This window comes from Canis aureus, chromosome 16 (genome assembly GCF_053574225.1).
Source record: "Canis aureus isolate CA01 chromosome 16, VMU_Caureus_v.1.0, whole genome shotgun sequence".
NCBI classification, from domain to species: Eukaryota; Metazoa; Chordata; class Mammalia; order Carnivora; family Canidae; genus Canis; species Canis aureus.
The window spans coordinates 30,247,072-30,535,429 of NC_135626.1; the positions used below are offsets into that span (position 1 = coordinate 30,247,072).

Here is a 288,358-nt window from a genome sequence, read left to right on the forward strand (position 1 = left end):
AATGTGAATAAAGTCTTGGTGCACCAGCTTTATTATATGAACAAAGACCATACCCTCAAGTAAAAGATCTCAACTAGGGGTGATTCCCACCATCCACTGCCCAGAGACACGGACCGTGTCTAGAGACACTTTTGTTTGTCACATCTGGGGAGAGGATGCTCCTGGCATCTAGTAATAGAGACCAGGGATGCTGCTGAACATCTTACAATACATGAGAACATCTTCCCATGCCACCCTGCCTTTTCTGCATAGTAGATCTGTTCTGTGTACAAATAGCACCTTCCCATCTGGAAACATTCTCTGCAGCCAGCTATCATAGGCTTGTCTTTCCCCTCATATTGAGGAGTTCTTAATAGGCAGCACTAATATACAATTTTCAGCCTGACAGTGACATGTATCATTGCCTTTAGAGAGACAGCATCAGCCCACGGCTTCCTTTTCACCTCCTGTAACTTATACGTGATCACAGGAAATAGGATGATTAATGTTGGCCAGGGTAGGGTCCTCCCACTCAGTGGCTATAACCACTGGAGTCCCAGAGCAACATGAAACCTGCAGAATCACAAAACTCTTCACTGTTCTCATGATGCCAACCTGTATCACACAGCACAGTGTGGGTCTATAAATGATTTTACATGAGTCAGTTCTCACAAGGGTTTAGGTAAGTTCAGATCCACATAAAGCCACATCTTTCATGATCCTTTTCCCACAAGGCCCCATTCCCATTTTTGACAACTCATCTCCCAAAATAGGTAGGGGAATATTATCCATAGGACACACACACACAAAAGCCAGTCTATAAATGTATGTCCATTCAATCAGGAGTTTCATCCAGTGATCTGATCTTTATTAGGGCTCTTAGTATTTTGTGATATATGACACCTTCCATTAGCAGTGGAAAAGTGCCCAGATGGATAACTCTACCCACTATCTGAGCTCGAAAATATTTCTCAGATTTTTATCAGCCCTTCCCAAGCCCCAAACTAACATTACATATATCCTAAGAATCCAAATCATAATGTTTAACTCAACCACAATAGGAATCAGCTAAATGCTCTAAAATAAAACATGAGAGCAAGATGCCACAGGGTGGCCAGTTAAGCAAGCTGAAGCCATAGTGTAAGGGAACCAAAGGAGGAATGAAAGCAAGCAAATTGTAGAGATGTCTCTAGCATGTGCTGGAGGCTTCACAGGCAGGTGCTTTGATAGTGGCATTAGGAACAAAGGAAAAGAGACTATCATCTGTGATTTAGGGGAACCTATACCATACATGGAAAAAATAGAGCCACAAGAATGTGTAATGCTAAGACTACTAATAGTTTATAATTTTATGGCTTATAACACACTTTCATATTCTTTATCTCAATTCATCTTGACAACAACCCTATGAGGAAGGTATTCTTGTGATCCCCATTTTTAATGGAGTAAGTGAGAAGCTAAATATTATCTGTTGGTCAGTTACTGGGTATCATTGGCATAGCCCACATTCAGCCACTCACACTGTCCAGGTCACCTGGACAAGGACAGTGTCCTGTGTCCCATGCAGTGTCTGCTCCTCTGTGCCACTCTTAACTCCAGTCTCAGCTACCCTGTTCTTGGGTCACCACCTGGAACTTCAGGAACTGCACCCTCTTTCTGTGATGCTCATAACTGTGTATCTAGTGGGAAAGAGGCAGAGATGACCGTAATCCATGGAGAGCAGGTTACCACTTCATGTCCTTTATTCTATACTCCACACAAGGATAGATGGAACTTACCTGGCTTTGCTGAAGGTTTGGGGAAATAGTAGTGCGTCCTGCACCATTGTTAATGATTATATGTGATATGAGGCATAGTTTTTCCTGAAAGTTCTTAAGCTCCCAGTTACTAAGTATTTCTCATTGGTAACCTTTCTCCACTACTTCAATGCTCCTGATGTATTGGCTGGTCTCTTTTTTATGTTCTTATCTCTGTACCACACTGGGGACAATACACATGGATACCTGAAAAACCTACTCACCAGCTATGGCAAGTTACCATAGCACAAAGAGTTCTCATGAGCATCACAGAGATGCAGAGATTAGAAGTCCCAGGAAATAAAGTTAATGGAAAAAGTGAATTGGAAAACCCACTGCTTGAAAACTATCCAGGAGAAATTAATGAATCCCATTGCTATATATAGTGTCACTCTTTTATCCCAACTCAGGTAAAAATATTAAAGTGATTGAGTCACTGAGAAATGAGAAAGCTTCTTGGGGAGAGAAGCCCATATAGACAGCCAGAATCCACACGCAATGAAAGGTCCCTCTGTCCATCTCTCCTCTTTTCAAGATGCATTTTTTTTTCATGAGCATGTTTATACTGCTTTCTCAAGACCTTTTAAGACCCTTGGTAAATAAAACTGTTAGATCTTATTCCTCAGATACCATTTTGGCAAAAGAGAAAATTTTAACCAAAACCGTGAAAAACACCTACTCTTCCTGCTTTTGTTAAAGGAGGAAAAACATTATCAGTAAGTAAGAGGGAGTCAATTTAATGAGTCAGCAATAATGAGCCAGAATTTGAACTCAACTCTGTTTTATTCAAAATCCCATGCTCCTTTTCATGAATTTTTGTTTCTCTATTATACCATAAAACACTTTGTACCTCCTCTGGCACCTGAGACATCTCTGTTATTGATTCAACTTGGCAAAAGATAAAGTAATTGCTATTAGGAATTAGAAGAAAAATATTGGGCCAAGCTAGGGCATATTCAAACCATTAGAAATTCAGTTTAAAAATTCTTATGATTTTGTGTTGGTTGATTTCTGGCAAAATGAAACTTGTGTTCTAAGACTAAAGATGTGTACATGCACCTTAAAGAAGATCTCAGCCATCAAAATATTATTATCTGTTACACATAGATAAATTAGAAATACATAAAATCCATTTCTCTCTAAGTAGCAGGTGTAGGAAGCAGAATCAGAGCCTAGGCATCCCAAAGAGCAGCTCTGTCCCCAGCCTTCTAGTTTTCTGGGAAGCTTGTTTGCCTAAATGCTTTCAAATCATTTTTCAGTGTTGAATTATTAGGATAAGTTCTCAAGTATTTGTTGATAGACCCATGGTGGGTAATTAATAAACACTGTTGGCGTTGTGGTTTGTTGATTCAATCACATCCACAAATGAAGTTGTTACTACCTCGCTGCCGAGGCTGACAACATATTAAACTGTGCCTTTCCAAAGCAAATTGTTTATATTTAACAACTCCTTTAAAATGTTAATGGCTATCATTTATTGAATATATATTATGTGCCAAATACTGTGTCAAACACATTATATAAATTCACACATTTCCATAACAACCACAAGAGTTAGCTATTATTTGTCTCATTTTAATGATGAGAAGGTGAAAGGGTAGCAACGTTGGATAATACCCTGCTAAACCATTACCTTCATGAGTTGAGAATTTTTAAGAAGGGCTGCTGTATTTCAAGTAATTTAGGGTAAGAACAGAGAATCAATACAAATCCAAAGGTACACTCTCATAATTTTCTGAGTGGCAGAAGAAGTTAACTTTTTTTATGGACTTCAGCAATTACATATTCTTTTTGTCACAGAGTCTTCATTTCAAATGACTGAATTAATATTCATGGAAATTGTGTTATCCTTGTGTTTGAATGTTTTCATTTGGTGGAAATGGTTTAGAAGACTATCCCTAGAGATAACCCAAATGAGTTACTGGTGAGAAATGTAAATACCACTTATTTCCTGAGGAACAAATCTCTTTCAAACAGAAGCATCTAACTTTCTACTTGATATCTCCCCTTAGGTGCCTAATTGGCATATCACCCTTAGTTTGTCCAAAATGAAATGTTTATTTCCCTCCAATGCTGGTCCTTTCCCTTTCTTTATCAAACATGAGATGCCACCACTCAGGTGCTCAATCTAGAAACTTGCAGTTACCCTTAATCCCACTCCTGCCCTCATGTTCCCATGTCCAATCAGCATGTCATGTAGGTTTGAACCTCAAAATTATTTCAAAACTGTCCATTTTCTCCATCTTATCTCTTTTCAAGACAGTGCCATTATTCTTATGAACTATGAAGAGTCACCTACCTGGTCTCCTTCTGGCCATCCAGTCCATTTATCCCACACTGGCCAAGGGGATCCTCTAAAAATGCAAATCAGGGCAGCCCCGGTGGCTCAGCGGTTTAGCGCTGCCTTTGGCCCAGGGCGTGATCCTGGGGACCCGGGATCGAGTCCTATGTCAGGCTCCCTGCATGGAGCCTGCTACTCCCTCTGCCTGTGCCTCTGGCTCTCTCTCTCTCTCTCTCTCTCTCTCTCTCTGTGTGTGTGTGTGTGTGTGTATCTCTCATGATTAAATAAATAAAATCTTAAAAAAAAAACTTAAAAAAAATAAAAATGCAAATCAAAGCTTCTGATTCAAAATAGAGGATTGAACATATACTGTTACCCCTTTACCTTTCTAAGGCCATTTTGCAGTAGAAAATTAGAGAAAACATTGATTTGCCTTCATAGAAACAGACAATTGGGGTAAAGTCATCAGTAATAGGATGTTTCAACATATATCTGTAGACTTAAAGTTGATAGAAGAATATTGTCCGGTGTAGCAGATTAAAAGAGAAAGCTGAGCAACAGCAGAATATCACATGGACTCTAGACTCAGAAACATCTGCTATAATGGCAATGGGGGCATGGCCATAAAGACAGTTGTGAATATTCGAACACAGAAGTTAACTCCCCCACTCTCTTCTCTATCTCTATGTCTACCAAGAAAATAGGTTTTATCTGCCATGGCAGGGGATGGGGGAGGGAGAATAAAGTTTATTTCTACATAAAACATTTTTTTTTACATAAAACATTTTGAATAAAATATTGGTTGACAAGGGAGAGTCTCTCCATGTGACAACAGGACCCCTGCCTGTGAAGCTTAAAATGAAGCCTGTTAAGGAACAAGCTCCACTCTCAAATACTAAGCCAATTTTTCTATCACTTAATTCTTAAACATAAATAAAAAGTCCAGCATCACTTGACAATTGAGAAAAGTTTCCAATATGAAAAACAAATACCAAGAAAGAAATCAATACCAGAGATGATCCTGAAGGAAGCAGATAATTCAGAAACTGAAGAGAAAAAGAAAATTAGATCTAACTACAATTCTTAATCAGATGCAAAAACAATTTTAACTATTAAAGCAATATGCAGACAGAAAGGCACAACAAAATAATGAGTTTTTGAAACTTAAAAGTATGATTAGAAGAAATAATAGAAGAAAGAACAGAGGATAAAAAAATTAAGGCCATCTCAGAACATAGCACAAAAGTCAGTTGCAGAAAATTTGAGACTAGAGAGGTCTGCCACTTGACTCATAAGATTTCTAGAAAGAATAGAAGCAAGGAAGGAACTCTCAAGTAGATGAGAGATGTAAGGTTCAAAAGTTAAAGAATATAAATCTTCAAAGTAAATGGATCCTCTGGTTCTCTAGCTTAGTAAATTATTAAAGGAAATACCTTGTCATCATTATGAAATAACAAAATACTTTGGATAAAAAAAGATAGTTCCAAGTACCTAGACAGAGAAAAAGAGCAAAAGGCAAAAGCCCTCAAACAAACAAACAAAAACAATAGGTCATCTATAATGTCAGAAAAGCCAAGGTGGACTCAGACTTCTCTGCAATGCTGCACACCAGAAGAAGACGAGACATGGTTCAATATGCTGAGGGAATTCCAAGTCCAATCAATCTACCAATCAAGTGTAAAGATGAAGTAAAAGCAAGTCTCAGAACATTAGTTCCAATGCATTTTTTTTCTTTCCATAGAAAGTTCCTTGAAGGTGTAAATGAAGAAAGAAGAAGGAATGAGATCCGTAGAATAGGGAGTCCAACCCAGGAGAGTAATGAAGAAAAGTCCCAACAGGACAGCTGCTCACAAACCTTAGAAAACAAACATTTGTGGGCTGAACAATAGAAGTCCAGAAGGGATGGAATGAGGACAAAGGGAGACTTTGAAGATTTGACGGAATCCTTGAGATAGAGGTCAAAGTACTTTAGGAACACAATAAAGGCACATAGCGCAAGGGGTGGGGAGAATTAGAAACAAGATGAATGCAAAAGGTTAGGGAAGGAAATGTGGTCATAGCACATTACTTGGCCCTTCAGCAAATATTTAGATGGCCACAACAATGAGAACACTGATGATTCAATTTTATAATCAATCTATGGACAAGACATAGAGGGCTCATTATACTTAGAGAACAGAACATGAATATGATTACTTTGACATTTTAAATGTAAATTTAGAGAAGACAGAACATGGGATGTGGAAGTAAGTTATAATAGAATGTAGAGGGGAATGGAAAGAAAGGGTGTTAATGTTCCAATCTTATAAAATGAAGAATCTAAAGAAATTTCTATATTTGATAGAACAAAGAAGTAAATATATTATTGAAACTTAAAAGTTACCTACTAGAAGAACTTAAAAAAGTAGTTAACTATTTTAGAAATTGAGATGGCATTGGGGATAGTATGAGTATCATTTATCATTTATCATAGCAAGAGTTTAAAAGATGAAGTCTAAATTTAATAACTCAACACAATGCTATAGGCATATTATTTAAAGATAGAGGAGTAACTATCATGAGAGCTAAAAACAAAAAACAGAAGAAATAAAAAGTGTTGCCTTTGAAAAATTGTATTAGGGCTAAGAAGAATAAGTCAGAGGATTCTAGCTTTTCAATGGAAGCACTTCCATATTTGGGGAAGAGATAAATCCAGTAATTTGAGTCAGAAAAGGTAGATTAACACACCAGAAATGTGTGCCACAAATGAAATGAAACATGGATATGCTCCATAAGTAGTAAACAAACACTAGATGGAGTGCCCACTGGGAGTAGAAACTGAAACAGGAAGAAGCAAGAGTCTCTAGTTAGCTATAATTTAGAATCAGCAAGAAGAAGTTAGGTATAGAAACAAAGGTATGCTCCATCAGGGTCATATGGGACATAGCCCTGGTGAAGAACTTAGAAGAGTTGGTGAAAAAAAACAAGGACAGTAAAGACGGTATGATGGAGTAAAGGGAAAGGTATGCCCTTATCAGATTATAGTTTTAATCTTCTCTCCATCTCTTACAGGTTCTGTGACCTTGGACAAACTACTTAACCTAATCTCCTTGGGCCTCAGTTTCTTCATCTCTAAAACAGTGATGACAGTGCACATTTCACAGGGGGTTACGAAGATTAATGAGGTAAACAACATAGAGAACCCAGTATAATTCCAACAGATGGAGAGTTATGAATGTGCCTATTCCTTTCTTTATGCCCCCTTCTCATAAAAGATTGCTAGGCTTTTGTTAAACAATAAACTAGTTAAAATGTGTCTTGCAAACCAAATAGATCCAAAATATGAACCAAGGTGAATACAAAAGCCCTATACCCAGATAATGCCAACAGGTTCAAAGGGTGATGGGGGGGGGGGGGATTGTAAATCAGTTCAAGATGGTCTGAAGTCAAAGGAAGGAGCTTAAAACCAGATAGAGATCAGAGAGCAGGGCCTACAGGGGTAGGACAAGTGCTGGAAAGAAATAAATAAAATCCTGAGTCCCTACACCTGGGAATAATACCAGGAACACCAGATTTTAGGAGGAAACTGGCACTCCTTCCAAACCACATAGCAAAGTTAACCCAAACCTACCTAAGACAGTTCTGCTACACAGCATGGAAATGATTGAGAAGAGGAAGAGGGGGAGAGCTGAGAGCCTCGGGATCTTTAAAATGTAAGGTTTTCACATGGATAAGCATCTAGATGCAGGACTTGGCAAAGAATCAGAGGCATCTGCTGCATTGACTGCAAGAGCCAAGGGGAGTATGCATCAACAGGGATATGCCATTGGACCCAAAATGAATGGATCATAGGGTCACAACAAAAGATGCTCACAAAATGCACTGTGATGCGTCTAGACCAGTGCACTCCAAAGGAGAGAAGGTGGGTAAGTACGTTCATCAAAATGACCAGACAAGGGACGCCTGGGTGGCTCAATGGTTGAGTGTCTGCCTTTGGCTCAGGGCATGATCCCGGAGTCCTGGGATGGAGTCCCACATCAGGCTCCCTGCATAGAGCCTGCTTCTCCCTCTGCCTGTGTCTCTGCTCTCTGTCTCTCTGTGTCTCTCATGAATAAATAAATAAAATATTTTAAAAAAATTATCAGACAAGTTATAGGGGAAAAGGAACTATGTATCAAATTTACATCCAACCGTGGTGTGAGAACACATATCATCTTGCTCCAATGTCATTATCATCACTACCCTGGATGAACTACAAAGGGAAATTGTGTCCTAGAGAGAGAATCAGGCTTCTGTTAAGGACGATAACCATTGTAGAGGCTGAGGATATAGAATAAATCTGAACCATGGAATGAAGATGACAAAGAGCACCATGGGAAAATTCAGGCTTATATTTCAATAAAAAAACAGGAATAATGGAAGGTTTACTCCATTTTCAAATGTTCCCTAGAAGATGGTAGGAGAATGAAGTTCAGAGGTAATAGAAGGAAGGGATGTATCTCATGGTAGGTTGCTGGCACACTGGGTATACTGTTATTTCTGAGGGCAGGATTGGAATTCTGATCTCACTGGAGTCAGGTGAGGTCTGGGCTATTTGGTACTTGCCAGGCTACAATAATCTTTTTAAAATTTTGTTCTCAGCTTCACATTCATAGGGAAACCAATCCCAATCTCACAATCTGGATAAGGTTTCCATCCCAGGAGAACATAAGAGACTCAAGGGAAGTCTCTGTATCAATAAAGCCAAGTGTTGAATTCTTTCTCCTCACGGGGCATTCGAAAATCAACCACAGAAGGCTCCAGACTCCCAACTGTCTCTGCAGACACAAAACTGTTCTCCTTTACTGAGAGAAAAAGAGATAGCCATGCAGATTTTCCACAAAAGATAGAAGAGATGGGAAACCTATAATTACTCTTCCCTGAAGGTGGAATATTTTGATCGTTAAATTATGCTGTCTGGGATATTTTTAAATTTTTCAGTTAAAATGCTTTCTTAGTTAACTGTGCCATTCTGGAAGGACATAGAGGTGAGGTCACAAATAAAAAAGACAGACAAGTCTTCTTCTCTGGGATTCATCAGGCGTCATGAAGGAGTTGACTCTAGTACTAGGCGAATATCCTGTTGCTAAGTAGGCCTTGGCCCCTTCATAATTAAGAAAGGGATATTATGCAGAGTTGATGATCCAGGAACGTGGCTGGGGCTAGAGCTGTATTTGTTTGTATGACTCAGTACACCAAACATGTCTTAGCTGGACCCATCCAAAAGAAGAAAAGAAACACAGAGACAGAGACACAGACAGACAGACAGACACACACACAGACACACACACACCACATATCCCTCTCAAGAGGCCACCCACAGGCAAAGCTGAATTTCCAAGACCCAAAGTAACTGTGTTGGAATTCAATTAAAATGTCTTTTCTTGCTAAAAAACTCGGGATGTGTGACTTGGGCGTCGCTCTGCTTCCCAGAGTTATTGAGAGAGGAGGATATCCCCAAGGGCTAAGGGTACTCAGCCAAGTCCGGAAAAGGTCCAGGGTGGATACTGAAATAAAAGCTGTGTTATTCAAAAGTGGCTGCTTCTTAATCAAACTGGGATGCTCCCTAGAACACTGGGGAATCAAGATGTATAAAGGATGTCAAAACGATAGAAAGAAGATATAGAAAAAAAATAAGGATATTGAAATTATTCACAAAATAATAATAGACAGTAATTACTGACTTCAAATATTTAGAAGTCTTATGGCAGTTGGATACTGAATTATATGGCAGAGGTTCAAGTCATGGTGGGATGCCCTAGACTAGAAGACTGAGATTAAGAGGTATCTTCAGAAAAAAAAAAAAAAGTTTCTTCAGTATTGGGCAAAGGTCAAGAGTCAAAATATAGAACTGCCAAGAATCTGTTACTTGAAGTTTATAGTAATGTAAAATCAAAAATGAAATCCAAATGATGAAGTCAGTACAAACTGCAGAAGATAGTCAGGAACTAAGGTATATTTGTATGGTGGCCATAAGTCCCAATTCCCCAGAGATAATCCCACTGTATACCTATTTTCCCAACTCAGTTTAGCATTCTTCTAGAGTTTTCACTTTTATTATTAATATTTGCATAAAAATAAGTTGGCATGGATTTGAAGAGCCACACTTTATACTTCCAGCTTCTGTAAGGTTCTCATTTATTAATGTAAGAGAAGCATGAGCACCAAACATAGCTCTCAATTTAACCCAGGATTATGTATGAAAAGCAATAATAGCCCATTTCTCCTTCCCCAATATCTTTGGTTCCCGAAAAGGAGATCCTGAGAAAATGACTTGCATGCAAGTAGCTTAGTTTAGAGGTGAAGGAAAATGCAAGCAGAGGAGTAGGTATGTGAACCAAGATTGGGAAAGCCAAATAAAGGGTGCACAATCAAGCCAGCTTACCCCTAAAGGCAACTAAAGCATAATCAAGCTGCACAAACCCTGGGATTCAGTATAAAATACCTGTCTCTTGGGTTTCCCATGTACAGTATGAGATAGTTGAGATGTTTTTACCCTGACTTTGATCAGGAATTGGTTGAGGGCTTCTTCCAAGGAATATTAATTCCCTAGCATTTATGCACTACACTGCAGACAGCAAACCAAGCTGTGGTGATTAAAAATAAAAATATACACACACATGCACACCTTCAAAAAAAGAAATGCAGGTAAGTGCTGCTATACACCAAAGTGATCAACACAAAATGTTATGGATTGGGCACAATAGCACCTGGTGTAGTCCTCTTTTTGTACTATTCATATGCAATTGACATCATCCTCTTTTTCTTATACCATCTGTTCTAGATCCCCCTTATCCTAAACCAGAACTTCTACTAGTCTAGATTATTTGCCTGGTAGGGTAACTGGACCTTCATCCCTGAGACTACCTTTATATACCTTCAGATCATGATTGTTACAATACATAAGCATAGTTTCCACTGGACACAAAAGCAGTGACAGGTATCCCAGTGAATCCCTTGATTTCCAGATATTAGTCTTCCTGACTCCCTCATGTATGTAGCAACAATCCAATATCCTCATTGTAATTAGGTTCAGTTATCTCTGGCAGTATAGCAGCTCATCATTTATTGGTCCACTGGCATCAAAACAGTCAAGTAGGAGCTGTGAGTTTAATATTAGTGAAATGTTTATTTATTGTGTCCCCTTGCAGAAGCATCCACCCCTGGAAACCAGAAGTATAGGCCAATAGAGTCTAAAATTGTGGGGTCAGGGAGCACAAATTACCCAAGTGAATCACTAGGAGTAATGGTGAGAGGGGTCACTCCTACTTTTACCCTTTGTTTTCCAGACCCAAATCTATAAATTGCTCAGCACCACAAAATGACAATGGGTTCTATGTATATACCACATCTTAAAGGAAAATATCCCAAATCTGATGCCTAGAGGAGAAAATTTCAATACTTTCTCAGAATACTCTGAATCATACAATTTACAATAGGTTCAGTGGATGCTATGATCATAGGCCTTTGGGGGTCTCCTAACAAGGTCTTGATCAAAGTAAAAATTTGACTTGAGATAGACTAGAGTGGCCCTTGGTCCTGTTTGCTCGTGGCCTATAAGCTGAGGATGTTGTTTTGTTTTGTTATAGCTTCTGGCTCTTCCCAAAAATCTTTGTCAACCCTTGAAATGAATCACTAATTGACAATCTTGTTTTTTTATAAAACAAAAAAGCAGAAAAATACTAATTTCTACTAAAAGAAATCTTCTAGGGAACCCAATCCAAATACAAACAAATAAGCAGAACTGCTCTGGTTAAAGGGGTGAGAGATTTTAGTGAGTAACTCAGAACCCGCTTCCCTCAGCTTCCCTTATTCTCCTAATGCCTAAGTACTTTTTCAGAATCATTGGGTTCCACAGAATGTGGCTGAAAACATTGAGTTTAGAAAGTCTCTAAACTCTTCCAGTGTTAATATTCTGATATTGTTTTTCATATTGGCCAATGCTGCTAAAGAACACTCTGGCCTCCCAAGAGCTGAATTTTGTTCAATAATATAGTCCAGTAATTATTAACATGTCCCAAGGGCATGAACAACCACAGAGCTCCAACAGTCACAGAACTGTGAGCAAAGCAATTAGATCTTTGCCCTCTTCCCTCAAGAGTTTCTACTAACTTCCTGAAAGTGTCAATTTCACCCCTAAAATCAGCCTTCCTGAAGCTGGAACTATCCCCAGATGGGATCACTAACCCCTTGTTAGAGGCAGAGCTGTCCCACCTGAGGCCTAGCTTTGGGCTGGTCTTTTCAGTTTGGAACACTTGCCATTTTAATATGAGAAATACAGTTGTGCTCATACTTTTTCTGGAGAACCTCAAAACACAGAAATTAAGTCAAATGGGCAATTCTTCCTGGCTGTGTGACATTTTGTTCCTTGCCAAAACCAGAGACAAACATAAATTCCCCAGTTCACTGGGGCCCTCTTCTTTCATTCTAAGGGGATGCATTGTGCAACCTCTGAGAGTCATACAAAGGTTTAGTTCAACTGTCTTTCTGGCACATTGTTCATGTAGAATGTGCCTCCGAGGTAATGGCCTATATCTCAAAGCCATAATCTGCCCAATGAGCCAAAGCCTCTTTCCTGGAATCCAGAGGGAATGGGGTGGAACTGATCCTTCTTTCCCATGCCTATTCCATATCCTGGAGATTCTACTGCTCTCTCAAGATTTTCACAAATTCCCAAGGGACTTAGATTTTCCTGCCTACCTTCTTTGACCGCTGCCTCTAGTCAACTCTCATTCTTTATTCTGCCATGGAGCGTTGTCAAAGACAATAGAGCAGTAATCCTGCAGTAAGTGCAGCAATCCTGCAATGAGTGCAGCTAAACACGGATTTCTCTATCTCTCCTTTCAGGTCTATCAGTGCCTGCTTTTTAAATGTATGTTGAAGCTCTTCTGTGGGGTACATGCTTATTTAGGGTTTTTGTATTTTCTTGGAGAATAGAACCCTTTATCATACTTAATGTTTTTCTTCCTTGCTCTGGATTCTATTTGCATGTTTTTTATATTACTAGAGTTATAGTTACTAGAGTTACTATCTACACTATATACTATAGTTCCTATAGTTATTTCCATTCTCTTTTGTTAGCGTCAGTATGGTGTGTCTTTTCTAGCTCTATTTTCAAACTACTTATGTCTTTATACTTGAATTGGGTCACTTGTAGACAGCCTAGAGTTGAGTATTGTTTCTTATCCATTCTGACAATCTATTTTAATTTGTGTGCTTAGACCATTCACATTTAGTATAATATAAATATGATTAAGATTAAATCTACCATCTTGTCAGCACTTCTCACTTGATCTGTTTTGTTGCTGCTATTTCTCTATTTTTATAGCTTCTCTTGGGTTAGTTGAAAAAATTTTTTATTCAATTGTACCTCCTCTCTTGACTTACTGTTTATATGCTTTCACTCAAAGTTTTTATGGTGACTCTAGCGTTTTCAATATGTAACTTTAACTAGTCCACCTTCAAATCATATGCCACTACCAGATATAGCTTAAGGAACACAGAATATTCTGTATTCTTTTCTTTCATTCTTGCTCTACGGATGTCGTAATTTAATGTTTACGTGTGCTGTAAATAAATAAATCATTGCTTCTATTTTTAACTTTAAATAGTTAATTTTGATATACAAAGAGAAATCAATTTCATTTTATCTTCATTTATTCTATTTTCAAGGCTCTTCACTTCTTTGTGTTGATCCAAGTTTCTGTCTCATATCATATTTCTTTTGCCTGCCGAAGAACTTCCTCAGCATTTTTTGTACAGTCTGCTGGCAGTGAATTCTCCCAGTTTGTCTGGTTAAGTCTTTACTATTTGAAGTCATGGTTCTGACAAGTAGTCTATCGTAATTCTTATCTTTTTAAATCTGTATATAATGTGTGATTTTCCTTTGGCTGTTTTCAAGATTTTCTCTTTGACTTTGTGTTCAGTGGATTGAATATATGAATGAATAGGTGTGTGTGTGTGTGTGTGTGTGTGTGTGTGTGTGTGTGTGGTATTTACCCTTCTTTAGTTTCTGAGCTTCTTGGATTTAGAGTTTGATATTTGTCATTAAGTCTGGAGTGTTACAATTAGAAATGCTGAGTCTGATGTTGCTATGTTCACTCTCAGCAGACTACAGGCTTCAAGGCTTCAAATTCCTCTAGTGATATCTTCTGTTTAGGGTATGGGCTAGTTTGTGAAAGGGTTTGTCTCAGTGTCTGCTCTGCCATCAGTTTGCAGTCTTCTTTTTGCACCATGTCTCAGAGAACTCCACTCTTGGATTCTTCTTCTATTCTTCTCCAGCAGTATTCCATTATTACTTGTTACTGGACACTTGTTAGCCTGGTAGTGGTGGGAGAGGGGTATTCTCTGTTTTTCTGATTGAGCCCCTGTCTTTTAATAGGAACTATATCCCAGGGTGTCAGAGATGTGATCATGTCCTCCTCCTCTAGTTATAGACTGGACCTCATACTATTCCTGCTTTTCCTTTTGGTGTAGAAGTTTTTCTTTTTGTTCTCTTCCCTCAGCTGCAATGGATCTTCACCAATGCCTTAAGGGCAATGACATTTGTTGTACTTTCTCTCACATAGTTAGGCTTTTGGTCTGTAGTGAGAGAAAAGAGGAGGGTCTCAGTAGAGTCTTATGATCCTCCTTCACTGGCTGTTCTTCCCTTCCCCCATATCAGTACCATAAGGAACATTTCCATGGGACTCCCTCCAATCTTTCTGTGAACACCCATTTCTGAAAGAAATGCAGAATTTCATAGTTTCTGTAGCCCTACAGGAATTTCACAATCTCTCTTTGGTGTCCAGTTGCATCTTCCCTAGGTCGAGCAGTGCTAGCATACTTCTATCACTGCTGACATATGTGTTTCCTTACATTTTTTTGGGTCAATTAGTTGACCTGCAGCCTCAATGCCCCTAAGATGTCAAGAAGTGTCATGAATTTGTCTGGCTTTTTTCATGGTAAGTTTGAGAGTGATTCTCTTTTCAGCTCTCTAGATCCTCCAGTAAAAACATGAAGTCAAGTATATTTAATGCTTATCTATAAATTAATTCTTTGAGGTACAGAATAAATAGTACCCATATTTTATAATTAAGGAAATGGGTGCAGAATAGTCTCATGTCTCCAAGAGTGGCAAAGAGGCAGATGACACATAGTAGAACTTAAAGTGATCTTATGGTTTGGGATGACACAACAGTGACCTGCTTGGATTCAGGACTGAAGGGCAATCACAATTATATCCTTCCTAGTAGAAACCAGTGTAGATAGTTGATGACCTAATTAATGAGATATTCCAAAACATCTTCCTAAGGCACCACACAAGTCACTAAAAAGCAGATGCACCCTGAAGAAAGGGAGGTTGGATGGGAATTGAATTGACTTGTTTTCTGTCTAGTGGTAGAATATGTAGGCTAACAAGAAACTGAATGATACAAAAGTAGATAAATTAGGGGATCCCGGGTGGCTCAGCAGTTTAGCGCCACCTCAGCCCAGGGCCTGATCCTGGAGACCCAGGATCGAGTCCCACGTCGGGCTCTCTGCATGGAGCCTGCTTCTCCCTCTGCCTGTGTCTCTGCCTCTCTCTCTCTCTCTGTGTCTCTCATGAATAAATAAATACAATCTTTAAAAAAAAAAAAAGTAGATAAATTACAGTGCTTCCCAGCTGATTCTCTCAACCAAGATTCTTGCCTGGTCAATCTTTGCTTATTGTAGTTCAACTATGTTTCAGGCATCCAGCTAGGTATATTACATATGTTATCCTACTTAATACTCCCAACCCTATAAGAAACCTATTACCATCTTTAATTCAAGGATAAAGAAATCATGGCTTAGTAAGGTTAAAAGAGTTACAAAATTTACAGCTAGTAAGTGGCAGGGCTGTAACCCAACCTAGGCACAAAGCTCATACTCTTAATCAGTAGAACTCAGTAACTATATGGGGCTGAAGATAGGTATTCTTTTCTTTCTGAGATCTAAAGTACAAAAATGTGTTCCCTAAGATACTGTATTTCTTTGTGTAATGTTCCAACTCCTCTGGTCTTCTTGGAAACAAAATCATTACTCCAAATAGTATCCCTTTAGATTAAATTATTGAATTACGGGATCCCTGGGTGGTGCAGCGGTTTAGCGCCTGCCTTTGGCCCAGGGCGCGATCCTGGAGACCCAGGATCGAATCCCACATCGGGCTCCCGGTGCATGGAGCCTGCTTCTCCTTCTGCCTATGTCTCTGCTTCTCTCTCTCTGTGTGTGACTATCATAAATAAATAAAAATTTAAAAAAAAAAAAAAAAAAAAAAAAAAATAAATTATTGAATTACAAGTAAATGCTGTAAGGATATCTATAATACTCATCACTGAATATCATAGCTAAAAGGATTTTTCAGATCATCTCACTCAGAAGTCCTCTAGACCAGTGGACTCAGCATCATCTGGGAAATGGACAGAAATACAAAGTCTCTGGCCTAACTCCAGGTCTACTGAGTTACCAACTCTAGAAGTGAAATCCATGATTCTGGTTTTAATAAGTCCTGTAACTGATTCTGATGTACAATAAAGTTTGAGAACTACTGTTTTAGCTCAACGTTCTGCTTACAACATTTGAGATCTTATTGTGCACCAGAATCTGTGTGTAGCAAGGGATGAATTTGAAAGATACATAAGAGCCAGAACAATTAAAGGATTTGAGCTGTAACCTATACATCAAGAGGGGAGGGCATAATTTAATCAGGGACAGGCATAATTTGGCATGTTATTATTCATTCAATATATTTATCCATTTATTCACCCACCAAATATTTTTTGAGTTCCTATAAGGTATGAGGGTCTGAGCTACAAACTTGGGATATCATTCTATCAATAGGGTTAAGTGAGCAAGTATAACAGCCTAGGAGGGTAATAAGAAGGTTATTGTAATAAGAATGCCATCTACAGTGAAAGATAACAGAAGCCTGAAGGACATGGCAGTGGGGTAGTAAACTGACTAGTAAGTGATACTTGGAACATTTACATGAGTTTCTCTAAAGCTTCTATTTGTATCCATTTTGGTACAAGAAGGTGGATTAAGACCAAAATGACCCCTAGATTACCAATTTAAGCCAATGGGTAGAGTATGATGATAGCATTAGCTAGACTGGAAATATAGAAAGAGGAACACATGGTGAGGTTACTAAATGCTATATAATATTAGAGTTTCATCAACCCAACTGCAATGGTATGATCTCTGATCTGGGGCCATATAGTGATTTAAGCCATTAGTGCAAAATGTAACTAAATCCATTGAAAATATTTTTAATGGCCAGAAAAAGTTACCCTTACAATGAATTGAAATACTGACTTTTTTTTTTTAATATTAACTCTTTGTTGCTTCTGCTCACTGGTCTTATTTTGATCAGCAACTCAGAAGAAATCTAATTTGGAGAGTCCCTGTAGCTGAATTCCCAAAGAAATGTCTATAAACAAGTGTTTACATATTGAATCCTATTGACTGCAACTGTCATTTGTCTTCATTTCTGAGGGTTTGCAGTTTGCCAATGATTCTTCACACCCTAACTGTTCCTGTTTCCATTAAATTCTTCTTGACAATCTTAATGATTAACAAGTGAACATTTATATATATCAATAAAGCTTGCTGTTAAGGAATTCTAGAAACATTCTCTTTTTCAGTCATAATTCCCCTTTATACCATTTTATAAACTTTTTTTTTAAATCATGCTTAAAAGGAACACACAGAAACAAAACCCTTATGCTTACCCTCATTGAATTGTAAGCTGTTTCTTCATCCTTTGACGTCCTCACATACATTTCTCTTAGGTTTTTATTCGCACCCAGAGGTCTATGTCTTATTGACTCAAAAATAGCATTACCACAATTTTTTCTCACAAAACAGCACAGTGCAGACCTCAAGGCACCAATTATCCTTCTACCCCTAACATCATTTTTACTGTACTAGTCCTCCCTCGCCTAGAGTAAAATCAACAGTTAAAGGTCTGGCCTTCACTTTTGCAGAGATCTATGGGTTGTTCTAAGTTTAAAGGCCAATTTTTGCTGTCTCATTGTTTTGGAAGCTACGGATAACATTCAATAAAATACACATCTGAAAACACTTTACCTCTATTGTTTTTCTTTTTAAAACAAGTATTATTTTCTGATATTAATATTGACATATATTAATAGGAGAAAATTTGTAAAATGAAGAAAAGCATAAAGAAAAATGTCAAGATTTCCCATAACCCCACGACAAAGAGAAACAACGATTACATTTTCTTACATTTCTTTCCTGAATTTCTTCAATGCATATATTTTTACATTTAAGACCAGACACCTTTTTATTGCCTGCTTTTAAACTTTATATGACACCATATTTTTGCATGTCACTTAAAATTCGTTTCCAATAGGGACATTTGGGTGGCTTAGTCGGTTAAGTGGCCCACTTGATTTCTGCTCAGGTTATGATCTCAGAGTCTTGAGATGGAGCTCTGCATCAGGCTCTGCTCAGCACAGAGTCTGCTTCAGATTATCTCTCCGTCTATCTCTCAAATAAGTAAATAAATCATTTAAAAAATACTTTCAAGAGATTATTTTTAATAGCCAAAAGTAATCCATCATATAAATACATCACATTATAGCTTTAACAATTCCTAAATTTTTGATCACTTGGTTAGCTTCCAGTGTTTTGGCTATCACGAATAACTCTGTAGCAAAAATCTGGGTACATGAAACTTGTCTACTTTCTAATGGGAAAGTACAGATTCTTAGGTATGGAATTTCTCATCTAAAGGAAATACACTTTTTAAAGCATATAATAATTTCTGTCTCTTTATTTTCTACACATTTTTACAAAGTTGGGATCATGCTACACATATATGTACCTGTTTTGCATTTTTCATTTCATAATATACTGATATTTTTCTATTTTACTTACAAGTTCCCCAAATGTTGGACATTTCCTTTTAATGACATTTTTACGAAAATCCCTGTGCATAAATTTAGTTACATAAAGATGTAGATTATTTCTGTAAGATAAAAATAACAAGGGTAGAATCATTTAGAAAAGGGGCCTGAACTTATTACACATATTGCTGTACTGTATTCTCATCATTTTTAGTCTCATGATCACTGAAAAACTAGACATTTTTTCATGAGTTTTTGATGTATCTTCTCTCTTTCTGATTTGACTCACTTCAATTAAAACATGGTTCCTTGTCAGAGCACTTAGAACATACATATTCTTTTTAATAGCTATGTAGCTATATAACTCTTTGTATGGATACACTTGATTCAACCATGTTGCTCTAGGTTACCTTTTGTTACTCTTGAGTACTGCAGCAATGAAATTGATGTATCTGTGTGTGTGTGTGTGTTTGTGTGTGTGTGTGTATGTGTATTTTAACATTCCTGCTAATTAATGTTCCTGGAAGTGGAATTGTTTATCAGAAGCAATCAGAAAGCTTATGTATTTGTAATTTTGATACATAACTGGGAAGTTATCCTCTAAAAGTGCAATAAAATGCACTCTGACCAAGAGTCCTTGAGAGTACCTATTTCCCCCCACACTCACTAAAACAGAACATTATAATTTTTTTAAAAGCTTCCCATCTAGGGGCACCTGGGTGGCTCAGTGGTTGAGCACCTCCTTTGGCTCAGGTTGTGATCCTGGGGTCCTGGGATCAAGTCCTCATCAGGCTTCTGGCAAGGAGTCTGCTTCTCCCTCTGCCTATGTCTTTGCCTCTCTTTGTCTCTCATGAAAAAAATAAATAAAATATTTAAAAATAATAATAAAAATAAAAATTCCCATCTAATAATAAATCTAATAAAAATAACAAGGTAAAATCTCTACTTCTGTAATCACTGATTTTTTTTTCTTTTCCCATGTCCACTGTATTTTTACATTTCTTTATCTGTAAATGGCCTGATTATGATTTTTGTCTATTTCTTGTGGCTTGTTACTTTACATTGATTTTTAAGAGCTCTAAAATACACACACACACACAGTCCCCAGTTTGATTGATTGATTGATTGATTCATTCATTTATTTATTATTTTGGAGAGAGAGAGTGGGGGAGTGGGGCAGAGGGAGAGAGAGAGTCTCAAGCAGACTCTGCACTGACTATGGAGCCCAGCACGAGGCTTGATCTCATAACTCTGAGATCATGATCTGAGCCAAAATCAAGAGTTGGAAGCTCAACTGACTCTGGCACCCAGGTGTCCCAGTCTGTTGCTTTAAAAAAAAAATGTTTATAATATTAGTTCTAAACTTTGATGCAGTCATATCTGTCCATTTTTACATTGAAAGTTTCTAGTTGTAAATCACACTTAGTAGAGATCTCCCCTTCTAAGGTTATACAACTATTCTTCTTTATTCTAGCACATGTATAGATGTAATTTTATGTTCATATATTTGGCATATATATTTGTGCATACATAGAGATCTAATTTTATTTTCTTCCAAATGGTTAGCCAACTATCTCCACATAATTTACTGAATAACCTATTTCCCCTCACTGTTTATTATGTCTATGTTTGCATATGTATTTGAATCTTGTAATGGGTTCTCACTTCATATCCACTAATCTGTCAACTGATCTTCAACAAAGCAGGAAAGAATATCCAATGGAAAGGACAGTCTTTTCAACAAATGGTGTGGGAAAACTGAACAGCTACATACAACAGAATAAAATTGGACCACTTTGTTATACCAAACACAAAAATAAATTCAAAATGGATGAAAAACCTAAAATGTGAGATAAGAAACCATCAAAATCCTGGAGGAGGGGCAGCCTGGGTGGCTCAGTGGTTTAGCGCCGCCTTCTGCCCAGGGCCTGATCCTGGAGTCCCGGGATTGAGTCCCACGTCGGGCTCCCTGCATGGGGCCTGCCTCTCCCTCTGCCTGTGTCTCTGCTACTCTCGCTCTCTCTCTGTGTGTCTCTCATGAATAAATAAATAAAATCTTAAAAAAAAATTCCTGGAGGAGAACACAGGCAGTAACCTCTTTGACATCAGCTGTAGCAACCTTTTACTAGATATGTCTCCTGAGGCAAACGAAACAAAAGCAAAAAGAAACTATTGAGAGAAACTATCATCTATTGGGTAAGTTTTGATATATAAATATTACATTTCAACATGTTTTGCCTAGATGCTTACACTAGTAGGCACAAATTTAAGTGAAAATAGTATATCTACATAGTCTCTAAGTATCCCTTTCCGAAATATTTAGTAATCACAAGGGGACAATAGTAAATTGACAGAGGAGAATCTTGGCAGATAGCACTTACTCAAGTGATCAAAATTAGTATCACCAGCAATACATATCAATATCACATATATCCAATAAGATGTACAGAATATGGCAAATCACCTCTGAGGTACCCTTTCCAGGAATGTACCACCTCAGTCAAATCATGAAAAAAATGATAGACCAGTGCAAATTGAGGAACATTCTAGAAAATAACCGACCTGCACTCTACAAAAGTGTCAAGATCACAAAGGATAAAGAAAGACTGAGGACCTATCACATGTTGAAGGAGACTGGTGGGAGATGACAACTAAATGCAGTATGGAATCCTGTAAAAGCTAAAGGACATTAGTGGAAAAAACTGTTGAAATCTGAATATATTCTGAAAGTTTAGTTAATAGTATTAAAGCAAGGCTAATTTCTTAGTTTTGGTAATGGTTGTATGGCTATAAGTTTTAACATAAGAGGAAACTAGGTGAAGGCTATATGGGGACTCTACTATTTTCGCAACTTGTCTGTAAGTTTAAAATTATTTCAATATGAAAAAAATTTAAGTTCTTGCCCATTTAAATGCATGCATTCTTTCCAGTGAAATTTTACCATCTTTTGTCAAGCTTTTCCTCCCACCAATGCAAAATAAAAATGTAAATCTTGGCATTCTGATTATAATTGTTGAATGTGTATGTTAATTTAGGAATAATTGGCATCTTTGTAATGTTTAGGCTTCCTATTCAAAATAAGCATTTATGCCCTCCTTTATTCAGATATTTTGTTCTTTAGTTAAATTGTCTTCTTCATGCTTCTTTCACTCTTTTTAAAAATTTATGTTTATGGGTGTTATAATTTTGATTAAGTTGAATAATAGTGGGGAATGTAGGTATTTCTGTGTTATTCCTGACTTTAATGAGAATTCTTACAGCATTAAGCCATTAAATAAAAAGTTTATTTCTTATAGTGAGACATTATCCTGTATAGGAAGTTTCTATTTTTATTTTACTAAGAGTTTTGACAAGAATTAATACCATATTTTAATAATCAGCTTTTGTAATGAAGTATGGGAATAGATTTTCTGACACTGAGTCAACTTTGCAACTCTGGGATAAAGCGCAGTTAATCAACTTAATCATAATGTACTGTTCTTTTCACATTTTATTTAGGATTTTGGGAACATCATTTATATGTGATATATATGTGTGATACCATACTCTTGAATAAGATTATCAGCTTTCGAGAGCAGGAATAATATTTGGCAAATAGACTCTAAATGAAAGTTTTGTTAACTATTAAAGAGTGGTCCAGTTCATAATCTTTTAGTTCCAGACATGTATGTTTGCTAATGGACATTGGTTCCAGAAACTTATTTTCTCACTTCTCAAAACATAATCTCCATATTTTCCTTGATTCTCTTTTTCTGAAGATTCAAACTCTCTTAGCCCATGAGCTAATTCTGTCTTACTGATATGTTATATGGTCACGTGGTGTTTTGAAAATGTTTGATTTCACTGACAACATTTTAAAATAAGATTTTACATATAAATATAGATCTCTGGCTTCTCTTGAAAAAACGTAGATGTGGAATGGGAGATCACTAGATTCCCACTACTCAGGAAATCATAATCCAGCTGAAATATCTAAGTATCATACACAGGGACCCTTAGTGGTACCCAATCAATCGTAAAGGTTTTCAAAAAAGAGAGATTGTCCTGGATATGAGAGGTGAGACAAGATTTCACAAAAGAGGTTAAATTATGTAATGAAAGTGGGCATGAATATAACCTTGTGAATAAATAACTTCTTTGTCACATGGCTGAAGAAGGTAACACATCCTTGCCAAGCTACAAATAAGACTTCTGATAATTTATAAAATTTGTGATAGAATGACCTTTAATATATTGGATAATAGTAGAATGCCAGATTAATCTTTACTTTAGTTTTAAATATTTTTAAACCACAGGACAACCAATTGGTTGGCTCTTGTTCTTATGCCACTGTATCCATAAAGGCATAAAACTTTAAAACTAGAAAAGGTTTATCTTATTTCACTGATACCCATTCTTCCCCATTTCATAGATGAGGAAACTAAGGGTCAGACTGGTGGAGTGACTCACTTAAGTTCATGCAGTTTTTATGTGATAGAACAAGACTAGTGATTTTATTGTCACATGGTCATTATCCCCTCCATTCACACCATCACTGCTCTACAATGAGGGGGTAAAGTAAGTAGATTTCTAAGGTCTCTTTCATTTTAAGATATGGAAGGAGAAAATCAACTGAAACTGTGAGCTCAAGGCTTTATTAAAATCTTCAACATGAGAAGAATTTAAGAAGACTGTTCTCCAGAAAACACTGGGCTTAAGGAGGTTATAGGGAGATCAGGCAAAGTTAATGAATATTCATTTTTGTTTCAATGTTATTTTCAATGTTGAAACTGAGATTGTTTTAATCCTGTGACAAGATGCATGGAAGGCAAGGCTAGGGATGTAGTTTAGCAGTCTTTGTGAGTCAGTTTGGGTTTAGCAATGATAAGCATTCAGGATTGTATTATATTATATAGTCATTTATTTTATCTCTCCCCTACTAAAATGCAAGTAGTATGAGAAAAGGGTGTATTAGTTTCCTAGGACTGCTATAACAAATCACCACAAACTTGGTGTTTAAAACAAAATCTTTTCCTCTCATAAGTCTGGAAGCCAGAATTCTGTAATCAAAGTGTCAGCAGGCTGCTTCCCTCTGAAGGCTCTGAGGGAAAACCTGGTCCATAGTGGTTGCCAGTAATCTTTGGTGTTCCTTGGCTTATAGACACATCAACTCAAACTCAGCCTCCACTTCGCCTATGCCCTCTTTTCTTTGTGTCTGTGTGTCTCTTTCTTCTCTTATAAGGACACTCATTGGATTTAGGGCTTACCCTTGCCTCTTATGATCACATCTCAATCCTTACCTTAATTACATCTGCAAAGACCCTATATCCAAAAAAGTTCACCTTCTGAGATTCTGGGTGGACATGAAATTTTGGGGGGACACTATTCAATTCAAGACACAGCTTTTGGGGGGGGGTGGTTAAACATGTTGGTACCAGTATCTATGAAATGGTCTAGCAAGTACTTGCTAAATATTGAACAAAACTTAATTGGGGTTGAATACTGGCTGCTCCCTATACACAGCATCCTGTCTATGGACCTCCTTTGATGGCCCACATTACTTGTTCATGTCATCTGCTGAGCTCTACAGGCTTAGGGGTTCAGGACCCCTGTTCATCATGTTTAAAGTACTGCTCACTTTTCCCCCCAGCGAAATAGGGATAGAGGATGAGAAACAGTAGAGAGGGGAAAAGTACATTCAAGTTCCTAAAAGTGGCAATGTAAACCACAGCCAGCCAGCCAACCTAGATTTGGATCCTGGCTCTGCCAATAACTCACTGTGGGTCCCACGTACTTCAGTGTTTCCATCTGTAAATGAAGATAATAATAGTGCCTGGTGCTTTGTTGTGAGGATTAAATAAGTTGATACACATAAAGTGCGCACAGTCTAAAGACACAGAGTAAAGTGCTACAAAAATGTCAGCTCTTGGGGCACCTGGGTGGCTCAGTGGTTGAGCATTTGCCTTTGGCTCAGGGCGTGATCTCAGAGTCCCGGGATGGAGTCCCACATCGAGCTCCTCACAGGGAGTTTGCTTCTTTCTCTGCCTGTGTCTCTGCCTCTCTGTGTCTCTCATGAATAAATAAAATCTTTAAAAAAAGTCACCTCTTATCCAAATATCTTGTTGCCTAAAGTCAAAGTTCTTAACACTCCCAACCTCCACAAATACAATAGATTTCGTTTTCTTATTAGAGTTTGGGATAATCTCACATGCTTCAGGCAACATTTATATTTTAAATGGGGACCATACCAGCCTGCTTCCTTGTAATCACCTCCAAATGAGAAACAAATTTTCCTTTTACACTAAATATTTAATCATATTATGATCATATTTAATTACTCTAGGGAAAAGTTTTTATATAAAGAAACCAAAAAGCAAATTGCTTGGATAATGTATTTGTATCTCTAGTTTGAAATTTTCTCCAATTAGATACTCTAGCATCTAACTTTTTTTTTGCCACTCAATCCCAATTTGCCCATTATTAGCCTCAGAAGCAATTTGGTGGGAGCTGAAAGGAAGGAGAAGAGAATAATATTTGAGTACCAGGCATTCTGTTAAACAGCTTGTTAACATTTTTCATTTGATGCTATAAAATATGTATTATTAATCTCAATTTATAAATGAATAAATTAGGATTTAAAGACGCTCTGAGAATTTGCCCAAAGTCCAAATATTATGTGATGAAGCTGTTCTTTGTTATAATCTGCATGACTCCAAAATCTCCTATATTTATTATACAATTCAATGTCCAGCAATTATGATATCATTTATAGGTGCAATTAAACACACACACACACATCCCAGCATGAACTTTTCCCTAGGACTTTGACACATTTGAATGCAACTCGTTATTTGTTTTTTGTTTTTTTTAAGGTTTTATTTATTTGAGAGAGAGAGAGAAAGTGAGCAGGGTAGGAGCAGAGGAAGAGGGACAAGCAAGCTCTGTGCTGAGCATGGAGCTCAACATGGGGCTTGATCCCAGGACCCTAGGATCATGACATGACCTGAGCCAAAATCAAGAGTCAGACACCCAACAGACTGAGCCACCCAGGCACCCTGCAACTTGTTTTTAAGCTGATTTCAACCAGCTGCCTTATATTTAAATAAAGATAAGAAAACACAGGAAAGGTTAGAATGCTAGCTTTGACAATATTTATTTTGCAAAGAAGATCATGTTCCTTTGGGATTAGCACTGTTTCTCAAGGTAAAAATAAGCTATGCTCCACATTCCAAAAGCCTTATCACGTAAGCTGATTAATTATAATAGGACATATGGCACATATTGTTTATTATTTCACAAATGTTTTGAATCACCACTTTAAAAGGAAACAATCTAATTGTCTTCTCTCTAGCCTTCTTTTTAACTTTCTCCATGCTGGAAATAAATGAACTAATACTGAATATATGAATGAATCAGACAGAATCGAAAACCTAGAACCATGTCTTTTCCACCTTCCAATTAGAAGAACCAAACTCTGGGACCAAACATAGACAAATAATAAAACCAATGTAAAATAGCTGAAGACTCACAAGTGATGGTATGGCTTGTCTGTAAATTATGCCCTATGGAAAAGTTACTTATATTTATTCCCTGAAGCCTGCCAATGGGGGCAAACTAGGGATACTAGTTGAGCTTTACTGAGATGCAGAATTCTATGATTTATAAATGTATATTTATATTTGATGAAAATGCCTCTGGAATAAAACAGGCTGACTTAGGAAGTTGTCAATGTCCTGCCACAGAAAGTGTTCAAATAGGGGCTATACCACCTGGTTGTGAATGTCTTGATGAGGAAGCAAATACTCTATGAAGGTTATCCAAGACTGCAAAGATCTCTGAGATTTCTTCCTAAAGATTCTATAATTCACAAATCCTTTGGCAGACAGCTGTCTATGCCAGTTTTATTTTGTCACTTCATTTTCAACACCAGCCAATTGATCCCAATTGATTTGATTTCCACTACTAAACCTTTAGATCAGAGACCTACAAACTATAGCCCACATGCCAAATCTGGCCAGCCACCTGTTTTGGTATCATCTACTAGCTAACAGTGTTTTTTCCATTTTCAAATGGAAAGAAATTTTTAAAAAATGACTATTTTGAAAAAAAAAAGAAAATGACTATTTTGTAACATGCCAAAAGTATATCACATTCAGCATCCAGTGTCCATAAACAAAGTTGTACTGGAATATAGCCATACTCATTTGCTTATGTACTGTCTATGGCCGCCTTCATGCTGTAACAACTGGATAGTTGTAAAGCCTACAAAGTTGAAAATATTAATTATCAGGCCCTTTATTAAAACATGTTTGCTGACTCCTACTTAAGAAAGTAAAATTCTGAGAGCAGGGTCTATGGTCTTTATTGTTATTGCTGTAGCCCCAATATGTGGCACAGAGTAGTTTCGGTGTTATGGCTCTTGCATGAATAAATGAATGCAGGATGATCATGGTTACAATTGATGAAAAAAATCATTAAACCTACCTATACTTAATTTCTTTTGCTGGAGACCAAAAGAGATTTCTTTTCCCTCCTCCCCAAAAAGCAGAACTATATCATATATGAATAAAAGACTCAACTAGGTTTAATATTGATGCATCATGTACCTGAATGGCATAATGCCTACCATCCACTCTGATTGGTTTGGGCCATACCTCTCCAGTCATTAACAGTTTTGGAAAGCACACTGCAGGTTATTACCTTAAACACTTGGGCCTTATTCAGACTTTGCTGAATTCCCAAAATACCTTTGTCTTTTCTTGTCTTAATCATTTGGCAAATTCAATGCTCTCTGGAGGAATAATTGTAGGGAATCATTCTCTCCTTTCAACACAGAAAGAAAGCCAGCTCAGCAGTTCAATGACCTTTATTGTAGATTAGATGAATGTCATCACCTTGCTCCTCCCTCCACACAAAGCTAACATTAATACACATTTTTGCTTTTGTTTTTAAATCTCCCAAACATTTCATCAAGCAACAGTTTTGGAAACCCGGCTGAGAGTGCTGAAGTTTGTTAAAGATGCTTACATTGGTTCTCATCCCCTCCCACATTTAAAAAAAAACTATTACCACACAGTACTAATTATCCAGCTGGCACTTCTTGCAGCAGAGGGTTTCCAAGTTGCCCCCCCCCCCCCCCCCCCCGCAATTTGAATGTGTCAGGAGAAAGCCTAAAGATTTGCATTTCCTCCTACAGCTCCATGCTCTAATTAAAGCAATAAATACAGTTCTCTCCAAGGGAGAAGGAAGCAGGGAGGAAAGATCTCTTCCAATCCATTAGTCCTACAATGTGGTTGTGGGATTTAAATTCCAATTCACATAGGACAGTGGAAGAATCTGAACAGACAGAAGGAAGAAAAAGAGGTGCTGAGGGGAGAGGAGAGGAGAACAGCCCCAGTCACAGGAACAGAATAGAAAGTAAATGGGATGCCCCCTGAGGGACAGGACAGACATCTCCTGTGTTTCCTCACTTCTCAATTGTTGGAACTGGCCTCATCAATTTTAGAATTACAGAAATCTGAGCAATCTTTTGGGTCACAGTTGTGGAATGAGCCACACAATTTTATTTATGTATTTGTTTCATCATTGGTTTATTTTAGTTTTAAAGAACAAGGAAAATGGTTTAACTTCTTGGAAAGTTATCATATGACCATTGTAAATCATTTTAGCCTTAGAGAACAGTACAAAGAAGGAAGTTCCTATGTCACTTTAAATCTTCCACCAAGAAATAGCCATAATTATTAGGGGAATACCATTTCAGATATCATTTTTTATATGTACACAGAATAAACAATAGTTCTGAACCTTACAAAAACAGGATCATACTGTGATATTTTTGCATAAAAGAATTCACTTTAATTTTTATTTAAGAGAAGAGGGAAAAGTAAAAAATGACTTTCTTATTTTCTCAAAATATCTCTGTAAGGCTGATGAAAGGTACCATGAAAACTATTTAGTGGTTGGAGTCATTATATCTTTGAGTTTTTAAGACATTTCAGTTTTGACCCTATTAATTGACTGTATCAAAGAACAATCTCATGCCTTCTACCTCTTCTGTTTCTTTGCTTTTTAAAGTAATCATATTATCTTTATCATTATTTTTATTATATTGTCATGTAAGCAATTCACAAGCATAATTGTTCGTGAGTCTTAGACTGGAAAAGACTCCGTATATAACACTAATATTTTTATTATGAATCCTTCTTTTCAGATTTAACTTTTTTTGCTTCATGCTTTTATTAACTGATTTTGTTACCAGTTGTATGTGTGTGTTTGTGATAAGAAGGGCTGTTGGATGCTAAAATGCTTCATGTTTGAGTATATCTAATTGTCTTCATATGTGAAATACATCCTGGCTTTATTCATTATTCTTAGTCACAACCTCAGAACTCTGAGGAAGACTTTTACAATTGAATGCTTCCACGAAAAAGAATACTGTCAATCTTATTTCCCCTTCTTGGTTTCTGTAGGCATCTGAGTTTATGACAGTTGATTTAAGACTAGTTCCTTCCTTACACAAAAAATAACTGAAGACAAATAATTTGTGATACAGATTCCCTCCAGCAGCATATGAAAATACTTAATCTTTGCCATTCTGATAAATAAAGTCATATAACACTATGGGTTTAACTTGCTTGTCTTTGATTCCTAGGACGCACTGAACATCTTTTACTAGGTTAATTGATAACTGACTGCATTGGCTTTTAACAAAATCTTGGCCATTCACACATAGATCATATATGTAAATTAATATGGTAATAATGTAACAGGATTGATTTAATGAAGCAACTGCATGAAGGTTAGGGTGCTGGGTTAACATGATAAGATCATTCTGGCCCTTGCAGGGAGATTTTGGGTTTTGCTAATAATAGATATAGAGAATAATGGTATTTTAAAGTTAGAAGGACAACAGAATTCTGTAATTCAGTAGTTTTAAAACAGCAAGAATTCTTTTTTAAGTAAAACATTTTTATATTAAAACCTAAGAGGGACACCTGGGTGGTTCAGTGGTTGAGTGTCTGCCCTAGGCTCAGGGTGTGATCTAAAAGTCCCGGGATTGAGTCCCGCAGCGGGCTCCCCACAGGGAGCCTGCTTCTCCCTCTGCCTGTGTCTCTGCCTCTCTCTGTGTCTTTCATGAATAAATAAATAAAATCTTTCCAAAAAAACCTAATAAATAAAACAGACAAAATGGGTCTGCTCCAGGGAGCAAAGGGAACGTAGAATTCAGCTTGGTTTTTTCTCCTTCTGACTCCCAGGTAACTCCGAAAATCACAAGACTCTAGAGCTCACAGTTTGAAAACTAACAAAGATGGTATGGTAGTTTTATACTCTGAACTGGTCCTCTGCTTTCTTGGAACACAGAACAAGGATAGATAAATCATTCACAACATATTTTCTGACCACAGTGGAATGAAGCAAAAAATTAAAAACAAACAGATCACTAGAAAATTCCCCCTCTTTGAAAAATAAGCAATACATGTCTAAATAAACTGAATGTCAAAGAAGAAACAACAAAGAATATTAGAAAGCATTTTGAACTGAATAATGATGAAAGTACAGCCATCAAGCTGTGTGAAATGCAGCTAAAACCCTACTAAGGTGGAAATTTACTGCCTGAAAGTGCATATATTAGAAAATATAATAGGCTGAAAATCAGTTACCTAGTATCCAAATCCCAGAAGCGGAAGAAAAAATATGAACAACAAAATGAAGGAAAGAAAAATGGAAAAACATAATATAAAGAAATTAATGGAAAATAAATTTGTGGGGGATCCCTGGGAGGCTCAGCGATTTAGCGCCTGTCTTTGGCCTAAAGCATGATCCTGGAGTCCTGGGATTGAGTCCCGCATCAGGCTCCCTGAGTGGAGCCTGCTTCTTCCTCTGCCTGTGCCTCTGCCTCTCTCTCTGTGTGTCTCTCATGAATAAATACATAAAATCTCTCTTTTTTAAAAGAAATTTGTTAATACAAAAAATAAAAAAATAAAAAAGCAGTTCTTAGAGAAGACTGATCAAATTAATAGACTTCTAGGAAAAGTGACTCAAAAAAAGAGGAGATGAGAAAAAAATCTAACATCAAACATTAAAAATGAAGACATCAAAAAATAAATAAATAAATAAAAATGAAGACATCACTGTAGATGTTGCAAATATTAATAGATAATAAAAGGATACTTCCTGTGAATAAAGTTGAGAACTTCAAATTGACACATTTCTAGAAATCCCTATCAAAAATGAAATAAGAAGAAATAAAAAAATAAATAATCCCATATATATTAAATAAATTGAGCCTAAAATTTAAATCCAGGAGCGCCAGGGTGGCTCAGCTAGTTGGGCATCTGCCTTCAGCTCAGGTCATGATCCCAGGGTCCTGGGATTGGGCCCTACATTGGCCTCCATGCTCAGTGGGGAGCCTGCTTCTCCCTCTCCCTTTGCCACTCTCATGCTCTCTCTCTCTTTCTCAAATAAATAAATAAAATCTTAAAAAATAAAATAAAATAAAATTTAAATCCATTCCATTGTATGATCTCAAGACCTAAAAGTCTTTACCAGTGAATTCTTCCTAACGTTTAAGGAAGAAGTAACATTGGTTTCTCACACTCTTTTCCAAAGATTCAGGGGGAAATGTTTGGGAGTGGAAGTGGGTGGGAAAATTTTCATCTCAATTTAGGAATCCAGCCTAACTTGACAAGGGTATTATTCCAAAAAATAGACTTCAAAGGCCAACATTTTAAATGAATATAGGGTGCAAATTTTTTATCTAAATATTAGCAATTTGAATTCAGTGATACATAAAAGGATAATGTATTATTACAAGCTGGATGTTTACTCTAAGAATACGAGTATACCAGTTAATATTTTGCAATGACAATGTTGTTTGACAAAATACCCTAAAACTCAATGGCTCAAACAATAATCTTTTGTTTAACCTACAAGTCTGCAAGTGGGTCTTTGTAGTCCTAGTCATGGCTAGCTTCCTCAAATGTCTCTAAAAACTTCTGGTGGAAATGTAGGTTGGTAAGAACATTGAAAAAAAACTCTTTGGAATTATCTACCAATGCTGAACATATGCATATTCTATGAACTAACAATTCCACACTTAAGCATATACTGGAAGGAAATGCATATATATGTTCTCAAAAAACATAGAAGATTACTCATAGCCATACCATCTGTAATAGCAACAACATGGTAATTATCAAAATACCATCAAAAGTAGGATTAATACATAAATTATGTCACATTCATATAAGAGAATTCTATTTAACAATAAAATAATTGCTGTAAGCAACTATACCTATGATTGAACAAAGAGGGCCAGATTTCCTTCCTCCTCCCACAAAAAGGGAGAAAAGGAAAAAGTATAATTTCATTTATATTAAGTTCCAAGACATAAAAACTACTCCCTGGATTTAGAAGTCAGGTCAGTGGTTATGCTTTAGAATGCTATGATTGGAAAGAGGATTGTGACTTAACAAAATATTCTGTTTCCTCATCTGGGGGGACTCATTAATGGATGTGTTCAGTGTGTGCAAATTTGAGTTGTATACTTACATGTGATTTTCTGCATATATGTTATGCTTAATTTTTGAAAAGTAATTTTATAAAGTTCGAAATATATAGAAAAAGTAGAATATAGAAATATATTTTGCAGAAAACATAGAAAGGTCATATAGAGAAAAAAAGATGCTACTACAGATTAAAAATGGCAAAAAGCACCAAGTGAGGGAAGACATTTTACATATATTAGATATATATTGGTGTTAAAGGATTTATACTTAAAATAATTTCCACAAATCAAAAGGAAAATACAGACAAGCTCTTTCTCAACTGGGCAAAGACTTGAACAGGCCCTTTACAAAGAGGAAATTCAAATCCCAATAAACATAAAACTAACATAAACATAAACATAAATATGTTTAATAAACATAAAACAGTCATCAGGAAAATACATATCAAAACCACCATGAGAGTCTACTACACACATACACTGGAATGGCTAAAATGAAAACAATTGTCAATACCAATACCAAATACCAAAAGGTGGTAGAGCAATAGGAACTTTTATGCATTGCTAGTAGGAGTGTAAATTGGTACAGAAAATTTGAAAAACTGTGTAGCACTATCTAGTAAAGTATGATATGTATGATATGTATGATATATACATATGCTATGACCAATAATTCTACTTGTAGACATATGTCAAATAAAATGTTCTCCAAAAACATGCACAAAACTATTCATAGGAAAACTATCTGGATTAACCAAAAACTAAAAAAAAAAAAAAAAGTGTTCATTAATAATAGTAAAGATAAATAACCTGTAGAATAGTCAAATAGTAAAACGTGGCTGTGAGAAGGAACTAAATATTGCCTCAAGCAAAATTACAGCTACATTTTGCTAGCATGATATTGAGCAAAAGAAGCCAAAGGAAAAGAACACATTCTGCATTATTCCATTTATATGAATATCAGAAAATAGAAACAACTAATTAAAAGTGTTAGAAGTGTGAATAGTAGTTACCTTTCAGGGAAGGGCATTACTGAGAAAGAGAAAAATATAGACTATGTCTCAACAAGTTTTTTTGAAAGGTAAATACTTATAAAGGACAAAAAAATCCAAACCAACCACAAACAAAGTTAAAAGATAGACTCTGAACTGAGAGATAATATTAATACATATAATTGACCACAGTTTAATATCCACAACATATGAAGAATTCATAAAAACCAATGAAAACAATAACTCTTCTAAAAACATGTCAAATATGTAAACAGCTAATTCACAGAAGGTAAAAGAAAGGGCCAAAAACGTGTTAAAAAATATTCAATCTCCTGGTTATCAAGGAAATGTAAATTAATACAATATTAGATATCCTTTTATAGTCATCAGATTGGCAACAATCTGATAATGCCAAGTGAATGCTGAATGAAGACATGGAACAATGAAGAGTTTCATAAGCTGCCATAAATGCTCAGCCCATAACAGCTGGTTGAAGAATAAACTGATACAACTGCTTAGAAAAGCAATTTAGCAACATCTAGCAAATTTGGAAATGTACAGACCTGTTTATTCATCCAGCAGTTCTATTCTTAGATGAATACTCTAGAGAAATACTCACACATGAATAAAAGAAAACATAAAATTATGTTAAATACACCAGGAATGAGTTATTGGAAACAACCAAAAATTCATCAGTATGAGAAACCTGGTAAGCTGACTGTGGTATAGTAAGATTCCTCTATAACACAATAAATAGAGTCCAAACATACAGCCAGGTAAAATGAGAAGCTAAGTTATGAGGTCTTGCAGTTTCTTAGATCCACTGTCCAGTTTGGTAATGCATGGTGGAGTTGTCTAATCCAGTTTAAATATCAATGAGAGTGATTCCAATACTGAAATTTTCCCAGTTAGTAGTCACCTTTTATAAGGGCCATATTCAAGGAAATAAGGCTGGAAGGGTACTGGGGATAAGAACACACATTCTGGGATTTATCCAAAGATAAATCCCAATATATCTAAATTTCACACTTACTCCAGGGTTTCAGCATATATTAATTTGACAGCTTCCTACACAATAATTAAAATGCATGAACTAGAGCTATAAATGTCAACATGGAAATATTGCAAAAATAAGAAATTGAGTGAAAAATATAAATTACAAAATAAGGGGATCCCTGGGTGGCTCAGCGGTTTGGCGCCTGCCTTTGGCCCAGGGTGCGCGATCCTGGAGTCCCGGGATCGAGTTCCGCATCAGGCTCCCGGCATGGATCCTGCTTCTCCCTCTGCCTGTGTCTCTGCCTCTCTCTCTCTCTCTATGTCTATCATGAATAAATAAATAAATAAACATCTTTAAAAAAATTACAAAATAATATGTAGGGTTTGATACAGTTCAACTCAAATTCCTAAATGGATAGATAATATATTTTGTTCACTGATCGTAAGTAACAAAGCATAAAACAATAACAGAGAGACAGACATCAGCTTCTGATTGTGGTTACTTTTGGAAGGGAGGGAAATGAAATCAGGGTAATGACTAAAGGAATTTTCAATTATAGTTTACTATAATGTTATTTATTTTTAAAAATGTGACTTGTTTTATAACATTGTTATAAATGTTACTTATTTTAAAAAATCGTAAGTTGATATGACAAAATGTTCAAGTTTGTTGATGCAGACGGCAAATATTGTGGGTTCATTATACCCTTTTGTATGCTTAAGATATTTTGCAATTAAAAACTTAAGTAAAGAAATCTATTTCTTTGATCCAACATTCCCCTTCATTTCATCATGAAGGAAACTGAGAACCATAGAAATATATAGTTTTCTCACAACTTGTATTTTATTTTCTGTCATTCTTTGAGGAGAGAGGTATCCAATATCATTGGTAAGATAAGTAACAGAAATTTGGACATATATGTTATGTCCCTATGTTAAAAAATAATATTAAGGCAGCAGAATGCAGTGGGATAAACATTTCAGTGTGAATGAACTTCCCATATCAGGATCCAATGTAACCAGCTAAGAGCTTGAGTGGGTCATTTCACAGATGACCTCTGTGATCCATTTAAACCAGCCTGAAAATTGTTTTAGAAAAATTCTAAAAGATCTTTACTTAACTTTGAAGTCATATGAGAAATGTTCTGAATATCCGGGAGAAAGGATTCATCCATAGCACTGATAAGATTCTCAAAGATGTCTACAGCTTAGTTAACAAGATCTTATGCCAAACAAACATTTATTACTCCATAATCAGATTTTTAAGAAAAAGTAAAAAATAGTGTCAAGAGCTCATTTAATATAGGATGTTTGGAGCTCCTTTCCCAAACCCCAGGTCATTTTCATTTCACTTTGCTTTTCATAGCAAAGTTTTTTCACATCAACAGTGGTTTGGATAGTTGAGGAGATACTGGTTTCCCAATCTGGTCAATCACTAGAATCACCTGGAAAGCTTTTCAAAATAACTTTTTTATGTAATTCTGAATCAGCAGGGTCAGAGACCCTGCATTAAAAACAGCACACATTAAAAAAACAACAACACTTCACTTTTCTAACCAGGTTTTAGAATGACTAAATTAGAATATGATGCTAATCAGACTAGCTTATGTTTTTGATTCACTATGGTCAATGAATTTCATACAGAGAAAAACCTCTGATCAATAGTAACAAATTGTATCCTAAAGCTTTTCTGCCAATAAATGCTTTTTATATGCAGGAGAAAAATGGACTAAGTATGAAGGGAAAGCATGTGAGTATAATTCATTACTCCCACTGGAAAAGTGCTTTGGGCTTATGTCCCACGAATGATACATGACAGGATCACCATCCCTAAGAAGCCCACAGGACTTACATATCTGTTAGGTCTTTGCATACATGCTAGAATGGGAATTTGTATGCAAAATATAACTGCAGTTTTTAAATCTTTCTTTCAGGGATTCTCATGCAAACTTTGTATATTTATATGAAAGCACAAATGGGGGCACCTGAGTGGCTCAGTGGTTGAGTGTCTGCCTTTGGTTCAGGGTGTGATCCTGGAGTCCTGGGATCGAGTCCTGCATTTGGGCTCCCCGCCAGGAGCCTGCTTCTCTCTCTGCCTATGTCTCTGCCTCTCTCTCTAAGTCTCTCATGAGTACATAAATAAAGTCTAAAAAAATTATAGAAATTAAAATAATAAAAGACTACAACATATAAATCTATGCCCATAAATCCAACAACGTGCATTATGAAGTAGACCAGTTCCATGAAATACCCAAACTATTAAAAATCATTCAAGAAGGGATGCCTGGGTGGCTCAGTGGTTGAACATCTTGCCTTTGGCTTGAGTCATGATCCTAGGGTCCAGGGATCGAGTCCTGCATTGGGCCCCTGCAGGGAGCCTGCTTCTCCCTCTGCCTATGTCTCTGCCTCTCATGAATAAATAAATAAAACCTTAAAAAAAAAAAACACTCAAGAAGACAGAGATAACTTGTATAGCCATCTATCAGGAAAATTTAATTTATAGTTAAAAACCCTCCAATGAAGAAAGCTCTACCCCCATACAATATCACAGACTCATTCTATCAAATATGTAAGGAAGAAATCATACAACTTCTATAAAATATCTTCCAAAAACAGAAGAGAATACTCCAAAATTTATTTAATGAGGTCAGAATTACCCTGATACCCAAATCAGACAAAGACACAAGAAAAGAACTTGTGTTAGAGATCATTAGTCCTTATCAACATGGACATGATTCTCAGGAAAATAGTAGTAAAGAATATCAAATCAAAATATTAGCCTAATTATGGTATAAGCCTCATATAGTTACTGTGTTTTTTTAAAGATTTATTAAAAAAAAAAAGATTTATTTCAGAGGGGCGTAGAATGTAAGCATAAGCAGGGGGAGGGGCAAGGGAGTGAGAAAATCCTCAAGCAGACTCTTCACTGAGCCTGGAGCCGTACATGGTGATCAGTCCCAGGCCCCTGAGATCATGACTTGAACTGAAATAAAGAGCCAACTGCTTAACCTACTGAGCCACCCAGGTGCCCCAAGCCTTATTATAGTTATCATTTTAGACAGTCAAATCTATTTTAAAGAAACAACAAAAATAAATAGTAGTATTCTATACTTATTCACTTATTTACCATTTTTTATACTTTTTAATCCCTCCTTTAGATCCAGGTTTCCAATTTGTTTCTTTTTACCTCTTCCTAAAAAACTTTCTTTGGCATGTCTGATAGTACATACCTGTTGACACTAAATTCTCTCAGCTTTTGAGAGTACATATCTGTTGACGCTAAACTTCTCTCATAAAATGTCTTTATTTTACTTTCATCTTTGAAATATACTTCCATTTATTATTGAATTCTAAACTGACAGTTGTTTTTCTTTTTCTTGTAGCATTTTGAAGATGTCACTCCATTATATTTTGGCTTGCATTGTTTCTGAGAAGAATTGGCTATTAATCTTATGTTCACCCATACATAATAATTCTCCAGCATCCCCCACCCTCCCACCTCCAAATCATTTATAATTTTCTCTTTATTTTTCTTTAAGGGTTTTCCTGTTTATTTTTCAGTAGTTTAAATATTTGTGCATAAGTGTGGTTTGCAATATATTTATCCTGGTTGGAATTTTCTAACTTTTAATATTTATGGTTTGCTATTCTTCATTATCATTTTACTATGGTTAGGAAATGTTATTCTATAATAAATCTCATATGCTAGTTTGTTTAGATATTATTCTGCCTCATTTTTTCTGGGACTGTGATTATATGCATATTATTGAGTTTGGTATTTTCTCATGGAGTAAAGATGTCCTATTCCACTTGAAGTATTTACCTCTGTACTCCATTTTGGACATCGTTTTTTAACTGAGTTGTCATCAAGTTCACTGATCCTTTCTTCTGTAGTATTCACTCTGATGTTTAGCCCATCCAATATATTTTATAGTTTAACATTTTATGTTTTGACTTATGATCTTTTTGAGGTAATTTCTGTAGAGGATGGAAGTTATTGTCACAGTTCTTGTTTTTTCACTATGTACGATTGTTTCAACACATCTGAATACCCCTCTGAATTACTCTTGCAACTTTATAAAAGAATCAGCAGGCCATATTTGTGAGTCTGTTTCTGAACTCTATTCTGTTCTATTGATCTATGTGTCTCTCCCTCCACCAAAACTGTATTGTCTTGATTACTATAACTATACAGTAATTCTTAAAATCAAATAGTGTGATTTCTCCAACTTTATTCTTCTTTGTCAATATTGTTTTAGCAATTTAGTTCCTTTGCTATATCATATTCATTTTAAGGATTTATTTATTTATTAATTTGAGAGAGAGAGAGATAACAAATTAGGGGAGGGCCAGAGGGAGAGAATCCTAGAGTGGACTCCCTACTGAGTATAGAACCCAATGCAGAGCTCAATTTCATGACCCATGAGATCACAACCTGAGCTGAAACCAAGAGTTTAATCTTAACCAACTGAGCCACCCAGGTGCCCCATATACTATATACATTTTAGAATCAGCTTCTCTAAGTCTCCAAATATCTTGCTGGAATTTTTACAGGAATTGAAGATACACTTAGAGAGAAGTGATACCCATGCTGTTTTTTCTATCCATAAACACAACATGTCTCTCCATTTATTTAGATTTTATTTTAGTTCTTCATTTAGCATTTTATCGTTTTTAGCATAACATGTAAATATTTTATTTGTTCATAGCTATTATAAATGCTATTGTTTTAAATTTTGTCTCATATTATTAATATTGAAATTTGTTTATCCTATACACTAACAACAAATTATCTGGAAAAAAAATCCAGAAAACAGTCCCATTTATAATAGCACAAAAAAATAAAATAAAAAAATAAAATAAAAAAAAAACTTGATGGGAGGCAGGGCAAGCTGGCGGAGGTGTAGGGTCCTCACCTCACCTGGCCCTACCAAGTTATGTAGATAACTTTCATTTTTTTAAAGATTATAATTATTTATTTATGAGAGACAGAGAAAGAGAGAGAGGCAGAGACCTAGGCAGGGGGAGAAGCAGGCTCCTTGCAGGGAGCCCGATGTGGGACTCCATCCTGGGACTCCAGGATCACACCCTGAGCTGAGCCGAAGGCAGACACTTAACCTCTGAGCCACCCAGGCATCCCTGTAGATAACTTTCAAAACATCCTGAAAACCTATGAACTCGACCTGAGATTTAAAGAGAGAACAGGGATCCCTGGGTGGCGCAGCGGTTTGGCGCCTGCCTTTGGCCCAGGGCGTGATCCTGGAGACCGGGGATCGAATCCCACATCGGGCTCCCGGTGCATGGAGCCTGCTTCTCCCTCTGCCTGTGTCTCTGCCTCCCTCTCTCTCTCTCTGTAACTATCATAAATAAATAAAAATTAAAAAAAATAAAAAAATAAAGAGAGAACAGCTGGAACGCTACAGAGAGAAGGGTTTTTGCTTCTAACAAGGTAGGAAGGCGGAAAAAAAAAATAAAATAAAAAAGAATCAAGTGGAGGAGGGGCCCCCAAGGAGCCGGGTTAAGGCCTATTGAGAGCCTCCTGGACAGGAAAACCCAGCCCCAGAAAAGTGGGAACTTTAATATTCTTTTTTTTTTTTTTAATTTTTATTTATTTATGATAGTCACAGAGAGAGAGAGAGAGAGAGAGGCAGAGACACAGGCAGAGGGAGAAGCAGGCTCCATGCACCGGGAGCCTGATGTGGAATTCGATCCCGGGTGTCCAGGATCGCGCCCTGGGCCAAAGGCAGGCACTAAACCGCTGCGCCACCCAGGGATCCCAAAAGTGGGAACTTTAAAAATCCGCACCAGGTTCTTCCCGGACAGAAAGGTGCTTAACAGGGAACTCGGGCAGGATTGCAGGAGGGGCAGTGGAGCCTCCAGTCTCCCAGAGACACTAATAGAGGAAGTGCAACCTGGGGGAGAGTGCACCACACACCAGGGGCCGATCTCAAAGGGTTGGGGCATGTGCTCGGCAGGGCATTGGGTATAAGCCAGTTGGTCAGGCAGGGGCTCTGGATGGAGGGGTCTGTGCCCTGCTGCCTTTGGGAGCCATGGCCCGGGGAGCGGGATACCAGCAGCACAGGACCCGGATCCCAGGGCAACAGGCAGACACAGCCCAGGATCCTGCACTCCCCCCAGAAAGGGCGGAGGCGGGGAGTGCACAGGACAGCGAGGACTCTCCTGCCACGGGGCGCCCCCAAGCTGTGCAGATCAGCCCGCCCCGCTGCCCTGGAGCACCTAGGCAAGTGCAGACTGGGAGACTGTGGTAGTTATTTTGGGGAGCTGACTCCAGAGCTGGAGTCCTGGCCACCGCCAGTGTTGTTCCTCATTTCATTCACCCTATGTCTGGGAGGGGTGGAGCCGCCAGGGAACAGGGGCCTCATGGGGTAAAGCTCCCACTGAGCCCGGCACACAGCAAGGGCAGGCAATCTCCCCCAGGTGCACACACCTGAGAATCAGTGCCCCTTCCCCAGAAGACCAGCTGGAAGAACAGGGGAAAAGCAAGTTCTTGACCAAGCAGCGCTGGAAAGCTCCAGGGGAAGTCAAGGGATTTACAGTATATAGAACTAGAGGGTAACCCTCCTATTTTTTTTCTTCCTTTATCCATGACAACTCATTTTTATATCAAGCTATAAATTTCCAATTTTTTTCTCTTTTCCCACCTTAACTACAATGTTTTACCACCTCTTCATTTTTAAGTTTCTTCCTTTTTGACTTTCATATTTCTATAATTATAAGTCTTAGATATATTTTCCACTTCTAGATTCCCTTCAACATACTCAATTTAATTTGGGGAGATACACAAAACGTTTTTTTGTTTTGTTTTGTTTTGTTTTGTTTTGTGTTTTTTGTTTTCTCTGCCTCATTTTGTTTTACAATGGCAGGAGTTAATACCTTCTAAAACATGACTAGCATGCACCCAGAACCAAGTGTTATACCATGCTGGTTCATTCTGTGAGATTCTTCTTTCCCATTGTGCCCCCCACTTTTATCCCATTTATGTTTTGGTGGTCAATGTTGCGGCCCTCTACAAGTATTTCTGGTTTATATAAATTTGGGACTGAGCATCTTCTAACATACAAAACTTAATATACTCCAAACCAAGAGGCTCACCCTCTAGAACCCCTCAGGTAGACTACATTCTCCCTCCACTACAACTTCATCACCACCACCATCTTCCAGTACCCCCTTTTTTCTTCTGTTTTTTTCTTTTTTCTTTTTTCCTCTTTTGCATTTTTCTTTTCTTTTTTTCCCTTCCCCTCCCTCCTTTTTTTCTTCTTCTTTGGGATTCTTGGCCTTTTATTTATTACTATTTTGTTTTAAAATTTGTTTTTCACTTTAGTGGTCCTTTTGCTTTATTTTGTTCTGATCTTTGTTTTCAATTTCTGGTCTCTGACCTCGTCAGAATCATCGAGGGTGAAATTTACTTAGGTCGTGGTTGATATTCTTGATTCAGCCCACTCATACAGCCACTCTGCACTGAGCAAAATGACTAGGAGGAAGAACTCACCACAAAAGAAAGAATCAGCAACAGTATGCTCTGCCACAGAGTTACAGAATTTGGATTACAATTTGATGTCAAAAAGCCAATTCAGAAGGACAATTAATAAATAAAGCTACTGGTGGCTCTGGAAAAAAGCATAAAAGATTCAAGAGATTTCATGACTGCAGAATTTAGATTTAATCAGGCCAAAATTAAAAATCAATTAAATGAGATGCAATCCAAACTGGAGGTCCTAACGATGAGGGTTAATGAGGTAGAAGAAACAGTGAATGACATAGAAGACAAGTTGATGGTAAGAAAGGAAGCTGAGGAAAAAAGAGAAAAACAATGAAAAGACCATGAGGAAAGGCTAAGGGAAATAAATGATAGCCTCAGAAGGAAAAAAATCTACATATAATTGGGGTTCCATAGAGCGCTGAGAGAGACAGAGGGCCAGAAAGTATATTTGAACAAATCATAGCTGAAAATTTCCCTAATTTGGGGAGAGAAACAGGCATTCAGATCCAGGAGATAGAGAGATCTTCCTCCCAAAATCAATAAAAACCATTCAACACCTCTACATTTAATAGTGAACCTTGCAAATTCCAAAGATAAAGAGAAAATCCTTAAAGCAGTAAGAGACAAGGGATCTCTAACTTATATGGGGAGAACTATTAGATTAACAGCAGACCTCTCCACAGAGACCTGGCAGGCCAGAAAGGGCTGGCAGGATATATTCAGGGTCCTAAATGAGAAGAACATGCAGCCAAGAATACTTTTTCCAGCAAGGCTCTCATTCAGAATAGAAAGAGAGATAAAGAGCTTCCAAGATAGGCAGGAACTGAAAGAATATGTGACCACCAAACCAGCTCTGCAAGAAATATTAAGGGGGACCCTGTAAAAAAAGGAGGAAACCCAAAGAAATAATCCACAAAAAGAGAGACTGAATAGGTATTATGACACTAAATTCATATCTTTCAATAGTAACTCTGAACGTGAATGGCCTTAATGATACCATCAAAAGATGTAGGGTTTCAGACTGGATAAAAAAGCAAGACCCATCTATTTGTTGTCTACAAGAGACTCACTTAAGACCTAAGGACACCTCCAGCTCGAAAATGAAAGGTTGGAGAACCATTTACCATTCAAATGGTCCTCAAAAGAAAGCTCAGGTAGCAATCCTCATAGCAGATAAGTTTATCCCAAAGACTGTAGTAAGAGATGAAGAAGGACACTATATCATACTTAAAGGGTCTATCCAACAAGAAGACCTAACAATCATGAATATGTATGCCCCTAGTGTGGGAGTTGCCAAGCATGTCAATCAATTAATAACCAAAGTAAAGACATACTTAGATAATAATACATTAATACTGGGAGACTTCAACACAGCACTTTCTGCAAATGACAGATCTTCTAATCACAAAATCACCAAAGAAACAAGAGCTTTAAGTGATACACTGGACCAGATGGATTTCACAGATATACCCAGAATTTTGCATCCAAACACAACTGAATATACATTCTCCTAAAGTGCACATGGAACTTTCTCCAGAACAGACAACATACTGGGTCACAAATCAGGTCTCAACTGATACCAAAAGACTGGGATTGTCCCCTGCATATTTTCAGACCTTAATGTTTTGAAACTAGAACTCAATCACAAGAAGAAATTTGGAAGAAACTCAAACACGTGGAAGTTAAAGAGCATACTGCTTAAAGATAAATGGGTCAACAAGTAAATTAGAGAAGAATTAAAAAGTTTCATGGAAACTAATGAAAATGAAGATACAACCATTCAAAATCTTTGGGATACAGCAAAAGCAGTCCAAATAGGAAAATACATCACAATACAAGCATCCCTCAAAAAATTGGAAAGAATTCAAATACACAAGCTAACCTCGCACCTAAAGGAACTGGAGAAAGAACAGCAAATAAAACCTACACCCAGCAGAAGAAGAGAGTTAATAAAAATTCAAGCAGAACTCAATGAAATAGAGACCAGAAGAACTGTAGAACAGATCAACAAAACCAGAAGTTGGTTCTTGGAAAGAATTAATAAGACAGATAAACCATTAGCCGCCTTATTAAAAACAAAAGAGAAAAGACTCAAATTAATAAAATCACGAATGAAAAAGGAGTGATCACAACAAATACCAAGGAAATACAAATGATTTTAAAAACATATTATGAGCAGCTATATGCCAATAAATTAGACAATCTAGGAGAAATGGATGCATTTCTGGAAAACCACAAATTACCAAAACTGGAACAGGAAGAAATAGAAAGCTTGAACAGGCTGATAACCAGGGAGGAAATTGAAGTAGTCATCAAAAACCTCCCAAGACACAAAAGTCCAGGGCCAGATGGCTTCCCAGGGGAATTCTATCAAACGTTTAAAGAAGAAACAATGCCTCTACTAAAGCTGTTCCAAAAGATGGAAGGGACATAATACTTCCAAACTCATTTTATGAGGCCACCATCACCTTAATTCAAAGACCCCACCAAAAAGGAAAATTATAGACCAATATCCCTGATGAACACAGATGCAAAAATTCTCAACAAGATACTAGCCAATAGGATCCATTAGTACATTAAGAAGACTATTCACCATGACCAAGTGGGATTTATCCCCGGGATGCAAGGTTGTTTCAACACTCATGAAACAATCAATGTGATAGATCATATCAACAAGAGAAAAAACAAGAACCATATAATCCTCTCAATAGACACAGAGAAAGCATTTGACAAAATACAGCATCCATTCCTGATCAACACTCTTCAGAGTGTAGGGATAGAGGGAACATTCCTCAGCATCTTAAAAACCATCTATGAAAAGCCCACAGCAAATATCATTCTCAATGGGGAAGCACTGGGAGCCTTTACCCTAAGATCAGGAACACGACAGGGATGTCCACTCTCACCACTGCTATCCAACATAGTACTAGAAGTCCTAGCCGCAGCAATCAGGCAACAAAAAGAAATAAAAGGCATTCAAAGTGGCAGAGAAGAAGTCAAACTCTCCCTCTTTGCAGATGACATGATACTGTACATAAAAAACCCAAAGACTCCACCCCAAGATTGCTAGAACTCATACAGCAATTTGGCAGTGTGGCAGGATACAAAATCAATGCCCAGAAGTCAGTGGTATTTCTATACACTAACAATGAGACTGAAGAAAGAGAAATTAAGGAGTCAATCCCATTTACAATTGCACCCAAAAGCATAAGATACCTAGGAATAAACCTAACCAAAGAGGTAAAGGATCTATACCCTAAAAACTACAGAACACTTCTGAAAGAAATTGAGGAAGACACAAAGAGATGGAAAAATATTCCATGCTCATGGATTGGCAGAATTAATATTGTGAAAATGTCAATGCTACCCAGGGCAATTTACACATTTAATGCAATCCCTATCAAAATACCATGGACTGGGCAGCCCAGGTTGGCTCAGCAGTTTAGTGCTGCCTTCAGCCCAGGGTGTGATCCTGGGGACCTGGGGTAGAGTCCCATGTTGGGCTCCCTGCATGGAGCCTGCTTCTTCCTCTGCCTGTGTCTCTGCCTCTCTGTCTCTCTGTCTCCTTCTCTCTCTGTCTCTCTCTCTCTCATGAATAAATAAATAAAATCTTAAAAAAAAAAAAACACCCTGGACTTTCTTCAGAGAGTTGGAACAAATCATCTTAAGATTTGTGTGGAATCATAAAAGACCCCAAATAGCCAGGGAAATATTGAAAAAGAAAACCAGAGCCAGGGGCATCACAATGCCGGATTTCAGGTTGTACTACAAAGCTATGATCATCAAGACAGTGTGGTACTGGCACAAATAAAGACACATAGATCAATGGAACAGAATAGAGAACCCAGAAATGAGCCCTCAACTCTCTGGTCAACTAATATTCAACAAAGCAAGAAAGACTATCCACTGGAAAAAGGACAGTCTCTTCAATAAATGGTGCTGGGAAGATTGGACATACACATGCAGAAGAATGAAACTAGACCATTTCTTACACCTTACACAAAGATAAACTCAAAAAGCATAAAAGATCTAAATGTGAGACAAGAATCCATCTAAATCCTGGAGGAGAACACAGGCAACACCCTTTTTGAACTTGGCCACAGCAACTTCTTGCAAGATACATCTATGAAGGCAAGGGAAACAAAAGTAAAAATGAACTATTGGGACTTAATCAAGATAAAAGGCTTTTGCACAGCAAAGAAACAGTCAACAAAACTAAAAGACAACCTAGAGAATGGGAGAAGATATTGGCAAATGACATATCAGATAAAGGGCTAGAATCCAAGATCTATAAAGAACTTATTAAACTCAACAGCAAAGAAACAAACAATCCAATCATGAAATGGGCAAAAGACATGAACAGAAATTTCACCAAAGAAGACATACACATGGCCAACAACCACATGAGAAAATGTTCCACATCACTGGCCATCAGGGAAATACAAATCAAAACCACAATGAGATACCACCTCACACCAGTGAGAATGGTGAAAATTAACAAGACAGGAAACAACAAATGTTTGAGAGGATGTGGAGAAAGGGGAACCCTCCTGCACTGTTGGTGAGAATGTGAACTGGTGCAGCCACTCTGGAAAAATGTAGGTTCCTCAAAGAGTTAAAAATAGAGCCGCCCTATGACCCAGCAATTGCACTGCTGGGGATTTACCAAAGATACAGATGCAGTGAAACGGCTGGACACCTGGACCCCAATGTTTATAGCAGCGATGTCCACAATAGCCAAACTGTGGAAGGAGACTTGGTTTCCGTTGAAATATGAATGGATAAAGAAGCTGTGGTCTATGTATACAATTGAATATTACTCAGCCATTAGAAACGACAAATACCCACCATTTGCTTTGACATGGATGGAACTGGAGGGTATTATGCTGAGTGAAGTAAGTCAGTCGGAGAAGGACAAACATTATATGGTCTCATTCATTTGCGGAATATAAAAAATAGTGAAAGGGATTAAAGGGGAAAGGAGAGAAAATGAGTGAAAATATCAGTGAGGGTGACAGAACATTGGAGACTCCTAACTCTGGGAAACGAACAAGGGGTAGTGGAAGGGGAGGTAGGCAGGGAATGGGGTGACTGGGTGACGGGCACTGAGGGGAGCACTTGATGGGATGAGCACTGGGTGTTATGCTATATGTTGGTAAATTGAACTCCAATAAAAAAAATACAAAAAAAAATAAACTACTTAAGAATAAAGTAAGTTAAAAGGTGAAAGATTTGTATACTAAACAATACAAAATATTTTGATGCAAAAAAAGAAGGCACAAACAAATGAAAAGATCCCATGTTTACGGACTAGAAAACTTAATATTGTTAAAATGTCCATACTGCTCAAAGTGATCTACAGAGTCAATGCCAATGGCAATTTACAGAATGTAGCATATTCACAGTAATCAAGATATGAAAAAAATCTTAATGTCCATCAAGAGATAAATTGATAAAGTACATGTGATATATATATTTATTTATATGGTAAAATAAAATAAAAATATGTATATATTTATATATATATAATGGAATATACTATTCAGTTTTTAAAGAAAATTCTGTAATATACAACAACATGCATGAACCTTAAGGACATTATACTGAAATAAGATGGTCACAGAAAGACAAATACTACATGAGTCCACCTATGAAAACTAAAATAGTCAAATTCACAGAATCAAAGAGGGGACGAGTGGTTGCCAGGGAATGAGGGAGGGGCAAATGGGTAGTTAATAATCAATGGGCATGAAGTTTCAGCTAAGCAAGATGAACAAATTCTACAGATTTGTTGTAAAACATCTTATCCCTTAACAATACAATACTGTATGGTACACTTAAAAACTGTTTAGGGGGTAGATCTCAGATGAAGTGTTCTTACCACAATACAATAAAATTTTTAAAAAGCTAAATTGAGGGGTACCTCAATTAGTTGGTTAAGCATCTGCCTTCAGATCAGATCAAGATCTCCAGGACCTAGGATCAAGCTCCACGTCAGGCTTCTTGCTCAAAAGGGAGTCTGCTTCTGCCTCTCCCTCTGCCACTCCCTCCCACTGTGTACTCACTCTCTTTCTTCCTCTCAAATAAATAAATAAATAAAATCTTTAATACAAACTAACAAAAGCTGGTTCATCTGTACATCAGTTTCCTTCCAAATTTTTAATGATGGATGTCATTATCTAGCTTCTTTACATGCCTCATACTATTCTATTGTATAAAATTGCATAGCACAGAGAATCACAGTGCAGATTGAATTATAGTCCTATTTTGTTTGGTTTATCCTGGAGAATGTGAACTCTTTCCTATGTGTGACAGTTAAAAGTTGAGAAAGTGATTGTTTACCTTTTACCACGGGATAAGCTGATCTGGAATTGATCCCCGGCAGTTAGAAACTGAACACATTTCTTGTTAGCTCAATTCCCAACTTCCAGCTCTGCTGCTATACGACCTGCTGATTAAGGGTTAGTCTCTTATCAATGTTTGATCCTAAAGCCAGACGGGGGTTTGACTACAGTATCACCTTGGGATTGAACTGTTTTAAAGTTCAGAAAAATGTGTGAGACTACACAAATTCTTTCTATTTTTTTGCCCTGCCTTCACCTTCACTGTCACTTTTACAGTAGTTAAAACTGGGGGGGAGGGGGATGACTTTTGGAGAGAATCATTTCGAGTAAATTATTAGTGCATGAAAGATGAAGGGTTAAAAGAAGAAACACACCTAGTTAAAAACACAGATAAGTGATAGATGACAATAGAAGAAAGAAGATTCATATTTGGTCTAATTACCATGCCAAGTTGGATCCTAATTGTTGATCAAAACTGACAGTTTCAAAGCCACATCTATGAGGGTGTTTAACAGAGAGAAGAACTAGAAAATGAGAACTATTTCCAAATGATTATAAGATTGTCCTTGTATGAGATGTTAGATTTATTCTTTGTTGTTCTGGAGAATCCACTTGGGCCAGTAAGCAAAAATTTACAGAGGTCTAAATTAATCTCAATTAATTCATTCAACAAATGTGCTTTGAGAAGCTACTGTGGCAGGCACTGTTCTTGACACTTAAGATCTATGAATGAACAAAGAAGACAAAATTTCTGCCCTCACAGAATGTACCGTCTAGCAAGAGAAATCTAAGTAAGGGGAAATCAAAGAAGTCAGTGAGAGGAGAAAGTTGAATTGTCAAAAGTGGGAAGAGTGACTGAATTAAGTGACTGAATCCCCTGGCAGGATCTTGAAGATTATTCAGCATATTTCTGAGGCAATTCCTAAAGAAGAGAGCTGAATCAGATGACCTGTCAAGTTTCTTCTCACTATTGGATGTTATGAATTTTTAAAAATTTAAGTTATGTCCAATCATTATCGTGGAATTTGCTACTAGCATTCACTGACAATGAGAATGAGTTCATTTCTTCCTTGGATATCAAAAGATAGGATCATGGTTCCCATTTATGATCAGCCATTTTATGTCAATAATTTGGTTTGAACCTTAAGTTCTTATACATAGTGTGCCACTTCTACCTATATCCTATGTCTCAGCTAACAAATCACCTCCTCATTCCCTGGGCCCTAAATCTAAATTAGTATAAATTCTAAATGTATACTTTATCTTCCTTACCATTTGCTTTTCCTGCATGGTACTCATCTCAATTTGTAATTACCCTCTCTCTATATATGTGATTATTTGTTTAGCGTCCATATCTCCAATAGTCTGCAATCTTCATGAGAGTAGGGACTGTGTCTGTGTTCTTCACCATTTTATACAAAGGACCTAACTCAATCCCTGACACACGATAAGGTGTGTAATAAATGTTTATTTGGTGGTGAAAATGAGTTAGCAGAGTAGGATATCTGGAGAACAGAAATTGTTCACCTTCAAGTTATCAGGAGTGTTGACTGATTTTGTTGGGAGAAGCCACAAAGAAAGGAGGAATGTCCCAAGGGTTGGATCTGTTCATAGATTTCTCTATATTCTTAAATACCTAGAACTCTGGAATGCCAGAGCTGGGAACTTATCTAATGCCTCATTTCACAGAGAAAAAAACCTTGAACCAAACCTAGAGGAACAAGCTATGAATATGCATGAATCCATGGATACACAGGGGGCATTTTTAAGAGCTACTTTCAGAAATATTTTGGAAAACACACACACAAACAAACAAAAATAACCCTCTCAAACTATCCAACTCAAGTTTGAAATTCATGCTCAGCTGTTGATCCAAAAGTGGCTGGAGATGGGAGAAGGTATGTGTGGGGAGGGGAGTGCAGAACCAGTGGTGTGGGGGGCCCAGCCCCCCACATGCCCAGGATCCACCCCGCCCTGGGCACAGGGCCCCCCACACGTGCATAGGGTCCCTGGGGGCCCGGGTGCTGAAGGAGCCTGCCGAGCCTGCCTGCACAGAGCTGAAATGCTGACAGCCCTCTGATTGCAATGGTCACCACAGTAACTTTCCGAAACCTCCCACGGCGGGGGTGGGGGAGGGGAAACCAAAAATCCCAAATATAATTTAATTTCCAGAGTAAACACTTTCATGTAAAACTGGCCAAGGCTTTCCTCGAGGCGAGGCTGCTTTCTTTGGCATTACCACACTGCCCCCTTGAGCATTCTGCAGAAACCCTCCACAGAGCTGGCTCCAACTATAGCAAACGTCAGAAGAAATTGTCCACAGAGCCAGGGACACAGATAGAGAAAGTTATGATTTAGAAGCGCAAATGAGAGGGAAGAGGCTAAAGGGGCTCCTCTTTCACAAGTGGGCCAAGTGCAAAAAACCCAAAGCATTAATTGTTAGGAATGTTCGATTACTCTTGAAAGACCTACGTGCAAAGGGCACTGTAAATGGTCAAAATCAGGGATACCCACTGGCAGATCTAAGAAAAGGGAACCTACTCCAAATACCTGCTGGGATCCTGCCCTGAGATTCTCAGCCTGGCACCGTGGGGGTAAAACTGTCCAGCATGTGTTAAGTGTTTGCGACAAGTCAGGGGCTATGCTCAGTTCATTATGTGTATTTTCTTATTTAGTCCTCATAACCGCGCTGTCAGTCAGGTGGAAGCTCCCATTTTCTGGATTTTACATAGAACATGACGGAGGAACTTTTCCATAACTCTGTGATCAGTAAATGGCTCGGCAGGCATGTGAGGCGAGGTCTGTGGAACTATGCTGTCACGTCAGGGAGAATCCAGATGGTGTTTCTGCCTCTGTCAGCTCTGTGATTTGGAACTGGTTACCTCCTGCCTCTATACTTTCGATTTCTCCTCTGCACAATGAAGGGACTGTGTTAGATCACTTCCAAGGGTTAAAACTCAAAGCCCTATGAAGCTATGGATTTGACAGCTTAACAAGAATTCATTGAAAAAAGATTAGCAAGGCAGTTAAAAGCCCTGAGAGGAGACACAAGGCAGGGAGCTTCTGGTCAACAGTGGTGTAGAGATAGAGATCCATTTGGCCCACGGTGTAGTTAGGGGGAATCCCAGAGCCTGGGAAATCAGCTGTGGGATGGAAGCCTAGAGGGAAGAGTCAGGTCCAGCTGTGTGTCCTATAATCACAGACTCCACTTGCTTCTTTAAAAAAAAAAAAAAGATTTTATTTATTTATTCATAAGAGACAGAGAGAGAGAGAGAGAGAGAGGCAGAGACACAGGCAGAGGGAGAAGCAGGCTCCATGCAGGGAGCCCGATGTGGGACTCCATCCCGGGACTCCAGGATCAGGCCCTGGGCTACAGGTGGCGCTAGACTGCTGAGCCACCTGGGCTGCCCTCCACTTGCTTCTTGATCTGGCCACAGCGTGACCTTGCATGGAGTCATTAGCTGGTCCATCTTAGATCAAGAGTAAAATATTCTACCGTGTTCCAATGAGATCAATTCTATTTATGGAACAATATTCATTCTGGTTAGAATTAATCTGAAGACAGTAGGGATGGAGTGTTTAAAAACTAGTTAAGTGAATGAAATTGGAAAGCCATTTAACCCTCCCCACTCAAATTTAACTGTCCCCTGCAGGGTTATGGAGAAGTCAGTAGTACCTATTAACTTCTCATAGTGAACTGCTGAACTTGGAAATTTCTTCTTCTAATAGTAATAATAATGACTTATTGAGCCCCACCTCTGTCACTAACACTAGTTTAATGACTGCAGGAAGTTGCCAGGTTTCCATTCCTTGCCTTATGGATATTGCAATATTTAAGACCTTCAATACTTCAATTTCACACACATATGCACATATATTGACCCACTGTGAACACTGGGTATAGTCCTATTCTAGAAGCTGAGGTAAGAGTTCATTTCAACTTGCTCTCCAATTCTTAGTCTGCTGTAAAAGAAAACAAAATGGGCAACTCTTACATTCCAAACTGGTAAGGGCCATGGCAGAGGTATGCCTGGGGTGCTGAGTCTAGAAACCCAATTTAGTTGAAGGATAAAGAAAGGCTGAGGAAACTATCAAGGGGAAGTGACCAATCAAGCCAAGTTGGTGAGAGTGGGAAGGATGTTCTAGGCAGAAAAAATTGTAGTGAGCCAAGATATTGCTACACAGAACGTGTGATTTATTCAGGAAATTGCATAAAATTGTTCTGACAGCTGGCCAGGAGGATGCCTGTGGGAGAGCAACAGAAGATAAGTTGGAGAGGTAGGCAGGGAACAGATCAAAAGGACTTCATTGTATCTTATATGCCATTTATTTAAAATTTGATCCTAAAGGAATTTGGATGCCTTTGAAGGATTTCATACAATGCAATCATCCTTAAATAAAATCAGAAAACATTTAAAAGACCTCAGTGTCCAAGACCTGAAAGAAACGTGACTGAGACTAAAATAGCAATGATAATAAGGACAATGAGAATTAATATAATGAGTAATCAGAATTTTTTTAGGCTGTTGACAACTCGAGGTTTTATCATTGTTGAGTGGTACATGTAATAGAATCCGTACTTGATTTTTAATGTGTTTACAGGGTGATGATAGCATCTATGAATCAGCTTGTTGGATTTACAACACTGTCCTACAAAAAGCAAATAATTTTACCTCTCTTGTATCTCCCCCACTCTGGAAGGATGTGGTCACCCTACATGTGCTTTCCAGGGCCCTTCTTATTTACACTGTGTCCCCCTCTTTGCAGTGAGCTGGTCTATAATTGGAACGATTCTTCTCAGAATTGTAGACCAGGTGAGCCCTCTTCCACCCGTTCTATCTACAAAATTCCAGTATCATTCTCTGGATTTTGTTTGGAAAGAAAAACCACTAAAGCGTATCTTTGAGGAGTCTGAAATTCATAAAAAGGAAAGCAACATAAACTGAAAATAGAAGTGGAAAACTTATTTGTTCTTTCCCTGCGGCTCTTGTGCAGACCAGAAATTGTGATGCAACCTCACTAGTTGACCATAAATTGTCCAATTTCTTCATGCCTCCAAGCTGACGCCAACCTGCCATCAGAATCTGGTCTTGATCTTTCCAGTCTGGATCTTCACTTTTTAAACTGAAGCCTGGTTCTTTACAGTCTCTTTCTGATTAACTTAGGATCTGGCTTTCCTCAGTCAAACTTCCACCCATTCAAGAAATGATCTAACAATGCAGGGTTTCCTTAGACTTCCAACATCTCAGTGAAAAGCAGGCAATGGAAAAAACATGTAACTTAAACCAGACAGTTCACATTTGCTCAGAGATTTAGGAGCCACTCCTGGATAATACACACTTATACTATGTAAGTGTCACTTCACTGAGGATTTTCCTGATTATCTTATTTAAAAATTACAACCTATCCCACCTACCCATTTCACTTGCTCCCCCTAATTCTTATGTACCTTTTTGTTGTAAGTTTTCTATTTTAGTTATTGCTTATTGTATGTCCTCCCATATATGTTTATGTGTGTATAGGAGATGTTTAAAAGATGTATAAATGTATACTCACATCTATATTTCAATAAAGAGAATTAGCTAGATGGATAAACAGAAATGAAGACACAGGTAGATAGGAAGGTGGACAGGTGGTAGGCAGAGATACATTTGTGTTTATATGGGTATATTGAGAAATAGAAAACATTAAAAACAGCAGAGTGAGAATCACCATGTGTATGCTTCTAGAAACAATGATTTCTGTACAAATAATAAGCATATCCAATCTAACAATTATTTTCAGAATCACAAAAAGGTTTGGAATTGGGACTCTTCCACGAAAGCCAAGTTGGTCTCTTGTGCTCATTATTTAGACTTCATCCAAAGTGATATGTCCCCCTCCTCACTTGAGATATCAGGCTGACTTTGCAAACCATCTATCCTTAGAGCAACATCCAAAACCACAGATCTCATCACCAGTCTTACTTGGAGGGGTAAAATAGAAAACCGGAGGGCTCTTCTCAGTGGCAGTACAAAGAGGTCTTTTAGAGGAGTTTAATCACACCCCCAACTCTAAGACTAATCTAGTAGAAATATAATCTAAGTGAAACCCACGATGAGACTTCAAATATTCTGGGATGTCTCCATGGTTATTCAGCCTCATCCCAATCTTCTTATCAGATGGCTACCCTATGCCTCTCCTCTATGTAAATTCTAGAACCACAATGCTCTTCTTCATTCCCTGAGTAATAATCCACAACATACAACATAGAGTTTTAATAATCAGTGTACTTTGGAAGCTTTAATACTGAAAGGAGACCACTATTTAAGTGGATTTCTCTCTAGAAATCTCCATATACTGTGATTTCTCTCTCTGTCTCTGTCTTACACACACACACACACACATACACACACACACACCATTCATGGATTATCTTTTTATGGTGCCTCAGTGAGTACATCATTCACTTCTGGTGGTTATGGATTCATTTGGAATAATTATCTACATGGATGCAGAGCCCTACTTATGCAACTGTAGGCTAGAGTTACACAAGCTTTCTTTTCTTTTTCAAGTAAAGGTGCACAAAGGTGCAGTTTATTCCATTTTCCCCCTAGGGAATCTACATATTCATGTTGTGTAGATATATAGCAACACACATTGTGTTGCTATGGTAATGATTATGGCTTTATAGTAAGTGGCAAGAAAATCAGCATCAAGAAAACTGGTTTTATTTACCATTCAGTCATGCTCCCCATCCTTCCCTTTGCAGTCCCTATACACAGAAGTTTGCCAGAATTCCTTGTTACAAGTATAATTTAGCTATGACCCTGATCTGGATGGCCACATGTGCAACTGGTGATGGTGCAAAATAAAATGTTCATTAAGTCACTGCTTCCATTCTTTATTTAAAGGGTTAAAATGACATATGACGAGAGAACAAACACAATCAATAGAGATCTAGTTTCTATTTGTGCTGTTATAGATGCTATATGTGAATTTACATGTTTTAATTTTTCTTACCTTAAGCCCTAGCTTCTTTCCCAGCAGGATGATAGTGTTAGATAAAATGTTTTCCAGATTCCCTCCAGCCTTAACATTCCACATTCTATAATTGAAAGAACACAACCTGCAGAAACATATAGACCTGGATTTTAATCTTGGATACATGCCATTTATAAGCTTTCTAATCTCTAGTAAACTTACTTCTCTAGGCTGATGTTTTCCCTATCTTTAAAATAAAAGAAAAATCACTACTTGTTTTCCAGATTGTGATAAAGTCTGGAATAATGTGTATAAAGTGCCCAGTCCACACTAGATACTCCACAAAAACAACTCATTTAATATGTGTTTAGTTAGTCACTTTTCATTCAAATATCACTGAGGGTCTGTGAGACTTTGGGCTACAATGATGAGCAAAACACCAGTGCTAAGCCTCCCCTCATGGAGCTTGCAATCTAATGAGATAAAGACAAAATAATGAACTGAGACAAATGCAAAACTGCAACTGTGACAAACACTAATAAGGAGCTATAAGATATGACAGGAGGATTGACCTGGCCAGAGAAGTCAGAAGAGGCTCCCTGAGGAAGTGACCCTTGAAGAAGGAGATAAAGCAGAAATATAAATTAACTAAGTAGGGTAATAGGACAGAGTATTGCAAGCAGAGGAGAAAGCAGGAACAAATCCCCAGGGCAGGAGGGAATTTGATGCAGTCAGTAGACTCAGATAATTCCCTGTGACGAGTGGAGAGGAATGAAGCTGAGGAAAGACCAGACATTGAAGGGGCTGGAGACCATGTTAACAATTCTGTCTGGATCTTTAAAGCAAAGAAAGCTATTAAGATATGCTAAGCATGAAGGTGATATGACCAAATCTGCATTTTGAAAAGATCACTAGGGTGTGAAGATCAGATTGGAGGGGAATGGCAGAGTAAAGGCAAGCAGATGGGAGGAGAGGCAGTAGTACTCCTGGCAAGAGGTGATGGCGGCTTGGGCAGATGATGGTGACAGAGACGGAGAGATATGACAAATTGGAGGGAAAGTTCAGCGGTAAAATAAGCATCTTTAGTGAAGAATTTGAAATAGTATGGAAGGGAAAGAAAGAGAGAGAAAAAAATTCATACATTCTGGATTGCAAAATCAAATGGATTTTGGTGCTATTTGCCAAGACATGCAACTCAGGTTTGTGGTTGTGTTGAAGGAGGTTAAGAGCATCGTGAGACAGTTTTTAGACATATTGAATTATAAGCCTCTAAGATATCCAAGGAGTGAATTTTACCAAAGACAAATACCATTATAGATGCCCGACAAGGGTAGGTGCTCTCTTATGAAACAGAGCCACATGAATACACTCTTGAGTATTCTGCATCATTTTTGCCTCTCCACAATCCATTACGTACATTGAAACCAGAATAGCCTTTACTAATAAAAATCTATTTGGCTTGTTATTTGTTTAAAGTCTTGCTATTACCACCCACTGCTTGTAGTATCATGTCTAAAGTCATAAAAGATTAGCCTTTAGTGGCACTTGGAGCGTGGGGCAGGTGGCAGTTCAATAGGCATGAAAGGGCTACAGAATGCTGTGTTAATTTCTTAGAGCTGCCATAACAAAGTACTGCACACTAGGTGGCTTAAAACAATAGAAATATAATGTCTCAGGTTTCTGGAGGCCAGAAGTCTGAGATTAAGGTGTCAGCAGGGCCATGCTTCCTCTGAAGTCTCTAGGGAAGACTTGTCTCTTCCAGTTTCTGAGAGCTCCCAATGTTCCTTGGCTTATGGCAGCATAACTAGGATCTCTGCTTCCAACTTCATGTGGTTGTCTTCCCTCAGTGTCTCTATGTCCAAAATCCCCTCTTATAAGGATGCCAGTCATATTGGCTTAAGGACTGATGCTACCCCTGTATAATCTCATCTTACCTCAACCTAAGACATCTGAAATTATCTCATTCCCAAGTCACAGAAATTGGGACTTCCACATACCTTTTGGAAGGGTAATTCAACCCATAGCAAATATTGACCCTTAGAATTATAATTTGGGAAACTGACACTGTATCCTCCTATTTCATTTCTGTTTTCCATGCCCCCTCTACCCTTCAAAAGAACTCCTTCTGATGTCCTTCCAAGACAGGGTCCTCAAACTCTATTAGGGTAACTTCCTAGTCCATCCCTCTTCTCAGAAAACTATCCATCTACTATCCATACCATGAGAGGGGCTTCCAAATGCCATGTTCCCACACCCCTAACACATAGGTGATTGACTTCAGGTCAAGAGCTGATCCTATCTGGGCTGAAATCCCCATTATGAAACTTGGAATTGAGCCCAGGAGAGAGATTGAGACCAGGCACTTTCCTGGTGACTGGACTCATTCCATTTGAGAGCTGCAAACTGTAGCCGTTTTTGCCTATACAGACCAAGAAGTGAAGAAAGCCTGTTGAGCGAGAAGAGAGAATAAAACAGGCTCCTGAAGCAGAGCAGAGACAAGGGGTAAACAGGCTGCTGTGGACATTCCAGTGCCTGCTTCAAGTCAGCTCCTGAGATCTGCTTCCTCTCTGTCTTTGTATTCCATGAGACATTCCTCTTCCATTATGCTAAATTCTCCTCTTTTTTTAAAACCACTTATTTCAGTGGGTTTCCATCATAAATATGCTATAAGTACATTGTAGATACACTTTATCAAAATGTAATCTTAAGGAACTTTTTGATAGGGTTGCTCATACTGATATGTGAAGGATCTGAAGATTCAAAATGTTTTATACTCCAGGATAAGCTATACCTAGAAGTCTTAATCCACAGATATAAATCTAAAGAGTAGACGCTCCAGGCAACAGCAGGCAAAACGCAGGGCCTTTTGAAGGATGGAGGATATTCTCATTGCTCTTAAAATAAAATTGTATCAGGAGAGGCCAAAATTGCTCAGTGGTTCTCAAACTTGAATGTACATTAGAGTGACCTGGAAGGCTTGTAAAACTACAGAGAGCTGGGACCACCTCTAAGTTATGATTTGGTAGGTCTGGGGTGGGATGCAAGAATTTGCTTTTCTAACACTATCCCAGGTGATGTTGATGCTGCTGGTCAAGGGACCACACTTTGAGAACTACTAATTTTGAAGTCTGGCATTACTTAAGGAAACAGTGCCAGGTGGTGTATCAGAGTGGGGGGTCTTTAGGCAACTCAAAGAAAGATACTTCCCCTATGTGTATCAGCACGAGAGATCAATTGTTTATTTTTTAAAGACCATTTGGAAAAATTTAGAGGAGGTACGTAGAGGGCACAATTTAAGTTTCTTCTCTTATTGTTCCTATAGAAAGAAAAATCCCAGAGGCTCCTTATAGTATTCAAAAAAAGAGTACTGGCTTCCAAGTTTAAATGTGTATCTTTGGGTTTCAAGTTTCTTACCAATCAAGTAAAGGTGCTGTATTATTTTTTTTTAATTTTTATTTATTTATGATAGTCACAGAGAGAGAGAGAGAGGCAGAGACACAGGCAGAGGGAGAAGCAGGCTCCATGCACCGGGAGCCCGACGTGGGATTCGATCCCAGGTCTCCAGGATCGCGCCCTGGGCCAAAGGCAGGCGCCAAACCGCTGCGCCACCCAGGGATCCCTGCTGTATTATTTTTATCTCCTGGGTCTCTCTGGGCTCTAACATCCTCAGACCCATTATTTTGCTTAGCTTTTGTTCCTGAAACTCTCATGAGTGATTTTTCCTAAGAGAATATATTCAAAACCATCTCTAACTGCCTCAGCTTCCACCCTGCTAAGGGAAAGAATGGCAATCAGCATGAAGCATGCAGTACTGTGCAGTGATCCCTGGGGAGCACATGACAGAAAAGTAGAACAAGAGGAAATATTCCCAGAGGGGAACAACTGGTCTCTTCCAACTCCTGAACCACTTATACTGCATGTGATAACGCTGTTACAGCCATTTAAAGCCCCCAGAGTATTCAACTTATCAGTCGGTCCTGGTCAAAACATGTGAGCTCTTATAAATCATATTCCAGTGGCCCAGGCCAATCAGAACACAGCAATAATTGATATCTAGCAAAATTTTGTCCACCAAACATATCAATCAACAGAATATTTCCCTGTGCCCAGACAGCTCAGACAAGACACATTTTGATACAAGCATGAATAACCCATAGTCTCAGCAATTATACACAGCAGTCCTCTAAGTCCTAGAGCATAATGCATTTATAAATTTAGAAACACACTCAGATTGAGTCCACAGTCATTCAGCCAGGTGGTCTCGCCTTTGGAAGAACTGTAGGCAAAGAGACAAAGCATATGTACTTGCAGGCAAGAGACTTAAGAACCGGGTTTGGGGTTGAGAGAACAATTTGCTATTTGTGTTCTTCATTCCAAGTCTTCCTGGATTAGAAGTTTCTGTTCCTCTTTTCCTCTTCAAATGTACTGAGGTGGTAATCATTTTAGAAGAGGAATGAATCTGGATGTTAAAAAAAAAACTTTTTAAAATTAATAGCAATAGTGTTCTTGTGCTGGGTAGTATCCTAAACACAAAGGAATCACAGATGATTAAGACACAATCCTTGCCCTCAAGGATCTCATACTGTCATTTGAGAGACACATTTAAAACTATAACTCCAATAGTATAAGAACAGAACCACTTCAGGGTGTGAGGCAGGAGAGAGAGCAACCCAATCCCACTGGGGTATTCCTGATTCGATAGCAAAATGTCTGATTAAAAAGGGTTAAAATACTCCTTTTGTAACTACAGTCATCCTGGAGACAGAGGGACTGCTGAGGTAGCTGGTCTCAGCATGAAGTTCCAGGTCACTGGAGAAGGGTTTCTAGGAAGACTGCCCTGTGCATGCACTGGACGTTTCATTCCAAGGCTCTGCAGTCACTCTGAGAGATGATGGCATATCAGCTGTACTAGAATCACCTAGAGTATCTGCCAATAATTTACAGTCTTGAGCCTCTCCTTCCATCCAAAGAATCAAAACGTCTAGGAGAATGAATCCTTATAAAGATGTGAAAGGCAGAAGGCGGAGCAGAAGGAACATGAAAATCTATCTCTATCAACCCCTTAACTGCACAATCTGTATCAAGAAGGTTGGATGCAAAGGTTGGAATCAGAATTTGTGATTTTTTTAAAGGATAAAGATTTTCCTCTTTTTTACCCTCTCAAAGATAATAAAGAAAAAAATACTGCTAGACTACAAAGAAAAACGTACTACTTTCCATTCTGAATTTTAATAGCATGAGTGTTTGAAATATGAACTGTATAGAAATAGCCAACATATGATATAAACCCCGGTATAGGTGGTTCAGTGGTGGAGTGTCTTCCTTCAGCTCAGGGCATGATCCTGGGGTCCTGGGATCAAATCCCTCACAGGGCTCCCCCTAGGGAGCCTACTTCTCCCTCTGCCTATGTCTCTGCCTCTATGTGTCTCTCATGAATAAATAAGTAAAATCTTAAAAACAAAACAAAACAAAAAAACCGATATGCAGTTAAAATTACTAAATTTGAAGCATACTAGGTAAAACAAGGTTTTTTATTATTATTATTACCAGAAATCTTAGAACATTTAACAGGTTTGTATGTATCGTGAATACCCAAGAGGCTGTGTATCAGTCAAATTTGGCTGCAGATAACAAAATCATTCTTTTGTCATTTTAATTAGCAAGGGATTTGAAACAAGTAGTTGGGAGCTTACAGAACTGCTGGAAGGCTAGCAAGGCAAGCTCCATGCTGGGCTTGCAGGAATCACTTTCAGAACCACAGCAGAGAACTGGCTTGCTAAGGGAGCCTAACCACAAAGAGGAAGCCAGGCATTCAGGAAGTTGTCATAGGAACCATACCATGCCAATTAAATGGATGCCTCCCTGCCCACTTCCCTCAGTTCCAGATTCACATCTTGTACAAAGGCACTTTTACTTGGAGCCTAAGTCACATCTGGAACTCTAGTGCAAAGGGGGTTGGAAAATATAGTGTAAACTAGATTCTGTGGGAACAGGTGCTGAGTGAGGCAGGCCTGGTGCACAGCATCTCCTGAAGTTACATAAGGCCACAAAGCCGTTTTCGTAAGAAGCATCTTGAGAGACAGTGTTCCAGGGAACATGCTTTTGGAAAGGCTGACCCAGTTCTGCCTTCTCATTGATGAGGAAGGAAACTGATGCCCAGAGAAGCTGGCTGCTTGGCTGACATTGCAAATGAATTAGCAGCAGAGCAGGGATGGGGCCAGGTCTCCCTGTTCCCAGTTGCCTAGCTTTGCTACTTGCACCACTCTGCAGCCCTTCTCTCCATCCCAGAAAGTTCCTGCCAAAAACGGGCCTTTTGGAAAATGGTCCTTTGGGATGAAAAGCAAAGAAAAGGCTCTGAAGGAAGCTTGAACTGAATGCCTGAATTATGCAACAATAGAGCAAACTAATTAGCTCTCCTGAACCTCCAATTAAGTACAAGGATAATTACACCCTGGAGTTAAGAAAGCATCTAAGATGAGAGTATTACAAGAACTGTCAGTAACTGAGTTGCTTTTTAAATCTGGTGTTTCATCCTTGCTTCTCCTGGATAGAAGGCAGAGAAGAAAGTCGTTCAGTCTCAACACTCTTCGGACAGCCTTTTGTACATTTAAATGCACTCCTCTCCTGTTTTGGCTGAAGAGCAGAAGACTGCTGCCCCTACAAACTGGGCTGGAAGAGAAGGCACACATCCCACAAGAAGGTTTTTCTGTTAAGAACACATCTGCCTTTGTACCTTCAGTTTTGACCTCAAACTTTTAGGCGCTCCTTCCCAAAGTCTGACTTTTCTCCTGCACGGCATTTCCACTGCCCCCTCAACAGCTGCCAGCCCTGAGCAGGCTCATCCATTCCTATGCATGTTTAAATCCTCTTCCAGAAACATTTCATCACTGGCAACCTCTGTCTACATGCTACCCTTCCCCTGCCCCGAATACTGATGTTCTTGGTCTTTCTCTGCTCAGTACTTGCAAATATTTTGCCGGGCTTTATTTATTCTGATTTAATAATATCATGTGCTATCCTATAGTGCAATTGTGGCCTTCCTGAGATACCTTAGTATATTAAAATATGAAAGCTATTCTTTCACTGGAGGAGTGGAAACCCTTGTTCAGATTCAAATCATGATGTTATTTTTCTCATCAGAGTTCGGAATCTCATCAGCCAACTTTCTTTTTTTTTCAAGATGACAGGTGCAATTTTATGTGTAAGCTGAAAATGATAAATTACTGATCAAACAGACAAAAAGAAAAGTAAAAACACACACACACATAACACTGACTAGCCAGAAAATCAAACCCAAATCTACATGTTTCTAGTCCACCAACAAAAATTGCACTGCAGGTAACAACTGTCAGAGGCAAACAGAAAAGGAAAGATGTAACATGGAAGTGGTCAGTCATTCAGGCTCCACAGCTGGGCTTTCCACCCAATGGCTCTCAACCCAACATCCACTGCACCACATCAAAGAATCCCTGGGAGCTTTGAAAACCCCTGATGCCCAGGCTGAGGACCATGTCAGTTAAATCAGGACCTCTGGGGATGGGACCTAGACATCAGTATTATTAAAGCTTTCCAGAAGTATCCAATGTCCAGGGCAAGTTGCTGATCACAAATTATCACATAACAGTTCAAGTGATGTCAATACTTGCACCTAATCCAACACGTTACATCTATTTGGTATTATAAACACACAGACAGTAGGAGACATGCCTGAAGTATTTTACAAGTATAAGACACTTTACAAAATAAAAAGTAATTTCACATCTCATTTCATCTGCTCATTTACCCCATGACTCACGACCCTGTTTTGTAGAAAAAGCTGAAGCTCAGAAAAGCTGAGTGCTCTGTCTGATACGATACAATCAAGACATGGAAAACTAAATGCCAAATACGCATTCGGGCCTCTGTAACAACCGTACCCCAAAACGTAGAGAGTTCTTCTGTAGTCTTGCAGAGGCTGTGTGTGTGTGTTAAATTATCAGCCAAAATATATAGATGGGGCATCTGAAACTCAGAGGTGGTGTAAGATTTGCTCCAGGTCACACAGTTTAGACTTGAATTCTGACATCTCCTATGCTGAACTGACTTAGCAGGAAAAATATAAGCATATAATACTTTCCCTCACTTACTGGCCATTAAAGCCCCTTTCCCCACCCCTTGATCATATCGTGGGCAAATCTCAGACCCGTATGTCCACTTAGGTTCACAAAGCCTGGTTCAGTCTGATGCAGTGAAACTTCGAGTAAATTTGGCCCTGCCTTTCTCCTCCCTTCCCTCCAGTGTAGCTCTTTCCAATGGCTCTAGGTTCCTTAGTGGGGAGTTGGGCTGTGGTCTGCTCCTTCATTCTGGGGATACATCCTCCTCTTCCTGTGTCTCTTCTACTCCAATATACAGGGACTGGGGAGAAAGATTCAGGGAAGGTGGTAAGGAGTCTTTTACTTGACTGGGGCCATGTGCTGCCCACTGTGGGCAGTTATGCCCATTGTGAAGTAAGAGTCCACACGCTGGTTTCATTACAGTGCATTTGTGCATGCTTTAAGAGGCTCTGACCTGAGGTGTGACCCTTTCCCACTGCCTACTTCAGCCCCTACACTTGGCATAAATCACCACAGTTCTTACACTGGGTTCCCCCGCCCAGCTGCCAACCCTTTTAAATATCGTTTGGGGTTGAATTGTGTGCCCCCCCACCCCAAAGTCCTAAGCCCTGATCCAGAATGTAACCTTATTTGGAAATAAAGTATTTGCAAATGTAATCAAGTCACAAGGAAGTCATTAGAGTGGGTCCTAATCCAATGACTGGTGACCTTAGAAGGGGAATTTGGAAACAGACACTAAGAGAGACCACCATATGAAGATACAGAAGGAAGATGGCCATGTGAAGATGAGAATCCAAGCTGGGAGACATGCTGCTACAAGCTAAAGAACATGTTGGGCTACCAAAAGCTGGGACGGGCAAGGAAGGATCCTTCCCTAGAAATTTCACGGGGAGCATAGCTGCCTTTCTGACATCTCGATTTTGGATGGTTAGCCTCCAGAAGTATGACACAATAAATTTCTATTGTTTTAGGCCATCTAGTTTGTGGTAAATTGTTACAGCAGCTCTAGGACTCTAACACAGACTCTGTACTAGCAAAATGGTCCAAGTCCAGCTACCAGTTCCTTTCTTCCATAGGAAACTCCTACCTGTCTGTCTCCCTAATGAGTTGTATAAAAAATCTAATACACCAATTGTATAATACACTAATTTTCTGTGACTGCCTACTATCACAGCCTGCTCCAAAAGGTCTCCTGCCTTCAAAATTTCCAAGTGAGAAATAAAAAAAGAGTGCATACTCACTTCTATCCTCAAATTTCCTGGCATAAAAATCAGTCTCCATGAAGAACGACCCCATTGTGCTTAGATAGCATCAGAGGGGTCCTATAAGATCTGCTTTTTAACAAACATCTACCTAGTGTCACTTAAGTCCTATGCTATATCCTGTCCAGCAAAATCAGTGTTTGCCCTCTATATGCCAAACAGATGGCTAATGCTATGCTTGGATCATCTTTGTTTTTCTTGCCATTTTAATCTCTGCAGAGGGTTGGTTACCTTCATCTTCATGAGACATTCAACTTTTTAAGATGGGGGAGTGGAAGGAAATGAAATAAGTCTCCCAGAGTCACTGTTTCTGGAAGATCTGCTCTAGGTATGGGCTTGTTTATGCATCTACAACTGCCAACCCTTTACACTCACATACATCTGTCTTTCTTGGTATCTGTCCATGTGCCACAGGAGGCCTTGTGAAGCTATCCTTGGACTCATTCCCCTCTTGAGCAGAGAGAGCACCTTCCACCTACTCCACATCCAGTGACCCCATTGACACTGTTATCTCTGTGCTTACCAAGCCACAAAAAGCTCCTCAGACTATGAGACCAGACACACTGGGTTCAAATTCCACCTCTGCTGTGTGTGGCCAACTGTGTGACCTCTGGCCAGTTGCCTCACCTTTCTGAAGCTCAGTTTCCTCCTCTTTCACATTGCGATGATCCCACCTTATGGGGTTATAGTAGGGCCACCATGACTGTAAAGCACCTCGTACAAGGTAGGGAATCAATTATGGTATTTCTCTTCTTCCTTCCTCACCACCATCCTGGTACCCTATGAGTGCAGCAGAGAGATAAGAACTAGGCCGGCAATTTTAAGTGATGCTCTGTGAAGAGACAAGGCTTATGGACAAACACAGGGAGAGGTGGAATAAAACGTGGTCTCTGAGATTGTGTGAACATGTGTTAGAAAAGGTGGTGTCATATATTTTTTAAAGCCCATTTTCATGTTTTCAAAGAAGTTTCATAAACAAAAGCAGAAATATTGTAGGCACAAAATTTTAGGATTTAATAAGAAGAAATGCATTGTTTTCACAGTTTGTAAAGAGTAGATTTAAATTTTATTTATTTATTTATTTATTTATTTATTTATTTATTTATTTATTTATTTTACTACCACCTTACTATACCAGCTTGCCATGTTACCTCAGTCCCAGAACCTGTGAGGTTGTATTAGGCTACAAGGTAATGCCACTGTCTTTATAGCACAAAGAGAAATCTTCACCTTCCCCTGGCAGCCAGGTGTTAAATCATCACTAGATGGCAGTAACATCTAACACTTAATTCTCTATGACCTCATCAAACCATTTCACCTTTGTTTTTTCCTCTTCCTTTTCTATAACTAGCGCTCATAATCTCAGCAGGAAATAAAAGCAGCCTTAAGCTTGGCTCATCCTTATTTTGCAATGATTTAAGAAAACCAGAGAATTTGTCAAAGAAGGGAATGGTCATTCCGCAAGTTACAGGCAACAGGATTCTCACTGGACTCTGAGAGCTCACATTTAACCCTGCCCTCCACATGGATGAAAAGGTAAGTATCTAATACTCTGTGTACTTGACTAGAGTCATCAACTTGGACAAATTTTTCTTTTTCTTAAACAAGAAAAAAAAAAGGACACTAAAAAATGTATGTACTTGTGAGAAGGTAGCCCGCTTTCCTGAGGTAAACACCATCTTGTTCTCTAAGCAAGCATCTTGTTCAATTGTTTTGCACTTTCTCTCCCAGATGCCTCTCTCTCTCACTTCCAAATTCAATTGTACACCCAAAGTGAGATTTTTTTCCCAAGGAAGCATTAGAGAGGAATGAAAGACAATGTAGAAATACTGATCATGGGCTGGCAGTAATAGGAAATCAAGTATTACTTTCAGTACAACAGGAATCTGGAGCAGCAGATGTCAGGATGAACCCCAGAGGGAATTTAATGGGGCCTTGAGTTAGTCTGAGAATTTTCACAGCATTGCTAGCTCCAACACTTTGACTTCCTTCAGGGAATTGGCATAAAGACAAAATCCAGATCTGCCTATCTCTACAATCAGGGACCAAATGACATTGAGAATGTCTAACAGCTCGTAAATGTTGACACCAAAAGCTTCCCTCTCTACCATGAAGTAATTCCCAGTATAGATTATTGCAGCTTGAAACTTGGACCTTAGGAACTTGTACTGATGCTTTATAGGACTGTCAGGTGAGCTGGGAATGGAGCAGGAGCTAGCCTGACAAATGACACTGAGATGAGACAAGGGATAGCTCCAGAGCTACTGGAGGTCCCATCATGCCCAGTGTCCATGGGGCTATACTTGCCTCCATCGTCATTTTCAAAATGGCTGTACCAGCAAGTTGCATCTAGTCAGCAAAGGCCAGAAGTAGACTGGTGGATACTGACAGGTCTAAATGTCAGTGGGCACACTCTCTAGGGTCTTATTCAAAGCAAGAGAACCAGATCTAAATAATGGGGTCACTAGAGCTAGGGTCTCCAGAATCTGGACTAGTGAACTACACAACTAAACTGACTGGACTAAGGAAAGGGCATCAAAACTGTAGTTCTAGTATGTGGACTGAGTGAATGAATATAGAGAAATAAGTTAGTGAAGGGGGCTATACTCTAGACTTACCTGATTCCTTGTGGCCATTAATATTGCCAGTAGATCTCAGATGTAATTAGTAAAGAGCAGTGTGGGAGGCCCTCAGTCACCTGGAGTCATTGAATCTTCAGTCTGAGCATAACATAATACCAGCCTGGGAGGGGAGTCATGCTGTATTATCCATTTCCATCAGGAATAGCTCACGGAGCTGAGCTTGAGGTTGGGGAGCATCAGCAGAACCAGCTGTGACCAGCTGGATCAACATGTCCACAACGGCTACCATACAGGAGCTCCCTTGATAACTGCCAGAATTGGAATCCACTAAAAAATAGCAATTCTGACCACAACGAATTAAAATATGACAGTGAAGTGCAGAAATGGAAGGAAGGGGAGACTGGAAACCATCCTTTTGTCTTGAAGCAAAAATCCAAGGCTACCGGTGACTTCTCTCATGAGCTCATTTATATTTTTACTTTCAAATTTTGCTTCCTCAGTGAATAAAAAATATCTGGTGATTAGAAGGCAACCAGAAAAAAAGCAGTATTTATGCAGAAAGCCTTAGCTCCATATTGTAAAAATTTCCCAGTCTCTATGTTTTAGTCACATAGTGGGGAGGGGCATTTTAAAGGACAGTTTTGTTGCTTGTTCCTTTTACAAAATTTAACATTGGGCATAATTCGTCACATTAATGTAAAGACAACATTTTCTATCTGAGATAATACTGAAAATCAATGTTAAAATTTATGATGAAAACGGAATAAATATTTGTAGTACTAGGGTAAAATATCCAGTGGGGTATCATAGCTATTTATGGGAAGGAAAATTAAATTATCCCTCTCTGTCCAACTCTGCAACTGACTTTTAAACTTTGGTAATTTAACATTATATTTCACAAACACTATGGTATCTTATCCATTAGGACGTGAAATCCAGGAGAGCAGGGAATTTCAACTGTTTTATTTACTACTGTCTTTCTAGTGCATAGAGTAAGTAGTAAATATTGTGAATCAACAAATTATTTCAGGGACTATGAGAAAAACTACTATGGAAACATTACATTCGCTTATCCACAGCCCTATCCCCATTTCGGTGTTTCAACAAGGGCTCAGCTGTTCCCAGGACTTCATCTGCACCTTCCTCTTCCTTCCAACCTATCATGTTGGGTTTACCAACAACCAAAGAAGTGCTCTCTGATTGTGCTCATTCCACATGGCTCTCCTCTGACTCTAAAGAATCCAGTGGAAAAGTCAAAAGATGAGAGTGAGGCCACAATATTCCTGGGAATACTTCAGAATGCACAGGACTAGGGGCTGTGAACGGTCACAGAGCACATTTCCCCTTCCAGCTTCTGCTCTTGATCACAAACAGCAGAATGAAAGGATATGCTGTTTCCCTTTAGGACCTGAGTTGTTACCTCAGTGATTTTCACTCTCTTTCTAAAAAACCTGCTAGCATAGCCATGCTCATGGTTAATACCCTCAGGAAATATTTCCATTGACAAGGGGTGCCATTGTGCTACTTCCCATAAAAGGGTAATCATGCCCGTGGCTTCTTTGGGACTTGGATCCTTACAAGTTTTTCAGTCACCTTTGTCCAAGAAGAAAGGGCACAGTCAAGGTGTAGAGTCTGCCAAACTCAGTCAAATATCCTGAAATGTGTTCCAACATTTGGAATTTGACAAGATTCCCAAGGACATCTGGCTTTGGTCCCCCTTCTCCCTTAATTACTGAGCCCAAACAGAAAATGTAATCCATCTACTTCAGAGTCATTTTCCCAAAACTCATCCAAATTTTCCTTAGTAAGCCTATTAGATGTCTTTGTCTTCGTGGGCCTAACACCTTCCTTCTCACGTTTTATTTCTTGGAACTAGGAAGCAGACAGAGCCAAGGGCAACAGGGCTCCATTTCAAACACAAGACACAATCTATAAAATCAGGTGCTGGCGGTGGAGGGTCAAGAGTCTCACTCCCAGAATTACAGCTGTGACACCTCTGAGGGGGAACTAAGGGAGTCTCTAGGACAAATGTACCCTTGCAAGGACAGAGAACACAACTAAGGATAGATTCTCTCCAACCCATATTCAGTAGCACCCGGGGCCAACGCCTTACCACAGTTCACGGTGACAAACGCAGAAGCAGAGATTTCTCCAACTCCTGCTGTTGGTGGTGGTCATATGGCGAACACTGGACTTGGAACACAAGAAAGCCTGCAAGATCCACCTAAGACCTTTTCATATGGCCCTGAATCTCAAAATAAGACAAAAATGGGTCAAAGTCCTAACTCCTAATAAACCACTTACTAGTTTTGTGTCCTTGGGCAGGTTCCCTAATATCTCTGAACTCGTGTTTTCCTGCTGTAAATAAAGATTATAAAACCTTTCTTGCATTTTTATTATAACACTTAGGTAAATTTATAAAGCTTAGCACAGTGCCTGGCATTGGAAAGTACTCAGGACAGCTATTTGTTTTGTTATTTTTCATTTTTATAATACTTATATTGAGATAGAATTCACATACCGCACAATTTATGCATTGAAAGTATACACTTCAATAACTTTTCATATATTCACAAAGTTACACGACCATCACCAAAGTCAACGTTAGAACGTTTTATCACCACAAAAGTAAACTCCATTCCATTAGAAGTCATTCACAGTTCCGCTAAACCTAGGCAACCACTCATCTCTTCTTTTCCCTATGGATTTTACTGTTCTGGACATTTCATACAAATGGAATGATATAATACATTATCCTTTGTGACTGACTTCTGTTACTTAACATAATGTTTTCCAGGTTCGTCCATGCTGTAGCACCTATAGTTCACTTCACTTTATTGTTGAATATATGCCATGATGCCACTGTGTGGATCTCTTCATCTCTTTTTATTGTTTAATATTATTATTCCATTGTGTCGATATACCATATTTTAATTATTCATTCATCACTTATCAAAAATGTGGATTGTTTCCTTTATTTGGTTATTATGAATAATGCTGCTATCAACATTCACGTACAAGATATGTGTGAACCTTCATACCTCTTGGTATGTGAACCTCTTGTGAACCTTCATACCTTCATACCTCTCCCTCTTGGGGAGATCTTATGGTAATGTTAACTCCATGTTTAACCTTTTGAGGAACTACAGATGTTCCCAAAGTGGATGCACCATTTTATTTTATTTTATTTTATTTTATTTTATTTTATTTTATTATTTATTTTATTTTATTTTACTTTATTTTTTTATTTCTTTATTTTTTCCTGTTTCTCCAAAGATGTGAACCTTCAGGCCACATGCTTCTTTTTTTTTTTAATTTATTTTTTATTGGTGTTCAACTTACCAACATACAGAATAACCCCCAGTGCCCGTCACCCATTCACTCCCATCCCCCATCCTCCTCCCCTTCTACCACCACTAGTTCCTTTCCCAGAGGATGCACCATTTTAAAGTCCCTTGACAGGATATGAAGATCGGATTTCTTTCCATCCTACCAATACTTGTAATCGTCTTTTTCATTATAGCCATTCTAGTGGTCATCAGGTGGTACTTCACTGTGGTTTCGATTTGCATTTTCCCAATGGCTAATGATGTTCAGCTTCTTTTATGTGCTAATTGGATATTTGTATATCTTTCTGGGTAAATGTCTATTCAGATCAATTTCTATTTTTAATTGGTTTTTATGTATTTTTATTAGTGAGTTGGAGATATTCTTTATATTTTTTAGATATAATCTCCTATCATATATATGACTTGCAAACACTCCTTCCCATTCTATGGGTTATCTTTTCACTTTCTTGATGGTGTCCTTTGAAGCAGAAAATGTATTGTTTTGATGAAGTCTAGTTTATCTATTTTTCCTTCTTTTGCTTATGCTTCTGATGTCAAATGCAACGTTATGAAGATTTTCCCTATATTGTCTTCTAAGCATTGTATAGTTTTAGCTCCTACATTTAAGTCTTGGATCTATTTTGAAATAATTTTTATATATGTTGTGACACTGGAGTAGTCCAACTTCATTCTTTTGTATGTGGATAGCCAGTTGTTCCAGCACCATTTGTTGATAAGGTCATACCTCCCCCATTGAATTTTTTGGTACTACTTATGGAAAATAAGTTGATCATAAATGAGTTTTATTTCTGATTCTTGATACTAATCCACTGATCTACATGTTAATCTCATGCCAGTACCACACTGTCTTGATCAATGTTGATTTGTAGTAAGTTTTGAAATCAGAAACTATGAATCTTCCAACCTTTTCCTTCTGTTTCAAGATTGTTTTTCCATAAATAAGATCACATCACCTGCAAATAAAGACAGTTTTATGTCTTCCTTTCCAAACTGGATGCCCTCTATTTCTTTTTCTTACCTAACTGCCCTGACCAGAACCTCCAGTACAATTTCTCAATAGAGGCAGCAAGAGCAGACAAACTTGTCTTAGGCTGGATCTTAGAGGAAAAGCTTTTAGCCCTTCATCATTAAGAATGATGTTCACTATGGGTTGTTCATGGATGCTCTCTTTCAGGTTGAGGAAGTCTCCTATTCTAGTTTGTTGAATGTTTTTATCATAAAGGTTGTTATTGTTATTACACAAAAATGCAGCTGTTCTCTCCTTTCCCTTTTTTCCTCTCTTCTTTCCCTCTTTTGATTTCTTTCCAGAGCCTGGTAGGACACCAGGATGACATCAGGGAAGCGGAAACCATAGGCTGCTGTGCATCCATTCCCCGAAGTGCTCTATGAGCAAGCATCTGCCACCTCCTCCCTCCTGTCTGCACTCGTGACCTAGATAGGTGCCCTTGTTGTTCTGGCACAAGTTGCTTCCCTTCCACTTTGGCCTGCTTTGCTGGCCCACTGCATTCTGATTCTAGGTGACTGGCTTCCTGTCACTCTTCTTCAGGGTTCAGATCCCTGTCTACCTCGTTACAGGTGTCCTAGACTACTTTGGCAGCCAATGGTATTTGGAAAGCTAAAGGCTGTTTTCCAGGCAGTAGAATTTCCTTTTTATTCCATACCAGTTTGATTCCATGAATATATCATGAGAACTTTTTAATGCCAAGTATTGAGCTTGGTTGATCCTAATATTAACAATAACTCCATCATGTTGTTTTTACTTTGGTCCCATTTTACAGAACAGAAAGCTGAGGCTCCATGTGGCCGGCCAATTTGTCTGAGGTTACATACATAGTAAGTGGCAGAGCCAGAGTTTGATGACATTTCTGTCTGGGTGGAGCAAAAGAGAGGAACATGCATCTAGTTGTAATGGCTAAGACAAAACTCAGGGCATTAGTTGCCATATTGGAATAGCTAGGAACTAGGAAAGTGGTACACCTCATTCCAAATACAAGGCTTCTGTTGCTCCTGTGTGCCAACTTGTCCAGACTTATCTTGCAAAAACATATGCCCACCCATCCAAGACACGCTGAACCACATCATGCTATCTCTACTGCTGTACCTTCCATATGCTGTTATCTCTGCCTCAAAAACACTCTCTTCTACTCAACTGCCAACTTTTAGATGCCTGACTAATTTCTATTCATACTTCAAGACCCAATACAAGAATCACTTTCCCTGGGAATTCCTTCTGATCCACACCAGACTGTGTTTTGTTATATCCCATACATACCTTTGCTATAGACTCACCACTTTTGCTCTCTCCCCCTCAACAAATTACCAGTAAACCATGAGCACCTTCAAGGTGGGGCCATGGTTAGTTCTCTTCTGTCTCCCAGTAGAGTTCCTGGCCCTAAGTTTTTTCAAATAACTAACTGAATCTTAAGGATGAGCCCCTATAAACAGATGCCATCTCTGGTAGAAGTTTTTTTTTTTTTTTTTTTTAATTTTTATTTATTTATGATAGTTACAGAGAGAGAGAGAGAGAGGCAGAGACACAGGCAGAGGGAGAAGCAGGCTCCATGCACCGGGAGCCCGATGTGGGATTCGATCCCGGGTCTCCAGGATCACGCCCTGGGCCAAAGGCAGGCGCCAAACCGCTGCGCCACCAGGGATCCCTCTGGTAGAAGGTTTAAAGCATCTCTCGGTAAACCAACCCAAATAAATGAATATTTGGGACTTTTTGTTCTCTTCTATTATGGAGAATCTGATTCTTAAAACAAGGGTTCAGGCCTATGAAATTTGAACCTAAAACAGTAAAACCACCTTCCCACTTTGCAAAATGCAACTCACAGTCACCAGATCACCAAGAGGAAGACCTCAGAAAAGAGGATAATAGAGGAGGATATAAAGGTTCTCACTTTAAGAACAGAACAAGATCACTCTCGTGTTCTTAGGCACTTCTCAATACCTAGGGATCCACTGTCAGAGCCAGAGAATACTTTCAGATTAAATGGTACAAGCCATCCATTTCTTCAGCTTCTAAACAAAATGAGAATTTTATTTCTGACTCAAGTCATCTCAGGGAAAAGATGCCAGCTACAAGGTGTTTAGGGGGGCTCTCTGTGGCAACTCTGAGAGCAAAGCTTTAATGTGCCACCTTTTACTTTCTCCTCTAAGAGAAAACTGTGAGGTCAGGCCCAAGATGACAATGCCAAACAGCTCCCAAAAGGCTCTTGATATTATTCCTTGCCAAATTCCCCTCAAGCCCTGGCACATCTTGGGCTAAAGGCACACATGTTATTTTCATTTAGGCATGAATGCTGAAGCATGGGGTATTTTTTTTTTTTCTGGGCTTTCTGTTAACTGTCTACAAAATGTGGTTTTAAGATATATTACCCCTGGTCATTTATCTAACAGACCATACTGCGATCTGTAAGCTCCATCCCTCTTGCAGCTTTCACATTCTATTAAAATGGGATCTTTTACCAGGAAATTTACTTAGACAGGGGAGTTCATTTGAGGTTGAAACTGTAAAGTGGCCAATTATCTCTCCGCCATTGGGTGCATACGATCTTTACCCCAAGCTTTGGAAATAAAGACAACATTTAGCAAACGTTCTGCTCCAAAGCTAATGTTTTGGAAAGAATAACAGCATGTTGGGAATAAATTACATGGTCTTTAGTGCATTTTAGTGTTATTGCCTGTTAACACACAGTGTGGTGTGCCAACTCATGAGAGAACTCCAGTCTTCTAAGGAATCGATTTCTGAATTGTTGAGTTTATGGTGTCCGAGTGATATCGTTGAACAGACTGGGAGTGCAGGAGACCATGTCTGTGCAATCTGACCTAGGGGAAGCTATGAATCATAGGTTGTCCTTCCGTCTGATAATATCCAGACCATCAGCACACTCTGGGTAATGACATTTGAGGCTTTTCATCCAGGACTATCCAGTTTCCTACTTCATGGGTTATACTGATCCTAGGACCAGGTAATCTAATATACCTAATATAAGTAACAATTTAACTTTACTCAAAGTCATACTAGGTAGAAGGTCTTTGCCAGCCTCTGTGGAAGAACAGCAAGATGCTTAACTAGATCTTTGATTCCATTTATATGTAATGTCCTGGATAGGCAAACTCAGAGAGGCAAAAAGTACACTCCTGGTTTCCCAGAGCTGGGAGGAAGGGGCCTTGGGGAAAGCTGGCTTAAAGGATGTGGGGTTTCTTTCTAGAGGTACTGAAAAAATTAATTGTGCAAGGGTTGCCCAAATCTGGGAATATACTAAAAACCTGTGAACTGTACACTTTAAATGGGCAAATTGTATGGTATTTGAATGATACCTTTAAAGCTGTTACAATAAAACAAACAAACAAACAACACTTGCCCTCACAAAAAGAAGAAAGACATTAATACCAGTTAGGAAACTAAAGACAGGTGCCACAGAATGCTAAGGAAGATCCAAAACTGCTTACTTTCTTCCACCTTTGGAGGATTTTCCTTTTCCAGGGACCATCACAATCTCTCTTGGTGCATGTTTAGGTTCAGGGGGTAGGAGAGAAGGCCTTAGAGGAGAAGAGAGCTTCTGATAAATGAACAGAAATGAAACCCATGAAAGCACAGCAAAAGATGTCCTGGCCACAGAAATATCAGTCTTGGGCCTCTCAGTGGAGTCCCTGTGCAACTCACTACCCCCTCACAGCTGATCACAAGCAAGGTATTTTATTTAAAGGGGAAAAGAGAGAAGGGTGATTTTATGTCAGGCTGAGAGGTAGCTCCTGTTACTTGAGGCCTCTCCATTCTAAAGACAACTTCTAGAAGAGCACTATCCCCAACCCCATTTAGCTTCCCATGTTCCTGGGGCAAAGGGCTCTGGCATCAGGGCTGTGCACAAAGTAGATCAACCAGAACTAGTCCTGTAGTGACTTGTAAGCTAAAATATTGCTCCATGAACAGATGAACAAACCTATTTTCCAGGCCATGCAAGCGATCATGGAAGAAGAAGACAGAAGAAGAAAGTATATTTCATGCTACATGATTTACCTTTTATTGGAGTAAGCTTACTGTATTGAAAAAGAGCCATCACCACCCTCACCTTCACTGAAGTGGCTGGCCCCTCTCTGCCACCATTTTTTCTTTGTTTGTTTATTCCCCTGATTTTCAATATTTACTAAAAAGCAAATCGGTCAGGTATATTTAACATACATAATTCCAAGCATTTTTAAAGGTGATCCTTTTTAAACTTTTAAATTAACTGAAATATTCTAAATGACAAACTGCTTTCATAGGTCACATTAAACTGCCAAGCAACATGGCATGTGAGTACTTTAAAGAAACATTCATCAAGAGATTTTTCTACAGGAGTGTGGACGTGCATTCCACGTTTGGGTTCCTCACTAACCAGGGACCGCTGCTTCCTCACTCTGACAATAAAGACCTGTCACCATTTCTTGCTGTTCTTGGTCTCTACCTTTCTTGTAGCTGGAACAAAGACTGGGCTGAGGGTGGAGTTCAAGAGATGGTGCACCACGGGCAGAGAACTCATTCTTTCCTCTCCTCTGGGAAGGGCCTGCAACTGGGTAATGGTCCTGTCAGTTCCGTACTGGAGTTCTTCAAAGCTTGTGGGGCAAACTCAGCTGCGTGGTGTGTTGCCACCCTTGCTCTTCGGATCCCCATTTCCCTGGAAGAACCAAGGAGAGAGAGCTCTCTTTTCCAGTGCAGGCCACCAGCCTCCTTCCATGACAACACAAGCATTGGCTTTGGGAAGTTGCCAACTTTCTCATGTGGGACTTGAACCCTTGGCCTCCCACCCCAAAGTAATGATGCTACCAGCCGAGTGACACAGGCCTATTTCCTGAGTCAATGGACTGAACAGGTCCAAAGGTATGCAAGGCATTTCTCTCCCCCTGGCCTCACCCAGCCTTGGCATGGCTGCTGGCATCGCCAGAGCTGTCCTCCCCCGTGAGCAGTTGCTGGGCCACCGCCAAGCTTCCACAGAGCTGTTTGTCAGCTCATTAGTGCATTTCTTTGCTTTCAGATTTCCTAACTTGAAAATAACTAGAATAAAAACTCACTTTAATGAATGGTTTTGAGCCTTTTTCCCTTCTCCCCTCTTCTCCTACCTAACAGCTGTTTTACTTTTAATGGGACCCATAACTCCATGGCAGGGCAAACAACTTAACATTTCCCTTGATTTTCAGGCCTTCATCCTCTAGAAAAGTTGCGAATCTGCTCACACTCTAGAATGGAGATAAAAATATCAGGATATCAATGAAAAGAAGACAGGAAAATAGGCTTTTGTCCTGCACCCACTGAGTTAGCTTCTGATAACTGTTTTTAAGAAATATGGGACAACATGGAGAAACACTCTCTTCTACCATTACAGTCACATAAAAATGGACGATATATGTGGAAAGACTAACAAGGAATAGAAAGACATAAAGCAGAATATCAATATTCTTCTGTTGTTGTTTTATTATTGTTTAGATAATGTGTATTTATTATTTATTTGTTTAATTTATTTTTAAGTAGTCTCCTTGGCCAGCATGGAGCCCAAGCAGGGCTTGAACTCACAACCCTGAGTTTAAGACCTGAGCTGAGATCAAGAGTTGAACATTTAACCAATTGTGCCACCCTTGTGCCCCATGTCTTTTATTTTTAATGAAGGGGAAAGGAAAGCAGCATAACAAGTAATACAGACACACGAAGTAACCTTGCTCCTTTAGTCTGGTGTATTAATAACTGGATATAAAACTAATCCTCAATCTGCCATTTCTCTTCTTTCAATCCCTTTCTCCCTTGCCAGGCATAACTCTGTTTTCAATCACTCTGGTAGTAGTTACTGCTCCCAGATTCAGTGGCTACCTATTCCTCTCATGCAAAGAAGTGATAACTCCCATGGCTGCAAAGGACACATGACTGACTCTCTTCCAGAAGAGGTGTCTGAGAGCTCTTACTAACCAAAGGTCCATCTCATATCTCAGTGACAGAGGTGTGGATCCCAAAAGCCTTGGCAAGGCATCTACATCTCATTCCCAGTTTACTCCTAATAATGTGGAGTGAGAACTTACTGACACAGGTAACTGGCTTGGGCGTCTGAAACTGCAGGCCAGGTAAGATCACACCTTATTATCTCCATTGTTTGCCTCGTGGTCTGTCTGCAATTTTCCTAAACCACCTTTAAAACATGGAGGTAAGAGTTGTTAATTGCAACTTTGGTTGAATGGAGTCCATTGGCAATGTTGTCAGTCTGACCTATTTTTTTTTTAAAGACTTTATTTATTTATTTGTGAGAGACAGACAGAGAGAGAGAGAGAGAGGCAGAGGGAGAAGTAGGCTCCATCCAGGGAGCCTGACATGGGACTCGATCCTGGTCTCCAGGATCAGGCCCTGGGCTGAAGGCAGCACTAAACCGCTGAGCCACCTGGCTGCCCCTATTTTTTTTTTTTTTTTGAGTGCTCATCTCATACTTTCTCGTGAAAATCCTGGGCAGGGGCAGAATCCAACCCACTATTCCTATGTTGTACATTTATGTGTAGCTATTATAAAAAGCTGTAGAGACAAATGCCTAGGCTCAAATCTTAGTGCTATCATTTTTTAATCTGGACTAATGATTTAACATCTTTGAGCATCTTCCTCCTTCTCTGTAACGTGGGGGAAATACTGGTGTCTACTTCATAGGATCGTCATGAGGATGAAATGAAATGGTGCTTGTAAAGTGTTCCCATGGTGCCTACCCCACAGTGAGAACTCAATAAATGTTAGTAGTGATGGCTATTAGTATCATCTTTATTATACTCACCCTCTATTCTTCACTTTATTCACCTCAAAGTGAGCTAGAAGTACCTCAATGTAGCAGCAAGAGCACAGACACTGGAGATCCACAGAAAATAGATCTCTTCCATTCTACTCAATGAGTAATGACCTTTGACAAGTTACTTTGCACATCTGAATCTGCTGCCACATCTGTAAATTCAGATAGTGACACTCACCCCCCCCCAGGGCTACTGGGAAGATTCAATGTAATAAGATACAGGAAATATTGTGATGCATACTAAGTGCCCAGTAAATAATGGCTGAATCAGGACTTAGGTTTAGGTCACTTACCCTGCTTAGCCCTTTTTAGCTTAGGTTTGCAACTAAAGAAGGCATCCCACTCTCCTCAATGCCGCTTCCAGCAAAGAGCAGGACAGGGAGCCAAAGCATTAGCAAACTTTTGGCAGGCACTGGACAAGGAGTGTGATCACAAGACCACCGTGCAGAACTTTGACAACTGAATGTGCAAATTATGCTATTCAAGCTGGAATATCACCCAAGTGTGTTTTGGAACCACAGTGACCACATCCCAGCTGGACTGGGGAAGTGAAGCTGTCCAGCCAAGGACTTTATTATTTTTATTTAAAAGTGTGAATCATCAGAAAAGCAACCCTCTCCAGCCAGGTGCTGTATTCAGATTCCATATAACATCTACTTCTTTGGCAGCTGGGCAAGAAAAAGTGCCTATGAGAATTGTTCTGGGAAGGTTTCAGAGGTCAACATCTTAATGGTTCAACCGAGGTAACTTTGGAAATATCAGTTAAACTCTCTAGGACTCAGTTTCCTCATGTGTAAAATAAGATAACAGGACTAAATAAGATGTGTGAAAAATGCTTAAAAGGGAGCATCGTACATAGTTTAAGTGACGGACATGTATTTGCTATAATGATAATGATTATTGAACTAAAGCATTTGGGACTTTCCAAAGGCATCACATTCTCACCTCTGCTTCATAAGGTTATATTTTTTTTGTAGAAAAGACTTTGTATATGACAAATGAAATGATAATACGGAGCTGTCTGAATATATGATAAACTGAACAAGATCCCTATTGTCTGGGTGGCTGGGAATAATTCTGTGTTGGAGAAAAGCTTAGAGCTGAGCCTTGCAGAAAATTTATGGATCAAAGTCATGGACAGGAGGGAAAGAGCATTATATGAAGGGCAAATAGCTTCATAAAAACTGTCCAGCTTTCCCTGATGTCTTCAAAGAACTCTGGCAGCTTGGTTGTAACTCCTCCCACAAAAAGGAAAGATCCATAGTCTTCAGTTTGCTTAAACTTGATTTCACCCACTTCATGCATCAGCCCTTGCTTTCAATCTCCTGACTTCTCAGCTACTAACTGCCATAGCCTAGCTACTGTTGTAACCTGGTGTTGACTGTTAGGGCAAAACATGGTTTGGTCATTAAGTTTTTTACTCCAATTTCCCTCCTGACTATGGTTTCCTCTAGCAGACTCAGGGAATAATTTCTGCAGGTGGCTCCATGTGTCTGGAATCCAAATATTATATCCACAGGAAGCCCCTCTCATAAGCAGATTGTGGGTAAGCTGTCATGCTTGAGGGACAATAAGTAGATCAAACCCACTCCTGCAATCAAGTTAGTAGAAGGTAATAAAAGTTTGTTAGAGTCATACTCAATGAAGGAACTTCCTAGAAGCACAGATCATTCAATATTGCCCCCCTACCCTTCCCTTACCCTCTACAGCCCACTACCCCCTGTTGTGACAGTGGATGTGAAACCAGAGCTCTGGATTTCACAGATGAGTAGATTGTCACATATTCCCAGAGCTCTTCCCTGATAGCTCTCAGGTAAGTTCTACCATTGGTTTGTACAGTGGTTCCAGCACTTAACTACGACTTTGCTTTCCACTTCGGGTAGTGTCATCTCTTTGCTAACTGGAAGGTAAATTTCTAGGTAGCAACAGTTTCATTGTTTTTTGTTTTTATGCTTCTAGAAAGCTAAACTCTGCACTTGGTGTATATGGGGAAACACACACACACACACACACACACACACACACTACAAGAACAATAAAACCGAAACCAAAAACACTCTGAAGTTCTCTGATTTAAAAAAATAGCATGAACTCAAAAGTGGTAGGTTCTAGCTCTGGCTGCACAGCCTGCTAGCTAAGACATCGGGGTATATTACACAATTTTCTAAACTTCTTTCCACATCTACCAAATAGAGATTATAAGACTAGTCTTGTTTACCCTAAGGAGAATCAGAGTACCAAGAGGTAACAGATATAAAATACCTAAAGAATCTTTTCAAATAAAGGAAAAATAAGACTGAACTCAATCTCAATTTATAAAAAGTTCAGTTTTGTTTGTTTAAGGTAAAAGAAAAAAGAATTTTATGGGAGGAGGAGGGGGAAAACATGAAAAGGATAGCCACTGTTTTGAGGACTAAAAGAGAAGAATTCTGGGATCCCTGGGTGGCGCAGCGGTTTAGCGCCTGCCTTTGGCCCAGGGCGCGATCCTGGAGACCCGGGATCGAATCCCACGTCGGGCCCCCGGTGCATGGAGCCTGCTTCTCCCTCTGCCTGTGTCTCTGCCTCTCTCTCTCTCTGTGACTATCATAAATAAATAAAAATTAAAAAAAATTTAAAAAAAAAGAAGAATTCTACTGTTATTTTTTTCATGTCAGAATTCTATTTTCTTATTTAGAGATAGAAAAGGAAAGAAGGTAGAATATTATTTTGTAGTGTTTTTAACCCAAGATTAAAGGAGAATAGTGATGCAGCATTCAGAGTTGGCTGGGGTTCTGCTCCTTTTGTGTCACCTAGATATTTCTTAGACACTGCTGCTCATCAGGTACTGAAGGGAAATATGTTGGAGCAGTTGCCTGATATTGAATTGGCTGAAGTCCATTACTTCTAGCTGACTTCTTAGAAACTATACATTAAATGTGCCAGAGGAAAATGTGCACTCCTTTGTTCTCTCTGATGAAGTGTAAGCTTTGGCTCCTTCTAAGACTGACCTATCAGGTTCTTTGTTTATTCCTTCTCTTCAGACATCTCCTTTAGGACATTTTATTCCCCATTACTGGTGGCAGAACTAAGGTCCAGTGCAATGCTGATGAAAGCTGATGAAAGCTTTGGACAGAGAGAAAAGATTGCAATTTGCTGGCTAACATGAGTGATTTGGAATAATGTGCTGATATCCAAAGTCTGTGAGTCTTGGGTTAACACGATTCTCTAACTGTCATTTGTACTCCTCATAATTAGGATAGGGCATAAGGAGTCTAGTGGTCAGTGCAGAAAAATGAACCACAACCCAGTGAGTGCCTGTTTCTCATCAGACTTTTCTAGGCCTTCAAGGTTAAGCCACTTGATTTTTGCAACAATGCCTAAGACACATATTGTTACCTCCTTTTTTTAGGATGAGTAAACTCATGTTAAATAATTTGCTTAAGGGATCCCTGGGTGGCGCAGCGGTTTGGTGCCTGCCTTTGGCCCAGGGCGCGATCCTGGAGACCAGGGATCAAATCCCACGTCGGGCTCCCGGTGCATGGAGCCTGCTTCTCCCTCTGCCTGTGTCTCTGCCTCTCTCTCTCTCTCTCTGTGTGTGACTATCATGAATGAATAAAAATTTAAAAAAATAATAATAATAATTTGCTTAAAACCACATGACTGGTAAGTGGTAGGGAGTGCTTCTCAGAGGTGAGGTTAATCCAAATTCCCGTAGAAGTGAGATGCATCACCTAAGGAGTAGGAAGGGCATTTTATGTGTGAGATTTGGCAATACCTAGGTGAAAGCTTGCACCAGAAGACAAAAGACTTAAATTCCAAAATGTGTTCTAACACTTACTGGCTGTGTAACCTTAAACAACTCACTTCACAACTAGGTTTTTAGTTCTTTACCTCATACTAGAACATAGGAAATTCTAATAAATTATAGTTACCATCATCATCTTCATCATCATCAAAAACATTATTCTTACCAATACTAGAATTATCATTATCACTAATATCTACGTACTCTTAGCATTTTAGGAGGATATAAAATAGTAGTTGTAAAAATATCTTGTACAAATAAAACTAGAAACAAGTTAAAAGTGTTAGAATTTATTTTAAATCTGAGGAAACTGAAAAAATATAATATAGTAAATTAAATGCAAGGTAATTGCTGTGCACTTCACAACTGTCTTGATTCTAGTATTTTTTTTTTAAGATTTTATTTATTTATTCATGAGAGAGAGAGGAGGCAGAGACATAGGCAGAGGGAGAGGCAGGCTCCCTGCCTATGAGCTTGATGTGGGACTCGATCCCAGGACCCAGGATCATGACCCGAGCCAAAGGCAGACACTCAACCACTGAGCCACCCAGGTGCCCCCTGGTTCTAGTCTTAGCCAGAGTCTTAATTCTTAACAATGCTGAAAGATTTAAAATGAAAAAACAAATACATTTCACGAATCTCTCCAGGCCATCATATTTGCATTTATAAAGGTCAGTAATATATCTATTCTTCAGTTCACTGTTAACTTCATGTGGAAGTTTTAACAGGTTCAGTTAAATTTCCTATAGGGCATTTCATTAAAAAAAGGAGGTTTTCTTAAATGTATGATTAGGGAGAAAAACAATAAGGATCCAAGGATACTTTCTATGGCCGGAGGAGATGGGAGGGGAAGAAGACAGCCCATCTCTAACCAAAATTGTCCATATGTTTCTGATACATATCACTCTTGCCAAGCCCCATGTGAAAAAGGCATAGAAGCTAAGACACCCAAAATGCTGATGACCAGTTCCTGCCAATAGAAATCTGTGAATTGTATTAGTTCTATAAATATTTCTGAGTGTTTAGGCATTGATGAACAATTAACAGCTGCTGTTAAACTTGGTGGTTTCTAAGTAGCAACCATGGTGGTGATGCTGATGATAAAAAATCACCATAACCCATCAGCATGATTTTATCACTTTAGGATTACACTATTGTTCAGCACTCATTTTTTGTAGACTCCATTATGGCCTAACTCCTATATCAAAGGAAAACTCTGGAAATCAAGAGGAGACTGCCACCATCAAAATTACTATCCCCCTCATAGCTATTTTTCACATGTTCTGATATACTTTGTTTTCTTATAGATGTATATAAATTTCATAGAATTGATAAGTAAATTGGAACTCATGTCATCTCATTTCTATCCTTCTCTACCAGATGACATACAGATAGTATAAATTGTGCCACCAGATAAACTGCTAAGAGAAATCTAAGTATTTCACTTCTCTGTTTAAAAATCTATAGAAGTCTCCTCTTGCTTACAAAGTAAAATAATAGCTCACTGGTTGAGTGTATAATCCAATTCTAATGGAAAATTTCATACTTATTTCCCCTTATTGACACAAGTACTCTAATCTTTCATGGTAACACATCTACCTTATTCTTGCATTTTGAAAGTCTCTCCTGTTTTCTTTGTTCATGCTATTACTTCTTTCTAAAATTCCCTCTCCTATTTACCATCTGCTTGTTTAACTCCTACTTATTCTTATCCTTTCTTAAACTTCTCTGGGCAGAATTAGTTCCTCCTTCGTCTGGATCTCCAAAATGCTTTTTAAAAATCTTTAACAGAGCACACAGCACTTTTCGTTAATATGCTTTTGTTTACACATATGTCTGGGAGAGCATTCCAAGCAATAATTATGCCCTCACTCAATGTATAAGGCTTAGCAGGTGCTTAATTAATAAATGTTAAAAGAATAAATACAGTAGGCAACCTCCCTTTCTTTTTGGAAAGTTTGATTATTTCCCTTTAGTCATTAATTAAACAAATACATTTTTAAAAACATCTATTATGTGTTAGTCATTGAGCAACAACCATGACAGAAATCTGCCAAAGCATCACACTGTATCTAAAGCAACAGGAACCAAGTGAGAACCACTTTAAGTAGCTTTTATGCAAACATTTTAACCTGTCATGCTCCCTTCCATGGATGAGGGAACTATAAACGAAGTATTTGGCTCTCAGAGTTATGGCACAATTCTTGGCTCACTTTGATAAATATTGATCTTGTATAAATTACTCAGGAGAGGCAGTCGATGGTTCTCTGAGCAACACACACAACCCCCACTCCCCTTTATGCAAAGACATAAATCATTTATGAATAGAGCCCCACATGCTCTATGAATAAGTCCCTTGGATTCCAAGATGACTGATACTCAAGTATTTTTCTCATTTGAGTGGAGACCTAAATTTAAGCAAGCAGTCAGACTACATGAAGTTACAATGCCCTTTTGTTCACTGTAAGGTGAGAGATGCATAATAGGCTTTCAAGGGTAAACATCATATGTTTTAAAATAAACACCATTAAATGCGACTGCACATTTGTGCCTCTAATAAAGCTGATTGTGAGGGGATAGCTCTTTAGAAATATCTCATGTTACGTTCATTCAATTTTAAGTTTTAGTCACTGGTGGAAAGAGGAGGTTTAGTGCATGTATGTGTGTGGAATTGTAGAGAATTCGTTTTGACTACAGCTGAATCCAAGCCTTTGGTTTCATCTGGAAAGTTGTGAATAGCACAATAAGGGGTCTGTGTGTGGTGAGGAGTCATTAAAGTAAAGAACCAAAGGGCAGCAAACATTGGTTTTCAGGGATTCTTGTGGTAAGATTAATAATGAGAGTGTTTAACCTCGAGGGACTTCATCATTAAAGGGACAGGAGAGAGGATAAAGAGACATACTGACAAATAGCTTCTGGTCTTTGGCAGGAGCTAGAATTTGTCATCAGAGCTCACACAATGGGTCAAAATGCTGAAACATCTCCAGAACAATAAAGAAATGTGACTTATGTCTTTTGGTACCTTTATTTGTGTGACTTTCCCCACCTTGAATGTTTTTCCCCTCCAAATCTAGCTTTTACACATTCTATGCATTGCTGTTAGTTTCTCTCACAATTTAAACTGCAGATAACCTAAGACACAAGAGATCCCATTTTAAGCAATTGATGGACAGAAAATCTTTAATGAGGACTCAGAAACATATATTCAAGAAAGATTATTGCAGAACTGTTTACAGGGGAGAATATGGAAAGTCATCTAAGTAAGTGCCAACAGAAGAAGATTGGTTAAAAAAACTATGAAACATTCCTACAAAAGAATGACATGCAGCAGTTATAAATGCAGGAGGTGAATATAAATGTACTGGATACCAGGTTGCCCAAGTTGTACTGAAGTTAAAAAAAAAAAAAAAAGAAAAGAAAGGAGTATGCATAACAGTGTTTACTGTCTTGGGAATGTAATTAGAGTAAGAAAGGGTGAATTTTTGCTTCTTACTAATCTATATTAGTTGAATTAATTAAAATGTGGGGATCCCTGGGTGGCTCAGCGGTTTAACACCTGCCTTCAACCCAGGGCGTGGTCCTGGAGACCCGAGATTGAGTCCCGCATGGGGCTCCCTGCATGGAGCCTGCTTCTCCCTCTGCCGTGTCTCTGCCTCTCTCTCTCTCTCTCTGTCTCTCATGAATAAATAAATTAAAAAAAAATCTTTAAAATGCATAAGGGTTATTCTTTGGTTTGGTTTTGATAATAACATACTTTTTAAAAAAATTAGTTGTCTTTCAAATCTAAGCTCAAGTATCAACTTATCTAGGAGTTAATTCTACCATTTCTGCAATGCAGTAGGATTTTGTACCAAATTTGTGACATTTGCTGCACACTTTGCAGCATTATGGATAGTATACTTAATTTGATAGCAGAGGTTTAAATCAATTGTGCTACTTTCTAGTGGTAGTGTAATCTTGGGAAATCATATAACTTCTAAGCCTAAATTTTCCTTTCTGCACAGTGAAAAAAACAATAGTATGACCACAGGAATCTCTAGGAGTTGCAAAATAAGAGGCATTAATATACTATACACTGCATATTTTATTAATATACAACAAGAGACATTGTGTGCTAATTTTGTGCATCTATGTCAACTCCAATAAGAACTGGGACCACTATGTCCATTGGTTCACATAATACATACACAATGAGAAACTATTGTGTGTCAAACACTGTGCTAAGCTCTAGGAATACAACTAGAAAGACGGTATCTCCTCCCATGAAATGTAGTTAAGAAATCACACAAATAATCAGACAATCACCAGACAGTGCAACAAATGTTATGATAGGCGATTCAAGAAACTCTTTCTGCAGGAAGTAGTATTGTCGACTGATATCTGGAGGATGACTAAGCTTAGCAGTCAGAAAGGGTGGAGAGGATCTGAAGAGTGTGTCCAGTAGAGAGGGCAGAGAAGTGAGAACATGAGCTATGTTCCACAAGCTGGCACTTAAAGGGTGAAAAGAGAGGAATATATATGAGATGCAGTCTCACACACACCTGACATGCCTCCTTGCCTTCTGGGAGTGCTCCTCACTCTCCAGAATACTCAGTGAGGGCAAACTATTTCTGAATTTAGAATTTAAATATCTTCAAAAGCAAGTAATTCGGCAGCTGCAGGAGGATACAGGATCTGAGACTCAAAAGAACCAGCATAATCTCAGTACTTACCCAGAAACTAGGCAGACTCCTCCAGAAGACATGAATCTAATCAACCTTCTTCAAAGCGACATCACAGGACTGAAGAAATATTCTAAAGTATAGGTAATCTGGGAGATGCAGGGGATGGTAGGGTGAAAGGGATGGGGAAATGAATGTTTATTTATTTGGGGTGGAGATAATCAGGGACTGGTTAGATATATCAATTCAGCATACCCTTGGTGCAATTAAGGTAAAGTGTCATAGAGAGGGGATGTATAAGCCTCCAAATCCTAGGTGCTTAAAAATTAAGAGCTTCTGACTATACAGAAAGCACTGGCATTAAGACAAATACCTGAAATAAAAAAGTATACTGTATGAAGACAAAGAATCATAGGATTTCAGGGCTCAAACAGGCTTCTGAAGCGACCTGGCTATCTCTCTTATTTCATAGAAATAAACTGAGACCCAGGGATGATGAATTCTAGTCATTCATCCATGTAGACACCCATGAATGATCTCTCAAAAGCGCCTAAAGAGTGCACCCAGTCTTACAGGCAGGGAACTGAAAGATGGAAGAGCTGTGTTTCTCTGGCTACATAACCATTAATAGTAAGCTCTTTAAGATAGTTTGAAAAATGACATGATACAGTAGAAACATCAAGAGTAAAGGACACAGTACTGAACTTGTTCTTAAAGGAAGTATAGGGCTTTCACAGGTTTGAATGGGAAGATACTGCAGACAGAGCAATCAGGACACACAGACAGTAACATAAACATACTAAGTCGAGACAGGAATTGACAACAAAGCATTTACAAAACAGCAGCAATTTCAGGCCACCTGGTCAGGATATGAATGGCACTTCCTTAACATCAATCCCATACCTGAACAAGAAGGAAAGTGAAGGTGATGGATACATTCAAATCTCCTGATCCCATATTTGCTAACCCAAAGCATCCAGTAATGCGTTATGGATTTGAGTTACGAGAAATTTTATTTTCCAAAGGGCAAAGGAAGAAAAAAGCATGGATGGGTATTAACTACTTAATTCAGGGATCCCTGGGTGGCGCAGCGGTTTGGCGCCTGCCTTTGGCCCAGGGCGCGATCCTGGAGACCCGGGATCGAATCCCACATCGGGCTCCCTGTGCATGGAGCCTGCTTCTCCCTCTGCCTGTGTCTCTGCGCCTCTCTCTCTCTCTCTGTGACTATCATAAATAAATAAAAATTAAAAAAAAAAAATGAAAAAAAAAACTACTTAATTCAGATTTGTAAGGAAGGAAATAATGGTATGTGCAAGGTAGATAAGTGAAAGACGTGGTAGAAATGGGGCAGGATGCATCTTAAATATGCTGAGTGTTTATGGACATAATTTTAGTTCGTTTTCACAACAGCAAGGGGTGTGAACATGATTAACTCCATTTTAGGGATGAGAAAAATCAAGGCTCAGTGACATTAAGAGACTTGCTGGGGGCACAAAGCCAATAGGTGCTGCATTCGGTTTGAGTCCTACCTAGTCCGTCACCAATGCAAGTGTTCTTTCTATTACATGATAACTTCTCCCAAGAGCCCTGGGGGGGAAAGGCTGTGGTGTCCTGAATTATGTAAAAAGTAAAGCAATGTAAATAATTTTAACAAACAATTAATTTTTACAATTCCATGGCTGAAGACAATAAAAGAAATAGAGCTTGTGAAGGATACGCAAGTTTTCCTTCAACAATTTATCATGGGGATCCCTGGGTGGCACAGCGGTTTGGCGCCTGCCTTTGGCCCAGGGCGGGATCCTGGAGACCGGGGATCGAATCCCACGTCGGGCAAAACAAATAAACAAACAAACAAACAAAAAAACAATTTATCATGAAAATTTTCAAACATACAGAAAAGTTCTAAGTGAAACTCATCAGACCACCACCTAGATTCTGCAAATAATACTACACCATTTTTGCTTTATCAAGATTCGTTTTTTTTTAAAGAAGTCAAAGTTTGGCTATATAATCACTGGCAATTATAATAATAAGTCTACAAATGATTATAAAACCATGGTCAAGAACCATGTTTCTTCATTTAACTCAGAATAACAAAGCTTGGCTCTTGGCACAGAGCCGGCCCTTTATAAATCTTTAATGAATAAAGGGATATCATAATTCCAGTGAGTAAAAACGGGCTTCAGTTAAAGAAGCTAGTTTATTTACTTATTTTATTTTTTTAAGAAGCTAGTTTAGAATGCTCTCAGATAAATGAATAATGGAGGAGAAAATGTTCTATAGATGGAAGGAGTCACTATTCACTGGGCTTCAATATATATATCAAAGGAGTATCATTTGGTAAAGGCAAGAATAGGTTGAAGCTAGTTTGCTGTGTCTCCCAACACACACTGCAACAGGATGTGGAGCTTAAACCTAACAGGGTAAAACTCATGAGAGAGAAGTGTGAAGCCTTTCATTTTGGCGGAGGATCAATTACACAAGTAGAGGCTGGGGCAACTGCTGCTTGACACAGGTGATATATTACAATTTGAGAGGGTGGAAAGGGAACTGATTATTATGAGCCAATAGTGTAAATATGGGGTACAAGAGAAAAAAGGTCTCCCAGACTTAGACGGCATGGGAGGAAGCACAGAATATAAAAAGTAATAGTTTCACTTTACTCTGAATATTCTACTCAACACTGGGAGCCACTGGAGTGCATTCAGTCAACAGGTCTATAGGAATAGAGGCGGTGGTTTTGGTGAGAAGGGGGTCAGAAAATTATTATAGAATCATTAAAAGAATCAGGGATATAAAGTACAGCATGGTATCCATAGTTAACACCGCTGTATGTCATATAGCGGGTTGTTAAAGGAGTGGATCCTGGGAGTTCTAATCCCAAAGACAAATGCTTTTCTTTTCTCTTTATTGTGCCTACATAGATGATGGATGTTGGCTGAGCCTGTCGTGGTGGTCATTTGGAAGCCTATGTAAATCGAGCCATCACACTGTATACCTGAAACTTGTATGGTGATGTATATCCATTGTTTCCCCAAAAAGCTGAGGGAAAAAAGAACTTGGGATATCTAGACTAAGGAGGACAGAATAAGGGAGAATATGATCATGATCTTTAAGCAGAGCCAACAGAAAAGGGAGTAGAGCTAATGGTCTCAGATGGCAGCTAAGCTGACTGACTACATATATTCACACATTTGGATATAAAATATACATAGTTATAGTTTATATTTTTATTTTATTTTATTTAAGATTTCACCCATTTATTCACGACACACAAACACACACAGAGAGAGAGAGAGAGAGAGGCTGAAAAACAGGCATAGGGAGAAGCAGGCTCCATGCAGGGAGCCAGATGTGGGACTCGATCTCAGGACTCCAGGATCACACCCTGGACCAAAGGCAGGTGCTAAACTGCTGAGTCACCCAGGGATCCCCTATCTTTTTAAATACATAAAACATACATGCAGAAATACAAACATCAGAATTAAAACATAACGATTCAAACATAAGGATTATTATATCTCATCGTCCAAAACAAAGAGAAAACAGAAGAGATAAAATGCAAAGAAAGCTGGAGATCAGGACTCATAGGAAGAAAGCATGTCAAGGATAGGGACACAATAGGATATCCCACATTCAGAGGTAATCTACCTCTGATATTTCCCATGACAACAGGAGAGCAGCCAGGCAGATTAACCACCATCTACCCCCCCACCCTCTATACACCCACACCCAGAAACGGAGAAATCTGCCTCAAGATTCAATGGTGGGAGCTTAAGACAGACACACAACATAGTTCCCAGGTACTGCTGCTGCAGGAGACCATGTTATGTCATCACAGGTCTTACCACTCTCATTGGAAACTGGGTAGAGAGAGGGCCAATAGCTACGGATCACACACTGCCTCTCCAGCAAGCAGAAAGCTGAATTTGCAATCTCAACTACAAAGAGGAACATAAAATAAAGAAACACTAAATATCCATGAAAAGTTTAGAGCATAAAAGGAGGCAATAAATTCATAAAATAAAACTTACACCTGATGGGATGCCTGGGTGGCTCAGTGGTTGAAAGTCAACCTTCGGCTCCAGGAGTGATCCTGGGTCCTCCCATATCCAGCTCCCTGAGAGGAGTCTGCCTCTCCCTCTGTCTATGTCTCTGCCTCTCTCTGTGTGTCTCTCATGAATAAATAAATAAAATCTTAAAAAAATAAAATAAAATGAAAAATAAAACTTACACCTCAAGAACAGAGTTAATGGGGGCAATTAGAACTGGCTTATGGAGGAAGACTAGATAAGCTCTTCATTATTTCCAGGAGGAAAGCTAAGGCCAGTAGATGAAACTACCAGGAAGTTGGACTTCAGCAGAGTGTGAAATAAGAACTTCTCAAAAAAGTATGTTAATCCAACAATGAACCTCAATAAAGCACACACTGCTTTCACCCTGACTCCATCCTATATTGCATGCTTTTCACATGCTTAAAGGCACAGAAAAATGCCTTATCAAAACAGAGCAACTTAGCTTAAAAAAATGTAGACTAGGGATCCCTGGGTGGCACAGCGGTTTGGTGCCTGCCTTTGGCCCAGGGCACGATCCTGGAGACCTGGGATTGAATCCCACATCAGGCTCCCGGTGCATGGAGCCTGCTTCTTCCTCTGCTTATGTCTCTGCCTCTCTCTCTCTCTCTCTCTCTCACTGTGACTATCATAAAAAAAAAAAAAATGTAGACTAAAATTAACTGGCCCCACTTCCAGAGAACAGGAATAAATAATCTATAATCACTGGGCCTGGCAAATAGTCGCCTACAATAAATATTTGTTGAATAAATGTAAGCACTATCAAGACAAATACATGTCCATCTTCTTCAAACAGGAACAAGAGGGGTATTGCCTGAATTTTCATTCTACCAGAAAGTCAACAAATAAATAAATACATAATGTAAATGTTAAGTGGTCATAACTTCCATGAATAAATATACAAATGCATGAGGGGACAAAGAATTAAGTGTGATTAATATTGTTTCACTTGTTTTGTTTTGCAGCTGAGAGACTACTTTAAGAAGGAGACACTTGAGCAGAGGCCTACAAAGAGTGAAGCAGTATATTAGAGTTATCTGTTGCATGTAACAAATTACCCCAGAACTAACTGCCTTAAAATGAAACCTTTGCTGTCTCAATGTTTGAGGTGCCTGCACTGGTGCATGGGTTCAGCTGGTTCCAGTGTCCCTGGCTCAGCATCTCCTGCCAGGCTGCAAACAGGATGTCCTCTGGGACTGCAGTCATTGCAAAGCCCAACAGGGAAGGATCGGCTTCCAGTCTCACTCAGATGGTTGTTGGCAGGATTCAGTGGCTCCTCGGTTGTTGGAATGACTGTCTCAGTTCAGACTGGCTGTTGGCCAAGAGTCCACCTTCAGTTCTTTGTCACACCAGTCTCACCATAGGCCAGCTCACACATGGCAACTTGCTTCATTGGAACAAGTACGCCAGGAGAGCCAGAGAGAATTAAGCAAGGATGAGGTCACAGTCTTTTATAACCTAATGTCTATATGACTCCCATCACTGCTGTTACTCTTCAGAGAAAGCCTCTTCTATTCTAGTCCATTCTTTAGAAGCTAGTCATTAGGTCCAGCTCACATATGGGGAGGGGGTAGGACTACATAAAGGTGTTACTATCAGGAGTTGGGGGCCGCTGAGAGCCATGTCAGAAAGCTGCCTACCATTGGCAGAGCACTGTATACAAATCTGGGGGGATAGCATTCCAGATGTTGGGAATAGCAATGCAAAGACCATAGCAATTTTGAGGTGCAGAAATGGGGCTGGAATGAAATCAGGAAAAGGAAGCGGAGCTTGAAAAGTAGGCAGGGGCCCGATCCTGGGTCACTTGGAACTGTTCAGGTCCTGGTAGTTTGGATTTGATTAGGAGCAGTGAAGACAATTCCTTGGAAGGATTTGAGCAGAAGAGGCTAAACTAACCTTTCTTTTATGAAACTGGAATGATAGTAAATGGCACAGTCTATTCATTTACTTGGTTTCATCTACTTTTAATGACCTTCCTAAGGGGAAGCTGGCAATTAAATCCATGTCAGTTGTTCTCTATATTAAAAAGTTTTATTGGTTCCTACCACCCTGAATCTGACAAGCTAGTGATCTATAAGGAAGTGATGCAAAATGATAGATTTGTTAGCATGTGGGTCCCCTATGTTGCATTTGGGGAAGAAGGCCCACTAATTTATTATTATTATTATCATTATCATTTATTATGATTTTGCCATCATTCACTGCAATCAAATGAGCTTGTCTCATCACAACCTCAAGCAAAAGTCCGGAAACCACAGGGATTTGGACGGAAGTGAAGGTGACCCTGAATGTGTATGTGGAGCCACCAGCGAAGTTCATCCATAGCCCAGGGATGTGCAGGGAATGGAGGGGCTACTTCCTCCCAGAGAACCAACACACTTAAATTGCTAAATCCTTCTCCCTAGGCATCTGGGTCAGTTAATCCCAGCCCAGGGCCACCAGCTGAGCTCTTCCCTGGCCAAGCTGCCCTGCTTTGAAATTCTCCCCCAGGCCACCTCGCCCAATGATGTCAGCAGGGGTGAGCGCCCTGCCGGCCCTCCCCTCTCACAAGATGATGTGCAAGGGGAAACGGACTCTGTCTGTGCTCAGGAAACATCTGGTCGATCCGCTAGTCCTCAAGCGGGTCTCTGGCTGTTCTGTAAATTAGGGGAACAGAATAGGATGGGAAGACATGGAGCTTCAGTGATTAGCCAACCTCGACAGCAAGTTACAAGCTGAAAGGAGATGTGAGGAAACGGCCTCCCTGGCAGGCCCTCTCCAGGGACCCGGCACCACTGCCACACGGTCACATTTCCCAGCTTGTAATGGAAAACAAAGGCTGTTTACAAGAGCTTAAAGTAGCTGGAATGGGAACAGGAGCCAAGCGGTATAGTGGAGGGTGAGCTTCTACTTGGAAGCTTTCAGCAGTCCAGTAATTATTCAGTACCAGGCCTGAAGGGCAGGCTCCTGGTGAGGACTATTACTCTCTCTCCCGTGGAAAATGAAACACCACATTCACTGGTAAGCAGAATCCATGACCACGTAAAAACAGATCCAGCCCCTCGTTAAGTGTTTGACATAAAACAAAACTTGCTGTATGTCCTCCCTGCGCTCTAAGTACCCTTTTTGTCCTGCTTGGTATCCACTGGCTTTATCTCGGTTTATGAACCACTAGAGACAAATCAGGTAAGATAGATAGGAGAAAATGGACTTGGTGTGCTGCCCTCTCCCCCACCCACCTCCCTACCTGTCCCTGGGGGAATACAGGTTTTCTGAACCGTCAGGATTCTGGCCTGCAAATGAAAAGCTCTTCTCTTCTCCTTCTGCTTTGCCTGCTGCCTCTCTCCCCTCCTCCAGTTAAATCAATAAGACCTTTCCCGTCTGGGTTTTCAGATAGTCAGTGTAAGTCTTCAAGAGAGTCGAGTCAAAATGCATAGCAAAAAAGGAATTTTTTTAATTTCTAAGTACAAAGGCAAAACCAAGAAACCCTGAAAGACAAAGTAATTCTAGCTTTAAAACATTTCTAAAACTTCATTTGTTCTCAAAGTTCACTCTTCGGTGAGAATTAGGTGGAACACAGGATCGAGCGTACCCTTTTTTGGTGCCCATCTTTCTGACATAGCGCTCAAACTGAGGTCATGGGGCTTTAGGATTGTAGCTCTACCATGGAGTCATCCGTTCCTTCAGAAGATGGTTTTAATAGTTTTTGTGTTCTATATATGGAGAATATAGTTAGGAGCAAGACAAGGTTCCATGCTCTCTCAGTCTTCATACATGAACAACGAGGAAATGACCTGATGTGTGCAAAGTGCTAAGCTTGTGCCTGACATTTCATAAGTGGCCGATAAATGCTGGCTATTCTTGGTTATTACCCCCAATTGCCCCTATCTGTCTGTTTCTCTCTCCAGCAGTGCTTTGCCTCAGAATATCCCGTCTGTCTGTGAAGACAATCCTTCTTAATTTCTGTCCAAATTCAAGATTTATCATAAGAAACTGGCTCACAGGATTATATGGGCTGAGATGTCCTAAGAACATTTGAGAGACTACTTTAAAGTAGACCTATCATAAAATACAGTTATTGAGGAAAAGCTCATTTATAAACTTTTGTCTTACATATATCTTAATTTACTTGGCCATAACAATTATACTTAGATTACTCAGAAAACTTCTAGAGACATTAAATAGCTGGCCATCTAAAATTGCCTTCTGACAAATTCTGTCACAGAATTTTATGTGAACGAAACATAAGCTTATTTGACTTCTGGTAAACTGAGGAAGAATAAAAGTATTATATTTAATACTGGGAACTCTCAAGATCTCCCTGTTTCAATTAAACCAATAAACCTAAATTAGCTTTTATTTACTGAGGACTATCCTAGATCATGTGAACTTGCCAAATATTTGGGTTAGTTTCTGTATTTATCAGAGTATATTTATATAATGCTTATTTGTCTTTTAGCCAGTATATAGAACACTTCATCGATTAACTTGACAGGTTAAAAATACAACCACCCTACAGTCCAGCAATTACACTACTAGGTAATTACCCAAAGGGATACATGCACCCTGATGTTTGTAGCACCGTTATCTACAATCGCCAAATTATGGAAATAGCCCAAGTGTCCCCAACTAATGAATGGATAAAGAAGATGTGATGTCTATATTTTAAATGGAATACTATTCAGCCATAAAAAGGAATGAAATTTTCCCATTTGCAATGACATGGATAGGGCTACAGAGTATCATGCTAAGCAAAATAAATCATAGAAAGAGAAGTATTTCACTCATCTGTGGAATTTAAGAAACAAATTGAGCAGAGGGGAGAAAAAGAGAGGCAAGCTAAAAAACAGACTCAGCTATAGAGGACAAACTAATGGTTACCAGATGAGGAGGGATGTGGGGTGATGGGGAACTTGGTGATGGGGATGGAGGAGCACACTGGTTGTGATGAGCACTGGGTGTCCTGTGGAGGTGTCGGATCACTGTACTGTATACCTGAAGCTAACATTACACTGCATGTTAATAGGAATTTAAATAAAAATTTCAAGAAAACTAATTTTGGAAATACTAGTCAAAGGTAGAGAGAAAAAACCCCAATGTATCTAGAGCATACATATATTACTATACCTAAATATACAAACAGTTTGAACAGATCTCACAGCTTTCATTTTAAAATTTTAGTTATGAGGGGTGGCCTGGGTGGCTCCGATGGTTATGCTCTCCGCTCAGTTCCTGAACCTGGAGTCCCAGGATCCAATGTGTTTACTGGTAGATGGAATAAATTTACCTACTCAGATACCTTTTAAGGTTTGTGAAAGAGACTTTAAAGATTTTTCATAGACATATTGTGCAAAATATCCTTTTCTTTTTTCCTCTCCTTGTAAGAATTACCTTGGTTCCTGGGAAAGGCTACCTAAAATACTTACATCACAATAGGCACAGAGACAAATCCAAGTTCCATGGAGAAGAACTCCTGTTCCCTCAGTCCAGATCTTAGATACCCTCTGCAAGCCTTCCAGATGAATAGAGGTTTGGGGACTGGTAAACCACATGGAAGGACTTTGAATAGTTTTCAGACCACATTTCTGTTCTTTTAAAGATTCGATTTATAAGGTATGCACAACTGCTTCTAATTCCTCAAAGAATTGAGCTGCAACCCCAAAAGATATGGAGACCACTCCTCCCATCCAACTACCTTATCCTCAGTTTGCATCTTCATAGCAGGGAAAGGACCTTCACTAAGGTGAGAGTCAAAAGATTCCTGTGTTCCAGATTCAGAGCTGTGTGTCTTTGGAATGTTTTAGTAAATCCTTCCACAAAAGTTCCAGAATGTTTGTCTCTCTTTTTTGGGTCCACAGTATCATTTAGCTTAGGGAGAAAGCCTAGGACAAATTTCCTGTCAGGCGCTGAATATCAGCTTCCACTTTGGCCAAGGTCTGACCATAGAACTTCTTAAGAAAGAAGATAAGTAAAAAAGAAATCCTTTTGAGTATCTTGTCAAGTTTCAGCCTCGGACAGGCAGTAAATATTCCCAGCAGTAATGAGCAACCCCATAGGGACAAGAGGCAAAGATACTACCCCACTCCCCAAGATCCACTCCCAAAAGAAAGACATTTGCAACTTCCCTGACGTTGGAAACAGTCGCTAGGATGCCAGGCAGAAACGGAGAACCACCTACATTTCTGCACAGCGATATTGTGGGAGCCAACCCGGCCGTTGCCAAGCCAGGTTCTCAGGACACAGAATGAGACAACCAAGAAGGCCAAAGATATCCCTGGGAGGGGAAGGGACTGACCACCCAGGAGCACCCAAGAGCACCTTCACCAGTCACAATTCAAAGACCCTATCCTTACAAACATTTTGCCTACTCATCTGAATCTAGAAAAGTGGGGTACATGAAATCCTGCCCTTTTCTCTCAACCAGGCACCACACACACAGACGAAAATGGGAGCCCTACCTTTGGTAAGAATTGTTAGCTCCAGAGGCTTGTGCTAGTTCTCGCAGGATGCCATCCGCAGGCTCTGGGGTGAGTGGGGTGTCCCAGCGGGTCTCCTGCTGGCCAGCAGGAATCTTACATGGAGGAAAAGTCGTTTCCCTCCACCCCTTATGGTGAGTGCTTGGCCCAGGGCTCCGGGTAAGTGGATGAGCTTCGGAGGGTGAAGAGCTCTCGGGGAGGCCGCAGCAGCTCAGCCTGGCCTGCGGGAAGGCCCGCTCGGTCGGCCTCGCACATCTCACGTCGGCCTCAGCGCAGGCCTCGCCCTGGCCCGGGTCTTGCCGCCCTCTCGGGTTTCTAGGCCCGACCCAGGGCGCGCCCTCGGTTACTAAACTGCACCCGGTCGCCCCACCAGCACCTGGTCGGTTCTAAACGGAACCAGCCCGTCCCTGTCGGGTCGGGCTTCTAGGCCAGACCCCGGCTCCAGCCCCGGCTGGTTTCCCAGGCGGACCCAGAACCGTTCCCGTTCCAAGAGGGACAGAGGCCAGCGCTCGCCCGCTCCGCCCTACATGCCCGCCTTCTCGGCCCCGACCTCCCTGCGGTCCCTGCTAGTTTCTAAGTCAGGCCCAGGCTGACTCCGGCCGGCATCTGGACTCCATCTGGACAGAGAAATGCCCGAGTCGAGTCTGAAAGCGCCTCCCACGAAGCTGCAGAGCCAGGATCCCAGCGCGACTCCCACCCCAGAGGCAGCAGGAAAGCTGCGGGCTCAGGGGGCGCCCCAGGTCGGTGCACCCCAGGTCGGTGCCCCGGTGGCCCCCTGCCCCTGGCGGCTGCGGAGGCTCTCCCTTCCTTTCCTCTTGGGACACCTAGACTCTCACGAGATACACTGAGGCATATTAAAGCATTTGAGAACTCGCTTCAACAAAACTCGATTCAACTTGGGCAGCATCCAATCCAACAGGTAGAAGGGAGCTCTGAGGAGCTGTGCAAGATCAAAGACATTGGCAGTGACCGGACAACAAAACGGGTTGGTTATTGCAAGGTCGCTTTGCTTTAGGGATGGCAGGCGTCTATCAGGCAAGTGAGGTATCATGTGCTGATCGGGTGATTCCTGGCTGGAGAGGTTTAAGTTCATTTCCCAGAAGTGTGTGATTAAGTCAATTTTGTTGTTGTTGTTGTTTTGTTTGTTTTGTTTTGTTTTTTTGGTGAGTGGGGTTGAGCATTAGCAATTCCATTGGGACGTTTTGTCTTAACAGCGATTTGCCAAAAAGCTCCTGAAATACTACAGATTTTCCTTTCCTACACCGGTGATCACATCGTCCACTTACCGTGAACTGTGCATGTATGGGATGCCCTCTCTGGACTAATTCCCTAGTGGAAGAAACTGTTCTACCTTTGTGAACTCTGCTGCGTAGCACTGAACCTGACTTCTGTTAATGCCACTTAGTTGTTCCATCATTATATCCCATGAAATGGACTACATACAATGTGTATCCATGCTGACACCTATGAAAATATGCATAAAAAATATGCAATATAAATAATTTTTCTGAAGCCCTTCGTTCTTGTTAGTTCTAAATTCTAAGAACCTAAACAATATTTCTGTCTTTTCAAGACAAAAATAAGTTTCTTTGTAGTTGGGGAAGAATGTGGAAAAAGCAACTTTGGGAAAGCATACCCGCTTACATTTTTTGTGCCTTTCCTTATTCTCTCCCACTTCTGGATCCTGAAATGGTTCTGCTCCTGTGGGCTGCATGACGCAGCCCATTGGAGGGTATGTTGTACACCAGCAGGCGATGTGCATGCATATTCCCTGCTTTTTTTCTGTTTAGACTTCAAAGGTTGATACTCCATTTGGAAACTAGATTGGAGTGTGGGCTACTCTGCCAGTTACCTAATGGTGAAGAGGATTCCAACTGACAAGGCTGGACCCCGTGGAGGTACTCTTCATTCACCATGGAGAGAACCCATGATGGTGTTGGACTGTTAGAGATGGTGAAAGAAGAGCCATGAGGGGAAAATGAGCAGCTGGTGAGAAGGAAAAAACTCATCAAGTCACTGCTGATTTTAGGTCAGCCTAATATCCTACAAAGCTTATTGGTGATCTGAGTATAAAGTCTAAAATCATAGCTCTCACAATCCCCCGTGGCCTGACTGCCTACTTCTTCAGCCACATGTGAGCTGTTTCTCCTTCCAGCCCATTGCTTCAGCCATACTGGCTTTGGTAGTTCCTCACAGGTGACTGGTTCTCCTGCTGGAGGAGCTTAAGGCAAATAGTTCCTTCCATGCAGAACAGTTTTCTTCTCCAACCTTCTCGCAGCCAACTACAACATGTGCTTCCCTGACCCCTCAAACTTGGTTAGTGCCCCCATTTTTACATCTGGCACCCTTTACTTGCCCTTTGTCAAAACTCAGTCTTTCAACAGCCTGCCCACCGCTTCTTCACTAGACCATAAGCTGACACTAAATCTATGTCATTCATTGCAGGAATATCATTCATTGCGGTCTGTCCCCTTGCCAGGTGGACAACAGACCCAAGATATATTCATTAGTGAATGCATGTCTCAAAGCTTTTAAGGATAATTCCCTCAGCTGACTGGTTGGTGCTACCAGAAACATGAGAATTGAATGGGTTCTTTTGGTTTTGTCTCTTCCAGATCCATATGGGAAGCAAGAGGTTTGAAGGGCAGCATTGTAGACGGGGACTCTGGGTGAGGAATTTCAGCCAGGGTGCCAGGGGTAGGCCAGGACTCTCAGTGTGAAATAGGAACATTTTCAAGGGAAGCAACTCTTTGCTGGAATCCTTCAATTCCAATAATGGTCAATAACTTTTCATTGTTATGCCGTGTGAATAACTCACCTGTGGAAAAAATGTAACTCCAACAGTAGTGCTACTTTTTTCATTAAAATCCTGAAATCCTGGGGCGCCTAGGTAGCTCAGTTGGTTAAGTGCCCAACTATTGATTTTGGCTCAGGTCATGATCTCAGGGTCCTAAGATGGAGCCCTGTATCAGGCTCTGCACTGGGCGTGGAGCCTACTTAAGATTCTCTCTCTCCTCCCTTTGCCCCTCCCTCCTGCTCACATGCCTTCTCGGAGGGGGGGGGGGAAGAATAATAAAAAATAAAATAAAATATTGAAATCCTGACTAATCTCAACTGAACTCAGTCCAGACTATGCCATTTCTATAACATCAAAACATAACCCAGAAATACACCAGATATGCCATCCCTTAACAAACAGAGGACTAATGAGAACCATCTAGAACCCTTCTTCCCCCAAAAAATGATGATTTGGGAAATAATTTGGCCTGAATTAAATTACTAAATAGTACTAGTTATCATTTAATGTAATCAAATTAAACCTCCATACCAGGATGGGTTTTACCTTCTGGTGTCATTTGGTCCATCTTCTCTAAATTATTGAGTACCTACTATTGAGTACATTCCTTTGAGTACCTACTATATAGTCCCCTAGTAATCAAAGGAAAATAACTCTTCCAATCCACAGAGATCTTAGTATGTGAAGAGACAGACATGGAAAAAAATAAGTGTTAACCAAAGTGCTACAGGAAGGACGTTTACAACTTTCAAATTCCAAATGACACCCCAAGCCTTTGTGGAGAGGCATACACTGAGGAATCAGGTGCACCCTCTAAAGCACCAGTTCTACATATTCTGCACCTCTGACATTTACCAATTGGCTCACGGGTTTTGTTTCCCACATAACCTTGTATTTTAATGCTGTGTAGATTGTCTTCTCCAAATTAGCACACAGAAATGCCAAAGAGTCAAAACTCTACTAATTATTGCAAACTTTCTGACTTTTTCTGTAACTATTTTGCCTAGAAACTCTGCAAAAGTAGTGACTTCAGAGTTCTTAGCAAATTATCAAAGGCTGTTGAAAGATATGGGATGCATGACACCAACTGAATTTGATTCTCTACTGAAAAACTGTAATTGTAGTGCTGTGTTTCAGTGACTCTATACTTAAATTTTCAACTTGATCCTCTATTACAAGACACATTTAGATTTCATTTATCTAAAATTAAATGCCAGCTACATTACCAATAATGATATTTTAATGGTAAATTTATGAGGCATTCACTTATTTGCCTAAGTCTATCCATAAGACCACAATGACTGAGGAAGGGACTGACACATCGTTGAGAGAAAAGTCATAGGATGGTTATAGGATCTACTGGAAAGAAATGTTGTCTTCTTTGACTCAGCATGAGTCTGGAAAGGTATAGGTCTACCTTTTGCTGTCAGCAGTAATCCCGTCACCAGACACAGCCCAGCATCAAAGATAACCTGAAAAAGAATATACTCAAATTCTAATGTCAGTTTGAGCACCTGTATCAACCCTAACGTGAGGCCACTCTATACCTGGTCTTGCATATAAATGCACCTAAAATCCTTTTTTATACTCCAGGTCATTACTCAGGTTGGATGTGCCTTGCAAATGTTGACACCTAACTGATTCAACCTCACAAAAGGAACATGGTAGAAAGAAAGCTGCAAACAAGAGAAATATAAGTCACTCGGTATTTATTGGTATCAATCTATTTTCCAAGAGAGCAAGCATACAGTCTGACATCTCCCATTTTAATAAATCCTCTGCTTCTGTTTTCACATCCTGAATTTCTATGACCTCTAATCAAGGTTCAGTACCATAACACTGTGGTTAAAATGTTTCCCTGAGATCATGAAGGCTGTGCCTTTAGCCACGGAACATCCTGGTTTACCAAAATTCAGGAGAAAACAAGGAATTGGAAGTCTTTTGGTGGTCGAAGAGGCAGGCAACTTAGGTTGTATTCCTGAGGAAAATGTGGAGAGTCGATCAATCCACTAGTATTTCCTTGGCTGTGAACTCTATCTGTTCAGTATCTCTAAACGTTCTAGAAGGTAATTCATTTTATTGCATAGAAGGACACTTTATCACAGTGCTGTGTGCAGAGCATCTTGCCTTTTGCTAACTTCCAGAGCCATCGTGATGCCTCAGTTTCCAATAAAATGCAGAATAAGCAAGGTATGCGCAGCCTCTCCCCTGGGGCATGTGGGAAACAGAAATCTAGACATGGATGATGAGAAAAAAAAGTGGTTATCACATTAAGTGCTTAGGCCTCTACTGTTTTTCAGAATGGTTTGAAATCAAAACAGGTCATGATCTTCCACAAGTAGGAACGGGAGAGAGACTTACTGCATTATCACCTCACGCTGCAGCCAAATCAATACACTAAAGCATAAGGCAAATGGACTTCAGTCCATATCATCCAGTCTTGTTGCCCTGAGACTCCACTCTGAAGGGGATGGGGCTCGCAGCAGCCCCTCCTGAGCTGCAAGAAGTCACATTCTGGGAAGGAGCCAGCTCCCCGGGATCAGTTGCTCCTGCATTGTTGTCGTTCCTCCACCCACCCATCCCGCTGAAATGGCACAATGGAATGATTGTGTTCTCTACTGAGGACTTCCCTTTTTAAAAATAAACAAGCAAGAATTTCCCTATTCTGACCCATATTCAACAGTGGAAGAAGGCAGCCAGTCCCGGGGTGGGGAGACTGGGAAAGGAAGCCCGGTGTCAGGCAAACACACTCAGGGAGGAAATACTGGATAGCTTGCAGGTCTCCGAAAATGGAAAGTAAAAGGAAAGCAGAGCTTCAGGTGGCTTTAGCACTTCCAGAGAAATCATTCCATGAACATACAATCCCCATTCTTAGGTTCTCCTCTTGTACATCTGACAGGCATTGGCCATGTCATTCAAGAAGACAGGAACACTACCCTGCAAAGCAAAGGAGAACTGTTACTTCTATGTCCTCATAGACATTACTCTTGATTCCTTGGGATAGGGCAGAGGTAAACAAAGAAGGTTTTGAGAATTATAAATATGACAATAGGGCCCCTGTACAATTTCTACAGAAATGGCCACAGACAATGTCAAAAGGTCGAAGGCACAGGTGAGACTAGATAGCAGCGGATCTGTTGTATATCTTGGCTTTGCTAGTAAAAACCAAAGATTCTTCTGAGACACTATTTTTTGAAAAAAAAAAAAAACACAGAAAATGGGATTGGGTTGGGTTGTGGGATTCTAACCCAGATATCAGAGAAAGGACTTCTTTTACACAATTAGGAAACAGTGAGGATGTGGGGCAAAGGACAGACTAGTTATTCCTTAGTGCTGAGCACTGTGCAAGACTTTCCCCAGACACTGCATTATTTTCACTATTCTACAGGGTCAGTAATACTCTCATTTAGAGAAAGGAAGAAATCAACAGCTTCCCTAAAATATACAGACAGAAGCAGGGCCAGGATTCAAAGTCACATGGGTTTGACTCAAAGCCTGTGTGCTCTGCACTCTCCCAGGGAATGTGCCCAGACCTCCCACCAGTATACGGGACTCAAAGCACTGAATGGTTCTCATAGAGCCAGGTTCTCCGGCAGGACAGTCTCTAATGATCAGGCCACCACTGTGGTTCTCTCTCCTTACAGAGAAACAACAGTGACAAAACTGGAGACTTCAGGCTTGGACATGTCTGGTGGTCTCTCGAGCCAGGCTGGCCCGTCCTACTCTATAAGCAGATGCAGGGCTCAAAGGCACCATTTTTCCTACAAGGATCAGGCTATTGTCTGGAGGATCCAGAGACTGATCCTGTCAGGGTCTTACTACCAAGCAGTGTCTGACATTCCAGCTAAGGATTCTTCTTTTGTCCCAGCCCCCACATCCTGGGTGTTGGCAACCTCAGTCCTAACTGTAGTCACTCAACCAAGCTGCTTCATAAAAGAGCCTCATTAGGCCTGAGACATGGCATCTCCTCAGCCTGACAGCCCTGTGGGCTAAGTCAACATTTGTCAAACACACTCCCCCCATCTGCCTCCTGGGATCTCACCTTGGCGACCCAGTTAATGAGCCAGGACGGAATTTGGCCACCCGGGTTATCGAAGTAATACATGAAAACTAGAGGGGAAAGAAAGGACAATTCAAGAGAAGGAAAAATGTTAGAAAAACAACTACAAACTCTACAAACGTCCCAGCCCCGTACCTTCCTTCATCAGGCCGAAAGCAAGAAGGGATTCCAGAGGATTCTTGTGTCTTCCCTTCCAGAATATAAATGTTTATATATAAATATTTATGAAAACATAGCCACAGGCACATTTTTCTGATACTTATTCAATGCCCGGCAAGTGCTAGACATTGGATATAAATTCTCATTTAATTATTTTTTCACTAATTATCTTAGTCCAAAGGATTTGGTAAAATTAAACCCCCACTTATAAATGACAACATGGAGACTCAGAGCAGTTAGGTGGCATGTCCAAGGTGACAGATCTGAGAAGCATCAGAATTATGGTTCAGATTTTGCCTCACATGCAAGTCAAGGCCACACTGATTCCAGTACAGCAAGTGGCTGTGTGCCACCGCTCTGTTCACAGCTTTTCTCTGTGCGGGCTGGAACTCAAGGCAGGCAGGAGCTTCATCCTCAGAGTCAGTCCTGCCAGCCCTCTTGCCCACCCCTATGCCCAAGGCCCTATGTATGTATCTCAAGTACTAGCCTGTACTGGATTACAAAACCTTCTGGTTTGATTTCCTCTGGACAATGCAAGAGCCAAGAATGGGTTGAGTCAGATTTCAATACCCATCATGCATTCAAGTAAGTTTTGGGGGGTTAACTGAGTCTCTCCCCAGGTTTTGCTCTCTTGTTTGTTTTATACCCATGCCCATTATCTGACCTCAGGTAATAAGCATCATGTATTTTACAAGCCACACAATCAGCATGGCCTTCATAGAGTGGCCCTGCCCAGTATGCCATCATGGACCCTGCCTTTACCTTTGCTCCCCTTCTTGCCATCACTCTCGATTGCCAGGCTCTGCTTGTACTGATTCACCCGGACCACACCAGACCTCTCAGCAATCTGAGGCAGAGAGGTGCTCTGGGCTAGGATCACGTGGATCTTCCACCCGTTCAAGTCCAGGTCTCGCCGCTGTCGGATATACACGTACTATACTGCCAGTCAAGGCATGATATCAATGCCAGCATTTCAGATGGGTGGAATGAAACCTCTCAAGCCAGAAGCAATGTGAGATAATTCTATTCCTCCCCCCTGGCATTTGCCCCCTTATACTGTTCCTTTACTTCCCTGTCCTGTCTCCCTGGGTGCATACCAAGATTGTGCCCCATACTACTTGATATGCTCATCTGACAGCACGCATTACCTACATATGAATGATTCCTTGACGTTTTCAATTATACAACGAAAGGACTCTTCCCTTCTCTGAGAAGGCACTATGAGGTAGAGGATGGATCGCTCATCAGCGGTGTGATTCTGCATTAGTTACTCAACCTTTCTGAAGCTAGGTTTCCCTCTGTAGGAAAAGGGAATCACGTTGCCCAGCAGGCAGGTTTGCTCAGAGCACTGGAGAAAGACTGGGGCAGAATAAGTACTCCATAAACACTGGGGTCATTCCACTCTGTGCTGTCATCCCCAAAGCGCTAGTTAGTGACGCCTATGCACGTAGGATCTTCAAGCAATCTTACTTATACCTAGTAGTCAGAGGAAGAGTAATGAATACCTGAATATTTAGTACCCAGATGTCCTCACTCTGGGTTAACACTAGTCAACCACCAAGAATAACAAAGCCGTTTCATCTCTGTAAACACTCACAGAACACTCACTATGTCTAGGGTACTATTCTAGGGAAGATAATGTAATCCTAATAAACAGTGAAAGCTACCAATTTTTAAGCCCTTCCCATGAGCCTTATATATAGCATCACTTTTGATCCTGAAAAGGTCCCTGTGAGTTTGGTGTCATTATCCCCAGCCTACAGATGACAATTTTGAGACTCAGAAGTAAAGGAACTTGCCAAAGATCCCATAGCTCAACTGGAACCTGACTGCAAACCCAGATCTGCCTCCAAAACCTAATTAGACTTTCACAGCTGCTCAGGCATCAACAGAATTTTAGGTTTCACACTGAAGTAATTCAAAGCCTAAACAAACAAAAAAATCTCTAAGTATAAGGTAATATACTCATTGTAACAGCAACAACCATAGCCCCATGCCACCTCAGAGTTTCTACAGCACCCACAAGGGTCCCAGCCATCATTCAGGCACTCTGCAGGATGGGCTACTGTCCCCATGCTCTATGGACTGACAAGTAAAGTTCTTAAATGTTTTGGTGTGGAGAAATTGTGTTGCTTTGGCTCTGGCTTTCCTCCCCCAAGCCTTTTACTTTTTCCTCACAGCAGAAATTGTCCCACTGTCTCCTAAAACTTGCTCATCTCATGTGATAGATTATCACCTGACATTCCATTGAGGAAAAATCAACCTGATACGTTGATTAAAACTTGGCAGAGGTCTTCAAAGGGTTGGAAGGTCCAGTGTGCCATAGAGCCTATGATCAGAGAACCACTAGTTCACTGAGGCCCAGAGAAGTGAAGGGACTTTTCCAAAGATACACAATAAATGAGAGTATGAGCTCACATTCAGTCTCGGATCTCTGGCTCCAAATGAATGGTCTTTTCTACTACACTATTCTCTGTTCTCAAAAATTTAACCCGTAATGGAGAGACATGCATATAGAAAGATTAAAAAACTCATTATGTGCTTGCATGGTATTGGAAAACCAATTAAATAGAACTTCAAGTACCCCAAGTGTCTATTCCTAGGACCTATCCCACAATGTCACAGTGAGGTCAGAGAGATGGAATTATGCCTGGTCAAGGTCAACATCTGGAAACAGATGGACCTGGGTCCTGAACCTGCCCCTACCAGCCACTAGTGTGTGAACCAGAACAAAGTTCTGGACTCCTCTTTGCCTCAGTTTCCTTGACTGTGAAATGAGGATGATGGTACTTACTTTGCACAGCTGCTGGAAGGATTGGGGAAAACCATATAAAATCTAAGCGATTATGTAATCCACAATTTGTTGAAGTGCATACCATATGTGTACAAACTACCTAGCAGTATCTGAGCAAGAAATAAACTCTTATGGAGTTTTTTATTATCCGAGGCCAAAGAAAGCACATAGACACAAAAACACACACAAACAATATACATAAAATACAGCCACATGTCCTTCATTTTCTAGAGAATAATTATTTAGGAACATACAGATTTATACAATGTTAAAGATAGAAAAGATCCCGGTGACCATTCTTTTCAGTGGTTCCCCAAAATATTTTTTTAAATTGACAAGACCATTTGTTGACAGTATCTTCTATGGAAATTCGGTGTGTAACACACTCAGGTATTGTGACTGAAGAGGACAGTGAAGGGGTGGAAATCTCACCTGTCAGTCATCCTGACCCCATCCTGCCTGTCCTCAAATATCTATGCCCCTTCCTAGGATAGTCCTAAAAGGGCTTCTTAGAACCTTTGAGGCACAGCTAACTCCCCCTGCCCCACATCCCATTCAACTGCTTTAATGATAAAGGAGGCAAATGAGGTGAAGAAACATGCACCCACATTCACAGACAACAGTCAAGGAGGGATCACTATGGGGTCAATAAAATGGGAAGGGATATGGGGAGCGGTGGAAAGTGGGGGCCTGAATTCCAGCCCCCACTCTGCCTCTAATCATCTGTACATATGCCTTCATCATTTTACCTCTTAGAGCCGACTTCCATTCTAGACTGAGGGAATGTATCAAACACTCTTTATAAAATGTTCTTTCCAAGTTCCCTATCCTATGGCCCAATAATTTCAAGCCTTAGAAAATTTCTCAGGAAACTCTGAGCTGCCCTCCAATGACCACAATCACAAGGCTCCACATGGTCAGGTGCAGACATCACACTCTGAGGTCTCCAAAAGCCACACAAGAAGCAACAGGCTTCTTGATCCTGGAGACCCAGGATCGAATCCCACATCGGGCTCCCTGCATGGAGCCTGCTTCTCCTTCTGCCTGGGTCTCTGCCTCTCTTTCTCTCTCTCTCTGTCTCTCATGAATAAATAATCTTAAGGAAAAAAAAAAAAAAGAAGAAGCAACAGTTTTAGCAAATGCTTCCACAAGAATCAAGGACAACTGTCCACACAGGCTGGGCATACCACCATTGGGTGATGGCCAAGGGGCACAGAAACGCTAAGAAAACCAAGTAGAAAGGATACGTCTCGGTTGTACATGGGAAAAGGGTACTTCACTTGCCAGTAGACCACGGTATCTCCATTGTATTCCAATTGGTAGAGTTCTAGAGAGAACAAAAGAAGTTAATGTATCTGGAAGCTTCCTGGCCACCAATTGACAAGAAGCCTCAGTCTGATGACCTCTAAGGACATGATAAACCACTTGAGCTCATAAGGCAAAGATTAAAAAAAAAAAAAAAACCATACAGATTTATTATGTTGAAAGCTTGTTCCCCAGGACACACTCGGGTAGACATAAAAACATGGTAAAATATAAACTAACTCAACAAAACATGTGTATTGTGTAGCACAAGCAAGATTCTCAAGTAGAACACAATGAAACAAAATCAGGTTCCAAAAATAAATGTTCAGGTTTTTAAATCAGGGCAACCACCAGATGTCACTAGAGTACCAAATGTTTTGAGACCTCTCTGGATTTCTTGACCTATTACAGCTTGCCTGGGACTTAATCACTCAGTCTAGTGTGTTCAGCTGAGAAATGAATTCTATTCCATCATTCTTAATATTCATATTCTCTGGCTGGATAAAGCAAAGGAATTCAATGACATGCACACCTTGTGACACTGAGCTGCTCAGTACCCTCCGTACTAACCATTTAGAGAAGGAGCTACGCCAAGGCTGCTGATGTAACCATGAGAGCCCCTTGAGGAGATGCTTAATGTATTATTTAATGTATGTAATGTAAGGGAAAATGTATTATTTAATTCAGCTTTGGAAACAAAATCTATTAAAAGCAGACTATGGATTAAAGAGCTTGCCAACACATGGTGCCATGAGAGGCTAAAGATAGCCCTTGAGAGTAAGGGAAGAAGTGGACATGTTACCTTTTCATGCCCAACATCACCTCCCCCCCTTCCTGGACCAACAATCTCAATTCTCCTTCAGGGTATCATCCTTCCCCTGCTCCTTGACTATGTGGTTTAAGCATGACTGACTCAGCATTGATTTCAGGGCTTGGCAAAAATGAGCAAGACATGGCTTCAGTGATTTGTTCAGGATGGTTCATCTGGACAGGGTCTTACCTGTCACTCTAACACATTCATGCCAAAAATGGTGGAGTAAAGACTCTCAGGTATATCAGATACATCACAGAATATCTAGAAGGACCAGGGCACCTGTGTAGCTCATTTGGGCATCTGACTCTTGATTTCATCTTGATCTTGGAGTCGGGGACCACGCCCCATGTTAGGATCCAAACTCAGTGCAGAACCTGCTTGAGATTCTCTCCCCTTCCTTTTCCCTCCCTCCCTAATCCTCTCCCAATTGTGCACAGTCTCGCTCTCTCACTAAAATAAAATTGAAATCCTAAAAAAAAAAAGAAAAGAGCATCTAGAAGCACCAGAGTTAGAACCTCAGAATTGTTCCAGAGAAGCCAAACTACTGCTGCTACAGGACTAGACACTATAGTGTGAATGGCTGATGCCACGTACCAAATATCAGAGGTTCTGCAACTGTCTCTCCCATAGTCAGATACCTTAGCCCTATCATCACCAGAAAACTGATTGTGCATGCTGCCTGCTTGCTCATGGTGTTCTCTCTCAAACTGAAGCTGTACGTTGTCTTACTGGCGACGTCTATATTGCATCACTGAACTATGGCTGCTAAAGAGACTGAGACAGAGAACCTTCTCCCTTGCATGGGTGAGCATCACAATTCACCCTAGATAGGAAGGGCATTTAGAAACACTGAGAGACCAACCCATGACAAACATCCATAGGGTGCCATGACAGCAAACTGTGGGACTCCTGCTGCCATGACTAGGAAAGTAGAATGCTCATTCCTGTTCCTGTGGGGTTATTTACATGGCTAGACTAGAAGCCTGGATCTTCTGGTGGCCGTCCCCCCATGACATAAGATTCTGCCTCAGAATTAGGTCAACTCAGAAGAAAACTGAGTCAAGATGGAGAAAATAAGCATTAGATGCAGCTGTCCTGGAAGTCAGAAACCCCTGGATGTTTCAATGCCATGAACCAATGAACTCTTTTTCCTTTTCTTCACACTGGCATTTGTTAACTTCTTACTGTATGCGGCCAAGAGTCCTGACTCTAGCAAAAGTCTTTCAGAGTTTACATGCGCCTTGGCTAGCTCTGCAGTTCTAGTGCACTGTGACTGAGTGGCAGAGGCCACTCCCAGTTCTAAGTGACAGGAGGATCACCTATTTCATGCCTTTCATAGCTGTCCACTGTTTTTAGGGTAAAATCTAAGCACTGTAGCCTGGTGCTAGGCTGGATGTAGGGATCTGGACATACCCCCATCCCTAGCTCTAGAGTCTGCCACACCGACAAGCCAATAAAACAAAATCGCTCAGTTTTTGAACATGCCATGCTGTTTCATGCCTTCCTTGCTTTACTCATGCTGTTTTCTGGGCTCAGATGGCCTCAAACAACTCACCCCCTCACCCTCCCACTCTCTCACCCATATACATTCTTATGTATTTTTGTGTTTTCCATTCTTGTTGTTTATAAAACTTGATTCAACTTCCAAAACACAACTTGGATCAGAACAAGATTTTCATTTTAAAATATCATTTATGAACTGTTAAAAGATGATGTCCATGGGCACCTGTCCAGCTTCTACCATGCAGCGCAATCTTCAGACAGCCACCATGCCAAGGACCAACAAGGTTGCCTCACTATCCAGAATTTATAGGTTAATTCCTGCCCCAAAAGACACTTGTGGATGAGTGCCCACATTTTCCATTTGAGGAGATGTTGACTTTTTCTGTCCCACTGGCTCTTGGGCTGTTGCCCCAAGTGTACTACTTTTATTTTTTATCCCTTTTTGCACAAAGGTGATAAAAACTTTTTTTGAATGTAGCAGGATATTGGAAGGTAACCAGTGATATTTAAATTTGTTGGCACATAAGTGATTGAACTTTCGATGAGAATACCCCATGGGCACTCTTCAACTCTGATTCCACGAGAAGACAGAGGGTAAAGGAACTCAAAGAAATCCGAGGTCCCTCCAGTTATAAGACAGCCAGTTCCCAGACAGATTTCATAATGCTGGGGTTTCTGGTACAGGTAAGGCCTTCGTTTAATTCTGCTCTGAAGCCAGTGCTGGTTACAGGTCAGATACGTCCTCCAGAAAACCCTCTATGATAGATATATGGGATGATGACAAACTTACAGTGAGAACAAAGTAGCCCCTGGAGCAAATTGGAGAGTGGCATCTGAAAGCACGCAAAGAACCACAAGCGCATGTTTCAGCCCAGCACTTATGACTTCCATACAAAATTAAAAATAAAACATAATATAGTAGAGATTAAACCCCTTGTTTTCTATGTGCTAGATAAATAAGAATATGTATTATTTTCTAGAGATGATTAAAAGGTGATTAATAATATCTGTCACTCACCTTCAATATATTCATCCCATTGTTTTCTGTAGTCTAAGTCCATATAGACATCTGCAAGTACATCCGGCAGACAATTGTCCAGAACACCATAGACCTTATACTCACAAAGTCCAGTCTGCTATAAAAACAGAACAGGCAGAAACAACCTATTGATTGTCAAATTGAGGGACAGCTGGATCACACAGCATATGAAAAACAGCTATTCATGCAACACCATTATTCACTACCATATTAACACAATGATGAAAAAACAGATGAGGCCCCTGCTCTCATGAGTCTTATATTCACTTATAGACATTGGTGGTGATAATGGCTATAAATGCTACCTAGGTAATTTGAATAAGATATATAAGGAAAGTTTTATAATTAGTAGTGCCTAGTTTGAAGGAGAGGGATTCCTATATAATCAGGTGGTCAGAAAAGGCCTGTATGAGGGATAACCTTTATCAGAACATCCTATTCTAAATATCAGAATGAGCTGATCATGAGAAGATAAGGAAAACTCATTCCTGGTAGAGGAAAGACCCTCAGGGTGATGAACTGGCATGCTCAAAGAACAGATTGTCAAGGGTCCAGAGAACTGTGGATGGGGAGAGTGGTATGGGCTGAAATCAGAGAGGTAGTGGGGGCCAAATTCCAAAGGGCTTTATAAACCAGGGTAAGGGATAAGAATTTTGACTACTATGGAAAACCCAAGAGTGACTTTAAATAAGGAAATAATAAATAAAATGATGATTCTTGCTGCTTGATAGAGAGTAGTTCATAAGGGAACAAGGAGATGGGCTTGAAAACCAATGCAGTAGTCCAGATAAGAGATGACAGGGATTTAAACAAGGAGGTGACAGTAGTGATGGAGAGAAATCCAGTGATTTAAGGATATATTTAGCAGTAATGTCAACAGGAAGTGCTGACAGATTGCCTGTGGGTAAAGAGAAACCAAAGAATTGCCTCTTAGAACCTCTGCTTGAACAACTAGGTAAATGAGAGCTTCATACCTAAGACAGAGGAATGTTGGGAAGAGGTGATTGTGGGTTGTAGGAAAGTTAGGAGTTCTCCTTTTGAGTTTGAGATGCTTATACACATCCAAGTGGGAGAATTCAGGGGACAGGTTGCTATTTTAGATACCCACAGGGGATAATGAAATCCAACATACTGTTTTATCAATTCCAAGACAGAATTTTTCAACAACTACTTCTTTTAACTTAAGATCCAGTATGTAAGGGAAGAGACAGCACCTTCAAATCACATTAGTCCCCATTATTCATAAAAAAAGACCATTTCCAGATTCCGAAGAACAAGAGATTTCCCTCTTTTTTCTTTTTCCCCACATGAGTCCATATCCTTGTTTTTGTGAGGGTTCTGGGCTGGAGTTGGCGATGCTACACATTTTATTTTCTGTATAATGGCAACTAAAAATTCCCTTCCCTTACTAAAGGCTCTACTATTAAAATTAAACCAAAGGTGGGTCACCTGGGTTCTCTGGCAATTGGGCATCTGCCTTAGGTTCTGGTCATGATAGCTAGGTTCTAGGATCCTGTCCCAGGTCAGGCTCCCTGCTCAATAGGGAACCTGCTTCTTCCTCTCCCTTCCTCACTTGTGCATGCGCTCTCTTTCTCACAAATAAATAAATAAAATCTCTAAAAAAAAATAGTTTTTAAATAAAAAAAATTAAACCAAAGGCTTTTAGCTTAATTTCCTGCAAGAGTGAACAAACAAAACAAAACAATGCCTTCAGATTGACACATTATTCTATGTGCTAAAGCAATGTTACTGGCTAATCGAACTTGAACAAAGTTATCCTTTTAAACCCCATGCCAAGGACTTATGTGAAGTCAAGAAGTAAACATGGTGATACTTTCTAGAGACCTTGAGGCTGCAAGACCTAGATTCCTGGTTCACAGAGCATAACCCAGAGAAAAACACATCTTAGTTTAAGAATCTCATATGTATGTTAAAGCACCTGGTAAGAAATGGAAGATGAAACTGAAACTGAATTCATAAAGTTCTTCCAGGGCTAAAAAGTATGTGACTTTATACCAAGGGTTTCCAACCAGCAAATGACAAACTAGTAGATCTGAACCCGTCTCGAGCTGGGCCGTGGATACCCCAAAGGAAGGGCAGACTGTCAGGAGAAACATCTACCTTGTATCCCCTCCCCTCACACATATGGGAAGATAGTGAGGGTTTATACATACCCATTCATTTACTAATCAACTGTGGAAGAGAGACTCTTAGTTCCTTGTTCAAACATATTGGGGCCCCATTTTCTGTAAACGCTGACTGAGCAAGAGGGATAATTATGCATTGAGATAATGATTCAGCTTACATGATGTAACTTTGGTTATCTGGATAAATTAAGACAAACTGTTTCCTTAAACTGGTTCCCTTTCCCTTCTGAATTTAGTTACTGCCCTTAGTGACCTCAGGCCTATACATATCACAGAAAAGAAAAACAGAAAGCCCCCTTAGGAAGAGAAAAATAGAATGATGTGATTTACGTGAATACAGAAGAATGAACTATTGTTACAACTTCCTTCAAACACTCCCTTCATGGCAGAACTGAGAAATGCCAAGACTCCAGAGGAACAAAATGCTTGGTAACACATCCCTCGTCTATCAATAAAATGTTCAAGTAATCAACGGCCTGCCCAAATTCTGGGATCAAGGCACTTTTATACCCATTATTTCTTTGCATTATTTCTCTCTAAAAAGAATCTCAACAAACATATTTTTGTCTTTTTAAAAATAAAGTTAATTTATTTATAATTGTAGAAACAATATTCATAATAGGACAAATGGAAAATGCCAAAAAAAGATTAAGATAAATGAAAATGGCACATAACTTCATAATCCACAAGGACCTATTTTAATATTTGATATATTTAAGTACATAAATACTTCTATATGTTACAAAATGGGAATAGCATGGCTTAAACAACTTGTATTCTTATTTTTAACAAGATATAAAGAGGTCACACCTAGTTTAATTCTAATCGTAAGTTACACATTTCCAATATTTTAAAAATATAAATATTGCTGGAATAATCTATTATTTCATATGGACCAAGTTGGTCCATAATTCTCATTCTTTCATTATGAAAGCTTCCTTAGAGATAAATTTTAGGGTACAGGGTATTACCATTTTAAGATTCTTTATGCTTTTTATAAGACTTTAAGAAGTTAACACCAATTTATACTCTTGCCAGTAGCACAGGAGCAGCTCATCAAGATTGGGTACCATTGTTTCTAGAAACTATTTGATAGGAAAAAGCATGAAACGTAACTTGATTGGGGAGAATTTTTTATTACTGATGTGTAAGATCTCTTTAAAATCAGAAATATAAACTCTCTGTATATGTTTCTAAAATTACTAGTACTTCAATAAATGATTCTAAATAGGTGATGATTGGCTCAAGAGGGGATTGGCTCCCTAAAGCTCCTCCAGAAAACTATTTCTAACAATGTCTCCATTTCTTTATATGCTGTAAAACATGGTGTGTACTTTTCTAAAGCTCCACTTGAAAATAAAGTAAAAAATTATCAGTAGTAGAGAATGAGTAAATATCTTGTATAGAATACAATGACCAGGAGAAACAAAGATTTGGTATAGCATACAGTACCTTCTTTCTCGCTAAGAGAACCTCTGTAGCAATGTACACAGTGAATTTGCTGGTCTCCTAGGCAGTTTGAATATGGATGTTTGGAGCTGCAGCAGCTATTTTGTGACAAACATGAGGAGAAAGAGTAAAAAGACCCAAGTCTTTTACCGGCATCATTCATTATCTGCTATACCTCTGCCAGCAACTACTGACCTCTGCCCTACTTGTTAAGTGAGAAAAATAAACTTGTCTTTGAGTCACTGTTAGTACAGTTTCCTATTACTTGTCCCTAAAAGCAATCTTAATTGATACTTAATCATTCCCAACAGTGATTTTACTTGAGTCCTATGATCTGGGAAAATAGTGAAAATTCAAAAACTCCCTTCTCCTTTGTGCTCTAGAAAAGAGATTCTTGCAAAGAACCACCATTCCCCATGTGACTTAGAGTTAAGACTCACAAATGCTGCCCTTGTTTATCTGTGACAAAGACACAGACCCTCCGAATTTCCCTTTCAGTGCCTCATAAATGATCAGCTGCATGACTTGTCCCACAGATCAACTGGAACAAAATGCTTGTAAACCAAACTGATTGAGCTTCTCTCCTACTTTCAGGCCCCTAAACGTTGGCCCACCGTTGGCCTGAGCCACCATCCAACCCCTCCTGAAAACACACTGGCCTCAGGGTAAAATATTCTCTGACCTACTATCCAGTCATGCCACCTTTCATCTCAATTGCCCATACTGTCTCTCGCCTTGTTTACTTGTCTCTAAAAAAGAAAAACTCTTTTTTGCCTAATTCCTGAGACACTCACAGATCTTATGGTCCAAGTGTTCTCCTTATCACAATAATTTCCCCCCTCACTCTGCAATATTCCTTTTGAATAAAAGTCTCTCCTTACTAAGTCCAGACTTGTTTTTATTTGGCACTCTTACTCAAAAGTAGAATAGCAGACTGCCAGAAGAGTGCCGGTAAGACTTAGGAGCAAGTAAATGCATTAAACCAGTAGAGAAGTGCAGAAGCATTGCTAAAATGCACTGTCAGGGAAGAGAGGTAAGAGATAATAGCCATTAAATAGAAGTATATTTAATTTTGCATATTTACAACTCCATGTATTCTGTTACAGAAAGTGCTACCTCCTTCCCCAAGTCAGAAAAAATTGTAATTACCAAAAATCATCATAAATTGTATTACAAAAACTTATAAACTTGCTAGGACCCACTGTATCCTTGGCCTCCAGAAGAAATCAGATGTAGACCTATTCTGGACTTTTCAGCTTAAAACAGGCTTCCCTTGGTGATCTGGTGGTGGTCACTGCAACAGATGTATATTCGGTACTCGAAATTTTCCAATCACTTGACCTGCTATAAATTACTTTACTAATACTAGTAATTGTTCAGCTTCCAGTTTTATGTTCATTATCTCACGTAATCTTGTTAACACAGCCCTGTGATAGAGATGGGGATGTTAGTGTTACCTCCATCTTTATGGGAAGAAATGATGCTCACACAGGCTAAATTACTTGCCTGAGTCCCGTAGGCAATGAATCGGATTTGTTTATTCCTACAAATGCTGAGTGTGTGCTGAATTTTCTTAGCCTCTCACAGAAGAGCTCATTCCTATTTCTCAGGGGGGAGAGGAAGCCTCCTGAATCTATGACTAGAGAATCTGACCAACTCCAGCAACTCTGTGGCAAGTGACAGACTCCAATGGTATGAAGTGTAAGCATCTTTCACCCAAGAGCATCAATTGTAATGACAGGAATCAAAGCTACAGCTGCCACTGGGAAGGGTGGTACCAAGATGGTATGAGAAAAGGCAGTTCAAAATCTAATCTAATATTTAGATCACTCACAGAAAACCTGGCAGGTTTAATGCCTAATGATTACAGATAGCTAGATAAAATAATGATGATAGTTAATACTTGCTGAGTGCTTACTGAATACCAGACACTGGGGTGATATTGGCTTACTCCTACACATAATCCACGCAATGGTAATATGATGTATAGAGCACTGGTGAACCCATCTTTCAGACAAGGAAACAGCCTTAAAGTAGTTCTGAGGAATCTCTGGAAAAGGCAAGTTTACAAAGACAGGAAGCAGATTTGTGGATGTCTGGGACTGGGAATGTGAACAGAGGATGTCTCTAAATGGCCAAGAAGTTTCTTTTGGGTGTATCACCGATGTTTCAAAACTAGACTGCATGAAGTTTCACAGCTCCATAAATTTACTAAAATTCATTTAACAATACACCTATGATGAGCAAATTTTATGCTATGCGAATGCTACGTCAATAAAGCAGTTAAAATAAAAAAATAGGCTGTGAAACTCACCTAAAGTCACCCAGCTAATAATCACAGAACCTGGCCTTGAAGCCAGTAATCTGTGGCCTGCCTCCAAAATGTCGCTGACCTCTCCAAACATATCATTGGATAAATGATAACCTGTTGAAGTGCATATAGTTATGGTGGGGTAAGCATATAATTTATCATTCCAGCCAGAATACTTCTGAGAGTAAAAGGGATGTGATAAGAATTTTCACCAGGACAACAGGTAGAAACCAGGTCCCTCGTGGGTATACTGGATGGGATATATATACTCAACTATGGCTCACAACAAAAACCATTTTCTTTACTGAGTGCTTCAAAATGTATCCTCTCATTGGATCCTCATGCAAATTTGTCAGGACAGGAATTATCTCCAGTTTGTAGATGAGGAAACAGAAAACCCAGCTAGGGTCTCAGGCTCAAAAGTCCTAAAATCACAGAGCAGCTAGGCATCAAAAAGATACTTTAGACTGGGAGTCGCCAAATTTGTCATGCTGGTTATCTTTGAACAGTCCATAGGCTAAGGATTGTTTTTACTTTTCTAAGTGGTTCTATAAGCACCACATAGTATCTTCCATTTTGAAACTTGGCCCACAAAGAGTCAAATATTTACTAGTTGGCCCTTTAGAGAAACAGTCTGGTGATTCCCGCTTGAGACCACTGCCACCACCACTTCCAAAACATACCACTTAGGGCAATTCTGAATTGCTACAGAAACTTATTGCAATGACACATGAGAGAGGAAGCTTTGTGTCATGGGATTCATATTTATATCCCTTCTTCAGTCACGTAGTGTTTACCATATAGGCTCAGACCACCCTTCATTTTGTTTTTAAAGATTTTATTTATTTATTTATGAGAGACACTCAGAGAGAGAAGCAGAAACATAGGCAAAGGGAGAAGCAGGTTCCCTGCAGGAAGCCTGATACGGGACTTGATCCCAAAGCCCTGGGATCACGACCTGAGCCAAAGGCCGACACTCAATCACTAAGCCATCCAGGGGCCCTTCAGACCACCCTTCAAAGTAAATCTGCCAATATGAAGCACACCATACCAGATAAATACCAAAAGCCTTAAATGTATCCTATTCAAACTCAGAAAAGAAAAAGAGAAAATCGACCTCTAGAGTAACATATGTGGATTACACCAGGCATCTCATTAGAAACAATTCATACGAAGAGAGAGTGGAGTAAAATATATAATATGTTGAAAAAAAAAGCTACCAACCAGGAATTCCATATCCAGTGAAACTGTCCTTCAAAAGGGAAGGAGAAATAATAGTTTTTCAGACAAATAAAAACTGAAGAAATTCATCAGCAGAGACATAAGCTCTGGAAGAAATGTTAAAAGATGTTCAAACAGAAAAAAATGATATAGTTCAGGAAGATCTACATAACATAAAAAGGGCTGTTTTATTGTCTTAAAGCTTCTCAAAGGTATGAACCCTGTCTTATTCATTAGGTATCACCAGGGCTTACATAGTGACAGGGACACGATAAGTCCTACAGACTGCTTGAATGAGTACATGAACAAATATTTTGCAGTTTTCTTTCCATTAACCCAAAGGTAGCTATAGAAAGGTGTTTTTCCTAAAGTAAATGGCAAGATGAGGTTGTTAGGTCTATCTCTAAGCTTTTCTGGGTCTTAAATGCACATTAAAAGGCCCAAGCTAACATTCAAAGATCCATAGTTGCACAGATTCTCCTTTTCTTACAAGAATATATTCATTTGAAGGCTTAAACAGCCTCACAAAATAATGTCAGTGGACAGTGAGTTTGGGAAGTAACACACTATTCCCATTGGAGGGTCCACTAGAATTCTCTTTCCACACAGAGGTGGTAGGCACTGATGCCAACAGCACGTTGGAAGACCATGCAGGACCCATATTCCACTCAGCATTGTTCCAAGTGCAGCCCCTGGTTCACCCTGGTACTGTTACGGTATTGTATCCAAGAATCTCAAATGCCCAATCCTTGCTGACAAGTCATTTATCCTCTCAAAGGGCCCCCTAGCCCAATGAAAACTGGGGTTTTGCTTTATTAATAGTCACCTCCCATGATCCCCATGTAGGAATTCAGTAGAGACAGAGTGAGGGCATGAAGCATGGCTTATACCTAGAGACAGAAGTGGAGACTCCTACTCACCCCTCTCACCTCATTCACCCCAACTTAATTCTTGGAACCAACATTCCATCCAGCCTCACAACACATGCATATCCTGAGAGAGAAGAGAGGAGGAGAAGACCTGAGGCTCTAATGTATCCATCCAGTTGTGTGCTCAGGAAGATGGAAAAGGAGCAACAGAGAGCATGAGCTAGACAGCATAAGAGCTGGCCTCCGTCTGTAGTAGGTAGAAGGGTGCCATACATGGGTGCTCAGGATTCAGATGTAGTGGCCCTGACCACTAGTAAAACATGGCTTGATAAGTGCCCCAGGTTCAATAATTGTTCTATCACTCATGTTGGTAACTACCCCTCCCTCAGCAGAGAGGCAGAAGGATGAGAGAAGGGGGCAGAACAGTCCTGTATCTAAGTGAAGACACTGATGATGCAAATCGGATTATGATCTCACCTGTGTGATTGCTACTGGAACTATTCATCCACTGAGGTACATCTGTTTTTGTGTGAGTTAAATCTCTGTCTCCCTCCTAAAACGAAACTTCCTCTTTCCTCAGCCTGGCAAAAGTGCAATTTCTTACAAGTGCAATACTTTTGCATTTCAGTAGGTGCACAGCATTGAAAAGAACAGTCCCTAAGAAGAACTGCCTGCTCCTCACCAAGCTCAATGATTACAAGACCCTATTACAAGACAAAGGCACAATACAGGCAGTCCCTTCTCACAGTGCCAGACATTCATTTTTAAATGTTATGAGCTCAAGGCAAACCAGATCATCTCAGACTACTATTTACCTAGTCTAAATGAGGATAGTTCCCCAATGACCCTAATGAACTTGGGCTTTGAAAACCCTCTCTGGTACATTCCTCCTCCAGAAACTTGCATGATGCCACCTCGCACTTCATTTCTATCTCCGCTCAAATGTTATCTCTGCAGAGGGGCTCTCCAGCTTCCCTTATCTAAAACATACCACATCACCCCTGGCCACCACTGCCATTCCCTTTCTCTATCCCTTCATCCCACTTTACTTTCTTCAGAGCATTTTTCACCCAACATCTCATTATATACTATGGATTTATTCTCATCAGGGAATGTCATTCATTCTTCAAGAACTCATTCACTTTTGAAACAGTAGGTGCATCTGCATCTTCCTGTTCACGGCTTATCCCGAGTGCCTGTGAGGGTGACAGCACATGGGAGGCATTTGATGAATATTCCCTGGATGAAAAAATGAATGACAGTGGACAGAATGGAGATTTTAACCCAGGACTATGGGCCTCCAAAACCCAAGTTCTTGCCATACCAGTGGCAGTTCTGGGCCAGTTTTCCTTACTCTCCAGAAAGAGAAAGTAGTTCTTGCCTTGAAGCAAGCTGTATATTTGGTGCTGAGCTTATCGAAGCTAGTTCATGTATAGTTACTAGTTATGAGGTTTTGTGTGGCTCACTTCACAAGTCTGGGTCATAGTTCCATCTGAAAAATAGGAAAATAATCTTGTCCCTACCCATCTTCCAGACTGGTTTACAGGCATAAAAGAAACTGATATTGGACAGCATTTTGTAAGTTAAATTATCATGTAAAGGTAAGTTATTAACATTACTACCTTCAGAGGAAAAAGAGAAGAGAGAATGGAAACAGAGCAGGCAAAGGGAGTAAAAAGAAGCGAACAGAAAAGATGATGGTATTGGCCAGAATGGTTTCAGAGACACTTTCAAAGGCCAAAAATTCTGTGATTTCATAGGAAAAAGGAAATTAAAAAGTATCAAAATACTGTATATTAAAAGTGGCAATCTGTCAAGAACATGATTCAGGATTATTTATCTACTAAAAAAAAGTTGACAATATTTTTCAAATTTTAAAATGTAATTTGTTACAGTGGAGAACTCAAATTCCTCTATACTTACTTCAACCTATTCAAAACAGGCAATAATAGATCATCATCAGAGCTCATGATGGACCAACATAAATGACTATATAAATCCAGATGTTGGGGCAGCTCCAGTGGCTCAGTGGTTTAGCACCACCTTCAGCCCAGGAGACCTGGGCACCTGGGATCGAGTCCCATGTTGGGCTCCGTGGAGCCTGCCTCTCCCTCTGCCTGTGTCTCTGTCTCTCTCTGTCTCTCTCTCTCTCTCTATGTCTCTCATGAAAAAATAAAATCTTTTAAATCAATCAATCAATCAATCAATCAATGCAGATCTTGGACTGGCTTTATAATAATAGGGATATTCACCTAGAAAATATGCTCCTTACCCAAGTCATGGTAAAGACTCTGATAGAGGTTCCCTTTCAGGATGCCTGGGTGGCTCAGTGGCTGAGCATCTGCCTTTGGCTCAGGTCATGATCCCGGGGTCCTGAGATTGAGTCCTGCATTGGGCTCCCCGCAGGGAGCTTCCTTCTCCTTCTGTCTATGTCTCTGCCTCTCTGTGTGTGTCATGAATAAATAAATAAAATCTTTACAAAAAAAAAAAAAAAAAAAAAAGGAGGGTCCCGAAAGGGGCACTACATGTAAACTTACTGCTGCAAAGTTCAAGCAATCCAAGAAGACTTACCAAATAACCTGTCTCAGTTTCCCTTGTGGGTCTTACAGATGCCAAGAAAAATCAGAGGTGGGGACTCATCTCAATACAGAGGAAATCTTTACATGGTATTAAGAAATAGGATGAATGAAGCAGATGTTGATAGGCTTAAGGCAAAAGCCTTAATGCAGCACCTTTGAAAGTTACGTGGATCAATGGGACCTCCCAGTGGCCCTTCAACAGGAAAGGGTCCACTCTGATTACACCAGTTGTTGGAGTTTCAAAAGCCAGAAAGCAAAGACTGCAAAGACCGCTCACCTAGACTCACCTGCAGCAATGGTCAGGTAGATTATCAAGATGAACATTTTCAGAGGGGCCATTGTCTTCTGGTCTGACCCTCAGTTGGGGACCTGGGGACCCAAGGCCATATGCACTCGTGGGTAAAGGGTTTGGGAGGGTGGAAGAAAAGGTACATAACGGTCACATGCAGGGTGAATTGAACACCACTGGCCCACAAAACAGATCAAGGGCTTTGGGGCAGATAGGTGCAGGTCTACTCAGAGAGTGGGACAAGGTGAGTTCACTTTTGATAAGGTGTGGTAGTCACATGAAAAGATTTACTAACTAGAAATTCGAGGGACCTCCCTTCCAGGAGGAAGGTAAAACATGGGAGTCAACCTGGAAAGAAAATGAGGCTTCAACAAATAATGCTGGAAATAAAGCTGGAAAAAGCTAGAACCCAATAAGAGTTCTAAGAAAGGGTTCATACCCTGACCCAATAGGGCCTCTTGACATTTTAATACAGATGAACGTCAAAGGGGCTATGGGTGGTCCTGCATCCTAGCTGCTGAGGCTCAAGGGTACACCTACTGGAATCCCATGGCCCTTTAAACTTAGAGAGGTTATCTGGGAGCACCTGTAATTTACATCAGTGTACCATGACTCCCTTCCTCCCTACGACAGGTTGAAATAAGACAATAGTGTGGTTAGTACGGGTGGAAACTATTCTGAAGACCACTCATGTCCTCCCCAGCAGAGGGAAATGGGCCTGCTACATAACACTACACGATGGAAACAATACTCAGTACAAAGCCAGTCACTGTCTCAGCTCACAGGCACAGAGCACAAAAGCACAGGCCCACTGGAGAGGCACAGGGTAGAGTGGTCCGGCTTGGCTAGAGGACCGGACAGGGGGTACGCAGAGGAGTCGTGGGAGATAAAGCTAGAAATGGAAGTTGGGACCAAACCAGTTCAGCACACAGGATAAACAACTTGTGACAATACAACTTATAATTTTTCAACTTTACAAAGGCACAAAATCAACAGGTATTCAGTAGAAACTGTACTTTGAATTTTGATCTTTCCTGGGCTAGTGATACGTGGTACAGTACGTTCCCCTGATGCTGGGCAGGGCAGGGAGCCACAGGGCAAATAACTGATACACTTATTACTATTCTGCACCCAAATGATCATTCTCTTTTTCATTTTTAGTACACCACCCAATAAATTACATGATGTTCAACATGTTAGTATTAAACGCACTTAGTGTTAGATGATTTTGCCCAACTGTCAGCTGATGAAACCATTCTGAGCGCAGTGAAGATCAGGGAGGCTAAGCTATGACGTTCAGTAGGTGAGGTGTATTAAAGGCATTTGTGACTTATGATATTTTCAACTTATGATGGGGTTATCAGGATATAAACCAACCATAAGTTGGGAAACATCTGTAGCCTGCCCAGCAGCATCTGCCTTCCTTCAGAGAGGGAATGCAGGAGCCTACTGCTGGCACAGGTCTGGAAGAGCACAGGGGAGCTCTGATCCCAATTCAAACCTTCAGCAATCAACTTAACCTTTCCCCATACTCACTTTCGTATGGGTAAAAAGGTGCTAATTACAGTATCTTACATTAAGACTGACATGAGACTACTAGATATTTACCCGAAGGATAAAAAAGTGCTGACTGGAAGGGGCACATCCAGCCCCATATTCCTAGCAGCATTATCCACAATAGCCAAAATATGGAAAGAGTCCAAATGTCCATCGACTGATGAATGGACAAAAAAGATGTGGGGTGTGTGTGTGTGTGTGTGTGTGTGTGTGTGTGTCTACGGACTATTACTCAGGCATCAAAAAAGAATGAAATCTTGCCATTTGCAACAATGTGGATGGAACTAGAGGGTATTATGCTAAGCAAAATAAGTCAGAGAAAGACCTATATCATGATTTCACTCATGTAGAATTTAAGACACAAGACAGATGAACAAAGGGGAGGGAAAGAAAAAATTAGATAAAAACAGAGGGAGGCAAACCATAAGAGATTCTATAATTGAGAGAACAAACTGAAGTTTGTTAAAGGGGTTAGTAGGGGTGGAAACTATTCTGAAGACCACTGTGTGTGGGGATGGGCTTAATAACTGACGGGTATTGAGGAGGGCACTTGGGAAGAGCACTGGGTGCCCTATGAGTGATGAAGCACTACTCCTGAAACCAACACTACACTATGTGTTACCAACTTGAATTTATTTATTTACTTATTTATTCATTCATTCATTCATTCTTGAATTTAAATAAAATAAAATATAAAAAACAAGACTGGCATGAGGGTTGAGTAAATCAGCGCCTGTGAAGCACTTGAACAGTGCCTGGCATATAAGGCACGCAATGTGTGCGCTATGACCCTAGTTATTCTTAGCATTAATCTGCAACCGACAGTGCCACTGAAAGGAGAGGGTTAAGACCAAAGCCTCCCGTTCAGGTGTTTGATCAGACTGTAACATGTAGAAAGGAAGGGATCAGAGAGGTGGAAGGCCAGGAGGCCAGTTAAAGAGGTCACTGCCATTCTAGGTGAGAGGTGGCACCCAAAGTAACAACCAACTAACAAAACTTGGCCAACGCCTGTGTGGCCGGTAAGGAAAAATGGAACAGTCAGAAGAATAAAGGATTTTGTCTGAAATAATGTCCATTCTTGCACAGAGAAAACATTTGAAACCTCACTCAGAAATTATTTCTGCCTCTTCTGGGCTGTGAGCTTCCTGGTCATCTTGTCACACTCAGGGGCCCTGCTACACACAGGTTCTGAGTGCCTCCCTACTCTACAGTATAATACTTTGGTCCTCTGCCAGGAAACCCCGATTTCACTTACTGTGCCTAATGGTGACCTTTTAACCTGTGTGCCATGCAGCTGCTATCACACAGTGTAGATGATGACAGACCTTAGGGGCAACGCAATCCGTCCACTTGGGTAGCTACCTGGTTCCAGGAGCACCTGGAGACTTGCTAATAACTTAGAGGGCGGGGGGAGGAATGGAGTTGGTTATCTTTCTGCCTAAAGCTTTGGACTAAATTAGTAAGTAAATTACAAAGGGGGCATCCTGGAAAAGAAGCCCGAGCCTGAGATGATAGTAGCTCCCTTCTCAGGCTCACCACTCCACACTCACGCTATCATCCTGCACCCCCAGTCTCTGAAAAGTCCAGTCTCTTTTCCACTTGTATGCAAATCCTAAGGTTCTCCCCACCCCACCAACACACACACACATACAAGTGGCACCCACCAGGAGGGGGATCTACGTCCCTTGCAGGCATAGGGCCAAGACTCAGCCTACCCAAGTTTTAACCCTATTCTTTTTTTTTTTTTTTTTTTTTTATTTATGATAGTCACACAGAGAGAGAGAGAGAGGCAGAGACACAGGCAGAGGGAGAAGCAGGCTCCATGCACCGGGAGCCCGACGTGGGATTCGATCCCGGGTCTCCAGGATCACGCCCTGGGCCAAAGGCAGGCACTAAATGGCTGCGCCACCCAGGGATCCCCTTAACCCTATTCTTAACTGCCAACAAACCACTGCCACTAGGGGCTCAGACCTGAAGCTGAATTCTAATTGCTTCTCAAAGCATGGGCTAAGTCAGCTGCAGGCACTGCTCCTGTCTTGCTTCTCCCAGCTCCACAAGGCCAACTCTGACCCAACTACCAAGGCCACAGCCCAGCATTCCCCTAGGGAGTTTGGCCCTGTTGAGTATCAGCCCCAGGTCTTCCAGCCATACAGCTGCTACCTCATCCAGGCGCCTGTAGACGCAGATGCCTTGGGCCTCCACCATCAGCTCCCAGTTGGCCCCGACCAGCTGGAACCGCTGCAGCTCCATGCAGACCTCCCAGAACTGGTCATCGGAGAAGCTACCACCAGCCGCACCCTCCATCCTTCCACAGCCACCACACTTCTGCCTGGGGAGGAGGCAGCCCCGTCCGTGAGTTTGGGGGCGGGCCTAGAGGGTGTCCAGCGTGATTGGCAGGGAACTGATGAGTGATAGGGCCCTAAAGGACTAATGGAAGGCGTGGCTACGGGGGGTGGGGCCCAGAGACATAGGCGGGGCTGAGCAAGAGAAGGCGGGGATAGAAATAAATAAAACCAGAAAAAAACTGGACTTGATCTGGGGGAAGATGGAGGGACAGGGAAACTGAGGAGGCATCTAGACAGAAGGAAAATGTTAAAAACTAATACGATCTCAGAAACCTCTCTGTAGCCCATCTCATACTCCTCCCCACCCCCATATCTTCCAAACCTGCTTGGGTGTCCCTCCTTTACCATCTCTACAGAATGCTGGAGAAAACTCTGAGGCCAGGGGTCCTCTTGGGAGGAGAGATGGACAGCACAGGTATGCTTGATAATCTCAGGAGTCAGATACTAGAAGTGAAAGCTATTCCAGTGCCATTTCTATTCTCTTATGAGTTTAAAAATATTGTTCCAAGAGGCCCCTGGGTGGTTCGGTGGTTGAACATCTGCCTTCAGCTTAGGTTGTGATCCCAGGGTCCTGGGATAGTCCCACAACAGGTTCCCTGCAGGGAGCTTTTCCCTCTGCCTATGTCTTTGCCTCTTTGTGTGTGTCTCTCATGAATGAATAAATAAGATCTTTTAAAAAAATTATTGCAAGAAGGGGTCTATGGCACAAAAAGGATTAAATAACCTAATCCATAATGCATCTATAAGGTAATTTACCACACTGGAGGGTGAAGGATGAACTGAATGGGTCATGATTTCTACCCAGGATTTCTGCATTTTGCATAATTTAGATCTCTGAGTAACTCGAAGATCATCTGGTTCCCGCAGGTCCTTTGGGTATTACTTTCTGTCCTACCAGCACACTATCTTTGGTTTTGAATAAAGTAGGTAGTTTATTTTTTTTTAATTTTTTTATTTATTTATGATAGTCACAGAGAGAGAGAGAGAGAGAGGCAGAGACACAGGCAGAGGGAGAAGCAGGCTCCATGCACCGCTGCGCCACCCAGGGATCCCCAAGTAGGTAGTTTAAACAATGTAACACTACATGGGTGCCAATAAATTGCGAAATCTCGTATTTCCTAGTCTGTAAAATGGGCTAAACATCGTGCAACCAGTTAGAATTGAGAAAGTGACTACATAAAATAAACAGACGTGTTTGCACATGTTTGAGCAATGCCTATCAAAGTAAATAAATGTTCAATAAAAAATTTCCACTTATTTTACGTTACTATATTGAAATGTTTCTCCTTCTAAACTTAGAGACTTGAAATGGATGGCAAACTCTAGGTTCATGCCAATTTCCAAGAAGAGAAATAAGATCAGATATGGCAGCACAGATAAGTTACTGTTGAATTCAATTCAATGCTGGTTCTGTTCTGTTTTATGAGGATGGGAAGAGGGATGTGGTATTTTCCTAGACTAAATGCACAAGAGATCAGAGACATACTTTACTACTGTTTTTATAATGCCCTTTAAGTCCTCTCTTCTTTATACAAACTGTATTATGTTTCAAATTCAATTGCTTGGGGGCAGCCTGGGTGGCTCAGCGGTATAGCACCGCCTTCAGCCCAGGGCCTGATCCTGGAGACTTGGCATCTAGAGAGTCCCATGTCAGGCTCCCTGCATGGAGTCTGCATCTCCCTCTGCCTGTGTCTCTGCCTCTCTCTCTCTCTCTCTCATGAATAAATAAAATCTTTAAAAAAATAAATAAAATTCAATTTCTTTAAAAAAGCAATTTCACCGGCTAAAAACTATTTTCAAATAGCTTTAAGGAATCCCATTATAAAGGTGTGCTTTGATGAAGCTGAACCTGTATCACTGCGTAACAATAGATTAATGAAAACAACAGGAGAGTATAAATGACACTCTGCAATATATGAGATATAGGCCAGAAATTCAAATTGCACATGCAATATATATGTTTGTAAGTGTGTTTACCTACTAAACTCAGAAAGTCAATACACATATATTTGGGTATGTTGAGATCTATACCCATGTTTACTTTATTATAGTTAATGAAGGAAAGAATGCTGCCAGCAAACAGTATTTATTTTGTGCAACCTCAGAGACTAGAAAAGACTCGGAGAGAGGGCTAGATCGGCCTGTTCTCCTTTAGCACTTGTCTATTTTAATAGACCATCCCACTGCCTTTGTGAAAACGCTCCCTAGAGGAACTTCAATAAACATGACAGCTGATGCTCCTGGCCTCAAACATGGAAAGCCTGGGCAAAATATACCAAAAATAGTCTTAAATATATAGTTCAGCTGAAAATAAAGAGTAGATACCAGATTTCAGAAAGGAAAGAGAGAATGAAAGCCAGAGACCCAAGCACACTGGATATCTTTAGAAGGGATTGAATACCCCCCACCTGCCTCCCTGAAGCCTTGTTTCTCATGGGGAAACTTCCTTCCTTTAGACTAATACTCTTGGCCTCAATCATGGACTCCCTCCTTCTCATGAGAAGAGGGGTGATTTAAATGGTTGATGAGTTTAAGAAAAGGAACTACTAGGCATGTCTGGATCAACTCCTTCTGGCCTCTCCGTTCTAGCACCTCTCTATTGTAGAAAATGTGCATTCTCACCTGCCCTAGGTTATATTGTACTGTAGAGTGAAGGCTGTGCTCCTAGAAATGAGACTTTCCCATGCTGTATGTGTCTGGAGAGCAAGTTTGGTTACAGGCAGAGTGTTTTAATTCTTCTGTTGCCACTGCTTCATTGCAATAAAGGTGAAATGCTCATTTCTGTGGTCAGACTTCCACATCTGTCTAAATGGATTCAGAACATAGGTGGGGAAGAGAGGACTAATATATTTGGAGCTTCCTAAGTTCCAAACAGACAGAGGCTCCAGCGGCAGGATCTGGGGTTCTGATACTCACACAGGGACTGAAGATGTGGCACTCGGCCACAGGTGGGAACCCTCCTAAAGCCTGGGGCGGCTGAGCAGCTCAGTTGGGTAAGTGTCCAACTCTTTGTTTCTGGTCAGGTCATGATGTCAGGGTCCTGAGATCAGGCTCTGAGTCGGGCTCCACAGGCTCAGGGTGTGGAGTCTCCTTGAGATATTCTCACTCCTTCTCCTTCTGTCTCTCTCCTTCTCCCTCGCTTCCTCTAAAGAAAATGAAAAATAAAGCTTGTATCCCTGAAGATCTGCTCCTTCCATTCCCAGGAAACCAGAAAGTCCCCAGCCTGTACACCACAGAGCCTTCAAGGAAGCTCATGCTCCCTGAAGTCTTAAGTAAAAAGAAATAAAAAGACAACTGGGAGAAACCAAATCCCAAACATATGCCAGAGATGGGACCTAAATTCGTGTTACCTGTACTGTATGGGAGCCACAAAAGAGATCAATTAACGCCAAATCTGATTCAGGACCATTGAAACCTCTGAGATCCTGCTGGTATCAGAGTTAGGGACACTTTCACAACTAGGACACATGGAATTACCTAGGAGATAACACCCACAGAAGATGCATATACAATAATTGAGTTATGAAGATCTGAGCAAACAACCCTCCACGTGAGAGAGTTAGCAGATGTGCAAACAGGACTATCAGAACCAAGGAACTACAGTTAACAACAGGCCAATATGAGTAATTTTCAATATGCATTTCTGACATTTAATGAAAGCAAAGAATGTCTAGAACACTAAGAAAAAAACGAATTTTAAAAAGAACCTTCTGCAAATGAAAAATACAATAGTCACTAAAATTAGAATATTAAAAGAGAGGTAAAATTGTTCAAGAGAAATAAAAGGATAAGAAGGTGACTATGACATAATGCTCTAGAAAGCAACATGGAGATAGAAAGAAACGGAAAACGTGGGGGCACCTGGCTGGCTCAGTCCGAGGTAGCATATGACTCCTGATCTCTGGTTTGTGAGTTCGATATAGAGATTGGATATATCTCTATCCAATTGGATCCAACCCAAGTTGGATATAGAGATTACTTAAATTAAAACTTTAAATTAATTAATTTAATTAAATCACAATGAGGTACTAGTATGCACCTATCAGAATAACTAAAATGCAAGAGATGGATCAAAGCAAGCATTGGCAAGAATGTGGGAGAAATAGAACTCTCATACATTGCTGGAGGAATAGAAATGATACAAGCAATTTGGAAAACTGAGTTTCTTTAAAAGTTACAGGGCACCTGGGTGGCACAGTCAGTTAAGTACCTGGCTCTTATTTTAGGCTCATGTCATGATCTCAGGATTGTGAGACTGAGTCCTTCAATGGGTGCCAAAGTTGCTAGGGAGTCTGCCTGAGATCCCTCACTCCCTCTCTCTCTGCTCCTCCCTCCCTCCAATCCTCTCTTTCTCTCTCTCTAAAATAAATAAATAAATAAATCTTTAAAAATAAATAAATAAAAGTTAAACATACACCTACCATACAATCTGCCATTCCATTCCTAGGTGTACTGAAAGAAAAAGATATCCATAGATAGCCTCATACACAAATGTTCATTGCAGTTTAATATGTAGTAGCCAAAAACTGGAAAAAACTCGATGTCCTATATGAGTGAATTGATAAATACCTTCTGACATATCCATCAATGAATCACTCAGCAATAAAATGTTAAATGATTAAAATGTGTATATGAGTTGTATGCATATGCATACATATTATATATATATATATATATAAAACAGAATGCAAAAAAAACAGAATGCATGCAATTTACCATAAATATTTAAGAGTATAGTAACATGATACATACAATTTACATATAAAGAGTTCAGTAAAAATAATTGTGTAATATTCATAATATTATAAAATTGTGTAATTGATAGAGAAGCCAAAGTGACAAAGTATAAACAATGATGAATTTAGGGGAAAGGGAAGCATTTTTTTTTTGTTTTATTCCTTCAACTTTTCTGCACATTTAAAATTATTCAAAATGGAAATTCTGAGAAAACCCAGCTACATATGTTTATAGGAGAAATAACTACAATATAATTACACAGAAAAGGTAGAGGTAAAAGTATGGAAAACATACACTAGTAAACCTAAACAAAAGGGAGCTTGTGGGGCTCTAAAATATCAGACAAAATTGAGTTTAAGGCAAGAAAAAAATTAATAGGAGTTCATGAGTTAATGATAAAGGACAGAACTCTTCAGGAATTCTGAGTGCTTAAATTTATATTCATTTCATAACACAATCTCAAACATGTAAAGCAAAAAGTGGCATTAGTACAAGAAGAAATCAAATTCACAATCACAGTAGAATATTTTAAGGTTCTTTTCTAGGTAATTGATTAATGAAGCAGACAAAAAACTGGCAAAGAGATGGAAGACTGGCATACAACTCATATGCTTGATCTAAATGACATTTATAGAACCCCATACCCAATAAACAGAACACACATATTATTTGTGAAACTCTTATTAACTATTCACCAAAATTGATGACCTGCAAAGAATAGAGGATATTCCAACAAACACTTAAGAATATGTATCATTCTTGGGGTGCCTCAGTGGCTCACTTAGTTAAGTATCTGACTCTTGGTTTTGGCTCAAGTCATGATCTCAGGGTCATGAGATCAGGTCCCAGATCACTCAGCACAGAGTGGGCTTGAGTTTCTCTTCTGCCCCTCCCCCCTCTCATGCCAGGACAGGTAGTCTCTTTTAAAAAAAAAAAACAAAAAACCCAAAGTATATATCATTCTCTGTTGACACTGCAAAATCTAAAGGAAGAAAAAAAGAAAACATAGCCAGTCCCTGCCCCCAAATATTTGAAAACTAAACAAACAAAACAAATACATACCTATTTTAGGAACCTAGCCAGCAATTAAGGCCCTGCATCAAATTACTTTCTGCTTAAAACACCTGGAGAAGGGTTCCTGTTTTCTGTCCATACTCTTATGTGAGATCTTATTCACAGATTAGGATATTTTATATTTTAAAGAACCATTTCTATCAATTCAAACTATAATCAATGAAATTTAAACAAAAATCCATTGAGTGTTCAAGGGTTGAACATACCAATTCTAAACTTCACAGGAAAGGTTTAGGAATCAAGCAATTTGAAAAAGCAGGAAGGCAAATTTTCAAGTTGTGCCTTATTAGATATTAGGATCCAAAATTTAAAAAAATACTGTGGAGTGCCTGGGTGACTCAGTCAGTTGGGCATCTGACTCTTGCTTTCAGCTCAAGCCATGATCTCAGGGTCCTGAGATTGAGTCCTATGAATGGTTCCACTCAGTGGGGAGTCTGCTTGATATTCTCTCTCTTTCTCTCCCTCTCCCTCTGCCCTTCTCCCCCTGCCTTGCTCATGAGCTCTCTCTCTCTCAAAAGAAATAAATCTTTAAAAAGAAATAAAGAAAATATTGTGATACTGACTCAGATCTAGGAACAATAAATAAATGATGAAGCAATTTTCCCTGTAGAATCAAATCCATATGCATACTGAAACTTAGCATGTGAAAAATAACAGACAGTTTAAAAAATAGTATTGGAAAGGCACCTGGGTGACTCAGCCCACTTAAATGTCTGCCTCTTGGTTTCCACTTAGGTCATGAACTCATAGGCCTTGGGATCTAGCCCAGAGGGATCTAGCCCTCTCAGTGGGGGTGTCTGCTTCAAGAGTCTCTCCCTCTGCCCCTCTCCCTGCTCACTCTCTTACTGCACTCTCTCCCTTGAAATAAATATATCAATCTTTTAAAAGTAGTATTGGAGGTGCTATATGGTGACAGATAGTTAGTAGCTACACCCGTGCTGAATAGACCATAATGTAATAATGCCTTGGAAAATCACTATGCTGTACAACTTAAAACTAATTTAACATTGTGTGTCAACTATACTTCAATAACAGAAAATGGTAAAGAAAAAATACATACTGCTAGACTACAAAAAAAATATATATATATATAGGGATGCCTGGGTGGCTCAGTGATTGAGCACCTGCCTTCAGCCCAGGGCGTGATCCTTGAGTCCTAGGATTGAGTCCCACGTCAGGCTCCCTGCATGGAACCTGCTTCTCCCTCTGCCTGTGTCTCTGCCTCGCTCTCTCTCTGTGTCTCTCATGAATAAATAAATAAAATCTTTAAAATATACATATATATATTACATATTATACATACATACATATATCCACTCTGAATTTTAATAGCCTAACTCTGCAGTTGTTTTTCACCCTATGGCTCGCAATCCAACATCCACAGCACCACACCAACGAAACACTGGGAGCTTTGAAAACCCCTGATGCCCAGGCTGAAGACCATGTCAATTAAATCAGGACCTCTGGGGGGAGGGACTTAAAAATAAGTATTTTTAAAGCTTTCCAGAAGTATCCAATGTCCAGGGCAAGTTGCTGATCACAAATTATCATCATAACAGTTCAAGTGATGTCAATACTTGCACCTAATCCAATACGTTACATCTATTTGGTATTATAAACACACAGACAGTAGGAGACATGACTGAAATACTTTACAAGTATAAGACACTTTACAAAATAAAAAGTAATTTCACATCTCATTTCATCTGCTCATTTACCCCATGACTCACGACCCTGTTTTGTAGATAAAGCTGAAGCTCAGAAAAGCTGAGTGCTCTGTCTGATACGATACAATCAAGACATGGAAAACTGAATGCCAAATGTGGTTTCGGGCCTCTGTAACAACCGTACCCCAAAACGTAGAGAGTTCTTCTGTAGTCTTGCAGAGGCTGTGTGTGTGTGTTAAATTATCAGCCAAAATATATAGATGGGGCATCTGAAACTCAGAGGTGGTGTAAGATTTGCTCCAGGTCACACAGTTTAGACTTGAATTCTGACATCTCCTATGCTGAACTGACTTAGCAGGAAAAATATAAGCATATAATACTTTCCCTCACTTACTGGCCATTAAAGCCCCTTTCCCCACCCCTTGATCATATCGTGGGCAAATCTCAGACCCGTATGTCCACTTAGGTTCACAAAGCCTGGTTCAGTCTGATGCAGTGAAACTTCAAGTAAATTTGGCCCTGCCTTTCTCCTCCCTTCCCTCCAGTGTAGCTCTTTCCAATGGCTCTAGGTTCCTTAGTGGGGAGTTGGGCTGTGGTCTGCTCCTTCATTCTGGAGATACATCCTCCTCTTCCTGTGTCTTTTCTACTCCAATATACAGGGACTGGGGAGAAAGATTCAGGGAAGGTGGTAAGGAGTCTTTTACTTGACTGGGGCCATGTGCTGCCCACTGTGGGCAGTTATGCCCATTGTGAAGTAAGAGTCTACACGCTGGTTTCATTACAGTGCATTTGTGCATGCTTTAAGAGGCTCTGACCTGCGGTGTGACCCTTTCCCACTGCCTACTTCAGCCCCTACACTTGGCATAAATCACCACAGTTCTTACACTGGGTTCCCCCGCCCAGCTGCCAACCCTTTTAAATATCGTTTGGGGTTGAATTGTGTGCCCCCCCACCCCAAAGTCCTAAGCCCTGATCCAGAATGTAACCTTATTTGGAAATAAAGTATTTGCAAATGTAATCAAGTCACAAGGAAGTCATTAGAGTGGGTCCTAATCCAATGACTGGTGACCTTAGAAGGGGAATTTGGAAACAGACACTAAGAGAGACCACCATATGAAGACACAGAAGGAAGATGGCCATGTGAAGATGAGAATCCGAGCTGGGAGACATGCTGCTACAAGCTAAAGAACATGTTGGGCTACCAAAAGCTGGGACGGGCAAGGAAGGATCCTTCCCTAGAAATTTCACGGGGAGCATAGCTGCCTTTCTGACATCTCGATTTTGGATGGTTAGCCTCCAGAAGTATGACACAATAAATTTCTATTGTTTTAGGCCATCTAGTTTGTGGTAAATTGTTACAGCAGCTCTAGGACTCTAACACAGACTCTGTACTAGCAAAATGGTCCAAGTCCAGCTACCAGTTCCTTTCTTCCATAGGAAACTCCTACCTGTCTGTCTCCCTAATGAGTTGTATAAAAAATCTAATACACCAATTGTATAATACACTAATTTTCTGTGACTGCCTACTATCACAGCCTGCTCCAAAAGGTCTCCTGCCTTCAAAATTTCCAAGTGAGAAATAAAAAAAGAGTGCATACTCACTTCCATCCTCAAATTTCCTGGCATAAAAGTCAGCCTCTATGAAGAACGACCCCATTGTGCTTAGCTCTCTAGATAGCATCAGAGGGGTCCTATAAGATCTGCAGTTTAACAAACATCAACTTAGTGTCACTTAAGTCCTATGCTATATCCTGTCCAGCAAAATCAGTGTTCGCCCTCTCTATGCCAAACAGATGGCTAATGCTATGCTTAGATCACCTTTGTTTTTCTTGCCATTTTAATCCTCTGTAGATGGTTGGTTACCTTCATCTTCATGAGACATTCAACTTTTTAAGATGGGGGATTGAAGGAAATGAAATAAGTCTCCCAGAGTCACTGTTTCTGGAAGATCTGCTCTAGGTATGGGCTTGTTTACGCATCTACAACTGCCAACCCTTTACACTCACATACATCTGTCTTTCTTGGCATCTGTCCATGTGCCACAGGAGGCCTTGTGAAGCTATCCTTGGACTCATTCCCCTCTTGAGCAGAGAGAGCACCTTCCACCTACTCCACATCCAGTGACCCCATTGACACTGTTATCTCTGTGCTTACCAAGCCACAAAAAGCTCCTCAGGCTATGAGACCAGACACACTGGGTTCAAATTCCACCTCTGCTGTGTGTGGCCAACTGTGTGACCTCTGGCCAGTTGCCTCACCTTTCTGAAGCTCAGTTTCCTTCTCTTTCATACTGCCATGGTCCCACCTTATGGGGTTATAGTGAGGGCCACCACGACGGTAAAACACCTCATAGAAGGTAGGGAATCAATTATGGTATTTCTCTTCTTCCTTCCTCACCACCGTCCTGGTACCCTATGAGTGCAGCAGAGAGATAAGAACTAGGCTGGCAATTTTAAGTGATGCTGTAAAGAGACAAGGCTTGTGGACAAACACAGGGAGAGGTGGAATAAAATGTGGTCTCTGAGATTGTGTGAATATATGTTAGGGAAGGTGGTATCATATATTTTTTAAAGCCCAATTACATTGTTCCAAGGAAGTTTCATAAACAAAAGCAAAAATATTGTAGGCACAGAGGTTTAGGATTCAATATGAAGAGATGCATTATTTTCACAGTATTTAAAGAGTAGATTTCATTTTTTTTTTTTACCTTCTTCTGGTAATTCAGAAACTTACCCAGATGTTACCTCCATTCCAGAGACTGCCAGGTTATGTTAGGCTATAAGGCAATGACACTGTCTTTGCAGCACAAATATGAGTCTTTGCCTTCCCTTGGCAGCCCGGTGTTAAATCATCACTAGATGAAAATAGTATCTAACATTCATTTTTTATGACCTTAGCAAACCATTCACCTATGAGTCTTCCTTTTGCTTCTCTGTATCAAGCACACATTTACTCAACACAAAATAAAAGCAGCCTTAAGTTTGACTCACTCTTATTTGCACTGACTTGGAGAATTACACAATTTGTCAAAAAAGGTAATGGCCATTCCTCAAGTTACAAGCAACAGGCTTCATGCTGGGCTCTGAGAGCTCACATTTAACCCTGCCCTCCACATGGATAAAAAGGTAAGTATCTAATACTCTCTGTACTTGACTAAGAGTCATCAACTTTGACCAATTTTTCTTTTTCTTAAACAAGAAAAAAAAAAAAGGACACTAAAAAATGTATGTACTTGTGAGAAGGTAGCCCGCTTTCCTGAGGTAAACACCATCTTGTTCTCTAAGCAAGCATCTTCTTCAATTGTTTTGCACTTTCTCTCCAAGATGCATCTCTCTCTCACTCCCAAATTCAATTGTACACCCAAAGTGAGATTTTTTTCCCAAGGAAGCATTAGAGAGGAATGAAAGACAATGTAGAAATACTGATCATGGGCTGGCAGTAATAGGAAATCAAGTATTACTTTCAGTACAACAGGAATCTGGAGCAGCAGATGTCAGGATGAACCCCAGAGGGAATTTAATGGGGCCTTGAGTTAGTCTGAGAATTTTCACAGCATTCCTAGCTCCAACACCTTGACTTCCTTCAGGGAACTGGCATAAAGACAAAATCCAGATCTGCCTATCTCTACAATCAGGGACCAAATGACATTGAGAATGTCTAACAGCTCATAAATGTTGACACCAAAAGCTTCCCTCTCTACCATGAAGTAACTCCCAGTATAGATTATTGCAGCTTGAAATTTGGACCTTAGGAACTTGTACTGATGCTTTATAGGACTGTCAGGTGAGCTGGGAATGGAGCAGGAGCTAGCCTGACATATGCACACTGAGATGAGACAAGGGATAGCTCCAGAGCTACTGGAGGTCCCATCATGCCCAAGTGTCCATGGGGCTATACTTGCCTCCATCGTCATTTTCAAAATGGCTGTACCAGCAAGTTGCATCTAGTCAGCAAAGGCCAGAAGTAGACTGGTGGATACTGACAGGTCTAAATGTCAGTGGGCACACTCTCTAGGGTCTTATTCAAAGCAAGAGAACCAGATCTAAATAATGGGGTCACTAGAGCTAGGGTCTCCAGAATCTGACTAGTGAACTACACAACTAAACTGACTGGACTAAGGAAAGGGCATCAAAACTGTAGTTCTAGTATGTGGACTGAGTGAATGAATATAGAGAAATACGTTAGTGAAGGGGGCTATATTCCAGACTTACCTGATTCCTTGTGGCCATTAATATTGCCAGTAGATCTCAGATGTAATTAGTAAGGAGCAGTGTGGGAGGCCCTCAGTCACCTGGAGTCATTGAATCTTCAGTCTGAGCATAACATAATACCAGCCTGGGAGGGGAGTCATGCTGTATTATCCATTTCCATCAGGAATAGCTCAGGGAGCTGAGCTTGAGGTTGGGGAGCATCAGAACCAGCTGTGACCAGCTGGATCAACATATCCACAATGGCTACCATACAGGAGCTCCCTTGATAACTGCCAGAATTGGAATCCACTAAAAAATAGCAATTCTGACCACAACGAATTAAAATATGACAGTGAAGTGCAGAAATGGAAGGAAGGGGAGACTGGAAACCATCCTTTTGTCTTGAAGCAAAAATCCAAGGCTACCGGTGACTTCTCTCATGAGCTCATTTATATTTTTACTTTCAAATTTTGCTTCCTCAGTGAATAAAAAATATCTGGTGATTAGAAGGCAAGTAGGAAAAAAAGAGGTATTTATGGAGAAAGCTTTAGCTTCATATTGTTTTAAATATTTCCCAGTCTCTCTGTTTTACTCCGGGGGGGGGGGGGGGAGGATTTTAAAGGATAAGTTTTGTTACTTCTTCCTTTTACAAAATTTAACATTGGGCATAATTCATCACGTTAATGGTAAAGACAACATTTTCTGAGGTAATACTGAAAGTCAATGTTAAAATTTATGATGAAAATGGAATAAATATTTGTAGTACTAGGGTAAAATATCCAGTGGGGTATCATAGCTATTTATAGGAAGGAAAATTAAATTATCCCTCTCTGTCCAACTCTGCAACTGACTTTTAAATTTTGGTAATTTAACATTATATTTCACAAACACTATGGTATCTTATCCATTAGGATGTGAATACCAGGAGAGCAGGCAATTTCAACTGTTTTATTTACTACTGTCTTTCTAGTGCATAGAGTAAGTAGTAAATATTGTGAATCAACAAATTATTTCAGGGACTATGAGAAAAACTACTATGGAAACATTACATTTGCTTATCCACAGTCTTATCCTCATTTCGGTGTTTCAACAAGGGCTCAGCTGTTCCCAGGACTTCATCTGCACCTTCCTCTTCCTTCCAACCTATCATGTTGGGTTTACCAACAACCAAAGAAGTGCTCTCTGATTGTGCTCATTCCACATGGCTCTCCTCTGACTCTAAAGAATCCAGTGGAAAAGTCAAAAGATGAGAGTGAGGCCACAATATTCCTGGGAATACTTCAGAATGCACAGGACTAGGGGCTGTGAACGGTCACAGGGCACATTTCCCCTTCCAGCTTCTGCTCTTGATCACAAACAGCAGAATGAAAGGATATGCTGTTTCCCTTTAGGACCTGAGTTGTTACCTCAGTGATTTTCACTCTCTTTCTAAAATACCTGCTAGCATAGCCATGCTCATGGTTAATACCCTCAGGAAATATTTCCATTGACAAGGGGTGCCATTGTGCTACTTCCCATAAAAGGGTAATCATGCCCGTGGCTTCTTTGGGACTTGGATCCTTGCAAGTTTTTCAGTCACCTTTGTCCAAGAAGAAAGGGCACAGTCAAGGTGTAGAGTCTGCCAAACTCAGTCAAATATCCTGAAATGTGTTCCAACATTTGGAATTTGACAAGATTCCCAAGGACATCTGGCTTTGGTCCCCCTTCTCCCTTAATTACTGAGCCCAAACAGAAAATGTAATCCATCTACTTCAGAGTCATTTTCCCAAAACTCATCCAAATTTTCCTTAGTAAGCCTATTAGATGTCTTTGTCTTCGTGGGCCTAACACCTTCCTTCTCACGTTTTATTTCTTGGAACTAGGAAGCAGACAGAGCCAAGGGCAACAGGGCTCCATTTCAAACACAAGACACAATCTATAAAATCAGGTGCTGGCGGTGGAGGGTCAAGAGTCTCACTCCCAGAATTACAGCTGTGACACCTCTGAGGGGGAACTAAGGGAGTCTCTAGGACAAATGTACCCTTGCAAGGACAGAGAACACAACTAAGAACAGATTCTCTCCAACCCATATTCAGTAGCACCCGGGGCCAACGCCTTACCACAGTTCACGGTGACAAACGCAGAAGCAGAGATTTCACCAACTCCTGCTGTTGGTGGTGGTCATATGGCGAACACTGGACTGAACACAAGAAAGCCTGCAAGATCCACCTAAGACCTTTTCATATGGCCCTGAATCTCAAAGTAAGACAAAAATGGGTCAAAGTCCTAACTCCTAATAAACCACTTACTAGTTTTGTGTCCTTGGGCAAGTTCCCTAATATCTCTGAACTCGTGTTTTCCCGCTGTAAATAAAGATTATGAAATTTCCCTTGCATATTTGTTATAACAGGTAAGATTATAAAGCTTATTAGCACAGTGCCTGGCATTGGAAAGTACTCAGTGACAGCTATTTGTTTTGTCATTTTTTGATTTTTATAATAATTTTTTTGAGATAGAATTCACATACCACACAATTTATGCATTGAAAGTATACACTTCAATAACTTTTCATATATTCACAAAGTTACACGACCATCACCAAAGTCAACGTTAGAACGTTTTATCACCACCAAAATAAACTCCATTCCATTAGAAGTCATTCACAGTTCCCCTAAACCTAGGCAACCACTCATCTCTTCTTTTCCCTATGGATTTTCCTGTTCTGGACATTTCATACAAATGGAATGATATAATACATTATCCTTTGTGACTGACTTCTGTTACTTAACATAATGTTTTCCAGGTTCGTCCATGCTGTAGCACCTATAGTTCACTTCACTTTATTGTTGAATATATGCCATGATGCCACTGTGTGGATCTCTTCATCTCTTTTTATTAATATTATTATTCCATTGTGTCGATATACCATATTTTAATTATTCATTCATCACTTATCAAAAATGTGGATTGTTTCCTTTATTTGGTTATTATGAATAATGCTGCTATCAAGATTCACGTACAAGTTATGTGTGAAACTTCATATCTCTTGGGGAGATCTTATGGTGACGTTACCTCCATGTTTAACCTCTTAAGGAACTGCAGATGTTTCCAAAGTGAATGCACCATTTTAAAGTTCGTTTGATAGCATATGAGGATCTGATTTCTTTCCAATCTACCAATACTTATGTTCGTCTTTTTCATTACAGCCATTGTAGTGGGCATGAAGTGGTACTTCACCGTGGATTCAATTTTTATTTTTGCAATGGCTAATGATGTTCAGCTTCTTTTATGTGCTTATTGGACATTTGTATGTCTTCTTTGGGTAAACGCCAATTCAGATCCATTTTTATTTTAATTGCTTTTTTGTCTCTTTATTACTGAGTTGGCAATATTTACATATTTCAGATATAAGCCTGTTATCGATATATGATTTGTAAACAGTCCTCCCCATTCTGTGGGTATCTTTTCACTTTCTTGATGGTATCCTTTGAAGCAGAAAATTTATTGTTTTGATGAAGTCTAGTTTATCTATTTCCTTTTGTTGCTTATGCTTCTCATGTCAAATCCAACATTATGAAGATTTTTCCTATAAAGTCTTCTAAGCATTTTATAGTTTTAGCTCCTACATTTAGTCTTGGATCTATTTTGAAATAATTTTTATATATGTTGTGACACTGGAATAGTCCAACTTCATTCTTTTGTATGTGGATAGCCAGTTTTCCCAGCACCATTTGTTGATAAGGTCATACCTCCCCCATTGAATTTTTTGGTACTACTTGTGGAAAATAAGTTGATTATAAATGAGAACTTTCATTTCTGATTCTTTTCTTTTAATTTTTATTTTTTTATTTTTTGTTTTTTCATTTCTGATTTTTGATACTAATCCACTGATCTACATGTTAATCTCATGCCAGTACCACACTGTCTTGATCAATGTTGATTTGTAGTAAGTTTTGAAATCAGATACTATGAATCTTCCAACCTTTTCCTTCTGTTTCAAGATTGTTTTTCCATAAATAAGATCACATCACCTGCAAATAAAGACAGTTTTATGTCTTCCTTTCCAAACTGGATGCCCTTTATTTCTTTTTCTTACCTAACTGCCCTGACCAGAACCTCCAGTACAATTTCTCAATAGAGGCAGCAAGAGCAGACAACCTTGTCTTAGTCTGGATCTTAGAGGAAAAGCTTTTAGCCCTTCATCATTAAGAATGATGTTCACTATGGGTTGTTCACGGATGCTCTCTTTCAGGTTGAGGAAGTCTCCTATTCTAGTTTGTTGAATGTTTTTATCATAAAGGTTGTTATTGTTATTACACAAAAATGCAGCTGTTCTCTCCTTTCCCTTTTTTCCTCTCTTCTTTCCCTCTTTTGATTTCTTTCCAGAGCCTGGTAGGACACCAGGATGACATCAGGGAAGCGGAAACCATGGGCTGCTGTGCATCCATTCCCCAAAGTGCTCTATGAGCAAGCATCTGCCACCTTCTCCCTCCTGTCTGCACTCCTGACCTAGATAGGTGCCCTTGTTGTTCTGGCACAAGTTGCTTCCCTTCCACTTTGGCCTGCTTTGCTGGCCCACTGCATTCTGATTCTAGGTGACTGGCTTCCTGTCACTCTTCTTCAGGGTTCAGATCCCTGTCTACCTCATTACAGGTGTCCTAGACTACTTTGGCAGCCAATGGTATTTGGAAAGCTAAAGGCTGTTTTCCAGGCAGTAGAATTTCCTTTTTATTCCATACCAGTTTGATTCCATGAATATATCACGAGAACTTTTTAATGCCAAGTATTGAGCTCGTTTGATCCTATTATTAATAATAACTCCATCATGTTGTTTTTACTTTGGTCCCATTTTACAGAACAGAAAGCTGAGGCTCCATGTGGCCGGCCAATTTGTCTGAGGTTACATACATAGTAAGTGGCAGAGCCAGAATTTGATGACATTTCTGTCTGGGTGGAGCAAAAGAGAGGAACATGCATCTAGTTGTAATGGCTAAGACAAAACTCAGGGCATTAGTTGCCATATTGGAATAGCTAGGAACTAGGAAAGTGGTACACCTCATTCCAAATACAAGGCTTCTGTTGCTCCTGTGTGCCAACTTGTCCAGACTTATCTTGCAAAAACATATGCCCACCCATCCAAGACACGCTGAACCACATCATGCTATCTCTACTGCTGTACCTTCCATATGCTGTTATCTCTGCCTCAAAAACACTCTCTTCTACTCAACTGCCAACTTTTAGATGCCTGACTAATTTCTATTCCTATTGCAAACCCAATACAAGAATCACTTTCCCTGGGAACTCCTTCTGATCCACACCAGACTGTGTTTTGTTATATCCCATACATACCTTTGCTATAGACTCACCACTTTTGCTTTCTCCCCCTCAACAAATTACCAGTAAACCATGAGCACCTTCAAGGTGGGGCCATAGTTAGTTCTCTTCTGTCTCCCAGTAGAGTTCCTGGCCCTATGTTTTTTCAAATAACTAACTGAATCTTAAGGATGAGCCCCTATAAACAGATGCCATCTCTGGTAGAAGGTTTAAAGCATCTCTCGGTAAACCAACCCAAATAAATGAATATTTGGGACTTTTTGTTCACTTCTATTATGGAGAATCTGATTCTTAAAACAAGAGGTTCAGGCCTATGAAATTTGAACCTAAAACAGTAAAACCACCTTTGCACTCTGCAAAATACAACTCACAGTCACCAGATCACCAAGAGACAGACCTCAGGAAAGAGGATAATATAGGAGGAAATGAAGATTCTCACTTTAAATACAAAAAAGATCACCCTCATGTTCTTAACACATAGGGATCCACTGTCAGAGCCAGAGATGACTTTGAGATTAAATGGTACAAGCCATCCATTTCTTTAGCTTCTAAACAAAAATGAGAATTTTATTTCTGACTCAAGTCATCTCAGGGAAAAGATGCCAGCTACAAGGTGTTTTGGAGGGCTCTCTGTGGCAACTCTGAGAGCAAAGCTTTAATGTGCCATCTTTTGCTTTCTTCTCTAAGAGAAAGCTGTGAGGTCAGGCCCAAGATGACAATGCCAAACAGCTCCCAAAAGGTTCTTGGTCTTAATATTTAACAATTTCCCCTCAAACCCTGGCACATCATGGGTTGAAGATACACATTATTTTCATTTAGACAAGAATTCTGAAGTACTGGGTATTTTTGGGAGGGCTTTCTGTTAAATGTTAAAGAAAACATGGTTTTAAGATAGATTACCCCTGGTCATTTATCTAATAGACCATACTGCGATCTGTAAGCTCCATCCTTCTTGCAGCTTTCACATTCTATTAAAATGGGATCTTCTACCAGGAAATTTACTCAGACAGGGGAGTTAATTTGAGGTTGAAACTGTAACGTGGCCAATTATCTCTCTGCCTTTGGGTGTATACAATCTTTACCCCAAGCTTTGGAAATAAAGACAACATTTAGCAAATATTCTTTCCTCAAAGCTAATGAGTTAAAAAGAATAACAGATAACAGTATATTGGGAAAAAATTACATGGTCTTTAGTGCATTTTAGTGTTATTGCCTGTTAACACACAGTGGTTACCGAGAGTTGGCCAACTCATGAGAGAACTCCAATCTTCTAAGGAATCAATTTCTGAATTGTTGAGTTTATGGTGTCTGAGTGATATCGTTGAACAGACTGGGAGTACAGGAGACCATGTCTGTGCAATCTGACCTAGGGGAAGCTATGAATCATAGGTTGTCCTTCCGTCTGATAATATCCAGACCATCAGCACACTCTGGGTAATGACATTTGAGGCTTTTCATCCAGGACTATCCAGTTTCCTACTTCATGGGTTATACTGGTCCTAGGACCAGGTAATCTAATATACCTAATATAAGTAACAATTTAACCTTACTCAAAGTCCTACTAGATAGAAGGTCTTTGCCAGCCTCTGTGGAAGAACAGCAGGATGCTTAACTAGATCTTTGATTCCATTTATATGTAATGTACTGATTAGGCAAACTCAGAGAGGCAAAAAGCACACTCCTGGTTTCCTAGAGCTGGAAGGAAGGAGCCTTGGGGAAAGCTGGCTTAAAGGATGTGGGGTTTCTTTCTAGAGGTACTGAAAAAATTAATTGTGGCTAGGCTTGCCCAAATCTGGGAATATACTAAAAACCTGTGAACTGTACACTTTAAATGGGCAAATTGTATGGTATTTGAATGATACCTTTAAAGCTGTTACAATAAAACAAACAAACAAACAAACAAACAACACTTGCCCTCTCAAAAAGAAGAAAGACATTAATACCAGTTAGAAAATAAAGACAGGTGCCACAGAATGCTAAGGAAGATCCAAAACTGCTTACTTTCTTCCACCTTTGGAGGATTTTCCTTTTCCAGGGACCATCACAATCTCTCTTGGTGCATGTTTAGGTTCAGGAGAGAAGGCCTTAGAGGAGAAGAGAGCTTCTTGTAACTGAACAGAAATGAAACCCATGGGGCAGTTCGGGTGGCTCAGTGGTTTAGCGCCACCTTCAGCCCAGGGTGTGATCCCGGAGACCTGGGATCGAGTCCCACTTCCCACGTTGGGCTCCCTGCATGGAAGCCTGCTTCTCCCTCTGCCTGTGTCTCTGCCTCTCTCTCTTTTTCTCTGTCTCTCATGAATAAATTAAAAAATATATTTAAAAAAAAAGAAAAAAAAGAAATGAAACCCATGAGAGCACAGCAAAAGATGTCCTGGCCACAGAAATATCAGTCTTGGGCCTCTCAGTGGAGTCCCTGTGCAACTCACTACCCCCTCACAGCTGATCACAAGCAAGGTATTTTATTTAAAGGGGAAAAGAGAGAAGGCTGATTTTATGTCAGGCTGAGAGGTAGCTCCTGTTACTTGAGGCCTCTCCATTCTAAAGACAACTTCTAGAAGAGCACTATCCCCAACCCCATTTAGCTTCCCATGTTCCTGGGGCAAAGGGCTCTGGCATCAGGGCTGTGCACAAAGTAGATCAACCATAACTAGTCCTGTAGTGACTTGTAAGCTAAAATATTGCTCCATGAACAGATGAACAAACCTATTTTCCAGGCCATGCAAGCGATCATGGAAGAAGAAGACAGAAGAAGAAAGTATATTTCATGCTACATGATTTACCTTTTATTGGAGTAGGCTTATTGTATTGAAAAAGAGCCATCACCACCCTCACCTTCACTGAAGTGGCTGGCCCCTCTCTGCCACCATTTTTTCTTTGTTTGTTTATTCCCCTGATTTTCAATATTTACTAAAAAGCAAATTGGTCAGGTATATTTGACATATATAATTCCAAGCATTTTTAAAGGTGATCCTTTTTAAACTTTTAAATTAACTGAAATATTCTAAATGACAAATTGCTTTCATAGGTAACATTAAACTGCCAAGCAACGTGGCATGTGAGTACTTTAAAGAAACGTTCATCAAGAGATTTTTCTACAGGAGTGTGGACGTGCATTCCACGTTTGGGTTCCTCACTAACCAGGGACTGCTGCTTCCTCACTCTGACAATAAAGACCTGTCACCATTTCTTGCTGTTCTTGGTCTCTACCTTTCTTGTAGCTGGAACAAAGACTGGGCTGAGGGTGGAGTTCAAGAGATGGTGCACCACGGGCAGAGAACTCATTCTTTCCTCTCCTCTGGGAAGGGCCTGCAACTGGGTAATGGTCCTGTCAGTTCCGTACTGGAGTTCTTCAAAGCTTGTGGGGCAAACTCAGCTGTGTGGTGTGTTGCCACCCTTGCTCTTCGGATCCCCATTTCCCTGGAAGAACCAAGGAGAGAGAGCTCTCTTTTCCAGTGCAGGCCACCAGCCTCCTTCCATGACAACACAAGCATTGGCTTTGGGAAGTTGCCAACTTTCTCATGTGGGACTTGAACCCTTGGCCTCCCACCCCAAAGTAATGATGCTACCAGCCGAGTGACACAGGCCTATTTCCTGAGTCAATGGACTGAACAGGTCCAAAGGTATGCAAGGCATTTCTCTCCCCCTGGCCTCACCCAGCCTTGGCATGGCTGCTGGCATCGCCAGAGCTGTCCTCCCCCGTGAGCAGTTGCTGGGCCACCGCCAAGCTTCCACAGAGCTGTTTGTCAGCTCATTAGTGCATTTCTTTGCTTTCAGATTTCCTAACTTGAAAATAACTAGAATAAAAACTCACTTTAATGAATGGTTTTGAGCCTTTTTCCCTTCTCCCCTCTTCTCCTACCTAACAGCTGTTTTACTTTTAATGGGACCCATAACTCCATGGCAGGGCAAACAACTTAACATTTCCCTTAATTTTCAGGCCTTTACCCCCTAGAAAAGTTGTGAATCCACTCATACTCTAGAATGGAGATAAAAATATCAGGATATCAATGAAAAGAAGACAGGAAAATAGGCTTTTGTCCTGCACCCACTGAGTTAGCTTTTGATAACTGTTTTTAAGAAATATGGGACAACATGGAGAAACACTCTCTTCTACCATTACAGTCACATAAAAATGGTAGCTATATGGGGTAAGATTAGCAAGAAGTATAAAAACCTAAAATAGAATGTCAATATTCTTTCACCCCAGTTATAATACTGTTTAAATAATGTCTCTTCTTAGGGAACTAGTCACTTATTAAAATGTAATGACATTCCTATTATAGGAGTCCCAGAAGATGAACTGAGAGAAAAAGGGGTGGAAGGTTTATTTGAACAAATTATGACTGAAAACTTCCTTAATCTGGGGAAGGATACAGACATCAAAATCCAAGAAGCCTGGAGAATTCCCTTTAATTTCAACAAAAGCCAACCATTGGTAAAGCATATCACAGTCAAATTCAAAAAACACAAGATAATGAAAGAATCTTGAAACTAGGAAGGGAAAAAAGTCCTTAACCTACAAGGGAAGACAGATCAGGTTCATAGATCTGTCCACAGAAACTTGGCAGGCTAAGAAGGAGTGGAATGAAATATTCAACGTGCTGAATGGGAAAAAATATGCAGCCAAGAATTCTTTATCCATTAAGGCTGTCATTAGAAATAGAAGGAAAGATAAAATGTTTCCCAGACCAACAAAAACTAAGGGAGTTTGTGACTACTAAAGCAGCCCTGCAATAAATTTTACAGTGGACTCTTTGAGTGGAAAAAAAAAAAAAAAAAAAAGACTAAAAGCAACAAAGACTGGAAAGGATCAGATAATATCACCAGAAACACTACTCTGCAGGTAACACAATGGCACTAAATTCAGATCTTTCAATAATCACTCTGAATGTAAATGAACTAAATGCTCCAATCAAAAGACACAGGGCAGGGTACCAGAATGGAAAAAAAAAAAAAAAAAAAAGAAGACTCATTGATATGTTGTTACAAGAGACTCATTTTTTATCTCAAGACACCTACAAATTGAAAGTGAAGAGAGGGAGAAACATCTATCATGCTAATGGACATCTAAAGAAAGCTGGAATAGCCATACTTATATCAGACAAACTAGATTTTAAAACAAAGACTGTAACAAGAGATGAAGAAAGGCATTATATCATAATTAAGGGGTCTATCCATCAAGAAGATCTAACAATTGTAAATATTTATGCACCCAATTTGGGAGCACTCAAATATGTAAATCAACTAATAATAAACATAAGGAAACTCACTGATAATAATACAGTAGTAGTAGAGGACTTTATCACACCACTTTGACAATGGACAGATCAGCTAAGCAGAAAATCAATAAGGAATGGCTTTGAATGACACATTGGATCAGATGAACTTAATAGACATATTCAGAGCATTTCATCCTAAAGCAGCAGAATACACATTCTTTTCAAGCACACATGGAATACTATCCAGAATAGATCACATACTGGGTACAATTCAGGCCTCACCCAGTACAAAAAGATTGCGATCATACCATTCATCTTTTCAGATCACAATGCTATGAAACTTTAAGTCAAGCACTAGAAAAAATTTGGAAAAACCACAAATACATGGAGGTTAAAGAATATCCCACTAAATAATGAATGGATTAACCAGGAAATTAAAAAAGAAATTTTAAAAATACATGGAAGCAAATGGAAATGAAAATTTGACTGTCTAAAACCTTTGTAATGCAGTAAAGGCAGTCATAAGAGCAATACAGGCCTACCTCAAAAGCAAGAAAAGTCTCAAATACACAACCTAACCTTATACCTAAAGGGACTAGAAAAGGAACACCAAATAAAACCTAAAGCCAGCAAAAGGGAAACAATAAAGATTAAGGTAGAAATAAATGATACAGAAACAAAAAACCCCACTAGAATGGATTAATCAAACTAAGAGCTGATTCTTTGAAAAAATTAATAAAACCAATAAACTCCTAGCCAGACTTATCAAAAACAAAAGAAAAATGCCCTAAATAGATAAAACCATAAAGAGCATAGATCACAACCAACACAACAGAAATACAACTATAAGAAAATACTATGAAAAATTATGTGCCAACAAATTTGGCAATCTGGAAGAAATGGATGCATTCCTAGAGACATATAAACTACCAAAACTAAAAGAGGAAGAAAGAGAAAATTGGAACAGATCTATAACCACCAAAGAAATTGAATCAGTAATCAAAAATCTCCTAACAAACCAAAGTCCAGGATTGGATGGATTCCCAGGAGAACTCTATCAGACATTCAAAGAGTTAATTATTCTATTCGCCTCAAACTGTTCCAAAAAATAGAAATGCAAGGAAAACTTCTGAACTTATTCTACAAAGCCAGCATTAACTTGATTCCAAAACCAAAGACCCCTCTAAAAAGAAGAATTACAGGCCAATATCCCTGATGAACATGGACACAAAACTTCTCAATAAAATGCTAGCCAATTGAATTAAACAGTACAATAAAATAATTATTCACCACAGTCAAGTGTAATTTATTCCTGGGCTGCAGCAGTGGTTCAACATTCACAAATCAATCAACATGATATACCACATTAATAAAAGGAGGGATAAGAACCATAATGACAGGAGGGGGAAGGGCCAAGATGGCAGAAAAGTAGGGTACCTCTTGCTATCTGATCCCTTGAATTTAGCTAGATAACTATCAAATCATTTGAATGCTCTTTAATTCAACCTGAGGTGTAAGAAAAGAATTGCTGGAACTCTTCAAGTTAGAAAAGCAACCACGCACATTCTGCAAGGTAGGAGGTGCGGTGAAGTGAATCTAAAGTGATACATTAGGGGGATCCCTGGGTGGCGCAGTGGTTTAGTGCCTGCCTTTGGCCCAGGGCGCGATCCTGGAGACCCGGGGTCGAATCCCACATCAGGCTCCCGGTACATGGAGCCTGCTTCTCCCTCTGCCTGTGTCTCTGCCTCTCTCTCTCTCTCTCTCTCTCTCTCTCTCTGTGACTATCATAAATAAATAAAAATTAAAAAATAAATAAATAAATAAAGTGATACATTAGAAGATAAACAGTAAAGGGGAGGGAGCCTCCAAAAGCTGGCACCAGAAAGTGATATAGCCCCAGAGTGCAAAATCATAACCCATAGAAATCTGTGCCAGTGAAAGGCATTCTTGCCTGAAAGATGCTCAGGTGGTAAATCGGGGCAATATGAGTTAGGGTAAATATACCTAATATATAGGATTTTATATATTATATTCCTATATGGATAAAATTACCCTATATAATCGGGTAAGTATGAGTTAGGACAGTGTGGTCTCAGGATCCCTGGAGTCACAGAAAGAATGTGGTTGCCTGAGCTGTTAAGAGTTCCCAAGCATTGGAGCAGGGAAACTGGTTACTTTCAGCAAGCCCAGGAGTGGGTTCTCAGCTTGGTTCACCATAAACCTTAGGCCATGGCCTAATTGGGTGACCGTTCTCCAGGTGGGGACCCTCCACCTTCCCCTGGGAGGGGCAGAGCAGGTGTGTGCACAATCCAGCGACCACTCTCCTGCTGGGGCCCTGCAAAGTGCAGAAACAGGGGACCCTCTGCTTTCCCCCAGGGAAGATCAGTGCAGGCACGCACTGCAAAAGTCTACAGAGTTTGGCACACACAAAAGTGAAGACTGCTTATCCCTGAGGGTTTACTGAAGAGAGGGGATCACAGTACTTCAGCTCTGGGGCTGGAGATCAGGTGCAGCCTTTTTTATTTTGACTCTCTAAAGAGGTGTAAAAAGCCTTCAGGGAATAAAAGCCACACAGAGCAACCAAAAACAGCTTACTCTGAGCCTGGCCCATGGCAAGGGGTGGTGCAACTCTGCCCAGGCAAAAACTCCTGAGAATCTGAGCAGCAGACGCCTCCCCCAGAAGACAAACAGGAAGAACAGTTGAACAGCAAGTTTACAGACCACACAGAACTGTAAAACTCCAGTGCTAGGGGAAAATAGTATATAGTATTTGAGGGTTTTTTTTTCTCACATTTTATCTTTCAGTTTAAAATTTTCCATTTTTTTTCTTTTTTTCTTTTTCAACTAGTTTCTTACTTTATCAACTCTTTAAGTCTTTTTTAAAATTTTTCATTTTTTACATTTACATTTTATAGATATATTCTACATTTTTGGCTTCCTTTCACTCTATTCAATTTTATTTTTGCATATATATAAATTTGCTTTCTCTACAATTTTGAGATTTAGTGTCTTCTAACACAGAGACCAAAATATACTCAGGATCAAGTGGATCGCACTGTTTTGTCCATCCTATGAGATTATATTCTCTCTTCCTCCCCACTCTTTTTCCTCTTTCCCCATTTTGTTTTCTTCTTTTTCATTCTCTCTCTCTCTCTCTCTCTCTCTTTCCTGGTTTCTGACCTCTTCGGATTTGTCTAGTGTGTATTTTGCTTGGGTTGTGGGTGATACTTTTGATAGTGCTTACTGGCTCATTCATTCTTCTCTGGGCAAAATAACTAGAAGGAAGAATTTACAACAAAGAAGAACCAGAAGTAATACTTTCTGTCACAGATATAATCAATATGGATATAAGTAAAATGTTAGAGATGGCATTCAGGATAACAATTATAAAGTTACTAGTTAGGCTTGAAAAAAGCATAAAAGACACCAGAGAATCTCTTTAGTGCAGAAATGAGATCTAATCAGGCCGAAATTAAAAATGCTCTGAGATACAGGCTAAATCGTATGCTCTAACAGTTAGGGTAAATGAGGCAGAAGAGTGAGTAACTGACATAAAAGACAAGTTGATGGAAAGGAAGGAAGCTGAGGAAAAGAGAGAAAACCAACTAATGGACCATGACAGGAAGTTTTGAGAAATCAGTGATGCCATAAAACACAACAATATCAAAATTATTGGAGTACTTGAGGGAAAAGAAAGGGGGGGGGGTCAGAAGGTATATTTGAGCAAATCATAACTAAGAATTTCCCTAATCTGGGGAAGGAAACAGGTATTCATGTACAAGAGATAGAACCCCTCCCAAGATCAAAAAATAGATTAACACCCAGACATATAATAGTGAAGTTTGCAAATTTCAGAGAGAAAGAAAAAATCATGAAACAGCTAGAGACAAGAGATTTCTAATATACAGGGGTAGGAACATTAGACTGGCATCAGACCTACCCATAGAGACTTGGCAAGCCAGAAAGGGCTGTCATGATATACACAGGGTACTAAATGAGAATAACAAGCAGGCAAGAATACTTTATCCAGCAGGGGTGTCATTCAGAATGGAAGGAGAGATAAAGAACTTCCAGGACAGAAAGAAACTGAAAGAATATGTGACCACCAAGCCAGCCCTGCAAGAAATATTAAAGGCAATCCTGTAAGCAAAGAGAGAACCCAAGAGCAACATAAACCAGAAAGAAACAGCGACTTTACAGATATACAATGGCACTAAGTTCATATTGTTTAGTACTTACTATGAATGTAAATGAGCTAAAATGCTCTGATCAAAAGACACAGGGTATCAGATTAGATAAAAAAGCAAGACCCATCCATATGTTGTCTACAAGAGACTCATTTTAGACCCAAAGATATCTCTAGACTGAAAGTGAGAGAGTGGAAAACCATTTATCATGCTAATTGACCTCAAAAGAAAGCTAGCATAGTAATATTCATATCAGACAAATTGATTTTAGACCATAGACTGTAGTAAGAGATGAAGAGGAAAAAAAAAAAGAGAGAGAGAGATGAAGAGGGATATCTTATTTAAAGGGGCTATCCGGGATCCCTGGGTGGCGCAGCGGTTTGGCGCCTGCCTTTGGCCCAGGGTGCGATCCTGGAGACCCGGGATCGAATCCCACGTCGGGCTCCCGGTGCATGGAGCCTGCTTCTCCCTCTGCCTGTGTCTCTGCCTCTCTCTCTCTCACTGCGTGCCTATCATAAATAAATTTTAAAAAAATTTAAAAAAATAAAAATAAAATAAAAAAAATAAAGGGGCTATCCAACAAGAAGATATAACAACTATAAATATTTATTCCCCTATCTTTGGAGCAGGCAATTATATCAATCAAGTACTAACCAAATTAAGGAAACACATTGATAATAATATAATAATAAGGGACTTTAACACCCCCACTCACTGCAATGGACAAATCATCTAAGCAGAAGATCAACAAGGAAACAGGGCTTTGAATGATATATTGGACCAGATGGACTTCACAGATATATACAGAGCATTCCATCTTAAAGCAACAGAATATGCATTCTTCTCAAGCGCACATGGAACATTCTTCAGAATAAATCACATGCTGGGTCACAAATCAGGTCTCAACCAGTACCATAAGGTTGGGATCACTCCCTGCATATTTTCTACCACAGTGCTTTGAAACAGGACCTCAATCACAAGAGGAAATTTAGAAAGAACTCAAATACCTGGAGGTTAAAGAAAATCCTACTAAAGAATGAATGGGTCAACCACGAAATCAAAGAATAAATTTGAATATTCATGGAAATTAATGAAAATGAAAACACAAGTATTCAAAACCTTTGTGAGAAGGCAAAGGTGGTCCTAAGGGGGGAGTGCATTGCATAACAACCCTCTTTCAAAAACTTAGAAAAATTTCAAATACACAAGCTAACCCTACACCTAAAGGATCTGGAGAAAAAACAGCAGATAAAACCTAAACCAAGCAGGAGAAGAGAAATAATAAAGACTAGAGCAGAAATCAATGTAATAGAAACCAGAAGAACAGTAGAACAGATCAACAAAACTAGAAGCTGCTTCTTCAAAAGAATTAGAAAGATGGATAAATCCCTAGTCAGACTTATCAAAAATAAAAGAGAAAGGCCCGAATTGATAAAATCATGAATAAAAGAGGAGAGACCACAACCAACACCAAGGAAATTTGAACAATTTTAAGAACATATTATGAGCAACTATATGCCAAGAAATTAGGCAATCCGGAAAAAGATGGGTGCATTCCTAGAAACTTATAAACTACCAAACTAAAACAAGAAATAAAAAATCTGAACATACCCACAACCAACAAGGAAATTAAATCAGTAATAAAAAAACTTCCCAAAAAATAAGAGTCCAGGGCCAGATGGCTTCCCAGGGGAATTCTACCAAACATTTAAAGAATGAATACCTATTCTTCCGAAGCTTTTTCAAAAAATGGAAGGAAAACTTCCAAACCCTATGAGGTTAGCATTACCTTGATACCAAAACCAAAGTCCCATCAAAAGGGAAAATTATAGACCAATATCCCTGATGAACATAGATGCAAAAATCAGCACGACACATTACATTAATAAAAGAAAGGACAAGAACCATATGATCCTTTCAATTGAGGTAGAGAAAGCATTTGACAAAATATTGCACCTTTCTTGATTAAAACTCTTCATGGTGTAGTGATAGAGGGAACATACCTCAATGTCATAAAAGCTATATATGAAAAGCCCACAATGAATATCATTCTCAATGGGGAAAACTGACGGATTTTCTCCTAAGATCAGGTACACGACAGGGATGTCCACTCTCACCACTGCTATTCAACATAGTATTAGAAGTCCTAGACTCAGCAATCAGGCAACAACAACAACAAAAAATAAAATAAAAGGCATTCAAATTGGCAAAGTCGAACTCTCCCTCTTTGCAGATGACATGATACTGTACATAGAAAACCCAAAAGCCTCCATCCCAAGATTGCTAGAACTCACACAGCAATTCGGCAGTGTGGCAGGATACAAAATCAATGGACAGAAATCAGTTGCATTTCTTTACACTAACAATGAGCCTTAAGATAGAGAAATTAGGGATCAATCCCATTTACAATTGTACCAAAACCATAAGATACCTAGGAAAAAACTTAATAATCAAAGAGATAAAGGATCTAAATAATAATCTAATCTAAAAACTACAGAATATTTATGAAGGAAATTGAAGACACAAAGAAATGGAAAGCTATTCCATGCTCATGGATTGGAAGAACAAATACTGTTAAAATGTCTATGCTACCTAAAGCAATCTACACATTCAATCCAATCAAAATACCATCAACATTTTTTGCAGAGCCGAAACAAATAATCCTAAAAATTTTATGGAACCAGGAAAGACCTCAAATAGCCAGAGAAATATTGAAAAAGAAAACCAAAGCTGGTAGCATCACAAAGCCAGACTTCAAGCTATATTATAAAGCTGTAATCCTCAAGATAGTATGGTACTGGCACAAAAACAGACACATAGATCAATGGAACAGAATGGAGAACCCAGAAATGGGCCCTCAGCTCTATGGTAAACTCTTTGACAAAAAAGGAAAGGATATCCAATGGAAAAAAGACGATCTCTTCAATAAATGGTGCTGGTAAAATGGGACAGCCATGTGTAGAAGAATGAAACTGGACCATGTTCTTACACCATATACAAAAATAAATTCAAAATGAATGAAAAACCTTGATGGGAGACAGAAATCCATCAAAATCCTAGAAGATAACACCTTGGCCACAGCAATTTCTTGTTAGACATGTCTCCAAAGGCAAGGGAAACAAAAGCAAAAATCTTGGGACTTTATCAAGATAAAAAGCTTCTGAACAGCAAAGGAAACAGTCAACAAAACTAAAAGGCAACCTAAAAATGAGAGAAGATATTTGCAAATAACACATCAGATAAAGGGACAGTATCCAAAATCTATAAAGAACTTATCAAACTCAACACCCAAAGATCAAAGAATCCAGCCAAGAAATAGGCAGTGTCTTCTGACATGAACAGACATTTCTCTAAAAAAGACATACACACGGCCAACAGACACATGAAAAAGTGCTCCACAGCACTTGTCATCAGGAAAATACAAATCAAAACCACAATGAGACACCACCTTACACCAGTCAGAATGGCTAAAATTAACAAAACAGGAAACAACAAATGTTGGCAAGGATGCAGAGAAAGGTGAATCCTCTTACACTGTTGGTGGGAATGCAAACTGGTGCAGCCACTCTGGAAAACAGTTGGAGGTTCCTCAAGATGTTAAAAATAGAGCTACCCTATAATCCAGCAATTGCACTACTAGGTATTTACTCCAAAGATATAAATGTATTGATCTAAAGAGGCACCTGCACCCCAATGTTTATAGCAGCAATGTCCACAATAGCCAAAGTGTGGAAAGCGCTGAGATGTCCATTGACAGATGAATGGATAAAGATATGGTACACACACACACACACACACACACACACACACACACACGTCTTTGACAAACACTAAGGAATATCCAATGGAAAAAATACAGTCTCTTCAACAAATGGTGTTGGGAAAACTAGACAGCAACATGCAGAAGAATAAAACTAGACCACTCTGTTATACCATACACAAAAATAAATTCAAAATGAATGAAAGACCTAAATGTAAAACAGGAAATCATCAAAATCATAGAGGAGGACAGGCAGAAACCTCTTTGTCCTTGGCCTTAGCAACTTCTTATTAGATACATTCAGAGACAAGGGAAACAAAAGCAAAAATGAACTATTGGGATTTCATCAAGATAAAAAGCTTCTGCACAGTAAAGGAAACAATCAACGAAACTAAAAGGCAGCCTATGGAATGTGCAAAGACATCTGCAAATGACATATTTGAAAAAGGTTAGTATTCAAAATCTGTAAAGAACTTATCAAACTCAACTGCCCTGCCACCCCACCCTCCTCCCCCGCCAAAAAAAGAATACAGTTAAGAAATGGCAGAAAACGTGAGTCGACAGTTTTCCAAAGAAGACATACAAATGACTTACATACACACGAAAAGATGTTCAATATCACTAATCACCCGGGAAATAGAAGCCAAAACCACAATGTGATACCACCTATCACTTGTAACAATGGCTAATATTAACAACACAAGAAACGACAGGTGTTGACAAGGATGTGGATAAAGAGGAACCTTCTTGCACTGTTGGTGGGAATGCAAACTGCTGCAGCCACTCTGGAGAACAGTTTGGAGGTTCCTCAAAAAGCTAAAAATACACCCTAAGATCCAGCAATTGCACTACCAGGTATTCACTCAAAGAATACAAAAATGCAAATTTGAAGGAGTACCTGCACTGCAATGTCTATAGCAGCGTTATCAACAATAGCCAAACTATGCTGAAAGCCCAAATTACCACTGACTGATGAATGGATAAAAAAAGATGTTGGATATATACAGAATGGAATATTATCAGCCATCAAAAAGAATGAAATCATGCCATTTGTAATGCCATGGATGGAGATAGAGTGTATTATGCTAAGTGAAACAAGTCAGTCAGAGAAAGATAAATACCATATGGCCTCACTCATATGTGGAACTTAAGAAAACAGATAAACATATGGGAAGGAGGTTAAAGAAAAAAAGGGGAGAGGGAAACAAGTCATAAGGGACTCTTAATGATAGAGAAAAAACTGAGGGTTGAAGGAGGGAGGTGGGTAGAGGATGGGCTAGATGGGTGGTGGGTATTAAAAAGGGCATTTGTGATGAGCACTGATGTTGTATGTAAGTGATGAATGACTGAATTATACTCCAAAAACCAGTACATTAAATAACTAAAATTTAAGTTCAAAAACATGAACAGGGACTATTATGTTCATAACTTACTTCATAGATACAGAATAAAAAATTATTCTACATCAAGTAATGTGATAAGCTCTAGGGATACAACAGTGAACAAGATAGATGGTATTACCTTCCACATGAAATGTAGTTAAGAAATTACACAAATAATCAGACAATCGCCAAACAGTGTGACAAGTGTTGTAATAGGCGATTCAAGAAACGCTTACTGCGGGAAGTAGTACTGTCCACTGAGATGTGGAGGATGAATAAGCTTAGCAGTCGAGAGCATGGAAAGGATTTGAAGAGTGTGTCCAGTAGAGAGAGCAGAGAAGTAAGAACATGAACTATGTCCAGTGTGCTGCATTTAAAGGGTGAGGAAAGAGGATACATTGGAGTGGTGGTCTCCCGAATACCTAACATGCCTCCTTGTCTTTCCTGAGTGCTACTCAGAATACTCAGGCTTTGTGGGGGCACAAAGCCAATAGGTGCATTATTACTCTAGAATAATCAGAAGGGGGTCACAATATCTTAGAATTTAGAACTTATATATCTTCCAAGCAACTAACTCAGCAGCTGCTAGAGGGTAAAAGACCTGAGACTTGAAGAAACACTATTATCTTAGTATTTACATTGAAACCCAGCAGACTCCTTGAGGAAATATGAGTCTACTCAACCTTATTCAGAGCTACATCACAGGACTGAAGGAATAGTCTAAACTGGGTAATCTGGGAGATGCAGGGGATAGTAGGGTGAAAGTGATGGGGAGATGCATATTTGTTTATTTGGGGTGGCAGATAATCAGGGACTGGTTAGATATATCAATTCAGCATACCCTTGGTGCAATTAAGGGTAGCGTCATAGAGAGGGGATGTATAAGACTCCAAATCCTAGGTGCTTAAAAATTAAGAAGCTTCTGACTATACAGAAAGCACTGGCATTAAGACAAATACCTGAAATAAAAAAGTATACCGTATGAAGACAAAGAATCATAGGATCTCAGGGCTCAAACAGGCTTCTGAAGTGACCTGGCTATCTCTTTTGTTTCATAGAAATAAACAGAGACCAAGGGATGATGAATTCTAGTCATCATCCATGTAGGCACCCATGAATGATCTCTCATAAGCGCCTAAAGAGTGCACCCAGTCTTATAGGCAGGGAACTGAAAGATGGAAGAGCTGTGTTTCTCTGGCTACATAACCATTAATAGTAAGCTCTTTAAGATAGTTTGAGAAATGACATGATACAGTAGAAACATCAAGAGTAAAGGACACAGTACTGAACTTGTTCTTAAAGGAAGTATAGGGTTTTCACAGGTTTGAATGGGAAGATACTGCAGACAGAGCAATCAGGACACACAGACAGTAACATAAACATACTAAGTCGAGAAAGGAATTGACAACAAAGCATTTACAAAATAGCAGCAATTTCAGGCCACCTGGTCAGGATATGAATGGCACTTCCTTAACATCAATCCCACACCTGAACAAGAAGGAAAGTGAAGGTGATGGATACATTCAAATCTTCTGATCCCATATTTGCTAACCCAAAGCATCCAGTACTGCATTATGGATTTGAGTTATGAGAAATTTTATTTTCCAAAGGGCAAAGGAATAAAAAAGCATAGATGGGTATTAACTACTTAATTCAGATTTGTAAGGAAGGAAATAATGGTATGTGCAAGGTAGATAAGTGAAAGACGTGGTAGAAATGGGGCAGGATGCATCTTAAATATGCTGAGTGTTTATGGACATAATTTTAGTTCGTTTTCACAACAGCAAGGGGTGTGAACATGATTAACTCCATTTTAGGGATGAGAAAAATCAAGGCTCAGAGACATTAAGAGACTTGCTGGGGGCACAAAGCCAATAGGTGCTGCATTCGGTTTGAGTCCTACCTAGTCCGTCACCAATGCAAGTGTTCTTTCTATTACATGATAACTTCTCCCAAGAGCCCTGGGGGGAAAAGGCTGTGGTGTCCTGAATTATGTAAAAAGTAAAGCAATGTAAAGAATTTTAACAAGGGCTGTGTACAATCCCATGGCTGAAGATAATAAAAGAAATAGAGCTTGTGAAGGATAGGCAAGTTTTCAACATTTATCGTGAAAATTTTCGAACATACAGAAAAGTTCTAAGTGAACACTCATCAAACCACCACCTAGATCCTGCAAATAACACTACGTCATTTTTGCTTTATCAAGATTCAATTTTGTAAAGAAGTCAAAGTCTGAGTATATAATCACTGGCAATTATAATAAGTCTACAAAGGATTATAAAACCATGGTTAAGAACCATGTTTCTTCATTTAACTCAGAATAACGAGCTTGGCTCTTGGCACAGAGTCGGCCCTTGATAAATCTTTACTGAATAAAGGGATATCATAATCCCAGTGAGTAAAAACGGGCTTCAGTTAAAGAAGCTAGTTTATTTTTTTTTATTTTTTAAGAAGCTAATTTAGAATGCTCTCAGATAAATGAATAATGGAGGAGAAAATGTTCTATAGATGGAAGGAGTCACTATTCACTGGGCTTCAATATATCAAAGGAGTATCATTTGGTAAAGGCAAGAATAAGTTGAAGCTAGTTTTCTGTGTCTCCCAACACACACTGCAACAGGATGTGGAGCTTAAAACTAACATGGTAAAACTCATGAGAGAGAAGTGTGAAGCCTTTCATTTTGGCGGAGGATCAATTACACAAGTAGAGGCTGGGGCAACTGCTGCTTGACACAGGTGATATATTACAATTTGAAAGGAGGGTGGAAAGGGAACTGATTATTATGAGCCAATAGTGTAAATATATGATACAAGAAAAAAAGGTCTCCCAGACTTAGACGGCATGGGAGGAAGCACAGAATATAAAAAGTAATAGTTTCACTTTACTCTGAATATTCTACTCAACACTGGGAGCCACAGGAGTGCATTCAGTCAACAGGTCTATAGGAATAGAGGCGGTGGTTTTGGTGAGAAGGGGGTCAGAAAATTATTATAGAATCATTAAAGGAATCAGGGATATAAAGTACAGCATGGTATCCATAGTTAACACCGCTGTATGTCATATAGCGGGTTGTTAAAGGAGTGGATCCTGGGAGTTCCCATCCCAAGGACAAATGCTTTTCTTTTCTCTTTATTGTGCCTACATAGATGATGGATGTTGGATGAGCCTGTCATGGTGGTCATTTGGAAGCCTATGTAAATCGAGCCATCACACTGTATACCTTAAACTTGTATGGTGATGTATATCCATTGTTTCCCCAAAAGCTGAGGGAAAAAAAAAAAAAACTTGGGATGTTTAGACTAAGGAGGACAGAATAAGGGAGAATGTGATCATGATTTTCAAGCAGAGCCAACAGAAAAGTAGAGCTAATGGTCTCAGATGGCAGCTAAGCTGACTGACTACATATATTCACACATTTATGGATATAAAATATAGTCATAGTTTATATTTTTATTTTATTTTATTTAAGATTTCACCCATTTATTCACGAGAGACACAGAGAGAGAGAGAGAGAGAGGCAGAGACACAGACAGAGGGAGAAGCAGGCTCCATGCAGGGAGCCAGATGTGGGACTCGATCTCGGGACTCCAGGATCATACCCTGGACCAAAGGCAGGTGCTAAACCGCTGAGCCACCCAGGGATCCCCTATCTTTTTAAATACATAAAATATACATGCAGAAATACAAACATCAGAATTAAACCATAAGGATTCAAACATAAGGATTATTATGTGTTATGGTCCAGAAACAAAGAGAAAACAGAAGAGATAAAATGCAAAGAAAGCTGGAGATCAGGACTCATAGGAAGAAAGGACTTGTCAAGGATAGGGACACAACAGGATATCCCACATTCAGAGGTAATCTACCTCTGATATTTCTCAAGACAGCAGGAGAGCAGTCAGGCGGATTAACCACCATCTACCCGCCCACCCTGTATACATACACACCCTAGAAACGGAGGAATGTGCCTCAAGATTCAATGGTGGGACCTTGAGACAGACACACAATGTAGCTCCCAGGTACTGCTGCTGCAGGAGACCATGTGATGTCACCACAAGTCTTGCCATTCCCATTGGAAATTGGGTAGAGAGAGGGCCAATAGATATGGATCACACACTGCCTCTCCAGCAAGCCAAAAGCTGAACTTGCAATCTCAACTACAAAGAGGAACATAAAATAAACACTAAATATCCACGAAAAGTATAGAGCATAAAAGGAGACAATAAATTCATAAAATAAAACTTATACCTGATAGGACGGCTGGGTCGCTCAGTGGTTGAGAGTCAACCTTCGGCTCAAGGCGTGATCCTGGGTCTGGGGATCGACTCCCGCATCCAGCTCCCTGAGAGGAGTCTGCCTCTCCCTCTGTCTATGTCTCTGCCTCTCTCTGTGTGTCTCTCATGAATAAATAAATAAAATCTTGAAAAAATAAAAATAAAATGAAAAATAAAACTTACACCTCAAGAAACAGAGTTAATGGGGCAATTAGAACTGGCTTATGGAGAAAGACTAGATAAGCTCCTCATTATTTCCAGGATGAAAGCTAAGGCCAGTAGATGAAACTACCAGGAAGTTGGACTTCAGCAGAGTGTGAAATAAGAACTTCTCAAAAAAGTATGTTAATCCAACAATGAACTTCAATAAAGCACACACTGCTCTCATCTTGACTCCGTCATATATTGCATGTTTTTCACATGCTTAAAAGCATAGAAAAATGCCTTATGAAAACAGAGCAACTTAGCTTAAAAAAAAGGTTAGCCAACAGACTAAAATTAACTGGCCCTGATTCCAGAGAATAGGAATAACCTATAATCACTGGGACTGGCAAATAGTCACCTACAATAAATATTTGTTGAATAAATGTAAGCACTATCAAGACAAATACATGTCCATCTTCTTCAAACAGGAACAAGAGGGGTATTGTCTGAATTTTCATTCTACCAGAAAAGTCAACAAATAAATACATAATATAAATGTTAAATGGTCATAACTTCCATGAATAAATATACAAATGCATGAGGGGACAAAGAATTAAGTGTGATTAATATTGTTTCACTTGTTTTGTTTTGCAGCTGAGAGACTACTTTGAGAGGAGACACTTGAGCAGAGGCCTACATAAAGTGAAGCAGTGTATTAGAGTTATCAGTTGCGTGTAACAAATTACCCCAGAACTAACTGCCTTAAAATGAAACCTTTGCTATCTCGATGTTTCAGATGCCTGCACCGGTGCATGGGTTCAGCTGGTTCCAGTGTCCCTGGCTCAGCATCTCCTGCCAGGCTGCAAACAGGATGTCCTCTGGGACTGCAGTCATTGCAACGCCCAACAGGGAAGGATCGACTTCCAGTCTCACTCAGATGGTTGTTGGCAGGATTCAGTGGCTCCTCGGTTGTTGGAATGACTGTCTCAGTTCAGACTGGCTGTTGGCCAAGAGTCCACCTTCAGGGATCCCTGGGTGGCGCAGCGGTTTGGCGCCTGCCTTTGACCCAGGGCGTGATCCAGGAGACCCGGGATCGAATCCCACGTCGGGCTCCCAGTGCATGGAGCCTGCTTCTCCCTCTGCCTGTGTTTCTGCCTCTCTCTCTCTCTCTCTCTGTGACTATCATAAATAAATAAAAATTAAAAAAAAATTAAAAAAAAAAAAAAGAGTCCACCTTCAGTTCTTTGTCACACCAGTCTCACCATAGGCCAGCTCACACATGGCAACTTGCTTCATTGGAACAACTACGCCAGGAGAGCCAGAGAGAATTAAGCAAGAATGAGGTCACAGTCTTTTATAACCTAATGTCGATATGACATCCCATCACTGCTGTTACTCTTCAGAGAAAGCCTCTTCTATTCTAGTCCATTCTTTAGAAGCTAGTCATTAGGTCCAGCTCACATATGGGGAGGGGGGAGGACTACATAAAAGTGTTACTATCAGGAGTTGGGGGCCACTGAGAGCCATGTCAGAAAGCTGCCTACCGTTGGCAGAGCACTGTATACAAATCTGGGGCGGGATGTACAGCATTCCAGATGTTGGGAATAGCAAAGACCATAGCAATTTTGAGGTACAGAAACGAGGCTGGGGAGAAATCAGGAAAAGGAAGTGGAGCTTGAAAAGTAGGCAGGGGCCCGATCCTGTTTCACATGGAACTGTTCAGGTCCTGGTAGGTTTCTTTTTTTTTTTTTTTTTTTTTTAAGATTTATTCATTTATTTATGATAGACATAGAGAGAGAGAGAGAGAGAGAGAGAGAGGCAGAGACACAGGAGGAGGGAGAAGCAGGCTCCATGCAGGGAGCCTGACGTGGGACTTGATCCTGGGACTCCAGGATCGCGCCCTGAGCCAAAGGCAGGTGCCAAACCCCTGGGCAACCCAGGGATCCCCAGGTCCTGGTAGTTTGGATTTGATTAGGAGCAGTGAAGACAATTCCTTGGAAGGATTTGAGCAGAAGAGGTTAAACTAACCTTTCTTTTATAAAACTGGAGTGATAGTAAATGGCACAGTCTATTCATTTACTTGGTTTCATCTACTTTTAATGACCTTCCTAAGGGGAAGCTGGCGATTAAATCCATGTCAGTTATTCTCTATATTAAAAAGTTTTATTGGTTCCTACCACCCTGAATCTGACAAGCTAGTGATCTAAAGTGATGCAAAATGATAGATTTGTTAGCATGTGGGTCCCCTATGTTGCATTTGGGGAAGAAGGCCCACTAATTTATTATTATCATTATCATTTATTATGATTTTGTCATCATTCACTGCAATCAAATGAGCTTGTCTCATCACAACCTCAAGCAAAAGTCCGGAAACCACAGGGATTTGGACGGAAGTGAAGGTGACCCTGAATGTGTATGTGGAGCCACCAGCAAAGTTCATCCATAGCCCAGGGATGTGCAGGGAATGGAGGGGCTACTTCCTCCCAGAGAACCAACACACTTAAATTGCTAAATCCTTCTCCCTAGGCATCTGGGTCAGTTAATCCCAGCCCAGGGCCACCAGCTGAGCTCTTCCCTGGCCAAGCTGCCCTGCTTTGAAATTCTCCCCCAGGCCACCTCGCCCAATGATGTCAGCAGGGGTGAGCGCCCTGCCAGCCCTCCCCTCTCACAAGATGATGTGCAAGGGGAAACGGACTCTGTCTGTGCTCAGGAAACATCTGGTCGATCCGCTAGTCCTCAAGCGGGTCTCTGGCTGTTCTGTAAATTAGGGGAACAGAATAGGATGGGAAGACATGGAGCTTCAGTGATTAGCCAACCTCGACAGCAAGTTACAAGCTGAAAGGAGATGTGAGGAAACGGCCTCCCTGGCAGGCCCTCTCCAGGGACCCGGCACCACTGCCACACGGTCACATTTCCCAGCTTGTAATGGAAAACAAAGGCTGTTTACAAGAGCTTAAAGTAGCTGGAATGGGAACAGGAGCCAAGCGGTATAGTGGAGGCTGAGCTTCTACTTGGAAGCTTTCAGCAGTCCAGTAATTATTCAGTACCAGGCCTGAAGGGCAGGCTCCTGGTGAGGACTATTACTCTCTCTCCCGTGGAAAATGAAACACCACATTCACTGGTAAGCAGAATCCATGACCACGTAAAAACAGATCCAGCCCCTCGTTAAGTGTTTGACATAAAACAAAACTTGCTGTATGTCCTCCCTGAGCTCTAAGTACCCTTTTTGTCCTGCTTGGTATCCACTGGCTTTTTCTCGGTTTATGAACCACTAGAGACAAATCAGGTAAGATAGATAGGAGAAAATGGACTTGGTGTGCTGCCCTCTCCCCCACCCACCTCCCTACCTGTCCCTGGGGGAATACAGGTTTTCTGAACCTTCAGGATTCTGGCCTGCAAATGAAAAGCTCTTCTCTTCTCCTTCTGCTTTGCCTGCTGCCTCTCTCCCCTCCTCCAGTTAAATCAATAAGACCTTTCCCGTCTGGGTTTTCAGATAGTCGGTGTAAGTCTTCAAGAGAGTCGACTCAAAATATATAGCAAAAGAATTTTTTTTTTAATTCTAAGTACAAAGGAAAAAACAAAAAATCCTGAAAGAAAATAATTCTAGCTTTAAAACATTTCTAAAACTTCATTTGTTCTCAAAGTCCACTCTTTGGTGAGAATTAGGTGGAACACAGGATCGAGCGTACCCTTTTTTGGTGCCCATCTTTCTGACATAGCGCTCAAACTGAGATCATAGGGCTTTAGGATTGTAGCTCTACCATGGAGTCATCCATTCCTTCAGCAGATGGTTTTAATAGTTTTTGTGTTCTATATATGGAGAATATAGTTAGGAGCAAGACAAGGTTCCATGCTCTCTCAGTCTTCATACATGAACGAGGAAATGACCTGATGTGTGCAAAGTGCTAAGCTTGTGCCGACATTTCATAAGTGGCCGATAAATGCTGGCTATTCTTGGTTATTACCCCCAATTGCCCCTATCTGTCTGTTTCTCTCTCCAGCATGTGCTTTGCCTCAGAATATCCCATCTGTCTGTGAAGACAATCCTTCTTAATTTCTGTCCAAATTCAAGATTTATCATAGGAAACTGGCTCACAGGATTATATGGGCTGAGATGTCCCAAGAACATTTGAGAGACTACTTTAAAGTAGACCTATCATAAAATACAGTTATTGAGGAAAAGCTCATTTATAAACTTTTGTCTTACATATATCTTAATTTACTTGGCCATAACAATTATACTTAGATTACTCAGAAAACTTCTAGAGACATTAAATAGCTGGCCATCTAAAATTGCCTTCTGACAAATTCTGTCACAGAATTTTATGTGAACGTAACATAAGCTTATTTGACTTTTAGTAAACTGAGGAAGAATAAAAGTATTATACTTAATACTGGGAACTCTCAAGATCTCCCTGTTTCAATTAAACCAATAAACCTAAATTAGCTTTTATTTACTGAGGACTATCCTAGATCATGTGAACTTGCCAAATATTTGGGTTAGTTTCTGTATTTATCAGAGTATATTTGTATAATGCTTATTTGTCTTTTAGCCAGTATATAGAACACTTCATCGATTAACTTGACAGGTTAAAAATACAACCACCCTACAGTTCAGCAATTACACTACTAGGTAATTACCCAAAGGGATACATGCACCCTGATGTTTGTAGCACCGTTATCTACAATCGCCAAATTATGGAAATAGCCCAAGTGTCCCCGACTGATGAATGGATAAAGAAGATGTGATGTATATATTTTAAATGGAATATTACTCAGCCATAAAAAATGAAATTTTCCCATTTGAAACGACATGGATAGGGCTACAGTTTATCATGCTATGCAAAATAAGTCAGAGAAAGATAAATACTGTATTTCACTCATATGTGGAATTTAAGAAACAAATTGAGCAGAGGGGAGAAAAAGAGAGGCAAGCTAAAAAACAGACTCAACTATGGAGAACAAACTAATGGTTATCAGATGAGGAGGGATGTGAGGTGTGGGGGAACTAGGTGATGGGGATGGAAGAGCACACTGGTTGTGATGAGCACTGGGTGTCCTGTGGAAGTGTTGGATCACTGTACTGTATACCTGAAACTAATATTACACTGCAGGTTAATAGGAATTTATTAAAAGTTTTAAAAAACTAAATTTGGCAATACCAATCAAAGGTAAGGGAAAAAAACCCCAATGTATCTAGAGCATACATATATTACTATACCTAAATATACGAACAGTTTGAACAGATCTCACAGCTTTCATTTAAAATTTTTAGTCATGAGGGGTGGTGTAAGTGGTTCCGATGGTTATGCTCTCTGCCCAGTTCCTGAACCTGGAGTCCCAGGATCCAATGTGCTTACGGGCAGATGGAATAAATTTACCTACTCAGATACCTTTTAAGGTTTGTGAAAGAGACTTTAGAGATTTTTCATAGACACATTGTGCAAAATAACCTTTTCTTTTTTCCTCTCCTTGTAAGAATTACCTTGGTTCCTGGGAAAGGTACCTAAAATACTTACATCACAATAGGCACAGAGACAAATCCAAGTTCCATGGAGAAGAACTCCTGTTCCCTCAGTCCAGATCTTATACACTCTCTGCAAGCCTTCCAGATGAAAGGAGGTTTGGGGACTGGTAAACCACATAAATAGACTGAATTGTTTTCAAAACCACATTTCTGTTCTTTTAAACATTCAATTTATAAGATATGCACAACTGCTTCTAATTCCTCAAAGAATTGAGCTGCAACCCCAAAAGATATGGAGACCACTCCTCCCATCCAACTACCTTATCCTCAGTTTGCATCTTCATAGCAGGGAAAGGACCCTCACTAAGGTGAGAGTCAAAAGATTCCTGTGTTCCAGATTCAGAATACAGGAATCTGTGTGTCTTTGGAATGTTTTAGTGAATCCTTATACAAAAGTCCAGAATGTTTGTCTCTCTTTTTTGGGTCCACAGTATCATTTAGCTTAGGAAGAAAGCCTAGGACAAATTTCCTGTCAGGCGCTGAATATCAGCTTCCACTTTGGCCAAGGTCTGACCATAGAACTTCTTAAGAAAGAAGATAAGTAAAAAAGAAATCCTTTTGAGTATCTTGTCAATTTTCAGCCTCGGACAGGCAGTAAATATTCCCAGCAGTAATGAGCAACCCCATAGGGACAAGGGGCAAAGATACTACCCCACTCTCCAAGATCCCAGCCACTCCCAAAAGAAAGACATTTGCAACTTCCCTGACGTTGGAAACAGTCGCTAGGATGCCAGGCAGAAACGGAGAACCACCTATGTTTCTGCACAGCGATATTGTGGGAGCCAACCCGGCCGTTGCCAAGCCATGTTCTCAGGACACAGAATGAGACAACCAAGAAGGCCAAAAATATCCCTGGGAGGGGAAGGGACTGACCACCCAGGAGCACCCAAGTGCACCTTCACCAGTCACAATTCAAAGACCCTATCCTTTTCTTTGCCTACTCATCTGAATCTAGAAAAGTGGGGTAACATGAAATCCTGCCCTTTTCTCTCAACAAGGCACCACACACACAGACGAAAATGGGAGCCCTACCTTTGGTAAGAATTGTTAGCTCCAGAGGCTTGTGCTAGTTCTCGCAGGATGCCATCCGCAGGCTCTGGGGTGAGTGGGGTGTCCCAGCAGGTCTCCTGCTGGCCAGCAGGAATCTTACATGGAGGAAAAGTCATTTCCCTCCACCCTTTATGGTGAATGCTTGGCTCCAGGACTCTATACTTAAATTTTAACTTGATCCTCTATTACACGACACATTTAGATTTCATTTATCTAAAATTAATTGCCAGCTACATTACCATTATAATATAATGCCAGCTACATTATCATTAAAATATAATGATATTTTAATGGTAAATTTATGAGGTATTCACTTATTTGCCTAAGTCTATCCATAGGATCACAATGACTGAGGAAGGGACCGATACATCGTTGAGAGAAAAGTCATAGGATGGTGTGGGATCTATTGGAAAGAAATGCTTTCTTCTTTGACTCAGCATGAGTCTGGAAAGGTATAGGTCTACCTTTTGCTGTCAGAAGTAATCCCGTCACCAGACACAGCCCAGCATCAAAGATAACCTGAAAAAGAATATACTCAAATTCTAATGTCAGTTTGAGCACCTGTATCAACCCTAACGTGAGGCCACTCTATACCTGGTCTTGCATATAAATGCACCTAAAATCCTTTTTTATACTCCAGGTCATTAGTCAGGTTGGATGTGCCTTGCAAATGTTGACACCTAACTGATTCAACCTCACAAAAGGAACATGGTAGGAAGAAAGCTGCAAACAAGAGAAATATAAGTCACTCGGTATTTATTGGTATCAATCTATTTTCCAAGAGAGCAAGCATACAGTCTGAGATCTCCCATTTTAATAAATCCTCTGCTTCTGTTTTCACATCCTGAATTTCTATGACCTCTAATCAAGGTTCAGTACCATAACACTGTGGTTAAAATGTTTCCCTGAGATCATGAAGGCTGTGCCTTTAGCCACAGATCATCCTGGCTTACCAAAATTCAGGAGAAAACAAGAAATTGGAAGTCTTTTGGTGGTCGAAGAGGCAGGCAACTTAGGTTGTATTCCTGAGGAAAAGGTGGAGAGTCGATCAGTCCACTAATTAATATTTCCTTGGCTGTGAACTCTATCTGTTCAATATCTCTAAACATTCTAGAAGGTAATTCATTTTATTGCATAGAAGGACACTTTATCACAGTGCTGTGTGCAGAGCATCTTGCCTTTTGCTAACTTCCAGAGCCATCGTGATGCCTCAGTTTCCAATAAAATGCAGAATAAGCAAGGTATGCGCAGCCTCTCCCCTGGGGCATGTGGGAAACAGAAATCTAGACATGGATGATGAGAAAAAAGTGGTTATCACATTAAGTGCTTAGGACTGTACTGTTTTTCAGAATGGTTTGAAATCAAAACAGGTCATGATCTTCCACAAGTAGGAACGGGAGAGAGACTTACTGCATTATCACCTCACCCTGCAGCCAAATCAATACACCAAAGCATAAGGCAAATGGACTTCAGTCCATATCATCCAGTCTTGTTGCCCTGAGACTCCACTCTGAAGGGGATGGGGCTCGCAGCAGCCCCTCCTGAGCTGCAAGAAGTCACATTCTGGGAAGGAGCCAGCGCGCGGGATCCCCGGAATGCATTGTTGTCGTTCCTCCACCCACCCATCCCGCTGAAATGGCACAATGGAAGGACTGTGTTCTCTACTGAGGACTTCCCTTTTTAAAAATAAACAAGCAAGAGTTTCCCTATTTTGACCCATATTCAACAGTGGAAGAAGGCAGCCAGTCCCGGGGTGGGGAGACTGGGAAAGGAAGCCCGGTGTCAGGCAAACACACTCAGGGATGATGTGCAGGAGAGCATGCAGCTCTCTGAAGATGGCAGAGTGAAAGGAAAGCTGAGCATCGGTGGCCTGTGGCATTCCCAGAGAAACCATTCCATTGACACACAATTGACTTCCTTAGGTTTTCTTGAGGTAGTTTTGACAGGCTTTCCCCATATCTTTCAGGAAGTTAGGAACACCACTCTGCAAAGCAAAGGAGAACTGTCACTTCTGTGTCCTCATTAACATTACTCTTGATTCCTTGGGATAGGACAGAGGTAAGCAAAATGGTTTTTGTGATACCCATGATATCCAGGCCCCTGTCCAATTTCTACAGAAATGGCCACAGACAATGTCAAAAGGTCGAAGGCACAGGTGAGACTAGATAGCAGCGGATCTGTTGTATATCTTGGCTTTGCTAGTAAAAACCAAAGATTCTTCTGAGACACTATTTTTTGAAAAGAAAAAACACAGGAAATGGGATTGGGTTGGGTTGTGGGATTCTAACCCAGGAATCAGAGAAAGGACTTCTTTACACAATTAGGACACAGTGAGGATGTGGAGCAAAGGACAGACTATGTTATTCCTTAGTGCTGAGCACTGTGCAAGGCTTTCCCCAGACACCGCATTATTTACCACTACTCCTCAGGGTCAGTAATACTCATTTTGAGAAGGGAAGAAATCAACAGCTTCCCTAAAATATACAGACAGAAGCAGGGCCAGGATTCAAAGTCATATGTATTTGACTCCAAACCTGTGTGCTCTGCACTCTCCCAGGGAATGTGCCGAGACCTCCCACCAGTATACAGGACTCCTACAAAGCACTGAATGGTTCTCATAGAGCCATTCAGAGCCATAGAGAGGTTCTTTGGCAGGACAGTCTCTAACGATCAGGCCACCACTGTGGTTCTCTCTCCTTACAGAGAAACAACAGTGACAAAACTGGAGACTTCAGGCTTGGACATGTCTGGTGGTCTCTCGAGCCAGGCTGGCCCATCCTACTCCATAAGCAGATGCAGGGCTCAAAGGCACCATTTTTCCTACAAGGATCAGGCTATCGTCTGGAAGATCCAGAGACTGATCCTGTCAGGGTCTTACTACCAAGCAGTGTCTGACATTCCAGCTAAGGATTCTTCTTTTGTCCCAGCCCCCACATCCTGGGTGTTGGCAACCTCAGTCCTAACTGTAGTCACTCAACCAAGCTGCTTCATAAAAGAGCCTCATTAGGCCTGAGACATGGCATCTCCTCAGCCTGACAGCCCTGTGGGCTAAGTCAACATTTGTCAAACACACTCCCCCCATCTGCCTCCTGGGATCTCACCTTGGCGACCCAGTTAATGAGCCAGGACGGAATTTGGCCACCCGGGTTATCGAAGTAATACATGAAAACTAGAGGGGAAAGAAAGGACAATTCAAGAGAAGGAAAAATGTTAGAAAGACACTACAAACTCTGCAAACGTCCTCGCCTCCTTCTTTCTTCAGGTCCAGAAAGCAAGGAGGGAGGAAATACAGGATTCTGGAGTACTTCCATCCTCTGCCTTGCCTCCCAGAATATATATATATGAACACTTATGAAAACATAGTCACAGGCATATTTTGCTGCTACTAACTAAATGCCTGGCAAGTGTTAGATACTTGGATATAGTCTCTCACTTAATTATTTTTCATTAATTATCTTAACAGTCCAAAGGAATTGGTAAAATTAAACGCCCACTTATAAATGACAACATGGAGACTCAGAGCAGTTAGGTGGCATGTCCAAGGTGACAGATCTGAAAAGCATCAGAATTATGGTTCAGATTTTGCCTCACATGCAAGTCAAGGCCACACTGATTCCAGTACAGCAAGTGGCTGTGTGCCACCGCTCTGTTCACAGCTTTTCTCTGTGCGGGCTGGAACTCAAGGCAGGCAGGAGCTTCATCCTCAGAGTCAGTCCTGCCAGCCCTCTTGCCCACCCTTATGCCCAAGGCCCTATGTATGTATCTCAAGTACTAGCCGGTACTGGATTACAAAACCTTCTGGTTTGATTTCCTCTGGACAATGCAAGAGCCAAGAATGGGTTGAGTCAGATTTCAATACCCATCATGCATTCAAGTAAGGTTTGGGGGTTAATTGAGTCTCTCCCCAGGTTTTGCTCTCTTGTTTGTTTTATACCCATGCCCATTATCTGACCTCAGGTAATAAGCATCATGTATTTTACAAGCCACACAATCAGCATGGCCTTCATAGAGTAGCCCTGCCCAGTATGCCATCACGGACCCCGCCTTTACCTTTGCTCCCCTTCTTGCCATCACTCTCGATTGCCAGGCTCTGCTTGTACTGATTCACCCGGACCACACCAGACCTCTCAGCAATCTGAGGTACAGAGGTGCTCTGAGCCAGGATCACGTGGATCTTCCTCCCGTCCAAGTCCAGGTCTCGTCGCTGCCGGATGTAGATGTACTATACTGCCAGTCAAGGCATGATATCAATGCCAGCATTTCAGATGGGTGGAATGAAATCCCGCAAGCCAGAAGTAATGTGAGATAATTCTACTCCTCCCCCCTGGCATTTGCCCCCTTATACTGTTCCTTCACTTCCCTGTCCTGTCTCCCTGGGTGCATACCAAGATTGTGCCCCGTACTACTTGATATGCTCATCTGACAGCACGCATTACCTACATATGAATGATTCCTTGACGTTTTCAATTATACAACGAAAGGACTCTTCCCTTCTCTGAGAAGGCACTATCAGAGAGGATGGATCGCTCATCAGTGGTGTGATTCTGCATTAGTTACTCAACCTTTCTGAAGCTAGGTTTCCCTCTGTAGGAAAAGGGAATCAAGTTGCCCAGCAGGCAGGTTTGCTCAGAGCACTGGAGAAAGACTGGGGCAGAATAAGTACTCCATAAGCACTGGGGTCATTCCACTCTGTCCTGTCCTCCCCAATGTGCTAGTTAGTGACGCCTATGCATGTAGGATCTTCAAGCAATGTTACTTATACCTAGTGGTCAGAGGAAGAGTAATGAATACCTGAATATTTAGTACCCAGATGTCCTCACTCTGGGTTAACACTAGTTAACCGCCAAGAATAACAAATCCGTTTCATCTCTGTAAACACTCACAGAACACTCACTATGTCTAAGGTACTATTCTAGGGAAGATAATGTAATCCTAATAAACAGTGAAAGCTACCAATTTTTAAGCCCTTCCCATGAGCCTTACATATAGCATCACGTTTGATCCTGAAAAGGTCCCTGTGAGTTTGGAGCCATTATCCCCAGCCTACAGATGACAATTTTGAGACTCAGAAGTAAAGGAACTTGCCAAAGATCCCATAGCTCAACTGGAACCTGACTGCAAACTCAGATCTGTCTCCAAAACCTAATTAGACTTTCACAGCTGCTCAGGCATCAACAGAATTTTAGGTTTCACACTGAAGTAATTCAAAGCCTAAACAAACAAAAAAATCTCTAAGTATAAGGTAATATACTCATTGTAACAGCAACAACCATAGCCCCATGCCACCTCAGAGTTTCTACAGCACCCACAAGGGTCCCAGCCATCATTCAGGCACTCTGCAGGATGGGCTATTGTCCCCATGCTTTATGGACTGACAAGTAAAGTTCTTAAATGTTTTGGTGTGGAGAAATTGTGTTGCTTTGGCTCTGGCTTTCCTCCCCCAAGCCTTTTACTTTTTCCTCACAGCAGAAATTGTCCCACTGTCTCCTAAAACTTGCTCATCTCATGTGATAGATATCACCTGACATTCCATTGAGGAAAAATCAACCTGATACGTTAATTAAAACTTGGCAGAGGTCTTCAAAGGGTTGGAAGGTCCAGTGTGCCATAGAGCCTATGGTCAGAGAACCACTAGTTCACTGAGGCCCAGAGAAGTGAAGGGACTTTTCCAAAGATACACAATAAATGAGAGTATGAGCTCACATTCAATCTCGGATCTCTGGCTCCAAATGAATGGTCTTTTCCACTACACTATTCTCTGTTCTCAAAAATTTAACCCCTAGTGGAGAGACATACATATAGAATCAATCATTATGTGCTTGCGTGGTATTGGAAAACCAATTAAATAGAAGTTCAAGTACCTCAAGTGTCTACTCCTAGGACGTACCCCACAATGTCACCATGAGGTCAGAGAGATGGGATCATGCCCTGGTCTAGGTCAACTTCTCTGGAATAGAAGGACCTGGGTCCTGAACCTGCCCCTATCAGCCACTCTTGTGTGAACCAGAACAAAATTCTGGACTCCTCTTTGCCTCAGTTTCCTTGACTGTGAAATAAGGATGATGGTACTTACGTTGCACAGCTGCTGGAAGGGTCAGGAAAAGCCATATAAAATCTAAGCGATTATGTAATCCACAATATGTTGAAGCACATACCATATGTGTACAAACTACCTAGCAGTATGTGAGCAAGAAATAAACCCTTATGGAATTTATAATCTATTTCAGGCCATAGAAAGCACATAGACTTAGACACAAAAACACACACAAACAACATACATAAAACTCAGTGACATGTCCTTCTCTTTCTAGAAAATAATTATTTAGGAACATACAGATTTATATAATATTAAAGATAGAAAGACCCTGGTGAGCATTCAATTCAGTGGGTTCCAAATAGTTTTTGTTTGTTTGTTTTTTTACATTGACAAAACCATTTTTTGACAGGATCTTCTATGGAAATTTAGTGCATAACACACTCAGGTGCTGTGATTGAAGAGGAGAGTGAAGGAGTGGAAGTCTCACCTGTTAGTCATCCTGCCCCCACCCTGCCTGTCCTTCAAATTTCTAACCCCTTCCTAGGAAAGCAAAGTAGAAAGGATACGTCTCGGTTGGACATGGGAAAAGGGTACTTCACTTGCCAGTAGACCACGGTTTCTCCATTGCATTCCTTTTCATAGAGTTCTATGGAGAACAAAAGAAGTTAATGTATCTGGAAGCTTCCTGGCCACCAACTGACAAGAAGTCTCAGTCTGATGACCTCTAAGGACATGATAAACCACTAGCTCATAAGGCACAGTCCAAAAACAAACAAACAAAAATCAGACAGATTTATTAACGTTGAAAGCTTGTTCCCAAGGACACACTCTAGTAGACATAAAAACATGGTGAAATATAAACTAACTCAACAAAACATGTGTATTGTGTAGCACAAGCAAGATTCTCAAGTAGAACACAATGAAACAAAATCAGGTTCCAAAAATAAATGTTCAGGTTTTTAAATCAGGGCAACCACCAGATGTCACTAGAGTACCAAATGTTTTGAGACCTCTCTGGATTTCTTGACCTATTACAGCTTGCCTGGGACTCAACCACCCAGTCTAGTGTGTTCAGCTGGGAAATGAATGTTCCAGTGAGGGCAGTGTCCTGCCTAAACAGCTAGGAAGTGGCATAACTGTGGCTATCCTTAATGGTCTTGCTTATCTCGTTTCCCTACATCCTACCACAGCTACAATGACCAGAATTCCTTAATATTCCATCATTTTATTGTGTGCAAAGAGCAACTGAGTCTGGCTGGATAAAGCAAAGGAATTCAATGACATGCACACCCTCCTGAGCTGTGCAGTACCCTCCGTACTAACCATTTAGAGAAGGAGCTACGCCAAGGCTGCTGATGTAACCACGAGAGCCCCTTGAGGAGATGCTTAATGTATTATTTAGTGTATGTAATGTAAGGGAAAATGTATTATTTAATTCAGCTTTAGAAACAAAATCTATTAAAAGCAGACTATGGATTAAAGAGCTTGCCAACAGACATGGTGCCATGAGAGGCTAAAGATAGCCCTTGAGAGTAAGGGAAGAAGTGGACATGTTACCTTTCCATGCTCAACATCACCTCCCCCTTCCTGGACCAACAATCTCAATTCTCCTTCAGGGTATCATCCTTCCCCTGCTCCTTGACTATGTGGTTTAAGCACGACTGACTCAGCACTGATTTCAGAGCGGGCAAAAATGAGCAAGACGTGGCCTCAGTAATTTGTTCAGGGATGGTGCATCCGGACAAGGTCTCTAACACATTCAGGCCAAAAATGGTGGAGAGTAAAGACTCTCAGGTATATCAGATACATCACAGAATATCTAGAAGGACCAGGGCACCTGTGTAGCTCATTTGGGCGTCTGACTCTTGATTTCATCTTGATCTTGGAGTCGTGGGACTAAGCCCCTTGTTAGGATCCACACTCAGTGCAGAACCTGCTTGAGATTCTCTCCCCTTCCTTTTCCCTCCCTCCCTAATCCTCTCTCAATCATGCACTCTCTCGCTCTCTCCCTAAAATTAAATTAAAATCCTAAAAAAAAAAAAAAAAAGAGTATCTAAAAGCACCAGAGTTAGACTTAGAACCTCAGAATTGTTCCAAAGAAGCCAAACTACTGGAAGCTGCCACAGAGAAGCTGCTACTGGACTAGACACTATAGTGTGAATGGCTGATGCCACGTACCAAACATCAGAGGTTCTGCAACTGTCTCTCCCATAGTCAGATACCTTAGCCCTATCATCACCAGCAAACTGATTGTGCATGCTGCCTGCTTGCTCATGGTATTCTCTCTCAAACTGAAGCTGTACGTTGTCTTACTGGCGACGTCTATATTGCATCACTGAACTATGGCTGCTAAAGAGACTGAGGCAGAGAACCTTCTCCCTTGCATGGGTGAGCATCACAATTCACCCTAGATAGAAAGGGCATTTAGAAACACTGAGAGACCAAACCATGACAAACATCCATAAGGTGTCATGACAGCAAACTGTGGGACTCCTGCTGCCATGACTAGGAAAGTAGAATGCTCATTCCTGTTCCTGTGGGGTTATTTACATGGCTAGACTAGAAGCCTGGATCTTCTGGTGGCCGCCCCCCCATGACATAAGATTCTGCCTCAGAATTAGGTCAACTCAGAAGAAAACTGAGTCAAGATGGAGAAAATAAGCATTAGATGCAGCTGTCCTGGAAGTCAGAAACCCCTGGATGTTTCAATGCAATGAACCAATGAACTCTTTTTCCTTTTCTTCACACTGGCATTTGTTAACTTCTTACTGTATGCGGCCAAGAGTCCTGACTCTAGCAAAAGTCTTTCAGAGTTTACATGCGCCTTGGCTAGCTCTGCAGTTCTAGTGCACTGTAACTGAGTGGCAGAGGCCACTCCCAGTTCTAAGTGACAGGAGGATCACCTATTTCATGCCTTTCATAGCTGTCCACTGTTTTTAGGGTAAAATCTAAGCACTGTAGCCTGGTGTCTAGGCTGGGCTGTAGGGATCTGGACATACCCCCTCCCTAGCTCTAGAGTCTGCTACACCTACAAGCCAATAAAACGAAATCGCTCAGTTTTTGAACATGCCATGCTATTTCATGCCTTCCTTGCTCTACTCATGCTGTTTTCTGGGCTCAGATGGCCTCAAACAACTCACCCCCTCACCCTCCTACTTTCTCACCCATATGCATTCTTATGTTTTTTTGTGTCTTCCATTCTTAATGTTTGTAAAACTTGATTCAACTTCCAAAATGCAACTTGGACACCATGTGCTCCAGGAAACCCTCTGTGATAGATATATGGGATAATGACAAACTTACCTTGAGAATAAGGTGGCTCCTGGAGCAAATTGGAGAGTGGAATCTAAAAGCATGCAGAGAACCACAAGGGCATGTTTCAGCCCAGCACTTATGACTTCCACACAAAATTAAAAATAAAACATAATATAGTAGAGATTAAACCTGATGCTTTCTATTGGCTAGAATGACAGTAGATTCTACTTTCCTCATGATTTTTAAAAAATAATAGATGTCACTCACCTTTAACATATTGGTCCCACTGTTTTCTGTAGTCTAAGTCCATATAGACATCTGCAAGTACATCCGGCAGACAATTGTCCAGAACACCAAAGACCTTATACTCATAAAGTCCAGTTTGCTATAAAAACAGAACAGGCAGAAACAATGTATTGATTGTCAAATTGAGGGACAGCTGGATCACACAGCATATGAAAAACAGCTATTCATGCAAAACCATTATAGACTACCTCCTCTGTGGTTTTGGTGATACAATGATGAAAAAGCAGATGAGGCCCTGCGCTCATGGGTCTTATATTCACTTACAGACATTGGTGGTAGTGGCTATAAATGCTATCTACGTAATCTGACTTAGATATATAAGGCAAATTTTGTAATTAGTGATGCCTGGTTCGAAGGCGAAAGGTTCCTATATAATCAGGAAGGCCTGTATGAGGGATAACCTTTATCATAACATCTTATTCTTAATATTAGAAGGAGCCAGCCATGGAAATTAAGGAAAACTCATTCCTGGTAGGAGTAAGGTTCTCAGATTGATGAACTTGCATGCTTGAAGAACAGAAAGTCATGGGGTCCAGAGAATTGTTCATGGGGGGAGAGTAGTAGTTGCTGAGGTCAGAGAAGTAGTGGGAGCTAGACTCGAAAGGGCTTTGTAACCCAGGGTAAAGGATAAGGATTTTGTTATAACTACTAAGGAAACCCAATGAGTGACTTTAAAAGAGAGAATAATAAATAAAAAGATGATTCTTGCTCCTTTTAGAAAACAGATCATAAAGGAACAAGGAGATGGACCTGAAGACCAATGCAGTGGTCCAGCTAAGAGATGATGAGGATTTGAACAAGGAAGTGACAGTAGTGATGGAGAGAAGTTCAGTGATTTAGGGATATATTTAGCAGTAATGTCAGCAGGAAATGCTGACAGATTGCCTATGGGTAAAGAGAAAGCAAAGAATTATATCTTAGAACCTCTGCTTGAAGAACTAGGTAATTGGGAGCTCCAAGAGAGTGAAACATTGGAAGAGGTGATGTGGGTGCTGTGGGGATATCAAGAGTTCTACTTTTGATTTGAGATACTTATTAAACATCTCAGTGGTAGTGTCATATAGGCAGCTAGAATTTGGGGGACAGGTTACTATTTTAGATATCCATGGGGCATAAGGAAAACCAACAGATTGTATCAATTCCAAGACAGAATTTTACAGCAACTTCTTTTTTAAGGACTTTGTGTATAAAGGAAGGAACTGCAGCTTCAAATCACATTAGTCCCCTTTACTCAGAAAAAAGACCATTTCTAGATTCAAAAGTATAAGAGAGTTCCAGTTTTTTCATGTGAGGCCATATCCTCCTCTGTGAGGGTTCTGGGCTGGAGTTGGCCATGCTACACATTTCACTTTCTGTATAATGGTAACTAGCAATTCCTGATTTTCTCCTTGCATAAACTCTCTCTTATTAAGATTTTTTAATTTTCTTCTCTCTTATTAAGATTAAACCAAAGGCTGTTAACTTAATTTCCATGCGAAAGCAAAACAAACAAAAATGATGCTTTTAGAAGGACACATTCATCATGTGCTAAAGCAATGTTACTGGCTAATCGAACATGAAATAAAGTTATCCTTTTAAACCCCATGCCAAGGACTTATGTGAAGTCAAGAAGTAAACATGGTGATACTTTCTAGAGACCTTGAGGCTGCAAGGGATTCCTTGCTCACAGAGCATAACCCAGAGAAAAACACATCTTAGTTTAAGAATCTCATATGTATGTTAAAGCACCTGGTAAGAAATGGAAGATGAAACTGAAACTGAATTCATAAAGTTCTTCCAGGGCTAAAAAGTATGTGACTTTATACCAAGGGTTTCCAACCAGCAAATGACAAACTAGTAGATCTGAACCCGTCTCGAGCTGTGCCGTGGATACCCCAAAGGAAGGGCAGACTGTCAGGAGAAACATCTACCTTGTATCCCCTCCCCTCATACATATGGGAAGATAGTGAGGGTTTATACATACCCATTCATTTACTAATCAACTGTGGAAGAGAGACTCTTAGTTCCTTGTTCAAACATATTGGGGCCCCATTTTCTGTAAACACTGACTGAGCAAGAGGGATAATTATGCATTGAGATAATGATTCAGCTTACATGATGTAACTTTGGTTATCTGGATAAATTAAGACAAACTGTTTCCTTAAACCGGTTCCCTTTCCCTTCTGAATTTAGTTACTGCCCTTAGTGACCTCAGGCCTATACATATCACAGAAAAGAAAAACAGAAAGCCCCCTTAGGAAGAGAAAAATAGAATGATGTGATTTACGTGAATACAGAAGAATGAACTATTGTTACAACTTCCTTCAAACACTCCCTTCATGGCAGAACTGAAAAATGCCAAGACTCCAGAGGAACAAAATGCTTGGTAACACATCCCTCGTCTATCAATAAAATGTTCAAGTCATCAACAGCCTGCCCAAATTCTGGGATCAAGGCACTTTTATACCCATTAGTTTTTACTAAAAAGGATCTCCACAAACATACATTTTTGTCTTTTAAAAAAAAAAAAAAAAGTGAATTTTTATAATTGTAGAAATAATATTCATAAGAATTGGAACGTGCCAAAGAGAGAATAAGGAAAGTAAAAATGGCACATTAACTCCATAATCCATAAGAACTTATTTTAATATTTGACATATTTAAATACATAAATACTTCTACATGTGACTAAATATGAATAATATGGTTTAAACAACTTGTATTCTTATTTTTAACAAGCTATATAGAGATCACACCTAATTTCATTCTCCTCATAAGTCACACATTTCCATTATTTTTAAAATATAAATATTGCTGGAAAAATCTATTATTTCATATGGACCAAGTTCTATAATTCTCATTTTTCATTAGGAAAGCTTCCTTAGGGCCAGCCCCAGTGGCGCAGCAGTTTGGTGCCGCCTGCAGCCCGGGGTGTGATCCTGGAGACCTGGGATCGAGTTGCACGTCAGGCTTCTGCATGGAGCCTGCTTCTCCCTCTGCCTGTGTCTCTGCCTCTCTCTCTCTCTCTCTCTCTCTCTCTCTGTCTCTGAATAAAAAAATAAATAAATCTTTATAAAAAAAAAAAAAAGGAAAGCTTCCTTAAAAGAGATAAATTTTAGGGTAGAGGGTATTACCATTTTAAGGTTCTATATGCTTCTTTATATGAGCCTTTAAGAAGTTGGTACCAATTTATACACTTGCCAGTAACACAGGAGCATCACATCAAGATTGGGTACCATGTTTCTACAAACTATTTGATAGGAAAAAGAACGAAATTTAGCTTGATTTGGGAGAAGTTTTTATTACTGATGTATGAGATCACCTTAAAATCAGAAATATAAACTCTCTGTATATATGTTTCTAAAATTACTAGTACTTCAATAGATGATTCTAAATAGGTGGTGATTGGCTCAAGAGGGGATTGGCTTCCCTAAAGCTCCTCCAGAAAACTATTTCTAACAATGTCTCCATTTCCTTATATGCTGTAAAACATGGTGTGTACTTTTCTAAAGCTCCACTTGAAAATAAAGTAAAAAATTATCAGTAGTAGAGAATGAGTAAATATCTTGTATAGAATACAATGACCAGGAGAAACAAAGATTTGGTATAGCATACAGTACCTTCTTTCTTGCTAAGAGAACCTCTGTAGCAATGTACACAGTGAACTTTGCTGGTCTCCTAGGCAGTTTGAATATGGATGTTTGGAGCTGCAGCAGCTATTTTGTGACAAACATGAGGAGAAAGAGTAAAAAGACCCAAGCCTTTTACCGGCATCATTCATTATCTGCTATACCTCTGCCAGCAACTACTGACCTCTGCCCTACTTGTTAAGTGAGAAAAATAAACTTGTCTTTGAGTCACTGTTAGTACAGTTTCCTATTACTTGTCCCTAAAAGCAATCTTAATTGATACTTAATCATTCCCAAGTTAGTACAGTTTCCTATTACTTGTCCCTAAAAGCAATCTTAATTGATACTTAATCATTCCCAACAGTGATTTTACTTGAGTCCTATGAGCTGGGAAAACAGTGAAAATTCAAAAACTCCCTTCTCCTTTGTGCTCTAGAAAAGAGATTCTTGCAAAGAACCACCATTCCCCATGTGACTTAGAGTTAAGACTCACAAATGCTGCCCTTGTTTATCTGTGACAAAGACACAGACCCTCCGAATTTCCCTTTCAGTGCCTCATAAATGATCAGCTGCATGACTTGTCCCACAGATCAACTGCAACAAAATGCTTGCAAACCAAACTGATTGAGCTTCTCTCCTACTTTCAGGCCCCTAAACGTTGGCCCACCATTGGCCTGAGCCACCATCCAGCCCCTCCTGAAAACACACTGGCCTCAGGGTAAAATATTCTCTGACCTACTATCCAGTCATGCCACCTTTCATCTCAATTGCCCATACTGTCTCTCGCCTTGTTTACTTGTCTCTAAAAAAGAAAAACTCTTTTTTGCCTAATTCCTGAGACACTCACAGATCTTATGGTCCAAGTGTTCTCCTTATCACAATCATCTCCCCCCTCACTCTGCAATATTCCTTTTGAATAAAAGTCTCTCCTTACTAAGTCCAGACTTGTTTTTATTTGGCACTCTTACTCAAAAGTAGAATAGCAGACTGCCAGAAGAGTGCCGGTAAGACTTAGGAGCAAGTAAATGCATTAAACCAGTAGAGAAGTGCAGAAGCATTGCTAAAATGCACTGTCAGGGAAGAGAGGTAAGAGATAATAGCCATTAAATAGAAGTATATTTAATTTTGCATATTTACAACTCCATGTATTCTGTTACAGAAAGTGCTACCTCCTTCCCCAAGTCAGAAAAAATTATAATTACCAAAAATCATCATAAATTGTATTACAAAAACTTATAAACTTGCTAGGACCCACTGTATCCTTGGCCTCCAGAAGAAATCAGATGTAGACCTATTCTTGACTTTTCAGCTTAAAACAGGCTTCCCTTGGTGATCTGGTGGTGGTCACTGCAACAGATGTATATTCGGTACTCGAAATTTTCCAATCACTTTGACCTGCTATAAATTACTTTACTAATACTAGTAATTGTTCAGCTTCCAGTTTTATGTTCAATATCTCACGTAATCTTGTTAACACAGCCCTGTGATAGAGATGGGGATGTTAGTGTTACCTCCATTTTTATGGGAAGAAATGATGCTCACACAGGCTAAATTACTTGCCTGAGTCCCGTAGGCAATGAATCGGATTTGTTTATTCCTACAAATGCTGAGTGTGTGCTGAATTTTCTTAGCCTCTCACAGAAGAGCTCATTCCTATTTCTCAGGGGGGAGAGGAAGCCTCCTGAATCTATGACTAGAGAATCTGACCAACTCCAGCAACTCTGTGGCAAGTGACAGACTCCAATGGTATGAAGTGTAAGCATCTTTCACCCAAGAGCATCAATTGTAATGACAGGAATCAAAGCTACAGCTGCCACTGGGAAGGGTGGTACCAAGATGGTATGAGAAAAGGCAGTTCAAAATCTAATCTAATATTTAGATCACTCACAGAAAACCTGGCAGGTTTAATGCCTAATGATTACAGATAGCTAGATAAAATAATGATGATAGTTAATACTTGCTGAGTGCTTACTGAATACCAGACACTGGGGTGATATTGGCTTACTCCTACACATAATCCACGCAATGGTAATATGATGTATAGAGCACTGGTGAACCCATCTTTCAGACAAGGAAACAGCCTTAAAGTAGTTCTGAGGAATCTCTGGAAAAGGCAAGTCTGCAAAGACAGGAAGCAGATTTGTGGATGTCTGGGACTGGGAATGTGAACAGGGGATGTCTCTAAATGGCCAAGAAGTTTCTTTTGGGTGTATCACCGATGTTTCAAAACTAGACTGCATGAAGTTGCACAGCTCCATAAATTTACTAAAATTCATTTAACAATACACCTATGATGAGTAAATTTTATGCTATGCGAATGCTACGTCAATAAAGCAGTTAAAATAAAAAAATAGGTTGTGAAACTCACCTAAAGTCACCCAGCTCATAATCACAGAACCTGGCCTTGAAGCCAGTAATCTGTGGCCTGCCTCCAAAATGTCGCTGACCTCTCCAAACATATCATTGGATAAATGATAACCTGTTGAAGTGCATATAGTTATGGTGGGGTAAGCATATAATTTATCATTCCAGCCAGAATACTTTTGAGAGTGAAAGGGATGTGATAAGAATTTTCACCAGGACAACAGGTAGAAACCAGGCCCCTCGTGGGTATACTGGATGGGATATATATACTCTACTATGGCTCACAACAAAAACCATTTTCTTTACTGAGTGCTTCAAAATGTATCCTCTCATTGGATCCTCATGCAAATTTGTCAGGACAGGAATTATCTCCAGTTTGTAGATGAGGAAACAGAAAACCCAGCTAGGGTCTCAGGCTCAAAAGTCCTAAAATCACAGAGCAGCTAGGCATCAAAAAGATACTTTAGACTGGGAGTCGCCAAATTTGTCATGCTGGTTATCTTTGAACAGTCCATAGGCTAAGGATTGTTTTTACTTTTCTAAGTGGTTCTATAAGCACCACATAGTATCTTCCATTTTGAAACTTGGCCCACAAAGAGTCAAATATTTACTAGTTGGCCCTTTAGAGAAACAGTCTGGTGATTCCCGCTTGAGACCACTGCCACCACCACTTCCAAAACATACCACTTAGGGCAATTCTGAATTGCTACAGAAACTTATTGCAATGACACATGAGAGAGGAAGCTTTGTGTCATGGGATTCATATTTATATCCCTTCTTCAGTCACGTAGTGTTTACCATATAGGCTCAGACCACCCTTCATTTTGTTTTTAAATATTTTATTTATTTATTTATGAAAGACACAGAGAGAAAGAAGCAGAAACATAGGCAAAGGGAGAAGCAGGTTCCCTGCAGGAAGCCTGATACGGGACTTGATCCCAAAGCCCTGGGATCACGACCTGAGCCAAAGACAGACACTCAATCACTAAGCCATCCAGGGGCCCTTCAGACCACCCTTCAAAGTAAGTCTGCCAATCTGAAGCACACCATACCAGATAAATACCAAAAGCCTTAAATGTATCCTATTCAAACTCAGAAAAGAAAAAGAGACAATCGACCTCTAGAGTAACATATGTGGATTACACCAGGCATCTCATTAGAAACAATTCATAAGAAGAGAGAGTGGAGTAAAATATATAATATGTTGAAAAAAAAAGCCACCAACCAGGAATTCCATATCCAGTGGAACTGTCCTTCAAAAGGGAAGGAGAAATAATAGTTTTTCAGGCAAATAAAAACTGAAGAAATTCATCAGCAGAGACCTAAGCTCTGGAAGAAATGTTAAAAGATGTTCAAACAGAGAAAAAAATGATATAGGCCAGGAAGATCTACATAACATAAAAAGGGCTGTTTTATTGTCTTAAAGCTTCTCAAAGGTATGAACCCTGTCTTATTCATTAGGTATCACCAGGGCTTACATAGTGACAGGCACACGATAAGTCCTACAGACTGCGTGAATGAGTACATGAACAAATATTTTGCAGTTTTCTTTCCATTAACCCAAAGGTAGCTATAGAAAGGTGTCTTTCCTAAAGTAAATGGCAAGATGAGGTTGTTAGGTCTATCTCTAAGCTTTTCTGGGTCTTAAATGCACATTAAAAGGACCAAGCTAACATTCAAAGATTCATAGTTGCACAGATTCTCCTTTTCTTACAAGAATATATTCATTTGAAGGATGAAACAGCCTCACAAAATAATGTCAGTGGACAGTGAGTTTGGGAAGTAACACACTATTCCCATTGGAGGGTCCACTAGAATTCTCTTTCCACACAGAGGTGGTAGGCACTGATGCCAACAGCAGGTTGGAAGACCACGCAGGACCCATATTCCATTCAGCATTGTCCAAGTGCAGCCCCTGGTTCACCCTGGTACTGTTACGGTATTGTATCCAAGAATCTCAAATGCCCAATCCTTGCTGACAAGTCATTTATCCTCTCAAAGGGCCCCCTAGCCCAATGAAAACTGGGGTTTTGCTTTATTAATAGTCACCTCCCATGATCCCCATGTAGGAATTCAGTAGAGACAGAGTGAGGGCATGAAGCATGGCTATACCTAGAGACAGAAGTGGAGACTCCTACTCACCCCTCTCTCCTCATTCCCCCCAACTTAATTCTTGGAACCAACATTCCATCCAGCCTCACAACACATGCATATCCTGAGAGAGAAGAGAGGAGGAGAAGACCTGAGGCTCTAATGTATCCATCCAGTTGTGTGCTCAGGAAGATGGAAAAGGAGCAACAGAGAGCATGAGCTAGACAGCATAAGAGCTGGCCTCCGTCTGTAGTAGGTAGAAGGGTGCCATACATGGGTGCTCAGGATTCAGATGTAGTGGCCCTGACCACTAGTAAAACATGGCTTGATAAGTGCCCCAGGTTCAATAATTGTTCTATCACTCATGTTGGTAACTACCCCTCCCTCAGCAGAGAGGCAGAAGGATGAGAGAAGGGGGCAGAACAGTCCTGTATCTGGATATGATGGCATTCATGATGAAATTGGATTATGATCTCACCTGTGGGGGTGGTACTGGAAACTTTTCATGCATTGAGGTATATCTATTCTTGTGGGAGTTAAATTTGTGGTTCCCTCCTAAAGGCCAAACTTTCTCTTAGCCCAGCCTGGCTAAAAAGAATTTTCCTAAGAATGCCAGGCTTTTTATAGTTCAGTAGGTGCACAGCACTGAAAAGAACAGTCCCTGGAAAAGAACTGTCTGCTCCTCACCAAACTCTTTGATTGGAAGACCCTATTAAAGGTCAAAAGGCACAAAACAGGCAGTTCCTTCACCCTGCGCCAGACATTCAGATTTAAATATGTTAAGAAGTCTATCCATTAACCAGATCATCTGAGACTACGATTTACTTGGTCTAAATTGAGGATGGGAAGCTCTGCAGGCTGGTTTCATAATGTCTATTGGCATGCCACAGGGTCTATTGGCATAGTAACACAGCCCAGAGCTCCAACAAGACCTGACTGTAGATCACTTGAAATGCTTTTGTAAGGGACCCATGGCCCTTCTCTACCAGGGGCGTTTTAGTGCAGCTCAGAAGTTAATACTCACTCCCAAGTGGCCACTAAGTTAAAAATCCGTAGGAGTCTTCAAGTGGTCATTTCTTTTGTCTTACAATATTCTTTTTTTCTCACTCTTACCTTCAGTTTCTACTGCTTCTCTAGGGTACTCCTCTCCTCTCAACGTCAAAACCCCTGCCCTTCCTTCATCCCCTAGCACCATGCTGGATGCTCCCCAAACATTGGTGATATTCACAGTCCCTGGACTGGTAACCTCAGTATCACATGGTAACCGGTTAGAAATAAAATGCAAACTAAAGAAGAAAAAAAGAAATATAAGGCAAACTTTCTTGCCCCACACCAATCCACTGAATCAGAAACTGAAAGTGGGGTCTTGATTCTGAATTTTAATAGGCCCTGTGGGTGACTCTGATGCATACTTAAGTTTGAGTACCACACTGCCATATATCATTTCATTTGATGATTGTTGAGAGGTCAATATCATCCTGAAAGGTAATTATCATCCTTCGAAAAAATGAGTGGGAAATACCAGAAAGGGAGACAGAACATGGAAGACTCCTAACTCTGGGAAACAAACTAGGGGTGGTGTAAGGGGAGGTGGGCAGGGGGTGGGGATGACTGGGTGACGGGCACTGAGGTGGGCACTTGACGGGATGAGCATTGGGTGTTTTTCTATATGTTGGCAAATTGAACACCAATAAAAAATAAATGTATAAAAAAATTACTGTCCTTCAAAAGAAGCTGAGATTTCATTAAAAAAAAAAAAGTAACTGTACCACCCTGCTAATGAGTGGGGCCTGGCCCCTGGCTACTCTCCAACCCTAGCTTTACCCCAATCCTGTATGCTGGCTCTTCCTGGAAATAAGGCAAGCTCAGCCTGGCTCAGGGACTTAGCAATCAGTCTTCTGTCTACTGCCATGATTTAAAACCCAGCATGTCCCTTTGAATCTCATGGGAAACTTTACCATTAAAAACAAAAAGGCCAACAACAAATCATTTTATTATGAAGCATTTCAAACATACACAAAAGTAGAGAAAACAGATCAACCCCTAAATGAAGGAGGATTTTTCAAAAGGACTACCCAAACACATCTCCAGATTGATTAAAATTGGGATTCTGGGTAGGGCCTGGTCATATCTTGTCCTGTCTTTACAGATCCCCAGGTGATTCTAACGTGCATGAGCTTTGAAAATCCTCTCTGGTACATTCCTCCTCCAGAAACTTGCATGATGCCACCTCGCACTTCAATTCTATCTCCGCTCAAATGTTATCTCTGCAGCTTCCCGTATCTAAAACATACCACATCACCCCTGGCCACCACTGCCATACCCTTTCTCTATCCCTTCATCCCACTTTACTTTCTTCAGAGCATTTTTCACCCAACATCTCATTATATACTATGGATTTATTCTCATCAGGGAATGTCATTCATTCTTCAAGAACTCATTCACTTTTGAAACAGTAGGTGCATCTTCCTGTTCACGGCTTATCCCGAGTGACTGTGAGGGTGACAGCACATGGGAGGCATTTGATGAATATTCCCTGGATGAAAAAATGAATGACAGTGGACAGAATGGAGATTTTAATCCAGGACTATGTGCCTCCAAAATCCAAGTTCTCGCCATACCAGTGGCAGCTCTGGGCTAGTTTTCCTTACTCTCCAGAAAGAGAAAGTAGTTCTTGCCTTGAAGCAAGCTGTATATTTGGTGCTGAGCTTATCAAAGCTGGTTCATGTCTAGTTACTAGTTATGAGGTTTTGTGTGGCTCACTTCACAAGTCTGGGTCATATTTCCATCTGAAAAATAGGAAAATAATCTTGTCCCTACCCATCTTCCATACTGGTTTTCAGGCATAAAAGAAACTGATATTGGACAGCATTTTGTAAGTTAAATCACCATGTAAAGGTAAGTTATTAACATTACTACCTTCAAAGGAAAAAGAGAGAATGGAAACAGAGCAGGCAAAGGGAATAGAAAGAAGAAGTGAACAGAAAAGATGATGGTATTGGCCAGGATGGTTTCAGAAAAACTTTCAAAGTCCAAAAATTCTGTGATTTAATAGGAAAAAGGAAATGAAAAAGTATCAAAATACTGTGGCAATCTGTCCAAGAACATGATTCAGGATTATTTATCTACTAAAAAAAAAGTTGAAAATATTTTTCAAATTTAAAATATAATTTGTTTAAAATATAATTTGTTACAGTAGAGAACTCCAATGCCTCTATACTTACTTCAATCTTTTCAAAACATGTAATAATAGATCATCATCAGAGCTCGTGATGGACCAACATAAATCACTGTATACAATCCAGATCTTGGACTGACTTTATCATGATAGGGATATTCACCTAGAAAATATGCTCCTTACCCAAGTCATGGTAAAGACTCTGATAGAGGATACCTTTCTGGATGCCTGGGTGGCTCAGTGGCTGAGCATCTGCCTTTGGCTCAGGTCATGATCCCAGGGTCCTGAGATTGAGTCCTGCATTGGGATCCCCGCAGGGAGCCTCCTTCTCCTTCTGTCTATGTCTCTACCTCTCTGTGTCATGAATAAATAAATAAAATCTTTCCAAAAAAAAAAAAAAAAAAGAGGGTCCCTTTCATAGGGGCACTACATGTAAACTTACTGCTGCAAAGTTCAAGCAATCCAAGAAGACTTACCAAATAACCTGTCCCAGTTTCCCTTGTGGGTCTTACAGATGCTAAGAAAAATCAGACAGAGGTGGGGACTCATCTCAATAGAGAGGAAATCTTTACATGGTATTAAGAAATAGGATGAATGAAGCAGATGTTGATAGGCTTAAGGCAAAAGCCTTAATGCAGCACCTTTGAAAGTTACGTGGAGGGATCCCTGGGTGGCGCAGCAGTTTAGTGCCTGCCTTTGGCCCAGGGAGTGATCCTGGAGACCCGGGATCAAGTCCCATGTCGGGCTCCCGGTGCATGGAGCCTGCTTCTCCCTCTGCCTGTGTCTCTGCCTCTCTCTCTCTCTCTGTGTGACTATCATAAAAAAAAAAAAAAAAAAAAAAAAAAGAAAGTTACGTGGATCAATGGGACCTCCCAGTGGCCCTTCAACAGGAAAGGGTCCACTCTGATTACACCAGTTGTTGGAGTTTCAAAAGCCAGAAAGCAAAGACTGCAAAAAGACACCTCACCTAGACTCACCTGCAGCAATGGTCAGGTAGATTATCAAGATGAACAATTTCAGAGGGGCCATTGTCTTCTGGTCTGACCCTCAGTTGGGGACCTGGGGACCCAAGGCCATATGCACTCGTGGGTAAAGGGTTTGGGAGCGTGGAAGAAAAGATACATAACGGTCACATGCAGGGTGAATTGAACACCACTGGCCCACAAAACAGATCAAGGGCTTTGGGGCAGATAGGTGTAGGTCTACTCAGAGAGTGGGACAAGGTGAGTTCACTTTTGATAAGGTGTGGTATTCAGATGAAAAGATTTACTAACTAGAAATTCGAGGGACCTCCCTTCCAGGAGGAAGGTAAAACATGGGAGTCAACCTGGAAAGAAAATGGGGCTTCAACAAATAATGCTGGAAATAAAGCTGGAAAAAGCTAGAACCCAATAAGAGTTCTAAGAAAGGGTTCATACCCTGACCCAATAGGGCCTCTTGACATTTTAATACAGATGAACGTCAAAGGGGCTATGGGTGGTCCTGCATCCTAGCTGCTGAGGCTCAAGGGTACACCTACTGGAATCCCATGGCCCTTTAAACTTAGAGAGGTTATCTGGGAGCACCTGTAATTTACATCAGTGTACCATGACTCCCTTCCTCCCTACGACAGGTTGAAATAAGACAATAGTGTGGTTAGTACGGGTGGAAACTATTCTGAAGACCACTCATGTCCTCCCCAGCAGAGGGAAATGGGCCTGCTACATAACACTACACGATGGAAACAATACTCAGTACAAAGCCAGTCACTGTCTCAGCTCACAGGCACAGAGCACAAAAGCACAGGCCCACTGGAGAGGTACAGGGTAGAGTGGTCCGGCTTGGCTAGAGGACAGGACAGGGGGTACGCAGAGGAGTCGTGGGAGATAAAGCTAGAAATGGAAGTTGGGACCAAACCAGTTCAGCACACAGGGTAAACAACTTATGACAATACAACTTATAATTTTTCAACCTTACAAAGGCACAAAATCAACAGGTATTCAGTAGAAACTGTACTTTGAATTTTGATCTTTCCTGGGCTAGTGATACATGGCACAGTACGTTCCCCTGATGCTGGGCAGGGCAGGGAGCCACAGGGCAAATAACTGATACACTTATTACTATTCTGCACCCAAATGATCATTCTCTTTTTCATTTTTAGTACACCACCCAATAAATTACATGATGTTCAACATGTTAGTATTAAACGCGCTTAGTGTTAGATGATTTTGCCCAACTGTCAGCTGATGAAACCATTCTGAGCGCAGTGAAGATCAGGGAGGCTAAGCTATGACGTTCAGTAGGTGAGGTGTATTAAAGGCATTTGTGACTTATGATATTTTCAACTTATGATGGGGTTATCAGGATATAAACCAACCATAAGTTGGGAAACATCTGTAGCCTGCCCAGCAGCATCTGCCTTCCTTCAGAGAGGGAATGCAGGAGCCTACTGCTGGCACAGGTCTGGAAGAGCACAGGGGAGCTCTGATCCCAATTCAAACCTTCAGCAATCAACTTAACCTTTCCCCATACTCACTTTCGTATAGGTAAAAAGATGATAATTACAGTATCTTATGTTAAGACTGACATGAGACTACTAGATATTTACCCGAAGGATAAAAAAGTGCGGACTGGAAGGGGCACATGCAGCCCCATATTCCTAGCAGCATAATCCACAATAGCCAAAATATGGAAAGAGTCCAAATGTCCATTGACTGATGAATGGACAAAAAAGATGTGGTGTGTGTGTGCACACCACAGACTATTACTCAGGCATCAAAAAGAATGAAATCTTGCCATTTGCAATAATGTGGATGGAACTAGAGGGTATTATGCTAAGCAAAATAAGTCAGAGAAAGACCTATATCATGATTTCACTCATGTAGAATTTAAGACACAAGACAGATGAACAAAGGGGAAGGAAGGAAAAATAAGATAAAAACAGAGGGAGGCAAACCATAAGAGATGCTATAATTGAGAGAACAAACTGAAGTTTGCTAAAGGGGAAGTGGGTGGGGAGATGGGGTTAATGACTGACTGGTATTAAGGAGGGCACTTGGGAAGTGCACTGGGTGCTGTATGAGTGATGAAGCACTACTCCTGAAACCAATACTACACTATGTGTTGCCAACTTGAATTTATTTATTTATTTATTTAGTTCTTTGTTTGTTTATTTTTGAATTTAAATAAAATAAAAATATAAAAAACAAGACTGGCATAAGGGCATAAGGGTTGAGTAAATCACTGCCTGGGAAGCACTTGAACAGTGCCTGGCATATAAGGCATGCAATGTGTGTGCCCTGACACTAGTTATTCTTAGCATTAATCTGCAACCGACAGTGCCACTGAAAGGAGAGGGATAAGACCAAAGCCTCCCGTTCAGGTGTTTGATCAGACTGTAACATGTAGAAAGGAAGGGCTCAGAGAGGTGGAAGGCCAGGAGGCCAGTTAAAGAGGTCACTGCAATTCTAGGTGAGAGGTGGCACCCAAAGTAACAACCAACTGACAAAACTTGGCAAACGCCTGGATGTGGCTGGTAAGGAAAAATGGAACAGTCAGAAGAATAAAGGATTTTGTCTGAAATAATGTCCATTCTTGCACAGAGAAAACATTTGAAACCTCACTCAGAAATTATTTCTGCCTCTTCTGGGCTGTGAGCTTCCTGTTCATCTTGTCACACTCAGGGGCCCTGCTACACACAGGTTGTGAGTGCCTCCCTACTCTACAGTGTAATACTCTGGTCCTCTGCCAGGAAACCCTGATTTCACTTACTGTGACCTTTCAACCTGTGTGCCATGCAGCTGCTATCACACAGTATAGATGATGACAGACCTCAGGGGCAACGCAATCCGTCCACTTGGGTAGCTACCTGGTTCCAGAAGCACCTGGAGACTTGCTAATAACTTAGAGGACGGGGGGGGGGGGGGGGGGGGGGGGGGTTGGAATGGAGTTGGTTATCTTTCTGCCTAAAGCTCTGGACTAAATTAGTAAGTGCACCTTACAAAGGGGGCAGCCTGGAAAAGAAGCCCGAGCCTGAGATGATAGTAGCTCCCTTCTCGGGCACACCACTCCACACTCACGCTATCATCCTGCACCCCCAGTCTCTGAAAAGTCCAGTCTCCTTTCCACCTGTATGCAAACCCTGAGGTCCTCCCCACGCCGCCAACACACACACACACTCAAGTGGCACCCACCGGGAGGGGGATGCACGTCCCTTGCAGGCAAGGGCATAGGGCCAAGTTTTAACCCTATCCCTAACTGCCAACAAACCACTGCCACCGGGGGCTCAGAGCTGAAGCTGAATCCCAGGAGCTCCCAACGGCAGGGGGTAAGGTCGGTAGGAGGCTCTGCCCCGCGCTGGCTCCTCCCAGCTCCGCGTGACCCGCTCAGGCCCCGACTTCCGCGGTCGCAGCCCCGCACCTCCCGGGGCCCGGTCCTGGCGGGCCAGCCGCTACCTGGTCCAGCAGCCCGTAGATGCTGATGCCCAGGGCCTCCAGCAGCAGCTCCCAGCTGGCCCCGGGCAGCGCCGGCCGCCGGAGCTCCGCGCAGGCCTCCCGGAACTGGTCCTCGGAGAAGCCGCCGCCCGCAGGCTCCATCCTCGCACAGCCCGGCCGCGCCAGCCCCGCGGGCGCTGGGGGCGGGCCTAGAGGCTGCCCGGCGTGATTGGCAGGGAACCAGGGCGGCGGGGCACCGAGCTAACTGCTGCGGCCCGGGAAGGCTGGGGGCGGGGCCGGGGGCGGGGCCGGGGGCGGGGCCGGGGCGGGGCCTCGGGCCGGGGCGGGCTCAGAGACCTGGGCGGGGCGGAGCCGGGGCAGGCCGGGATGGAGAAAAGTAAAATCAGAAAAAAATTGGACTTGATCTGGGGGAAGATGGAGCGACTGGGAAAGTGAGGAGGCTTCAATACACAGAAGGAAAATGGAATAAACCAATGTCATCTCAGAAACCTCTCCGTAGCCCATCTCATACTCCTCCCCACCCCCATATCCTCCGATCCTGCTTGGGTGCCCCTCCTTTACCTTCCCTACAGAATGCTGGAGAAAACTCTGAGGCCAGGGGTCCTCTGGGGAGGAGAGATGGACCGCACAGGTATGCTTGATAATCTCAGGGCTCAGATGCTAGACCTTAAAACCATTCCAGTGTCATTTCTATTCCTTCTCTTATGCGTTTAAAAACGTTATCCTAGGGCAGCCCGGGGGGCGCAGCGGTTTGGCGCCTGCCTTTGGCCCAGGGCGCGATCCTGGAGACCCGGGATCGAATCCCACATCGGGCTCCCGGTGCATGGAGCCTGCTTCTCCCTCTGCCTGTGTCTCTGCCTCTCTCTCTCTCTCTGTGACTATCACAAATAAATAAAAATTAAAAAAAAAAAAAAAAAAAAAACGTTATCCTAGGGCAGCCCGGGGCGGGTGGGGGGGGGGGGGGCTCAGCGGTTTAGCGCCGCCTTCAGCCCAGGGCGTGATGCTGGAGACTCAGGATTGAGTCCCACATCGGGCTCCCTGCATGGAGCCTGCTTCTCCCTCTGCCTGTGTCTGCCTCTCTGTCTCTCTCTCATAAATAAATAAGTAAAATATATATTTAAAAATTATCCAAGAAGGGGTCCGTGGCGCAAACAGGATTAAGTAATCCAATCTATACTGGATTAGGTAATTTGCCACCCTGGACGTTGAAAGATCCATCTAAAACGGTTCATGGTTTCCACCCAGGATTTCCGCATTTTGCATAATTTAGATCTCTGAGCAACTCAAAGATCTTCTGTTCCCTCAGGTCCTTTGGGTATTACTTTCTGTCCTATCAGCACACTTTATTTGGCTTTGAATAAAGTAGGTAGTTTAAACGATGCGACACCACATGGAGGCCAATGAACTCTGAAATCCCATATTTCCTAATCTGTAAAATGGGATAAACATTGTGCAACCAGTGAGAATTGAGGAGGTGACTACGTAAAATAAACACAGAACATGTTTGCACATGTTTGGGCAATGCCTATCAAAGTAAATAAATGTTCAATGAAAAATTTCTACTTATTTTACATTACTATATTGAAATGTTTCTCTTTAAAGACTTGAAATGGATGGCAAACTCTAGGTTCATGCCAATTTCCAAGAAGAGAAATAAAATCAAATGTGGCAGCACAGATACGTTACTGTTTAACTCCATTCAGTGCTGGTTCTGTTCTGTTTTATGAGGATGGGAAGAGGGATGTGGTATTCTCCTAGACTAAATGCACAAGAGATCAGAGACATACTTTACTACTGTTTTTATAATGCCCTTTAAGTCCTCTCTTCTTTTTTATTTTTTTTAATTTTTTATTTTTTTAAATAAATTTATTTTTTATTGCTTTTCAATTTGCCAACATATAGAATAACACCCAGTGCTCATCCTGTCATGTACTCACCTCAGTGCCCGTCACCCATTCACCCCCACCCCCTGCCCAGCTCCCCTTCCACCACCCCAGTTCGTCTCCCAGAGTTAGGAGTCTTTCATGTTCTGTCTCCCTTTCTAATATTTTTCCACTCATTTTTTCTCCTTTCCCCTTTATTCCCTTTCATTATTTTTTATATTCCCCAAATGAATGAGAACATATAATGTTTGTCCTTCTCCGATTGACTAACTTCACTCAGCATAATACCCTCCAGTTCCATCCACGTCGAAGCAAATGGTGGGTATTTGTCGTTTCTAATGGCTGAGGAATATTCCATTGTATACATAGACCACATCTTCTTTATCCATTCATCTTTCGATGGACACCGAGGCTCCTTCCACAGTCTGGCTATTGTGGACATTGCTGCTATAAACATCGGGGTGCTGGTGTCCTGGCGTTTCACTGCATCTGAATCTTTGGGGTAAATCCCCAACAGTGTAATTGCTGGGTTGTAGGGCAGGTCTATTTTTAACTCTTTGAGGAACCTCCACACAGTTTTCCAGAGTGGCTGCACCAGTTCACGTTCCCACCAACAGTGCAGGAGGGTTCCCCTTTCTCCGCATCCTCTCCAACATTTGTGGTTTCCTGCCTTGTTAATTTGCCCCATTCTCACTGGTGTGAGGTGGTATCTCATTGTGGTTTTGATTTGTATTTCAATGATGGCAAGTGATGCAGAGCATTTTCTCATGTGCATGTTGGCCATGTCTATGTCTTCCTCTGTGAGATTTCTGTTCATGTCTTTTGCCCATTTCCTGATTGGATTGTTTGTTTCTTTGCTGTTGAGTTTAATAAGTTCTTTATAGATCTTGGAAACTAGCCCTTTATCTGATACGTCATTTGCAAATATCTTCTCCCATTCTGTAGGTTGTCTTTGAGTTTTGTTGACGGTATCTTTTGCTTTGCAAAAGCTTCTTATCTTGACGAAGTCCCAATAGTTCATTTTTGCTTTTGTTTCACTTGCCTTCATGGATGAATCTTGCAAGAAGTTACTGTGGCCGAGTTCAAAAAGGGTGTTGCCTGTGTTCTCCTCTAGGATTTTGATGGAATCTTGTCTCACATTAAGATCTTTCATCCATTTTGAGTTTATCTTTATATATATGCAAGAGAGTGGTCTAGTTTCATTCTTCTGCATGTGGATGTCCAGTTTTCCCAGCACCATTTATTGAAGAGACTGTCTTTTTTCCAATGGATAGTCTTTCCTCCTTTGTCGAATATTAGTTGGCCATAAAATTGAGGGTCCACTTCTGGATTCTCTATTTTGTTCCATTGATCTATGTGTCTGTTTTTGTGCCAGTACCACACTGTCTTGATGACCACAGCTTTGTAGTCTCTTCTTTATACAAACTGTATTATGTTTCAAATTCAATTGCTTGGGGGCAGCCTGGGTGGCTCAGTGGTATAGCGCCACCTTCAGCCCAGGGCCTGATCCTGGAGACCTGGCATCTAGAGAGTCCCATGTCAGGCTCCCTGCATGGAGCCTGCTGCTCCCTCTGCCTGTGTCTCTGCCTCTGTGTGTGTGTGTGTGTGTGTGTGTGTGTGTGTGTGTCATGAATAAATAAATAAAATCTTTAAAAAAATAAATAAAATTCAATTTCTTTAAAAAAGCAATTTTACCAGTTAAGAACTATTTTCAAATAGCTTCAAGGAATCCCATTATAAAGGTGTGCTTTGATGAAGCTGAACCTGTATCACTACGTAACAATAGATTAATGAAAACAACAGGAGAGTGTAAATGACACTGTGCAATATATGAGATATAGGCCAGAAATTCAAATTGCACATGCAATATATATGTTTGTAAGTGTGTTTACCTACTAAATTCAGAAAGTCAATACACATATATTTGGGTATGTTGAGATCTATACCCATGTTTACTTTATTATAGTTAATGAAGGAAAGAATGCTGCCAGCAAATAGCTTTTATTTTGTGCAACCTCAGAGACTAGAAAAGACTCGGAGAGAGGGCTAGATCGGCCTGTTCTCCTTTAGCACTTGTCTATTTTAATAGACCATCCCACTGCCTTTGTGAAAATGCTCTCTAGAGGAACTTCAACAAACATGACAGCTGATGCTCCTGGCCTCAAACATGGAAAGCCTGGGCAAAATATACCAAAAATAGTCTTAAATATATAGTTCAGCTGAAAATAAAGAGTAGATACCAGATTTCAGAAAGGAAAGAGAGAATGAAAGCCAGAGACCCAAGCACACTGGATATCTTTAGAAGGGATTGAATACCCCCCACCTGCCTCCCTGAAGCCTTGTTTCTCATGGGGAAACTTCCTTCCTTTAGACTAATACTCTTGGCCTCAATCATGGACTCCCTCCTTCTCATGAGAAGAGGGGTGATTTAAATGGTTGATGAGTTTAAGAAAAGGAACTACTAGGCATGTCTGGATCAACCCCTTCTGGCCTCTCCGTTCTAGCACCTCTCTATTGTAGAAAATGTGCATTCTCACCTGCCCTAGGTTATATTGTACTGCAGAGTGAAGGCTGTGCTCCTAGAAATGAGACTTTCCCATGCTGTCTGTGTCTGGAGAGCAAGTTTGGTTACAGGCAGAGTGTTTTAATTCTTCTGTTGCCACTGCTTCATTGCAATAAAGGTGAAATGCTCATTTCTGTGGTCAGACTTCCACATCTGTCTAAATGGATTCAGAACATAGGTGGGGAAGAGAGGAATAAGAATTTGGAGCTTCCTAAGTTCCAAACAGACAGAGGCTCCAGCGGCAGGATCTGGGGTTCTGATACTCACACAGGGACTGAAGATGTGGCACTCGGCCACAGGTGGTAGGAGATTGGGTGGGGGGACTGTCATAAAGCATGGATCCCCTTGGGGTGGCTGAGCAGCTCGATCGGTTAAGTGTCCAACTCTTTGTTTCTGTTCAGGTCATGATGTCAGGGTCCTGAGATCAGGCCCTGAGTCAGGCTCCACAGGCTCAGGGTGTGGAGTCTCCTTGAGATTTTCTCACTCCCTCACCTTCTGTCTCTCTCCTCCTCCCTCGCTTCCTCTAAAGAAAATGAAAAATAGAGCTTGTATCCCTCAAGATCTGCTCCTTCCATTCCCAGGAAACCAGAAAGTCCCTGCCTGTACACCACAGAGCCCTCAAGGAAGCTCACGCTCCCTGAAGTCTTAAATAAAAAGAAATAAAAAGACAACTGTGAGAAACTAAATCCCAAGCATATGCCAGAGATGGGACCTAAATTCGTGTTATCTGTACTGTGTGGGAGCCACAAAGAGATCAATTAACGCCAAATCTGATTCAGGACCATTGAAAACTCTGAGATCCTGCTGGTATCAGAGTTAGGGACACTTTCACAACTAGGACACATGGAATTACCTAGGAGATAACACCCACAGAAGATGCATATACAGTAAGTGAGTTACAAAGATCTGAGTAAACATCCCTCCACATGAGAGAGTTAGCAGATGTGCAAACAGGACTATCAGAACCAAGGAACTACAGTTAACAACAGGCCAATATGAGTAATTTTCAATATGCATTTCTGACATTTAATGAAAGCAAAGAATGTCTAGAGACGGAACACTAAGAAAAAAACGAATTTAAAAAGAACCTTCTGCAAGTGAAAAATACAATAGTCACTAACATTAGACTATTAAAAGAGAGGTAAAATTGTACAAGAGAAATAAAAGGATAAGAAGGCGGCTATGACAGAATGCTCTAGAAAGCAACATGGAGGTAGAAAAAAAATGGAAAACATGGGGGCACCTGGCTGGCTCAGTCCGAGTAGCATATGACTCCTGTCCTCTGGTTTCTGAGTTCGATCCCCAAGTTGGATATAGAGATTACTTAAATTAAAACTTTAAATAAATTAATTAATTTAATTAAATCACAATGAGGTGGGCAGCCCCGGTAGCACAGCGGTTTAGCGTCGCCTGCAGCCCCGGGCGTGATCCTGGAGACCTGGGATCGAGTCCCACGTCAGGCTCCCTGCATGGAGCCTGCTTCTCCCTCTGCCTGTGTCTCTGCCTCTCTCTCTGTGTGTCTCTCATGAATAAATAAATAAAATCTTTAAAAAAAAAATCCTCTCTCCCCCTCTCCCTCTGCCCCAAAGATTTCTTAAAAACATAAAATAGCACAAATGATGAAAGAAAAGATGAACTGATCTATAGCAGAAAGCAAAAACTACTGCTCAACTATATACTATAAATAAATCAAAACCCAACACAGATTGGTAGAAGACATTTGTTACACAGATAACAATGGATCAATATTGATTATATACATGGAATTCCTATAAATCATTAAGTAAAACCCACATAATGCAATTGAAAATATGAACAGGGAAAAAAATCCAAATGGCACATAAACACATGTAAAATTGTTTAACATCCATAGTAACTGGGGAGAAGCAAAATAAATCATACCATTTCATTTCTATTAAATTGTCAAAAACTTAAATATTAGATGTTGGTAAATATACAAGGAAATGAAAGCTCACACATAAAATGCTCTAGTTAAAATAAATGGTAGTTTGAAAAACACTTGAAAAGACCTATGAAAATTGAGTATCCACATACTACCTGGTCTAGCTGTTCCACATTGGTGAGTGTATACCTGAGAGAACCACTAGTATTATGTAAAGATACACATTATTCTAGTGGCAAACAATTGGAAACAACAGAAAATATTCACCAAACACAGAATAAATAAATTGTGGTATATTCATCATATAACTTTTGAAGTAAAAAAATAACCTATTTGTATATCATGGATAAAACTTGAAAACACTCTTGAATGAGGAAAGTAAGTTGCAGAAGAATGTACAGAATAAGATACTTTATAGTGTTTAGTCTGAAAACTTCCCAATGTGAATGGGAAGGATTCAGGTTAACTTCAAAAGTAGCTGTATCATCTTAATTCTTTAAAAAATTATGATGCAAATAAGGCACAATATTAACATATATACGAGGTCATGAGTGTTTTATTATTCTCTACACCTTTCTATATATTTGAAATTTGTATAATGTAAAAAAATTAAAGAAATAATTCTAATAGGGATCCCTGGGTGGCGCAGCGGTTTAGCGCCTGCCTTTGGCCCAGGGTGCGATCCTGGAGACCCGGGATCGAATCCCACATCGGGCTCCCGGTGCATGGAGCCTGCTCCTCCCTCTGCCTGTGTCTCTGCCTCTCTCTCTCTCTGTGTGACTATCATAAATAAATAAAAATTAAAAAAAAAAGAAAGAATTCTAATAAAGATATAATACTACTTAAAAATAGCAGAAGAAACAGAAAAACACTATTCTGGAATACCATGTAAAATGAATGAATGAATAATCAATGTTCACAAATGCCTAACTTTGCACAGAGAAGAAATATGGATAACTTGCTATGATTGATCAGTATTGGTGTGTGTGTGTGTGTGTGTGTGTGTGTGTTTAACTGGGGGACTAAAGTATATCTATCTTTATTTACTAGGAAAAGCTGCCAGGTACCAAGAAACTGAGAAGCGAATGAACTGTATGGTATCATGGATAAAACAAATGGGTAAAGATCACTTCTCACTTTCCACAGTGATGTTTTTCACCGTATAGAACTAATTTGGTCTGTGGATCCCCCAGACAGAGTCGTGGTCACAAAAACTAGCTTTGCAATCAAAAGATCGGGGTCCCAGGCACTTAGAGAACCAGGCAGATCACTTTAATTTTTTAAACTTATTTACCTAACAGTGATATAAAAATACCTATCTCAGAGATTTGCTGAGAGGATTACACAAATAATACAAACAAAGGCACTCTGTAATGTGAAAGTGGACCCTTACGGAACGTATTTTCTCAATAGTTATTGCTAAATTCTATAGCTGAGTTGAATTTAATCTGTCTCAGTGGTGGTCCAAATCAGTTTACTTCTTTTCTATTTGACTTCTACTGTTGAATGTTTGCTCCCACTAAAATGCTCGAGAGTTTTGCCTTTCTAGGGCAGTGGAGAAGCAGAGGATGATGACGCTGTTACTGGGCTCCAAAGCTTATAAAATAACAACCTGTAAGTCGCTTAATAATAGCTTAAGCCTGCTGAGTACTCATTATGAGCCAGGAACTATGCTAAGTGTTTTCATTTAATCCTCGCGATACCACTCTGAAATCAGTTCCATTATGATCTCCAGATTTTACATGAAGAAACTAAAGGTTAGATAAATAAAGTAACTTGGCCAAGGACACATGGGTAGGTCAAAGGAAGAGAGTTGATGCTGGTAGCTGGTTCTATTGGGTTCTAGAGCCTACTTTCTCATACCTGCATCACCTACTATCAACATAGGATCTATAGACATGAACAGTGAAAGTAGCTGCTAACTCAATTATATCTGTAAGAGTTTTCACTCTTAAAAGACTTTTTATGAACCATTCTAGCCATAAAACTATATAATTTAATAGAAGAAACGGATTTAAATATTGCCTTTAATTTGTTCTCATTTATGTATTCACATACTCACTTCTTCGATAAATACTGATCATCAGTAAATATTTCTCCAACAAATTAGTACATTAATAGATTAAAGAACAAAATAAAGGCAATATCTGAATCCTCTTAAGTATGAGCTTTTATGCTTCTATGGCCATAACAGCAATTGTAAGGTACAAAATGTGAGATGCAAATTCTCATCCTTAGCTTGCCATCCTCATGAACACACGAACAATTAATTTGAGAAATTATTTTATGTACGTGTGATACATTATCTAGCCCACCACTTTTACTTTATGGAACCAGTACCATACTGTCTTGGTGACTAGAGCTTTATGATATGGCTTGAAGTCTGGAACTGTGATGCCTCCAGCTTTGTTTTTCTCTTTTCAAGATTGCTTGGCTATTCAGGGTCTTCTGTGGCACCCCTTTTATTTTATAAGAGAGAATTAGAACAAGAGAATGAATGCACAAAGAGACAATACCTTGGATAACCCCCTGGTTATTCAGTTAGCCAAACCATGTTTCCCAGGTCCATATAGACTAAAAGTTCCTGGTCCATTTAGCTTGCTAATATAAGGAAAATAAGACATATATACAGGTGTTAAGAAAGATGAGTTTATAGTTTTGCTTATTGGGACATATACTGTAAGTGAGCTTTTAACTGATAGTTCAGAGATGCCTGGGTGGCTCAATGATTGAGCACCTGACTTTGGCTCAGGGCGTGATCCCGGAGTCCCTCATCGGGCTCCCTACATGGAGCCTGCTTCTCCCTCTGCCTCTGTCTCTGCCTCTCTCTCTCTCTCTCTGTGTCTCTCATGAATAAATAAATAAAATATTTTTTTAAAAAACTGACAGTTCAGAAAACCAGTTGTCTGAATTCTGGAAGAGATCAGAGAATAAAGTCATCAACCAGTAAAGGGATTCCAGAGATGAGCTGGAAGTATTGTATTTCTAAATCCCTTCCGCTGCCCTGACTAATCACTGCAGGGGATCCGAGTTCAGCGCTAGGGCATTTCAGACAAAAGTTTAGGGTTTCACTTGGGCTGTGGTCCCCAGACTGCACTCTGACACTCATCGGCATATACACACTTGCTGCCCTTTTCTTTCTGTACACCTGGAGTCCTCTCTCAGAGGGCAGGACTCCAGTCTGGGTCAGAAGCTTAGCTGTCTTCTCCGGGAATATAGACCAAGTCCTCCGTGCATTCTGCTGACTTAGGTTAGGCCAGTTCCATCTGGGCAAAGGACTCATTCGGGTCGCCTCTCCTTGCTGCCATCTCCCTACAGTTGTGTGCCCATCACCTCTGTATGGAGGTCTGAAAATTTACACATATTCTGCTCTCTTTCCTTCAAATCCTGTGTACAATTAGTCAACAGTTTTGCTATTTATACTTTGCACATGACTTAGGTTTGTTCCCTTCTTTCTGTCTGCACTGCCTACTGTCACCGAAGCCACCATCGCTGTTCCCCTGCCTGCCCAGTGCACCTTTCAATCAGTCGGTACGAAGTCCACTCCCCCCATGGAGAGACAGCGCTGTATTACAATTCTGTGTCCACTGCTCCTGTCACTCCTTTCCTGACAACCGGCCACTGGCTTCACTTTGTGCAAAACAACATTGAGAGCTCTCACCCTAGCTTACAACATCCTGTAGCATCTCGCTGGCCCTTTCTGTGTGCCCTGTCCCCATTGTCCCCATTCTCCCCTCACTGCCCTCCAGCTGGCCATCCCCTAGTGTTTGGGGTCAGGCCACCTGTTCCCCTGGCTTCTGTCTCAGCTGCCCTCCCCACACTCCTCCCTCATTCCCACCTTTCAGGTATCAGTCAGAACCTTTTTTCCATAGACTCTTCTTCTCCAGCTTCTTTCATGTGCTATCTCAGCCTTTGCTTTTTGTTTTTTCTCCTGTACAAAATTGCTTTCCAGGGGCACCTGGGTGGCTTACTCAGTTGATTTCGGCTCAGGTCATGAGATAGATGGAGCCCCATGTTGGGCTCCCTGCTGGGCATGGAGCCTGCTTAAGATTCTCTCTCTTCCTCTCATTCTGCCCCTCCTTCTTCCCTCTTAAAAAAAAAAAAATATTTCCACTTGTGATTGGACCTGCATCCCAGGGGGAGCAGGAGGAAAACAAAAGGTAAACAAATAAATACTAATTCCTTTCTAGCACCGATCTTGATCTGTAATTAGCTGAGTACCTGTCTCCTCCATCAGAGCGCATAAGCTCAACATTTAGACCTGTCCATCCCTCTCACAACCGTGTCCCCAGTTATTAGCCCACACCTGGTATATAAACATCTGTTGAGTGTTAATAGAATGTTGATGTGCATTCTGATATTCATTATTATATAATATACATATATTCAATTATCATATATGTTCATATATTCAATATCAGAATATATACACACATATATATGAATTGTATGTGTACGTATTTTGTTGATTTTCCTATATATGTGTACATATATATGAATGTATATGTATAACCCAACCACCATACTAAATGCTTTTGTTAGTTCCATTAGTTTTTAAGTTGTTCTCAGTTTTCTATATTAACAATCATATTGCCGAGGAAAAAAGGATAAATTCACCATACCTTTTCCAATAGCTATACCAATAATTTTCCATTCTCATGTTATTAAATGGACTGGAACAGTGGTTTCCAGATGCCCAAGGAGACACCTCTGGCTCCATCATGGGAAGGAAGGCAAACTAGCAGCTTAGAGTTCAAGTCCTCCAACCCTGTTTCACAAACAAGAGCTGAGCTTTTGTTGGTTTTCTTTTTTGGAGCTCTGGAAACAAGTTTATGGGGGGAAATTTTAAACTACACGTTTACTGTTCTTGAGCTCTTAATTTTGATTAATCCTCAAAGTTCTGAGGGCACCTAGGTGGCTCAGTTGGTTAAGCATCTGCATTTGGCTCAGGTCATGATCCCAGGATCCTGGAATAGAGCCCCACATGGGGCTTCCTGCTCTGCAGGGAGCTTGCGTCTCCCTGCCTCTGCCTCCACCTCCTACTCTCTCTCTCTCTCTCTCTCATAAATAAATAAATAAATAAATAAATAAATAAATAAATAAAATCTAAAAAAAAGTCCTCAAAGTCCTGTAAATTTTGAAGATTGGCACTTAGTATTAGGGAGAATTCCTTGACTTATATTTCTCTCTGCAATACATATTGTATTTCTCCATTCTTATGGGAAGTTTGATTTGTCTTTTATGTTCAAGAGCTTTGCCTGGTTATGCCTAGGCATATGTTCCATTCAACTTTCAGTGAACCATTCTTACACTTCAAACTTAAATGTTTATTTAGGTGAAACATTTCTTCTTCTGTTGCTTTTATTTTTCTTGTGTTCTCGTGATTCCAATTCCTGTTATGGAATTCCTACTTCACACAAACTACATCTTCCAGACTCCTTAATTTCCTATCTTTTTCTCTCATTATTTTCAATTATTTATTATTTCTTGAGAAATAGTCTTAAGAAAACTCTCAAGTTTATCTTCAGTTTCACTAATCAACTCTTCTCGGTATGAGAGGACATTCATTCCTTTACTGGGAGTTGATCATAGCAAATATATTTCTAATTTTCACCTGGTCTTTCCAGACTTCTGATTTTTTTCTTGTTCATGCTGTCAACTCCTATTTTGGAGATGAAATATCTTCTTAAATTTTATTGAGAAAAAGACTTAAAACCTTTTTAAAATGTTCACTTTATGATAAATATATTTTATATAATGATAAATTTATTGCTTATGATAAATATATATCTTAATACGATTTAGTAGAAAAGCAGAAGCAGTGCAGGAAATGGAAACAGGCAGTAGAAATATTTGACAATACAGTATATTGAGATCTTGGGCACTGGTATATCATTTCTAGCCCCTAATATTAATTATGAAGCATTATCAATTTTTGCTTTAGCTTCTAACACATCTTCATGGAGAACATGGGGCGTAAGAGTAAAATTTTTAAAAACCCAGCAATCGAAACAGCTGAAATCAGACTGACTGTTTACTTTATAAATACGTAAAGGTATTATGGGACATCTTCCCAATGGAACACTATGTAGCCACTTCATGGGCCATTTTATCGACCTGGAAAGAATGTTTGTCATAAACAGTGCTAAAAGCAAGTGTGTAAAAATCACATACAGCATAATCCTATCGTTGTAAGAAAAATAACACACATCTTATGTAGAGAAAATAGAATAAAGATACAGCAAAATGTTGACAGCTCTGTTGAAGGTAGAGTTAACATTTAATTTTTATTTTCTATTTATACTTATCCCTATTTAACTTTTACATCATGAGTAAGTTTTCCTGGTGTTATTAAAAAGGAAATAAGAAGACATCATGATTCTTTAAAATGGTAATTTCTGCATAAGGACTTTCAGTCGCGGGCTAAGGCACATTGTGATCCTTTTGTTCAAGTTAAATTTGCTAATGCAATACAGACCTGCAGTCGGCAGAGGGCGCAGAGGAGTAAGAGAAGGAAGTGAGGTGAAAGCTGGTGTGTATGTAGCTGGTTTTATGGTTTCATAACCTAAAGGTTATTTTGATATTCTTTTCACTCATGTATCCAAGAAAATTCCAAAGGATCATAGACACATAATTGCACTTTGGCAACCCACTTATATTGCGAAATGTCTGGCATTTATGTTATCTGGAGAGTCAAACATGTACTCTGAGTGGGTAAAGGGAATTAAAAATAATGAGTGTCTATTTTATGCCAGGCACTGACGCATACTTTGTATGCTGTAGTCTCCTATGCAAAATGTATTTTGATAAATTTCATCAGACATTGTAGATGGATTAACACAAACCCTTGATAAGGTTTTAATTTTTTCAAAAGTTCACAAAGTCTGGAGATACAAAATCTCACAGCTACAGACCACTTTAAAGCTTATTAAACACTTGCAGCTTTATATTTCATTTTATGCAATATCCTGTGAAATAGATCATGTTTTTAAAGACGAAGAAATGAACAGGTTAAGTGGTTTATGGAATGTGGTGGCAAAGTTAGAGGTTCTCCCCATCGGGTCTGTGAGTCTGGGCATTCTGATTTGACTGTGCTGTTTCTCTAATAATCTAGATATCCTCAGACATAATTAGCACCTTAGCCCCACTGAAGAACCAAATGATATGAGTAATTGTTAATAACAATACAAATCAAAGAATTTTAGTCTCCCCCCCCCCTTTTTTTTAACAGGATTTGACATTATAATACCCATCTCTGGTTCTTGAATTAATTAATTTAGGTTTGGTGGGTTTCAACATACTAATTTAGAGACAGGCATTCAAAATGTGAAAAATAAAATAAATGTGGTGAGATTATGTCCTGTTTTTGTTGTTGTTGTTTTGTTTTTGAGCAACAGTGCTCTTTCTTTTAAGAAAAAATCATGGCTATGGATGATGGTGTTCTTTTTTTTTTTCTCCTGTACTAGTTTAGCAAAACCAAAGTTTGAAATCCTATGTCAGTCTCTCTCCACCCACTGGACTGGTTTACTCATCTGAGTCCCCAAGGAAGCACCATTGTTGATCAGCAATGAGCAATCCTAGACTCTCAGGCTGCATCAGGCTGCCAAGTTTCTTAATTAATAAAGCCATTCATGAACTCTTCAGGTAAACGAATAGACAGGTGCGTTTGTATTGCAAGTTTTCCAAAATTCTTGAATAGAAACATTTTAGTGGCTAATGAGCACTGCACATTTTCTCAACAGCTGGCTTCTTACAAACAAATCCTGGTAATCTGCCCAAGAAGTTTTTAAAGAAAGTTGTAAGAAAGAAAATGGAGGAATAGGATAGAGCTATTTTCAATTTGCATGGAAAAAACTGTCCCTTGGGGGTGAAAAAAATAAACCCCTGTTCACCCCTCTAAACCATGTGCTACTGTAGACATAGATGCACAGAGCTCACTACTTTAAAAACATCTGTCCCTCTTTCAGATGAGACATCCCCAAACCCCGTATTGAAAGGAAATTCATATTTTAAGCCTAAAGAGAGGTTCATGAAGTATAGGAAAAGACAGAAAATAAATATTAGTTGGGATGCATTAAGAAAGCAACAGAATGATTCATATTGACTTTTTGAGATAGTAAGAAACTGCAAAGAAAATAGTAATGAGTGAGTCCCTTAATCTGTTCAGGTTTCACTGTTCCCAAGTTGAAAATGAAAGAGCTAGACTAGATGATTTTCACGCCCCTCCCCCCCACTTGCAGCCTAAAAGATACGAGTCTGGCACTTTCTGACTCATTTGAGTAGATTTTTACAATCTGTCAGTGCTTTTGTAGCCTCCATGTTCAGGGCATGAAATGGTTAATGGAAAGCCCTGGCCAGCTGCTGCTGGAGGGGAGTTGATGGTGGCAGAGTCCACATTTCCCTGCAATGGGGGTCCTTGTCAGCTGAATTCAATCTGGAAACTAATTCCTTCTGCTAAAAGGAGGGAGCGAGATATATAAACCAGCCACAATGCTGGGAGAACACAGAAGCCACAGTGATGGAATGCCCAGAATGTAAAAGGAAGTCATAAAGTAGGTAAACAGAGAGAGAGAGGCCATTCTTGAAGAAAATGAGATAACCAGAGAGGCGTTTCATAGGATGTATTGGAGGGGAAAAAGTCATCCTTCAGAGTGGATGAGTCTCCCTACTAACACTGTGAATTCTGAGCAGTTGCAGATGCGAAACCTGTTTAATTTCCTATCTCCGAAAGGTCAACATACCAGGAAGCAGCCATCCCAGCACAAAGCAGAAAAGAGCCAGAACCAAATGAGGGAAACCAGAGTACGGAGATGCTACCTGATTTGTCCACAGTCACAACATTTTAGGCAATAGAGCTGACCCAGATAAGCTAAAATGTAGGTCTTCTAACACCTAGTACCTCAAAGCTTTTCTATGGAAGAAATATGTTTTAACGCCTACTGTGTGCATCAGGTCCTATGCTTTGGCACAGGGGTCAGGATGATAAATTTTGTATAGCCCCTGCACTTGAACTCTCAGACTCCTGGAGGAGATAGACAAGCAAAACAGCGACTTCCCACATAATTTGGTGAGGGCTATATGTAAGTAGAGCAGTGTTTTCAATCAGGAACAATTTGGCCCCCAGGGGACACTTGGCAATGTCCAAAGACATGTTTGGTTTGCCCCTTGGGGGTTGCTACTGGCGTCTAGTGGGTAGAGGCGAGGGAGGCTGCTACACATCTTAAAATGAGCAGGTCAGCTCCTCCACAAAAAAAAGAAAGAAAAAAAATCATCCAGCCCCAAAAGTCAAACATGCCCAGCCTAAGAGACCCTGGCTTTGAGCAGGATGGGGACACCATAGAAGGGAACTGAAGCCTACCTAATCTGAAGATGGAGGAGGACTTACCAGTGAAGGGGATACTTGAGGTGGTCAGGAAAGATGAGTACACATCATATTGAGTCTCTAAGAGTAGGAATCAGCAAGTCATGAGGAACATGAAAAAAAAAAAATGTATTGTAGTTGTAATGTATAATATGATCCAAGCTGGAGCTGAGGCTGGAGAGGAAGGAGCCAGCTCATGGTGGGGGGCTTTGTGTGTCACAGTGAGGTTCCAAACTTTCAATGAAGAGAAACCATTGATGGGCTTTATCCAGAGGAGCAGCATGGTTAGGCTCAAATACTCAATGGCTTGTTATATTGGTGTCAAGCAGAGGATCTCAAACTTCATTTGGGACACGTATTTAAAAATGCAGATTCCTGGACCTTTCAAAGACACATACATTCACATACACACACATGCATACCAAATATCCTGAGGCTGTAATGCAATAGGTCTGGGCAGGAACCCAGAAACCTGTATTTTTGACAAGTACCCTGTGCAGTTTTGGTGCCGGAAGTCCAAATCCTTGCTGGTGCACAGAATATACTTGACGGTGATAAGCCTGTGATCCCAGCACAAAGAAAATAAAAAAGGAATGTTAGAAAGAGAGGGATATATAAGGCTATCCTTTTCTCTGGTCTAATCCATAAACGTGAGAATGTGAACTAGGAGCATTAGGAAATCCACTGGGTCAAGGCAAGTCTCCACACTGAAAGGCACAGCTGCTCTTTCTGGATCCTGGGGCGGGAGGTAGAGCTGGGGGTGGGGGGGCAGGGTGGAGAAGCACAAAGGAATTATGCTCTCCGTGTGACACCCTTTTGGCAGCTTCTGGAGAGCCCGGTTGCTTCTACAAAACCTGTCAAAATTCTCTGTCCCAGAGCCTGATTGGTAGAGCGGCCCCTGCTTCCTGTTCCCAGAAAGACTCACCCTTAGGCTTTCCTATGCGTCCAGCAGCTCCTGTGTCTTGTCACATAAAACCGTGAACCCAGGTCTCCGGCTCCAGTCATAGTATGTCAGTGACAGCAGAGTAAGTCTCCCCAAATGGGAAATTCTGACCCCTGCTGCTTGACTTCCAAATTCAATGTACTATTTATCTTGTTATTGATCTCCTTGGACACCCCACACTCCCTACTGCACTGGCTTTGGGTCAGCAAGAGTGGAAATTAGTGTGTGATTGCAGCAAACCTAGAATTAATTTCTGATTGGAACTGAAGAAAACCTTTGCACTGCGGTCAGCCTCTGAGCCAGATGTCTGTGACTCTCGTCACTGGGAAATAGATGAATATATCCACAGTAAGAGGTCAGTGGCTTTGCTGACAGATGCTGAACCAGGCACTATTATTTTTTTTTTTTTTTAAGAAGCTTCCTACAGCTGTTCTGGTAGCTTGGATAGTCATGTTAGCTGTTTCTCCAAGCTGTCTTGTCTAAGTTCTCAGATATTATAAGCCCAAATAGGATTTTTAAAAATAGGATAAAGGGAAAGAATAGTAAAAGATCTACAGACGGGACCCTGAGCTCCAACAGATGGGACTCTGAAAAAGAGGAAAGAAGATTCAAATCCAAATTTCCTGCTCATGGCTGTTTTCATTGCACAACCAGAGCGGAGAGTCAGAGATGTTAATTTTGCTGTGGAAGCCATCCAAAACCTTACCCTGTGACCCCAGGAAAAAAGATCAAGTCAAACTGGAGCTATAAAGAAAGTTTTCCAAACTAAGTTTAATTTAGAAAATAAATACCAAGAAATAAGGGGAGAGAGGTTCTTCTGAGACTTCTGGGCCCATCAAATTGGAAGTCATCCAAAGTTATCAATGGCAGATTTACCAACCAAGTACAAGTGGCCAGTTGTAGTTGAAAGTGAACTTGGGTGCCCCTCAGTATACCAATAGAAGAAACATTGTGTTCTTGTTCTTGGGCCTTGCACTGTCTTGGGCTCATTAGTTTTACCAAGCTTTACAATTGCTTTTACAAAGACAATGATGCCTGTTTCCTGTATAGTTTATTTAAGTAAACAAAAAGGAGACAGCAAGGTACTATCTCCTCTCTGAAGCAAAGCTTTAAAATTTTTATCTAAAGAAAGAAAGCAAGAGATCTGTTCTCTGCATTGTTCCATAAGATAAGCTTATAAGATAAATAGTTCTATTTTGAACGAAGTCCAGCTAGGCAAATGGTTCCCTTTCCCACTACCCACCCACGTTGTGGATATCAGATTGTAAGTGGATAAAAATGTTTTCAAACAGTTTCTTGAGCTGGCCCTACTCTCAATCAGTGGGCCACTATGTAGTTTCTATGGGAAGGTGATTGCGTGTTTCTTCTGGCAAAATAATCATTTCAAAACCCAAGAGTTTATTTTGGACTAAGTATAAACTCCTTGTGAGTAACAGAAAGTGTGCACATCAACTGAACACAGAGACAATATTGCTTGGGATTAAAAGGTAAAATCTGAAGTCAAACAGGCCTTGATTCTAACCCTGGACTCTACCATTTTCCAAATGGTGACTTCCCAAGGCGAGTCTCTTAATCTCTTCTTTTGTATGATGGGACTATTTCTAGCATCTACCTTCTGGATTATTTGTGAGTATTAAATGAAATAATAAATCCATAAAAGGTATATAGTATAAAGTAAGTGTTCAGTAAATACTTAGGTTTATTATTAGGTGAAGTCTGTGGCTGGATCAACATGGTACCTACCATCCAAAGAATATTGAAAAAAATTCCAGTAGTACTTGAATAATTAAAGTGCTTAACACTAAATATCTGATCACTTTGAAATAATCCATTTGAATAATGTTCTGAGTTTCTAAGTCTATATCTGATTTCACTGTACCATCATTTATTTATTTGTTCATTTATTTGGCAAAGATTTTTGAGCACACACAATTGCTGATACTATCCTTGAGGATGTAGGAGACTTTCCAGTCAACATGATCCTGGTAAACCCCAATATGAAAGCTTGCTTACATTGCATGAGGACCAAACATGACATTTCTAAAGAAATCTACAGGGGAGGGAAGCCTGGGTGGCTCAGAGGTTTAGCACAGCCTTCAGCCCAGGGCGTGATCTCAGAGTCCCAGGATCTAGTCCCACGTTGGGCTCCCTGCATGGAGCCTGCTTCCCCCTCTGCCTGTGTCTCTGCCTCTCTCTCTGTGTGTTTCTCATGAGTAAATAAATAAAATCTTAAAAAAAAAAAAAAAAAGAAAAGAAAAAGAAAAGAAATCCACAGGGGACTTGGACTACTTTTTTTTTTTTTTTTTTTAAGCATTGGCTCAGGGGGAACATAAAATTAGTTCTTGGAAAGACAAAGGCTGTTCTCCACCTGTGATATGGGAATATTGGAACTTACTTATATACTCTTCTATATGAGTAGTCTCTTGCTTGGAGTAACGATCAATGCAGGAGAAAACACTTTCATTCCCGGAAGACATCTATGGGGTGCTTTTCTATGTTGCACATTTGTTTATGGCCTTGTTTTCACAAAGTTTAAAATTGAACTTTAAAATTGAATCAATATATTCTTTACATACAGTCAGTATAACCAAAAGCTCGATTGAAATTCTTAAAATATTGACTCTCTTGTTCTATGAAAAAAGTTAGCAATGTCAAGTCATCTGTGTATATGGTATACATGTCAACAATTGTGTGTATATGTATGGAATGAAGTAAATTACAAATTCTCTCATAATTTTAGAGGAGAATTTACCTGTTAGCTCATAAGGACCTTATTTGGCAAATCAGACAATCGTTCATGAATTAGTAGGCCAGCAATAATGCCACTTTCTCCAGCATTTGCCTCTCCACTGGAGGAGTGGCCAGCTATGCTAACAAAATTAAGCATACATTCTCTACCCTATACCTGTTCCGTTCCTTATCCTGGCCTTCTATTTCTTTTTTTTTTAAGATTTTATTTATTTATTTAAGAGAGATCACATGAGAGAGTGGCAGAGGGAGAGGGAGACACAGGCTCCCAGCTGAGCAGGGAGCTTGACACAGAACTCGATCCCATGACCCTGGGATCATTACCTGAGCTAAAGGCAGACTCTTAGCCAACTGAGCCACCCAGGCTCCCTTTGGCCTTCTATTTCTGATGACAGTATTGCCAAGCAATTTATTACGTAGGCCTTAAAACCTTACAATTCCCTCTCCCTTGACAATCTCCCCTACAGAAAATTCATTGTCAAGTTCTGCTGACTCTGCCAATTATAGTGTCTTCAGACCTGCACACATTTCCTAATATCAGACCCCTAGCACTTTCACCTGGACAGTCACAGGGGTTTCCTAACTAGTGTCCCAGTCATCTTCTCTGGCTTCCCGGTTTTTATTTTCCACATTGCATCTCACACTCTCATGCCAGGCTACTTGTGATCATGCAGAGAGCTAACCATGCCATTCTTCTCAAAAAAACACATTGTTCTCAGGATACAGTCCCAACTTGACATTGAGGCAATAATCCCACTATAAACCCTCTCCAGTCTTATTTGGAATGCTCTCTGTCTGTCCCACACATTCTACAAATCATCCACACAGGCTACTCAGAGCTCTCTGTAGAAGATTCATACTTTTCTGAACTATGTTCATATGCATCCTTCCACCTAGAATCACCTTGTCTCCTTCCCCACTTATAATACTCTCAGTGTCTGCCTACCATCAAGCTTTCCCTCTCACCTACACCAGACTGACTTAATTTTCCCTGGACTCCCCATAGCAGGTTGTTATTCCCTCTAGTAAGATGATTACTCACGTAGGTTGTCCTGTGGCTTTCCTGTCCTGGACTATGAGTTCCCTGAGAGCAGACACCATACTTTGTATTCTGGTTTGTGTCTTCTCAACTAGAGCATTAAGCAAATCCCTGGCACCTGAAAAGAACATAGTGGAACTTAAATGTTCATGAAAGCATGGTGGCCTGGGTGACTTCTGAAATGTCCCTACTGCCATGGCATCTGGCACAAACTCCACTGGTACCAGGCCTATGTCTCAAACCTTCCCAAACCTGCTTAGTAACATAGCTCGATTTCAAAACCCAGATGCATATGAGGCAACACACATGGTTTCATCATCCTAGAAGCAATAGGTGCCCCTTCTCAAAATCCTTTCCCAAAACTAAATCTGGTGAGACTATGTCTTCCCAAACCCAAGAAAATGGGACTTCCTCTAATTTTAGGAAGAAGGACTCCTGGGTGGCTCAGCAGTTGAGCGTCTGCCTTCAGCTCAGGGTGTGATCCCAGGATCTGGGATCAAGTCCACATCAGGCTACCTGCGGGGGGTGGGGGGGGGCTGCTCCTCCCTCTGCCTGTGTCTCTGCCTCTCTCTTTCTCTGTGTCTCTCATGAATAAATAAATACATCTTTTTAAAAATAAAAAAGTTAAAAAAATAAATAAATAAAAAAGTTAGGAATAGACATGCAACCTAATAAATAATACCAAGCAACAGAGTTCTCATAGCACAACATGGGAGAAAGCAGCACTTGGGCTTGAATCCTGGCTTTGCCTCTCTCCCTAGTAGTAGATCCTGGGCAAGTACTTAACCTTTCTGAGTTTCAGTTTCTACATCAATGAAATGAAAATATGAATACCTGAGATTGGGTCTGTGTTCTGGGTGGTGCACACTAGACACTGTTAACATGCTCCTCCCCTTCACTGAGAGTGTTGTATGGGGCAGCTCAGAATGAAGGTGTCCAGGCTCTGGCCTTAAACCTGGGAACAGTGATTCCTGAACCTCTGCTTCTATCTCCATTTTTCCTTTCTATACTCACATGGATTTAATGAGTTGTTGGTAGCTGGAAATGGACAAAAACTACTCATGAGAATCTACCTGATGTCCCTCTTGGCCATATCTAGGGAACTTAAAATCTATGGTTTCAACTGCAGCTTTCATTATCTGGGAGAGGGCCAGCCTTGATGCTGGGTCATTCTAAGACCATCACAGCAGAACTGAAAGATGGCTAATCAGGTTGGAAGGTGTATCTTGCTCTATGAATATGGAACAAAAGAAGCTAACTGACCCTCACAGGATATCGTAGAGTCATCATTTTTAGAAAATTCTACCTGCTGCAGGGTGGTTTCAAATTCCCAACACTAGACTGATGTTGAAACTTAGAAAATATGCATGATCAGGAACGGATTGGGTCACACATTGTGCACCCCAATTATTTAATGGACAAGACAAGCGACATTTGTCACCAGAGACTAGGGGGAGATTGTTTCTATAAAAGCAATTCTGTAAAAAGGTGTAGTAAGACACCATACTATCAAATTTCAAAAGGAGTGGCAAAGAAATGAGCTCCTTCTTGTCCCTTTCCTTTCCTCCCCTGAGTAAAGGACAAGTATGGTGGGTTTTCTACAAGCCCCTGAATACACGACCCACAGTCTGCTAGGGAAGGCTGACCTGAGTGGTATGTACCTGCTTGGGAAAATGTCAGCTCAATTTGCTATAACTCTTTACCTTTGAGATTCCTCATCTTAGGGCTCCAAAGAATGATATAAATAAATATAAAGGATTATGCAAGATATATAGGGATCTATCAGGAGCACAGCAGTTTCAACATATATTCGGGTTTTGAAACAAGAAAATCAATTCTCATCTGAGGCTGGAGTACCCATTAGCTCTTGTTGAAGTGAGAGATGATTTACTCAGCCCTCCCTAAGGTTCCACTGTGTCATTTGATTTTAGCAACTCTGTTTTTTTTATGTTAATTTGATCTTTCATAGTAACTCAGAACAAAATGGGTAAGAGAAAAATGACCAGGACGTGTATCTAAAAGATGTATGCTTTCCTTTCTATACTCACATGGACTTAACGAGTTTCTGGTAGCTGGAAATTGATCAGCAAATAACAAAATATATATTTATATCTAAGACATACCCATTGCTCTCCTTGGTGCTATCAGATCTCTCTAATGTCCTAGACCTCAAAGAAAAGTGCCTAGGGTTGGGGAGTGGTGTGGGGAAAGCAGTAAAAACATGACGTGTTATCCAAAATGAACACACCAGCACAGATCACTTTCCAAAATGTTAGTGATTTCAGAAGATAAATGCAGACACACCCTTAAAAGAAGCATTGGAAAAGAGAAAAACTGGCCAGTTTCCCGAATCTCACTGAATCCAATTGGACTGGGTGATGACCCAGATCAAAGGCATGCAGTGATTGGACAGAGTGCCGGAAGGAACTGGCATCTTCACAGCTGCTGGAAATTAGCCAACTCAACCACACCAAGCAAAAGCAAACTGAAAGTAAATATGGGCGAGTAATTGAATACACATGGAGGTGCTCTCTCTTCACAAAATGCGAAGTTTGTGCGTTCCCAAAGGAGAAATACCCAGGTCTTCAGCAGCATAAAGTCAATGGCAAAATCAAAATGCCTCCCCCCTTTTTCCAGACCAGAGACTGAACCTTGGCTTGTATCGAAGAGAAAGGGGCAAAATGTCCTCTTGGTTATCACCATCTTCCCTGCCCTCCTCTACTTCTGCATCCCCTGCACCTAAATCACTTTGTTTCCAATCTAATTTCTGAATGAAGTAAGATTTTTCAAATTTGGGGAAATTCTCCCCAGAAGAACAAGCTCTGCTATTTATGATGCCTTTGGTGGAAATATTATATGTTGCAGGGTGGTTTCAATTTCCCAGCATCAGACTGATGTTGAAGCCTGGAAATTATATGCTGATTAGGAGTTCAGTTCCTCAGAGATGTGATTTTCCAGAATACCGTTGTTTCCATGGTGCTTTGCCATCCTCTGATGAAAAGTGCTGATAAGATCACCACTGGGACTTCAGGGAAATGGTCCACATAAGGAATCACAAGCCATTTTCACCATGAATCCTCCTCTTCAATTGCTCCCCTTTTTACTTGCATGTTAGGACAAAAGAGATTAATTTACACCCCACTACCCATGCCCACATACCTCCCAAAAACCTGCCTGGAAGTACAGAACAAGGATGACAAATTCTTTTCTGTAGGTTCACAGTAGGAACAGAGGACTACCAGGATGAGGGCTTGGGTAGGGAAAATCTTGAAAATGGAAGCCTGAATGAGGCTATAAAGAGAGTAAAACAAAGTAGGACATTCTTTTCAAACTTGATTCCCTTTTTAAAAATACAGATTACATTCTCATAGAGGGAAACAGAACAAAATGCAGCAGCGCTTAAAGGATTTCCTCTCTCCAAGTTTTTCTCCGGTCCCTTAATTGTGTTCAAGCCTTGTTGAGTACTTTGTTTACGGTCCCTAGTGTGGTGATTTGCATCCCCCCTCTTTGGGTTGCTGTTGGCCGAGCTGGCAGCTGTCTCAGTCCGATTCTGTCTGGGAAAGGTAAGAATCTTTGCCTTGCTTTGTGAAAGATCTGGGAGAGAAATGTTGAATGCCTACAGAGGGGTAGTGTGAGGTGGGGGTGGGGGCACCGATTTAATTCACTCACTGGAAGCTTTCTGAAAAGTTTTCCAAACTTAAAAGAATCCTCTGGAGCCATGTGTTTAAAAAAGAACCAGAAAGACTTCTTCTCCCTTCTGAAAGGCTTGCAGAAAGAAGACTGGTTGCACTGTGGGTAAGATTTTGCATTTGGGGGCAGGTGTCCCTTAAGGAATTCCCAAGGGAGTTTAATAACGGATAGGCACAAAGTGGAAGAAGGTAAAAAAATATTCAATGACCTCAGGCATTCATCACTAGGAATTCTCCCTGAGTTTCAATTTGAAGAGGTAAAAGTCGGTTATAACCGCATGTGTCCATTGGTATAATAATTGGTGCGTATTCTTCATATACAACTTCTGTTTTATCCCAAAGCTTTTTTCGTCTTTGTATTTATCAATACAAATCATTGGTTGTCTCCTTAGAATCTGGAGATGTGCATCTGCATATCTAGGTATATGCACACTCTTTGTGAAGAAGAATTAGGGTGAATGAGATGCCTGGGGCCAGGAAAGGCTGAAGAATGCTTTGGTGTTACTTGTAATGACAGACTTGCTCCTGTTCCCAGCACACAGATGTACTCACTGTCCCCTATTATAGATTCAGCCAAGTGCTCAATGTGGGAAAAGGGTGCCTCTGCTTTCTCTCTGGCAGAAGTTTGATTTGTGTACCTTTGATTTTGGTAACAGGGGAATATGATGTTCAACAGGGTAAGGTGATACTGAGAGCTGCAGTGGGTTTATTGAATTATTTTGGTGGTGGGAAAGAGACCTCTGCTAGGAGATGGAGAGGAACTCTGCCCAGAGCCCAGAGCCCAGAGTTTGCAGGTGGGAGAGATTGATGCTCTTATAAGGAGCGTCCCCAAAGCCTCCAGTGTATGTGGCCAGTGACCATATCATCATCTTCCCAGGGCAATGTCGGCAAGTGCTGAAATGCCCTGGTTCTAAGCATCCCTTATCTTCGACACCAAGTGACAGCATTTCTCCTGGATGATGGCTCTGTCTCTCATACAAGTACAAGAATGGCAGCTAGGAGGACCTCCAGGTACTCATCCTCCTCAGCAAGCTAGTGGGGCTCTCCTGACTTGGTGAAGTCAGGCCTCAGGGACTTTTCAGCTTTTTTTTTTTTTTAAATGAAAAAAAAAACCCTTCTCTGGCTTCCATTCTAGAAAAAAAGACTTCTGTTCCTTCTCCCTTTATGACAAAATCATCAAGGTATTTTTTACTAGATGCAGGATGCTTAGAACAGAAGGGAGATGCCTGGGAACATCCGGCACCAATAGTTAAAGCAACCTAACAACCCAAGAAAAAGAAGGGAACAAATCTCTTCCAGGATTTAATTTATGTTTGTAGATTCACTGTATTAATTAAAAAGACGTTATTAAAACTTGTACAGATTAAAATATAGAGGACGGATAACTTTGAGCTACACAGTATAGGGATGAGCTTACAATAGTGTCCTAGTGTTATCTCATTTTTCTCTCAAAAAGGCAACCTGCAGCTTTAAAATTTCAAATAGCTTATCTGTAAAAAAAAAAAAAAAGTATAAACCTGTAAGGCCACATAAGGAACAGGTGGATATAGACCTTTAACTTTATTATTTGAGAGTGTGATGCATCAAGCCACCTATACTTGAATGTTTAAAATATCTTGTTCCTGAAAGTGGGCCGAAGAGCAGCAGCATCAGCCAGGAGCTTGTTACAGACCCACTAAATCAGATTCTACATTTAACAAGCTCTCCACATGATTTATGTGCCCATTAAAGACTGGAGTTCAAACCGAGGGTTTTTTTCTTTCTGTGTGCACTTTGTGAGATTATTTAACCCCTCTGGACCTCATTTAGAAACTATTTCTAAACTCATTTGTAAACTAGTGAGAGTTAATGCTAATGCACACACAATGTACTGTCACATCCATAGTAGGTGCTCTGTAAATGACAGCGATGATGGTAATGAGGATGTTGATGAGAATCTCAGCATTGCCAAAAGTGTCCTCACCTCCTAGCAGGAGTATTAAGTGATCATATTTAAAGCAAGATGATTGGTTTCTCCCTCAACCGTAAGCATTTGCATCTCCAACCCTCATTCCTAAGTGAATTAATCTCAAACAATGGGTAGTTTAAAGCTTCGTGTGGCCCCACACACATATAAAGAAAGAATACTGGGGAAGCCTAGGAACATGGATTTTTGCTAGCTTACCGGCTGAATTCAGCTGCCCCATGACTTCACAGCTGTTCCTGCTGCCCTAGCGTCTGTCCCTCCAGCTCTGTCCCCTCAGCTGGGTCTGCAACGCTGACTCTGGGATTTTCTTATGAAAGTGCCTGATGGGTGGGAGGAAGATCTGGAGGCTAGCTGGGGAAAAAATGAGTAATGCAAAGCCGTCTACTTAGTAAATGCTGCAAGAGAAATAAAAGTAAAAGCTGGTTCCTATCTCTGGGGACTCTAGAATGATTCTGACTTATCATGTCACTGAGCGGAGTTGGGGGAAGCCAAAACTCGAAATCTGCTGGCAAGGAAGAGAACGAAGAAAAAAAAAATGACAGGGAGGGGCAATCCGGTGGGGGAGGAAATAAAAAGAGAGAGAGGGAAAGACAAGCGTCATTTAGGAACAGAGGTAGAGGGAAAGAAGGAACTCCAGGATCTGAAAACTAACCATACAGCACAGTATTTTTCTATCTTTTCTTTTCCCCAGAGGAGATTCTTGTCCTGTCATTTTACTGACAGACGTGCTATTACAGGCTCTTTTCCCAGAAGTTGACCGAAGAAGCTCAAGTGCTGCTGTTTCTTCCCTCCCAATCTGGTGGCTCCTCTGGTAATGGACTGCTTGTCTCTGAGGTATGTGGATGTCCTCTGCGGACAGATCTTCATCTGCAAGTTAGCTTATGCCTCAGCTTTGCGAGGAAGACTTCTTTTTGCTTTCAGACATAACCTCAAATATCCTTTTACTGGCCTAGAAATGATACGAGGTTATCTTTGGACAGCAGTGGTGAATGTTGGTGACTAAAAGTTACACGCAAACAGGCAGTTCTAATATTTACCTTCATTGCACAGAGAGTGATATTTTGATTTGGGCTTGAATTTGTTTTCAGTGGATGCTTAATATGTCCAAAGTATTTATCTCATTAAATAGCCTCAAGAATCTTCCTCTAAATTTCTTCAGTGACTGCAATTGCTCAATTCTTTAGCTGCTACATCGCTTCTCAGGGACAAAAGAGAATGATTTAACATGTCTGAACAGCAGACAAGAGCATTCACTGATTTCTCCTAGGCAGCATTTCAACCAGATGCTCTTGACCAAGAGTTTCAGATTTTGTCCCAAAATGTTCTGGTTCAAAATATTCGGAAAGGTACATCATAGTGAGGGCACGGGAAAATAAAGAGAGTATAAAACTGTACTGAAAATCTAGCCTGCTTATTTTTTTAAAAACGTGTCATGGTCCACATAGTATTAAGATTCCTTGTTGAGTTCAATGGAAAATTTTGAATTGACAGCTAATTACTCTAATAGTTAATCTTATCTTTAAAAATTATATCCAAAAAAAAAAATTCTATCCTACAAAACTGAATCTTTCCCCCTTCCTTTTCCTTTTTCAAATGGATTGGAAGATATTGCCACATTTCAAACCACAAATCCTGGTCTTATTGCCACTGAATTTTTGCTGACCTGCACCCCCACCACGGTCCCAGGATACATGTTGCACTGTTAAATAATTACAATAAAAAAGATGTGCTGTCATCTGCTGTAGAAGAACATCATTCATACACTGGCTTCTGGTCTTGTTACTGTTTGGTGGGCAGTGAATGGGTGATTTGGAATGCATGTTATGCTTGCAAACACTGGCAGAGTCGAAGTTGCCGTGAGTTTTGGAACGGATTGTGCAAAGTGTTATTCATAGTGTATTCTCCTCATAAAGGAGGCTGTCTTTGGGATTAGGGTTGAGACTTTCCCGTGTGTTTAGAAGAATGAGAAGCAATAGACAAAGTGGAAAGCCTTGTAAAACATTTGTAGATCGTCAGGGTATATTAAACACTGTAAAGTGCTTCCTGCTTTTTATATCTTCCCCTTTTTTATGGCTATCGCTTTATCTTGCTTTTTGCAAAGAGAATGCAAACAATCAGGAGAAAAAAAAATATGACGGTTGATTTTCACATGCATCTGTGCCTCCTAGAAAAGAACACAGAGGTATTTCCCCAGCTCCTTACTTCTACTTGCAAGGCTCACCGTGATGCATTTCCCTGGTATCTTCTGTCCCTTCCACAGCTTCCACCCTGGAGAGACCCCCCAGGTCTAGTCCGTGAACTCAGCTGGGAAACGTCACTGGTAAAAATGACTGAAGAGCCCATAAAGGAGATCCTGGGAACCCCAAAGTCTTCCAAGCCACTGACAATGGAGAAGAGCCCCACCAGCGAAGTGGTGGTCACCACAGTCCCCTTGGTCAGTGAGATTCAGTTGACGGCTGCTACAGGGGGTGCTGAGCTCTCCTGTTACCGCTGCATCATCCCCTTCGCCGTGGTGGTCCTCATCGCTGGGATAGTAGTCACTGCTGTGGCTTACAGCTTCAATTCCCACGGCTCCATCATCTCCATCTTGGGTCTGGTCCTCCTGTCTTCTGGACTGTTTCTGTTAGCTTCCAGTGCCCTGTGCTGGAAGGTGAGGCAGAGGAGCAAGAAAGCCAAGAGACGGGAGAGTCAGACGGCTCTTGTGGCAAATCAGAGAAGCTTGTTTGCTTAAGACTGAATGAGACCAAATGGGATATGTGGCCTGAAAATCTCCCTCTCACTGTGTCGTCCAATTCACCCAGAACTAGGGTGGGAGAGAATGAACAGTGCATTGCAGCAGACCAGAAGAATGGGGGTGAATTGGGGCGGGGGGTGGGGGGTTCTGTCTTATGAAGAACCTACTTGTGTCTTCTTTATTGACAAACTTAACTCTAAGGGCTATTTCTAAGACTGAAAAATCAACTTTTTCTCAACACTAAACATTTGAGGGGTTGTGGGAGGTGCATGGCATTAGACAAGATTCAGTTCACCTTGGGAAGTAGCCAAGGAAAGATGAGAAACTAGTCAGCTAGTTCTGGCACACCAGCAACCTGCCTCAAAACAAAAACAAAAACAAAAACCCACACTTTTAAGAAGTTGTGTCATAAAAAAAAATATTCTGCCAAGAGTCTAAATCACCTTGGACTTTGCATACTTCTATGAAATTCTGTGATAATATTTTTTAATAAGTTGATTCTCTGGCATCTATTTTTTTGCTTTCCATAACTCATCACCGGTGGTACTTTTTCTTAAAGAATAAACTAATATTTTTTATGTTTTAACATTGGACAGTTTTAGATGAGTCAGAAGTTAAAAGGCAAAAGATGTAGCTACTAAATGGTGGGGGGGGGGTTAAATTAATATTAAAATAATCCAACCTAGCACTTTTGATGATTTTTATATTGTTTAATGTACATTTCATTCAAAATAATAAATACTTATTGCTGCTGAAATTTCTTAAATGCTTGTTGCTGTTGTAGTTACATTTATTGCAGTTCCAAATTGCTCATCTTCCCTTGCCTCGTTTGCAATGTCTCAATTGTATTTCTCTCCAATGGGCATTTTGCTCCTCTCTAACTTATTCAGATTTTTATTTTTTATTATACATTCTTTCAGGACTTGTGAAGAATACTATTAATTATGTTCACTGTGCTCTAAATGATTTCTATGCCATTAACAATGAGGAAACCAATGCCTGGAGTCAGGAATTTTATAATGTGTTATTAAACATGTATTATCTATTCAATCAGTTGTTAAGTATTTGCTTCACATATTTTCAAGCATCAACTACATGCCAGGCTTTGTATAGATTCTTAGGCTGCTTAAATGAGTTCGTTCTAATACACTGTAAATAAGATCACTGCTTGACTTCTACCCCCAGCTAGGACTCTACCCTAGAACTCTTGTCAGAAATATCCCTAGTCCATGGAGTTTAAACCACATGAAACTAGTACTGGAAGATAGAGAGGCATGAAGCCTTTCTTAAACCTTGGCAATGCAAAGCAAAACAAACCTCAGGTAGCACTTTCAAGAGAAGCATTCTGTCAAGGAATTTAATTAAATATGGCAGGAGCCCTGTGGCACTGACTGCTGCCTGGTGCTCAAGTAGTTTTGTTAAGAGAAGTAAGGCTTTGAAGGTCAGATGGTACAAACCTGGAGTTGTTCATTATAGTAGAGTATACCACAATTATGTTAAATGCATGCACATCAACACTCCTCTGGGCCAAATGCAAGTATGTAGCATCACGTTGATTTTAATGGGAGGGAGTCTGTGCTTTGACATGCCTCTTTTCTGCTCAAAATATTCAAAGGCTCCCCATCCCTGATGAAGAAATTTCCTAGGCAAGTGTTCAAGGTTCTCCACTATCCGATCCAAACAGATGTATCCAGCTTTCACTTCACTCCAGCCCGAAAACTCATGAGTTAGCCAGATCAGACTATTCACCGTTCTGAATCAAACTTTGGTTTCCTGCCTCCATGTATGTTCAACTTCTGTTTTCTCTCCTCAAGAATGCCATCCTGTCCCTCTCCATCTCAACATCTCCAAATTCTGCTTCTCTTTAGAGTACCCCTTCCTAAAATTCCTTCCCTTTTAACTCAAAGTAACTTCTCCTATGAGAGTCTTTACTTACTTAGTCTCTGATGGCACCTTTCATTTTCTACCATGTTGGTGGCATAAGTGTTTTATCCTCTTCCAGAGCTCCTTAGAAGGGATGATGTCTTTTTTTTTTAACCCTCGTGTGATATCTAATAAAACGTCCTGCACAGAGTAGGTACTTAATACCTACTAAACTAAAGCACGAAAAATCAGAAAGTGAATGTTTTATCTAGAATCGTACTCTATTTATTTTACTCTCTTAAAAGAAAATATTTTAGTTCTCAACTCTCCCCAAAGAGGTTGTCCTACTTCTTCCTGCCTCAACTGTAAGCTACAGATGTAGGTAAGTATTGACAACCTTTGTACTGCTCCAGCCCTCCCCTTCAAAATGCTTGAGAAGTAAACTCATGAATGATTTCAGGCCACTAGGGGGCCTCATGCTGCTACCTGAGTCTTAAAGGAAACACTGTAGGATGACAAATTACAACAACCGAAATGGAATCATATCTAAACATAGCAATATCTCTCCTAAATGTGAGGAGTTGGGAGAAGATCCTCCACTGAGCCCACTACCACTCTCCTCCCTAAGCCACTTCACAATGGTGACATCTGGGTTCCCCCAGTTAATGAAGGAGCCCTGAGAACCTTCAGTCCCAGTAGAGGGTTCATACCCCTGTAGAGCTGTGAGGCACAAGATTGTCCTATGTACTGTGAATTCCAACTCCCATGAGGATGAACTATGCTATCACAATTATCTCATAACATATGTCTTTACTGAGCAAGGTCTGTCTTTACAAATGCAGATATGGACTGCATGCATAGGCATGATGCAGGTATGTATGTATTAAAAAGATAACCAAGCCCCATCCTGGAGCATCAGAAACCACTGTATCACCCAGCTGGATACCCTAAACCCCACACATCTTGGGTCACACAAGAACAACTTTTGACCTCATCCTGTGCAGCCAGTCTCTACCTAGGTGAGAACCATAGCCAACAAGGTCACTCTCCTCTTCCCACCTCACTGTTTTGGTTAATCTTGGGAATCTCGCCTAGAGGTGGAGATGGTCAAGGTCATATGGATCATGCAGGCAGCTGAAGCCAAAGGATAAGCCCAGGAGCGCCAGATCACAAATTCTCAAGCCTGTCTTTTTGTACCCTCACCACTCATAAAGGGGGTGAGGGGAGATCTACTGGTCTCCTGGAAGTATTATGGTTTTGAACTTAGAAGATCTGATTATAAATTGCAGTTCTTCTGTTAAACTAGCCAGATGACCTTGAGCAGTTAAGCCTCATCTTTAAGGTTAATTTTTAAGAAATGATTTAGATTTTGTAAACTACAAAGTACTACATAATTGCAAAATTGCTATTGATAATAACTAATGTTGACTTTAGCTTCTTTCTCTACTTATTATCCCAACATGTCATTAAGCATCAAGCAGCCCCTATTTTGGTTAATTGACTTTAATCAGTCACTCTGTTTAACCTTGACGTTATCCGTAAAGGCTTTCTAGACCCAAAATAATCTGAGGAAAACTTCTGTTCCAAAGCTGAATCATAACTTACATTTCCTTGATCTTGTTATAATTTTCAGTGCTTTTACATATATTGGAATTACTGTAAAGGCATATAGAATTCAATTAAGTGCCCTCAACATAAGAGAGATTAGGAGAATGAGAAATCCTCTTTTTCCCACCACTGCCATTCAAGCCAGTCTTGTCCTAGGCTGCCCTACAGAAAGGAAGACCAAAGGCAGAAATTTAAAGAGAAACAAAAGAAGTACTCTCCTACTTCCTGGCTTTTGAGCTTCCAAGGGCATCCCAGTGATTTAGGGATTATCTACAGAATTGTCAAGGATAGTTTGTTTATAGATGATTTTTACATTTCTCCCTGACTTTAATACTTAATCTTGCATACAGCAGTAGTCAACTGTACCTAATGTTACCCAGACATTCTCCATCACACTTTGAGGCTGGAAGGGCATGCGTCCACCCTGCTCTTTGGAGAAGCAAACCGGTTTCCGAGAGAATGTCTCTTTAGGAAAGCAAGGCGATAAAGGTGTTCTGACACAGATTTTGGAAAAATTCTTTTTGAAGTATAATGTACATAGAGGAAAGTGTACAGCTCAATGAATTCCACAAACCTGTAGAGCTAAAACCCAGATGGAGAAACTAAATGCAGCAGCCTCCCAAAGTCCCCTTTAACTCTCCTTGCTGTCATTATCTTTCTGGGAGGACACTATTCTCACCTCTAACACACAGAGTAGTTCTGCCTATTTTTTGACTTTATATAAATGGAACCGTATGGTGTACACTCTGTATCTGGCCTCTTCTGTGCAATATCATGCTTGTGAGGTACAACCATACTGTTCAATGGTTCACTCTCCCCGCTGTGTAGAGTTCCATTGTATAAATACATCATCATTTATCTTTCCTATTGTTGATAGACATTTGGATAGTTAAAAATAGTTCTTGTGAAAAAAATAATAAAAAAATTTTTTTAAATAAAAATAGTTCTTGTGGTAGCCAGCCTTTCAGATGGCTCCCAATGATGTCTGCCTCCTGGCATTCACACTCCTCCTACAGTAGCTCAGGGTTAGTTTGTGTGACCAATGAAATATGGCAGAAGTGATAGCATGTCACTTTCAAGATTAGATTATGAAGACACTGACCTCTCTCTCTCTCTCTCTCTCTCTCTCTCTCCTTCTGGGAGAAGCCCTCTGTTATGTTGTGAGGACACTCAGGAAGCTGTGGAGAGACCTGTATGGTGAGAAATTAAGGTTCCCAGCTAATAACCAGAGAAGAGCTGAGACCTACCAGCAGCTACCTCAGTGAAACTGGAAGTGGATCCTCCCACAGTGGAATCTTCTGATGACTGTATCCCCAGCTGACAGCCTCATTGAAACCTCACAAGACACCTTCAGCCAGAACCACCCATCCAGGGCTGAATTATATGATTTTTGTAGGCCTTAGGTACTTTTGTCTCCATATGCCCTTTCTTCCACTTGAAAGAAAAAGACAGACAGAGGGAAAGAAAGAAAAGGAAGGGATGGGATGGAAGAAGGGAGAGAAGGAAAGGAAGAAGAGGAGGATGTATATCAATTATTGCAAGAAGAAAATTGTACTGACACATTTTGTGGGCTCTAGGCACTGCACATACTGAACCTAAGAGATAAATTGGCCCTTCACTCAGCTAAGTCACTCACAGATTCCGGACCTGCAAAACCTGAGAGGTAATAAATGTTTACTGTTTTAAGTTAATACATTTTAGAGTAATTTTTTATTCAGCAACAGATACTATTGTGCTCTTGTGAAATTTCTTCTACATGACTTTTGGTGTACATGCATACACATCTCCGTTGAAAACTTACCTAGGAGTGGATTTCCTGGATTAAAAAGGTAGGTATATGTGCTAAACTTTACTGCCAGAGTTTTCAAAAATGGCCAAATCAATGTATTCTTTCACCATATTATAAGAGAGATCTGGATGCATTGCATTGTTATCAATTTTTAAAATATTTTCAATCTTCCATTTTAGTCTTTGTGACGGATGTTACACTTGCTTTTAAAATATATAGTTAAAAAAAAATAAAAAAAAAATAAAAAAAAATCAAAAAAAAATAAAATAAAATAAAATAAAATAAAATAAAATAAAATATATAGTTAAGAAAAGGGATGTGGCACCAGAAGCTGTGTTCTACTAGGGCAAAGCAGGCTAGAGATGGGAGAAGAGATTAGAGCGGAAAAATATGAATTAGATTTGGGCTTTGAAAAAGCGAAGCAGCAAGATTCTCCAGGAGATGCTCTGGAGATCAGAAACCAGGCTAAAAAGACAGAGTTGAGTTCTCAATGCTAACAACATTTATAGAGCTCTCACTATGCTCCGAGCTTTATGCTCTGAGCATTGCGTGGGTGATCGCATCTGATCCTCACCCCAAGCCAATGAAGGAGGTACTATTATTACCTCCATTTGATAGATGAGGACGTGGAGTCACAGATTAAGCCAAGTGATTGAGATCACACAGCTAGTAGAGTAGGGTCTGAGTTCAGATTCTAGAACGCACTCAATTACCCACCATTTTGATAATCCCTGGTATATAGTAACCCTCCAATACCTGATTTTTGAATAAATGTCCCAAACAGAAGCTGAGCAACACAGGGTCAAGAGTCTGAATTAAAGCTAATGAGTCAACAGTTTTGAGAAACCAGGAGTAAAAAGTAGATGATTACTGAATCACTTGCCATCTGAAGCCAGGTCTGCTTATAATAATCCCTCTATATGTGCAGCACTTTGCACCTTTCAAGACACTCCTATTAGCAAACACAAGACTGACCCAGGACCCCAGTCACATCTTCCACCACCAAATCTTGTACTTTTATTCTCGGCATCCTTGAGTTTCCTGTGTGGAAAATTCAAGACTCAGAATTATCAGCCAGCTTCAGCATGAAACTGGAGGCAGGGTGTGACGGAAGTGCAGAGCAGGAAAACTTGATGTACTTTAGTGGGAATCAAAGAAGGCTTCCTGCAGGTGGTAACTTGATAAGAGCAGGACAGGTAGAGGAGTTAGCTAGGTGATGGGAATAAGTAAAGAGAAGCAATCAAGGATACTCCCAGAGGGAACACCCAGAGTGAGTGAAGGTCATAGGGAGAGCTAGCCCTCAGCCTCTCTAGCTCACCAGAGAGCTGTAAGGCAACAATGAAAAAACTCCTTAAGGGGATTTATCAATTACAAAATTCTGTCCAAGCAAAGAGACTCAATAACTCCAATATCCATAGGGTTCAAACATAAAACTAGAGAATCAAATGTTCAGGTTCTAATTGAGCAGAAACATTTCACTTTAATGTATGAGCTCTGTGGGGATGGTGAACAAAATACATTATTATCATAACTAAAAACTTCCTCCTCCTCCTTATACCAATAATTGTCTTCCCTGACGATGGTGTAGCACTCTGATTAAAGGCATGGACTCTAGATGCAAAGTGCCTGGGCTTCAAATTCAGTTTTACCACTTCCTGGCTCTGTGTCCTATACAAATAAACTGGTAGCTCAGTTTCCTCATCAACAAAATGGGAATATTAATGGTATACCTCATAGGGTTGTAGTGACTATTAACTGAGTTAATAGATAAAAAGTGCTTTATGTCAATGACTGGTACTCAATACATTAGGTAGTACTAGTACCTACCTTAAGTCAATTTTAAAGCATAGCTGATGTGCTTTGAGGGAGTTTTATGACATATAAAGCTATAGAAGTTACCAGAAAATCAGTTTAAGTGAGATACGAGTAGAAAAACAGCAGTTTAACTCATGAGAGAAATTGCAAACACTGCGAGAAAATGGGCTGACTAGAAATTTGCATTTAGTCATATCTAGCAAGAACCCACCCCTCCAAATCTGTGTACATATCAATGTTTTATTTTCTCAATCAGGAGCTATTTATATCCAGTATATTCATATCCAAATTTATATTTCTCAAAAATTCCCTGATGCTATCAAGCTATCTGAGAGAGGGCTGGTTAGCAACTGGACAGTGCTTTGGGTAAAGGCATAGTGATTTCATAGTCGTTGCCTTACTAACTCCTTCCAGAAGCTCTGTGAAATATTATCCTCATGTTTAGATGGGAAAATTGAGGCTTGGAAAGGTTAAATGGTTTGCTTGTCATTAAACACTTCATGTATGATAGACATAAGCCTCATGCCCTGATCCAGGTCTTCTGTTTTTCCATTCTACCTTGCCACTGCCTCATGAACCTGGGCATTGTAGGTTCCTATGGAATGTCTTCCCATAGGGTTCTCGGCCCCCTGGCCAGACAGCTAAGGATATTTCAACAAGTCTTAAAATTGGTTATACTTACTGCTATGCTTTATTGTTCTTTCTGATTGGACACAGACATTTTTAAATAGTTAAGGTGCTAAGTTGAGATTTACATCAACATTGGAAATAAGTATATAGTTTTAAATCATGTGGAAAATATAATGTGATTATACAATGTACATTTTTCACTAATCAGCTCTTGTTGCTTGTGAGGGTTTGTGTGTTTGTTTCTAGATAATAGAAGCTTACATCCCCATAGAGCTTATGTTTCAATCAAGAGATTGTCTTTATCAGTGGTTCCCAAATGTCTATCCAAGCACTGACAACATCAGACTCACTCACCCAGAAGCTCTATAAGACCAGGATTCACAAGTGCTGACCTCAAAGACTGGTTCAGTAGATTCAAAACGGAACCCCAGATCTGTATTTAAAAACAAACAAAATACCCCAAAATATCCCAGAAAATGAAAATTAATGACACAATAGATTTTTTCTCTATATATTTTTTCAATAAATTTATAATAAAGTAGAAGATTGATAAATATAGTGTTGCAAGGGTGAGAAATCAGGTAATATGATATTTTATTGAAACTTAAAGGTGTATGTCTTTTTTTTTTTAAGATTTTATTCATTTATTCGTGAGAGACACAAAGAGAGAGGTAGAAACATAGGCAGAGGGAGAGGCAGGCTCCCCTATGGGACTCAATCTCACGACCCCAGGATCATGACCTGAATCAATGGCAGATGCTCAGCCACTGAGCCACCCAGGTGCCCCAAGGTGTATGTCTTTATTAAAACTTTATTTCATTTCTGAAAACCTATCTGATCATAAGTTGCACATTTTTACATAGATGTAACAGAATTATAAGAATATTTATAATACACTGGAATGTTTTTCTCTGGAATTCTATTTTTACTTTTGTATTCAGATTCTTTCCCCATCTATGTTCAAAATAAAAAACTATCATTTTTAAGAAAGAATATATCTTTCTGTATTGCCAACATTTGCACACACTTACACAAAAACAACCTTTGAATGAGTTATGGTACATCTGTATTACATATGCTCTATAGCTAATAAAATGAATGAGGCAAATTGGTATACTACTAATATTAATTTGGAAGAGTGTCTGCAATACATTATGAGAAAGGCAAATTTTCAACTAATATTTATCATATGCTATTCTTGTGAAATAAGTTGGAAGTATATTTGAGCTTGTTTTAATAAAAACTATAGAAGAACACATGGTGACTCATTAAGAGCATGCCCATCATTGGAGTGTTACTTCAAGAAAAAGGAGACAATTTCTCCTTAGACTCCTCTACATTGTTTTGATTGTTATAATGAGCAAGAATTAACTTTAAAAGAATAAAGAATGAGAGGAAAATAAAGTGGTACTTGGAGAAACACTGCAAATAAAAATAAAGTGCTTGTAAGTGATTATGGTATGCAGCCATGTTTGGGGACTATTGGTTCAGGCCGGCTCTCTCCTAAGACTGGGCTCCTCTCCATTCACTCACTCATTTGTTCACTCACTTGCCTTTTACTGGGCATGTGCAATGTGTTAAACATTGGTAGGTATCAGAAATCCAAGCATTAAAAAGAAACATTCTGAGATGCCTGGGTGGCTTAGGGGTTGAGCATCTATCTGCCTTTAGCTCAGGGCGTGATCCTGGGAGTCCCAGGATCGAGTCCCGCATCGGGCTCCCTGCATGGAGCCTGCTTCTCTCTCTGCCTGTGTCTCTGCCTCTCTCTCTTTCTCTGTGTCTCATGAATAAATAAAATCTTTTAAAAAAGAAAAAAAGAAACATCTTATGACTGAATTAAGAAAGTCTGGCTAAGGTAGTTTGGGCACAAACTTTCTACAAAAACAATCAAAGTCTATAGGGTCAACTACCCAATCTGTGTATTAATTACATGTACTTGGATTCCTTTACCTCTGGTATCGAGATAGAATCACAACAAAGTGGCTATAATAACTGGGAATAAATACCAGCAAGAGTCTTGTGTGTGAAAGCAATAGGAATACAATATCCTCTATTGCTTTCCCCTTCCCTTGTACTTAATCACAAATTTTTATAGGCCATAGACTTATATGTGTTTAGTTTCATTGCATTAGTTGTGGTACAACATTAGTAAATTACAGAATCATTAATAACTGAGGCTCTTCCCTCAGGAGGCAGTCACAACCTAAAAATACTCTTTGCCTAGGAACCTGAAGAGTAGTAGAGAAACCCCAGGCAGGTGGCACTGAGAAAGCCCTTTGTGTAGTTTTAACAAGGAATGGATCAGCCAGCCAGGCCACTGAGTCACCGTGGGCCTGATACCCACTGCTCATAGGTTCCCTAGCGTTTTCACTGGGAAGTAGCCCATGTCCAAAAAAAATAGAATTACCCTTTTGCTCCATCTCAGCCTCCTATCGAGAAAAGCAAACACAGATGATTTTCCATTTCAAGTTCAAATACAGAATGGATTGCTTCTTGTTTTGCTTGCCTGGGGTAGTTAATGAGAGTTCAGAGACTGGCACCCTGCCAGGCAGAAATCAGTTGGGATCACGTTGTCAAACGAACTCAGTAAAAGGAATAGAGGAGGGGGAGGGGTCAACCTAGAAAAACTGTAAGTTTGGATAAGGCATGACTGTGATCTTTGGTATTTCAAGCGTCTGACACATACTGCCTTTCTGTATAGCGTGGCTAGTCCAGAGCAAAAAGGGATATTTGGAGGCAAGGTTTGGGTTGCTTCACTTCTGCAACCAGACCCTATAATAAAAGTGCTTGCATCAGAGGAAGGCTGACAACACATTTTAGCACTTTCACGGTTCTAACTTAATCATGGCAGGAAGCTTTTCTGCTACTGGGAGAGCAAGTTGCGTCACTAGGAACATTTGACTCCAGGATCAAGTGTCAATCACTTTGCCTAAGGTCGTTAAAAAATACTAGAGTATCACCTTACAACATAAAGGCTTTGCCTGAGTAACAATTAAGAGGAAACACATAGCATGATAAATAATTGAACAGGTGGATTAGAGAAATGCCTTTCCTGTGCAAAATGAGAGGGGAGACGGACAGCTGTAAATCCAGCCTCTTTGGCCATCTTCCTCCACAGTCCAGGGCTCTAACTGGTTGAACTGCTTTTTTTTTTTTTTTTTTTTTTTTCACTTTGCCTTTCTTGGCTGTTCAAGGCATCTATCTCTTGGGCCTCAGGGAATCAGACAAGCTGCAAAGAAGGGCAACACCTCAGAAGTTCCCAAGAGCAGCTTTCAACGAATGCCTGCCAGTGCCTGATACTGCAGGGAATCGCCCACTGAGTGGGGTAATATTTTAGAGGTAGTTTGTGCAGGAAAAGCTCTGCTGTGGATGAGATGGCAAGTCCGTCTGCTTGTATGATTTGAGAAATGCCTTGTTTGACATGCTGGTGCCAAACACCCGTGAAGCATAATCTGAGTGTCACCTCCTCAAATTAGGGTCTCACATTTGGATTTTGAGCTTGTTCTCCTCCCAGAACAGTAACATCGTTGCGGTGTCCAGAAAGAGGACACAGGGTGCAGATTCACTGTGTCATTCACAGCAGTCTGAAAAACTGATATCCTCGAAATATTTAACACCAGAAAATTCTTGTATCCTCAGATTGGTAACTGCCCACCAACAGTTGCTTTTCCAATAGAAGACAAAGGAGAAAGAGAGAGAGAGAGAGAGGGAGAGAGATGGAGAGAAGGAATGAGGATAGAGAAAAAGAACACAGTAACTTTTGCAAACAAGCCATCACCCTAGTTTCTATTTGCAGCCCAGCAGCAGCATTTGAAGTGCTCAGTGAAAATAAAACCCTGGAGCTTGGAACTCCCGCTACCACAGCATATTTTTAAATGGTTACGAAAGGAGTCTGAGCATCCAGCCTGGCAATGCCCAAGATTCCTGGGCCACTCTGCGGATAGTACTTGAGGTCCACCAAACAAACAGACCCTTGTTTTGCCAAGCTGGGACATGGAAGGAAGATGGTAGGTACAACTGGGGATGATAAGAAAGTCAGAGGGATCAGGTGACCCAATATGATTCCTATCTTCCAAAACAGAAAAGTTAACCACACTAGAATTGCATGGAGGCAGAATTTGAAGATAAAATAGGTTTTTCTAAAGAAGAAATTTATAAGGAAAATTTCAGACACCTACTAATACAAGAGAGAATGGCATAATGAACAACCCAGGTCCCTAACACCTGGCTTCAACAATTATCGACCCATGGCCAGTTTGGGTTCATTTGTACCCTCCCCTCAATTCCCATTTACTGCCAAATTATTTTGGAATACATCCCAGACAATATGCAGTGGATGATTTAAAAGACAAACTTTTATAAGTTTTATGAACTGGCTGTGGGTTAGTGAGTGAAGTTAAATACTACAGAAGGCTAATTTGGATAATTCATTTTAGATAGATTTTTTTTAAAAAGCTTAAACAAGCTCTCCTTGACTTTGATACTGACTAACATTTGGTTTCATACTAGTTTTGTAAAACTTTTCTTGGTGGCTAGATAGTAAGCTATATACAAATAAACAGCAGACCTATCATCTTGCAGGATATGGAGTTTTGGAGAAACAAGGGTGGATTGTAATTGAGAAGGCTGGTGACCCCAGGAAAGGGTGCGAAATGTAGTGTAAGTTCACAGGGAGTATGGAGATCAGAGAGCCTCTGCCGGTTACTAAGGTTACTCCATGGTCTGCCGCCAAAGCTGCTCTTTGATCTTCATCCTTCAGACCTTATTATTAATCTCCCCAGAGCGCTGCCCTTTTGCTCCTCACTCACCCAAACCAATCCGGAATCACAAGAGGGTAAGGAAGCTTAGGAGTGAGCATCAGCGTTGGAATAGAGTAACTCCCAGGCAGCTCTGTAGCTCTATCTTCTCCCCTCTACTTCCACACCTCTGTGAAGGGGAGAAAAGGGGGCAAGACATTCAAAGCTCCCATGGTGATTCACATTCAGTGTATTTAGTATATGCAAATATGCAGTTCACAAAGACATAAATTATGATGTTGCTTAAGGAGTTTTAGTTTTAACTGTGTGAGGATTAATCACAGCATTGATCCTTTGCAGCATGTAACTTCCTCTGGACGTTTTAATTGTATTTTGACAAATAAAAACTAGGTTATATATTACTGCAGGGTTGCACACATTCAATTCAATAAAAAATTTTTTAAGATTTTATTTATTTATTCATAAGAGACACAGAGAGAGAGGCAGAGACATAGGCAGGGGGAGGAGCAGGCTCCCCGCAGGAAGCCTGATGCAGAACTTGATCCCAGGACCCCGGGATCACAACCTGAGCCAAAGGCGGATGCTCAGCCACTGAGCTACTCGGGTGCCCCTTGATTCAATAGAATTTTAAAGCTTCTACTATTTAGAAAGCACTATTACAAATGCTGAGGAAATAAAAAGTTGAGTAATAAATGGTCATTGGGCTCAAGGAGTTTGCAATGCAACAGGATTCTACAGGCAAGTATACACATGGCCATAATAAGAAAAATATAAGAAAAGGAAACAAATGGGAGTGACAAGAAATGTTATCAGCAGAGTGTGATGAAGATGCAGAGGGAAATGTCACTTATGGGTGAAAGCAGTGAATGAATCCTAAAAGTCTGTCAAGCTGGAGCAGGATCTCAATGAGACAAATTGGAGTTGAGGAGAAGACAGCATTCCAGGAAGAAGGAAAAGGGAAATATATGAAAATAAGTGGGACATGTTCAGGGAAATGCAGAGTCCACGTTGGCAGGAAGATAGGTTCCCTTTGGAGAGAAGGGGAAGGATAGGTTTTAAAAGGCAAGGTGATTGCATCAAAAGCAAAAAAAAAAAAAAAAAAAAAAAAAAACAACAACAAACCCTCTGAAGGAGTTACATGCACAAATCTGAAGCAAAATACTTGATCCTAGTCCTGAGCTGTGATTGCAGATAAATCACTGAGACCCTTAATTTGAAGGTTTTTCTCTATAAACTCAGGATACAAACAGGGCCCATCTCTGGCTACTGTTGTTTCATTACCTTATCAGTGGGGTACAGCAAGGTTTCCCTGGATTGTGCAGAAGAGGCAAGTCTATTGCAATTCATAGTATTTTGGGGAGGGGTTGAATGTGGCCACTCCATCTACTGACCCTGAGGTGAGCCGATCCCAGGCAGGTCTGAAGCCTAGACCTGCTGTAGATAAGAAGATTCTTCTGGAAGACTGCTACTCTGTTGCTGGCAGGACCACAGAGCCTTCCCTGGACTGAAAGCAGTCTTGCGAGGCTCAGCCAGCAGTAGCATTTTGCATTGACTTTGCTGAGAGGGCCACCTGCAGGGTAACTGCCTGAGAGGGACCCAAGTTCTGAGGAGCCATGGCAGGACCTTCCCGCTTTGAGTTCCTTTGCCTTATGACATGCAGTAAGCCCTGTCTCCATTATACACCCCAGCCCACTATACAACTCCAAGGCCTGGGGCACTTTCCAGTTGACAGTCTCAAAAGTGGAAAGAAAAAGGGGGTGTGGAGTGTTGAGATGTAATGTGACCTGACAGCACTGGGATGGATAGTTCATCTCTATTCCCTCCCCTTTCCTCCTGGAAGGGGTGGAGTGAGAGCTGATGCCAATGTAATGGGTCACAACTGGGTGTCTCTCCCTTCCTGGAAGGCCTGGCAACATCTCTGCTACCATTGTGATTTGGAAGAAAGCATTCACAAGGATGATTATCTAATCAGGGAATTAGCCTTGGTTCATGAGGCAAGCATTAGGGGACTCAAAAAATCTAATGGAAAAAAGGCCCACATCAGGAAATAGTGCCAGTAATCACACCCTGAATGATTATTATACACAAACACTATGAAGATTTGGGACAAGTATCTGTAAATGATCATCAAATAAAATTGTCAGATATTTATCTTGAGTACCTACTCTATTAAAGCTACTGCCAATTTCTCCTGCTTAGTTTCCTCCCTTCAAGCCACTTCACTGTTGGGTTGAATTTGCTCAAATTATGGTCTAGGGGCTATCTGATTCAAAATTTCCTGAGGTGCTTGTTAAAAGTTTGGATTTCTGAGTACCACCTTATACCTATGGAGTCAGAATCTCTAGGAGGTGAAACCTAGGATCTGAATTTAAAATATTTTTTATTAGAAAAATTTTAAGCATGCTCAAAATTAAAAAGAAAAATATAATAAGCTCCACATATTTATCATCTAGCTTTAATAATTAATAACCTATGGCCAATCTTATTTGATTAATTCCCCATCCCAGATTACTCTGAAGTAAGTACCAGATATCTCATTTCATCTATAAAGATTTCAGTGCATATCTCTAAATAACAAAGAATTTTTAAAAATCTAAATACATTTACTATTTATCTTAATACCTTAAGAAATTAACAATTCTTCTTTTTATCAAACATCTAGTCAACATTCAAATTTCCCATGTTATCTCACAATTTTGAGGTAATGTGGGGCTTGAACTCATCCTCTGAGATCAAGGATCACATGCTCTATGGACTGAGCCAGCCAGGTGCCCCATCTCACAAGTTTTGCAATCAAAAACCAAATAACTTCCCTATGTTGCAATTGGTTGATATATCCCTTATCACTCTTTTTTCCTCCTGTATTACTCTTCCTTCTATTTGCTTCTTATTTATTGAAGAATTTTGGTTGTTTGTGCTGTAGAATTACCTTTGACCTCTGTAATTTTCTTCAATTTATTTAATAATGTTATATAATAATCAATTTTATAATTTATATATCTTATTTTAGTACCTTATGTATTAGTAAGTATATAATTATTAAATTATATATTAATTTATATTATGTATTTATATTATATAATAAATAACTTATATAATATTAATATATTATACATAAATCTATATATAAATTATTATGTATTATAGAAAATTACATATCTGTATTATATAATTACATGTTTATAATTATTACATAATTACTAATAATTTCTTTATTAACATTTAAATGTAAAGCCTCAACCATATTCAGATTTGGTGGTTCTGGCGGAAATATATTGTAGGTAGTGTGAGGTTTCAAATACTTCCATCTAGGTGCACTAAACGTTGTCTTTTTATAATATTCGTAGTTATTGATGAACACTGCTTGGCTCCATTAACTCGCTGGGGACTCCGGCTCTTTATTTTCAAAACAATCCAGGTGAATTTTATACACGTTAAAACTCCAAGAATTCAGCTCTCATCCTTTTTCCATGCTGCTGGTAGAATTATCTTGCAAAAAAGTAAGTACTTTTTTGCCCTCTAATAAGCTCTTCTAATAATACCAGATTGAGGCCAAGCAAGACAGTCCTTTGCCTTGTGGGGAAACAATATTAGTGTTGTATTTATTGTTACTTTTTTAACTTAAATATGAAATTAACGTAATTGATGCCTCATATATGAATCCATCATAGTACTGTATAAGATTTATCAGTAAGTTCCCATACATTTTGGGGGAAGCTCAAAAATTTTAGAAGGAAAGAATAATCAAAAACATTGAAAAATTGTTGCCTAGAAGATGGAGCTTATGTCACTGAATTTGTTAGATAGAAAACACTTCCCCAGCTTTATTTCCCACCACTGTTTTTCCCCTCACATCCTATGCTGAGGTCACACTGAACTTTTGTCATGGTTCAGTGTTGCCATGTTCCTTCACATCTCCTCACCTTTGCTCATGCTGATTTGTGCCTGTATTATCTTTCCTCCAGTTCAATACCTAACAGGGCCCTTCCTAAGGAAGCTTGTCATAAGTAAGAACTTCATGCCCTACTGAGCACTGTACATATCTCCATCCTGGTTTCTATCTTTCTGAAATGCAATTGTTCTTAAATGTTTGTCTTTGACTATGCATGACATCTCTAGTGAGCTGGAGGACTGTGTCATTTATCTCTGTTTTGACTGTGTATATTCCTCTGCATATATTTAGTCTGGGATCTGGCTGAAAGGATGTACTCAGAAACTATTAAGATGATCAAGAAAGAGGAGACAAGAGCTGGAGATGGAAAAGCAGACTAAAGTAAGAAAAGCATTCTGCACACAGAATTAGCGTATCAAAGAAATGCTGTTGAAAACAACAAGGCAAATTTCAGGATATAAGTTAGGATTCTTGAGGTTGAAAGCAACAGAAATATTTCTGTCTGCAATAAGGACGGTAGAATGTGTTGGAATAATAATCAGTGGCTTACAGAACCATCAGAAAGCTGGAGGATCAGGTTTAGAAAATGGTAAGAAGCAAATGTATTCCCAAGAGCCCAGAAGCAGGAAGCACAACAGTCTTTTAGCAGAAAGAATCTAGCCAGGATGCTGCTACACCTGCTAGAGGACTCTGCCAACACCACCATCACAGCTGTAAATGAAGTCCAACTGCTACTCTAAGTCTGCATCACTCACTCAGTTTTTGTTGTCCTGGGTGAGAGTATCTGACTGGCAAAACTTAAGTCAGTGCTCATACCATGGAAGCAAGCAGGGGAAAGATAGTGCATTTGGCCCCATCTCCCACCAAAAATAACATAATGGGAAGATTCTCCCCAAAATAAGAAGGTAAGGCGATTGAATTTTTGGACAGTTGAAATTAAAAAGTACACTTTAGAGAGTACGTCATTAAATTGACATTAAAGCAAAGAATTCATCTAAGAGAATAGTCAGAGATCAGGCTAGAAATACAGGTCAGAACCAGGTTATACACTTCCTCCCATTATTTCCAGGCAAGGTAATTTGGTATTTATGCTGTAGATGTCGGGGGATGGGTGTTATTGAAGTTTATCTGAGGAGTAACACTATTAAAGGGATTGTTCGGATAATTAAGGTGATCCCTTTTGGAAGGCTGGATTAGACAGGAAGACATTGCAGAAAGGGAGATCAGTTCATGAGTGTTTGCAATAGTTGAGGTTCCAGAGATTAGCCATTAATCTGCAATCCAGAAAAGTTGAGTTGGATCCTCAAATATCAAAGATAAAAGCAGATCCTAAGTCTGGATCAGGAGCCAAGCATAGCAGACCAGAAAAAGGATGAAGGGAAGGAGGGAAACTAGGCTTAGAAAGTCTCTCCAAGGAATTTTACTAAGTGGATTACTGCTCTCTGCACCTGTTGTTTCTTCAATGTAGACACCAGTGCTTCTGCTCCCACCTGGGGATATCTTAGTCATCTCATGGTCTCTGCCAGATATCAGTGAAGGGTAGAACAAGAGTTGGGGGAAAAAATGTGTTGATAGACTAATGGTATTATAAACAAAAATATGACAGAAAATGTAAAGGACAAGTCTGATGGAAAAGGGTGACTTCCACTAGAAAGACATGTGGAGATTCTGTAGGAAATTGAAAGTGCAAGTCTATGGCTCAAGAAAAAGCAGGGGACTTTTGAGAAGGTATCTGAAGACTAACATTTATTAAATGGCTGCTATGAGCCAAGCACGTTCACATCTTAGCCTTTGCATCAACTCTTACCAAGGTGGCCTAATTTTCCCCATTTTATAGGTGAAGAACCTGAGGATCTGACATTAGGTTTTTCTCCAAGTTCAAATACAATTATGCAGTATACCTAATACTCAAAGCTACATGTTCTGACTGCCAGTTTCTTTATACATTTTAAAATCATATTTTGCCTGAATTTCGAAGTTCACTGCAATTATAGACTGATGGAATAATGACAGAAACTAAGTTAAAATAAAAATGCCAAGGGGAAAAAAAAAGCCAAGGCTATACAAATAGTAAAGAAACTGGTTTAGTTTACAGAAAGTAAGCTGGGAAGTTAGAGACTAGCTGTAAATATATGAAAGCTAGGATTCACAAGAAAAGTATTCATAAGAAAAAAATTAGGGGAGTAAAACATTATTTACTGTCTTGGAATCCAGGAGATTTTAAAACTATTTTTAGTTCTGTATAGATGGCAGAATTTTGCTGCCTGGACTCTTTTAGTGATAAAGGCTAACATTTTCACAAAATCCTGTTACCATGATTTTTATGATCAATTCTCCAGAAAGTAAAATTAAGTTAAAATGGAAAAAGAAATTATGAAATAGAACAGAGAAAAGTGCCCATTTGAATTACTAAAGGAAGCATAATTTGGACTTTTTAGTTTGAGCATATACTGAGTATTATTCCCAAATACTTATCAGACACAATAGCCACCTCTTCGTCATCACCCATACTTGTTCAACCCGTTGTAATACAGCTGCTGAAACTAGTCCCTTACAAGTCATCAAGGTCTTCTAGTTGCCAAATCCCGTGGCTTCCCCAGTTCATCTTCTCCAATGTCATTCTTCATAGCAGTATCAAATGAAAGTATCTTAAGTATGTGAGAAGATGGAACCAATAGGGCATTGAGACTGATTGTTTGTTTGTTTTGAGACTGATTATTTGTAAAGAGTAAGGAAGAGGAAAGAATTAAATTTGACACCCGAATTCCAGTCTTAGAAACTGAATGGATTAACAAAAATAGGGAATCAAGTTGAGCCAAGGCAAGATGGACAAATGATGACTACAACTGGAAAAACAGAGTCATGTGTGTATGCATTATCTTCTTAGGTGAGCTAAAAATTCTTGAGGGTAGCAGAGCCATGAGAATTTATCTTCTCTTTCTTTTTCTTTTGTAATTCCTCCTGCATCTGAATACCCAAATCTCTTTCAACATGCCCTCCCTCTGCAATCTTTCTGGAAAGGATCTTTGGTCTCAGGTTTACTCCCATCAAAAATGCCTGGACTACTGTTCTTCTGAAGACAGTGTTCTTCTACTGTAATAAGGATCTCAGCCAATAGTCTTCCGCTGCGCGAGCTACCATGAGCAGCAAAGTCTCCTGTGACACCCAGTAGAGAGGGTGAGGGAGGTCCTGCATGGGAACCAGCACAAGCGCCGAAGTTTCTGGAGACAGTGGAGCGCAGATCCGCCTGAAGAACTATGACCCTCAGAAGGACAAACGCTTCTCGGGCACCATCAGGGTTAAGTCCACTCCCCTCCCCAAGTTCTCCGTGTGTGTGTTTTGGGGGACAAGCAGCACTGTGATGAGGCCAAGGCAGTGGATATTCCCCACATGGACATTGAGGCGCTGAAGAAACTCAACAAGAATAAAAAAACTAGTCAAGAAGTTGGCCAAGAAATATGATGCCTTTTGGCTTCAGAATCTCTGATCAAGCAGATCCCATGAATCCTGGGTCCAGGACTGAATAAAGCTGGCAAGTTCCCTTCCTTGCTGACCCACAATGAGAACATGGTGGCCAAAGTGGACAAAGTGAAGTCCACCATCAAATTCCAAATGAAGAAGGTGCTATGTCTGGCAGTGGCTGTTGGCCACCTGAAGATGACAGAGGATGAGCTAGTGTACAACACCCACTTAGCTGTCAATTTCCTAGTGTCCTTGCTCAAGAAGAATTGGCAGTGTCCAGGCTTTATACATCAAGAGCACCATGGGCAAGCCCCAGCGCCTTTACTAAGACTGTTTAATAAATCCTAGTGCTACCCTTAAAAAAAGGGGGGGGGGGAATCTCAGCCAATTAAGAGAAATATGCAAAGTTCCTAATTCCTGCAATACCATTTCCAGAAGTCTTTAAAGGTGAATTAAAATTTACTAAAGGAAAAAAAAAAAATTTACTAAAGGGTTGTTATAGCAAAGGACAATTGCAAAGTAGCAGAAGACAACTTCAAACCTAAGGTTAAATGCTATTTTTAATTTTATAGAACAAAACAAAAGATCAAAATAACTTAAAACATTACAGGGGAAGGTCCTCATGAGCATAATCTCTACTATCTAGCTAACCTGACTCTTCCATGCTAACATTAGCCCTTTCTCTCACACAGTGCTGCTTTTTTGCTTTCGTATTAATCTTCTCATTGCAAATGATCTATTTAAGAATCCTCTACCCTCTTTCTAAAGTACTAGGTAGGATCCATCCCATCTCTGTCCCAGCCACAATAGCATAATTGCTAGAACACGATGTTATAGAAATTCTCTTTTTTTTAAGATTTTATTTATTTATTCATAAGAGACAGAGAGAGAGAGAGAGAGAGAGAGAGAGGGAGAGGCATAGGCAGAGGGAGAAGCAGGTTCCGTGGGGAGCCTGATGTGGGACTCAATCCTTTGACCCTGGGATCACACCTTGAGCCAAAGGCAGATGCTCAACCACTGAGCCACTCAGGCATCCCAGTTACAGAAATTTTCTAAAGTCTCATTTATTCCCTTAGACTAATACCTGGAGGAGAGAAAAGGAGAATAAGGGAGATAGAGACTTTGGCAAGACAGTTCAAGGCTGGACTTTATTATTCCAATGGAATGAACATCTCAGTGTGAACTTTGTTACTCCAAGTATGGTCCCTTTTTTTTTTTTTTTTTTCAGACAAAACAGCTTTATCTAACAAGGAAGGAGGAAAGTCAGCTTTTGCTCAGGTATATAAAAATTATTCCAAATGCTCTTAATGCTCCTATATATCCCATTCCAGATCTCAGCTTCCCGGTCATTCTTAATTAGTGCCCTAACTTTCACATACGGCCCTTCAAAAGGTTGTGAATTTAATATTGTAAATTGACAGCCATAGGATCAAACTGTGAAATTGTTTTTGTCTGAGCTTTGTGCCTGCAAGACACAAGAGATTCTTTTCACAAGGTCGTAGAAAGTTCTTGAGCTTCATTATGTCTTGAGCAGAAAATTTAGGAATTCGATCTTATTATTCTTGCTCTTTGCGCTATCTAGAAGTGACCAGTCAACTACATATCCCTTGATTTTGTCCTATCATCTACATTTTTCCAAAGTAGTGGCCACCCCAACTCCCAAAGCCTTCACTTCAATGAACACACCATATTCTAAGTAACCACAGACAACAATCCAATTGGCTATTTCAACACTGCAAACCACGAATTGCCAAATTATTATACTTAATATCATATCGATTTTCACTGTTCTTTGTTTTAACTGGACCCAGTTCCCCAGTTTTACTTCAGGTTCCTGGATACCACTGGCTGGTACCAATTTCTGTATTATTTAGAATTTTGGTTACAAATAACAAAAGCCAATGAAGTCTACCTAATATAACATTTTTAGAAAAACATTGCAGACACTGCTGGCTTCATGGGTGTGTGAAGTATGGTCCCTTTTAATAGATCTTTATCAATGTGACATCCAGATAAGCTTTCTCTTTCTTCCCAGTTTCTAAGCAAATAAATATTGATCCAAAGTCACACAAATTGTGTGCACACACATACATATACTCCTTTCCCCCAAGAAGAAACACTGATATTTAGGAAAATGTAGTCTAGAGCCTTATGAAGAAAGTGAAACATTTTCCTATATATAGTCTTCAAAGACCCTATCTCCAGAGAGAATATTTTAAACAGGCAGAGATGAGTCAATCCTTTTGTTAACCCTTTGTTTAAACCTTGCTCAGGGGCAGTAAGAGAGTTTATTAGCCTTAAATTCAAATAATCTTCCTTTCCCCATCTGTGGGCAGGATGGAAGTGGTTTGGGGTGGGGGATAGTTGGCTCTTATGATTCATTCATTTATACTGAAGCTATAGTATTGGGAAGATACATTTAGTATTTAACCGAGGAGGCAACAGAAGTAAGTCATTCAGATGCTGGCCAGGATCTTGAAACACATACTTCTATCCCAAAATAATTTCCCTCCAGATTTCCGGGACACCTATGTAAAGTCTAAAGTTAGCTCTCCCCACAGCCATGCTGATTATTGGGAACTTTCTGCGGACTTCTGAATGCCTCCCCAGTTAGTGCATGGGCTCATAGCAAGAACAGATATTGATTGCTTACCATCCAACAAGAGCCCAAGATAAAATAAATGCTGATCCTGGCCTATAGATTGATTCTCTATTTACTGAAAGGTACCTTTCCCTCCTGCCAGTTCCATTAGTAGATTGTCTGCCTTGAAAATCTAGTGGACCAGGCCTGTCCCATTCTGGCTCTGCTTACCCAGATTGGAAAGAGTGCAACTCTTTCTCCCCCAACATTGGTATCTTTTCCTGTGTCTCTTTGGTATTGCCATAACATCTCCATCTCAATGCTAGTCGCACAGTATTGCAGTTTATCTGCCTGTAGGTCTGTCTTCCTTGCTTGTCTGTGAGCTCCAGGAGGTCAGGAACTTTATATCTCTTTTAGTGAAGTATAGTCGACACAGAATGTTACTTTAGTTTCATGTGTAAAATCATATAGTGATTCGACTCTATTGGACTCTGTACATTATGCTCTATTCTCCACAAGTGTAGCCACCACTTGTCACCACACAATGCTATTACAATATCATTGACTATGTTTCCTATGCTATACTTTCATCCCTGTGACTTATTCTTCCCATAACTGGAAACTTGTATCTTCCATTCTCTTTCTCCCATTATGTCCATCCCCCACCCTTCTCCCCTCTGGCAACTATCAGTTTGTTCTCTGCATTAATGGATCCGTTTCTGTTTTGTTTTGTTTTGGTTTTTTTAAGAATCTACATGTAAATGAAATTATATGGTATTTGTCTCTTTCTGTCTGACTTATTTCACTTAGCATAATACCCTTTAGGTTCATCCATGTTGCCACAAATGGCAAGATCTCATTCTTTTTTTATAGTTGAGTAATATCCCAGTGTGTGTGTGTGTGTGTGTACATATATACTACATCTTTATCCATTCATCTACTGATGGACACTTGGGTTTCTTCCATATCTTGGCTATTATAAATAATGCTTTAATAAATATAGGGATATATATATCTTTTCTTTTTAAAAAAGATTTATTCATTTATTTGAGAAAGAAAGAGAGAGTGGGGCAGGGGTTAAAGGGAGAGGGAGAGAGAAACTCCAAGCAGACTTCATGCTGAGTATGGAGCCTGGCATGGGGCTTGATCTCAAGACCTGAGATCACAATCTGAACTAAAACCAAAAATGTAGAACAGTCAACTGCCTATGCCATTCAGGTGCCCCTACATATATCTTTTCAAGTTAGTGTTTCCATTTTATTTGGGGTAAAAACCCAGTAGTAGAATTATTGGATCACTATAGCATTTCTATTTTTAATTTTTTGAGAAACTGAGGAGGGCAAGAACTTAAATGTATTTTGGCATTCCTTCTCCTCTTCTTTCCCACTCAGTACAGTGGGAGGCACATATTAAGTGTTCAGTGGGGTTAGGATTACTTTAAACTGCTCAGCCTGAGGCAATAAACAAAAATCATTTGCATGATTATTGGACCTATTAATTCAGTTTTAGTTGGAGAAACATAGTCAAAAGCATATTGGAAGACCAGACACTTTTACAATCTCCAAATTCTGTTCAAATGGAATAATTTCTCTCTTTAATCTGCTTCTCTAAATCTTTCTGGACAACTTATTGAAAGCTGCGTGATCTGTTTTCGCTTTTCCCCCACATTCTCCTTCCATGACCAGATTGCTCTATCACCCTGAAAGTTTTCTTGCTAAAGGAGCCCAAGGCCCTCATGCTCCCTTATTCCTGTGTCCCCAGTGTCCCCAATGGCACCTGCCGTTCTTCCTTCCAGTCCTAGATTGTGGAGCATTTGTTTGAGAACAAAGGCATGAATTAATAGCTTTTGTTCCTTGGAGGGATTTGGAAGCACTTGGAACCCTGGAGCCTAAGTAGGGAGTTGCTTACACCAGCTGAAACAATCACAGGATCCAGACTGGAGACAGAGTTTAAACACACACACACACACAAACTCTTCCCATTCAGCTGGCCCTCCATTCAGCCTGGGGTGGTGGGGGTGGCTTAACATGTGAATCCAGTTAGCAGCAGCATTCCTGGAAAACTGGCTCGTTGCTGAGCTTTCTGGAGAACTTCATCCACCTGTCATGCTGGGCCTTGGACAAGAGCCAGGACAGGCAGGAAATAATAGGCTGCAGGATACTGGTGTGTGTCAGTGGCCCCGACCCTCCCATTCCTGAGCACAGATGAGCTAGAAGCCTGTGAGGTGTCACCGCACCTCAGTTGGGCTCAGGAGACCACAAAAAGATCAGTTGAGGGAGGGGGAGGCCCAGAAGGGATGACAGGCTCTCTTTCGGACTGCAGAATTATCTCTGTAGGGAAATGGCCCTGGCTCTTGGTCAGACCTATCCCTTTGTTCTTACTGACCTCATCTTGCACACATAAGGCTGAGCCTCAGATTCAAAGGAGAATGTCTGGGTCCTTCCCACCTCCATATCCCCCCACCCCTTGGCCTCTCTAGTCAGTCAGAGAACTGGCTGCAATGACATCAACTGGCTAGAATTACATAAAACTTCCCTTTTCAACTCCCAGACTCCTGGATTCATATTTTGCTTTGTTTTTAATTTCCAAATGGTTTCCCTTTGTCCAGCTGGCTTTCTCCCCTCCCTACCCTGATCTCCGTCAATTTTCATTTCCTATTTTCCATTTGCAGGTTTCAGACAATGAGATGGAAGAAACAGGGGTTCTCAAGAAGCTCTAACTCATAAGGATGACCAATACTGGGCAAGTTGAAAATATTTTACTCTAGGAACAACTCTTAGGTGCCAGGTGGGGTCATATTAAAGTAGCATCAACCTTTTGTTCTGGGAGGAAAGAGGTTTCAGGCAGTTCTTCCTCCTTGTGAGCCATCTTATAGCCAATTCTACTGTGGGTGATGAAAGGAGGGAAAAACAGGCATTTACATTTGCCTCTGGTTGCTGATGATGGGCCACCTATGGGCGTCATTCATAGATTTGAAATTAGCAAGCCCATAGGCCAGAGTGTCTCAAATTCTAATATGTATATGAATCACTATGGGATTTTGTTAAGATATTAAAGGTTGAGGGGTGGGGTGGGGCTGAAAGTCTGCATTTCTAACAAGCTCCCTGGTGATATTGATACAGCTGGTTCTCAGATCACACTTTGAGTAGCAAGGGTATGCTTACGTGGCAGTTTGTTTTTTGGAGATTTATCCTGTGAGAACTTAGATAATAAAGCTATATCAGGGCAGGAAGTCTTCATCTAAGAATGAGGACCGTGTAATGGAAAGAGGACTAATTAGGAGCAAGGAAACCGGGGCTGTATTCTAAGTTATATAACAGGCTAACTGGGTACAATTTGAGTAAACTATAACCTCCCTGAGCTACAAGGAGGAAGTTAAACTAGGTTGATAAGTCTCCAACCTTTTCATACAGAATTCGTGTTTGAAAGGATTTTGTCCACTAAGTATGTTGTAAACAACAGAATAAGCCATATGATTCTACCCTAGACAAATGAATACTCTAGATTTATTCTTTTGAACATTAGAACATGTATCAGGGCATAAACAGAGACACCCCAGGGAACAACTGATGGTGTCTACAGTCCTTTTGTAACACCAACATCATTGTCCTTCCTTGTTCCACTATCACACTTTTTAAATTCCTACAGCTTTAAAATAAGTCTCCGTATATGGTAGTATAAGTAGTAGAAGTCCTCTGATTCTTCTTAAAGACTTAGTTCTTCTTAGCCCTTTGCATTTCCAAATATTTTTGAATGAGCCTTGTCAGTTCAAAATCCAAAAATACATGCTTGGATTCTGATCAGAACTGTATGGAATCTCAGATTACTTTGGGAAGAAGTTGTCACAATATTGAGTCATTCAACTCATGATTACCATATGTGCTCACATTTGTTTAGGTCTTTTATTCCTTTCTGTAAAATCCTTTACAGTTTTTTGGTATCAAGGATATACTCCCCTCCTAAAGTAAGTGGGGAAGCAATCTCTATTTATCTAATCACTAAACAAATCCTGTTTCTCTTCTGCATCTTTTTTGTAGTATTTGTACTTTGCCTTTTTGTTTTTTATTCATCTTTAAATCATGTGAATTCTGATGCTATTTGCTGATGGTTCCTAGGGTATTATTTCAGACAATAAGAATTTTCCTTAGGACTCAGGTAGTAGTTTGTGTTAGTGAGTGCTTTCTGCTTTCAAGTTTTCATTGTTCTCAATAAGAGAATGTTGTTCCTACCCCTTCTGGGATGTCATTTACTTGGAAGGACTGCCAGCTCTGTCTGAGATCTACAACTGTATTCTGAGTGGTATGATCTTTGACATTTATGTTACAGAACCTCTTTATAGGCCTCATATTGATTTTATCTGGTTTTCTGGATCTGAAAGAGAATAACGTACATATTTGGCTTTTCTCACTGTTCACCTGAAACTTCTCAGACCTTAAGCTACTGAACAGGTTAACCAAGAACTTTATTCAGAGTTCAGTAATTCAGTTACCTAAGGAGAAAGAGTGCCAGTGGGTAAACTCCCTATTTCCATGGTTTCAGCCTTTTGATTATTGAAAGTATTGGGTCAGGATTCGCTTTCCACTGTTGCGTTCCATCTGGTCTCTAACTCAATCATAAGCTGCAGAAGTATATATAGTCTCCTTTGAGTGACTAGTTGCTAGCTTTCTTCTTAAGATAACTAAGGCTTGAATCTCAAAGTCTCCCTAGAGAGTGCTTTAGATAGTACTACTTAGAATAGCCTGACCAAGTGGTGTGTTTCTCTTCTCTCTCTTGAGTTTTTTTGGCCTCTCCTAATTACCCATTTTCAGGAGTCTCTTACTTTCTTGTGACTCTGCCTTTTTTTTTTTTTTTTTTCTTTTCCCATGAGGGAGGGTCATAAATTAACCTTAGAGGGAGAATACTTGGTCCCATCTGAAGTATATCTCTTGGTGGTTCCTCAGAGTTGTTGTCTTATGGACGGTACTCTTTGCCAGTTTCAAGTCTTGTAACTTTTTTCATCTTTTCATTATTCTATTCATTATTTTGATGAAAACCTACAATGGAGAACCAGCTCCCAGTACTCCACAACTACTTTGTACCCAGAAGTCAAGAAGGTCCTGTACCATACCATATTAATTTGTTTTCTCTAGCCCCATGTTAATTTGTTCATTGCCAGTATTATCATCAAAGATTATTAAATATTAGTTACCATTTATTGAGTTCTTACTCATGTGCTTAAAACTATGCTAGTGTTTTATGTTCATATTTTTTACGCAATTCTTACAAATAACCCTGTAAGACTGGAATAATATAATATTCTCTCTCCTTCTCCCTATCTCTCCCTTTCTCATTTTATAAACCAGGATATAGTAAATCCTCACATAATGGTTAAGTGACTTGCCCAAGATCACATGGCCATAGAATGGCAGAGGCACATTTCTTTTTCAAATCTTTCTGATGGGCTTCCTGGGTAGTTAAGTCAGTTAAGCATCTGCCATTGGCTCAAGTCATGATCCCAGAGTCCAGGGATTGAGCCCCCGTCAAGCTCCCAGTTCAGTGAGGAGCCTGCTTTTCCCTGTTCCTCTGCCTGCCACTCCCCCTGCTTTTGCCCTCTCTCTCTCTCTCTGTCAAATAAATAAAATCTTTAATTAAAAAAAACACACACACACACACACAACAAATTTTTCTGACTCTGCTACCTCCCCTCTTATCCATAGTGTTATGAGTTTATACCTTTGACTCCCCTCCCCACTATTTTTTTCTCTGTTGGTTTTCTTTTTTAATTCACAAGTTGATGAACTCTAAAATGGAAATGCCATTTCCTTCCCTCATGTCTTTCCATTCTAGCACCATAACTATATTGATATTGATGCATAAATTTGTTCTTCCAAGTCAAAGAAAAGATAGCCATGGCACAGGCCAGCAGCTTTAGTCTTACTTTACTTTTTGGTTTTTGCTGTTTGTTGTATCGTAAGTTTGATCATTTTAATGAGTTTTGTCATATTGATTTTATAGTTTTGCTCTTTCTGTTCCAATTTCCCTATCTTTGATTTTCCCATGCATATATTCTCTATATTAATATCAGAAAATAGTAATGTTTCTGTTATTCTTTCAAGCCTTGGCCTTCACATTTTCCTTAAGTACCCCTTTTTTAAAAAGATTTATTTATTTTTGAGAGAGATAGCGTGTGCCAGTGAGCATGGGGAGAGGCAAAGGGAGAGGGAGAGGGAGAAAAGTGGACTTCCCGCTGAGTACGGAGCCTGAAGTGGGGCTCAATATCACAACTCTGAGATTATGAATGCTTAACCGACTGCTCCACCCAGGCACCCCCAGAAATTAATAAGTTTACTCTATTCACTCTGGTGACTTAGGTAAGCAAACTTCACTCTTCTGGACTGTTCTTTTCTCATAAAGCAGTATTAAATTACTGCTTTCTCAACTACCAAAAGTTTGCTTAATCTCCAAATATTTTTGTCAATTTACTAAGCTGTAAAAAAAAAAAAAAAAAACTGTTGAGAAAAGCAAGGTCTTCTATTTTATAGGTCATAAATTATATTCCCTGTATGTTATATATATCCTATTGGTTCTTTTTTTTTGTAAGTATATTCCAGTCCATTAAAAATTTGAATAAAGAAGCACCTTCCAATTTGATCTCTCTTATAAACTATTTTTAAATACTTGGCTTCAGAAATTACCAAACAAATTGCTTACTTCTGACCTTATCCCTCCTTTCCCACATGTACTGGAAATCATTTTCCATCACCATCCTCATTGCAGTGTGCAAGAGAGTCTATATTCTTAAAACACCCTCTTTTCCCTTCTTGATAGCATACTCATCCTTATTTTTATTGATATATAAATGACATATAACATTGTGTAAGCTTAAATATGATGTGACTTCACATTTTATTGCCAGAATCATACAACTCCAAACAAATGCTTTAGCTTTGACTCATCTTTCAAATATAAATCATAGGGCTTACCCACATCTCTTTTCCTACCGTGCCTATAGTTTCTTCTACCATTTATTACTGTGAAGGCTCCCATACTCCAGTTCCTTTTAATGCCTTAAGTTTTCCTCTTTATAGCCAACCTTGTATGTTGCTCTAAAATTATACCCAATTTTTTTTCGCTTGGTGCCTTATTCTCATTTCCTATGTTTTTTGACTAACAAGTTATTACTTGAAGTTGGACTTGTACTCATCATCATATAATTTTAATTAGTGCTTTAGGGCTTCTTCTGAATTCTTTTCCTCACACCCTTCTACTTGACTTCTATTACCTTTCTGATTTATCTGAGACTCAACTGTTCTCCTCTACTAGATTAATATTCTCTTTTTTGGGGTCTTGGTTCCAATTACATTAAGTCAAAAATCAGTGGGGAGCCTGGACAAACAGTTTTGGAAACAAGAGAGGAACTATCAACCATCAAGGTGCTGTTGGAATGAATAAAATCCAGCCAATTCCTCAGCCTTATGTCTATCTACTCAAGATTCAAAGTCCTAAAAGACAAACTCAGATTGGCCAAGCCTAAGTATCAGGTTGGTCAGAGAAAGGATCAGATAGAAATAACCTTCAAAGACCCTTTAAGTTTCCATACAGTAAAGGAAGGAAAAGAATTCTATATTTATAATTCCAATAAATTTATATAAAATGATAGTAGGTTATTTTCCATCAGGAAATTGGGGTGCTGTCAAGGAAGGGAAATGAACAGAAAGAGGAGTGAATGCAGTGAATGAAACAATATAGGGACCAGTATGGTCTTTTAGTCTCCTGTCTTCTCTTTCTTTTCAAATCAAGAGAGATGCTCTCCATTCAGTTGGGCAAGCATTACCAGCTCAGTTGTTGTTGTTGTTGTTGTTGTTGTTGTTGTTCTTCTTCTTCTTCTTCTTCTTCTCTCTTCCTATTCTTCTTCTTCTTCTTCTTCTTCTTCTTCTTCTTCTTCTTCTTCTTTCTTCTTCTTCTTCTCTTCTTCTTTTTTAAGTTTGCTTCACACCCAGCATGGAGCCCAATGTGGAGCTTGAAATGACCCTGAGATCAAGACCTAAGCTGAGATCAAGAATCAGATGCTTCACCAGTTGAGCCACCCAGGTGCCCCACTCTCTTGGATGCTAGTCTGTGCTGCACCTGCCAGCGCATTAAAAGAACAGAGATATGTGAACCTATGGAGCTTGTGTAAGCCCCTTGAACCTCTTTTTTATCACCCATGATATTGAGACCTGCTTCCTAAGTTTTTGTGAAGATTATTAGTGGTAAGATATAGTGCCTGATATGCAGTCATCCAACAAAATGTTGGCACCCTGCCACCTCTTCTTCAGACAATCTCTTGGATGATTTTCACATTCATCAAGGCAGTTACTCATAATCCCTCCACAGAAAGCCCTGTGAAGTCCTGTTATCCACATCAGAAATGTTTTCCATTCTTACATTTTCTAGGCAGATTTACTTGGCATGCCTCTGGCTGTCAGTTCTACCAGCTAAAACTCTTCTTTGTCCCTAATGGAAATTTGTCACAATGCTACTGCCCCATATTTTTTCAGTCCAGATCTCATGTTCATCTGCTACATTTACCATGTGCATCACTCACATTACCTCCCTAAGTGACTTGTGGTCTTTCCTAAAGACACATGATGCCATCAGTTCTGCTACCCTTTTTCTATAGATATAGGTTCAATTTCTCCCTTCTAAAGCTTTATACCAAACTCCTTACTTCTAGAAAATGGAATTATGAAAATATAGCCTATGTTTTTCCAATGTTAGAGTTGGTGCCTTTATTCTGTAGCTAGGCTATAGAACTGGAGATATCTTGGGTATCAAATTCTTCTACTAATAAATGGATCTTAGTGTCTATGAATTACCAGATGCACTTTGGTTATTACAGAAATTAGTGACACATAGTTCCTGCCTTCCAATAGCCTATAGTCTAGTGAGGTATGAGAGACACATGCAAACAGGTCAATTACACTACAATGTGATAAGTAGGAACAGAATGATAGTGTGAGGCTGGTCAGGGAAGTTTAAAATGAATCACAAGAATGAGTGGAGGTGAACTGACAAAGAAATGGGGAAGGTGATCCAGAATTTATGTATGCAAAAACACAGTGTTGAGAGAGAGAGCTAAGTACGGTTAGGAAATTGCAAGTAATTCAATGGGTCTTGAGTATTAGAGGGTAGAGGGTTAAGGTGTTGGGTAGGGGAGGTAATCTTGAGACAACAGGACAAGCAAAGGCAGTAAACTAAGGCCTTTTATGAGTAAAACTGTATTGGAATACAGCCATATCCACTCATTCACTTACTGTCTGTGGCTGCTTTATTGCTATGATGGCAGAGTTGGTAGTTGCCACAGAGACCATTTGGCCTGCAGAGCAGAAAATATTTACTATCTGGCCCTTTACAGAACAAGTTTACCAACAACTGCCATAAAGATGTGAAACAGAGCACAATGATCTTAGAAAGGCATATGAAAGAAACTTGACTTTATTCAGAGGAGCAATAGAAAGGCTGATGAAAGATTTTAAGGAAGAGAATGACATGCTCATGAGATTTGTATTTTAGGAAAATCACTTTGGCTGTATATAAAGAATGGATTAGAGTGAGCAAGACAGAAGGGAGGGGCACCAGTGAGAAATATATTACAATAATCCAGACTGGTGAAGATTGGCCTGAACAAATATATGCCCAGAACTGTGCATGAAGATACCTATGCAAGAAAATAATAGCACTGTCTTTTCTTAGACTTTCCTTCTGTGACTTCTCTTCTTTTGTTGTGGCTTTCCTATGTCCTTCACTCTCTTCCTCCAGATTTCTTTTTCTAGTATGTTCAGTCTTTTCCCTTCTCCAAACATCGTATTCATATTTGAAGCTATATCCCTTATTGAAGTCAGGCAGGCAGAGACTTCAGGAATCTGCATGTCTGAACTTCTAAAGTCATGCTGTTACTGTTGTAGCTTGTCTGTCCCCTAATCTGAACACGGACTAATGATCCTCCTCCTCCTTCTTATCTTAGTCTGTTTACTTGGGCCATTGCAACCATTTCTGGAATCTCCCAATATTTCACTGCTCACTCAAAGTACCATACTGCTGCTGTCCCAGCATGGACCATTTACCGTAAAGTCCAAGCTTTTGAAGTTGGAAATACTTTCTTCATTATTCTAATTTTTGTGTTGATAAGACTGAAGTTGAGACAGGTTAATTACTTGCCCTTAGTCACAGCAAATTAGTAGAAAACTAGGTTTCCTAATTCCTTACCTTAGGCTCTTTCTAACAGTTGTAAGTTCCTGTCCCAAATTAGGGAGATAAAACAGAAATCATCATTTCTGCTCTATGATATCAGCCAATTTGATCACTTAAAGGAAGCTTATAAACAGCCATGTACCTGTCCCAACTACTTAACTATAGTTTTCTTAAGAAATTCCACTGACTAGATCAATTGCTTCCTGCTGTAGAGATCCAACTAAAAGTGTCAGAAACCATCTGGAACCCAATTATGAAATAAAGGAGGGCTTAATACCTAGGCTTGAAGTAGGAAAATGATGGATGATGTTTTAGCTTTGAAATATAAAAGGGTTATGGGACTTTATAGCTTTCGTTTGGTTTTTATTTCATATCATTGTGTCTTTTAAATACTCGAGTTCTCAAAAAGAAATCACTCACCTCAAGAAATGATGGTTTTATAACACTTTTGTAACCTGCAAAAATGTCACATTTATTACCATCATTTCACAGTGACTCTGGTATTTTTACCTCTACTGCAAAAGAATCTCTTATGACAGAATGAAGACAGATGCTATCATTTTCGTAGGACTAAGTTGAAAGAAAGATGTGGGTGCTACTGAAAGGCTTGATGTCTTCTAGTCAGTTCCACAAGTAAGGTCTGTAGAGGACAACTGCCAACCCTGGAAAATTTCAGGACTAAAAAGCGATAGTCACCAAGAGCAGATGCCTAGGGGACTAGATCTGATTATAGCCTTCTCAATTAGCACTATCCTATATGGTGGTCACTTGCCACACATGGCTACTTATTTTAGGTTACCTAACATAAAATTAAAAATTCAAAAAGACCAGAGATAACAAGAAGTGCTGGCAAGGACGTGGAGAAAAGGGCACACTTGTGCACTCTTCGTGGGAATTTAAATGGATGCAGCCATTATGGAAAACAGTATGAAGAATCCTCAAAATGTTAACAATAGAATCATCCTACAACCCAGCAATCTCATTTCTTGGTATATATCCAAAGGAAATGAATTAACTCTCTAGAAGAGATATCTGCCTATGTTCATTGCAGGATTATTTACAATAACCAAGACATGGAAACAACCCAAGTGGCCCCTGACAGATGAACAGATAAAGAAAATGGGGTATATATTTTTAAATGGAGTATTTTTAAGCTATGAAAATGAAGGAAATCCTGACATTTGGGACAACACGGATGGACCTTGAGAATGTTATGCTAAGTGAAATAAGTCAGCAGAGAAAGACAAACACAGTGTTATCTTACTTATATGTGAAATTTTTAAAAACTCAAAGAAATAGAGAACACAATTGCTAGTGTTAGATAATAGCTACTGTATTGAAGGGGGGAAATATAGAGAATTTTTATCATTGTGGAAAGTTCTTTTTTTTTTTTTTTAAGTAGGCTCCACACACAATGTGGGGCTTGAACTCATGACCCTGAGTTTAAAAGTTGCATGCTCTATCAACTGAGCCAACCAGGCAGCCTATTGTGGAAAGTTCTTACATTGGACAGTGTCATTACAGAGAAAGGCAAGATAAAGAAATAAAATGAACAACTGGGCATGGATAGAAACCATTAGCAGACTTGGTCATAGCACAAAGAATGAACAGTGTGGCACAGTGGCTAGGAAGAGACATGAATTCTAGTAGAATTACAAGATTAGTTCATTAGAACCTGTTGATTAACCTCTCTTGCTTATTTTTCTCCTTTATTGTGGGCATTGATTAGTGTTACTTTCCTACAGGGTTGTTTTGAGGATTACGAGACCTCGTATACAAAGGGCTTGGCGTGACGCCTGGCATCATATGTGCTCAAGAAATTATAATGATTGTTCTGAGGATGAGGTCACTTCACCAAATAACTATTTCATACTAAGATCTTCCCATCTAGCAGCTTGGACTTAATCACTTCAGAGTTGAGAAGAAGCACTATCTCAGAACACTAGTAATCTTGAAATTTAAAAAAATGAAATGATTATTGAGAGAGAGGTCAACAGAAACATAGTTGATGAGGCCAATATCAGAAAGATCTCAATCAGCTACAGGTAACAGAAAGTCCAAATAGTGTGTGAGGTAAAACAGAAAGAAGTTTATTTATTGAGGAAGTTATTTAGCTTTCTGCTCTAATATCTCTAGGATATAGTTTTTATCCTCACAGTTTCAATATGTCAGTTTATCCATGGAAGGATAAAATAGGCTTCAACTTTTTATTTAGGAAAGGGTGCTTCCCTACATACCTTCTGCAACATCTCACTGACCAGAACTCTGTGCCACCTCTAACAGTAAGAAGAACAAGGAAGAGAGATTTTTGTTTGCCTTATGTTGTGAACTACATGAGGTTGCCAGTATTTCAGCATTTTCAACCGACAAAGAAACAATTTCATATTTTTAGCCCAAGAGTTGGGCACATTGCCACTCTGAACAAAATTGGGATTCTGTTAAGAAAGAAAGAAGGAGAGTGTAGACTTTGGGCAGGCAACTGACAGTGTCTGCTGCTAGTTCCCACCTCACATCAGGCAAGTGTGAGTCTTGCAGCCCCTGACAGCAATGGTTACATTGTGTCTGAGAGAAGGGTCTAAAATTACTCAGCTCAGAGACTACAGAGCTGGAACGGAGAGCTAGAACTTCTATCTCAAAATCTATGCGCATCCCACCATATTCTCAAGGGGAAAAGCAAAAATGAAATAGTTATAAACAATACAAAATTGAAAAAACCCAAAAGGTTTGATCATGAGAGATTTTGTGTTGCACAACAGTTTAAATCAGCCACACATGCAGGGTTCTTTTTGTTATTGTTGTTTTTTAATCAGAGGTATCAGTCACAACTGAGATGAAACAGGATTACACATAAGTAGAGGGAAAATATATTGGCTCATTTTGTTAGAATTAATTCAATTTCCATTCTTGTGTCTTTCCCTTGGGGTAAATGGTTATCTGACCTGATGCTGATCAACTGGGTAAGATGAGCTTATTTAAAGACAATTATTACAAGAGAAGATGGCGTCAGATTTTTGTTTTATTTACTTTGATTTTTGTTTTGCTTTTATTGTTTTTTCCAAAGTAAGAAATGTGGATGTTAAATAAAACAAATCCACAGAGTTTAAAATGCCTTGTCTAAATAAAAACTATTTCCTCTATCTGAATTATAGAATTCCATGGCTCACTTCTCATAAGATATTTTTTCTACTTTTGTGATTTTATTATTGTATGTTGATAATTTCCCAGGTTTTTTTTCTCTCTTTTTTGAGACTCACCTTGTGTATTCAGCTGCCTACTGAACACACCACATAAATATCTCATAGAGCACTTCTATGTCAACATATCTAAAACTAACTTCATGATCTTTCGCCTAACAAACAAAACATCCTGCTTCTCTTCTAGTACATTTCTTCTAATAAATGACAACAACGACTACCCAGTTTCTCAGACCCAAAGACAGATGTCATCCTTGACTCCTCCATTTCTTCATCCCTTTCACCACCTCCCATCAATCCCATAAAGCCTGCCAATATACCTTCTTAAACATTCCCAGAAAAAGGAACCCTCTTGCACTGTTGGTGGGAATGCAAACTGGTACAGTCACTCTGGAAAATAGTATACAGCTTCCTCAAAAAGAGAAAATAGAACTTAAAAATAGAACTACCCTACAATCCAGCAATTGTACTACTGGGTATTTACCCAAAGAGTACAAAAATACTAATTCAAAGGAATATATGCTCCTTGACATTTACAGCAGCATTATTTGCAATAGCTAAGATATGGAAGCAGGCTGTGTCCATAAATAGATAAATGGATAAAGATGTGGTGTACACAGACAGACACACACACACACACAGACGAATATTATTTAGCCATAAAAAAAAAAATGAACGCTTGCTATTTGCAATGACGTGGATGGAGCTAGAGAGTATAATGCTAAGTGAAATAAGTCAGAAAAATATAAATACCATATGATTTCATTCATATATGGAATTTAAGAGCCAAAACAAATGAGCAAAGGGAAGAAGAGGGAGAGAAACCAAGAAACAAACTCTTAACTATAGAGAACAAACAGATGGTTACCAGAAAGGGAGGGTGGGTAAAGGGATGGGTGAAGTAGGTGATGGGGGCTAAGGAGTGCATTTTTCATAATAAGCACTGGGTAATTAAAATAAAAACTTAAAAAAAATTCCCAGACCCATACATTTCCAATGTACCAGGATTTTCTCCACCATAAGCAAATTTTTGCAAAGCTTAACTTAGCTAAAGGAAGACACTCCTAAGCTAAATCAAAGATGACCTGAATAGGAATGGTGTCATCCAACTTCATCACTGATGCATCATTTCCATGGAAATCCCTGGAGGACCTATGGCTGTCTCCAAATCATGAAGAACCCTATCACTATTAAGGAACTGAAAGTAAATGGTATATATGGTGAATAATTAAACATAGCCTCATATCTTCGAAAAGAAACTTTAAGAGGACATTATTTCAGTCTTGATACTACTATATCCCTAGCATCTGGCAGGTGCCTGGCATATAGCAGGCACTCTAGTAAATATTTACTGGGAGTTGGGAAATGAATAAGAGGGGGAAGTATTCTCATTTTAATTCTTAATATTGGAACATTTTTAATGATCATTCCAGATTCTCACAAAAAGATTCTTCCTCTGGCCAACACCTGGGATAACTGAATTCAACCCCAGGCAAGAGTTACTTGGGTAATTCTAGCCTTACTGGGACCTGGGATCCAATATTGGTTCACCTTCCTGTATTATAAACTGGCAATATGTCTTATGTAGTTCTCAAAATTGCAGTATGTAATGGGGAGAAACCAGGCTTTGGAAACTCTGATTTGTCATTTACTAGTTTTGCAACTTTTTCAACTTATTTGACTCTGTGATTTAGTTATTTCATCTAAAAAGTTGGGGGGGGATGACAAATGGATGCTTTATGGAATGATTGGGCTATAATGCAATGAGATAATATGAGGGAAGCACTGAGCAGGGTTTCGAGCCCAGAGCACATGTTCAGTAATGGTATCATGCCTCTGCACTGTCTAGTGATGTGTAGTCCTGACATCTCATAACTGTTGGTCTTATTCAGGGCTCCAGCAAGTGTCACCGACCCTCTACTAATCCACCACAAAGCTCTCAGCTTTTTTTCTGACTCATTCTTCGTTTCAGGTTGTGTCCCCAAGTAGAATGGGAATATCCGTTTGGTTCTGAATGGGTAATTTTTTTAATACTATGGCCCCTGATGTGAAAGTAATAAAAATAATCACAAACTTTTATGTTTGTTCACCACTGAACAAATGGCATCTCTATTGCTGAACACATGCATTCATTTATTCATTGAACATGTATTTACTGAGTGCCTTACTATGTGCCAGCAGTGTCAAGGCCTTGGGGTTGGTGGTGAACAAAACAGACAAAGTCTCTGCTCTCAAAAGGTTTGCATTAGAGGGAGAAGAATAGAAAAATAAATGAATAATGAGATTTAAAATAGTTATATGTGCCATGGAGAAATTAAAACTTAGGTATGAAATAGTAATTGGGGGAGGAGGAGAAGCAAGGAGACTACTGTGGAAGCCGTTCTGGAGGCTGGGCTTGAGATGACTTACAGTGGTATGTTTGGAGATGGAAAAAATGTGAATGGTTTCAGGATATGTTTGCAAGTAGAGTCGAAGAGACATGCTAGCACTTTGGATGTGAAGAGTTGAGGAAAACAAAAACCAAGAGCAATGCCTGGCTCTTTAGCTTGGGCAACTAGATAGTGCCATTTACTGGGTCGAGAGATGGGGAAGGTAGAAATTGGGGCAGAGGGTTGGTTATAAGGAGTTCTGTCTTCACTACAAAATTTGAAATAACTATTAGATATCCAAGAGGAGACGTGTACTTAGCAAGTGAAGATGAAATTTCAATCCTCAAGTAGAGAAAGGACTAGAAATATCAGTGTGGGAATCATTGGATATAAGGTGGGTAAACCATGAAAATGGATGAGATCTAGACAATCAAGATACATAAGGGGGACAGAATGCCTGCCCTTGGCCATGCCCAGAGGCAAGGCAGCATTTCAGAGAGTAAGCAGAGGGGAGTAGCTGGAAAAGGAGATTGAAGAGGGACAACCAGTGAAATAAGAGGTGTGCTACCACAAAAGCCAAGCAAAGAGTGGTTTCCAAGACAGAGGGAGGGATGAACTGAACTGAAAGCTGATGAGAGGTAGAATGAGATACAGAGAAGTGACCACTGGACTACACAACAGGATTTTGTGACTTTGATGAAGTCAAATAAATGGAGTTATGAGGGGAAATGTGGTTATGGAGATAATAGGAGTGAAGTAGAGAAGGCCATTAGTAGAGATAAGTAACTGAGTAGTTTTCCTGTAAAGTGGAGTAATAATTGAAGATGTGAAGGGAGAAGATACTGTCATTCTCTCTCTCTCTCTCTTTTTTTTTTTTTGATCTTATTTATTCATTCATGAGAGACACAAAGAGAGAGAGAGAGAGAGACAGATAGAGGGGGGCAGAGACACAGACAGAGGGAGAAGCAGGCTCCACGCAGGGAGCCCAATGTGGGACTCGATCCTGGGACTCCAGGATCACGTCCTGGGCTGAAGGTGGCGCTGAACCGCTGAGCCACCCTGGCTGCCCACTGTCATTCTCTTTTACGATGGGAGGGAGGCACAGTGTGTGTCCGCTGATGGGAAGGATAGCTAAGAGGGAGAAAAAATGATAAGGCTGAATGGGAGGAACATGGGAATTCTGTAACTATTGTCCCAATTTTTCTGTCCATCTAAAACCACTCTAAAATAAAGTTTGTTTAGGGAAGGGGAAGGATGAAGCAGAAGAAAGAAAACTTTAAAGAGCAAAATCCTTAAAGCGGAGCCAGTCTCCAAAGCCTGAATGACAGAAGGTGGAGTTGGCTGCCAGTGAATATCATCCATTTATAGTGGATGACTGAATGAATTTTATCACATGTTAAGGTTATACGTATGTACTCACGCTTATCATTATAACCTTGAGAGGTTATTGTGATAGTCTTTTTATAAAATAAAGAAACTGAGGCTCAGACAGATAAGGCTCTGGTTGAGAACAACACTCTCCATCAGACAAAGGATTTTGAAAGGCAAAGATCAGATTTTTCTGCAATACCTGTTTGCTTGGTAAGGGGCTGAACATGTTGGCTTGGTTAGGTTTAATGCAAGTAAGGCATCCCACCAATGTTTCTTCACATCTTGTGATGAAGAGTGAGACAGGTTGGGAGGGTCTTCCATGAAGACAAATGTGTGGGCAGCAGAGAAAGGGATCTGAGTCTCTTTCATAACATTGTTCACTACACGTTGCCTGGAGGGTCTGTTTACAGCAACATGCACTGTGTTGGAATCTTCCACGTTGCTCTGCAAGGAGGTGTTGACAGCATCATCTTTGCTCTTCTGCATGTGTTCAGTGATTGTGAATAAAGATTCAATAGTGCTGAGTCAGCCTCCTTTCCTCCTCCTGGGGAACCTCATGAGGAATAAATCAAAACTTTATGTCTACAAATGACAGATCGTTCTTGACAGCCCCAGCCACACACACATTCTCTTAGTTATCCTATCACATTTTTTCAAGCCTTTATCCAGTTTCTAGTCCTACTGTGAGTCTGAAAATCTGAGAAATTTGGGAATACCCTCCCCTGCAAATGAAAACTATATATATATATTTTTTTAAAGATTTTATTTATTTGAGAGAAAGAGTGTGTGTGTGGGAGAGAGAGAGATCACGAGCAGGGGCAGGAGTAGAGGGAGAAGCAGACTTCCTGCTGAGCAGGCAGCATGATACAAGACTCCATCCCAGGACCCTGGGATCATTACTTGAGCCAAAGGCAGACGCTTAACTGACTGAGCCACTCAGGGATGTGAAAATTTCTAAAACATTTTAGGTTTATACCCTCAGGCAATATAATCCTTTTATTAAGTCAAGCCAATTCAATAAGCATGCACTGAGAGCCTGCTAACATACTAGGTGTCATGCTAGAAATTGGGAATAGAAAGTTTATGAGACACAGTCCTGGACCTCAAAAGACTCCATCTGAAGAGTAGTTTGAAGACTCATTGTAGTATGAAGGAATGACAGTAATATCATGCCTAATAATGTCAGCCAAGGTACCATGATGACTTATTCCATTTTTTCCTATGTCCCTCATTCTTTTATTTGCTATCCCCTCTCAAGATCTACCTTGCTTCCAGACTTCCAGTTGAATTTGTCCAATGCAGAGAACACTTACAGATCAGAGTTTATGTGGAAAGTGGGGTCAGGATATTTATTCCCATGGCTCCCCACCTGCAGAGTCACAGCCTTCTTCATCTATCAGGTGGCCTTCTCCACATAGCTCTCTGCCTTAGGTCTTGGTGACCAGTCCCTTCCTCTGCCCCTTTAGGCCTGGGGTGAGTGGTACCCCTCTGTTACTAACCCTGAGTAGTCTGCATTCATTCCTTATGAATGACTTGGTACTGCTGCCTATTACCTTATAAATGTTTCATTCATTCATTATTCAATGACCTAACTGATGGTGCCCTCTGTTTCCCATATGGGCTGTGATGGATCTTCACATACATCATTTATGTTTGCCATAATCCAAGTTCTTTATTATATGCTGTGGCACTTAGGGATGAACCTCTTGAGATATGTGTGAGAGAGCCAGGGCAATGAAGTCAGGAGGTCCTGAGTGCCATCTCTGGCTTTGCTACTAGCTGGGGCACGAAGTCAGCCACGTTAATTAACTTATTTAAATTTTACTTTCCTTATTTATAAAATGGAGATGAAAAACATCTATCTCATAGGTTTCTTATAAATATTAAATGAATAATGTATGTATTGCATCTTATAGTTCCTGGAATAGCATTTTTTTTATTTTGAGAGAGAGAGAGTACGCACTTACATGCACAAACACCTACGTGCACACATGAGAGTGGGAAAGGGGCAGAGAGAGAGGGAGAGAAAGAGAATCCCCAGCAGGCTCCATACCCAGCATGGTGGCTGCTTCAGGGCTTGATCTCACAACCCTGAGATCATGACCTGAGCTGAAATCAAGAGTCCAATGCTTAACCAACTGAGCCACCCAGGCACCCCTGAAATAATAATTTCTAAACAAATATTAATCTCTTTCAACTTTGGGATTCTAAGAGAGGTTTTCTGAGTCTCCATGTAGAATTCCTAATAGAAGGTAAGACACAGCTGTAAGACTTCTCCTGTAGAGAAACTTTCTTGATTGCCAACTGCAGTTGACCTCTCATTCCTCTCAAAACCTTGGGCACTTTTTTGTGTGTGTGTTTCTCTAATGATTTGGTTCATAATTTTTCCTTAAATTTCAAATATTAAATATAATATTCAATGCCTATATTTATGAATGCTGATGTTTAATGACCTTCTACTCCCAGTAAATCTTGAGTTTCCTAAGAGTAGGAATTGATTCTATGCACATTTATATTCCCAGTGCCTAGTACAGTGGATGGTACCTAACAGGAGCTCAACTATTTTTGAGATGACCACATGTCTGGATAAATGAAATGAATAACAGATATAAAATGCTATTTCTAATCATTTGGATTGGAAGGGAAGATTTGGGGGGCAAGGAGACCATTCAGAAGACTGGATAATATAGTACAGAGAGGAAGAGAGATTAAAATAAGGAAAAGTCAGAGGTCATGAAAAGGAGGAGAAAACAGATTTGAGAAATGCTTAGGGAGTGACTATTTAAATGTAAAGGGTAAGAAAGAGAATGAAAAAGGACATGAGCCTTCATGCTTGGATAGCTGCATATATGGTTTTATTATTAGCTAAGACAGGGAATATCAGGATAAGATGAAGGTTTAGGGTGCTAGACAAGTATGGGATGGGGGAACAGAGTATTCTCACCTCAGCATGTTGAGTTTGTGATGACCAAGAAATATCCAGTTAAAGATGTTGGGAATATATGTGTGTGAAGTTTGAAAGAGAGATGGGAGCTAGAGAGAGGTGATCCTTTGTGTTCAAATAGTTCATTCAGCATAATTTCATTTATCCCTCTAAAAAGAAATTATCTGTTTCCACTCTAAACTCTAAGGTCCTTGACATCAGACACTTGTCTTCATTGTATTCCCAGTGCCTCACATGTAAACATTGTTCAATGAATGATCTTTCAACTTATTCATGGCTGTTGAACTTTGGGAATCAAAGGCTGAGAATAGGTATTTGCATAAGTCATGGGAGGAGTGAGATTGTTCACAATGACTGCGAAGATGTGGAAAGAACCTCTAAGGAAAAGGAAGAGGAAGAGAAGCTCACATAAAAGAAGCTTGGGAACCAGAGATAGAAGGAGAGCCAGAAGAGAATGTCCTCTGAGTTTCAAATGAGACAATTTTAAAAGAGGAGATTGTGGGAGTGCTAGTATCTTTGAGATCAAATGGGATGAGGACCAAACCCATGGATTTTGGCATTTGGAAATTAGGAAGTCATTGATGACTTGAGCAAGAACAATTACTGTGAAGATGACTTTAGTGAATTCAAAATGATACAGATAAGGAAATACATATAAGGAAAGTATACTAATCTTGCATGTCATAGAAATGTAAAAAAATAATAGCTAGAACAATAAACTATATTAAAGGAAGCTTTTAAGAAATCATCATTAAACATATTTATAAGTTGAGGGTTGAGCCAATGAGATGAAAGGAAGGTGAAGATACAAGCAGGGACAGCTGTCGAATAGTTTGAAATTTCTATACTATTAGGATTTGTAGAAAGTATATCATATCACATTCTTATTCATATTTACCAGTGATTTTTCTAGAAACTCTGTTTTGGTCATTTGCTGGCTGCTACTCACCAAAATATTTGAGCCGCTTAAATCACAATAGTCAGGGTCATAGAGATGTCTTTTCATGTCATGATGTTTGGAGAAAGCCAATCACTTCATAGACTTTAATAAGACTCACCACTAAAGAACACATTTTTCATTCTGGCATCACCCCTTTTCTTGTTTCTTGTAGCAATAAGAGACTCCCAAGGATAAGCTGCCAATATAATCATCATTGACCCCGGTTTAAACACCATCACAAATATGGCTTATGTTATTGCTTACATCACCCAGCAAAAGAGCATGTCCATTGGGTTTTGAAATTAATTCAGTGATTTTTAATACTATTAGGAATAATATTTTTTTTACACTAGGATCATGACTGACCTCACATAGGTCTCTGCTCTCTCTTAAGCCTTGTTTCACCATTTGCCTGTAAGTTTATTTCACAATATTTTTAAAGAATTGGCTAATTGTAGCCAATTTTCACCATTGCTAAATGCTTCCATCAGGTGTCTTAAATTGGTTTTGTAGATAATTAGTAAGCTTGAAACAAAAGGACATCTGAGTGTTTCTTTGGTGATGCACTGAATAATATCAAGAACATACTTAATTCTACCATGATAAATATTTTTATAAGTGATTTTTGGTTCTCCTTTAGTAATACAGGACAAATTAGTAAGGTAAGGTCAAAATTCTTTGGGGTTGACCTAATTGGACTTCTTTCCCATTTCTTTCTTTTGGGTAATAGGGTTGTTTTCCAACAATGTTTTATTTTGTTAACTCAAAAGTAAACCACATTAAGTTTTTTTACCACTTTAATCTGTTCCAGACATTAGGTCCTATTTGAAATGAAGAGACTGTTTTCTTCAACAGAATAAGGTTTGGTTCATTCTGTTTCGAGTTTGGGAAAATAATAAGTGTGCACTCCCAAAATTCAGTGAATACATGCATTGCTTAATTTTAGAATTCTGAACTGGAGCATAAATTTTTCTAGAAGAAAAGTATAGTGGGTTTTAGAAGAGCTTTTAGAAAATTTAGGACGACAGAACTGGGCTTTTCATAACCAACCCATGCTATATTACTCCTGTTTAATTTTAGATAGTAAACACAGTATAGAACCTTCCCCTCAGCAGCAGAGACTGGGCTAGCAGAGGTGAAATTTTTGGACCTGTGGTTTAGGGCTAGCTTTCAGTGAATCGGAAGTTGAAACCCCTTGAAACCATAATCTAATCAACCTGCGCTCTTGGTCAAGCTTCAGAATAATCAGACCTGTTGTTGCTACACTGAAGTCTGGTGTGAAATGTCAGTCTTTCTATCACCAACAGGAAAGTCTACTTCCATGGTGTTTACAAGTCCAGCTTAGAAAATCTGGTCCTAATCCCAGACTAACTTCCTCCGTGATAATTGCTAACGTAACAGTACAACACAGTGACCTTATTAATAGAACCCTAAATTTCAGAAATCCATCATCTATCCAGCTACCTACCTTAGAGGGGCTTCTATTTATGCAGATGCCAGAGGCTGTGCTTCTGGGGACCCAAATGAGCCCATGAGTCTTCGCTCTCCAGATAAAGCAATAAATTATACTCTGGGCCGAAACTCCTCATTCTCCAATCTGCATTGCACCTAGAAAGTATTGAAATAATTTTATTCTGGTGAAACCGCCATAGGGAAATTGGATTCTGGAGAAGTACTTGTGATGGAGAGAGATAAGGTAGGCTAAACAAGTCAGCCAGAGGGATCTTTGCATCCCTAGCTTAGAAGCAAGGGTTTGCTGTAAACACAAAGAGGGAATGTATTGTGAAGAGGAGCCATCCTTGAGAATGTGCTTCCCTTAGCATTCTGTGCAAACTTTTTTTCAGAGCATCAACCAGAAGATGGAGGGAAATTTTCTTGTCTATTCTTCTCATGAAAAGGTGAGTTTCTTGACATAAGAACTATTATATTTTTTCAATTGCTAACACAACTCCTGGTCAATAGCAGGTGCTCACTACATGTTTATCTAAAGAACTTATGACCCTTCTAAGGAGTTTCACGTTCTAAACTCCAAGGAAGTTTTCAAATTTAGTATCATCGTGTATAAAATTGTCGATTCCTGTATCACCCCACTAGAACAGATGTACAGCTCATTACTGAAGTTAGTTGCTAGTACCAGAAAGTAAACATTTCTAGCTTTGTCATCAGAGGATAATAAAGATGCAATCTTCTCAACCCAGGAAATGCTCTTCCAGGTTCAAATACATTCCCATGAGTTGTGACCTAAGTCTGAAAAAGCTGATGGAATGAGCAGGACAAGACTCCCTGTGATGGTTAATTTCTTGTTAAAGATTTTAGTTATTTGGGGCACCTGGGTGGCTCAGTCAGTTAAGTGTCTGCCTTTGGCTCAGGTCCTGATCCTAGGGTCCCGGGATCCAGCCCTGCATGGGGCTCCCTGCTCAGCAGGGAGTCTGCTTCTCCCTCTCCTTCTGCCTGCCCCTTCTCCTGCTTGTGCTCTCTCTCCCCTACTGTCAAATAAATAAAAATCTTTTTAAAAAAAGAATTGTATTTATTTGCGACAGAGAGCTAGAGCACGTGCGAGACAGCACTTGAAGGCCTTCATATAACAAGGACTGACCTCCTCAAAGCAAGAAGGAATTCTGCAGCAGATGGCTTTCAACTTTAACTATAACATCAACTGTTTCTGGATCTGTCAGCCCACCCTGCCGATTTTGGACTTACCAGAACCCAAAATAGCCTGAACTAATTCCTTAAAATAAATAAATAAATAAATAAATAAATAAATAAACAAACAAACAAACACACACACACACACACACCCTATTGGTTCTGGTTCCTTGGAGAGCCCTGACTAGTACACTGAACAACAGGCATATTATACAATCTATCATCCAAACACCTTGTAGCCCATTTCCCCCTAGACAATTATGCAGGAAGAGTCACCATGCTGTTCATTTGCACACTCCTCTCACTTCTTTATTTATTATAAAGTAAGATTAAACAGACGCTGTCCTCAGGGACAGGCAATGTAAACCAAGTTGGGGACTAGGTATCAGAAGACCTTGGTTTCAATTATAGCTCTGTCTCATGCTGTCTGTGATATTTACCTACCTGTGCCTCAGTTTCCTCTCTATACAGGAAGGACTGTTCATAACTTAGAGCCCATGGCTGGGCCTCCTACAATTTTATTTAAACACATATATGTTTATTTTTATGACAAGATGTTGTAGCTTTCAGCAGTTTCAGCCAGGTTCGTAACTACAAAAAGTTCCGGTCCTCTACACTTTTAATGGCCATAGTTCATTCCAGTTCTGAGTTATCCTAAGACTCTTCTGTCAGCTGCAAATGGTTTGTGGCTTTCCCTGAAAAAGGATTTCCATTTAGTGCTTTGCGAGATCATGAAGGTCCGGAGTATTTACAAATGGAAAGAATTTTCTTTGTTTTTCTAACCTATGAGTACGAAGAAAGGGGGGAAAGTGAGGTAGACATTTATTTGAAAGAGATCCATTGTTTCAAATTTCAAAAACAACTCGCAGTAGTGCTAAAAGTTGTGGTTTCTGAGAAAGGGAAGCTAGAGGTCTGAGGAAAGATAAGATGCTTTCTGTTATATGCCCATTTTCCACTGTTTACACTTTTGACTATGTACATTTATTGCTTTGCTATTTAAAGCAAAAGTGTACATTATCTTACCCTTAAAAATAAGTCAACTAAAAACAATAGAAACATTTGAAAGATTTGTACATTAATAAGGAAGAATAGTCATATCAAGTAAAAAAGAGTTAAAGACTAATAGTATGTGGTTATGATCACTTTTGTTTTGTTTTAAGATTTTATTTATTTGAGAGAGAGAGTGAGCAAAAGAGCGAGTACAAGTAGGGGGAAGGGCAGAGGGAGAAACAGATTCCCTGCCAAGCAGGGAGCCAGACACAGGGCTCCATCCCAGGATCCCGTGATCATGACCTGAGCCCATGCAGATGCTTAACCAACTAAGCCACCCAGGTATCCCACGATCACATTTTGAATAAAACATTACACATGTCCACAAATCTATTTGTGTGCACTATGCCATTGGTACCTCTTACTGTGAAACTGGGGGAGAGGAGTAACTTGACTTTAGACCCTTTTATGTTTTTTGGGTTGTTCTAACATATACATCTTACTTTTATATTCAAATCACTAAAAATGTAAAAAGTGTCTCAGTTTTATGAATATATATATTTTAATTTTTTTAAAATTTTTATTTATTTATGATAGTCACACAGAGAGAGAGAGAGAGAGGCAGAGACATAGGCAGAGGGAGAAGCAGGCTCCATGCACCGGGAGCCCGATGTGGGATTCGATCCCGGGTCTCCAGGATCATGCCCTGGGCCAAAGGCAGGCGCCAAACCGCTGCGCCACCCAAGGATCCCTCTATTTTAATTTAAATGGAATTAGGTTTTATATAAACATATTTGTATTGAATATCATATGGAAAAATATCAACTCTGTCTTTCAAATAGGCTGATGACTTACATGGTGAGTAAAAAGAAAAATTGGAAGATTTAGAGAAATTGTAGGCACAAATTTACAAAGCTCTCTAATAAGAGAAGTGGGACAGCTGAAGGATAGAACAGGTTGGAGAAGTATTTCTTTTTCCCCTTCCTCTGCTGGGGTCTATGCTTTAAAAGGAAAACTATAGGTCTCAGAATCTGGGGAGTCATAATTCAGAGAGACTGCCAAGTCGAGAATGACTGCTATTGGGGTGGGGGGGGGGTGGATCCTGTCGTGCATGGACGCCTCATTATGAAGTTGAGATACATCTCAGAGGATGCTTGTTTGTCTGCGATAGCTGGGGGTTAGGTGAGAGCGTGAAAGGAGAGGAAGTTACTGGAGGGGTGACAGGCAGGGTGAAACAGGAAGCCGAAATGGAGAGGACTGTGAAACTATCTCTGTGGCAACCAGACCTGAGGTGAGCAATAAGTCTAGGCATGTCATTACTCATGAGCATAGTTATAGCCTGATATTTCCACACACTGGAGTAAAACAGTACTCTGACCATCTGGCCCTGGACACATCAGGGAGGAGTCACTTGGGGGCAGGGCGATGTGCCCAGAAGCATTGTCTCTGAAGAATAAATCCTTAATGGACTGGGTGACAGCGATGGCAAGAAGTCACTCAAACAGCAGCAAAAGTGATAAAAGAATGTGGCTTCAGGGAATCACCTTACATCCCCAATGTTCCCAGCATTGGTTTATCTAATAATTGACATTCTTGCACACATTAGTGCTCAAGGGTATTATCCAGTCACTTCAGTTTCCATTTTAGACTACAAATTATGCACCTTTGGATTCGCTCACTGGAGTTTCTAGAGGATCCAAATTAGAACATTCATATCTAACATTCTTCCCTATTCCTGAGGTTCAAAATAAGGCAAATACATACCAAAAAGTTGCAGCTTTAGATCATATCTCATATCTAACACTGGTCCACAGCATCCGGTCATATTATATCATTTGGTCTTATTTTCCCATCTATGAATGGAAAGCAGGGTTTATTGACAGAACTCCTCAGGTTTGGGGAAGTCGTAATTATTACAGAGCATTCAGAGAGAAATGGGAAGCCGATCCCATTCCATCCCAAATATTTCCAGATGTAATGACAAGGATAATGGCTGTGTCCATTAATCTTCTTGTATGGTAATTTATGAGAAGTATAATTTACAAAGGGCTACAGGAGTAATACCAGGAGTGAATATCAGAGGTATCTATTGCCAGTGCTATCAAGGTATCATCAAGCAAAGAATTTGGAACTCAAATATTTTAGAAAGAAGAGACTAAACTGGCCCATCTTACTACTGAGATAAAGTATCAGAAACACCATCTGCTTTCTATCCTCATTCACTTTCTCAGAGAACCTTCTTCCCTAGAAACAACAATGCATTTCCTACCACAAGAAATTTACCCTAACATTTCATTCTATTTTCCCCAAATGGGAATCATCTCTGGGCCCCACCTCTTTCCTCACGGTTCTTGGAAGCCCCTTACCATAGATGTGGAGCCAAGGCCAAGGCTGTAACTGACCCCCCCTCACGTAGGTCTGGCTCGTGCCAGGGCAATGGGAACCATCTGTAATAATGATCAAGGACAAAAACCAAGCCTGATGACAAGGAAACAAATCAACCAACCAGCAATTCTTTCCCCAAATGAATTCCTGAATTTGCTTTTCCATTCCCAGAGGCGTTACTGGCCATAGAACAGAGAGGCTGATGTTTTTTCATTTCTCTCCTATGAGGGAACTTAACAGTCAGGACCAGAGCTGTGGTCTGGGGGAACAGAGTAGGTGGTGAAAGAGCATTCCCAGCAGAATGAGGATTATCTTTGATCTGCTCCCATGACCCACCCCCTAGATGACCCCACTCTTAGTAAATAAACACTGATCATATTCCCATCACAGAGTCTGTTTTGGGGATTGTCAGATCTCTTGTGGTAACATTGGAATTTCATTTCTATAAAACTTGGAAGGAGTGAGTCTTCTGAGAGTCTGAAGATCTCGTTAGATCTCAGTAGATCTAAAACAACTTCCATCGAGAATGTAGCTTATCTGAGTTTGGCTCCCAAGCATGTTCAGAAGCCTATGTTCAGAAACACTAGCTTTTTTGCTTGTTTTCCAGGAAATATTCAGTTTTCAACCTCTAAATCTTCCAAGTTTCTAAAACGAAGATTCGCCAGGCACACACTGGAGAAAGGAGCTCAGAGTTCCTGGAGCTAGTGGGTGGCGTCAGAAAGAGATGGGCTACTGAGGCAGGAGTCAGAGACAGTGGGTGGCTGGGAAGAAGACAGGGTGGAACCAGCCACCCATTGCCCCAGGGTCAGATTCGAACAGGAATTGTTTCCCTTTCTCTGCTTGCAAGTTTTTTCAAGAGTCATTTACATTATAAACCTATTCATTTATCAAAGAAAATAACATTTGTTATGGAGAGAAAAGCCTAGAGTCTTATGGCAACGCCATAACCAAGGAGACCAAAAAAATCAATGTACTGGAAAATCCATTTGAGTCTGGCATCTTAATTTTTGCAGGCAGAAGTCTGAGGCACAGAGAGGGAAGGTGCCCTGCCCAAGGACTCACAAGTGGAAAGCAGGATTCCATCACAGTTTGTTTTTCTTCTGGCTCCATGCCCTGCCCCTTCTCAGAGCCCACCCTAGTGACCCCTAGTGGGTGTCCCCCGTGGTTTCTGCCTCCATGTCTCTGGCAGTTTGCCCAGCTTCTCTGTGGGGTGATGAGCTGATAGTGAGTTTGCTACAGGAAATGTCTCAGGGCTCAGACTCATGAACCCCAAAGGAATTCATTCTTTCCTCTCAGTCATGAGGCACCACTGGACCCTGATCAAGAAGGAGGCAAGAGTCTAGATTAAACTACCTTGTGCCAACATCTACTAAAGTTAAATTCTAAGAGGCTCAACAGCAAGGAAAGGAGAGAGAAGAGGATGGAAGGTAGAGGGAAGAATGGCAAGAGGAAGTGAGAAGATGGAGCATAGAGGAGAAATAAGCAAAGGTGAGGAAGGAAAGGAGGATTACTAAACAAGAAATAGAATTGAGTGTATCTTTTTTTGTTCTTGGTTCAAGAACTTCCAAACTGAGCATCACATGAAATCTACTGGGTGCCCCTAGGAGCAGAAATAGAACTTGGGTTTACTGCGTCTAGGGATCCCACTTGCATCCTGAGAGGTCAAGAGGGCCAACTCCTTACCATCTGAATACTGAGAAAAGGGTGGAGAGGGTGCCTTCATTTCCTAACTTTTGACAGACTCCTTTCTGGACGCTCCATTGATTCTACTATGGGTGCTTTCTGGTCCTGATCCAAACCATAATTAGGTTTGGGCTTGGAGAAACATGGAAGCCATGGATTTTCCTCAGCCACTTTTCAGCCAGAAACTCTACCAGGAAGCCTCCACGCCTCTTAAACAGAAGTATATGTTAATGTCCTTTGTCCAGCCAGAAGCTGCCCCAGCTTTGCTTTGCTGAAGTCTGTGGGTGTCTTTGATCTCCAAATGGCTTCCAGATCTCCTGTGAGCACTGTGAGTGGCAGCATCCAACCAGGAATGCCTGTGGCTGCAGGGACACGAAGAGCCCTGGAGGCTGAGCAGCTGCTGCTTTCTCTCACTCCACTGCTCACCCTCCACCACTGCTCGCCCTCCGGCTCTAGGTTAGCCAGTGCTAGTGGGCAGACGCCAGCTGGAGTCCCTGACCACCTCTGGATTCTGACACCCCTGTGAACGTCAGACAGACCCCCAGGCAGGACCCACCATGGATCTATTTGCCTGAGGGTCTAAGAGAACCCCTGGGAAAGCAGACAGATGTGCTTTACCAGAAACAAAGTCCCAGTGTCCAAAGGGACTGAGGTTTATGAGCACAGCTTCATGTAAGTAATGTCTTCATGTAAGTAATGTCTGTAATTTGGATGCTTTCCCTGCAAAGAGGGATTCTACGAGTAGTAAAACAAAATAAAACTGAAGGTCTGTTTTACTAAAAACTGCTTTGGTAAGCCTCTGACAAACTAGAAAGCACAGGGGAGGGAGGCATTCCTCCCTCAGTAAGAACACACATGGGAAGGCTGTGTGCAAGATCCTAATATTAAGGCCCTAAATACTGGACCTAATATTAAAGTCTAATATTATATGCTGCCTTAACATTAGGCGAAATGGAAGTAGTTGCTGTCCAAACATTTGGGTCTAAAGGTATATTTGGGATTTACTTACTGGGTCTTTTCAAAGTTCCTGGAAGTTCCAGGGTCTGCAGTGATTATAGATATAGATATAGATATAGATATAGATATAGATATAGATATAATTAACTAGATATTTCATTTGATTAGTCATTTAAAAAAATCTGTCCTTAGAAAGAAAACTCTCAGGCATGAGATTTTGAACACAGATATTAGTGAAAATGACTTCTAAAATTCTTAATAAGCCTCTAGATAATATTTATAATTACTAGAGGCAGGAAAAAGGTTCACTTCAGAAGTAACCACAGGTCAATTGCCAGATGAGACTTACCCACCTATAATGTTAAGACACAGTTCAGTCCTAAAGCAATGGTATTTAAAAAAAAAAAAACAAAAAACAATTTGTTCCTAAAACAATTTTTTAAGGTTTAGTAGGCTGAATTAAAAACAATCTGATAATTTTTAAAATAAAATGATTTACAAAAACAAAATGACAAAAAGTTAAATAAAACATTTTTCTCGTGAAAGTGCTACCCAACTATAAGAAATAGACACCTAAGTAGGAAAACGAACAAGAAAAAATAAACATGACTGACACACATGACAAAAAAATCAATCTCATTAGGAATCAAATGTAAAGTGAATTTAGGGATGCCTGGTTGGCTCAGCAGTTGAGCGTCTGTCTTTGGCTCAGAGCATGATCCCAGGGTCCCAGAATTGGGGCTCCAATTCGGGCTCACCCACATTGGGCTCCCTGCGTGGATCCTGCTTCTCCCTCAGCCTGTGTCTCTGCCTCTTTCTCTCTCTGTGTCTCCCATGAATAAATAATAAAATCTTTTAAAAAAATTAATAAAGTGAATTTAAATGAAACACCATTTTCTGTAAGTAAATTGGCAAAGTTTACAAAGTTACAAAGGGACTGTGATGCTTGGAAATAAAAATTGAGAGATAAGCATAAGTAACTTGTCTGTTTTGTCTTTAAAATCTCCATATGATTATATTCTACTTTATATTCTATCTGTACTTATTTCAATATGCACATCCCCCATTCAAAATCTTCAAATAACATTTGACTCTTTATATATGTTATTTTTTTTTTCCTCAGCTGCTGAGTGTCTTAAGGAAACATTCAAATAAAGGGGCTAGCTTATTGGGATCATCCAGGGGGTTGGTAGAAGGAAAGAAGTGGAGGCAGATACCCAAACTCAAGCGAATGACAGGAGATGGTCAGGAAGTAAGTATTGGGAAGCACAAATGAAAGACAAATAATGAAGTAGCTGAATGGCATATGGAACATGAATTTTTAGCTAAAAACTTTAGACTCTGACCCACATGCTCCTTCCTACCTGAAAGTATAAAGAAAAAACACACAGCTTCCAATAATGGGAACTGACACCTTTAAAGGGAATCAGGACTTTTGAGCTGGAGATTGAGAAAATGTTCAGGTAGGATGTAGTTAATGGAGGAAAATGAAATGAGGGCTTCATGGTAAATAATAAATACATTATTTCTGAGCTATGCTTAAGACCACATTTCATGACAGCTCACTAGACCAGATAAGGACTAGTTAAGAATTACCTAATAACCAGCTGATTTTGGAATAAGACTGACATTTCTTTGCACTTGGTGGGAAAAGGACAAGTGTCTATAGAAAAGACTCCTTCCCCCCACCCCCAAAGGAAGTGAGTTGAAGGAATACTTTTAAGAATACCAAGAAAGTGGGGCTCCTGGGTGACTCATGGTTAAGTGTCTGCCTTCAGCTCAGGTCATGTTCCCAGGGTCCTGGGATCAACCCTCAGGTTGGGTTCCCCATTCAATGAGAAGGCTGCTTCTCCCTCTCCCCCACTGCTTGTGCTCTCTCTTGCCATCTATCTCTCTCCCTCAAATAAATAAATAAATAAATAAATAAATAAATAAATAAATAAATAAATAAAATCGTTTAAAAAATACTAAGAGGGCAGCCTGGGTGGCTCAGCAGTTTAGTGCTGCCTTCAGCCCAGGGCCTGATCCTGAAGACCCAGGATCAAGACCCACATCGGGCTCCCTGCATGGAGCCTGCTTCTCCCTCTGCCTGTGTCTCTGCCTCTCTGTGTGACTATCATGAATAAATAAATAAAATCTTAAAAAAAAATACTAAGGAAATAATCAGGGAGTTTCTCCAGCATACAAGTAGATGGGAAATCCTAATTCCAAACTCCATGCCAGGCAGCATGATTGCAATCATTTTAGGCCAGAAAATTTTTGAAATTAGGTAAAAAGCAATGACCCACTTTGGTCATGATACATCTCTGGAGAGTACCTGTAGCTTTTAAATATATACAAATTCCTGGTATACCATTCAACATAAACTAGCTGTCTTGATCCTCCCCTAGTATTCTGAACTCCTACATTAACTGCCTTTTTGGAGAGATCTCAAACTTATAATGCCCAGGATATATTTGAACATTCTTCCAAGAACTTGATCTTCCAATACTCCAATTCACACACAAACACAATGTTCTATGGGTTCTGTTTCTCTGGCTAATACTTGGGGTGACAAGTATCCTATTTGTTTCTCAATCCCTAAGGATGTTTAAGGATCAAGGGCAAAGATATTCATTTAGCCCTCTATTCTGGGAGAGTAGAGAGTAAAAATCAAACAGTTGAAAACTCAGGCTCCTTTTGGCGTATTCTTTTGATTCCATGTCATAGAATGCCTTCTTGGTCTTCTTTAGAAATTTTTTTTTTTTAAGATTCATTTATTTGAGAGAGAGAGAGAGAACATGAGCAACAGGGGCAGAGGGAAAGGGTTAGAGGAACAAGGATAAAGAATCTCAAGCAGACTCTGCATTGAGTTTGGAGCCTGATGTGGAGCTTAATCACATGACCCTGAAATCATGACCTGAGCCAAAACCAATAGTCAGATGCTTAACTGACTGTGCCAACAGGTACCCCTTCCTAGGAATCTTTTCTCCTCCCCCTTCTCCTTCTCCTTCTTGTTCTTCTTCTTTAAAGAAATCTTTTAAATTGTATTTCTTTCTTGGTGTCCCCACATTGCAGCAGAGTGAGCAGGGTACAGAGAGCTACCATCTCTCCTTCTAGAAGGCAACAGAGTGAAGCTCAGGGGATAAGATCCAGGTTCACTTAGACCCAGGCACTTACTAAGGCACTTACCAAGGCAAAAGTACTCTCAGAGCTTAGTTCATGTACATAAAATTATGTATACACAAAAACAATATAAAATGGTTAAGGCACAAATTAAAAATAAGATATATCTCGAGGTTTTTTTTGTTCATTAACTTGACTCTTTTGATATTACCAATACATGGATTTTGTCATATTAAACTATCAACAGGTTAGGTGCAAAATAATTGACATGTGTTGGATTGACAAATATACCAGTGCTCCTGAGATGAACCAAGAGAGAAAACAGGAAACAATCTTTGAACAGCAGAAGGAAACACCAAAGGTAGGTGAGCCTGGAATTTCCCTAGGAAGGGGCCTGCCTAATTCTTTTGCCTTGGGAGAAATTCATATTGACATCAGGGCCTGGGAGGAAACAGAGGCCACAGCTGGGAGAGGTGAGAAGGGAAAGATCTGCCATTTGCGGAGTGTCATCTTTGTCCCAGACATTTATATATAGATTCAATTTTGATTTTCAGAACCACCTGAGCAGTTATAAAATATTATCACTATTTTTCCAGATGGGGATGTAGACACAGGAAGGTAAAGACTCTTACCTAAGATCACACAGTTGGTAAGTATCATATGTGGGACTCTAACCCCTCAATCCCATCCTCCCTTACTTGTCCTAACTTTAGGGGGAAATATGAGTGGTCTAACCAGCCTGTGAGTATATCTCAGGAAGGAAGCCACCATGTAGGGGTCCTTTATTTGAAGCCACAGTTAACAGTGATATCAAGAGGGCAGAAAGAATGAAAAGTAGAGGTGGAAGCAAAGGTTAGGTACGGAGAATAGGGAACGTCTCCAAATCTGAGAAGTTTCAGAAGTAGAGATAGAAGCCAGATTAAACATGGGAATTGAAGAAGTGAATTGAGAAATAATGGGGGACCATTAAGGGAGGGAACAGCAGGGTGTTCTTGAATGAATATTTGTAAAGATCCTTTAGCTATAGTCGGGTTTTCCTATGATCCCCTTTCCTTATCCCCCAGCATGATGTGTGGCCAAATTTATCATGTTTCAAGCACCGGAGGTGGGTTCTTTTATTTGATTATGTACTTATTTCATTAAATTTCTATCCCTTTCAGGGTCATGCAAAGATGTAAGTTCTCAGGGGTGGGGTTCCAAGGGACTTTATCACTTAGCTACCAGCTTATCTAACAGTATACAGGATCAGATATCGAACAGTAACTATTCAGCTATAAATACCAGCTTCCTGTGTTTGGAAAAGGTAAGGAAATTGTTCATTCATTCTACAAATATTTGTGGAGGATGCAAAAATGGAAAAGGACCATCGTGGCAGTTCAGATGAAATGCTGGGGTAGTTCAGAGGAGGAAACTGGCATTTGAGCCCGGACTAAAACCCAGTCCCGCTCTTGTGTGTGTATGTGTGTGTGTGTGTGTTTTCAATTCCTTCTTATAGCTCTGACATTTGCACTGATCACACAGTATTATAATTATCCAGTTACTTGTCTGCCTTCCTTAAGTAAACTAAAATCTTCTAAAGAGCAAAAATTGAACTTGGTTTATCATTGATAACTCACAGCTAAAAGTAGCACTCATTTAATAAATATTTTTTGACTTTTCATTGATTTTACATTAATAATCAGACCCAGAGTTTGCAAATCATGATTCCAATTAGAAAACCCAGCCCTAGGATCTGCAATCGATGGGTTGAGACTCTGCATATAAAAAGATAGGGTTTTTGAGACCGTTTATGTTACCTTTAAAAAAAAAAAAAAGATTTACTTATTTATTTGAGAGAGAGAATGTGTATTGGGGCAGGGGGGTAAGCAGAGGGGGAGAAAGAGAGAATCCCAAGCAGACTACATACAGGCTGAGTGTGGAGCCCCAGGCAGGGCTTAATCCCATGACCCCAAGATCATGAGTCAGAGTCAGATGCTTAACCAAATGAGTGACTCAGGTGCCCCTACATTACCTTTTTGAGCAGAGTTTACACCATGGTTTTCTTGAACTTCTTATAGAATTAAAAACAGTGCCACACACATGGGAAAAATAAAAAAAAAAAAATCTGCTAAGAACAATTGAATAATTAGACTTACAGCAAAACACAAATTAATAGGACTTCAGAAAAGAGTTTCATCATGCTCTTGTCATTTTTTTTCATTGTATTATCCTAATCCCTGACACAGAAAACAGAGGACATGTTGACCATGTCTACATGAAGCTTCACATTAGCTTTATTTGACAAAGATGCAAGTAATGAAGTAATGCATGGACAATCTGTGCATGAGAACCAGATGTCTCATTTGCATTTGGATTTTTACAGTAGAAATGAACCTTGGAGGCATGAGAAGTACGCTAAATTTATTTTAATTGACAGATGGACTTAGAATGTTGAGACAGATCATTTTTCAGGCATCCAATGCAAAAGTAAGTATGTTCACTTGAAGGCGTATAAATAACAATAGAGAAAGGTTAGACAGTGAAGGCTAACACTGGAAAAATCTGGAGGGTAGGGAAGCTGGAAGGACTCAGATATCAGAAGAAATAAGCATCCAATTTCAATTAATATTACTTGAGACCATCTTATGCACCAGTTGTTGAAAAAACAACTGCTACATTCATTATCTCATTTACTTTTCATAACAGCATATGGGAAAACTGATGAAACTCCATTCTGCAAATAAAGAAATGGAAGCTCAAAGAGGCTAAGGGGTCTCAACCATGTACCCAATGAAAGGGGACTTCAACTATCTCCATTTTGGCCTAAAACCTTCTAATTGATTAAGGTCTTCTTTCCAGCTTATCTCTTAAGTAAAAGACCCTGGGGGCAAAGCATCCCAAAACAGGAACTGAAACTACCTCCTCAAGACTAAGGACTGCCCTAAGCCAGCAAGACCCCATGTGATTGACCTCTAAGACAATGATCACCCTGACCTTTACTGCCCGCCTGCGTGTACCCACTGACCTTTGTCCTACATTTTCCTTATATTATCCTAGAAGCATTTGGAGTACTTTTGGAGAGAATCTTTGAGATGCCAGTCCTCTGTCTTCCCAGTATTGGCCTCACTGAAATAAATTCCTTTGTTGTTTTACCACCACTCATTTCTCTGCCTTTGGATTTTGTCTGTGGCAAGTGGCTGAATCTGGTCTGTTCGGGACCCCTAGAGCCAGACGCTTTTGCATTCCTGTACCCCAACTATACCCACAGTAGCAAATCTCTGCATTAGCCATCAAACCTAGGTTTTGTGGCTTCCCGGCCAATGGTCTAAAGCAGACAAAGCATAACACTCAGTGCTTTATGCTAAATGTTCGCGTATTGAACTCCAATAAAAAAATAAAAAAACTTGACACTGGAGGCAAAATAAATAAATAAGTAAATATAAATAAATAAATAACAGACAAAGCAGGGAGGAGCAGGCTGGGTCTCCAGTGTCAATAGCAAGACTCCAGAGTCAGTCAGCAAGGCCAGTTTAACTGGCTAGGAGCCCCAAGTGGAGCTTCTTAAAGGGACTGCTGAAGACAGCAGTCTAGGACTCATAGATATTAAGCCTTTGAGGCCATTAGATAAACCTAACCACAGAATCCTAGCAGGGCAGAGATGCTACTGTCCTGGTAAAGCATTCATAGGTTCACCCTCTGGAGTCCTGGTCATTGGATCAGTGCAAAAGGTGAGTCCGGGAACATAGAATCTGATCTGAGAGTGAAGAGAAGTCAGCCCTCCAGGAAAATTTAAATGATCTGTTCTACTCTGCTGTATTTGCAGGTTTATAATGAATACACTTTTGCTGGCTCAAAATGAGCCTGTGCTCCTTTGAGCAGAAAGAGTTAACCCTCTGGGAATGAGAAGGGAAGCTGAGTTGGTTAGGCTGTTAGAGAAACTGCATATAGCACATTGAAAAGGAGAATGGGCCCATGGGTCGCTGTTGTTCAGCATTGGGACTAGGAAATGGTTTATTGTACAATATTCAATAAGTATTTTCTTTGAAGGAAGTGTGCTGTAAATGTGTCAAATGACAGTTAGTGATTGGTCCTTGGGGAGAGGAGATGTTTTGTGCTTGAACTGTGTTACTTGAAAAATTGAGGACCCGAAGGCAAGCTTCTACCTTAAATCACATGGACCTAGAGCAGTTCTGACTCTTACACCAAGGAGGATATATTGAGAATATTATTTCCTTGGCTTTGTGTGGCTCTTTGTATGTCTCAAAGCATATTCATACACATCATCATTCTTGTTCTTTCTTGTTACTTGGCAAAGACAAAGTATGATTATTCTCCCTCCCCCTTATTTTTAGATAAAAGAACAATGGCTTTTTTAGGTTAAAAAACAGGTTGGAGAATTGACTTTCTAACAGAACCAACATGAGGTTGTGGCTGCTACTCATCCTCACCCTCAAGCTCACCTACTGATCACTTCATACTCAGTGCCAAGCATCGTGCTAAGCACTTCATCAATATTACCTCATTTAATTATCTCAGTTCTATGGTATAGGTCCTCTTATGAGCTCCATTTGGAAAGAGAAAAACCAGAGGCTTACAGAAGTGAAAGGCCCATAAGCAGGGACCTGAAACCCCACAGATCCATACTCTCAACCACTGTGTTCTACTTCCACTCTTTCCCCTGCCCCTATGAGGCAGGTGCTGTGACCTTTCCTGTTTTACCCATGAACAGACTGAAGCACAAAAGGATTAATAATTTGCTCAAGGTTAAACAGTGAGTAAATGGTGAAGCCTTGCAACAAGGAGTCTCTGTTCTAGAGGAATGTTCTGGAGTTACGGATAAAACACCAAGAATATTAATTAAGCACGTTGGTAAAATGCACACATTGTACCCAGGCTGGAAGTTCCTCCCAGGAAATGGCTGAAGAAAGATTGTATAACAATAGGCAGGCAATGGGGACCAGTGTGTCCCTTTATTAAAGGCCACCATAAATTCCTCTGTGGCCTAAGAGGATGGAACAACAAACTAATGTACGGTACTGAAAAAAACAATTGTCAGAGGCATAACATAACTTGAGAAAATCCGAAGGGAAAGAATGAGAGAGTGCAGCTGTAGGGTATCTGGAACACACATTCAAAAGCACTCTGCTAGAACCATCCAGAATAAGTGCTCATTCAGTTATGGCTGTCATTTCCAGGAAACCCATCCCCCATCCCCCAAAGGTATGTGTGTAATGTTCTCTTTTAAACTTGAGTGGCACAAGAAGTAGCTGGCAGTCTTCCAGGGACATGTCCTATTCCCTCCAGCTACATCATCCACACTGGCAGAGATGCAGAACTCTGTGTGAAGGACCCCAGTCCAGGTCACAAGCAAAGCCTCATAGAGTAAGGAAACCTATCACTCATTGACAATGCGCTGAGCTCACACTGATGCACATGCTTACTCTTTGCTCTCCTCCTGCAAGGCTATATTTCTCCTGGGGGAACATGACATCTTTACTCTGACAAAATGTCCTGAGTGAGAGGGAACACAGACTACAGCCCTTTAGCTGCCATTTATTTGAGGCTGACTGCTGATTTATTTCAACAAGAAGTAGTTCTTTTTCCCCTAAACCAAAGATGTCAAGGTTTTCCATAATTTGAAATCACTTTATTATTTAACCAGCAAAAAAAAAAAAAAAAAAAAAAAGCTTATTTACTTCCTGATTTATGCCTGATGACCCTCTTGGGATTTTAAGGATATGTAGAAAAGATATACTTTCATATGTGCTCTAAGTCTGAACTCAGGAATGCCAAAAAATGAAATGGCAGAAAAATGGCAATAACCCACCATATTTTTGCTAATATTTGGCTATACTACTTGAACTGAATGGATTTGAGAGAGTCCAGTGAAAAAGGAGTTCTGGAATCCCACCTGAGCTACTAATTAGCTGTGTAAACTTGGACAAGTCACTTAAGTTTCTGAAACAGTTTCCTCGCCTATAGAATTGAAGACTGTAATATTAAGTTTATTATACTATTCTAATCATTACTTTCACAGTTTAAAACATATCTAGGGCAACTTATCTGAACTTCTCTCATGCTGTTATCATTTTATTGTAATTATTATTATTATTATTTTATTGTAATTATTAGTGTTTTTATCTGTATCATTTTTATTTAGGCCAAAATATCTTAATTGTTTAATAGTTGACAGACTACATCGATTGATCCTCACAGAAACCCAGTAGATAGGACAGGTAGGTATTATTCCACTTCAGAAACAGGAAAAGAAGTCTTAAGGAGATTTCAATAATTTTTTTAAGCTCACACAGCTAGAATGTGGTAGGGGGAATGCAAACCTGGCACTTCTGATTGATTGAGGCTCTGTACTCCGGTCAAATGCTTGTTTAACAGAAGGGCATAGATTTGCACTAACACATGATTGTTACACCATTCTCGAATCCACTTCTCATTCCACTGCGACTCCAGGACCTACTCCATTCTTTATCAATAGTAGGCCCTCCACCTGCATGTGCTGAATTCATTCATGCATTCATTTATTCATTCATTCAATCTTTCAATATTGATTGAATGCTAGGTACAAAGATACTATGATGAATAATACAGACTTGATTGTGCCTATAGGAAACTTATAGAGGGGGAAGGAAGAAAGGAGGGGAAGAAAGAAGGAAGGAATTCAGAAGGAAGGAAAATAAGGAAGAGAAGGAGGAAAAAATGGAGGGAAGGAAGGGAAAGCAAACTAGTCATGGATAGATATTACTTTTGTTAATGTAGATAAAATACAAAGAGTTAGGTCCAGGCCAGGTCATTCTCCCTAGTGGTGCCGAGAAAGTTCTTGGCCCCAACCTCAGAGTAATATTTTTGTCAATACTATAATGATTTCCTAAAGGTGACTTGTTGTAGGATTTCTGGATTGCTGGGGAGGAAATGTGAAGGTGTGTCTGGACCGGCTACAGAAGGTCACATAATAGATGGCAGTGAAGTCATGGGAAGCTTGTTAGCTTCATTTTCTGTTACTTCTCTTCATCTAGATGAGAACAGTGTTTATTTAGGAACATTCTGCTTACCTCTTGGCTTAGAAACAAGTCATAAATTTTACAATTCTCATAGAAGATTTAATTTCTTTGTGCCTTTTCTCTTTGACATAAACTCATGGACACTTTGAAAAGCAGCCCTGAGCTATGCATCAATGTTTCCAAATACATTCCAATTACATAAAGTGTAACAATAACTCTGAATAATAATTTTTTTTGGCATGGTCATTCCATCCAATAGCAAGGGAAGGGAAATAACATTTCTGAACTACCTATAGCAGGTTCTCCCCCCCTCTTCTGTTTTGTTCACTGTTTTACCCTCAGTCCAGGACATAGCAGCCCTCAGTTGGTGTTAAATGAATGTATGAACAAACGATGTTAGAGCAATACTGTGACTCGGGTTTTTTTACTTAAATTACCCAGATTAGAAACTAAGAAACTAGGAAACTGATTTACTACATTTCATGAAAATATTTATAAAATAATAAAATTGAGAATTGAGTTATTTATACAGAATGTGTTACATTTTAATTTTCTTTAAAATTCCCTGCCTTTTGGATTTATAGATATTGGCAACAATTTATTTCCTGCATTTATATTCACCGTGGCATACTGGTAAACATCATGTGCCTAACCAAGTAGATAGAAGGATAGCAAACTATACATCTTCTAAGAATTTAGTACTTGAATAGCATGAATAATGTGTTAACCCAAACCATGTTACAGATAAAGGACTCATGTTGTTAGTACTTTCTACCAATGGTGTCTAAACCTAAAGCAGTGGCCACAGGCATTCTTCTATAATGTCATATTTTCTACTGCATCCTTTAGGGAAAAAATTATATTTATTACTAGTGTAAATGAGTTACTTTTATTAATATAAATTGCAATGATCAAATTCTTAAACAATTTTGATGAATGAAGATCATATGGCAAACTGACACCAAGAATTTTTTTTTTAAGATTTTATTTATTTATCCATGAGACACACACACACACACACACACACACACACAGAGGCAGAGACACAGGCAGAGGGAGAAGCAGGCTCCATGCAGGGAGCCCGACATCGGACTGGATCCCAGGACTCTAGGATCATCATGCCCTGGGCCGAAGGCGGCGCTAAACTGCTGAGCCACCCAGGGATCCTCCTGACACCAAGACTTTATGTGCTATAATCCATTTTGTTCTTTGACTAGCTTTGTAAGAAAAAATCCACATGCAAGACATTTTTTTTTAAATCACCGGGTTCCAGGACCTTTCTGGAACCTTCTACAAATTAGCATTTAATATGTTAGAGAATCAGAGAGTCCTTTCAGAGTTAGAGACCCTTTCCTTAGAAGTTTTTGCACATCAAATAGAAACTTGTATGTAATCTCTCAAAATTAAATCTAGTGTGAAATTCAGGTGTCCAGATTCAAGTCTTTCTCCATTGTACAGAGAGAAAACAAAACTGATGGGACATTCAAATAAGATAATTGACAGAATAATGCCCTCCCCCACCCATATATGTCCATGTCCTAATCCCCAAAAGGTGTGAACATGTTAAGTTACACCGCAAAGGTAAATTAAGATTGCAGATGGAATTAAGGTTGCTAATCAGTTGACCTTGAGATAGAGATTATCCTCGACCAATGTCCTTATGAGTGGAAGAAGGATACAGAAAAGTCTGTCAGAGTGATGTGATGTGAGGAAGACTGAACCAAACATTGCTAGCTTTGAAGATGGAAGGGGGCCACATGCCAAGGAATGTAGGCAGCCTCTAGAAGACAGAAAAGAGAAGGAAACATCCCCTAGAACCCCTGGCAAGGAATGCATTCCTGCCAACATATTGATCTTAGCCCATTTGGGGCTTCTGACCTCAGAACTAGAATAATAAATTTGTGTTGTTGCAAGACACTGAGTTTGTGATACTTTGTTACAGTAACAATAGAAAACCAGTACTATATTCCCTCTCCCCTTCAATATCACCTTTAACCTTCCTCATTACATCAAGCTTGCCAAGCCCTTCTCCCTCAGACCATTGAATTCTGCAGTCAGAAATCTGCTCTAACCCCAATGTTTATAGCAGCAATGTCCACAATAGCCAAACTGTGGAAGGAGCCTCGGTGTCCATCGAAAGATGAATGGATAGAGAAGATATGTTACATGTATACAATGGGATATTATTCAGCCATTAGAAACGAAAATACCCACCATTTGCTTCGATGTGGAGGGACCTGGAGGGTATTATGCTGAATGAAGTAAGTCAATCGGAGAAGGACAAACATTATATGGTCTCATTCATTTGGGGAATATAAAAATTAGTGAAAGGGAATAAAGGGGAAAGGAGTGAAAATATCAGTGAGGGTGACAAAACATGAGAGACACCTAACTCTGGGAAATGAACAAGGGGTAGTGGAAGGGGAGGTGGGCAGGGGGTTGGGGTGACTGGGTGATGGGCAATGATGGGGGCACTTGGGATGAGCAGTGGGTGTTATGCTATATGTTGGTAAATTGAACTCCAATAAAAAAAATTTTTAAAAAATAAATAAAAATGAAAAAAAATAAAAATAAAAACTCAAAAAAAAAACCAAAACAAAACAAAACAAAAAAAAAAAACGAAATCTGCTCTAATGGGGCTCTGAAATGCAACACTCCCAAAAAAGGCCAGCAGACCCAGGGAGGGGTCTCTCCACTGAAAATCAGCTCATGATTTTCATGTATAGAACCATGGGCTTTGCCCTTAATCAACTTTAGCCTTTGATGACTCCATCTTATCCTTCTCTGTGCCCTCTTTGTTGTCTCAGACAAGTTCTAGAAAGAAGAAAGACTTTTAATTATCAGCAGATTATTTCTTGGCACAATTTTTATCCATTCTTTTTGCAAGGATCATCACCTTTATCCTTGTCACCTCCTGAACACTCTGGAATGTGTCTATAGGGCAGAGCCTTTGTCTTGCTTGATCTCTTTCTTCCTTCATTGTGTTGAACTTGTCAACAGATATGTTTCATTGAATTTGATTTTCAA

General features: G+C 40.1%; 3 protein-coding genes and 9 long non-coding RNA genes across 30 annotated transcripts; 7 read left to right on the top strand and 5 right to left on the bottom strand.

The window, feature by feature from the left end:
* Positions 1–13,671: 13,671 nt before the first annotated feature.
* Positions 13,672–63,882, bottom strand: LOC144286325 (uncharacterized). Of its 4 annotated transcripts, none has more exons than XR_013354380.1 (4): positions 63,143–63,882; positions 55,266–55,371; positions 18,976–19,066; positions 13,672–14,655 (listed from the first exon to the last, which is right to left on the bottom strand). It is a non-coding gene; the product is annotated as an uncharacterized LOC144286325 (long non-coding RNA). The 4 variants fall into 4 exon arrangements; XR_013354381.1 differs by having other exon boundaries at positions 63,409–63,879; XR_013354382.1 differs by lacking the exons at positions 13,672–14,655; positions 18,976–19,066 and adding an exon at positions 52,173–52,508 and having other exon boundaries at positions 63,143–63,879.
* Positions 63,883–64,799: 917 nt separating this feature from the next.
* Positions 64,800–69,546, top strand: LOC144286324 (uncharacterized). Of its 2 annotated transcripts, none has more exons than XR_013354377.1 (2): positions 64,800–64,909; positions 69,040–69,546. It is a non-coding gene; the product is annotated as an uncharacterized LOC144286324 (long non-coding RNA). The 2 variants fall into 2 exon arrangements; XR_013354378.1 differs by lacking the exon at positions 64,800–64,909 and adding an exon at positions 65,930–66,117.
* Positions 69,547–76,551: 7,005 nt separating this feature from the next.
* On the bottom strand, positions 76,552–126,560 carry LOC144286318 (phosphatidylcholine transfer protein-like). Of its 7 annotated transcripts, none has more exons than XM_077852615.1 (10): positions 126,333–126,559; positions 111,730–111,847; positions 108,337–108,416; positions 105,058–105,229; positions 104,119–104,186; positions 102,967–103,013; positions 102,204–102,308; positions 101,494–101,548; positions 77,568–77,670; positions 76,552–76,732 (listed from the first exon to the last, which is right to left on the bottom strand). In XM_077852615.1, exons 1-7 carry the CDS (start codon positions 126,474–126,476, stop codon positions 102,236–102,238), a joined length of 702 nt encoding a protein of 233 aa, XP_077708741.1. In that variant the 5' UTR covers positions 126,477–126,559; the 3' UTR covers positions 76,552–76,732; positions 77,568–77,670; positions 101,494–101,548; positions 102,204–102,235. The 7 variants fall into 7 exon arrangements, with proteins under 7 accessions (XP_077708741.1, XP_077708739.1, XP_077708743.1 ...); XM_077852613.1 differs by having other exon boundaries at positions 77,564–77,670; XM_077852617.1 differs by having other exon boundaries at positions 77,564–77,670; positions 102,438–103,013; positions 126,333–126,555.
* LOC144286322 (uncharacterized) lies at positions 88,784–176,803 on the top strand. Of its 2 annotated transcripts, XR_013354373.1 has the most exons (7): positions 88,784–89,266; positions 89,676–89,763; positions 91,933–96,546; positions 169,683–170,283; positions 170,392–171,100; positions 173,130–173,337; positions 176,270–176,803. It is a non-coding gene; the product is annotated as an uncharacterized LOC144286322 (long non-coding RNA). The 2 variants fall into 2 exon arrangements; XR_013354372.1 differs by lacking the exon at positions 176,270–176,803 and having other exon boundaries at positions 173,130–174,438.
* LOC144286328 (uncharacterized) lies at positions 119,529–120,524 on the top strand. Its single transcript, XR_013354386.1, has 2 exons — positions 119,529–120,260; positions 120,376–120,524. It is a non-coding gene; the product is annotated as an uncharacterized LOC144286328 (long non-coding RNA).
* On the top strand, positions 129,376–146,681 carry LOC144286323 (uncharacterized). Of its 3 annotated transcripts, none has more exons than XR_013354375.1 (3): positions 129,376–129,510; positions 135,847–135,954; positions 140,048–140,494. It is a non-coding gene; the product is annotated as an uncharacterized LOC144286323 (long non-coding RNA). The 3 variants fall into 3 exon arrangements; XR_013354376.1 differs by lacking the exon at positions 135,847–135,954 and adding an exon at positions 146,524–146,681 and having other exon boundaries at positions 129,383–129,510; positions 140,048–140,426; XR_013354374.1 differs by lacking the exon at positions 135,847–135,954 and having other exon boundaries at positions 129,383–129,510.
* LOC144286326 (uncharacterized) lies at positions 141,060–163,643 on the bottom strand. The gene is made up of 5 exons (XR_013354384.1): positions 162,296–163,643; positions 161,995–162,204; positions 146,706–146,915; positions 145,500–145,582; positions 141,060–142,195 (listed from the first exon to the last, which is right to left on the bottom strand). It is a non-coding gene; the product is annotated as an uncharacterized LOC144286326 (long non-coding RNA).
* Positions 158,582–163,656, top strand: LOC144286321 (uncharacterized). 2 transcript variants are annotated; one of them, XR_013354370.1, is made up of 4 exons: positions 158,582–158,775; positions 160,667–160,782; positions 161,194–161,281; positions 162,583–163,656. It is a non-coding gene; the product is annotated as an uncharacterized LOC144286321 (long non-coding RNA). The 2 variants fall into 2 exon arrangements; XR_013354371.1 differs by having other exon boundaries at positions 161,194–161,276.
* Positions 169,784–194,514, bottom strand: LOC144286320 (phosphatidylcholine transfer protein). 3 transcript variants are annotated; one of them, XM_077852621.1, is made up of 7 exons: positions 184,617–184,709; positions 182,240–182,335; positions 178,602–178,719; positions 175,646–175,725; positions 173,093–173,264; positions 172,144–172,211; positions 169,784–171,026 (listed from the first exon to the last, which is right to left on the bottom strand). In XM_077852621.1, exons 3-7 carry the CDS (start codon positions 178,642–178,644, stop codon positions 170,961–170,963), a joined length of 429 nt encoding a protein of 142 aa, XP_077708747.1. In that variant the 5' UTR covers positions 178,645–178,719; positions 182,240–182,335; positions 184,617–184,709; the 3' UTR covers positions 169,784–170,960. The 3 variants fall into 3 exon arrangements, with proteins under 3 accessions (XP_077708747.1, XP_077708746.1, XP_077708748.1); XM_077852620.1 differs by lacking the exons at positions 182,240–182,335; positions 184,617–184,709 and adding an exon at positions 194,315–194,514; XM_077852622.1 differs by lacking the exons at positions 182,240–182,335; positions 184,617–184,709 and adding an exon at positions 194,054–194,185.
* A 3,455-nt stretch (positions 194,515–197,969) lies between these two features.
* Positions 197,970–199,063, bottom strand: LOC144286327 (uncharacterized). The gene is made up of 3 exons (XR_013354385.1): positions 199,028–199,063; positions 198,735–198,917; positions 197,970–198,373 (listed from the first exon to the last, which is right to left on the bottom strand). It is a non-coding gene; the product is annotated as an uncharacterized LOC144286327 (long non-coding RNA).
* A 19,133-nt stretch (positions 199,064–218,196) lies between these two features.
* Positions 218,197–224,193, top strand: TMEM100 (transmembrane protein 100). 3 transcript variants are annotated; one of them, XM_077852625.1, is made up of 3 exons: positions 218,197–218,317; positions 221,101–221,243; positions 222,670–224,193. In XM_077852625.1, the coding sequence occupies exon 3, from the start codon at positions 222,736–222,738 to the stop codon at positions 223,138–223,140; it is 405 nt and encodes a 134-aa protein (XP_077708751.1). In that variant the 5' UTR covers positions 218,197–218,317; positions 221,101–221,243; positions 222,670–222,735; the 3' UTR covers positions 223,141–224,193. The 3 variants fall into 3 exon arrangements, with proteins under 3 accessions (XP_077708751.1, XP_077708753.1, XP_077708752.1); XM_077852627.1 differs by lacking the exon at positions 218,197–218,317 and adding an exon at positions 218,425–218,549; XM_077852626.1 differs by lacking the exon at positions 218,197–218,317 and adding an exon at positions 219,321–219,454.
* Positions 224,194–274,705: 50,512 nt separating this feature from the next.
* LOC144285302 (uncharacterized) lies at positions 274,706–281,432 on the top strand. The gene is made up of 4 exons (XR_013353613.1): positions 274,706–274,946; positions 278,584–278,697; positions 278,933–278,985; positions 281,022–281,432. It is a non-coding gene; the product is annotated as an uncharacterized LOC144285302 (long non-coding RNA).
* The last annotated feature ends 6,926 nt before the right edge of the window (positions 281,433–288,358 follow it).

What these genes read in the sequence shown, in the direction of transcription:
- LOC144286318 (XM_077852615.1), bottom strand. Translation starts at nt 126,476, where the DNA reads ATGGAGGGTGCGGCTGGTGGTAGCTTCTCCGATGACCAGTTCTGGGAG. An exon ending in TCTACAGGCGCCTGGATGAG is followed by an intron (nt 111,848 to 126,332) that starts GTAGCAGCTGTA and finishes CTGTTTTTATAG; the next exon opens with CAGACTGGACTTTGTGAGTA. An exon ending in TCATTAACTGGGTCGCCAAG is followed by an intron (nt 103,014 to 104,118) that starts GTGAGATCCCAG and finishes TTTGCTTTGCAG; the next exon opens with GGTAGTGTTCCTGTCTTCTT.
- LOC144286320 (XM_077852620.1), bottom strand. Translation starts at nt 194,455, where the DNA reads ATGGAGCCTGCGGGCGGCGGCTTCTCCGAGGACCAGTTCCGGGAGGCC. An exon ending in TGGCAAGAAGGGGAGCAAAG is followed by an intron (nt 172,212 to 173,092) that starts GTAAAGGCGGGG and finishes TTTCCCCTCTAG; the next exon opens with TTTTCATGTATTACTTCGAT. An exon ending in TCATTAACTGGGTCGCCAAG is followed by an intron (nt 171,027 to 172,143) that starts GTGAGATCCCAG and finishes TTTGCTTTGCAG; the next exon opens with AGTGGTGTTCCTAACTTCCT.
- TMEM100 (XM_077852625.1), top strand. Translation starts at nt 222,736, where the DNA reads ATGACTGAAGAGCCCATAAAGGAGATCCTGGGAACCCCAAAGTCTTCC.